At 38.6% G+C, this 288358-nt stretch overlaps 10 protein-coding genes, 1 non-coding gene and 1 pseudogene across 23 annotated transcripts; 9 read left to right on the top strand and 3 right to left on the bottom strand.

Moving 5' to 3' along the window:
• Positions 1 to 3579: 3579 nt before the first annotated feature.
• ccdc106a (coiled-coil domain containing 106a) lies at positions 3580 to 14649 on the top strand. Its single transcript, XM_051721503.1, has 9 exons — positions 3580 to 3729; positions 4407 to 4484; positions 4635 to 4736; positions 4850 to 5035; positions 5424 to 5474; positions 5662 to 5889; positions 9307 to 9513; positions 9966 to 10269; positions 13379 to 14649. The coding sequence occupies exons 2-9, from the start codon at positions 4430 to 4432 to the stop codon at positions 13401 to 13403; spliced, it is 1158 nt and encodes a 385-aa protein (XP_051577463.1). The 5' UTR covers positions 3580 to 3729; positions 4407 to 4429; the 3' UTR covers positions 13404 to 14649.
• Positions 14650 to 15101: 452 nt separating this feature from the next.
• arhgef5 (Rho guanine nucleotide exchange factor (GEF) 5) lies at positions 15102 to 40858 on the bottom strand. 2 transcript variants are annotated; one of them, XM_051721161.1, is made up of 15 exons: positions 40337 to 40858; positions 36348 to 39589; positions 33485 to 33533; positions 33130 to 33182; positions 30963 to 31327; positions 29962 to 30122; positions 26652 to 26804; positions 26423 to 26552; positions 25534 to 25608; positions 25340 to 25429; positions 25075 to 25217; positions 24680 to 24823; positions 24201 to 24271; positions 24015 to 24119; positions 15102 to 16311 (listed from the first exon to the last, which is right to left on the bottom strand). In XM_051721161.1, exons 2-15 carry the CDS (start codon positions 39406 to 39408, stop codon positions 16175 to 16177), a joined length of 4737 nt encoding a protein of 1578 aa, XP_051577121.1. In that variant the 5' UTR covers positions 39409 to 39589; positions 40337 to 40858; the 3' UTR covers positions 15102 to 16174. The 2 variants fall into 2 exon arrangements, with proteins under 2 accessions (XP_051577121.1, XP_051577122.1); XM_051721162.1 differs by having other exon boundaries at positions 15103 to 16311; positions 36747 to 39589.
• Positions 40859 to 46545: 5687 nt separating this feature from the next.
• m6pr (mannose-6-phosphate receptor (cation dependent)) lies at positions 46546 to 54097 on the top strand. The gene is made up of 7 exons (XM_051721384.1): positions 46546 to 46833; positions 48895 to 49057; positions 49152 to 49312; positions 49706 to 49815; positions 50069 to 50199; positions 51725 to 51851; positions 51944 to 54097. Exons 2-7 carry the CDS (start codon positions 48909 to 48911, stop codon positions 52067 to 52069), a joined length of 804 nt encoding a protein of 267 aa, XP_051577344.1. The 5' UTR covers positions 46546 to 46833; positions 48895 to 48908; the 3' UTR covers positions 52070 to 54097.
• A 956-nt stretch (positions 54098 to 55053) lies between these two features.
• Positions 55054 to 69436, top strand: casp2 (caspase 2, apoptosis-related cysteine peptidase). Of its 4 annotated transcripts, none has more exons than XM_051721439.1 (12): positions 55054 to 55569; positions 56082 to 56241; positions 58038 to 58187; positions 58916 to 58991; positions 59215 to 59306; positions 59635 to 59814; positions 59898 to 60026; positions 60118 to 60208; positions 62815 to 63009; positions 63146 to 63255; positions 66845 to 66994; positions 68397 to 69436. In XM_051721439.1, the coding sequence occupies exons 2-11, from the start codon at positions 56089 to 56091 to the stop codon at positions 66977 to 66979; spliced, it is 1311 nt and encodes a 436-aa protein (XP_051577399.1). In that variant the 5' UTR covers positions 55054 to 55569; positions 56082 to 56088; the 3' UTR covers positions 66980 to 66994; positions 68397 to 69436. The 4 variants fall into 4 exon arrangements, with proteins under 4 accessions (XP_051577399.1, XP_051577397.1, XP_051577400.1 ...); XM_051721437.1 differs by having other exon boundaries at positions 67387 to 69436; XM_051721440.1 differs by having other exon boundaries at positions 55055 to 55569; positions 62815 to 63003; positions 67387 to 69436.
• An 8194-nt stretch (positions 69437 to 77630) lies between these two features.
• LOC127454550 (chloride channel protein 1-like) lies at positions 77631 to 120586 on the top strand. The gene is made up of 23 exons (XM_051721843.1): positions 77631 to 77736; positions 94789 to 94996; positions 95172 to 95303; positions 95579 to 95707; positions 98150 to 98283; positions 100418 to 100495; positions 102789 to 102867; positions 103648 to 103773; positions 103929 to 104013; positions 108297 to 108398; positions 108564 to 108648; positions 109077 to 109232; positions 110942 to 111011; positions 111367 to 111477; positions 111573 to 111786; positions 113418 to 113551; positions 114170 to 114351; positions 114595 to 114676; positions 115148 to 115224; positions 117948 to 117992; positions 118121 to 118225; positions 118487 to 118573; positions 118696 to 120586. The coding sequence occupies exons 1-23, from the start codon at positions 77686 to 77688 to the stop codon at positions 119071 to 119073; spliced, it is 2850 nt and encodes a 949-aa protein (XP_051577803.1). The 5' UTR covers positions 77631 to 77685; the 3' UTR covers positions 119074 to 120586.
• Positions 120587 to 126140: 5554 nt separating this feature from the next.
• LOC127453763 (protein FAM131B-like) lies at positions 126141 to 190977 on the bottom strand. 7 transcript variants are annotated; one of them, XM_051720437.1, is made up of 9 exons: positions 190845 to 190977; positions 157605 to 157642; positions 146182 to 146217; positions 145657 to 145762; positions 142813 to 143037; positions 141437 to 141577; positions 133997 to 134298; positions 129025 to 129300; positions 126141 to 127080 (listed from the first exon to the last, which is right to left on the bottom strand). In XM_051720437.1, the coding sequence occupies exons 1-9, from the start codon at positions 190870 to 190872 to the stop codon at positions 126850 to 126852; spliced, it is 1383 nt and encodes a 460-aa protein (XP_051576397.1). In that variant the 5' UTR covers positions 190873 to 190977; the 3' UTR covers positions 126141 to 126849. The 7 variants fall into 7 exon arrangements, with proteins under 7 accessions (XP_051576397.1, XP_051576400.1, XP_051576398.1 ...); XM_051720440.1 differs by having other exon boundaries at positions 157605 to 157639; positions 190804 to 190848; XM_051720438.1 differs by lacking the exon at positions 146182 to 146217.
• Positions 190978 to 207818: 16841 nt separating this feature from the next.
• Positions 207819 to 237154, top strand: zyx (zyxin). Of its 2 annotated transcripts, none has more exons than XM_051720433.1 (10): positions 207819 to 207979; positions 223729 to 223954; positions 224735 to 224979; positions 228749 to 228844; positions 229603 to 230148; positions 231525 to 231657; positions 233669 to 233838; positions 234259 to 234437; positions 234868 to 234988; positions 235112 to 237154. In XM_051720433.1, exons 2-10 carry the CDS (start codon positions 223735 to 223737, stop codon positions 235223 to 235225), a joined length of 1824 nt encoding a protein of 607 aa, XP_051576393.1. In that variant the 5' UTR covers positions 207819 to 207979; positions 223729 to 223734; the 3' UTR covers positions 235226 to 237154. The 2 variants fall into 2 exon arrangements, with proteins under 2 accessions (XP_051576393.1, XP_051576392.1); XM_051720432.1 differs by lacking the exon at positions 207819 to 207979 and adding an exon at positions 213247 to 213495.
• A 1181-nt stretch (positions 237155 to 238335) lies between these two features.
• On the top strand, positions 238336 to 247118 carry LOC127453795 (kell blood group glycoprotein-like; annotated as a pseudogene).
• Positions 247119 to 250677: 3559 nt separating this feature from the next.
• LOC127453765 (ribosomal RNA small subunit methyltransferase NEP1-like) lies at positions 250678 to 255927 on the top strand. Its single transcript, XM_051720441.1, has 5 exons — positions 250678 to 250848; positions 251003 to 251104; positions 251362 to 251503; positions 251635 to 251843; positions 254857 to 255927. Exons 1-5 carry the CDS (start codon positions 250699 to 250701, stop codon positions 254968 to 254970), a joined length of 717 nt encoding a protein of 238 aa, XP_051576401.1. The 5' UTR covers positions 250678 to 250698; the 3' UTR covers positions 254971 to 255927.
• A 187-nt stretch (positions 255928 to 256114) lies between these two features.
• gtf3c6 (general transcription factor IIIC, polypeptide 6, alpha) lies at positions 256115 to 263601 on the bottom strand. Its single transcript, XM_051720443.1, has 2 exons — positions 263339 to 263601; positions 256115 to 256703 (listed from the first exon to the last, which is right to left on the bottom strand). The coding sequence occupies exons 1-2, from the start codon at positions 263471 to 263473 to the stop codon at positions 256269 to 256271; spliced, it is 570 nt and encodes a 189-aa protein (XP_051576403.1). The 5' UTR covers positions 263474 to 263601; the 3' UTR covers positions 256115 to 256268.
• nop2 (NOP2 nucleolar protein homolog (yeast)) lies at positions 263532 to 277587 on the top strand. Of its 2 annotated transcripts, none has more exons than XM_051720431.1 (16): positions 263532 to 263651; positions 264228 to 264355; positions 264440 to 264479; positions 264584 to 264642; positions 264767 to 265020; positions 266510 to 266726; positions 267818 to 268017; positions 269042 to 269131; positions 269241 to 269328; positions 269452 to 269592; positions 269832 to 269971; positions 273688 to 273777; positions 273916 to 274038; positions 274378 to 274475; positions 274610 to 274746; positions 276788 to 277587. In XM_051720431.1, exons 2-16 carry the CDS (start codon positions 264250 to 264252, stop codon positions 277222 to 277224), a joined length of 2220 nt encoding a protein of 739 aa, XP_051576391.1. In that variant the 5' UTR covers positions 263532 to 263651; positions 264228 to 264249; the 3' UTR covers positions 277225 to 277587. The 2 variants fall into 2 exon arrangements, with proteins under 2 accessions (XP_051576391.1, XP_051576390.1); XM_051720430.1 differs by having other exon boundaries at positions 263571 to 263689.
• LOC127454674 (small nucleolar RNA SNORA29) lies at positions 268168 to 268309 on the top strand. Its single transcript, XR_007899591.1, has one exon. It is a non-coding gene; the product is annotated as a small nucleolar RNA SNORA29 (small nucleolar RNA).
• Positions 277588 to 288358: the final 10771 nt, after the last annotated feature.

Here is a 288358-nt window from a genome sequence, read left to right as displayed (position 1 = left end):
TCCCTTGTAAGAGTTTCTTGCATTCCTTGAATCGATCACGTTTCTCTCTTGTCGAATTCACAAAGTCTGGGAACAAGAAAATGCTGTGATTCTTCCAAGAAAGCTTCCCTTTACTCCTCGCCTTGCATAACACGAGACCTTTATCGGATGATCTCAGAAATTTGGCCAGAATTGATCAAGGCCTATCTCCCTCAGTGGATCAGTGAGCCAGGACCCTGTGAGCTTGCTCGATTTCCAGCTTATGGCCTGTTATGTCGAGCAGACTCAGGAAGAGCTCATCTAGAAATTTCACCATATCTCGACCTTCTTCACGCTCAGGAATTCCAACAATTCAGACGTTGTTTCGCCAATTACGATTCTCAAGGTCTTCCAGCTTTTCCCAAACAAGTTCCAAATCTGCCTTGGTTGGTAACGGATTAGCAGCTAATTCCCTCTCTGATGACTCCAGGTAATTGATCCATTTCTCGACGTCCCCGATTCTTGTAACCAATTCAGAAAATTTAGTTTCCATCGCAGTAATCGATCGACGTATTACAACAAGATCCCCCAAGTCAGCAACAACCTTCGTCAGCATCACAGACATGCTCGACAGCTGGCATTGAATTTCTCCCGCTGCACCATCCAAACCGAGTCCCTGGTCTGCGGGCCTGTCAGAGGTATCAGCTTGAGCACGTAAATGTCTTTTAATATCTCCAGAGCCAGAGGATTTCAAATTATTTGCCATGTTGACTTCAACAGTTATGTAGCAGGGTGTATCGAATCTCTTAAAATAATTATTAAAAACTAGCAAAGTGCACAGAGCTCGTCGTTCACACGTCCAACCCCTGCATAGCGCCACGTGACTCCCCCAATATTTGTATTATTTGCTTAATTTGCTCGATGCAACTTCGATGCATTACATAATTTTAAAGTTTTCTAATAAATTCAGCAGGTTTACGCATCATGAATGTGAGATTAAATTTAAGCAGATGGAGGGCTATATCTGGGGCCTATAAAATGAAAATGTGAAGACAGAAACTAATAATAAAAGTGGTATTGTTATTATATTTCAAAAATAAGTGAAAAGACCAATAATATTGCAGATTTTGTCCCACTGAATTGCTCATTCTACATTGCAGCGTTGATTTTGAGTTGGATGTAAATTTACTGGTATCAGCAACTTAGGTTATCTATAACATCTATAAAAAGTAAAAAGTTAACACCTAATTTATGTGACTAAATTATTCTAACAGTGTGACTGAGTTGGAACTCCTTTCATCAGGTTCTTATTGATTCAAATGAGTCATCTCTTGGAATTTTGCATTTTGCATTTGCCCTTATGAAAATTTTAATGTATGTATATATTTATTATAGTTTTAACAGTGGCATTTGTAACAAGACCTTAGTAAGCAAGCACATGGAAGCATGGATCTTCTTCTCTACCTTTGTTAGATGTAACACAATTTCTATGAAACAAATTATGGCACATTTGTAATTATAAACAGTAGGCCTACTCTAAACTATGATACATAACAATAAAATATGCTAATATGTATTATGTATCTTTTTCTGCCTAAAGTACAATTAGTGTTACTATAGTAAATTCAAGGGTGGTCATGTAGAATTCTGTGCCAAAATCAAATGGTTTCCACGTCTCGTACCGTGATTCTCATTGGTTCTCGCAGTGCTGCAATGATCAGAGGTGCACCTGCTTTGCGCTCGTGCTGCTCTGTCCATTGAGCCGTATCCACCTACAGAGCCATACAGGTGCATTAGCCAAGGCTGTGACTTCGCTTGTTTATTTGATGCTGCTAAACCAGATACTTCAGATGGACTTCCTGTCAAGCAGACGCCAGGTGGTTAGAATGGGCAGTAACATTTCCTCTTCACTGACCCTCAACACTGGAGCCCCGCAGGGCTGTGTTCTCAGCCCACTACTGTATTCCCTGTACACACATGACTGTGTGGCAACACATAGCTCCAATGCCATCATGAAGTTTGCTGATGATACGACGGTGGTAGGTCTGATCACTGACAATGATGAAACAGCCTACAGAGAGGAGGTGCACACTCTGACATACGGGTGTCAGGAACACAACCTCTCCCTCAATGTCAGTAAGACCAAGGAGCTTGTGGTAGAGACGACTTCAGGAGAAAAGACAGAGAACACAGCCCCATCACCATTAATTGAGCACCGATGGAGAGAGTCAGCAGCTTCAAGTTCCTCGGTGTCCACATCACCGAGGAACTCACATGGTCTGACCACACTGAGGCCATTGTGAAGAAAGCTCACCAGCGCCTCTTCTTCCTAAGACGGCTGAGGAATTTTGGAATGAACCGCCACATCCTCACACGGTTCTACACCAGCACTGTAGAGAGCATCCTGACTGGCTGCATCACTGCCTGGTACGGCAACAGCACCACCCTCAACCGCAAAGCCCTGCAAAGGGTGGTGCAAACTGCCAGACACATCACCGGAGGTGAGATTCCCTCCCTCCAGGACATCTGTACCAGGCGGTGTGTGAAAAAAGCTTGGAGGATCATCAGAGACTCCAGCCACCCGAGCCATGGTCTGCTCTCACTGCTACCATCAGGCAGGTGGTATCGCAGCATCCGGACCCACACAAGCCGACATCATGACAGCTTCTTACCCCAAGCAGTCAGACTTTTGAACTCTTGATCACTCACGATACATATATCAGCACTGCGCTTTATTAGCCTCAGAATGGACTCACATTTTATACTTCTCTTAATAACACATTGGCAACTGACTATCAACCGACAGCTGAATGTCAACACAACACTTCGTATTTATTTCCACTGATTACACTGATTTATGCATATAAATTGAAATAGTTATGCTTTTGTTAGTGTGAAAGAAAATATTATAGTTAGGTACTTTGCAGCTAGAAAAAGCATTATGTTTATGGTATTGTGATCACGAGTTCAAATGGAACATCCTGTTTTTGAGCAAAAACAAATGTCTCTTTATTATAAAGAGTATGCTCCTTATTACCTGATCATATGACAAAATTTGAGTAATATAGAATGTATACAAATGCATCCTAAAAGACATTTTGCTGATATCACATGGAAATCACATGTAACATATTAATAAACAAAGGAACTATACATAAGTACATCCTAGATAAGCCTGTCATAAAGTAAGGGGGGCAGAAGACAGGAACTTCTCCCTCAGCCGGGTGGTACGAATAAAAAGTTTTGGAATCAGAACTTTGTGTCTCCAGAAATTTTGGACTTGACTGCACTTCGATTGCTGTTTTGAAGAAATCTACCACGACACCAGATTCAAGCCAATGTTCAGTCAAATCAATGTCTGTCTTTGCTTTGTTTCTTTTGGTTGACTGGACTCACAACAGACTTCAGCCAAATGCTATTTCACACAAAGTTGTTAAAATTTCACTGCCAGAACCAAACCAGAAGTCGAATTTGGCCTAGATCTTCTTGCTATATGCAATTATGTAATGCCCTTTGCATTTTAAATAATGTTTTTTTGTCCGTTTTTTTAGACTTGTATTTTGTAATTTAAACGTTCTCAAAGCTTTTATTTTGAAATTGTATATTTCTGGGTGTCGTTAGAGTTTCTATTTTCACGTTGTAGTTAGCGCTGCTGAGGGCGATTTAATTGTTATTGTTAGCAGGGAAGCGCTTTAGTTAAAACACAGATGAAAGTGCATTGAGAAAGACATCATATATGTGAAAGAGAAGCACGTTGACAAATGAGAAAAGGTTTGTACATGTGCTTTTGTGCTATGAAGTGACAGAAATGCAGCATTTAATGGGACGATGTTGTTCAGTGAGCGATGAGGAACGACTGAATTTTTAATTGCTAGCCTAATGCATTAGCCAATATGTCATCTTTATTTTTTAAACACATGCGTACTTTTGCAGCTGTGCATCACTTACTATGAATAACGTTACTAGTGTTTATATGTTAAGATGAGTAAAGCTCATGACAAGCTGTTTATATTCATGTTTTGGTTGTGGGTGGCTGGTGTTTTGGTTAGTGTTGATAGTTACTGGCTTTCAGTCTATTATTTGATTGTTTTGCTGTGTGTGTGTGTGTGTGTGTGTGTGTTCACGGATGAGAGTACACTAGGATGTTGGGCACCATCTGACAGCTCATGAGATAATTTCTAAATGTGCTTTGTGCATGTACATCTTACATTATTATACAACATATTTTATCCCTCTTTGTTCTTTTATCTATTTGGTTGGATTTTTTTTTCTCTCAGTTTGGTATCTATTGTGTTGTTTACTTTTATAGTTCTTGAAAAAACATTATTTTACATCTGCATTTTACATTTTACATTTTACATTCGAGACTTTGTCAAAAAATGAAGGAAATGTTTTAAAGCAGGTGTAATGGATATTTCGGGATGACATCCTTGTGTCTTTGCTTATAGATCAAAACTGAATTAACAGAAATATGAACAATGCTGATTCAGCCACGAGAAAGCATGCAAGTTCACGAGAGCTTCAGAGTGAGTGCACATACACACACATTCTGACTTACATTTTTGATAAATAATTAATGTGTGAGCTGATGTCACATCAAATATCAGTCATGACACTTGTGAATATGTAATAAGAATAATGTGCATCTTATGTGGCTTTTATTCCTCATTCTTCAGCTCCCAAGAATGAGGATGCATACGAAATCTCCATTCCCTTTGAAGATAACAACTTTGAGCAGCAGGGAGGCTTTTACAACCAGAATGACCAGAATTTTGATGGTCGGTTCAGTTTATTATTATACATCTTATGTGTTGACTGTTTGCACCAATTTTAAGTGCTGTATGTTAAAGTATAAGGGTATATGTTTGTGTTCCTTTGTGTTGTGATACAGGTAGTGATCCGCCAGCACCGGGCAGCTCGTACCTGTTAATCACTAACTTGCGCACACAACTGCAGATCTCACTGGAAAAAAATTCATGGCTGCAGAAACGCATCGAGGACCTGGAAGAGGAGAGAGACTTCCTGCGCTGCCAGCTCGATCGCTTTATTTTCTCAACTAAGAGTCAGGAGAGCAACGGTGAGGCATAAAGGACAGAGTGAGCAAAGACTGTGCTAATAGAGGATATTTAGAGAAAGTTTTGATGGTGTCAGGAGCATTTATCTTGATGTCAGAATTGTCAAATGAACATAAATCTTTATGGGTAATATCACAGCTTTGATGATTTGGTCACTAAAGCCAAATTGATTGAGGCCAATACAAATTCTTATAAATAAATATTTTACTTAGAACCTCCTTCAAAACATGAATTCTCCTAAATCTGACAGTAAGTGCAGATGTCTAATTTTTTTAAATATTGTATTGACTTGCTCCAAAGGCCCTGACACCACACATTTGTCTGCCCATGATATAGAAAGGCCATCAATAATCATAATTTAGTAATAGAAAATGTCTCTTTTCCCTGCAGGAAATGATTCCAGGTGTTTTTCTTGGAGGAGGAGACGAGAGACTGATCGAGGTAAACAGACACTTCTTTTTACTGTGTACATTATTCTGATGCAGACCTTGAAAAACCCCCTTTTTATTGAGATTAGGTGGTCAAAGTCTATGCTATGTTATTTTAACATGGTGAGGGGGAAAGTCCCTATTGTAATATAAAGATCAGCAGAAATAACTCAGTCGGTCTTTAATTATTAACATTTCAGATCAACAAGCAGAGAGCCAGCGGTCAGCCAACCGTCAATCATTCCAGCAGAGGCCATCCCAACAAACCTCAGCCAATCCCAAAGTCATGAGCTCTGGGCCTGGTCCAGTCACTGTTCAGATGAATTCCATGTTTGGACCCGCCCACCCTCAGACACTTTTACAGGCCCACGGTGTCGGCAGCACCAGCAGCAGTTGCAGTAGTACCAACAGACTCAATAAACTGCATGGTGGGTCTGAAAAGTGATTTTACCTCAAATGATGAGGTTTGCTTTACCTCATCATTTTTGTTCAACCTATTTTAGTATGCCTAGAATATGCGTATCAAATATGCCATCAGATTAAATTGTAGAATAGAGTTGTAGGTTAGTTCTTTTGCTTTCAGTAATCAGCATTCTGTATAATTCTCTTGATCCAGTGTAGTTTTGTGTATAACATGTAGTGGTACCCCAACTTAACTTCAATAGCCGGTACTGATATCTAGAAAGCGCCAGAAGTCAATACAATATACATGTGTATATGAAATGATGCAAATGAGAACACTAAAGATGTTAAATAAATATTCTGGGTTCAGTCAAGTTAAGCTCAATTAACAGCATTTGTAGCATAATGTTGATTGCCACAAAAGAATTATTCAATTTGTCCCTTGTTTATTAAAATAATAATAATAATAATTATGGTAAGTCACTTACAATAGAAGTGAATAGGGCGAGTCCGTAAACACTAAAATAGACACTGTTTCAAATAGCCATAAGAAGTAAACATTATACGGTTGAAGTCAGAAGTTTACATACACCTTAGCCAAATACATTTAAATTCAGTTTTTCACAATTCCTGACATTTAATCTTAGAAAACATTCCCTGTCTTAGGTCAGTTAGGATCACTACTTTATTTTAAGAATGTGAAATGTCAGAATAATTGTAGAGAGAATTATTTATTTAAGCTTTTATTTCTTTCATCAAATTCCCAGTGGTTCTGAAGTTTACATACACTTTGTTAGTATTTGGTAGCATTGCCTTTGAATTGTTTAACTTAGGTCAAACATTTCAGGTAGCATTCCACAAGCTTCTCACAATAAGTTGCTGGAATTTTGGCCCATTCTTCAGACAGAACTGGTGTAACTGAGTCAGGTTTGTAGGCCTCCATGCTTGCACATGCTTTTTCAGTTCTGCCCACTAATTTTCAATCAGATTGAGGTCAGGGATTTGTGATGACCACTCCAGTACCTTGACTTTGTTGTCCTTAAGCCATTTTGCCACAACTTTGGAGGTATTCTTGGGTTCAATGTCCATTTGGAAGACCCATTTGCGACCAAGCTTTCTTCATGGCTGATGTCTTGAGATGTTGCTTCAATATATCCACATAATTTTCCTTCCTCATAATGCCATCTATTTTGTGAAGTGCACCAGTCCCTCCTGCAGCAAAGCACCCCCGCAACATGATGCTGCCACCCCCATGCTTCACGGTTGGGATGGTGTTCTTCGGCTTGCAAGCCTCACCCTTTTTCCTCCAAACATAATGATGGTCATTATGGCCAAACAGTTCAATATTTGTTTCATCAGACCAGAGGACATTTCTCCAAAAAGTAAGATCTTTATCCCCATGTGCACTTGCAAACTATAGTCTGGCTTTTTTATGGCAGTTTTGGAGCAGTGGCTTCTTCCTTGCTGAGCAGCCTTAGGTTATGCGGTTATGTTGATATAGGACTCGTTTTACTGTGGATATAGATACCTGTCTACCTGTTTCCTCCAGCACCTTCACAAGGTCCTTTGCTGTTCTGGGATTGATTTGCACTTTTCGCACCAAACTACGTTCATCTCTAGGAGACAGAATGCGTCTCCTCCCTGAGCAGTATGATGAATGCGTCCCACGGTGTTTATACTTGTGTACTATTGTTTGTACAGATGAATGTGGTACCTTCAGGCGTTTGGAAATTGATCCCAAGGATGAACCAGACTTGTGGAGGTCCATATTTTATTTTTATTTTTTTCTGAGGTCTTGGCTGATTTCTTTTGATTTTCCCATGATGTCAAGCAAAGAGGTACTGAGTTTGAAGGTAGGCTTTAAAATACACCCACAGGTACACCTCCATTTGACTCCATTTAGCCAATTAGCCTATCAGAATCTAATTGGCTAATTGCCTAAAGGCTTGACATCATTTTCTGGAATTAAAGGCACAGATAACTTAGTGTATGTAAACTTCTGGCCCAGTGAAATTGTGCTATAGTCAGTTAAAAGTGAAAAAATCTGTCTGTAAAAATTTTTTGGAAAAATTACTTGTGTCATGCACAAAGGAGATGTCCTAAACGACTTGCCAAAACTATAGTTTGCTAATATGAAATCTGTGGAGTGGTTAAAAAATGAGTTTTAATTACTTCAACCTAAGTGTATGTAAACTTCTGACTTCAACTGTACATGTTAACATGATTTTAGTTTGATAAAATCAGTTACTAACCTTTTATGTGTAAAGTTGTATGATGATGAAATCCTGTAATGTCAGAAATGAATATAACGGTACAACAAAGAGTGCAATGTGCCAATAAAATAACTAGAAAAGTATTCCATATTTCACTATATCCAAGTCCATGCTTTTTAAGATTTTATTCATTTGCATGAATTGTCCAGGCCTGGAAATCACAATTTTAAAATCCCTTGATATTTCCAGGTTTTCCATGACCGGGGGGGACCCTGAATCATTGAACTAATCCAAGTATTACAACATTAAAGTAACTTCATCTGACTACATTCGGTTTCAAAGAAAAGATATTCAATCATCTAGATGACTTAAATGTTTTCTGCACACCAAGTTCCCAACTAAACAATGATACTAGTAAAACTGCATTTATCTTATTGAAAATAATAGCAGAGTTTCCCCCCAATTAAAGCATTTTATTTCAGTAGTGGCCATGCAGTGAGTTGGCAGCTGTATTAAATGGTTTGAGCTCATTTGACTCAATACAAGAGCGCTTTTGTGAGCTGTCATTTGCTCACGTGATAGTCAGTGGCTGTCAGGAGTTACAACTAAGTTAATATTTCTGTTTTCTAAAACAATGAATTCTGTTTTGCTGAATCACTATTCATCAGATTTGTAGCGGTTAAAATCAATTATTGACCAACACTAACGATCCTCAATTAAAAAATCATATTTCAAGACTGATGCAAATGTATCGGCAGGATTAGTAATCGATGCATCAAGAAAACGAGTGAAACATTACACCCCTAAAGTTAACATGTATAATGTTTACGTCTTGTGGCTATACTTTTGAAACAATGTATATTTTAGCATTTATGGACTAGCCCCAGACACTTGTAAGTCTCTTAATGTAACTTTACTTAATAAAAAGTTAAAAATAATTGTTTGTGGTAATCAACATTATGCCACAAATGCTGTTAATTGAACTTCACTTGTATTGAACCAGGAATATTCCTTATCGACGTGGTTATCAGCCAATGCCGCTAATCTCAACATGACCAAATCTTTTTTGGCTTAACATAATGGCCAAAATGTTGGTTGTAAATTGCCGTGACAAAACTTATGTTTAACTATATTCACTGTTTTATTATGATCAGTGCATCTTAAGACTCCTGACTTCAGGGTTATTTTAAATGACTCAAGATTGTTATACATTATCTTCTGCTTCCATAGAATCTCTTTCTCTTCTGGGAGATGAAAATGACGAATACCTGGAGGATAGCTACCTGGAGGAAGAGGAAATGATGTCAGGAGAGGATGTGATATCAGAAAACATGTCTCAACAGAATATGGGCGCAGCTGGAAGACCCACCGGCACTCATCCAGCACTGAAGAGGAGGAGGGTCTTCAGAATCCCCAGAGGGAGGGAGAGACAGAGAGGTGAGCCGTGACTGTTAAAAGTGTGGGAAAGATGAAAGGAGTGTTTACATACACAATATGATGAAAAAACACTCAAAAGTCAGCTCATTCAACTCATTTACATGAGATTTGCTATTATCGTGTTTTTTCTCCTGTTTTGACATAAAAATGTAAGTAGATATGCACATTTGGATAAGCCACCATAACACTGTTTTAAGTGTTTACGTGCAGAGCGAAATCAGGGTAATGGGCAAATACGTATGTAGGTGTGATGTTGGTTTTTTGCTTAAACCGTTTATGACCTTTCCATGATAAAATAATATTGTTTAAGGCATTTACATGACCTTATGTTGTCAGGTTATTAAACATAATCGGTGTGCTCCTGCATGTAAACACTCATTAAGGGAGAGGTCATTTTAGATGGCTGGGTGCTTTTTCTCTTTTTAAAGTCATGTTCTGTTTTTTTGTTCCAGTGAAAGATGCAGCAGGTGTGTTGTTCCGCTATAAAAAGATCCTGGTGACATACCAGAGGCTAAAAAACATGTCGAAGGCCTTCCAGATCCATGGAGTCGATCGTAACACAGTGGCCTCTACCACACCCATTGCTGAGCTTCTGCTGGTGGCCCCGGAGAAGGTGGCTGAGGTTGGCGAGTTCGACCCATCCAAAGAAAAGCTTCTGGACTACGCCCGGCGCTGTTACATCGCCCTCGACCCCCAGACTCTCAGCAAAGTGCAAGCTCTGAAAAAAAACAACCTGCTCCTGCCCATCTCCTACAGGTATTAATACATTCATGCAAGGAGGTAGGAGTCATTATAACTCTTATAGACATTTCCTCTTTAGTCTTTAATTTTCTAGAAGATTATCATAGTAAGTAATTGTATTGCGAGAGAAGGGGCTCCAAAGTCAAGTGTTAGATGTTCCCCAATAATAGCCTAAATAGTGATTTATAAGTGAACAATACTGAAAAAAAATGGTGCATTTCTCCTTGTAAAACAAGATTTAGAAAGTTGCTATATAAATAAAACGTATTAATACTTTGACTTTTTAACTCCCAGTAAGCTTTATTTAAATTAGAGCTGTCAAAATTATCGCGTTAAAGCATGCGATTAATTACATTTTAACACACAATTTCTTTCTAAATCGCGATTAACACATTTAACATTAATACAGCATAAACAAGTATAAACACTGTCATTACACTGACGCAAACTGCAGTGATTCAGTGTCAGTGATAAAGTGATGGGGAAAAGAGCTCTTGATGCTATTTGTTGTACAAAAGAAGCTTAGATGGAACTTGTGACAGAAATCAAGTATTTTTCAGTGTATGTAAGGTGTATTTTAATTACCACAGATGCATGTCAAGTCTTAACTATCACCAAAATGCAGAATGAGATTTTTTTTGTTTTTCATGTAGAGTTCAAAGCGACGCTTGATGCTGGCGCTAACACCCTGATATGAATCATGAACGCTGCTTTGCTGTAACAAAGCGGATGACCATAGTCTGCCAGCTGATTAATATTGTGGAGGACAGTTTAAGTGATTTAATGCCCATTGCAATGAAAATGCAACCTATGTGGGGACTAGTTCTTTCAATTAGTCAAACTCCAACTTAGACTTTGCAAAACGTTTAATGTTATTTAAATAGGTGCTATTTTAGTGCATTTCTGTCTTTATACTGTGGAAGGCTTTGTTTGATTTTTTTTTTTTTTTTTAAAGCATTATTTTTACATATTGTTTTGTTTTCTTTCCTAAAGCATTTCATTCCTGCATTTTGACAAGAAAATAAGTATATGTAGTCAAATATCAGCACTCTCAAAATCTGCAATTAATAGCGATTAACTACGAAAATGTATGCAATTAATCGCAATTAAAAAAAATTAATCGACTGACCGCACTTTGTCAATGGTCCTCATTTATGAAACATGAAGAAATTTCATTGTAAATCTTTCTTAAAACCATTCTCATGAAAAAGGTTGCATTCAATTCAGATTCATGATTATTAAAATAGAAATCTGTTCTGTTTTTGTTTCATAAATGACGCCCAATGTGCAAAATAAAATGCCAAGTAGGTGTAGCTGCAGGCCAGATATCTCCAAATGGGGGCGAAATCTCCAAAAGAGGGCAGGGTTACTCCAAAAGGGGGTTGCATCTACACCAAAAGGGGGCATCACTTTCACACACGGTTAGGGTTAGGGGCTCCCTATATTTGACAGTTTGGAGCTCCCGCCCCTTTTTCGAACACTGCCTGCAACTATATCCTTCTCAAAAATGCAGGAGATGATTCCAAAGACCTGCCTAAATGTGTCCCATATACAGTTGAAGTCAGAAGCTTACATACACTTACATTGAAGTCATTAAAACTAATTTTTTAACCACTCCACAGATTTCATATAAGCAAACTATAGTTTTGGCAAGTCGTTTAGGACGTCTACTTTGTGCATGACATGAGTAATTTTTCCAACAATTGTTTACAGACAGATTGTTTCACTTTTAATTGACTATCACAATTCCAGTGGGTCAGAAATTGTTAACTATGCAATGTATATAAACATTTTTTTTTTTTTACTTTGAAGCTAAAAGTATTATGTTTTCATGGAATTATTTGGCACCATCTCTGCTTGCTGTTAAAACTTACTGCACATAAATGCAATATGCCTTAAAAATAAACAGATAATTGGTTAAAAGTTAACTGTGCTTTTAAGCAGCTTGGAAAATTCCAGAAAATGATGTCAAGCCTTTAGGCAATTAGCCAATTAACTTCTGATAGGAGGTGTACCTGTGGATGTATTTTAAGGCCTACCTTCAAACTCAGTGCCTCTGTGCTTGGCATCATGGGAAAATCAAAAGAAATCAGCCAAGACCTCAGAAAAAAAAAATTGTGGACCTCCACAAGTCTGGTTCATCCTTGGGAGCAATTTCCAAACGCCTGAAGGTACCACGTTCATCTGTACAAAAAAATAGTATGCAAGTATATACACCATTGGACCACGCAGCCATCATAATGCTCAGAAAGGAGACGCATTCTGTCTCCTAGAGATGAACGTAGTTTGGTGCGAAATGTGCAAATCAATCCCAGAACAACAGCAAAGGACCTTGTGTAGATGCTGGAGGAAACAGGTAGACAAGTATCTATATCCACAGTAAAACGAGTCCTGTATCGACATAAACTGAAAGGCTGCTCAGCAAGGAAGAAGCCAATGCTCCAAAACCACCATATAAAGCCAGACTACAGTTTGCAAGTTCACATGGGGACAAAGATCTTTCTTTTTGGAGAAGTGTCCTCTGGTCTGATGAACCAAAAATGTAAGTGTTTGGCCATAATGACCATCGTTATGTTTGGAGGAAAAAGGGTGAGGCTTGCAAGCTGAAGAATACCATCCTAACCATGAAGCATGGGGGTGGCAGCATCATGTTGTGGGGGTGCTTTGCTGCAGGATAGACTGGTGCATTTCACAAAATAGATGGCATCATGAGGAAGGAAAATTATGTGGCTATATTGAAGCAACACCTCAAGACATCAGCCAGGAATTTAAAGCTTGGTTGCAAATGGGTCCTCCAAATGGACAGTGACCCCAAGCATACCTCCAAAGTTGTGGCAAAATGGCTTAAGGACAACAAAGTCAAGGTATAGGAGTCGCCGTCACAAAGCCCTGACCTCAATCCAAAATTGACCTAAGACAGGGAATGTTTTCTACGAATGTCAGGAATTGTGAAAAACTGAGTTTAAATGTATCTGACTAAGGTGTATGTAAACTTCTGACTTCAACTCTATACTGTGTGCCCATACACATTCTTTCTCGAACACGCAGCATAAAATTTTGTATTAACATAAATACTTTAGTTTGGACAAAACTGACTCTTGGATTGTCTTTTTTTATCCTCCAGGTTGAAAGGAACTGATAATCGATAATTGGAAGAACACAAGGAGCAACTGATTCTTATCCTGCTGTATCGTGAAACCCCTGCACTGTATTTTACTGTTCTATAGAACACACATTTACCGTCTCAACCTCCATTCTGCTGTTCGGAATACTCTGAACCAAGTGTACTATTACCTCTGTTCTCCACCACAACCCTCACTCATAGAGCTGTACACTCACAGCTGTGGATGGGCTGCATACTTGTACTTTTAGATTTTATCCCATTGTTTCATAATAGACTTGGATCTGTTGAGTGATTTTTATTTATTGTAGCTATGGTTGAAGGTCAAGAATTGGCAATTCAATCAAACAAGCCCTCTGTCATGTGTAGCACTATGGCAGTGTTTGTTGCACATAAGTTCTCTATCTGGGATCATTAGACCCATTCAGCGGGGCCAAATTTGTGCCCTGGTTCTCTGTATCTTGTAGCACTTACCTGACTGACTGAAGGACTTTCCCCAGTCAATATGAACTATTGGTGTAGGTTCTTCAGAGAACCAGTGTATTTCACCTGTTTTACACTGTGCTACTGTACTTTCTTAATTGAACCCCATTGGATTTGATTTCTGGAGTTTTTGTGCATGTGTCTCCTAATAGACGACACTGACTGTTCAGCATGTGAAAAGTTTATATTGTGTAAATCAGTTCATGTTAAAACAGTTGGTAATAGTACTGGTCTAGTCTAGTACATACAGTGCAGACGCTAATGTTTGTCCATGATTGTGTGAGAGTATGAGTGAGTGTACAAGTGTTCAAGTTTTAACTGGTGCTGAAGTTCATCTGAAATGTTTAAACTGTGTGTGTGTGTGTGTGTGAGATTAAAATATTCATGGCTCCTTTGAGCAGAGATTCAAACCTACAAGTGGAGTGATTATCTTTTCATCACAGTATTCTTCATTATCAAATCAACAAGTTTGCTTTAGCTTGCACGTTCAATGTAATTTTGCTGTCCGCTACCTTTGATTACGGGTCAGGACTCTAGTAGATTTCAGTTATGCCTCAGGAACCAATAATTTGTTTATATTTCAATTACAGTTCAGTTGATCATAAAATACTGAAAGTTGACTATTTTCCACTCTTGTTTTTTAATTTCCATGTTGTATTTCACATTGAGCTGAGAGTAGCCACGAAGCTGTTTATAGTCTGGTCTTTTTTGTCATACTAAGAGAAACATTTATGAAATGTTCAACTGATTCTTCATATTGTAAATGACACTAAAGTGTTTGATTTACTACTGAACACTGCCTCTGACTCTTTCTTTCTGATTCATTCATTCTTGAGATCCAGTCTTGCTACCTAATATGGCTTTCCCATAGTTTTGTTCTTTGAAGTAACTCGTTCAATCAGCATCTTTTTAAAATAATGTAAAACATTTTAATATTTTAAAAAGTCACTAGAAAAAAGTGAAGAGAGGGATGGTGAACCTGTACTCTTGTATACGTTCTAAACATTATCCAGCTTTAAAGGGATATATGACCCTAAAATATAGTGTTTTTTATGTGTTGTTCCAAACCTGTTCTTTCCTTCTATGGTAAAGATTTTTGGCAGAATGTTAAGATTCTCATTCACTTCCATTGCATCTTCTTTCCATACAGCGAAAGTGAAGGGTGACTGGCGTAGTCATTCTGCCTATCATCTAATGTTGTGTTCCACATACTGTAAGAAGTCATATGGGTTTGAAACAACATGAGTTTGAGTAAATGATGACAGAATTTTCATTGGGTGAACTATCCCTTTAAAAATGAAGTTGTTTTCTTTCATTTTTATTTAGGCTTAGGACGTGCAACTGATTTGTAAAACCAAAAATGTAATTTGCCAAACCATGAAATATTCTTTTAGGAGACCAATTATCTGTTTATTTTTAAGGCATATTGCATTTATGTGCAGTAAGTTTTAACAGCAAGCAGAGATGGTGCCAAATAATTCCATGAAAACATAATACTTTTAGCTTCAAAGTAAAAAAAAAAAAATGTTTATATACATTGCATAGTCTTGTTGACACATTGGTATTGCACCTTATTTTTGATCTATAAAAGTAGCCATCCAAAATGCATAAACTGTAATTATACATAAGCGTGTCCTGAATAAAATGTGCACACGAAATGTGTACATGTTGCAAAAAAAGTCCACCATATTTCATAAAACCCTAATAAATTGTCCTTTTTTCCTATTCTTAAAAGGTGCTTCCTGGAGCACAACAAAAACTTCTCTGTATACCATATACCTGTGAGGTCACAGTCCAACAGGGTTAACATTCCACTTGGAAGGGGATGTGATGTTTATAAATAACATTTGTTTTGGTGTAGGTATGCAGTATTCTGCATTACTCTCTCATATCCAGCGGTCACAGCTCCCCAGCGAGTCTCACTCATAACTCACTCAAACTTCTGTCCAGGAGCTCCCCACTTCCAAAATGTAAGACAGCCATCACCTTATGCGTCACTTAAACACTTGGGAAGTCGCTGATTTGGAGCAGGCAAGGAGGTCTTTTGCACAGAATTATGAGATATTTGAAGAGTCCAGCTGGTGTATTTCAGCATCTTAAAAGACTCTTCAGCAAGGTGTGGAGTACATTGACATAGGTGAGGGCATACCACCCACTGCACCCCTACCAGTTTGTGTGCTTGAGTGTACACACAAAATAAATACATTTCTCATGAAATTCAGGAATAAACCCATACAGTTCTTGCAGCTCTTTTCAGATAAGGCTCTTAACAGATTTTGTGGCTGAATAATTCTGCATGAGAATCTTGAAAGTCCCTCACATTGCAGCTGTAGCAATTTTCATAGTGTCCAGCAGGTTGCGCTTTCTAGTTTTGTCACTGACTATTGTCTCTAGGTGGGACTCCGGGGCCCAACCACGCTGCCTGTCTGAGAGGCGTGTCCCTTCCACCCAGCCTGAATAAAAAGGAGAGAATATTGAATGAGATTTTGTGTGTTTGTTTTGCAAAACATGAAAGTCATTAACACATTAGCATTAACAACATTAGTATCATGCCTGGCACGTACATCTCTATAAAATCTGTATGATTCTTATCTATGTGTACACTGTTAAAAATACAACTGTTTAAGAGGTAGAATAAAGGAAACTATCTATTTAAAGCTGGAACAACCAATCTTGAACATTGTTCGAAACATCTATACACCAAAAGTATCACACCAATTTCAAGCCTTTAAGACAAGAGACAAAACATTTTCAGATAAGTAACCGAATCCAGTTGCTTTTGACTTAATTTTCATTCTGCAATTACTTAGCTTATTTAAAAGTCTAACTTACAATGATCTGAACTGGAAAAAACCAGTAGAACATTAGGACCACCAAAGTCTCAACGCCCTCTCCTCTTCCTAGATAATCTGTTTTTGCTGGCCAGGTGAGGAAACAAACATTAATTCTACCTTTACACATCATGAGCTCCTTTCAGAGGCTAGTTGTGAAACAGTTCTGACCCTTGGTTCGCCTGTATCCATTTGAGTTTGCCTACCATCTACTGTACACTGGTGTGATTGACGCTATGAAATATATGCTCTGCAGAACTCCCACCTGAACAAGTCTGTCAAAACTGTCAGAATCAACATTATCTCCATGCTTTCAACAGCAACCATTTTACCGTCTTTCAAACAAACTCGGGGAGATTCCTGGATCAAGGGCTATTTTGACATTTGGTTGCAGTTCATGAGGCTTCAGGGTGTCCTAACTCCTGTTTTGTTCAACACCAGCTCAGGCTACCTGCAGAAGTTGTCCAACTACTAATCCATTGTAGGCTGCATTGACAAAGGAGATGAGCCTTATAAACTGGACATTAGCAAGACAAGAAAGGTGTTAGTAGCCCTTAGTCAAAGAGATTGTGCTGAGTCTTACAAGTACCCTACAAGTCCAACTCCCCAGCTAAACTGGCTTCTCTGGAGGCAGTGGCAAAGGAGATGATGTGGGTGATAAGTTCATAACAACCACACCAGGGCGCGTATTCACACAGATTTTTATCTTACCACTAGGAGTTCTCCAAAGAGTTCCTAGGAGTTTTTGCTTAAACCTATAGAGCTGTTCAGCTTGTAGTCCAAAAGCTTGAAGAGAATTCACCATGGGTTCCCTTGGGATTTTCCTATGGGTTTTTTTTTTTTTACTTATGAGTAAAATAAGGTCTGTGGTAGGGTTGCTCTTTGGTTACTTAACTTGATACTTAGGCAACAAAAAACCTCTGATTTTTGATTAAATTACACAGAAAATTACTTTCTGTGTAATCAGTTTAAAAGAACTGCATAAAGTCTAATAGATACAAATTATTCTTTTTCTGTTTAAATTTTTCTGGATTCCATGTTAAATGTTTTAATCAAATGTAATGATCAAATTGTGTTTAATCAAATACATACTGTACAGCTTTAATCAAATGAAAATATAATACTTTTAAACAATATATGTACATAGTGTGTATATATTATATATATATATATATATATATAATTTTTTGGTATAAAAAAAAAAGAAGCACAACAGAGCTTTACAGTATTAATGAAAACATTAAATTAAAACAATCTGATTACCTAAGGCAAAAGGCTGCCATGGCTAATTGTCAGTACACTTGCATATGTGATATTGCTTACAGATAATAATACTAATAATATAGCCATTTAATATTATGTTATTGTGACTATGAGTATTATTGCGACTGCTTTATTACACTTTTATACAGTAGTAATATTTTTCTGTCGTAATGTCTTCAATTTCATGCAATTAGTTGAATAGAGCTCTCATTTCAGTGGGACTTTTGTTTTGAAAGATCTTTGAAGTTCTTCCTGTTTGTGCAGGGTTCGTTATATCAAGCTTACCGTGACTTGTGAGCTGAAATCTCCGAGCTGCAACGGAGAAAGAGTTCATTATAGAGTTCTCTGCAGAAGGATACTATTGGACACACTGCATGAAAATCAAGCATTAGTAGTGTGTGTTGCATTTATGTGTGTGTTCGTGTGCATGCCTGTGTGTGTATGAAGGAGATGACAGGGCAGAGAGGCGCCTCTTATTCATACTGTGGTGTGCAGCGCATGTGACTGTATATTATTTAATTAAATGACACACTTCTGCTGTTTAATGACCATACTTGGCCATAAAGAGGCTTTTTTATTATTATTTTCATTTTGCTTAAGGCAGCATACTTTAATATGGTACCAAAATTAACAACAAGATACCATTGTACCATTTTTAATTTTTTGGTATCACGATATTTCATTAGTACCGGTATACTATGCAACCTCAGTCTGTGGTAAACATTACTTGACGAAACGTGGACGTTTTGTTCTAAAACATAAATTACACACATTCATACCTCAAACTTGTAATTTTGAAGCTGCCGAGCATTTTTTTTTTTTTTTACCTTTTTTCACTGCATCAAGAACACTTCCACAGGAAAAAATATGCTATGAAATGTCGGACGATGTGTGGTCTGGAGAGTGCATATATAGTTTGATATACAGTTGTATACTGTATATAGTATCTACATACGAATGACAGAAATAACCAATTCATCCACGCTACAGTTTTATTTTGATGTGGCCAGTGAACGCAGAGTTGTCAAAACCTTTATCTATGGTCTAATTTGGTTGTTTCAGTTGTTGGGAGAGGTAATTGCATCTTGAACTAAGATTACAATAATGAAAACACCCTCACAATTCAGGTGATACCTTTTTTAAAGGTCAATGTCAACATTATAATATGTATAATATTATAATATTAAATTAAATAAAACACATTGACTCAATTGTGATTCAGGTGATGCCTTTTTAAACAGTCAATGTCATAATAATATTCTAATATATTGTTTTAAATATGGATTGACGACAACAGCCATTCTTCGGATCGTTTGTGAGTAACTCTTAAATTAAGGATTTAGAAGTCCTCAGGTCGACCTCTAAGCTGTCTTGGGTTTAGGAGCTACTTTTTGCTTTAAAATGCTTCATGAACCACTCTTAGGTGAAATTTTTACGAGTCCTAAAATTAGGAGTGACACGCCACTAATTTTTAAGAGTTGCTCCAAAATTTCCGCGTTAGGAGATACTTTTAGCTTTAAGATTTTTTTGTGAATACGGGCCCAGAGCTCTAAGAGCCACTAGTTTAATCCAGTATTGGATGATCCAGCCTAATGGAGAAAGATCAGGGCTAGTGACCAATAGATCATTAGTTCCTGCAAGAGGTGAACCTTGAGCATTACGGGAACCACACTCTGCTGATTTTAGTCATGCCTTAAAGGTAGAACCTTCAAGAGACCTTGGAGGGGAGCAGTGTCCAAGTCACACCAACTAGCTACCAGGGAACCTCAGGGTTCAGTGCTTGGACCCCTCATCTTCTCCATATACTATACACGAGGATTAATTATTTAGGCACATGTCTTTTCAACCATTACTACGCAGATGACACACACCTCTACCTCTCATTCCACCCTATCGATTCTACATAACTGCACAGAACTTGACCTGCCTGCCTAGTATTTTGTGTTGGATGAAAGTCCCGCTCAATCTAGCAAAGACAGGCTTCTCGTTGTCCCAGCAAGCCCAGCAATACAACACAACTTCACCATTCAGTAAGACTCGTCAATGATTACACAGTCCAACAGCCACACAACTTGGGGTAGTGTTGGACGATCGCAGACCACATCGCAAAGACAAACTGATCATGCAGATTTGCATTGTACAACATTAGGAAGATCAGACCTTTCCAATCTGAGCATGCTACACAACTCCTCATCCAGGCTCTTGTTATATATAGACTGGACTACTACAATGGATTTATGGTAGGACTTTCTGCTTGTACAATCAAACCTCTGCAAATGATCCAAAAAATGGCAGTGCATATGGTCTTCAATGAGCCCAAGAAAAGGCATGCCTTTATCTCCCTGCACTGGCTGACAATGATTACTCATATCAAGTTCAAGGCATGGATGCTCACATATACATAGAACCACCACTGGGTCCGCACACCCCTATATTTACTCACTTCTACAACTCTTTGTGCCCTCCAGAATCCTGTGATCTCATATAGGCACAAAATCACTTTCCCGAACATTCACTTCCACTTTTCTTTACAGGTGGAACAACCTTCAGAACTCCACCCGAACAGCCGATTTCTTCACAACGTTCAAGAAATGTCTAAGGATCTGGTTTTACTTCTCCGAGCAAATTTAAAACTTATATTTCAGCATTTCGCATATTATTATCTCCTTTGGATTAATCACTTACACTTTATTCCTCATTTGTAAGTCGCTTTGGATAAAAGCATCTGCTAAATGAATAATTGTAAATGCACCCCTTGAGCAAGACACCTAACCTCAGGTTCCTACAGAGGGACTGGTCTTGTATCTGAAAATGACACTGATCTATAATGAAATTGCATGTTGCAGTGTAGTGTACTGTAAGTGGTAGAAACAAAATTCCAGTTGCCTCATTTGAGTGGTAATATATAAAAATTCAGGGTTCCCACTCTTTTCAAGACACAATTTTCCAGGACATTTAAAGGGCATTTTAAGTGCCCAATGAGTATAATATTTAAGCAAAAACACATGCGTCCATTTTAATCGAGCTTTTATTTTGGCGTTTCTGTTTGTTTTTGATGGTAGTTTCTCACCTCCAGATAAGCAGTTTGCTCCATGGCCCTGTGTGATTATTAATCCCCGTAAAGCTGTGATTCAGTTAAATAAATACATAGTCTGTATGTGCTGTGCACTTCAGAGTACTCTCTGTCTCTGTAATCTCACACACAAGAGCACGCGTGATGATCATGATGAGGTGTTTTCAGTGTATGAGTGGCCGGCTTCACATATTCATTTTGAAGCACACATCACTTGCAGATAATTTATTTATTCAATTAAATCAGAGACTTTTTTAGTATATTTATCACACTAGGACATATCAAAATTTTAATTTGATTAATTGTACATTCAAACATTAATTTTCATCCAAATATGTAATATTCCATGACATTCTGCGTTTTACTGCAAATGCAATTTTTTTTTAAAGATTCCGTGTTTTTCGCATACAACATGTGGTAACAGCAGTATAAGCTGACTCCGATCGTTGAATTATTGAAAATTAATTCACATCCCGTGATATAAAGGCCGAATCACCATGCTACCAACCCAGTGTGAATACATTTTTAAAATAATCAGTGGTCCAACTGTCATCGTTGTCTTAAGTTTATAACTCAGGGATGCAAACTCATGAGGGTTGAAAAAGTTGAGACAATCACTGATCCACGAACATGTTTTTTTTTTTAAGAAAAAGATAAAAGCACCAAGCTATTTTAATGGTTCAAGTATAGAAATCTATCTGCACAATTGTTCAAAATTAGCTGCAAAAACAAAGGGTATTTTGGTATGGCTTGCTTGTTTCACAAATTTGTTCAGTTTCATTAATTGATTAGTTTAGTGACCAATTCTGGAGATGCCACTAGGTGGTGACAAATTAGTGTCTTGTGTGCAATGAGTGAGTCATTGAATCATTTTGAGATGTTCATGACGGAAATCTGCCAAGAGACTTTATAGTACTTAAGCATTATAAGAACAAAGCAGATCTATAATTTCTGTTAACTTTGTGAACTGCCGAGCATGACTTGACTTTTCATCCAAAAAACAACAATAACAGTCTAATAATAATAATAATAATGAGTATCAATAACGTCCTTACCTTCTCCTTTATTAAAATGTGCATGTCAAATCTACTGACTTTAGTAGAATGTTTAAACATTATAAGAACAAAGCAGAGCTACTGTTTCCTTTTTCTACAGTATTTAAACTACTGAGCATGACTTTGATCAGAAAAGACAACAATAATAGCATAATAATAATAATTTTGAGTTTTTATAATATCCTCTCATCATTGTAAAGCGCATTTCAAATGAGTTGAGTCGAGGCGTCAACGCTCCGTTCAAAGCGTCAAGCGGCACTTTGCCCTTCCACATGACAAGTACTGCAGAAAGTGTCACGGAGAGAAAAAATATATTTGGAAGAGAAAAAAATGGCAATTGCTTTGATTGCAGAAAGTAAAAAGAGGACTCATTTATGTTTAGGTCTTTATTTGTTTTTTGGTGAATGTAATTATTGTAGTTCAATAACTGGGGTCTCTGGATACTCAGAAACGATAAGATAATAATGAATTAAAAGCAATTATGAGACATTCAATATCTCTTCATAAAATATATTTATTGTAGCTTTGTGCTCTCAAAGACATCATTTGTAAGGCAAAAACGTGTTTGGAAACACTTTTGGTGTGAAGATGGAGCCGAGGTTGCACTAATGCGTCACTTCATAGACTTCAATGTATTCGGCAGCGCTGTTATGTGAAAGCCCCTCAACGTGTATAAACATCAGCCACTTTTACAGGTTAATAGCTTTCCACCCTTTTCGCTCCATGATGAACAAGGTAGACTCACATTCCGATGCTCAAGTAAGCGAACAACATGCCCCTCTCATTAAGTCGGTAGGTACATGTACCAGGTAATTCAGTTTGTTTATGAATGAGAAATTTCACGAGGGCCACGTCTCACTTTGCACACGCTGCTGTAACCAAGCAAGTGATTAGTCGTAGCTGTAACCATTCAAGCGATCTGCCTCGGTTGGACAGCGATTGTCAAGCACACGATTGGCTGCTGCTGTAATCAATCATGAGGTTCTAAGCACCCATAACCGTTGATGTTAGATGTGTCCCAAATGACACTATACACTATGCACTTAAAAATTGTACTATGCACTCAGTCATATAGTATATGAATTTTCAAAGTGTAGTATCATCCCAAATGAAACACTTAACGTTTTTTTATTACATGGAAGCATTCGCCGTTTAACAGCTAACGGAAGTGACGTTTCAAACCCAAGCGTTGTGTTGCCACTATCTTTAGCACACTATCCACCCTCAGTTCAACACTTATATCTCAATAATATACATATTCACACAGCATGGTATGATGGTAAAGCATTTAACTCAAGGTGCTGTCCTCACAGAGGACAGTTTCACTAGTTGTCATATTCTCCATTATTTGCAATTATTTTGCCAGATCACCATCGCTGCTGGTAACGCCGCCTCTTCCGCTATGTACGGCAAGCCGCATACGCTGAGTGCACGAAGTGTCCAACATTCCACACTCCATTTTGACGGTTGAAAAAGTGCATCATCCAGGTTATCATTACACTTATTTTTGTTGCATTTTCAGTGTGAACATACTACTCGCACTACTTACAATTCAAAGTGACGTAAAATAGTGCAGAAGTGCGCGGTTTGGGACGCACCTGTTGTTTCACAATGCGCAGCCGCCGGCAGTGACAAAATGATACGAATTTGTGTATTTGACTCGTATTCCGAGTCTCGATCATTCCATGTTTTTGAACATTGCTAGAAACATAGTCAAACCATTTTATTATACTGAAATATTTTCCAGGACAAATAATTATTTTCCAGGACATTTAGGTATTTTTCTAATTTCCCATGACTTTTCCATGACTGGAAAACTACATTGCAAATTTCCAGATTTTCCAGGATGGGTGGGAACCCTGAGATTCTATTCATCATTCTTTAGGTAGTGTTACTGGAGATCTTTCCTCTATGTGATAAACATTATAACTCACCATCACTACTCTGCTCATGAACTAATAAGACATCAGCTTTCTCCAAACTTAGTTCATCTGGTTGCTGGGCAACAAAGGCTCTAATGCACTGCATTTGACCATAATCTGCAAAGAACACAAAAATAATAATATGAGAAAATTTAGATTGACATTGCTGTGTCCTTTGGAATAGAAAGTGGCACATACCTTGAACTGCACTGAAGTCAATCTCGGGATAAGGCCGCAAGAGTGCTGATATCCAGCGCAGTTTATCAGCTCTGGGGTAAAAGGAGGAAAAATGTGAAATGGGCACCAATTAGTCCAAGTTCAAAGTGACCGCTTCCAGGTGTCATTCTACAAAACTAGATTGCAAAACAGTAGACTATCTGATTCATGATTCATTCATTCAGTTTACTTAGAGTACACCTGCTTCATACAGTAGATATGATTGTGGATGATGACCAGCCTTCTATAAGTAATAAGTAATGTATAATGTTGCAAATTCTATTGACAGAAGAATGTTTGTTTTTTGGGGTTTCTGAATGGAAAATTCAGAATGACATTGGCATTGATCCTCTAATTGACTTATAAGAGTGTAATGATGTGATTATAATGCCTACTTCAAAACACTGTATAGACAAAACTGCTTTCTCCTAACAAACAAACAAGCACACTAACACACTTACTGTGTATCTGTCCGCAGTAGCACGGCTTTGTTTCCCATGTACAGACGGAACAGATTTTTCTTTAAGGAATGTAGTTTGAACCTGCAGTTCTCAACCCGCAGCTCTGAGACAGGAGCATGATCTATAACTGTAAACCGACCCCCTCTTCAGACATAAAGAGAAAACGAAAGAAACTTAAAATGCTTTATACAGCATATGGGATCCTTTCCATTAGACTAAACATGAAAAGACTACTTTCATTTATCAAATAATTATATGAATGACATATGAACTATGTTGCTATGCAAAGACAAAGTTGTAACTATATGCATTCACAGAAATTGTGTCTCTTAAAATATTATCTGTCTTGTGACAGACAGGTTTGGCTCTACTATGCTAAACATGGGCAAACATACTCTTTCCACAAAGAGAGCAGGAGGTAGTCATTGAAAAGGTGCATATAAACACTTCTCTCTGGCTCTTTCAGTGAGAAGTCTCTCAGTTCAGTAACGGGCCCCTCTCGCACCAGTCTGCGAGACTGGCTGATCAATGGAAGAGTCTAACGCAAAGAAATACAGTCATTATACACGTTCATAATAACTACACCCTATGCATTATGCAGATGACACACAGTACACATGAGCTTTCATGTTTATCATGTTTAATGTGTCTTATTCTCACCCTGCACTCAAAGTCAACTTTGGCATTGAGGGTCACGAGTGACTCAATGTTCTTCATTTGAGAGATACTCTCATTACTGTCCTGGATCATCTGTAAAGAAGCAATAAAGCAGGGGTTGGAGACAAAGAAATGATGAGAAATCCTGCTGTGGACATGTGAGTAAAATCATAAAAACTGTATCACAGAAGTCTCACCTTTTCCAGTAGTTTCATGGCCTTAATGGCCTGTGTCTCATCCTTGGTCTTTGGAGCTGTTCTTTTTACAATATTCTAATGAAAATGAAAATTATGATTTATATATGATATACAAATATAATATACTCTCACTGAGCACTTAATTGGGAACACCTGCTTATTCATATGATTATCTAATTAGCCAATCTTGTGGCAGCACTGCAATGCATAAAATCATGCCGATACGGGTCAGGAGCTTCAGTTAATGTTCACATCAACCATCAGAATGGGGAAAAATATGATACCAGTGATTTCGAGCGTGGCACGATTGTTGGTGCCAGACAGGCTGGTTTGAGTATTTCTGTAACTGCTGATCTCCTGGGATTTTCACGCACAACAGTTACTAGAATTTACTCAGAACGGTGCCAAAAATAAAAACATCCAGTGAGTGGCAGTTCTGCAGACAGAAACGCCTTGTTGAAGAGAGAGGTCAACGGAGAATGGCCAGACTGGTTTGAGCTGACAGAAAGGCTACGGTTACTCAGATAACAACTCTGTACAATTGTAGTGAGCAGAATAGCATCTCAGAATGCACAACATGTCAAAACTTGAGGAGGATGGACTACAACAGCAGAAGACCACGTCAGGCACTTTATTAGGACCACAGTGTTCCTAATAAAGTGCTCAGTGAGTGTATATTTTGACATACAGTAGTTGTTGCTTTTTTCAGCCAACATTCCAACAACTTGGTGTTTAATGTAATGGTAATTTCAGAGATCAAAGTCAAGAGAGAGAATTCATGTGAGCTCTTGAATCATTTGCAGGAGGCATGGCACTTCCTTCAATGGTTTGATATGTCATAGAAAAATGTGAGGGGCAGATTCAAACAGGATAGGGAAAGATAAATTACCTGCACTAGCAGTTTAAGGCGTGTGATTCTTTGGAACGGCAGTATGAGGAAGGAGCGTAAAGGCAGTCGTTGACAAACAGGGTTACGTTCTAGCTTTTCCACAGCTCTACGGAATTCATGACTTCCATCCCTTAGAGAAATGTAGGAATGAAAACAAGGAAATAAATTGGACAAAAAATGAAAGAGGAAATTGGCATTGGTTCAAAATATAGTGTAAACAGATACTCACATCAATCTTTGATATGTTTTGTCCTGATATGATTGGTTGGTGAGGTACGGCACATACACCTTGCGGAATCGAGGGCAGTGTTTGATAATGATGTCGCAGACAGTAAAGTGCATTATGTCACTCTCCACTTTTTCTTCCAACTGAGACAGAAAACTAGATTACAAAAGAAACTGATATTTTAGAGGACAAGTACTGCTTCAATAGATTACAAATAACTTACATAATTCAGATCTCAGAGCAGACATTTGGATAAGAACCGACTGCAGGTAGTTATCTGAACAAAGATAAAACATTATTGGCTAGCTTTACTAATTTGTAAATAAATTACATCAAATTCTGGTTAATTAATCAAAATAATTGCATATAGCATAATTTGCTGAGAAAAGCACCAAAATAAAAGAGAATGTATCAATTTATTCTTTATTGTGGCAGATGGGTAAATCATTGAATGTAAATACTGTAACAAAAAGTTGCTTTAAAGTCAATATATTTTTTGCTTTATTGCCTTAACATTGAGCACAAGCCTATCACTGGCCTACAGTCAACAGTTATCCATTTTGCAATTGTTTTTTTTTGTTTATTTTTTTTATGTCCATGATAGACTTGATGGCTCAAGGTTTATTTGATGATTAAAGAAATATTCTGGGTTCAATACAATCTAAGCTCAAAAAAAGCTTGACAGCATTTGTGGCATTATGTTGATCACCACAAAAATTAATTTTGACTTGTTTCATCTTTTCTTTAAAAAAAGAAAAAAATCAAGGTTACAGTGAGGCACTAACTAAAAACAACAACTAACTTTTTATTTTTCTGATTTGACATTATATATCTTGAGGTGTAAGGTAGCTCAGAAAAATGTATTTTGTTTTGTTCCCAATCATGTCACCTGTTACTGAGTAAAATTTTGTGATGATACGACAAAGCAATCAAATGTTATAGCATAACAAAAATAATTTATTCATGTCCAAAAATATCTCAAAACAATTCAAACATAATAACTGTACATAAGAACTCATTACACATGCAAACACAACAATGACTAAAGGAATGCTCTCTCTCCAAAGCATGCAGGCATGAGTAATGAGATCTCATTCAGTTCCATTCTGTGTCATTTGAGCCATCATTGAGTCTGTGTCAATTTACTTGGCGCTATCTCCTGGTGGCCATATGTAATTAGAGTGAATAATTTTCTCTGCCCATATTTGACGTCCACATCTAATTCCAGCGATCTGAATCCTAATACGATTGGTTTAGCCTTTCATGACGCTGAACAACGTACTACATAATTTCAGATGAAGTCATCTGATCAAGGAAAGCTAACGTGTTTTTAGTCAGTTTATGTGCTGTGCACATTGTGCTTTGTGTGGATTATCTAATGATAAATATATCCGATTATGTTGTGTGTGGACTCGTTTTAATGATATGATATTTGATATTTTATGTTCCATTTATTTTTCTTAAAGTTATAAGCAAAACCTGTTTAAATGTAACATGTATGTCAAACACATGTACTAAGCTATTACTTGCTATATTTTTGTCTGTGAGTAAAACAAATAGACTGGAGCTCTTCTGATTTGTCTGCAAATTTCAAAGTACTTGCTCGTTTTGGTCATAACGCCTACATGCATTGTAAAGTACAGCTTCTAAGCTTTAAAATGATACCTATTTTGAAATTTGAGGCTTAAAATGTTATAAAAGCACTTACAGAGTACATTAATTCTTCTGTTAAAATGCTATTACTGTATTATTTGAGCTGTAAAGTTCTTTAAATTGTTGTTTTAGGGATTTAGAATTGTTTAGGGTCATCAAGGCAAAAAAAAGTTGGATATAAAAATTGGTTATAACTTTACACTGAAACAATAAGCACTAAAATCATGTTAATATGTATTGTGGCTAAACTTTTGAAACATTTTTAATGTTTACGGATTGGCCCCCATTCACTTCCATTGCAGGTGCCTCACTGTAACCCAGATTTTTGGAGGGACAAGTCAAAATAAATTTTTTGGGTAATCAACATCATGCCACAAATGTTGTTGATTGAGCCTAACTTGTATTGAACCGGAAATATTCCTTTTAAAAGTGCACTCAATAATTTTTATCTCATTAAAAAACCTTTTACTCCTAAAGACATGACTTGTAATTTTGCAATGTGTGTCTAAAATCATGAGCACTCACATTAAAATGAAGACTCCAGTCATATCAGTAACCTTATAAAAGCTGTTTTATTCTACACACTCTCACGGTGAAATCGTAAGAATTCATAGACTTTTCTAAATTAGGCTAATTCGTATGATATCGTCCGACTGCACTCGTATGAATTTGTACGACTTTCACTACAGCCAATGACGTCGCTGGACATCTAATACACGACAATTACTTACTTCTATCATGTTTACACACTCTACTGATAGGTTAGGTTTAGATAAGGGGTTTGGGTAAGGGCATAATATTAATAAGCATGTCCTTAACGCCTCGTGCGCGAAACTCACGCTTACTTCCGCATTCCGCAATCGTACAAATTTACACTAATGAACTCGTACGAAATCAAACGAAATAGCCAACTTGTACAATATGTACAAATTTTCATTAGATTGAGTTAGTTTTATTCTACATGGGGGATGCCATGTTAGAATCACATGACCATTTACATAACATTTACATTTTATGCATTTGGCAGAAGCTTTTATCCAAAGCAACTTACAGTGCCCTTATTACAGGGACAATCCCCCTGGAGCAACCTGGAATTAAGTGCCTTGCTCAAGGACACAATGGTGGTGGCTGTGGGGATTGAACCAACAACCTTTTGCTTACCAATTCAGTGCTTTAGTCCACTACGCCACCACTGCCACATGACCAGCTGAATACTACTCGCTTAATCTCAGTAACCGTCCTGTTATTTGACACTTTCACTCACTGATTAAAGTAATCATCGCTGACTGTGAATACTAAATTTCTACAATGACATCTGAAACTGAAAACGATTGATTTTAAATGATGCAGCATCCAAGCCGATAGGTGTCAGTGTAAGTCCAAAATGACAAAGACAAGTTACCGAATGCACCTTTAATGCATATATTTTTAAACACATAATGTTTTATTATTATTTTAGTAAAATTAACATGTTAAATTAACATTAACACATTAAATTAATAATCAAAAAATTTGAATGTCTTATAATCAGCAGCACACATAGTGGTCTTAAGATCTAGAGAGCTCTAAGAAAAATACAACTGTTAAATAATCATGTATTGTCTTCAATTAAGCATTTTTCATGCAATAAAATATTGTGTAATTGTGTAATGATTCTAACCTGTGACTGACAGCTCTAACATCGCTTAACCTGGAGAAGAGCCAGTTTTTGTCTTGTGATGTCAGGAGGATGTTGAGTTGTTTGGACAAGACAAAGTTCTCCACTACAATGTCTAAACTGCGGCAGTATGATGCCTCAGAGGTCACTACCTCAAACCTCACCTGGAAAAGACACAGACTCTTCATGATGCTGTCCTCACTCATAAAAACAAACACTTTTGAGCACAACACATCCGAAAGGGACAATTTTGAGAGATAAATACATCACTATTAAGACTGCAATGTCCAAAATTATAAATTCAGTGGTCCCAATTATTTGGACATTTAGCCAATGTTCATTATAAAACTAAAACAAAACTAAAATAACATTTTATTGCTATTTTTGCAATTCCTTTTACTTTTGTCTTTATTTTGAATAAGCTCTCTATTATTGCCATTTAAAACCTTCTTTCTTGTAAAATGTTTTGCTTGGAAATTGTGCTAGTGCTAAATTTCTTTTTTTTTTTTAAATGCCACTTGCTTTGATTGTTTAAATTGTGACTTACACTACTGGTCAAAAGTTTTGAAACACTTACTCATTCTTTATTATAATTTTTTTCACATTTTATAATAATAGTAAAGTCATCAAAACTATGGAATAACATAAATGGAACTATGGGAATTATGTTGTGACTAAACAAAATCCAAAATAAATCAAAACTGTGTTATATTTTAGCATCTTCAAAGTAGTCACCCTTTGCCTAGAATTTGCAGACATGTACTCTTGACATTTTCTCAACCAACTTCTTGAGGTATCACCCTGGGATGCTTTTTAAACAGTATTGAAGGAGTTTCCATCTATGTTGGTCACTTATTGGCTGCTTTTCTTTATTATTTGGTCCAAGTCATCAATTTCAAAAACTTTTTTTTTTTAATTAAATTTTAGTTTTATAATGAAATGAATTAATATGGTGGCACAATTATATTTTTGTCTACAAAACTAATTTCAAACTATAGTTCTACCTCCTGCAGACGTCTCTCATCTTCAGTGAGTGTCTCGATCTCTGGGCTGGTCCTTACTCCGGGGAGGTCCTGCCACAGTGTGGGTGAGGAGGCAGAGATAGACAGGCGTGGGGAAGGAGGCCTGTTTATGGCTTGCTGAGGCACAGCAAGACTTTTAAAGGAGTTGCTTTGGGACAGAGTGTGGGGGTGTAGGGGCACTGGAGGGAGAGCTGGGAGAGGCCTGTGTGATAGCTTAGGGGAATGATTCGGAGAAGATGATGTTCGGATAGCAGAATGATAGCCGCTTAACGCTATGGAATCAGAATGAGTTAGCTGGATCTCTCTGTTCTGGACCACCTCACTGTACTCCTGATACAGTTGAGAGTCTGCAAGAGAAAACAGTATAGAGTACGTCAAATCAAGTTAGAGAACAGAGATCAAGTCAGAAAGACAAAGAAATTAAACAGAGCAGTTAGCGAGCAAGTACTGCAGGCCAATAAATAAATAGAGCAGTGTATTTTTTCCATACACTGGAAGTGAATACTGACTGAGACTGTCAGTCCTTAACATTCTGCCAAACATCTCTTTTTGTGTTCCATGGAAGAAAAAAAAATCATGCAGGTTTGGAACAACATAAGAGTGAATAAATGATAACAGAATTTTCATTTTTGGATGACATTTTTTCAGTCTGTTCCTTAAACAAATCTATGACTACATGACTTCAAAAGACTTGCCGAATGAGTCATATGGCCTACTTTTATTATAAATTTGTGATGATTTTTTTTTGTTTTTTTGTTTTTATCATTTTTGAGCTGGACGGCCCTCATTTACTTTCATAATATGAAAAAAAGAGAGGCCAGAATACTCTTAAAAATTCACCTTTTGTGTTCGACAGAGGAAAGAAATTCTTACAGTTTTGAAACGGCATGAAGGTAAATAATAAATAGTAATGTAATGAGTAAATAATGAAATAATTTTAATTTTTCTGTGAACTATCCCTCGAAATATGTTGAGCAATTCTAAATGTAATGCAATTAACATATTTTTCCTCATTAGACATTATAACTGCTTTATTTTGTTCTCTCTGACTGTCAGAGTTTTTTGCTTTAATGTTTTATTTTTGCCACTAGAGGCCCTCATTGTGTTTCATTTCAGTTTCCCGCCATTTTATCATGTGTTATTGTTTTCACCTGTGCCTCATTCTGGACTGTGTATTTAAGCTGATCACTTCCTTTGTTTCTTTGCTTGGTTATTGAGGTTCCTAGCCAGTTACTGCCGTAAGTCTGCTCTAGTTCCAGGTACTAAACTTTGTAAGCCTTTCGGTTTGTTCTTTCCCCGTGTTTATTTTTTGCTGTTTTTTGATGTCTTTTTCCTGAGTTTTTTTGGAGATTATTTTTTCCTCCTTTCGGATCCTCTTCTGGACTAAAGATTTCTGTTTTTTGTGATTGTCAGTAAGAAATTGCTTTTGTACTCTTTTGCTATTTTTGTTAAACTCTTCTGAGTTCTTTTTAAGAGTGCGTCTGACTATTGGGTTTAACTCCCTTCTGTGGCTCAGTGGTAGAAATTAAGACTCTTGCGCCAGAAACCCAAGTTCAATTCCCGGCTCTGACTGGAGCAGCATAGTTTGCACACGCACACAGAATAATTCAGCACTCTCGATTATTAGTAACTGGAAACTGTTAATTACACCCTAATGGAATGTTTAACAAAAGTAAATTGATAAAGAAATATTTATGAATAGGTGGGTAGCAAGAATATGTACACCAAGTGTGAGTGAGACTCTCTCCATAAAAGCTTATTTGATTACTAAGTGAGCATTTGCAGCTGTTTATGTGCAGTTCTGAGTGATGTGCAAGCACAAACCTGTTCTTAGCCTAGAGGACTGGCAAAATAGCATAGCTAGGAATGACAAAACTTTCCCTGCTCTTGACATCTGAATTGCATAAATGCTGTAGGTTTTGGATATTGCAGCCAGTTAGAATTGTATATATTCACCTCCATTTATACAGAATGGCATATGGTATGGTTGTCATGTCAGCACAACAACACTATGCTATGTTCCATTGTACTGTTTTTAGTGAACTTCCAACACATTAAATTAGAAACAATTATTTGTAGTCTGTTATAGGTATGTATATAGTGCATGCATAGTGCTGAACAGCAAAATTACACAATAAGAGAGACTCACTAAAGTATTTAGAGTTCCTCCTTATTGTCCTCTGAAAAGATTCAGTCATTTTCCTGAAAGGAGAGTTTAATAATAATTGTGATATCATGGTCACTTTTAAGACCGTCTACAAGAGTACAGAGCAGGCATGAAAATCTGTAGTGTTGTAATACATTTATAAACTTTACCAAGCAATACTGTAAAAAGAGGGTTGTTATCATGCTATCTTTTCCGTGCATCATTTTTTTTCAACCCCAAAACAAAAACATTTTTAATCTAAATGATTACAGCTGTGCTAACGGATATTATCACATTCTAAATATATATTAAAATATATATATATATATATTCAAAATAAATTGCATAATTCTCCTACCTCAGATCCACTTCACTCCAGGAGAACCAAAATTCATCCTCATCCCCATCTACACAACCAAAACAGAGAGAAATCAGCACAAATCACAGAACTACAAGCTGTTTATTCTAATACTTCTTGGGTTTCCTTTAACCAAGATAGGATCAGAATGAAGAAAAGATCCTTTTACTCAACCTGAAATCAAAGCAAATAAGATAGTTTCAAGATCTTGCTTTCCAGTCAGTAAATAGCTGAAAAGATAGTCTAGTAGACCGTACATCCTCATGGTATGAGCAATTTAGCAGTTCTAATGAAAATATGGCAATAAACTAAAAATAACCCTATTGCAATGAAAAATCTGAAGAAAAAAGCAACAGGAAAAGTACTGGTGGGTGACTTGTTAGTGAATGAATGAGAATGACTTTGTTTATGAAACAATGGAAATCTGGCAGCTCAGAATTCTGACTTCTTGTGTGGTTTCAGAGTCCTGAGAAGAAACGTAATTTTTATGTCTATATAATGACATTACTGTAAATAAATACATTTAGTATTGTTTACAGGATCAATTTTCTGTTTCAGTTTTTATCAAGTCAAGATCAAGAATAAAAACAAGAACCAAAACAAAAGTTTGGAAAATAACACTGTCATTGATGTTTAGTGCTTGTTCTTAATTCCTTAAAGTCAACATGAAATTAAAATTGGCTGACTCTATTTACTTTCTTGACACACATTACTGGTCTTATTGTGAATGATTCATCAGTGCACATTCCAAACCCCCCCCCAAAAATGGCTTCATAATCTTTTATCAAAACATTATAACTAAAATATAAAATGGCATTCCTTTTCGGCTGACTTCACCAAGCCCTCTTGTTATTCAACTCCTTCACATCCAACCACCTGTCACTAAAGAGATCATTTTCATTATCAAATCAATTCCCAAGATAAAATACATTTCCACCCTCCTTTTTTTTTCTTGAAATACGTCACATTGTGGAAGTTAAATGGGAAGTACGCCATTTTTTGTTGACCTCAAAGGTGATGTGTGTAATTTGAGACAGCCATTTGTAGGTTGATTTCCCCCAAAAAGGGTGAACATTGCGGAATTATCAAAAATGTTTGTTTTAGCATCCCGATCAGCAATTCGCTTTGGTGATACTACAGTGTTGTAGAAATTATGCACCTTTAAAATGTCTGTGGTCACCAACTTCCAGTTAAAAAAACCTCTAATTTCTTGATCCCATTCCATGGCTGAGAATTATGTGGTCGGAATAAAAGCTCTCACATTCCAAACATGATTGTCAATAGAGAATTATAAGTGCTCATAAATGTTCAAATGTAAGGAATACTCAATACTTTGCAAGGAAATCAACCTTACAAAACACACATATTGACACTTAGTTATGTGAAGATGGCTCATGGAATTTTATGGTACAACCTTGCATAAGCACATTTAGTTTCCCTACTTGACACTGTACATATCAACAGCACTGTTATATTAACCATTATAGAATATGCTCAATAGACATTACAAGACCTCTTTGCTCAATTCAAAAATCAGTGGCCCTGTTTACACTGATTTTTTTTTACACGCTTCCTTTTTGGGCGATCCAATCATAAGTGGACAGGACAGACACATTACCGTTTACACCTGGTCATAATATGTGTCTCTTTTGACCACTTGTGTTTGGATTTTGAGGGGAGGGTCTCTGATTTCATGACAACATACATCCTGATTATGATGTCAGTGTGTTACTGCATGTAAATAAAGTGGAAAAAAAAAAAAAGAGTAAAACAAGAAAAGCGTGAAGACAAACAGATGCCCACTGATTCTACCAATTCTACTTGCATTTAATCTTACCACAGACATAGGGCTGGGCAATTTGGCTGCAAAAATTATATCTTGACATTTTTAGCTTATTGACGATTTCTGGTATATATCTAGATAACTACGTATTTGTTCTGAAATAGGATTAAAAGTGTTTTTGTTTAATCAGAGGAACCATTATTTCAACTGAACAGCTATTGTAGCTATATATATTTATATATAGCTAGATATGTATGAGTAAAAAGAAAAAAATAACAAGGCATGTTTTCCAAATTTTTCACTGAATTAATATTTAATACATTTAGTTACACTAATACAACAATACAGTAATAAAAAGTAAACTGAATTATTATTACTATTATTATTGTTATTATGAGGATTATATTTGTTTTGTACAATAGTAATACATTTTTGTCTTATTTACTTCACATGGAGCTTTTATTTGAATGGAAAGCTAAAAGTGCTATTGTATTTACAGGCTATTGTCGGAACATGGGAAGTGCAATATGTACTTGACAGTTTGCACTGTTGCTCACTACAGATCTGTTGTAGACACAGTCACCTTCTTTTCTGTGATACGATGTCCCATTTTTAGATTTGTGTAATAACTTGTAGCGGTTACAAATGTTTGGAATTTCACGAATGAGTGTCCCTACAGCGCTCTGCTTTCACAATGCACACAAACTTAAAAAATGTGTATAATAATCCCCTCGTAAGTCACAACTCTTGTTTTAACACAGGTTTTTTTTTAACGCAGGTTGACTGACAGGTGAGTGGGTGGTGCTTCGCTGCTGTTCGAATGCAGTTGAACTGATGAGTGTTTACACTACTAGCCCTATGTGGTCACAAGGGTTTTGAACCACATTCAATCATCTTCGAATGTGGTTGAAGTCGACAAATCTCAAAATGTTTTGAACATCATTTACACCTGTCTTTAGTGTCGTCCCGTTCAAAATGGATTGCCCAAAATGCAACTAAATACCAGGTGTAAATGGGGCAAGTGATACTAAGGTGGCAAGGGTGTCTACTGTGGCCTGCTTCATTTGGTTCTCCTCTCACCTGATACGTTGAATATTCTTGTCCTGCGATCCCTTCCAACTCCTCCCTCCTCCTCCTCTTCTTTGTGTTTGTCCGTTGTCTTTCGGAACCCTCGCCTTCTCATCCGAGCCTCATTCCCCAAATCTTGAAAACTGCTAGAGCTTAAAACAGCTTCTGGTATTCTATCTTTCTTCTCATCTACATGCTCCTCTTCATCTCTATCTGCCTCTCCTTCTGAAAACAACATGTGCTGGACAGAACTAGGGTCCAGCAAGTCATGTTCAGATTTCTCATTCAACTCTCTCTCCTTCCCTTCCTGTTCTCCTTCCTCTATCAGTCCTTTCTCCTCCCTAGATTTGTCCATTTCTGTCTCACTCTCTGTTTGTGTGTTAATTTTGATGTCTATGTGTAGCATACTACCTCTTTTATTTTCTGTGTCCACAGTTACTCCTTCCCGAGACTTCGGACCCAGGATCTCTTTCACCACGCTCTTGGCCCATCTGAGGTGAGGAGCAGTAGAACATCGCTTTCTTTCTTCTAAAGTACTCAAAGTGTCATCCGAACAAAAATGCTCCATTTTGTCTCCAGGAGCATCTTTTTCTGCCTCTTGAAAAGAGCTCTCACTCTCTGAAGCCACATACCCATTTTCCTTGCGGGACTCTGAAGTTTCTGACAGCTCTGGTGGTAAAGGCTCACTATCTTTTTCTGATGTCTTGTTGGGAGGAGTCATTTGGTCTTCTAGTGATGATGCATCTTCAATTGCCTGGTCATTACTTCCCGTTTCTTCCCCTGTGGTGTCATGTTTGTCTTTGTCCACATTATGAGAAAGGGTGAGATCATCCATTGCTCTTTCAATGTTCTGTTCAGTGGATCCATCCTTTTCAGAGGCTTCATTTCCATATGAAATGTTCACTTCACCTTGATTGTCCATGTTATGATCTGAATGCTGATAGGCCTCTTCTTCAACTGTGTGGTCAGCATTTGCATCACATTTGGCTTGTGACTTAGGAAGGGTCTGACCAATCACACAAAAGACTGTTACAGAACTTTTTGGTCCTCTATGATCCTCTCTCACATTTGCTGTTTGATTTTCTTCATCTGTCCTGACCTCTTGGTCCTCAATACTTTTGGATTGTCCAGAGAGATCACTGGCAACTCCACCGTCCCAAAATTCTTTACAGTCTTCAAAATCATCTTCCTCGGCATCATCTCCTCCACTGGAGACTGTCACAAACCCATCATCTGCTGGAATCATTCTATTCTTCTCCCCTTCCGATTCTCCTTCACTTCCTTCCTCATTCTCCAAGCAGCCATATCTATTGTTCCCTCTCTCTTCCTCCCTGTCATTCTCCTCCCCTTTATCTGTCAAGTTTTCTCTGTTCATTTGCCATTCTGGTTCCATAGCTTCTCTGTCACAAGCTACGTCCGCTCTCATCCTTTCCTCCTCACTTTCTGCATCCACAACTCTTATGAACTCCCCAGCCTTCTCTAGTTCTCTATACCAGTCTTCCCGACTCATTCCCTCTCTTTCTGTCTCTCTCTTTGGCTCTTCTTCATCTTTAGCTGTCTTGTATCTTTGGATATACCTCTCCCTTGCTTTCTCTCTCTCTGCATACTCTTCTAAAGAGGACTCTTTTCTCTCACTTCTTGTTCGTGGTTCCAGCCACATTTTCCACAACTTGTTTTTAGATTTCTTCTTCTCTGTTACCTCAGCCGCAACGTTTTCCCTCCCCTCTTCTTCCCACTGGGTACTTCTTACCTCCTGTTCTGCCTTCGTCAGTTTCTCTTTATCAGTCTCAGATGTGTTTTTTCTCGTTTCCCTCCTCTGTTCATTCTCTGCATCACTTCCTGAAATCCACTCTCCATTATTTTTTTCGTTCTTCTCCATGTTATTTCTCTCTGTCTCTCTGTTCGCTCTCCTCTGCCTGTCCCTCTCTTCAATCTCTCTTTCTGAATATCTATCCCTCTCTCTTATTCTCTCTCCCTCTTTATACCTTCTTCTCTCAGCTGTATACGAGTATGCATCTCTGTTTAGGTAATCTCTTCTTTTCTCCGGGGTGTCTCTCATTCTGTCCCTCTGTCTCTCTGTCCTTTTATTCAAGTCTTCATCTCTCACTCTTTCTGGGTCTCTGTATCGCTCCCAACTTTCCCCTCTTGGATCTCGATACCCTGTCTCTCTTTCTCGTGGCACTGCCATGTCTTGCCATCTCTCTGCTTCTCTCTCTCTACATCTGTCTCTCTCTCTAAGTCTTTCTATTCGTTCTGCTTCACTGTCTCCTTCACTCTTGTAGTGTTTATGTCCCAATTTAGAATCGTCTTCTCTCCTCCTTCCATTTTCCCTCTCTCCATCACTATCTCCTTCACTTCTTGTATTTCTTTGTATATTTCTCTGTCCCTCTCTTTGTCTCTCAGCCCTCCTTTCCCTGCCTGAAAAGCCCTCAGTCTGTCTTTCCATAAGTCGGGGATCAGATCTACCCTCTCTCTCTCTTTGTCTGTCTCTCTCTCTCTCCCACACGTACCAATGGTCACTGACTCCTGGGTAACTCTCTCTCCTTCTTTCTCTCATTCCTGGTTCAAACTCATTGTCTGGCTCCCTCTGCCTATCTGGCTCCTCTTTCACAAGCCTTCTCATTTCGTTTCTCTTCAACTCTTCCCTGTATTTTGCCATTTTTCTTTCATTCTGCATGTCCATATCTCTGTATCTCCTTCTTTCTCTCTCTCTGTCCCTTTCTCTTTCACTTTCATGCAGCACTTCCTTTAGTTTTCCTATATGTCGCTCCCTGTCATGATCTGGAAGTGGCACCTTTCCGTCTCTCTCTTTGGTTAGTCTTGTCATCCTGGGAAAAGTGTCCCTTTTCCTCCTCTCATTCTCTCTGTCATCATATTCGCCCTGCTCTGCCAATGATGCCCTTCCATTTGGACGTCTTTCTCCATCCCTCCACCTCTCTCTTTCTCTCGAGTTCATCTCTCCATCTCTTCCCCCCCTGGTTGCAGGTAATCTCTTTCTCTCTCTGGTCCAATTGTATGAGTCTGGTTCCATTTCTCTTCCTCTGTCCCTCAGTTTTTCCGATACTTTGTCCATTTTCTGGCCTCTCAGAATCTCCTTTTCACTCAGGTCACCTTTGCAGATTTGCAGATTTTGCAGGGGTAGTGACACAGTTAATTAATGCACTTGATTGACACCTGTCTAGTGCACCTTAAGAGGATGGTATGTTCTGGATGGCCCAATTAGTTTGATTGGTTTCCATGGCAAGAAGAAGAACCTATCAGAGATAAAAGATGTGAAGGTAAAGTTACATATGATCAAACCAACCAAAATTCATATTGAAAAAGGAACATGAGTAAATGTTTAAAACATCTGTGAAAACCTCTGCGAAATCTTGTTGCAACATGTCAGGTACTGTATATAACTTGGCAGTTTACATGGTTGCTGGCAGCACAGCCTATATTTCTAAAGTGCAGTTTAAATGCGTAATAGATGTTGCTATTTATTATTTAGACACTCTTAATACTCCTACAAGCTATGCAACAATTAAACTAGTAAGAACTGTCATACTTATACCAAATATTAATGCAGATGATTTGCAAAATACCCTGTTTGTCAGCAAAGCATAATAATGCGTCAGAAATTTACAAAGAATGCAGCTGAACCAACCACTGCCCTCAGTCCTATTCTTATACTTTGTTCAGAGGCATTTCAAGTAACTCATGGCTAAGTAAGAACTATTAAGACGGGTTACAGAAACTGAACTTCAACATGGCTGACTCAGTCAAGACATGCTGAATCATATAACGCAAGAAGCGTTAGCAAATACATAAGAAACAAATGACTGTGGCGACTAGCATTAACAGATGAATTGTATAAACAGATAAATGTTTTCAAGCATGACAAGGCAACATTCGCTGCTGTGTGGGCTTGTTCATGAACAAGTACCAGTGTTGTTTGTTTTATCAAAGGTCAACAAAAAAGAAAAGACGGAACAGTTTTAAGAATAATGCTGAGGACTCACCTGAGAAGTGTCTTGGGGGATGCTCCTCTCTCTCTCCCCCCTCTTCCTTCTCGTTTTAGACACTGTGAATCTTGGAGGATTTGCACAACTCACAGACATTCCACATATCAGTGTTTGCCCACTGAGAGAGCCAAAGTTGAGTGAGATAAATGCTCTGCAGAAAACACTGATTTAATTATCTGGCCTGCCTGTGTTCTACTTAATCTGTTCATCTAAGCAGTTTTCAACACAGTAAAAAGATTCTCACAGCCTTCCCCTCTCTCTCTATCTCTATCTCTCTCTCTCTCTCTCTCCCTTCCCCTCCTCCCTCCCTTTTCAAATTCCCAAACAAGTCTGAACAGATTGACACTTATCTTCCTCCACTGCTCCTCCTCTTTTTCTTTTCACTTTTACCCTCCAGAACTGTCTTGAGTCGTAATGTAAACGTCTGTTTTAAGCAGGATTCCTTCACGTCTCACGAACTCAGTAGAGCCACAGTGATTGCGTTACAGCTAGTTCCAGTAATCCACCCCTTCACTCCCCTCTCCCTCACTGGCACTGCATGCTTCTGCTTACAGAAATAGGAAGTACACTGTATGGGCGTCTCAATTCAATTCAATTGTGTCTGGGTGTCTCTCTGCTGTGTTGTGATTGGTAGGTTTGGAGATGCTGGGTGTGTCTGTTTTCTCAGGTAGGTTAAAAGACATGAAAAAGAGTGAGCAAGGGGAGGGGTGGATGAGTGTGTCCATACAAAGTAATGTTGTCTGCAAGTTGTTCTTCAGCAGCTTGTAAAACTGTTGAAGCTGCAAAAGACAGTCAGAAGCACAGATAAGGCATTAATATTCATATTAGGAAGGATGAATAAGAAAACACAAGGAACAATGGTGCATTTAGTATATTTTTAGACATATTATTTATGTTTCTAAATTGTGCAAAATCTTTCAAGAGTCTACATTTGTGTGTTTTTTTTATAAACTATTCAGTTTTTTTACAATATTATTGTGGTTACGAATAAAAAATATTGGATGCAAAGCATTCAAAAACATTTGGATAAAACATTCCCTGAGGGAAATTTAAATGTTACTGCTAGATATTATATTTGTGTTCCACATTGTCAATCTCTAATGCTTTGGCACATTTGAGCATGAGCTCATTTGTACTGTATTTGCTATTGTAAATAGCTCAAATGTCCTGTCAAAGTCATATTGAATCATCTTATAAAGCTTAACTCAACAGAGTGCTTTTATCTGAAAGCGGCAAATAACAAATATTTAAACATAAAACATAAAATCAATTAAATGTCCTGGACAAAGTTTAGGAGAAATGATAAACCAGCATGTTCTAGTGAATGACTGGCAAAAATTAGTAACTTGTCTTAGGCAGAGTTATTTACCAGGGTTGGGGAGTAACGGAATACATGTAACGGGATTATGTATTTAAAACCCCTTAAACTCTGGTGGATTTTTAGGCTGCCACCCACAATTTTTCACACTCAAATTTAAAAGCTCACCATTCACACATAATGTGGACTAATTGCCAGAGGTGGGTAGTAATGTGCTACATTTACTCCGTTACATTTATTTTTTGGAATAAAAATCACTTTTAGAGTAGGTTTAAAAGAGGGTACTTCTTACTCTCACTCAGGTAAATTTCTAATGAAATTTTTTTACTTTTACTTCTTTACAATGGGTGGCGTTCCTGTCATTACATTACTGGGTTTCATTATAATTAATGTGTAATTTATTGAGAGATTATTGAATGGGACTTTTACCAGAGGGGAAGTTCACACAGCTGTGCGCGCTGCTGTCATGGAATGTCACTCAATCACTGCTGCAGCATCAAACTCTTCAAAGTGAAACAATTTCTTCGCTCCGCACAATGAAAAAAGAATAGTTTCATCATGCAATGCCTTCATTTAACACCAAGACAAGCGGATATTTCAAGATTAAAATCACAGCTTCAACTTAAGGCAGCACGCTGAGGTAATTTTTGGCTCTAATGCTAACACTGGCTTTTCTGTGTGAATGTGATGGTAATTTTCTGGGTTATTCTGTAACTGGGCTCTTATGATATCAGTTTTTAAGTGTACATTTTTAAATCAGTGCAGCAATATATCAGTGCGCTCTGTCCCGTGTCCCACATGTCATGAGCAGTATTTACACATTTACCCCATGCCCTCGTGGGGGGTACTGGAAACTATCGCAGCTACTTCAGGCAGATTAACTATAAATCCATGTAAACATCCAAGTTAAGTGTAAATAAATGCCTTGGCTCTGCTGTTCACGTGATTGACAACTGGAGCGCGAACAGACAGCATTAACGACCATGCACAGCAAGATGCACGTGAGAGATGTGCAGGTGCCAGGCGATCGTATGGAGAGAGTGGCTGTGTCCAAAATCGTTCACTATTTCCTATATAGTGAATGGCAGTTAGTGCACTATATCTCAGCAGTAAGTGAACGTAATGAGTGAGTGAATTCGGACGCTGATGTATACACAAAGCATCGGATCTCTGGGGCTGTCGCAGAAACAACATCACGTGAATTTTGAAATACTTGGGCCTTACTTGTTATTCTTATTAAATAACATATTAATACAATAAATCTTCATTCTGTTTGTCATTTTTAATATATACTGTGCGTTAATATAAGTTTTGTCTCTCTATATGTTATGTTATTTTAATCAAGTAATGATTTGTCAAAAAGTAATTTACTACATTCAGCATGAAAGTAAACTTTGCAGGAGTGAAGGAAGCAGTAAAATCTCAGCTCGTACATCTTCCCCTAGGTGGATTGTGGGCAATTAACCGTCGTTGAGTGTACATCAAATGTACACTCGAAATTAGAGTGCATTGTGGGTAATAATGAAAGTAAGGAACGAGTGGCTCACTCAGAATTCAGACAATCCTACAAAATGGAGGACACTCAAAATAGTGCATTATATAGTGGATAGGGGTAGTTTCAGACACAGCGAGTGTTCCACGACCGGGGTTGGTGCCCTACGCACTAGCTGCATACTCTGCGTTTAGAGAGTGGAGGCACTGCTGTACAGAACTAATGATCTAAATACTTTCGACACTGAAAACTGTAACTACACTGAAATAAGAATCTGTGCAGGACCTTAAAAGCTATGAAATAGCGAAAGAAGGCATTAATAAAGCATGATCTTGCTTTGGTTTATATTTCAGCATTATATATAATGTCCTTGTGGGACATTTTCACGTTTTCACCGTAATAATTACTAGAAATGTTTCCAAACCTCTCTTATTGACGAATTCATCCAGATCTGACAAGAGCCCTTAAAGGGATAGATCACCCAAAAATTAAAATTCTCATTATTTACTCACCCTCATGCCATCCCAGATGTGTATGACTTTCTTTCATCTGCTGAACTCAAATGAAGATTTTTAGGAGAATTTCTCAACTCTGTAGGTCCATACAATGCAAGTGAATGGGTGGCAACATTTTAAAGCTACACAAAATCACATAAATCAGCATAAAAGTAATCCATAAGACTCCAGTGGTTAAATCAATATCTTCAGAAGTGATGTGATAGGTGTGGATGAGAAACAGATCACCTTCACATTCTTCTTCTTGTGTTTTTGGTGATTCACATTCTCTGCATATCGCCCCCTACTGCTGCAAAAAATGATAAATTTTGATCTGTTTCTCACCCACACCTATAATATCACTTCTGAAGATATGGATTTAACTACTGGTGTCTTATGGATTACTTTTATGCTGCCTTTATGTGCTTTTTGGAGCATCAAAATCTTGGTGTACAGAGCCAAGAAAATATTCTTCTAAAAATCTTAATTTGTGTTCAGCAGAAGAAAGGAAGTCATACACATCTGGGATGGCATGAGGGTGAGTAAATGATGAGATCATTTTCATTTTTGGGTGAACTATCTCTTTAAAGTGATAGCTCAGCCATAATTTAATATTCTGTCATCATTTCCCTACCCTCATGTTGTTCCAAACCAGTGTGACGCTATGCATTATGTGGAAAACAAAAGATGTTAGACAGAATGTTAGGGACTGACAGTCTCGATCACCATTCACTTTTAAAATATGGAGAAAAAAAACATTCACTCAAAGTAAATATTGATTCAGGCAAACATTCTGTCTAATATCTCTTTATTGTGTTGCATGGAAGAAAGTCATACGGGTTTGGAACAACATTATGGTGAATGATGACAGAATTTCCATTAATAATAATAATTCTGTAATACATGTTAAATGTGTATTATGTAATGGAATATAGGGGAGTTAATGTCTATTATGTCATTTGTGAAAGTAACGAGTTACTCACTACTTGATTACTCTTTTAATTGGATACTTTCTTACTTTTACTCAAGTAATTATTTATGTAAGTACTTTTACTTCTACATGAGTAATTATTTTAAGTAATTGTACTTTTACTTGAGTACAGTTTTTGGCTACTCTACCCACCTCTGCTAATTGCAAAAAATAGGTGTCATTTGTCAGAGAACCACCCAAATAATAATTAAAAAAGACTCCAATTATTCATAAATAATACTGTATGCATTTATAATCTTATGATAAAAATATTATTTGTAGAATTTGTTTTTCCATCACAATATACAGATCTGAAATGTAGGTGGCGCTCTAATGCATTTTAGCCCTCACAGATGTGCTCGTCCATAGACATTCAATCTAATTTTCAGTTCAAGCACCACCTTTGTTGTTTCATTGAATATCTTAGCCTCTGAGTGGACTAGAAGCTCAATCTAGGTGTCATCAGAAAGCTGAGATCCTCCTCTTTCATCAACAGTCGAACACATATTTTCTGATGAATTGTTTTGGATGCTTTTCCTTCTGGATGGCATATTTTGTTCTGGACATCTAAGATATAACAATGGATTATTCAGCCAAACCAGATCACAGAAAATTAAACAATGGCTCATTTTTTTTAGAGGACTGCCTAACAAAAGAACATATAAAGTTTTTAGCTGTTTAGGGCTTACAGCAGCAGCTATCGAAGCATAAAAGAGATGTTTGTATTTGATGATTTACAGAAATCATACTGTATTTCACTTTGTGATTCTTTTGAAAATATTTTAAACTGTGGTATTAGGGCAATAAATTGAACTATACAGTCAGATTCCTGAGAATGAGAGCTTGCATTTGATATATGACTTGAGCATTTATGTCCTATGAGTAGGACCTTTATTTTTATATAAATATTTGAACCACATTACCTCTGGGGAGTGCTAATTTTCAACGCGAATGATTTGAGGCCTTATTTTGTTATTTTAAGAAACATAAATGCAGAAGTGATGGTTTTCTCTGAATAAAAAATTCAATTCAAAAGTTCAGATTCTAAGTTTTCAAATGATACCTCATATGCCTGACTTATGTTTAAGGAAACTTTAACGTTTTAAGTGTAAACCTTTTTCATGATATAGCGCCCCCATTGTTTAAGTGTTTTTAAAATAAAAAAAAAAATAAGAAACTGTATTACACTACAGTTACAGTTTAAATAATTGTTAATCAGAATACAGTTACATTTAAAAAGTATTTTGATTACTGAAGAGATTACTGTGCATTTTATTGTTATTCAGTTGGAAAACATTTATTCGTATAAACGATCAGAAGACATGGTTTTGTACACTCTGTGGGGGTTTTGAGGCAAGTTTGGAGCAGCGGAAATGGTTAACCTTGTGTAAACTGTCATGTGAACATTTAGCTTTATGCTAAATGCTATTTCTAGACCTTTTACCTGCACATGTTACCAGTCATGATAAAAAAAAATAATAATAAAAAATCAAGAAAATCCACATTCGATCATATATATATATATATATATATATATGTGTGTGTGTGTGTGTGTGTGTGTGTTTTCTTTTCTTGAAAGACCTTTGATATTAGGGCAAATATATACTGCAAAAATCTTATTCTTAATGAGAATTTTTGTTCAAACCTATCAGGGAGGTAGCAGCAGTGAAACCTCTTACCAAACATGAGGCAACATGATCCTCACGCCGAAGCTTTAAACAAGCTAACAAAGCTGTTTGCTGCTGTAGTTCAACCCAGAGGGGATTGCTGTAATAAGGTCACCTGCATGATCATATCTATGACAAATAGAACTTGTTTAATGAGCTACATCGAAAGCAAAATTCTCACTGGGCTCTTTGAGCACTCACAAAAATCTCCCATGCTCACGTGCTGCAGATCAGTTTCCGCTTGATGCAGTCACATGTGGCGCTGTTAAGTTTCACTTCCGCGTTGGAACAAGAACGACTTGACGGCATGATCCTTTCAATCATGCAATCGTTTTAATGAGAATATTGACAAGATTCTGTAGCTTCGCCGTGTGCAGATCGATACCTGCGGATATTCTTACATGATGTTGTTAAGTGTTGTTTAAAGACAGTTGCAACTGTTTGGGAAGGAGAAACTGAGACCCCATTAAGGCTGGGCACATCTAGACAACTACTTAAGACACACTATTTATCTCCAGTAAATATATTCACATATTTCAGCCCGTTCTAAAAGGTATGTGTGTGTTCAACCGAGTGCATTTTTTTTTTATTTTTTTTTTATTTCATATATATTTATTTCGGCAGCTTAGATCAACAGCATGTTGTTTCATGGGTTTCCTGACTAAAGCTACTCTTGACTAGTTGTTTCATTCACGTTAAAACTGTTTGGTATCTACTCGGTTTAAGAATATAAAATAATTAGTGAAAGATTTGATGCTGATGCTGGTATGTTATGATGACTTCATTAATAGGCTCCTTAGATTGGCCGCTTAAAGGATCCACAAATATTATATAATCATAAAATAGCCTACATATCTGTTTGTATGATAATAATGTGTGTAAAGTTATCTATCCATTCATCCATCTACAGCTGAAGTCAGACGTTTACATACTCTTAGGTTGAAGTCATTTAAACTCATTTTTTAACCACTCCACAGATTTAATATTAGCAAACTGTAGTTTTGGCAAGTCATTTAGGACATCTACTTTGTGCCTGACATGGGTAGTTTTTCCAAAAATTGATTACATACAGATTGTTTCACTTTTAATTGACTATATCATAATTCCAGTGGGTCAGAATATTACATATACTAAGTTAACTGTGCCTTTAAGCAGCTTGGATAATTCCAGAAAATGATGTCAAGCCTTTAGACAATTAGCCAATTAGTTTCTGATTGGAGGTGTACTGAATTGGAGGCGTACCTGTGGATGTATTTTAAGGCCTACCTTCAAACTCAGTGCCTCTTTGCTTGACACCATGGGAAAATCAAAAGAAATCAGCCAAGACCTCAGGAAAAAAAAAAATAATAATAATTGTGGACCTCCACAAGTCTGGTTCATCCTTGGGAGCAATTTCCAAACGCCTGAAGGTACCCTGTTCATCTGTACAAACAATAGTACGCAAGTATTAACACCATGGGACCACGCAGCCATCATACTGCGCAGAAAGGAAACGCATTCTGTCTCCTAGAAATTAACATAGTTTGGTGTGTAAAGTGCAAATCAATCCCAGAACAACAGCAAAGAACCTTGTGTAGATGCTGGAGGAAATCGGTAGACAAGTATCTATATCCACAGTAAAACGAGTCCTATATCAGCATAACCTGAAAGGCTGCTCAGCAAGGAAGAAGCCACTGCTCCAAAACTGCCGTAAAAAAGCCAGACTACAGTTTGCAAGTGCACATGGGGACAAAGATCTTACATTTTGGAGAAATGTCCTCTGGTTTAATGAAACAAAAATGTAAGTGTTTGGCCATAATGACCATCGTTATGTTTGGAGGAAAAAGGGTGAGGCTTGCAAGCCGAAGAACACCATCTCAACCATGAAGCATGGGGGTGGCAGCATCATGTTGTGGGGGTGCTTTGCTGCAGGAGGGACTGGTGCCCTTCACAAAATAGATGGCATCATGAGGAAGGAAAATTATGTGGATATACTGAAGCAACATCTCAAGACATCAGCCAGGAAGTTAAAGCTCGGTCACAAATGGGTCTTCCAAATGGACAATGACCGCAACCATACCTCAAGTTGTGGCAAAATAGCTTAAGGACAACAAAGTCAAGGTATTGGAGTGGCCATCACAAAGCCCTGACCTCAATCCAACAGAAAATGTGTGGGCATAACTGAAAAAGCGTGTGGGAGTAAGGAGGCCTACAAACCTGACTCAGTTACACCAGTTCTGTCTGAAGGAATGGGCCAAAATTTCTGCAGCTTATTGTGAGAAGCTTGTGGAAGGCTACCCGAAACGTTTGACCCAAGATAAACAATTTAAAGGCAATGCTACCAAATACTAACAAAGTGTATGTAAACTTCTGACCCAATGGGAATTTGATGAAAGAAATAAAAGCTGAAATAAATTATTCTCTCTGCTATTATTCTGTCATTTCACATTCTTAAAATAAAATAGTTATCCTAACTGACCTAAGACGGGGAATGTTTTCTATGACTAAATGTCAGGAATTGTGAAAAACTGAGTTTAAATGTATTTGCTAAGGTGTATGTAAACTTCTGACTTCAACTCCATCCATCCATCCATCGTCGGCCACATTACATAATTCAGTGCCTTTTCCCCATCAGGTGCTTCTTCTGTCATGTTGCAGCCTTTGAGAATAATCACTCCACTGTTCTTACTGCTTGTTGGAGTACGAGCGAAAGACAACACAGATAACTGCAAGCTGAATTTTGAGAGTGAATCGGAGAGAAAAGTGCTTCGCTTATTGGAGCCCCTAACCAAACAGAAGTAAGCCACGTTTTTAAGTCTGTTTTGCATTTATGCATAGGTTGTGCAGGTTTTGTTAAGATTGGGGATTTCATACCTATCTTCATATTCACAGCTTCACCGTGGAGGCTAAAGAGAAGGAAAAATACTCCTACATTTTTCAGGTGTGTGGTGACGCAGACGGAATGAAGAATGCAGGTCTTGTGCAGAGGGAAAATGTCAATGGAAAACAGACATTAGTTGGGAACTACAGTCAAACTCGAGCTATTGGAGGAAGTATGTTAGCCTAAGTTATTTGACCATTAAAAGTGATAATCAATCATTCTTCTTTTTGTTGCTTTGTGTTTGATGTTTGAGTAGGGCAAGAATGTTTTAGGAAAGGAGTACAAATTTACTTTTCAGAACCCGTAGGTTTTTTGTATCTCTTTCCAGTTAAATTACACATATATAATAATTCTTAATGTATCATGGCCTTTGTTTGTATTTATTTTATTTTGTAGTTACTTAGCATCAGAAACACAGGAATGCCGATTGATATCATAGCCTCATTGCAATGTTGTAAATAAAACACAAATACCCAAACATCACAAAATTACAGAACTTATTCCAGGTGTCACAGGAAGCTTAAATTCATTTTCAACCAGAGTTTTCTTTTTATTCTTGTCGTAGGTGACTGGGTTCTGCTTATCTATGAGGGGGGAGAAAAGTATGATAGTCACTGTTCAAAAGAGCCAAGAAAAGCAATGATTATGATTTCTTGCAGTAAAACCGCTACTAAGGTATGGATTTTTGTAACTTTGAAATATTAAAGATTCCATGTTGAGCTATTGGCTAAATTGCTTTCATGTGTTCTTGCTGGAAATTCTGTAATGCAAAATGATATAAACAGTGTTCATTGCATTAGCATCTTGCAGTACACAAAGTTCTTGACCTGAAAACATCCTGCTGTAGCAGAAAATAATTAGAATGACCTCATTGTTTGAGCTCAGTAATTGTCTTCATCATTGATTTCTTTGTTTGCCCTTTTGTCAGAGTGCATTTAAAGTGGTTCAGGAGGACAGGGAGAGGCAACAGGACTGTTTTTACCTTTTTGAGCTGGACACCAGTGTAATCTGCCCTGTAACTCCATCTAAACTCAGTGCTGGCTCCATACTGCTCATTGTGTGAGTGCTTGAATATTATCAAAATGATCAGTTACAGTGAAATTACAGTTGCAATTTCATTTTTTATTTTTAACATAATGTATATCACCACCAAGCAGTGTTTGTACAGTCATGGAAAACCTGGAAATATCAGAGAAATGTAAAACTGTAATTTCTGGAGAAGTCATAGAAATTGGTCACAAAAAAAAAAAAAAAAAAAATAGTAGTAATGAAATTTTTTTTATTTATTTGTGCACCACTTAAATATTTCGTTGACTAGAAATTGTGAGTGCATCTTTAAACTGTAAACCCTAATGTTGTCATCAGTGAAAAATTCAAGTTTGTCTTAATTAAACATTACTTGAAATGTCAAGGTTTGGGCTCAAAACGAAAATCTGTATATTCCTTGAACTTATTTTTCTTAATTCATAGACTCAAGATTTTAAGTGTTAATAACTCAAACTATTGAGTACAAAATTGAGGCTAGAGGAATACCCATAATGCCTTTTGCTTAAATTATTTAATCATTTTTCCATGGTCAGAGGGTGCATAGTGCATTTAATATTTATTATTAAGAATTCATAGAGGTTTTAGCTCTTTTGTAGTATTATGTGTATTGTTGCAAATAGCTGTTTGTAATAGCATGTGATGTCAGCATTAGAGTGATTTATGTCCCCTTTGGTCAAGTTGGACCCTTTTAACTCTTATTTAAATGTAACCTAAATTTTAGTCCATTCAATTAAAATGATTAAGTAGAAACAACAACGTTTAAATGGCAAATCTGAGTTAAGTTTACTTGCATCTAGTTACCTTAACTTAAATAATTAAGTTTCTCTGTGATCATGTGTTAAGTGAACTTAATTACACAAGCTTTGGAGACGCCATTACTCAATTTCATTGAGGGAACTAGTTTACTCAGTCAGTTGAGTAAAGTCAACTTATTAGGGTTTTCAGTGTATAAAATAATTGATCACAAACCACTGGAAAAGTCATGGAAAAATCATGAAAATGTATTGGGCAAATATCTGGGGAAACCTGACCAAGCCGTTTGTGTCACTTAAAAGGATAGTTCACCCAAAAATGAAAATTCTCTCATCATTTACTCCCCCTCACACCATCCCAGATGTGTGTGACTTTCTTCTGCTGAACACAAACAAAGGTTTTTAGAAGAATATTTCAGCTCTGTAGGTCCATACAATGTAAGTGAATGGTGACCCAAATTTTTAAGCTCCAAAAGGACAAAGGCAGCGTAAAAGTAATCCATAAGACTCCAGTGGTTAAATCCATGTCCTCTGAAGAAATATGATAGGTGTTGGTGAGAAACGGATCAAATATTTAAGTCCTTTGGAACTTCAAAATGTTCTCCTAAAAATCTTTATTTGTGTTCAGCAGAAGTAAATCATACATGTCTGGGATGGCATGAGGATGAGTAAATGATGAGAAAATGTACATTTTTGGGTCAACTATTCCTTTAATGGGAAAAAAATGCCATTTTACATACTTAACAGTGTGTACCTCCCTGATTAATCCTGTTTGCTGTTCATAGTGCATTCTCCTGCCTAGCCCTGTATCTCACTGGTGGGTTCCTCTATCAGCGTCTGGTGGTTGGGGCCAAGGGAGTTGAACAGTTCCCCAACTATGCATTTTGGTCAGAGATCGGCAACTTAACTGCTGTAGGTGTAATTATGGTGCACTTGTGTCTCTGCTTATTTCATTCTTGAATTTTCTGAATTCAATTTTGAATTGAAAAAATTTCCCCAAACAGGACGGATGTGATTTTGTGTGTCGTTCCCGTGGCAACAGAGAAGAACCGCCTACATATAGAGGTATGGCTACTGAACCTCTTGGGGAGGAGCCAGAGGAAAGAGATGACCATTTGCTTCCCATGTGACCAAATTAAAACAACCAATGAGAAGAGGCTGGACAGTTTTTGGAACCCAAAGAGGGATGTTTAGTTCATGTGTGTTCCTAGTTCAGAAGTGCTGCTGTTTGTTTCTGTTTTTAACCAGTGGCACTTATCCTCTATTTATTCCCCTTATATGTTGATTAGATGTTTGTTAATTGAATAAGATTACTAACTAGTTTTTGAAAGTCCAAAGACTCGCAGGTAAATTTTATAACAAGATTTCAAAAAACACACAACAATGGCCCTCTTTTCTCTCTTTATAGGATGTAAAAGATTTTACCACTGCTTGTCAGAGCTTTACTGTGTGATATGGTCACCACAGAGATGTAGTTTGTATAGAATATAAGTACTTTTTAGTGTGATTATAGGAAATGGTTGGAAATGATTGACTTTACAGAATATTCAGAAAATGTTGTGAAATTAATTATTTGAGAAGTTATTAAACATTCTAGATTCACAATTACAAATATGCTTTGCTTTACCATTCCAAAAAGCGGATTTGTTTGTTGGGGAATATTGTGTTTGTATGGAGGAAGTTTAAAGTTATCTGTCAAACAAGACCTGTGCTTTTTTGAGGCTTACTCTGATGTCTTCATAAAACGTGTTTTCAGTCTGTTATAACTGATACTAATGATAAATTGGCATCCTTAAATGTTATTAATAGAATACATTTGAGAAATAAAAAGATTACAGAAGAGAAACCTTTATGGTACAAACCGTTATTTGATTTACATCAGTTAACAGTTTGCAGTGAAGTATGTTTCATTTGGTGGATTTTCTTTATTTTTACAATAAGGTTCCATTAGTTAACAACATTGGTTAACATGAACTAACAATGAACAATACTTTTACAGCATTTATTAATCTTGGTTACTGTTAATTTCAACATAGTAAACCTTTTTTTTTTTTTTTTTTTTTTTACATTAGTTAATGCAATATGGACTAACATGAACCAACAATGAACAATTGTATTTTTATTAACTAACATTAACAAAGATTAATAAATTCTATAAACAATTAATTTGTTGTTTGTTCATCATACTTAATGTATTAATTAATGTTAACTAATGGAACCTTATTGTAAAATGTTAGCTTTTTTCTTTGTGTCTTTGTTTAATTCATATTGTAAATATTTACGGGAAAGTTCACCCAAAAATGAAAAGTCTGTGATCATTTGTTCCAAACCAGTATTCTTGTGTGAAACACAAAAGATGAAAGTCAAAATATTAGGGACTGATAGCCTCGGTCACCATTCACTTTCATTGAATGGCCAAAAAGCAGAGTCAACAATGTTTAAAAAATGTTCTCATGTTCCTCAGAAAAAAGCCGTATGACTTTTTAACCACATGAGTGTGAGTAAATGATGACAGAAATTTCATTTTTGGGTGAACTATCCATTTAAAATGGTTCGTTGTGTGATCAGTTTCATACAGTTCAAAATACTGTAATCTTCACTGGGAACAACAGAACAAAATTCCAGACTATGACAGAACAGCAGTATATTTTTCTTTTAAAGCAAGCTTTTTCCTCAAGTATTGTGTGTTTGATTGCACTGAAGCTTTGAACTTAATTTGATTTGTAGTGGAGTTGCTCAGTTTTGTCCAAACATAACCATGAGGTCATGAATGAGCTTACAAACTCCAGTTTTTTAGTTGTAGTTCACAGCTTTACAAGAATTTCAGAATTGAGGAGGAGTAGAGCTGATATGGTTATAAACCCAAGCCACATAGAGTGCTGTATAATGTATCATTTAAGTGTTTGTCTATATGTAAAAGTATGTTAAATGGCTCTTTGACAAGAGCTTCAGAGTGTAAATGCTGGTTAAGTATCTGCTTTAAAAACCAGGGTCTATATTATTCGTATGACAGCTTGGTACTTCATGAGATACAGGCCTGTGCGAAGATGTTACTTTACTGTTCTTGCTACTGCTTTTTTGTTCTTTATAATTTCAGTGAGAGAAACAATACACTTTTTGCTTTGGAGTAGAAATGATAAATAAAGTTTTTGATTATGGGTCTGAGTATGTCAATTTTAGTCCTTTACTGAATTTTCAGCTCAAAGTTACCTGGATATTGTAAAACTGGTGTCATTGATAAAAATAGTGGCTTTTGGTTTGCACGAAAGTTAGTGGTAAGTTTGTGTGAAATTTTGTTCCAAAGGAATATAATTAATCTTAACAGGTTTATATACTATGATTTGTCCAAAACATGCTTTATTTAAACCAGAATCACCTTTGACCTTTAATTAGCATATGCTACTTGTTGCTGTAGCTTGACTGAAACAGCATGGTGCTAGCAACGGGAAGGTCATGGGTTTGATTCAGGGAAAACACAATGACTAAATGTTTACTTTGAGGTTGCATTGAATAAAAGCATCTACCATATGCAAAAAATATAAAATGCCTTGGGAAAGCACACCTGGGTGACTTCACAAATATATCAATATTTTTAAACAAATTTGTTTGAACTTTAGTACACAAGCCTATTTTTACCTAATTTCTACACGCCCTCTATTTTCAGTGTTATAAAGTAGCAGGTTATAAAGTTTATTTGGATGGTTTAGAGCCAAAGCTGTGTAAGTGCAATGTTGGGTGACTATAGGGGACCCATGTGATATGGCATCATCAGTAGAGGATTTGAGAAATATTTAAACTTTAAATAATATACACTCTGCAATGAACAGAACTGAGTCTTGGGCTTTTTTATGTTTTTATGTGTTAATTTTAAAATATTGAAATTGTGTAAATGTTTGTATTTATTTTTTTAGTTCAAATTAAATTCACTTCTGGATGGGTCATGTATTTCTAACAGTGATGTATTATTTATGACATTGGATTCAAATAAGTGGGTAAAACCTACATACGCCTTTTTCGTGGGCGGACAGCGCTACGATAGGCTGCTCCTCACGTCAATCATCTTTTGACCCAGCGTCCATTGGCTGCTCAGCGCCATCATCACCCGCGGAAGTTTGTACACAATTAATTTTCAGATACTCTTCCATTTTTCTCAACTTCTGTCTCTCCGCATGAAACCTCACCAAAGAATACGAAAGACGAAGAGAAAAGGCATTTTAAAAGAATGGAATAAACGCTGATGACATCAAAGCTTGCATGAACTGCGACAAAGTCCCTGATAGCGAATAGGATTTTGCAGCGAAGCGCGATATTATTTTCATTTCATTCTTTATTGGTCGTCACCTTGTCAGTTAGCGAAGAAGAAAAATAGAAAAAGACTGTAAAGGCGATTTGAGCTTTAGTTTAGCAGCTGTCCTTTCTTTTATCCTAAATATAGTGTATAGTGAATATAGTAGAAGGGTTTAACATTGACAGTGGTGTCTTTTGTTGTCATTAGCATGCTAAGCTAGCAACAGCGCGACTGGAATTCATAAACCTGGATTCACATCAGATCAGTATTCGTCCTCCATAACTCATCATTATAGTGTCATTAACTGTCATCATCACACGGCGAGGGACTATAAGACAACAGGTAAAGTGAATCTTGTAAGCATGATAACTTTAGAGCACGCTTTGTGGAAACATGCAGGTCACTTGACACCCCTCACCTGTGTGTGAGAGGGTTTGAGTTTATTATAAATGTTTTGTCATCATGAACAATACCCCTATACAGATTCATCTAATTTCTCATCTTCAAACCACCTGTTCATGTGGTTTTCTTATCTGTGAGTCCGTAAAATTGTGTCTTTTCCAGATAATCCAGATGGAATGTTAATAATGTAATGACATGGTTCTTAATGAAGTAACTCATCAGTCTTGATGCTTTGATTTTTTTAATGCATAAACATTGTACTCTATTATATGAAAAAAAAAATATTATGAATGGTTGTAATGGTTACCTGTATTAGGCTAATATGCCTGTTATAATCGTAATTATGTTCTTATGGTACAAGTGTTACTGATAATCTTTTTATAACTAGGTTTGGTAACTAATGTGTCTTTTATTTCTTTCCTTTAAACTTGAACCTGCATTTAAACTCATAGGTTGATCATGCTGGGAGAGTGTGGCATGAAGGAATGGGAGAGACTGGCCCTCAGGAGGAACTCTGTCACTCTCTGTAAGGAGATGGTGGTGGATGATCTGCTGGTCCAGTGTCTGCAACAAGATGAAATCCTCACAGACAACATGGCAGAGAGCATTATGGTAAAGATGGCGAACCAAGTCATGTGACTTATTATAACACTATTATAACAATGTTAATGCAATATTTAACTATATTCTCTACCATGCACAAGTTTGGAATCACCATTATATTTTTATGTTTTTGAAAGATAATGATACTTTTCTTCACCAAGGATGCTTTAAATTGATCATGAATCACAGTAAAGACATTTATAGTGCTACAAATGACTATTTCTATTTAAATAAATGCTGTGTTCTTCTCCACTTACAGCACTGTTTATTAACTAGCAGTTAGTTTATTAAGAAATTCAGATTAAGTTTCATCCCATACTTTCTGTAGCACTTTCCACAGATGTAACTGGTTTGTAGGAAACTTTTCAAAGTCTTCTGGTCAGACGATTCTAACTGAAGTATAACACCTCAAACTTAGACTCATCCATTCACAATACTCATTTCTAATCATTTATCATCCAATCTTTAAGTTATTTTGCCCACACTACCCTTTTCTTCTTATTGGCCAGTTTTGGATGTGGCTTTTTCTTTCAAACTCTGTCTAAAATGCCAACATCCAATCTTCTCTTTGCTGTTGCAGAAAACTGGTGTTTGGTATGTACTTGTCATTAAAGCTACCAGTTTAGGACCTGTGAGGGGTCTGTTTATCAAACTATAGACTTTGACTTCTCTGTAAACCCTAATAAGTTAGCAGAATTCAAATAATGTAAGGCAATCAGCTACATCAATTATTTTAAGTTAATAAACTCCTAAGTTTAATTTGATAGAACTTTCAGATTTTGTACTACACATGCATGTTGATTGCTCTTAACTTGAAACATTGAGTAAGCTAACTTATACAATTTAATGGTACTTAACTTTAAATTTAACTCTTTGGCTGAACTTAAAATTACCATGCAAGCTCAACTAAAATACTTTAAGTAGAGAGAACCTAACTAGCTAGTACTGGCTAGAATTACAATAACTTCCTAAGGAATAAGTAACACATTATTGTTTTTAGTAGACTGGAGTAATGTATTCTGAAAATGGGGCTTTGTCATCATGGGCAAAAAATTAATTTAAAAAGAAATAAATATATAAGACAACTATTTCAAACAGTAAAATTACTTATGTTTTTTGGCAGTATTTTGAAAAATGTAATGCATTCTTGGTGAACAGAAGCATGAGTTTCTTTCAAGAGCAAAAGAGTCTTAGTGACTCTAAACCTTTGAACGGTAGTGTATATTAGTCATAAAATAGTTATACATACACCCAATGTGGAATATGCATTTGTTTTTTGTTTTTGCTGATTTATGAAAATCTGCTGAATTCTGGACAGTGAATTTAAAGTGAGTGAAATGTGTTAAAACAAACTAAAAATATTAGACTCTTATTGTTAGCTAAAAGCATGATCAAATATTCTAATTTTATATTTTATTAGAATAACCTTTTTTTTTAAAAAAGCTTTTAAACTGCAATTAACAAAAAGGAAGAATAATGAAATGAACATGTAAGTGATGGGGAAGTGCAGCATTTTGGGAATGATAGATGTTCATATTCTATGTGGGCCTAGTTATATATTAAAAGTCACTTTTAATGTTAACTTTGAAGTTACTTTCCATTCAATTTGTTAGTCATTGTCCATTTGGACCTATTTATTGTTGATACAGTCTGGAAACAGTATTATTGAAACACTCTTTGTGTATTCTGTTGATGGACCAAAATTCAGACTTCATTATAGTAACAGTATAGATTTGTATATTGCTGATTATTTAAATGTCTAAATATGATTATATTTAACTGTGGCATGATTTGAACCTTTACAGGCTAAGCCAACATCCCAGAGCAAGAGTCGGCATTTGTTGGCTCTTTTGCCCAAACGTGGCCCTCAGGCATTTAGCAGCTTCTGTGCGGCTCTTACAGCGACAGAGCAGCAGCACCTCTGCAGAATACTCATGGAGTTCACAGAGAAAGATGTGAGTTGGTTCCTCCACTTCAGCCAGGATCACACCCAGTTATACTGACTTGGCAGGTTTCTTTAACAACAGATTGTGAGGGACAGGAAAGGTCTCCCTCACAGATGACAGCACGTTTGATGAGAACAAGCGAATCAGAGTGTGTAACAGATAGTGTTGTGCAATTAAACAATGTGAGAAACACAGAGGATCCTTTTTCTAAATTATTTCCCCTCAAGCAATTATTTATTTGATGACCTGCCTGTAAAAGAAACAGAATAATCTGTCTATAATCTGTTTTGTTGATTGTTGAACTTCATTTAATATTTAAAATCTCAAATTAATGTTAGAAATTATGTCACTTTCCAAACTTTATTTTGCGATAAAATATTAAAAGCTGTTTTCGGTGGAACACATGGGTACTTTAGATAATAAGAGACAGAAGAGTTGAGGTTTGGGATCATTGTTACAATCATACAAGACATATGGAAATCAAGCCATCCCAGAGGTCACAGCTGGGTCAGTGGAATAAGAGGGAGAGAGTCAGACTAAAGGGGAAGTTAGAATGCAGTTAATGTACGTCAATACTGTGCACCAGTTTACCACACCCAAACTGCAGTGATTCTTTTCACAAAAACCAAACAGGCAAGTAGGGACTCTCCTGGAAGAGTGAAAAATAAAGAGGTTTTAACTTTCTATATATTCTCACATGAATGTAACAAAATTATTTTGTGCTTTTCTCCTTATAGAAAGGGTTTTCAGAGCCTTCACTTTCTATCCCAACTCAGGAATGTGTGATACCTGCAAAAAGAGCCCGAACCCATGGTGAGGCATTTGTGAGCCTATAAATTATTTTGTAGGCTCTCCATATAAAACAGTTGAAAAAAAAAACTAAAAATGTAACTAAAAAAGCTTTTTGAAAGCATAACAAATTCTGCCCAACAGTGCAACCCCAATTTGTTTACCGAAGTATAAAACATTATGGGAAATTGTTTTGTGATATGAACCTCATATATTTGAGCTAAATGTGGTTGATTTTGTTTTTCAGAGTCAATGGAGATGTGTTTGGATGCAGACTCCCCCGTGACCTCAGCTGTTCTCCCCTGCACTCATGAATTCTACGAGTCCCACAGATTACAGGTGGGTAGTTGACATGAAATACATATGGAAAGTTGACCTGCGGTGTGACATGCTGTACTCTACGTGGAATATTTTTACTTAATTTGTTTTTTAAACGAATTGGTGAAAAGCTTAAAAGAAATGGTGACTAGTATATAGACTTTCCCTTAATCATTCATATAATTCTTTACCTACAAACTTGATGTTGATCAAAAAAGTCAATGGGCACAAGTATACAAACTCTTTCTTTGAATACACACACACACACACATCACATTTGCTTGTATTTTACACTATGTTAGCACATTAGAGTATGTAACCACTATGCAAATGTTTCCTTTCTTCTCAGGCTTACCCGATGCACTCTAGTCCGCGAGGATTGGCCCTGGTGTTGAGTAACGTGAGGTTTGATTCTGCAAACACTGATCTGGACATCCGAAGGGGAGGAGAGGTGGACGAGGAAGTTCTGAGGAGACTTTTCACTGAGTTGGACTTTAAAGTCAGTCTACACAAGGACCTCACAACAGAGGTGAGTCTTACACACTGGGGAATCACAAAGCACTGCAGAGCAAAGTCATTTATTAATTATTTGTTGATTTGTGTGTGTTTTAGGCAATGCGTGGGTGCTTGGAACAGTTCGCCCAGCGGCAGGAGCATGCAGATTATGACTGCTGTGCAGTGTGTTTGTTGTCTCATGGTGTTGAAGGATCTATCTATGGTACTGACGGACAGCTGCTGGAGGTACACGATTTATATTTTTATTTCAGCTTACTGCTTTAAAAAAAGAAGATAATTTCATTGTCAAAGTTCGAAATGTCTCTCTTTCTCTCAGTTGGACTGGTTGTTTGATGTTTTTGATAACGCCCGCTGCCCTCTGCTCCAGAACAAGCCAAAGATGTTCTTTATTCAGGCCTGTCGTGGAGGTGAGAGAAGTTATCAGTGATTAGTCATGGTAAATTTGCCCATTATGTGTGTGTTATAGTTGCGATGCACCGATCCAAAACCTGGATTGTATCTACTCTGATACTGAAGTTTTTAGGCTGATCGGGTATCGGCCCGATAAGACTGATCTAAATTCGATACCTTGTATAAGTCATGGTTGCTAATGCCAATCGCCAAAAATGACATAAAAGAACCATAAAATCACCAATAAAATTGTCTGTATGCTCATTTTATTATTTTATTCAAAGTCTCTTGAAGCCATATGATAGTTTTGTGAAGCACAAAAGGCTACGTTTATTAAGTAAATAGTTTGCATGTGCAGCATGTTTCAGTTAACGCAAGCTGCTCTGTTGTCACACACTCACAGTACGCACCGGGCGAAATAAAAGCCTGAAGGTTTTAAAGTTAAAAAATTTGACTGAAATATATTGCTATTATATAATGAACCCAAATATTTAGTAGAATTATTATTTAAAGTGAATTATTAGGGATGCTCCAATCAGGATTTTTACAGCCGATATGATCACCGATCTTCTTGTCACCTGATCGGCCGATAATGATCCCGATTACCGATCATTTCACCTTTTATCAGGATCTCTGTCATAACTGGCTATATGTAAGCATTCTGCACACTGTCACAATTAATTGAATTAATCCTAGTTTGTGCTGACAAAAAAAGTTTAACAGGCTTATTAAAAAAAAGTATATGCTAACAGAATATTCTCTATATTAAAGATAGATAGCCCTATAAAAATTGAAGCTTAGTGCCAAACTGAAGATAAACTGATTGGTGCAATTAAACTTAATGTGACATTTTTGGTTATTGATTCATTGTCATTATTTTATATAATAATAATTATTATTATTCATTTTATTTCTATTTTATTTTTGCATTATATTTAATACATTATATTGTGGGATCTTAATACTGTATAAAGAATTATTATATTCATAAATTCCTTCCCTGCCTTTTCATTTAGATGGATGTATTAATAGTTAATTTTCACTTGTTGCTGCTTGAACTTTAATGAGGGGAACACGTGCTCTCTCATGAGGACAAGAGATGAAAGGAAAGCAGAGAAAGAGTGCATGTTTCTGGACTCTACTGGTGCTACTATTGTTAAAGCCGTTTAATTGGGAGATATTTAATAAAGACGTTTGAATTACACCACATGTCGTAACTACAGTTATTTTTGAGATGCCTATGCCTGGCAGGGACTGAGATGCTTCCACCATAAATGATAATAAGGACCTTTTCACTGCTTGCGCTGTTTTCCCTCTGCCTTGTCATGTGTGAAACGCCACTGTGATGAGGAGGAGGGCGGGGCCGGGCCGTGAGTATGCACGGCCAGCCCCCAATCAGGCTAATCAGCCAAGGAGAGGGATAAAGCCGAGCCAGATGTGGCAGGTCGAGAGAGAGAGAGCCACATGCAGCTGCCGTGTGTGTTTCTCTCTCCCGAATTGCCGCATCCGACTCGGCCTTATCTGGCACCTTGGCTGATTAGCCCAGCTGGGTGCCGGCCATGCGGACTTACGGCCCGGCCCCGCCCTCCTCCTCGTTACAACCACATTAACAGTACAGTACACAAGCTAGTTTTCATATTCACCATACCTCTCCCACTGCATCGCTCTTAACTGCTGAATCAAGTTTGTTGTCCTACAATACTATTCCAGTATTACCCACACTACGTGATGTCATGACAGTGCTGCTGAAGTCTTAAAGAAGCCGCATGTTTTTTGTGACATGAGTGATCGGTTCATGTGATTGGCCAAATTACCGATCGAGTCATAGGACGTGAATATGCGCCGATACCAATAGGTGGCTGATCGATCAGAGCTTCCCTAATACGTAATTAATAATGTAATTTCTGCGCCACCAAATGGAAATGCAAAAATATACTTTGTTTTCAAAACAGCTTCCTGAAAACGCCCCGTCTGCCGTTGGTCAAAGAGATAGTCCGGGTGGGTCTAAGCGGGTCACTCAAAACAGCAATTTTCATAGCACCACAGAAAGACACTGTTTACGTTTTTTGAGAAAATGAATCTATGAATGTCTTACTTATAGTTGTCTCTGCTTATTAAGCTGGGATAGAAGAAAGTATTTTAACATTAAAAAGTTACATACTTCAGCTTTAATAATAAAATAGTAATAGTATAGATATTCTAAACTGATTAAGAAAAAAGCAACACTGGTATCAGATTGGGATGGGTATCTGCTGAAACTGAGGGTTCAGGTATCAGAATCAGGTCAGGAGAAAAAAGTGGTATCGGTGCATCCCTACATTACAGTGGATGTTTTTGATTAGTTGTTGACTGATACGGGTTTTTAAATGTTCTATGCCAATATTTCTTGGCAGGGTGGCACTATAATGTCTAATATATAATTTAAATAATTTAATGATATCAAATTATACATACACAAAATTGCAGGAATAAATGCACACTGTTTATTAAGTTATTGCACACCAGCCTTAATAAAATCAATAACAAGTTCATTGGAAGACATAAGGGAGAGCTAACACACCAAACAGGCATAGGTCTGTTGATATTTTTGACACTTTTTATTTTTTGGACACCCTTGTTTCAGAGGAGATGGACAACGGCGTGGACCAGTTGGATGGACAGGGCCGTACTCAATCCCCAGGCTGTGAACAGAGGGATGCTGGGAGAGAGGAGGAGAGGCAGAACAAAGAGAGGGAGGAGAAAGACAGAGAGAGACTGAGAGTCAAACTGCCCCAGAGATCCGATATGATCTGCGGCTTTGCCTCCCTCAAAGGTTTCAGTGTGTACACACTGTTGTCAGTTTATTTAATTTAATCATATTTAGCTCAATATGTCATGTCAGTTGTAAAGACTGCACATTGCTCAATTGTGTGTGTGTGTGTGTGTGTGTGTGTGTTGGTGTTTGTTTGTTTCAGGCACTGCTGCAATGAGAAACACCAAGAAAGGGTCCTGGTTTGTTCAGGAACTAAACACAGCCATCAGACAGAGAGCCAACGACACACACATGTCTGACATACTTGTTCAGGTTAGACATTTGGGTCTTATTTGGACCACATAATAAAATGTTGTACTTTAGTGAGAATTTTTTAGCAATTACACCACAGCAACATGACCAAAATATAATTTCAATATACATTTGCACTTATTCACTTGGCAGATGCTACACTGCCTGGCCAAAAAAAATAAAAAAAATCCATTTGGATTTAAATAATGATTATGATATGGGGTTGCTTCAATTGGTCAGGTCTAGGCTCAGCAACATTATGCGGCAATAAAAAGAAGTCAGCTGAGTACATGAATGTACTGAATGACCAGGTTATCCCATCAATGGATTATTTTCTTCCCTGATGGCATGGACATATTCCAGGATGACAATGCCAAGATTAATCGGGCTCAAATTGTGAAAGAGTGGTTCAGGGAGCATGAGGAATCATTTTCACACATGAATTGGCCACCACAGAGTCCTGACCTTAACCTCATTGAAAGTCTTGTGCAGAAGAAGACTTTACGGAGTGGTTCTACTCTACTGTCGTCAATACAAGATCTTGGCCAAAAATTAATGCGACTCTGGAAGGAAATAAATGTGACTTTGCATAAGGTTGTCGAATCAATGCCACAACGAAGGCTCGCTGTAGTCAAAGCTAAAGGCGGTACTGATGACGGAGAGTCGAACCACTCCGTAAAGTCTTCTCCAGCACATCCCATAGACTTTCAATGGGGTTAATTTCAGGACTTTGTGGTGGCCAATTCATGTGTGAAAATTATTCCTTATGCTCCCTGAACCACTCTCTCACAATTTGAGCCAGATGAATCTTGGCATTGTCGTCCTGGAATATGCCCATGCTGTCAGGGAAGAAAAAGTCAATTTATGGGATAACCTGGTCATTCAGTACATTCAGGTAGTCAGCTGACTTCATTTTATTGCAGCATAGCGTTGCTGAACCTAGATCTGACCAATTGAAGCAACCCCAGATCATAGCACTGCCTTAAATCCAAACAGCTTTTGTTTTGGCCAAGCAGTGTATTATCCAAAGCAACTACAGTGCATTCATGCTATAAATTTCATCAGTCTGTGTGTTTGCTGGGATTTGAACCCATAACCTTGGTGATGCTTGTGCAATGCTCTACCACATTGAGAAGTATTCTCTGCTATATTGATTAAGAAAAAGAAGCACAATAAGCCCCACAAGGTCATGTGTTACGTAAAGAATAATTGACGGCGGCCAGTTGACTTATTGAAAAATGTATTGTAACAAGTTCGTAAGTGGGGAAAGGAGGAGGCAGGAGACAGCGAATCCAACTCAAAGGTAATTTTTATTTTTCCAACTCAAAAGCTTCCAACACACACAACTGATGCACTAACACACACACAAGTGCAGAATTGGCTGTCTCTCTCCCCTCACTGGCATCTGGCTCGCTCTTAAATCCGTCTCCAACTCTAACTGCAATGACAAACATCTGTTAGAGACAGTCATTGCCAGGTGATGAACCTTACCGTTCTCATCTCCTGATCTTGCTCTCCACTCACAAACCGGTGCTCAACCACGCCCCCCCCCCACCACCATATGTATTTATTATGAAATTTATTTTAATATCTGTAGAAAGCTTTCTGCATTAATTGGTCAAAGTGTGATCTCATCTTCATTAAAGTCACAAGTACAGACAAAGCACAATGTGCTTAAGCTAACAACACAAAAACAATTATAATCTTTCATGTCTTTATTAAACACACATCCCCTTAAACATTCACAGTAAGTAAGTGAACCCCTAGGCTAAAGATGTCAGCAAAGCTAATTAGAGTCAGGAGTTGGCAAACCTGGCATCCAGTTAATGAAATGAGATTGGAGGTGTGGGTTAGACCTACTTTTGACTTATAAAACACACTCAAACATTTTGAGTTTTCTATTCAAATGCACCTGCTTGTGTGGACCATGCCTCATGAAAAAATGAGATTTCAGAAGACCTACAATCAAGAATTGTTTCTTTGCATAAAGCTGGAAAGTGTTATAACGTTATCTCGAAGAACTTAGATATTCATTTGTCCACAGCTAGACAAATTGTCTATAAATGGAGACGATTTAGTGCTGTGGCTTCTCTCCTTGGAAGTGGCCGTCCAGCCAAGATTACTCAAAGGGCACACTGCAGAATGCTCAATGAGGAAAAATAGAACCCTAGAGTGATATCTAAAGACTTGAAGGAATCATTGGACTGGTTCATTAGTCTACTATATGGAAAACATCAAACAGCCATAGAATCCATGGCAAGACACCACGAAGGAAGCTGCTGCTTTCCAACAAAAACATTGCTGCGCCCCTGAAGTTTGCCAAAGATAACCTTGACATCACTGACGTGCACAAAATGGGGGCTACAGGGGCACAAGCCCCTGCCCTTTTCGTTCACAAATCTAAAGGTGCCCTTTTTTTTTTCTTTCTCTCCAATTTGGAATGCCCAATTCCCAATGTGCTCAAAGTCCTCGTGGTGGCATAGTGACTCGTCTCAATCTTGGTGGCGGAGGCCGAATCTCAGTTGCCTCCACGTCTGAGACTGTCAATCTGCGCATTTTATCATGTGGCTTGTTGAGCGCGTTACCACGGAGACGTAGCACGTGTGGAGGCCCACGCTATTCTCCGTAGCATCCACACACAACTCATCACGTGCCCCACCGAGAGCGAGAACCACACATTATAGCGACCACGAGGAGATTACCCCACATGACTCTACCCTCTCTAACAACCGGGCCAATTTGGTTGCTTAGGAGACCTGGCTGGAGTCACTCAGCATGCCCTGGATTCGAAATTGTGACTCCAAGGGTGGTAGTCAGTGCCAATAATCGCTGAGCTACCCAGGCCCCTAAATGTGCCCTTTTAAGTGGAGGTGCCTTCAAGAGCGCAGAGGAAAATGGTTGAGCTGAAGCAGTTCTGTAAGGAGGAATGGTCCAAAATTCCTCCTGAACGTTGTGCAGGTCTAATCCACAGCTACCAGAAATGCTTGGTTGAGGTTATTGCTGCCAAAGGAGGATTAACCAGTTATTAAATCCAAGAGTTCACTTTCTGTTTCCACAGCACTGTGAATGTTTAATGGGATATGTTCAGTAAAGACATGAAAGATTATAATTGTTTGTGTGTTGTTAGTTAAGCACATTGTGTTTATACTACAGTAAGTGCTTAAAAGCAGCACAAGCCTCCTTTACTATATCTTACTCTTTGTGGCTTAAAATTGTATTTCTACTCAAAAGAGCATTTTAGGGACAAAAACCAAAAAAAAAGATTCTTGAAAAAAACAACCTGAAAAATGTCTTGACTGGTGTGGAAAGAATGGTATAAACAGCATAATTGACTCTGGGCCTTGAATTATTGAGGCATTACCACCTTAGGGTGTGCATTATTTTTCAATAATTCAAGGGGCTGTTGTCAATTTGTCCTTATTTAATATAGAATTCAATTCATATGCATTCATGACATATTTTAGAGACTTTGATTGTGCTTCATCATCCAATCAGGTTTTAGAGCTGGAAATGTTTTTTTTAAATTTCACACACCACATACACTCACAAAGGTACATATAAGACACACTAAAATGGATTTCATTCCCTTTTTTTTTTTCTTTCTCTCTAGGTGAATGGCCGGATTAAAAGCAGGGAGGGATATGCTCCTGGTTCAGCACACCATCGCTGTAAGGAGATGTCAGAGTTCACCAGCTCCCTCTGTAAAGACCTCTACCTCTTCCCTAAGTACTACCCCAACAGCTAGACACATACTCCACAGGTGCAAAGCACATAGAATACACTGCCCTCAGAACTGATTATAATGCCCTAGTGGAAGCTCAGCGAACACGTGTGTACATCCATCATAAGCTCAGCACACAGACACATAGTGATGTAAATATAATTAGACCCCATTCCACGTTTCATCTATCACACATTCCTCAGCACAATGGCAGATTCGTTAGGACACTTGTGTACATTATTTACTGTGGTTTTGCAAAAGTAGATAATTTGCTATATATATATATATATATATATATATATATATATATATATATATATATATATATATATATATATATATATATACCCATCCATCTTCTAGTGGATAAGGTGCATTCAGAAAATGTATTAAGCAGCTGATCCAGATATTTCTTTTTCCCTTTCCTTTAGTTAGGAAAAAGTGAAGATGTCATTTTGGAGGATGTGTGAAAAATGGTATCAGTTTGTTTTCATGATTTTAAACTGGATTTTAGGGTGAATAGGTTGAAATACATTTTTTAGTCCAATATTTTTTAATCATATGGTGTGTAAATGTTGCCATACAAATCACAATATGTGCTTCCTTCAACTTGATGCTTTACAAGCCAACTGATTTTTATTGACTTTCCTTTTTTGCGTAGATTTATTTTTGTCTATTTGTTCTCATTTCTATTTGTACACTTTTATCTCTATTGTTCTTGTTCTATTGGTTCAGTAATTGTGGACCCTTTACACCCTAAAGCCAATCTTTAAACTTCTCAATGACACATTATTCATACTAACATTGTGCCAGTACCATAGTAAAGTCTTTTATAACATTTTACTTGTTGGAACAGATAAAGCCGTTGCCTTTTCTACTGGGAAAGATCTGCCCTTACTTTATTTAGGTGTCCTAAATGCACCTTTACGTGCATTATATAAACTAAAGTACATTTTAAATGTATGTTTTCTACAAAACATCAGTTAATTAATTCACTTTAATTATCCTGTACACACCATGGCAGCTGTTTATGATTATAGTGCTTCCTGATTCAAAGTGAAACTATCTGCTCACCATAGATTTGAAAAGCTATTTATCAAACCATGAATGCATGAATATATGTTGCACATCAACATAACATATTCCATACTTTTACAAATGTTTGTGTAATTTCAAAACTTCCAAATTCCATTTGCATTCCAAGTAGTTACCCCCATTTTCCCATGGGGGGGTATTCTCAAAGCGAAATGTATATATTCTCATAACACTTTTTTTGTGTTGTTATGCTTTATATATATGCAGAATTGTTTTTTTTTTTTTTTTTTTTTTTTTGCAGATTTCCCTCTTACACATATTGTTTTTACTTTTAAAAAGTCAAGTGTGCCAATGAATGCACATTTAATCCTGACTGAAAATATGCAATGTCTTAAAACACCTGCAGGTGGCGTTGCAGAGCTAAAGCACTTCATCAACAAACCTTTTGCCATACAGAGGTTCCAACGTTTAGACACACAGCCCTTCTGATCTCCTCATAAAACATTATTCCTTCTGGGAATGCAGACTAAATTTTTGTGTGCTGTTTTTTTCCTCTGTGTACGTATGTCTTCCTCATGCAGTAGGCATCTGTGTTAGGGTAAAGGTCACGACCTTTAACACTGCCGTGGAATCCCTCGTACTCTCTGCTACATTTCACACTCGTCACCTTTAGCTTAAGTTATCACGCAGCACTATGTATTTTTTATTTTATTTTATTTTTATATGGTTTTAACAGCCAAAAAGTTTGATTACATTGTTGATGCTTATATTGCGTTCAAGCTAATTTAGCTTTGTTGGGTTTTATTTTGATCTTTTAATTAATAAGCATCTGTAACATGGGAGCAAAATACGGGCATGAGTTGTTTTTAAATTATAGCTGGGACAGATTTTGAGTTCTTGTATATCAGAAGAAGGGGCTGGTGGAGATACAGAAAACTTCCAAAAATGTACTTTCCTAATGCAAACTCTGTGCCATGATAATCTAGAAATAATTTGAAAGTATTTAAACAAATGACTAGTTATTTGATTTGATGTTCTATAAGGTATTTTCATTGATCATATTTATAAATAAAATGAAAAAAGTGGGAATAGAAAATATATTAACTTAAAATGTATACATTTTAATTCCACAGTATTACATAGGTTCTTGTTGTTGTAACAGTTAAATATGTTTTTTTTTATTTATTTTTTTATCCCCTTTTAAAGTGTTAAAACCCACAATGGACAGAGGTACATGTTTAGCTGTGTTATATAGTGCAGTTTAGTCTCAGCCAGCCTGACTGTACCAGAGGAGTTCCTGGTTAACTTGATATGAAATGGATTGTAGAGTTTATTCACTGCCTTTTTTATCTAACCAGCTATAAAGGGTGCTTAAATCAACTATAGGGAAACTGTCATTTTTGTATTTTTGTAATGCAAAAGCTGCCATGTAATAAATACTGTTCTAAAGAACTCTGTGTTAATGCAGTTTTTTGTTTAAAGTCTGAGACCACTGGTAAAAAAAAAAAAAAAAAATGTTTTATTATATATGTTATTATAAATTGTATTACGAGCTTAACAATTTTAGTGAAAAGCTGATGTTATCTCGGCTTGATTTAAGAATGTTCCAAACAGCATCTTGTGTGCTTCAGTGGAAGCAGGGAAATCTGACCTTTTGTGGGAGTTAACATGATGTTGCAAATTTGCTTATTTAGTTTGTGACCAAGAAAAAGCACAGAATCTAAAATATTTTTCATTCATATTATGTCCTAAAACTTTGTTTATTTCCTGGATTAAGTTCCATTTTAAATCCCAGATTTCTCAGTATTTTGGACCCTACAATATGTTAGTTGTTTGCATGGATATTATGTGTTTAAAAATAAGACATCCATGCTGACCAGAAGGAACAAAAAAACAGTTATTATGTGTATGTTAATGCACATACAGCATGTGTGTAAAAACAAATATATATATATACATACTGTGTGTGTGTGTGTATATATATATATATATATATATATATATATACAGTTGAAGTCAGAAGTTTACATACACCTAGGTTGAAGTCATTAAAACTCATTTTTGAAATATTCCACAGATTTCATTTTAGCAAACTATAGTTTTGGCAAGTCTTTTAGGGCATCTACTTTGTGCATGACATGAGTAATTTTCCAACAATTGTTTACAGACAGATTGTTTCACTTTTAATTGACTATATCACAATTCAGAAGTTTACATACACTTGTTACAATTCTCTGTTGTTTGCCCTGTGTTTAGCCTCTCATCTGTTTCCCCCTGGACTACACTTCACATAATTCCCTGCTCTGATCACCTCCAGCTGTCCCCATTGTTTCTCACCTGTTTTTCATTTACCTCGTTACCCATTGTGTATTTAATGCCCTGTTGTTTTCTTTGTCCTTGTCAGTTGTTATGTGTTTTGACCTCCTGTTCTTCACTCGTTCCCATCGTTCATGTTTTCTCTGTTCCTGTGTTTTTCCCATCGTGGATGTTTCTTTTGTTCCTGTGTTTACCCCGTTAATCTGTGCTTTGTTTATTTTATTAAATACTTTTTAGCTGCGTTTAGATCCTGCTGCTGTGACCTCCCTCATTGTAACAACACTAAGTTAACTGTGCCCTTAAGCAGCTTGGAGAATTCTAGAAAATTATTTCAAGCCTTTAGACAATTAGCCAATTAGCTAGGGGGTGTACTGAATTGGAGGTGTGCCTGTGGATGTATTTTAAGGCCTACCTTCAAACTCAGTGCCTCTTTGCTTGAAATCATGGGAAAATCAAAAGAAATCAGCCAAGACCTTAGAAAAAATTGCGGACCACCACAAGTCTGGATCATCCTTGGGAGCAATTTCCAAATGCCTGAAGGTACCACGTTCATCTGTACAAACAATAGTACGCAAGTATAAACACCATGGGACCATGCAGCCATCATACTGCGCAGGAAGGAGATGCATTCTGTCACCTAGAGATGTGCGTAGTTTGGTGCAAAAAGTGCAAATCAATCCCAGAACAACAGCAAAGGACCTTGTGAAGATGCTGGTGGAAGTATCTATATCCACAGTAAAACGAGTCCTATACTGACATAACCTGAAAGGCTGCTCAGCAAGGAAGAAGCCACTGCTCCAAAGCTACCATAAAAAAGCCAGACTACAGTTTGCAATTGCACATGGGGACAAATATCTTACTTTTAAAAGAAATTTCCTCTGGTCTGATGAAACAAAAATTTAACTATTTGGCCCTAATGACCATCATTATGTTTGGAGGAAAAAGGGTGAGGCTTGCAAGCTGAAGAACACCATCCCAACCATGAAGCATGGGGGTGGCAGCATCATGTTGTGGGGGTGCTTTGCTGCAGGAGTGACTGGTGCACTTCACAAAATAGATGGCATCATGAGGAAGGAAATTATATGGATATATTGAAGCAACATCTCAAGACATCAGCCAGGAAGTTAAAGCTTGGTCGCAAATGGGTCTTCCAAATGGACAATGACCCCAAGCATGCTTCCAAAGTTGTGGCAAAATGGCTTAAGGACAACAAAGTCAAGGTATTGGAGTGGCCATCACAAAGCCCTGACCTCAATCCGATAGAAAATGTGTGGGCAGAACTGAAAAGGCACGTGTGAGCAAGGAGGCCTACAAACCTGACTCAGTTACGCCAGTTCTGTCTGGAGGAATGGGCCAAAATTCCAGCAACTTATTGTGAGAAGCTTGTGGAAAGCTACCCAAAATATTTGACCCAAGTTTGACCCATGTTAAACAATTTAAAGGCAATGCTACCAAATACTAACAAAGTGTATGCAAACTTCTGACCCACTGGGAAGTGAATCTGACAGGTGAAGTGAATAACATTTATTATCTCGTTACAATGGCTCCTGTCAAGGGGTGGATATATTAGGCAACAAGTAAACAGTCAGTACTTGAATTTAATGTGTGGGAAGCAGAAAAAATGTGCAAGCATAAGGATCTGAGCGACATTGACAAGGGCCACATTGTGATGGCTAGATGACTGGGTCAGAGCTTCTCCAAAATGGCAGGTCTTGTGGGGTGTTCCCAGTATGCAGTGGTTAGTACATACCAAAAGTGCTCCAAGGAAGTACAACCGGTGAACTGGCAACAGGGTCATGGGCGCCCAAGGCTCATTGATGTGCGTGAATAGCGAAGGCTAGCCCGTCTGGTCCAGTCACACAGAAAAGCTACTGTAGCACAGATTGCTGAAAAACGTAATGCTGGCCATGACAGAAAGGTGTCAGAACACACAGTGCATCGCAGCTTGCTGTGTATGGGGCTGTGTGGCTGCAGACTGATCAGAGTGCCCATGCTGACCCCAGTCCACCGCCAAAAGTGCCTACAATGGGCACGTGAGTGTCAGAACTGGACCATGGAACAATGGAAGAAGGTGGCCTGGTCTGATGAATCACGTTTTCTTTTAGATCATGTGGACAGCCGGGTGTGCCATTTACCTGGGGAACTATGGGAAGAAGGCAGGCTGGTGGAGGCAGTGTGATGCTCTGGGCAATGTTCTGCCAGGAAACCTTGGGTCCTGGCATTCATGTGGATGTTACTTTTACACGTACCACCTACCTAAAGATTGTTGCAGACCACGTAAAAACCCCTTCATGGCAAAGGTATTCCCTGACGGCAGTGGCCTCTTTCAGCAGATTAATGCACCCTGCCGCACTGCAAAAATTGTTCAGGAATGGTTTGAGGAACAAGACAAAGAGTTCAGGGTGTTGACTTGGCCTCCAAATTCCCCAGATCTCAATCTGACTGAGCATCTTTGGGATGTGCTGAACCAAGGAGTCCGATCCATGGAGACCCCACCTCACAACTTACAAGACATAAAGGATCTGCTGCTAACTTCTTTGTGCCAGATACCACAGGACACCTTCAGAGGTCTTGTGGAGTCCATGCCTCGACGGGGCAGAGCTGTTTTGGCAGTATGAGGAGGACCTACACGATATTAGGCAGGTGGTTTTAATGTTTTGGCTGATTGGTGTATATACTGTGTGTATATGTATATATATATATATATGTGGATGTTATGTTCTGTATTTGAATATTGAGTTGTTTAGTATTGGATGTCTCTTACTCCCTATCCCTCTCTGTTTTTCAGAGTTTTCCTCAGCTTCCGTGGTGATGCATTTTTATCCGTGTGCTCTGGTTTCTCTGTCTTGATGTGGCTGCAGGAACGACAGTCATTATGGCGTTACTCCCCGTTCCCATAACACCTGCCGGCCTGACCTGTTAGCGTGACTCTAGCACCGAGGTCCCTGCCACTGACACTAGTTGGTACAAATATAAATCTGTGAAGGATTACTTTAATCACTTTATTTATTTTACTAAGCTTTATTTAGTTGCCCATTGAGACCATTTTCCAGGGATGTCCTGTTGGAACAGTGAGTTTTCAGGCCCAGTTATGATATAAAAAGTAACTGCCTACTAGGGCTGCATGATTATGACAAATACCATAATTGTTGACTATTTCCTTTTTATATTCTAATTTAGATTAATTTCGTTTAATACAATTTATATTAAAATAAATATTATATGTCCAAAACAAGCTGAAAACTGTGTTCCTGAATTAAGTAAATCAAGATTCCCATTGGCCCTCATTGCAGCATGAAAACAAAACTGTTATACAAATTTATTTTTTTATTATACTCAAAAAACGAGCAACAGACATGACTATGATTGGTTTCAATGATCAACTGCTGCAAAAAAACTAATTCCGAATAGAACATTTTGATACAACAGAAATATTTCTTTAATGGAATGCTGGATTTGACACCTTTCACGATCAGTTAATAATGACAGTTGTAAATGTAATCTTGATTGTTTATTCAATTAATTGTACAGACCTATCCAATTCAGAGCCCATATATTGCACCCAGGCAATGAAGAATCGTATTGGACTGTAAGACTTGTCATATGAGCCCAGGCTTAGTTTTGCAGCACATTTTTAACATTGAGCATGTCACATCAGTGGATGCTTCTCCCAGACACCCCCCTTGGGTAATGTCTGTAAACATCTCAGGCTGCAGAAGCCATCCAGGATGGAGAGGGAGTTGGCAGGGAGTTTACATATTCATCAGACCGTTAATCAGAGTTGTAGTTGAATCACAGCAGGAGTGTGTTGTATTTTAAGACCGTGCGGGGCAACTACGTTTTCTCGCTGCTGAATTGAATGCTGTTGTATTTGGTCAAGTTGCCACCCTCAACCTCCTTCCAAAACACATACTCACTCATCATGTTACAGGGGCGCCCCTGAGGGGGTGGTGCCCTGTCAAAAAAATAAAAAAAATAAGACATCCATGCTGACCAGAAGGAACAAAAACAAGAAGAGGTGGAAGCAAAACGGAAATCCAGCTGGGAGGGGTTCGGGCCCGCAGATAGACAGGGAGACAGGTTGCCGCTAGTAACGGCTGCTAGCGTGCATGTCGCTAATGTGAGATAACGCGTACGATTAGCTGTGTGCTGCGGCTAAGAAAAGACAGATCTGAACCTGTATTATCAGTTCAACATAAAACACAGGCACACTTATCCATTTCAGTCAGTCTTGCTGCCTTATTTTGCTTCTTGGTATTTTTACTCTCTGTTCATTTATTAAGAGATTCACAGCATTGTTGCTCCATCTACCCATCTTCATAGTGATTTATTTAATTTTTTCTGTGTTTCCACCTTGCTCTATCCACAAAATTGATAATTCTTCATTTATTTCCCATATCCTGATCCAAGTGTCTGTTGTGGATAATACGTTTCTCACTGACTACCGAATGTGTTAGTGTAGACAAAACTAATGCTTCCCTACTCTTACAAAATGTAACCATGGTTTTACTATAGTAATATTGTAATAACCATGACTGTAGTAACCATGGTTAATTTTGTGGTTTCTAGGGTTTTACTACAAATACCATGGTTAAAATAAGGTTACTGTAATAAAATAAAAATAAAAACTGTAGGAAGAAAAATACCAGTTATTATGTTATTTTTCATCAAAATACACTGTAAAAAATTAAAATTACACTTTATATAGCTTATAATGGGGGTTTTTGAGTTACATACTATGAAATGTGAATTAATTTTCATATACATAAAAACATGTTAGAGCAACTATATTTCCCCAAATGTTGTCCCAACTAGCCTAAATGAGCTGTCTGAATGAACAATTTCAAATTGAACAATGTTGCTGTTTTGCGAGTTCCCAGCATGCATTGCAAGACATACCTTTCTTCAGAGGCAAAGATTGCAGTTAACTTAATGTAAAAGTAATTTAAACCATATATAAGACTGAAAGGGTGACAAAATGAAAGTTCTCGTATTGCAGATTGATAGTTGGCTGAACAAGAAATTAGTAGTTCTCTCAACAAGAATTTTTGCATTCAGTTAACAAACAAATTCACATTGACTAAACAAAGTACTGTTTTCGCACTACGACCATGATAAATGTCTTATCCAATTTTTGAGAGAGCGCAGAGCACAAATGTGCGCGTGTGGGAGTGTTTGCATTACTGTGGGTGTAGGCGAGAAACTGGGTGTATTGTATGTAAATGAAGTGGAGCAAAGCAAAATTAGCTATTTTCCTAAGAATTTCAATACCATACCGTGGAACATTAAATTAAGTCCCTGACAATCACTGTCATAGCCGTTTTGAGAAAAAAAATTATAATTATGAGATTGGTAAACTGTCTTAATGTCATGGCTTATTTTTAGGTTATTATCATTATGTTTATATTTGCAATTGTATTTCTGATCTAATTTATATTGTTATTTTTTTTTTCTTTTTTTTTTTTCTTTTTTTTTTTGTGATTTTAGGCCAGTGGAAGAAGTTGGACAGAGTAAAATGTTTGGATTTGGTATGATTTTTTATTTATTTTGTATTTATTTTTTTACCACTTTGTTATTTTGATTATATTTTTGTTTCATTTGTAGTGTAATTTGAATTTAGAAATGTATTTGGTTAAATTTTTTCTTGTTTCAATAAATGAATTTATTTTTTCGAAATCGAACAGTGGAGGTGAGGTGCGTTACGATACAATCACTGTTAATACCAAACATGATTTGTGTGTCAGTAGATGAAAATGATTAATAATACTTACATTCGGGGGCCTGGGTAGCTCAGCAAGTAAAGACACTGACTACCACACCTGGAGTCGCAAGTTCGAGTCCAGTGCGTGCTGAGACACTCCAGCCAGGTCTCCTAAGCAACCAGTTGGCCCGGTTGCTAGGGTGGGTAGAGTCATGTTGGGTTAACCTCCTCGTGGTCGCTATAATGTGGTTTGCTTTTGGTGGGGCACGTGGTGAGTTGTGCATGGATACCTCGGAGGTCGCCGCAGTAACACGCTCAACAAGCCACGTGATAAGATGCACGGATTGATGTGGAGACGTGGAGGCAACTGAGATTCATCCTCCACCACCCGGATTGAGGCGAGTCACTACGCCACCACGAGGACTTGGAGCGCATTGAGAATTGGGCATTCCAAATTGGAGTGAAAAAGGGAGAAAAAATAATAATAATAATAATACTTACATTCTCTATAAAGGAGCATACATCCAAATTCTGATGAGAATCGCATTTTCCATTCATATAAAAGGAGCGTGTGTCACTGTCATAGAAATATGCCTGACATTCATCAAGGACTCAGTTAATGCACAAAAGAACGTAAGTCCATATTTTCTATTCTTCTAATTCATTGCATACAATCCATTTACAATACCAACTTCTTATGAATGTGCTTTCTTTGTTTAAATCGTTGGTGCTTGAGAGATTAGACTATAATAGGAAGCAGATGATGAATAACTGGAGAAGAACCTCAGAATTAAATTGCACTTGGTCCAGCCCTTTTGCGTGTTGTGTGAATGATTTCGCCAAAGCCAATTGTGCCTAGACTTAGTGCATGCTTGCACGAAAATACCAAAACTTCATGGCCATGCCATTGACTGCGCCAATGACTTAAGGCATTGCATTGCGCTTAACGCTTGCGCTCTCAAAATAGGGCCCTAAAACGACATTCATTTTATATTGTCTATCCTTCAATATGTGTAAGAAGCTTTTACAATTTCCTGTTATTTGGGTTAATTGCTGTTTTGATGACAGTGGCAGTTAAAACCAAGTCACCACAGTTTTATTGTAGTTACAATAACTATAGTAGGGACAAATAGGATTTCCGTGTCTAACTTTCTTTTTTCCAACATCAAGATCTTAGGTTAAAATGTATATACATATATATAAGTATATGTTTAGGTGCTGTAACTGGTCACCAATTCTCTAAAGTGTTTTATTTTTAATCATCTTTAATCACTGTTTAACTTTTTGCAGGTTACTTTAATCATCTTACAGTGTGACAGATACATTTTTAAAATATAATATAAATATACCATGTAGTCATAATTAATGTGAAGGCATAAAAACTGGAAAAAAAAAAAAAACATTTGGTAAGTTTGGGAGTTTGTAGATTTTGTGCACTTGTGTGCATGTTGCTGTGTATCTAATTGAAGAATCACATGTCTCAGCATTTTTCTTGCATGTGTGTTGCTGGTTCTGTAACATAAGAGTGAGACCGCGTGTGTGTATTTCTTGGTTTGAGTGGGGTGGTGTGTGTAACTGAATAAATGGGTAAGAGTCAGTGAGTGTATGTGTTTCATATGCTGTAACACAGGAGTGAGACAGTGTGTGTGTTTATTTTTGGCTCAGTGCGAGCGTGTCGATGGCTGCCGATGCGTCGCAAAGGAAAGCTCTGAGATACCAGCAGACCCTGGTCAGTCACTGTCTTTCTGTCCCTCTCTTTCTCTCTCCCGTTGTCTTGTTGTCTTGCGCCGAGGCGTTTCGCTGTCTTGCTGTTCGTGGGTGGCTTGCTGAGGTGTGTCATAGTCAGTATGAGCTGTTCTAACCTAGAAACGCTTGTCTGCCCAAAATACAGCTCTTTAAATAATGGGTCTCAAAGTCTTTAACTTCAATAGCCTCGACTTTAATTGATTTTCCATTCTATTCTTAGTGGCCACACACATGGAGTTCACTGGGCTGTTCTAGCACAACTCATGAATAGGTATGAGAATAGTTGTAACCTGTGTCAGCACCCCGCTGATTAAAGATAATCTGTCTCGCAAACTTCCATTAAAGTTTAGCCAACACTCAATACTGGAGATATGTAGATTAGAGGTTCCTTATCAAATGTTTTTGGGTTTTACAGGAGAGAAATGTGCTGTGTGTGTGTGCTGCAGTTCTTTCCACCTTTTTGCTGCTTGCTTGCTTGACAGTGATTTTATCACCACTTTTTCTTGTCAGTGATTTTATTATCAACACTTTTTCCCATATTGTCTTTTCTAAAAGCTTTATGCAAAATTTTAATCTTTTACTAGATATCTGCAAGCTGTTTGGATTGAAAACAGTCTCAGGTTTCTGAAGATTATGACAAAACCTCAAATGCTCTTGAAAATTATATTCAATGTCTCAGTTATGCTGATCTAAGCAGATCTGTTGACCAAACCTCACAATTTCCATCAGCTACAATGTAGCTGAATTTTTTTTTTTTTTTTTTTTTTTGTGCATATTTGTGCTAACCTATGCTCCACATCTCTGCTGCTATATGCTAGCAGAAACCTGAGCATGCAGGTTAAATATACGCCTAACCCTCTCCGTCAAACTGCTGTTGGTGGCCACAGTACAGCCACCATACACAGAGGAGCATACGGTTAGCTTATGATGTTATTTGTCAGTGTTGTGTCCATTGGACAGTTCATTAGAAAGGCCAGTGGATTATACAGTGTCCCCCAAAAAGTATTTGGACACTCTACTATATTTGAATGTTTGTGTAATACACAACAAAATATCAAACCAATTATTTACTGTATTTTAAAGTAATATAGTACAGACATTTTTCAAGCAAACATTTCACAAAAATAAATTTGTTTCAAATGATAAACAATAGATATATTGTTCAAACTTGAAATTTCACATAATTACATTGGGACCAATCGGTTAAAAGTAATCGCAAAAATGGCTAGAAAAGTAAATTTACTTCTGAGAAAATGTCTAGCATCAGTTGTTTGTGGATGCCTCTTGGTTTTATGTAAGGAAGACTAAACATACTGTGAATTCGGCGACAGTAGGTCAAAAGTTTTGCTACGGAAATCGGTGTGTGCTTCACGAAATTCTAACCACTGCACCTAGTGGCCAAAGCTGGAAGTGTTGTTGAACATTTGGGCACATGAGCTTCAGTGTCCAGGTGAATTGTCCCGAGGATGGCGCCAAAAGCAAGATGTATTTTTTGTTGTAAATTATATAATAAAGTCAACAGGGATGCATATTTTATTAACCCTACCCCCTAACTTAAACCCCAACCCTAAACCTTACCTTCAGTGGAGTAAAAATTTAGTTTTCAAGCGGAAATGCAACCTCTGAATCAAGCTTGTCATTGATTATGTGAACATGCTGACTTCCTGGTGCCTATGGAACCTGAAACTGTCTCGGAGGTTAGTAGTGCCACAGGGAAAGGTGACCATGGTTGAACTGATGCAAAAATATGTAATGAGGGCATGGTCAGTAATTATAAGAAATTTGGCACTTTCGAAAGCAACATTTCGATTTCCCAGGTGATCATGTTGTAATATGTATGTGAAATGACATTTAGACATTTCTATGTATGACTTAGGTGTCCAAAAGTGTTGAGATACCTTTTAGGGCCACTTTTGTATTGCTGGAAGAAAGGGATTGTACACAGAGTGAGAAAGAGAAAAAAAGAGCCAATGTCAAAAGAAAAGGAGTAAGAAAATAGTCAAAGATTGAAGATGGCAAATGTGTGTGTGGAGATGGGGTGAAAAAGTGTTAATTCTTCAGCTGTCAGTTTTGCACTGTCATAAATCATTAAGCTCCCACAACCTTCCATTTTTCCACATGTCTTCCTCTCTCTGGATTTCATATTGATTTTCCTCTCCTGCCATACAATATGGGAAGATCGCCAGGGCCAGGAGTTTTTTTAAACCTCTGCAAGTTTTACCCATAAACACATTACAGTCTCTGCTGTCCATTTCTGTCTGTCTTACACACACAGGAGATTCCTGTTGGGAAAAGGATCCAGTGAAAGGAAAACTCCCATTAGTAGCCTTGTTTATAGGCTTTGAGTATAAATGTTTGCGTATGTATCATCAGAAGAGGTAGTACACTAATACACTACACTGTAAAACAATCAGTACTAATGGACTTTTTTACGGGATTACTGTAATTACGAGATTCTCACCAATAAAAACCGCTCACGCCTTCATAGAACTTGTAATCACAAGTTGGAAAACTCTAATTTTATAAAAGCTTTGACTTGACTGCCATTATGTCATGTAAAAAGAACTAAAATGGCAGTAATCTCAACAGTTAAAAGTAGTTTAAACATACTTACTTTATTCTTAAACATTTAGCAAGAATATATAGAAGTGAATTGATGAATTAATGTAGTGATTACATTTACATTAAATACATTTCACTGCCTTCGTACCATAGTTTATCATTGAGTATGTATTTGATTTATTTTGCCTTTGCCATAACAAATAACAAATAATTGCTGAGTCCAAAGACGTTAACTGCTCCTAGTAGAGTTCAAGTTAACTCCATAAGAGTTGTCGCAGTTAATTACAGTAATTCCAACGCAAAAGTGTATATACTCGGTGGTGGAGTGCCTATGCCAAAACTGAGTTGTAAAGCAAGTTGTTTACAGATGTACAGGATGTAATACTGTCAAGAGGCATGCATATTTTATTAACCAAATTTTTTTTTTTTTTTTTTGCTTTTTTTTTTTGTGATCTGAGCAAAAGAATCACAATTTATGATACCATTGTTGTTAGATTTAACTGCTGATTTGAAAACTTTTCTTTGATCAACCTTTCAGTGCAGATTTCAGTTTTTCCCCATTCAAGTAGATAAGACCTGTACTTTTATGCCGCTTGTATCTATAGAAAATAGATGCCCAGGAGGCGAGAACTTTCCCAAGATGGCCACCGAATGGACTGAATTGCCTTGAAAGGGACTTTGGGTGCACATAAATGTATCAAGTTTTAAGACCTAAAAAAAAAAAAGGTTATTAAACCTCTAGTAAAGCGATTCAGTTTACTGGTGTTCAGCACTCACAGCTCAGATGGGGAAATCCCAAAAATACTATGACTGGATCATTTAAATAAACAAGGTTTTATTTGCGAGTCACGTGACACCATGCGAGGTTCGGACATGTGAATGGCGAGCTCTGCGCACTTTGCTAGTTTTGATAGTTTTTGTGTCATAAACTGGTGAGATTTGATATACCCTGATCCATAACTGTTCTAGGAAGACAATATGTCAAAGAATTCAAAATCCTCAGGCTCTGAAGACATGAAAAGACACTTATGTGCTCAAGCTGATGCCCCTCTGGAGGCCTCGAGCCAGGGAGTCGATTTGGCCGGAGAGGTGAAAGAAATTCGTAGAGAATTGCTGAACTTATTGGCAATGCTGACGAAGGTTGTTGCTGACTTGGAGGATCTTGCTGCAATACGTTGATCAATCATGGCCATGGAGACGAAATTCACTGAGGTGGTTACAAGAGTGGGGGACGTCGAGAAACGATTATCTGGAGTCATCGGAGAGGGAATTAGCTGCTAATCCGCTAGCGACCAAGGTGGATTTGAAGCATGTCTGGGAGAAGCTGGATGATATGGAGAATTGTAACCGGCGGAATAACGTCTGAATTGTTGGAATTCCTGAGGGAGCAGAAAGTCAGAATGGTGGAATTCCTGGACAGGCTCTTTCCGAATCTGCTTGACATAATAGGCCATAAACTGAAAATCGAGCGAACTCACAGGGTCCCGGCTCATCGATCCACTGAGGGAGACAGGCCCCGATCAATTCTGGCCAAATTTCTGAGATCATCCGCTAAAGATCTCGTGTTATGCGAGGCGAGGAGTAAAGGAAGGCTCTCTTAGAAGAACCACAGCATTTTCTTGTTCCCAGACTTTGCGAATTTGACGAGAGAAACGTGATCAATTCAAGGAATGCAAGAAACTCTTACATCAATGGAAGGTCGCTTTTGCACTGATGTTCCTGGCCAAATTGAGAATAGATACTAAAGATGGCCGTAAAGTATTTACATGTCCCCAGCAAGCAAAGTCCTTCATAAAGTCAATGACTAAGTTATTTTGTGGTTCTCATGTTGCAGCCACGTGAACCGACTCACTGAACATCCACTTCATCATCCGAGGAAGCTGAGTGCCTTTTTTGTTTCTTCTTGTGCTGGTTCTGCCTAGTGGCTGGAATTTGTTTTGTGGAGTAACACTCCGTCAGGACAGTCATGTGGATGAATCTGCATGTTCTTTGTGCTTATGCCTCCTATTGGCTGGAGTTTGTTTTGTGGAGTATTTCTTGCAGTACATTGGAGTGATTGGGTCATATGTTGTACTCATGTAGCAGTTGAATGGGCCGGCTCACTGAACATTCGTTTGACTGTCCGAGGAAACTGAATGGCCTTTTTTAAAATTATATTATATTTAATTTATTATTATTATTATTATTATTATTGTGTGCTGGTTCCGCTAGAGGCTGGAGTTTTTTTTTTGTGGAGGAAAACACCTTCGGGACAGTTATGTGGATGTGGTTGCAAAATTCCAGGAATTTTCAAAGTTGGAAACTTTCCATGGGAATTAACAGGAATATATGGGAATTAACGGAAATTAATGGGAATAAACTGGAAATTTGCAAAATTGCAAGTTAGCCTATAACAGGGGACTTAAATGTAGTTGAAAAAAAAAAACACCTTGCAGCATAATCTTGGTTGAAACAAACAAATTTAATGCCAAGTCTGTTGAATTTCTACCCTGCGCATTCCTCAATCACATGCACACAGCACACTACTTACTGCAGTCTACTTTTGAGTAGCATTTGAGCCCAAGGACTACATCCAGTCAAGTAAGTTTTGATGATATTACTAGGGTAAATATATTTAATCTATGGTATTAAAGTTTAACTAGCAAATACTAAATCAAAATGTGTTTATACCGTAGCTAGCTAGCCAGTAAATCAGATATGCTAAATGTAAGCTAGCTAAAACCATTTCATTGACAATTTAAGAGGCTAGCTATCATGGTGCTAGCTAGCTCAACTGTGATGCTGCCTTCTGCTAGCCAATTTTCTGTTATGATTTAGCATGCTGATTGAGGAGTGTTCATCTATTAATCTAGCCTATTTCTATTAATTTGTTCAGCATCAGTTGTAAAATATTTTTACCATTCCAGAATATTCCAATTGTTTAGCTAACTATTTATATATCTGTGCATGGCATTGCATTATTGTTTTTTTACAAGCTTTTTTCTAATCTTATTCTACAGAACAATGCTACATGCGCCATCTGATGTGTGGATACATTTCACCTCAGCCAATGTAGAAGGAAAGGCTGTGTACATTTGCATATACTGTGCAAAGACCTATGTTAAGAATGCCACAAAGATGCAGCAGCATATAGCCAAGTTCCCAAAGTTTTTTCCGATATTTCCAAAATTCCCCAGCTTAACTTCCCATGGAAAGTTTCTGGAAAGTTTCCAGAAATTTACCGGAAATTTTCCGCCCTTTGCAACCCTAATGTGGATGAATCTACACGTTCTTTGCTTTTATCCCACCTATTTGCTGGAGTTTGTTTTACAGATAATATTCTGTTGTGTAATTCTGTCTTACAAAATTTGTATAGAAACACCGGACTTAAGCAATCTGATGGCAAAGTTGTCACGGGGGCTCTCGTAGGCGTACATGGACTGTTTGAGTTTAGAAGGATGGACGCCGGTTGGCGCTGTCGTGCATGGGGTTAATGCGCATGTTTTTCTTTTTTCTGTTTGTTTGGTTCGGGGGGAAGATCAAGGTTTGATTGTTGCACTAATGTGGAATGTGGTCTTTATAATTTATTTTTTTTGACACACAATCGATTTTTTCTAATATGTCAAAATGTCAGATGTTGGTAGTGGATTGTCTCTCTCCATGTGGAATGTGAATGGGTTGGAGCACCCCATAAAAAGAAGGAAAGTTATTTCTCTTCTTTAACGTAAGAAATATGATATAGTGTTTCTTCAAGAAATGCATCTTTCCCCACAGGAAGTTGAAAAATTTGGGAAGTTATGGGGTGGACATGTTTTCTTTAGTGCTGGCTCAAGTACATTTTACATTTACATTTATTCATTTGGCAGATGCTTTTATCCCAAGCGACTTACAAAAGAGAATGGGAGTCATTACACTGATAAGTAAGCATCTACAATTCAAATGTCTCAAACAGATTAAAGATAAATTAGGAAGAGTCATTATTTTAGCAGATATTCAGGGGCAAAGTCTAATTTTGGCTAATATTTACGCACCTAACACTGATGATCAAGGCACCCCTCATGATATAATATTGGGAGGAGACTTTAATCTAGTCAGTCCTCAGTCCTTGATCATATTGAAGCAAAAGTGTGTATGCCCCCTTGAGCAACACCGACGCTTCACAGGATGTGTAAATATCTTGGTCGTACAGATATTTGGAGACTTTTGAACCCCTCTGGTAGGGACTATAAAAAATGTTTCATCAGTCCATAAGATTTATTCAAGAATAGATTTTTTTTTATATCTAAGTCCCTCATTTCATCTGTTGTGATTGCTCAATTGGAAACATCTTGGTCTCAAATCACGCCCTGGTGAGTTTAGAGGTATTGCCACATACAGAGAAAAATAAATCATATAGTAGGCACTTTAATGTATCCCTTTTGCAAAATCCTGAATTTCAACAAATGTTAAAGGCTGAAATCAATGTTTATATGGAGACCAACTGGTCCTCAGTATCCTCTGTGGGCGTGGCTTGGGAGGCACTTAAGGCGGTTCTTAGGGGTTGGATCATACAGTATGCCTCATTCACCAAAAATCGAAAGCACGAGAACTCGTGGAGTTGGAAGGGAATATTAAAAGTGCCAAAGCAGAGCTGAAGTGCCGAATGTCGTCTGATGGCCTCAGAGAACTGACCTGATTGAAATACAGATATAATACTATTTTGTTGCGGAAGGTGGAGTTTTGGCTATTCAGGGCAAGATAGTCATACTTTGAGTCAGGGGACAAGGCAGGAAAACTTCTGGCTAGGTATATAAAACAGAGAGAGTCTTTTTCTACCATTCCATCAGTGAAATCTGCTGGTGGTGATATTTTTACCAATATTAATAATGCTTTTAAAGAATTCTATCTTGATCTCTATAGCTCCATGTCTTCATCTACTGATGAAGGTATTAGAAATGTTGTGGAACCATTAGAACTCCCTTAACTGACGACTGAGCAAAAAAATTATCTTGATTCTGAGATAAACTTGGAGGAGCTTGGCGAGGTAATTAATGCCTTGCCTACAGGCAAGGCTTGGGGGCCAGATGGCTTTGCCGCTGAATTTTTTAGATCCTATGCTACAGAACTGGCCCCACTTTCGTTAGAAGTTTATACGGAATCATTAAAGAATGGAAAGCTTTCGCCAACCATGACACAAGCCTGGATCAGTCTGATTCTTAAAAAGGACAAAGCTCCAAGTGAGTGTAAGAGTTAGTGTCCAATTTCCCTGATCCAGCTAAAAATATTGTCAAAAATTTTGGCTAACCGATTAATAAAGTTATGACATCTCTTATATATATAGATCAGGTGGGGTTTATTCGGGGCTGCAGCTCTTCTGATAACATTAGGCGTTTCATCAATATCATGTGGTCAGTGGCGAATGATCAGACTCCGGTTGCTGCCGTCTCACTTGACGCTGAAAAGGCGTTTGATATGGTAGAATGGGATTATCTTTTTAAGATTTTGGAAATATATGGGTTTGAGAATAATTATTGGATGGATTAAGTTACTTTATAGACACTCGGTAGCGGCGGTACAAACAAATGGATTAATTTCAGATTATTTTACTCTGGATAGGGCCACCTGGCAGTGTTGCCCTCTTTCCCCATTATTGTCTTACCCTGGAACCACCAGCAGCCGCAATAAGAAAGGAGAATGATTTTCCAGGGGTGGTGGCGGGAGGTGTGGCACATAAGCTTCTGCTTTACGCAGATGATATTTTATTATTAGTCTCCGACCCCACTAGATCTATGCATTGCCTCCACAGAATTATTAATTGCTTTTCTAAATTCTCAGGATGCAAAGTCAGTTGGTCTAAATCCGAAGCTTTGGCTCTGACAGCGTATTGCCCAGTAACGGCTTTTCAGCCGGGCGCCTTCCAGTGGCCCAAACAAGGCATTAAGTATTTGGGCATTTTATTCCCAGCAAATTTGTGTGATTTAGTTAGAGTTAATTTTGACCCCTTAATAAAATGTTTTTCGAGCGATGTGGGCAGGTGGGCTTCATTACATTTATCTTTGATTGGGAAGGTTAATGTTATTAAAATGAATTGTATTCCAAAATTCAACTACCTGCTACAATCTCTCCCTGTAGATGTCCCCCTCTCTTATTTCAAACAATTTGATAGCATAGCGAAGTCCTTCATTTGGAATGGTAAACGTCCCAGATTACATTTCAATAAATTACTTAGGCCGAATGACAAAGGTGGGCTAGGCCTACACAAGATTTTTATTTTATTATTATGCATTTGGTCTCAGACATTTGGCTCATTGGTCGCTTGCACCTGAGAGAGCCCCTCCCTGGTTTTGTATTGAACAGGAAGTTCTTGCCACTATTTTGCCATTGCAAAGCCTTTCTGTTAAACTAACCAGAGAAGTTAAGTTTCACCCCGTTATCTCGCATTTGCACTCGGTATGGACAAAAGTGTCCAGAGTGTTTAATTCTGACATTTATTTAAATGTTGCCTCGAGCATATGGCTGAACCCAAAATTATGTATTAACAGGTCCCCTCTCTGTTGGTCAGAGGGGATTGCGAAGGAGGTTAATACGCTCGGTGACCTATATGAAAGTGGAGTGTTGAGATCCTTTGAAAATATGGTTCAACATTTTAGGATTCCCAGATCTCAGTTCTTTAGGTATTTACAGCTGTGCCACCTGCTCTGTACTTTTTTTGGGAATAGCATACATCTCACTGGAGCAGCAGATACTCTGAAAGTGGTGATTACTGCTTTTGGAAAAGGTCATGAGGCATCAGTGTATTACTCCCTGCTAATTCAGAGTCTGGGGGACGGAGCTTCAACTTCTCTTAAGAGATTATGGGAGAAAGATTTAAACTTGGTATTGGAGGAGGGAGTGTGGGCTAGTATTTATAAAAACATCAAGACTGCATCTAGAGATGTAAGGGTGCGTCTGATGCAGTTTAAGAGTCTTACATCAAGTCTGTTGGACCTCCTCTAGATTATGTAGGCTTGGTCTTAGAGACTCACCCACATGCTGGCGATGTCAATCAGAAGATGGGGACATAACCCATGTTTTTTGGGGATTTGTTAAGATCCTAGAATTTTGGTTGAGGGTTCAGAGCTTTATGTGTGACGTATTGGACACTCAATTTTGATTTTGCCTCAGACTCTGTATCTTAGGCGATGGGACTGTCATTAATATTGGGGATAGACTTTTAAAAAGTTGGGTCCTATACGGAGTTATGATCGGCAGACAAATCATCCTCAGGGGGTGGAAGTTGGCTGGGGTGCCCTCGTTTCGGGAGTGGTGCAGGGAGATGGGCAGGGTGGCAGCATTTGAGGAGGTGATTTTTAGAAGTCTGGGAAAATGTCATTTGTTTGATAGGAATTGGGGTGGATATTTGGCTTTTTTTTTAAGGTTCCCAGGGATGGGCAGTGGAGAGGGATTTCTAGTTTAGATGTGTATGTGCATTCTTGTTGTTTTTTGAAAGTATACTTTTTTTTATGTTTTTATTTTATTTGTATGTTCTAATTGTTGGTGACCACTGTAGTGCATGTTTGTGGGGGGAATGTTTGGGGGGAGGGGTTTAATGTATTTAATTTATTCTGTACTTTATGTTGTCTTTGTTTGTCTTATGAATGGAATCAATAAAAATTGTTAACAACAACAAAAAAACGAGGTTTTATTCAACAAGATTTTTTTTTCTTCTAAAACATTGTTAAAGTATTGGTAATATCAAGAATTTAGTTGTTTATTTCTTATCATAAAACAGTATGTTTTAATTAAAATTGTTAAATTATTCTTATGTTATATTTCGTTAATGAGATTAACATTGCTTCTGAACTTGTATTAAGTATGCCTGGAAATAACATTACCCCAATGAGCCATTGATATTTACACTACCGTTCAAAAGTTTGGGGTCACTTGCCTGAAATGTTTCTCATGATCTTAAAAACCTTTTGATCTGCTTAAATGTTTGAAATTAGTTTTGTAGACAAAAATATAATTAAAGTTCAATCCTCAATTAACGTGTAATTTGCGTGCACCCCCAACCACTGTACAACACCTTTCACCGGCGGTGGTTGGCCCCTAACCTTCGCAGTGATAAAACATTGCCACCGCAACATCCCTAACACAGCATTATTACTTTTGGATGGAGAAAATTCTATGTACAATTCTACACACATTTCCGCTAATTTATTCAGTGTTTTCTTTAATAGTTTTCTGTGGAATTTATACAATGTTTCTGCACACTAAAGAGTATTTTTTCCATATAGGATCAGTCTAGTGCCCAAGATAGTAGTGACAGGAATGTGCGTGAATCGTCTTAGAGAATTCCTTTGGAGAGCATAAAAGGCCTGTTTCACACCTCGTACATACATTGTGTATTTATTTCAGTGCCCATATTAACAAGCTACAGCAGTCAGATTGTGTGTAATCAACATGACTCCACGTCCCAGAAGTGTAGCTTGCAGCTACAAGTAGAGTTTCGGCACTGTGTGTATTCTTGTTTGTGTGTAAAGTGCTGAACTTAGCAGGTAACATTGGAAATGCACTGTAAATCTATTTATGAACACAATCTTTTGCAAAATAGGCTTTTATGAAACAACATAACATAATGGCGTGAACTTCTTGCAAGTTCGACATGCAGTGACAAGCACACAAATAGCACTTTCTATTCAAGTCTGACTGAATCCAGATTTAAGCAGTTAATAGCCTACATTTACAGTTAAGTTTCCATGTAAATCATTTACTATTTGAAAGTAAATGTGATCCACCTCCTCATGTAAATTTGATTTAATGCCAAAGGTTTGTAGTATTTCTCAAAAGCTCACTCTCAATTATCATTTTATAATTTATAGTCGTTATTAAAGGAAATGCTCAACCCAGTGACTCAGAATTGACTTGATTTTCTGAAACACTATCATTGTGAAAGCACAACAGAGAGTGTGCTGTTGCAGTTATACTGCAGCTCTGCTTACGTGCACAGTGTGAAACAGGCCTAAGTGTGTATTAATTTACAGGAGTGTTTACTTATACATATGTTGAACAGCACTACGTGTTGTTTTTAATGGGCACAGTTAAGTGATTTCACTTCCAGGTTGCGCAGCTGTGCATGACCTCTTCTTTAGCAGAGAGGCCTCTGGGAATCTGACTGCTGAATGACAGCAATGAACAGAGACTGAGAGTGAAAGTGTTTGTGTGTGTGTGTGTGGAAGAGCTGTGCAAGCAAAAGAAGGGGAGTTGTGTTTGAACTTTCAGTTCATTATTGGGCAGAAATGCAAATAATATTGTTTTGATCATGGATTTGAATTAGCATATTTGTGAGGTTTTGAAAATTACAGTCGATGCTGCAATATCTGAATCTAAACAAGTTTCTAAAACAACCCTTTTTCTTAATGTTGTGTGGCCTGTTTTCTATTCAGAAATGGACATACTGTAATTAAAATGCACATAAATTAATGTTTCATAAAATTCGAATTATTTTAATGTACATTATCTACACTACGCAAGCATTATCTGCGCAAGCACACCTCCTTTCTATGTAAATTAGGGTCATTGTAGATTGTGCTTCATTCACAAAAATTGCCATGCACAATTTACATCGCACTGTTTCCAAGAAAATTTCATTTATTTAAAAGAGATTTTTGTGTAAATTTATTGTCGATCATATCAGCAGTAATTCGTCAAATCATGATCAAATGATGGAGAAGAGCATTATAACCTGGCATCCAGGTGCACCATGAGGTCTAGCACACTTTTGGCATGTTACATAGATGATTCCGGTGTCTGGATCACATTAGTGAGTAATGCTGTAGGTACAGTAGTGTGTCAGATCACGGTGGTCTTCTGCACAAAAACCTGTCAAGAAAATGCCATGGTCATATTTAACCAAAAATCAAGAAAAAAGAAATTCTATTTTATATTTTCTGACCATGGTTAGAAAATGAACATTGCATTGTGACTATTTAACATAGGTTTTAACAATAGGTGCATCCCAAACCGCACACTTCTGCACTATTCTACGTCATTTTGAAGTGTAAGTAGTGCGAATAGTAGGTTAACACTGAAAATGCAACAAAAAGAAGTGTACTTTTCCAACCGTGAAAATGGAGTGTGAATGGTTGGACACTTCGGAAGGAGCGGAGTTACCTGGCTGCAATGTTGTTCTGACAAAACAATTGTAAATATTGGAGAATGTAGCAACTAGCAAAACTTCAGTGTAGACTGCACTTTACAAATGTGAGTTGAATGCTTTACCATCAGAGGTTGATGTCAGATCTGAGATTGGCTAATGCGCTAAAGCTAGTGACAACACATTGCATGCGTTTGAAGCGTCATTTCCATCAGCTGTTAAACAGCGATTGCTTCCGTGTAGGAAAAAAAAACATTAAGTGTTTGAAAACCTATACACTAAATTTTTTTATTGAAATCAGTGAAAATGAAATGCAGTACCAAGGGAATACTTGATGAAAACAGGACAGGTTTTGGGAGAATCAACCAATTATAGCAACTTGGTACCTTGTAAACACAAATCTGTTTCCAGGTAAAAACCTGTAAACCCTGACTCCAGAAAAAAAGACAATCAAATTAGAGTTTACCAGATTAAGAAATTGTTTGTCTGCAATATGTTTCCATGGGCATGCTGTTTGAGGCTGAGACTTACAACATAATAACATTTTAATGAAAGTGTTATCTATTTCATTATTGTACTTCTTTTCATACGAAGTGGCTTTTTGCCAGTTACATCAATTACTGAATGTTGAGTGAAGAGATGAAAGGAAATTATAGGGAGAAATGGGGCAATGTTATCAGGAAGTGACTTGATAGATTCGAACTGGGTCGCCCGTGCAAGCACCAATGTGCAACATGTCAAAGCATGTGCACTACCCACCAGGCTACATCTCCAGCTCATTCTGCTCTTTTTTTACATCAATATGTGGGCAGAATTTCCCATGCTGGTCACAGAATTCCATATCAAATGTAATTTTACGTCACTGTTCAAAGCTGATGAGCAGCATGAAACGACAGACATCAATCAAAACCAATAATGTAGATTTAACTCCAGCACAGACCACAATAAATAAAGTGATGCATGAAAAATGCTCTCACTTAACTTTGGGTCTAAAGCATGTACAGTAGGTACCATCCAGATATGTGCAATGGACTACAGCTTCAGGATTAGGAACTACACCCATGTGAATTAACAGCTGCTGACAGCCCACTGTCAACCACAGTCTCTGAATGAAGTCCGCTGCACTGTGGGCAATGTGGTTTGCTTATGTGTTAACCTACAGGACACCCCCTATAAGGTAGATACAGTTACTAATATTTGAATATTTTGTAAAGGTGAAAAAGAGAGGTAGAAAGGAGCAACATGGGTAAGAAGATAGAAGCAGACTGATAGAGGGAAAGAGAGCACAAGATGATAAAGGAACCCATCAACACTTTTGAGACTGTTTTGAATTTTGATCAGATTCTGGTGAGATTAAATCATTGGGATTTTTTATTTCAGCTAAAGATCTCTGTAACTTGAGAGTGTGCATGCTTAATATTTATTGTTAACAGTAATATTGTACACAGGATTTGAATATAATACTAACATATGGCTGAATAATGAGGCATTGACCATAGTAACGGATGTTGATCTTTTTTATTTTTCATAACCAAAAATAATGTGTTCTAGAAGTTTCCATGCACAGAAATTAGGTTATTAAAAAAGGGCTGTGATAATTTATCAGTTAAAGTTACTGCTTAATGAAACATGACGTTTGACAGAAAATCTGTCATGAATATTAAGTTTAAATATATATATATATATAAAGGTTTATAATATGTGCATTTGTTGTGTCAATTTCTGTATGAAGAAAGAAATGATTATTCTTTTTTGGGCCTGTTTATCCTCATCTCCTGATCTGTCTGTCGGTGAAAGGGTCAGATTATATTATTACACTTACACGCACATGCATACACACTGACCATTATAACTGTGTTTTTAATTAACTCTCAAAGTCACTCTGCCCTTCATTGCTTGTGTCTGTTAGCAACTTTCACTCTCTCTTTGCCTCAAATAGCTTAGACTGGTTTAGTAGACTTTTTCTTGTCTTATATGCTAAAATGTTTTATGCACTGTTATTTTAAATGGTGAGCTGTGAGGTGGTTTGTTCTTGGTCTTATCCCTGATGAATTTAATAATTTGTTGTTTATTTTCTGTTGTTTGGACCAGAAATCACAACGGCACCATCATTGTTTGTATGTGTCAAAATTCAGGCAATACTTAGAAACAAGCTGTTGGTTTTAACACATTTTTAGCTTTTAAGCGTTGAATGTGGAAATGAATGTGGATGAACTGAGGGAAAGAGTGTGTTTTGAACAGAGAGAGAATGTGTTGTAGAGTAAATGTTTCTCTGTTCTGTGTCTCTCTCATGCTGTCATTCTGAATCAGAGTACTGACCTTAGAAAATTAAAAAGAGAGAATGATATAAACAGCCTTCGGTTGTCTCTCTCTCTCTCTTTCTCTCTCTCTCTCTCTCTCTCTCTCTCACACACACACACACACACAAATTCTAGTCTTTTACCTGTCATGATAATGTAATAGATGAGAAAGGATATAAAGGCTAAAAAGTTAGTAAACTTTGTGTGTGTGTGTGTGTGTGTGTGTGTGCGCATATGCATGTGTTCAAGTGTAGGGTTAAAAATGAGTGTTGTTCAATAGCGGTGTGTCTCATAGTGTGAGATGGTTTGTGGAAGAATGTAAAGTCCCTATAGAGTATGAATAAGCTGGCGTAATGACTCGCCTCAATCCATTTGGCGGGGGACGTATCTCAGTTGCCTCCACTTCTGAGACTGTCATTCCGCGAATCTTATCACGTGGCTTGTTGAGCGCATTACCACGGAGATGTAGCACGTGTGGAGGCCCACGCTATTCTCCACAGCATCCACGCACAACTCACCACGTGCCCCACTGAGAGCGAATCACATTATAGCGACCACGAGGAGGTTAACCCAATGTGACCCTAACCTCCCTAGTAACCGGGCCAATTTGGTTGCTTAGGAGACCTGGCTGGAGTCACTCAGCACGCCCTGGATTCGAACTCGCGAATCCAGTGATGGTTGTCAGCGTCAATACTCGCTGAGCTACCCGGGACCCCCATGCATTTTTTTCGTATTATTTTAATTGTAACATTTAAATTCCTTTTTTCAACTGATTTCTACATATTTTTGAGCAATGACATTTTTTTTTTTTTTTTTTTTTTTTTAAAACAGCTAAATAAATGTCCCAGTTTACCTCACATTTATAGTATGTTACATCATTTATGTATATGCATTGGAAAATTAAATGTATTTAATATATATTTTACGTTGTATGGAGTGCCTCTTGTTTGTGAGTGTGCATGAGTGGACTGAATCTGATCCCCTCAATCTCACACCATGTTGGGTCTGTGCTGCTCATAAATGTGTGTGTATTGAGAGTAATGGAAGGTAGGTGAAGAATGTCTATCTTGGTGGATCACTTCCTCCTTTACTGGCCAATATCCAGAGTGGGTGCTCTGTTATCATGACAGCTCATGATTTGTGCATTTGTGTTTGTGTGTATTTTTCTTTCTTTCTTTCAGAGGGGTTGGTGTTTTATGATTTATACAGTATTGCTTTATATACAGTTTTTGGGGTAAATTATATAGGGGCATTGTGTTGTGTGTGAGAGAGAGTATATGTGTGGTTTGTGTGGGACTCAGGGGAGCTCTTTTTCCATTCTGCCCTGTTAGGCATAGCCTGACTATTTCTGTCTGACATAAACAAATGACTGTAACTCCCCACCACACTCACACTTCTATTGATTCACTACACATCCCACTTCCATAAGCACTTCCATGTATACAATGTTAACAAACAAACAGTGAGCCCAAAAATATTTGACACTTTTGGACATAAAAGTCACTCTTAAATTGTTTCTAGACCACTAGCCATTTTTTTACATAGGTGTCCTAGCAGAGTAGACACATGTACAGCATACAAACTATGGACATGTTCCACTAACATTTGACAACAAGAAACCATCACACTTTTTGTCTTTGTAAATCTGTATTATCCTTTGAAACCTAACAAAAATGTTTTATCGAATTTAAAAATGTATTTGCGCTTTATTTCTTTAAAATAAATGCCAATGATGTGATATTTTGTTATATAATGCAGTGCCATCAATGCATTTTTAAGTCTTTTTACTGTTTGGGGCCACTGTATGTACATTAACAATTAAAACACATTAACAGCACTGTATGACAGCTGTTAAATGTGGGGGAGATTCAGGACAGGATTTTCCCACACCAAACGATGGGTTTGGTATTTAAAAAGCGATCATCCCATGTTTTGCATTTTTACTGCAGTAGCAGCAGATTTTTTTTATTCTCTTTGCTTTAGCTTCCAATCCTGCTGTGATGTCGCTGATGGTAAGTGTATAATGTCTAATTACTAATGTCTGCATAATAGTTAATAGTGTTTTGACTGTCTTTCTCAGCTGTATGGGGAATACAGGGAGCAGCTGGGTAATATTGCCAGAAGGGAGGCCACACGTCTGTTGACTGAAAGGCAATGGAGGAGACATGCCGACAATGTCTCTTCCGATGGCCGAGCACATCATGCCAGCCTGGAGGCAGGGCCCATGAATACAGGATTAAGCCACTCCTCCTCTATAAAGAAGCCCCGCCCCTATTCCACTTGTCAAGGTGAATAATTAGAGAAGACATGGATCAGAAAATGCTAAAATCAAGTGCAACTATTTTAAACATACTAGATGCTGGTTAAAACAAACTTGAGAGCAGTAGTGGCATGTTTTATTTGTGTTCAATCCAGTAATATCTTGCATTTTCAAATAACAATAGCAATGTATTTGTGTTGCAGACTGTCTGGGCCGAATCCAGAGGTACATTGTGACAAAGCTGGGGGAGGACTGGATCTTCTTGGTTCTTTTGGGTCTCACCATGGCTTTGGTTAGCTGGAGCATGGACTATGCCAGTGCCAAGAGCCTACAAGGTACAAAACATGACATGATGAACTATGTGTTTTATAAAATGCATTATAGATGTATTCGTAAATAAATGCATTAATTATGCCTTATAAGATTTATTATAATGTATTATAATTGTGGTTGTAATTATTTAAGAAAAAATAGTTTTTTTTCCTTTGCAACTCATTATTTTCATGGTTAAAGAACTTTAGAGTTCCCACTGTGACTTCACAGAGTGTGAGCAAAATTGTGTCCTACAACTTTTCTTCAACCCTCCTTCTCATCGCTATATGTCTCACAGCATATAAGTGGATGTATGGAGAGCTTAAGGGGAATTTGGCTCTACAGTATCTGGCCTGGGTTTCATATCCCATCATCCTTATTGTGTTTGCATCCCTCTTCTGCCACCTGGTCGCCCCACAAGCTATAGGTGTGTTCCTCTCATCTTTTTTAGATTCTTGTATTTATATCCCTGTATTCTGTATGTACTTCTAAGTACAGTGCATCTCTATCTTGGGTCTCTGTTCACAATGTTTAAAGTCAACATGAAATCAAAACTGACCCTATTTCACATTCTCTGTCTTACTGTAAACTAATCTTTGGTGCATGTTATTCCAAAAAAAAAAAAAAAAAAAATGTAATAACTTCCTCTTCCTCTGAAACGACTTTTCATTTCCATTGGCTTCACCTAGGCCTTGCAGGCTACTGATAAATGTCAACCAACAGCTGAGTAGCTATTTAGGCATTGTTTTATTGTTTTAGCATTCAGGTCTGGCTTCATTTTGGTAGGGAACACCTACATCTCACGATACAATAAATTCCTGGTGGATAAAATCAAATCCCAACCTACATTTTTTTTCAAGTCAAGTGAAGTCATTTTTGTATAGCGCTTTTCACAACACACATCGTTTCAAAGAAGCTTTACAGAAAATTATGCTATAACAGAAAATGAAGCTGTAATATCTTAGAGTCATCATTGTGTGGTTTGATGAAAATGTGATTGTAGAGTTATTAGTTGTCATCACTCAGCGAGTGACATTTTGCATTTTTAATTCCGCGATCATAGTGAACGTGATGGATTATAGTATCATAGAAGATCACTTAAATACTGTGGAGCTAGCCATTCAAAGCTTTGTAAGTAAGTAACAGAATTTTAATTAATACAACTTTTAACAAGTAGCCAATGTAACGATGATAAAATGGGGCTGATATAATCATATTTCTTGGTTCTATTAAACACTCTAGCTGCTGCATTTTTAACCTATTGAGGTTTATTTATTGAACCTGTAGGACAGGGGTGTCAAACTCGGTTCCTGGAAGGCCACAGTCCAGCAGAGTTTAGCTCCAACCCTAATTAAACACACCTGAAGCAGCTAATCATGGTCTTCAGGAGTGCTTGAAGATTACAAGGAGGCATTATGGAGCAGGGCTGGAACTAAACTTTGCAGGGCTGCGGCCCTCCAGGAACTGAGTTTGACACCCCTGCTGTAGGAGGTCCTCCCAGTAGTGCATTACAATAATCTAGTCTTGTGGTCATGAACGCATGAATTAGGTTTTCATCATCAGAAAAACAGAGTATGTATAGTAATTTAGCAATATTTCTGAGGTGGAAGAATGCTGTTCTACAAACATTGGAAATGTGATTTCCAAAGGACAGATTGCTGTTAAATATAACATTCGCTGTAGAAGACAACGTGACAGTACATGCATCGAAAGTCAAATTATATTTTAGCGGCTTATTTTTAGAGCTTTTTGGTCCAATAATTAGTGCCTCTGTTTTGCTGGAATTGAGAAGAAGGACATTTCTACCCATCCAATGTTTGATATCATTGATACACTCTGCTAAATTGGAGAATTGGTACATTTCATTGGGTTTCGAAGAAAGACTGTATAAAGTTGGGTATCGTCGGTGTAACAGTGAAAACGAATCCCACTATTCCTGATAATGTCTCCCAGGGGAAGTATATATAAGGAGAAAAGCAGAGGCCCTAAAACTGATACCTGTGGCACTCCATACTTAACTTAAGCTTGATCTGACAATTATTGTTGAATATCCTGTTTACTCTGAAATATATCACAGTACAGAAGTAAAATGGATTGCTACAGCATTTCACATTGACTTTAAAATTCAGCACTTTTCTACCACACCTGGGTTGCGAGTTCGAATCCAGGGTGTGCTGAGTGACTAGCCAGGTCTCCTAAGCAACCAAATTGGCCCAGTTGCTAGGGAGGGTAGAGTCACATGGGTAACCTCCTTGTGGTCGCGATTAGTGGTTCTCGCTCTCAATGGGGCACGTGATAAGTTGTGCATGGATCGCGGAGAGTAGCTGTATGCTGTGAGTCTCCGCGGTGTCATGCACAATGAGCCACATGATAAAATGCATGTATTGACGGTCTCAGAAGCGGAGGCAACTGAGAATTGTCCTCCACCACCCGGAATGAAGTGAGTAACCGCGCCACCATGAGGACCTACTAAGTAGTGGGAATTTGGCATTCAAATTGGAGAGATTTTTTTTTATTTCAGCACTTTTTTTATTTCTCTGTTTAGTCCTCTGTTTTCTGCAATTATACTTTCTATTCAATCTTTGGGTAGTTTTTGTCCTCAATCCACCTCAAGCACCCACAAAACATTAAATCTTTCCAAAATGTGATATCTACATTCTCGTTTTCTCCTCTGTTCTTTCACCTCTCCATGCTACAATTGTTTTGATAGCTTTCCTCTGAGCCCTATATCAGACAAAAGGACTTACGCCAATCTCTTTTTCATCTTTTATAAGCACTGTGACAAGATCTACATTCTGTGTAAAATTGTTTTTGTGATTTTATGGATTAATATCTTGCTCATCGTTCCTCCTCTCTCACTGTGCCTCAGGCTCTGGGATCCCTGAACTCAAGACTATTCTGAGAGGTGTTGTGTTAAAGGAGTATCTCACACTCAAAGCTTTTGTGGCTAAAGTCATTGGTCTTACGGCTGGTCTGGGCAGCGGCATGCCCATTGGAAAAGAGGTTGACCTGTTTTACTTCTTTTTGTTTAATATAATATATTAAATGAATATGAATATTAATATTGGTCCAAATATACAGTATATGTAATATTTTATCCAAATATTATATATATTTTTACTAGTTTTTATCCAATGAATGTAGAGTTGTGCTCAAAGTAGAGAAAGTAGAGTTGCATACCCTGGCAGAAATTGTGAAATTTTGGCATTGATTTTGAAAATATGATTTTGATTTTGACTGATCATGCAACAAAAACTGTCTTTTATTTAAGGATAATGATCATATGAAGCCATGTATTATCACACAGTTGTTTGGCTCCATTTTAAATCATAATGATAACAGAAATCGCTCAAATGGCCCTGATCAAATGTTTACATACCCTTGAAAGTTTGGCCTTGTTACAGACACACAAGGTGACACACACAGGTTTAAATGGCAATTAAAGGTTAATTTCCCACACCTGTGGCTTTTTAAATTGCAATTATTGTCTGTGTATAAATAGTCAATGAGTTTGTTAGCTCTCACATGGGTGCACTGAGCAGGCTAGATTACTGAGCCATGGGGAGCAGAAAAGAACTGTCAAAAGACCTGTGTAACAAGGTAATGGAACTTTATAAAGATGGAAAAGGATATAAAAAGATATCCAAAGCCTTGAAAATGCCAGTCAGTACTGTTCAGTCACTTCTTAAGAAGTGGAAAATTCGAGGAGCTCTTGATACCAAGCCAAGGTCAGGTAAACCAAGAAAGATTTCAGCCACAACTGCCCGAAGAATTGTTCGGGATACAAAGAAAAACCCACAGGTAACCTCAGGAGAAATACAGGCTGCTCTGGAAAAAGACGGTGTGGTTGTTTCAAGGAGCACAATACGACGATACTTGAACAAAATTGAGCTGCATGGTCGAGTTGCCAGAAGTAAGCCTTTACTGTGCCAATGCCACAAAAAAGCCCGGTTACAATATGCCCGACAACACCTTGACATGCCTCACAGCTTCTGGCACACTGTAATTTGGAGTGACAAGATCAAAATAGAAATTTATGGTCACAACCATAAGCACTATGTTTGGAGAGGGGTCAACAAGTCCTATAGTGAAAAGAATACCATCCCCACTGTGAAGCATGGTGGTGGCTCACTGACGTTTTGGGGTGTGTGAGCTCTAAAGGCACGGGGAATCTTGTGAAAATTGATGGCAAGATGAATGCAGCATGTTATCAGAAAATACTGGCAGACAATTTGCATTCTTCTGCAGGAAAGCTGCGCATGGGAGGTTCTTGGACTTTCCAGCATGACAATGACCCTAAGCACAATGCCAAGTTGACCCTCCAGTGGTTACAGCAGAAAAAGGTGAAGGTTCTGGAGTGGCCATCACAGTCTCCTGACCTTAATATCATCGAGCCATTCTGGGGAGATCTCAAAAGTGCGGTTCATGCAAGACGACCAAAGACTTTGCATGACCTGGAGGCATTTTGCCAAGACAAATGGGCAGCTATACCACCTGCAAGAATTTGGGGCCTCATAGACAGCTATTACAAAAGACCGCACGCTGTCATTGATGCTAAAGGGGGCAATACACAGTATTAAGAACTAAGGGTATGCACACTTTTGAACAGGGGTCATTTCATTTTTTTCTTTGTTGCCATGTTTTGTTTTATGATTGTGCCATTCTGTTATAACCTACAGTTGAATATGAATCCCATAAGAAATAAAAGAAATGTGTTTTGCCTGCTCACTCATGTTTTCTTTAAAAATGGTACATATATTACCAATTCTCCAAGAGTATGCAAACTTTTGAGCACAACTGTATAAAGATTGGCATTTTGTGTGATTTTCAGGTGACAGTATGTGAGTTTTCTGTGACTTCTGTTACTTTGTATCTATCTATCTATCTATCTGTCTATCTGTCTATCTGTCTGTCTGTCTGTCTGTCTGTCTGTCTGTCTGTCTCTTTCTGAATATCTCAATTAGTTCAGTTATCTTACTCTTCAGTTGCACTAATTGCATTTCTCCTTTGTAGATTGCAGAGGAATTAATTTTTACTTGTTACATAAAATCTCTGCATACATAAAGTTCAGATTAATTCCTTGAGTTTATCTGTTTGAGTTTTATTAATGAATAACCTCAAGTAAATGAATCCTCAGGGTCCTTTTGTGCATATTGCCAGTATCTGTGCGGCAGTGTTGAGCCGGGTCATGTCCATCTTCACCGGTGTGTATGAGGTAAAAATCAGCCCCTCTGAGTTTGTGAGTGTGTGTATGTGGCATGAGTGTGTTCTCATTTACTCTTCAGAAGCTGTTGACCTTAATGGCTGATCTAAGATCATGTAACTTCTCACTGGCACATAAAATCCAACTCCACATCAGCCTTTACGAGGGTTATTTTATTGGTACTTGTAAATGGATACCAAAACTGGTCTCTCATCAACAGTTAAAGGTGAAGTGTGTAATTTTTTTTAATTTTAAAATACTTTCTCCTATCCCAGTTTAATAGGCAGAGACAGTTTTAGGTTAGCCATTTATAAACTGATTGCCCAATAATGTGTAAACACAGTGGCTCTGTGGCACTATCAAAACATCACCCTGTTTGTTGGAGCATCCTGACCAGCCCAAAATGGCAAAACTGGCTCATTGGTGTCTTTTTGGGTTGGTACTATCTGTTTGGTCAACCAATAATGGGAGGAAAGTGCTATTATTATTTTTGCAATTCCTTTTGGTTTTGCTAGTGTCCCAGATATCACACGTCACCTTTAAAGCTGAAGTATTTCTGCACCACTAGCAGAATTGCAAACGGGATTGCAAAAATAAACGTTGTTTTCAAAGTTTTTGTTTTCTGAATACACCCCGTCTGCCGTTAGTCAAACAAAGAGATTGTCCCACCCCCAAATCACATTGGTTGAGCAATTTTCATGGCGCCACAGAAAGACTCCAGTTTTCAGGGAAATTTTATTATGAATGGTTTACTTATAGTTGTCTCTGCATATTAAGCTGAGATAGGAGAAAGTATTTTTAACACAGAAAAGGTTATATACTTAAGCTTTAAGGGTTATGATGAACAGCTCTTGAATGTTAATATACTGAATTTAACATAATGCAGTTGTATGTCTAGGTGTCTCTGCAATGCTTATGAGTTTTCATTCAATTTTAGAGTCATACTAATTGTGCATTTCTTTCCTCTCCTTCCCTGTACTCTTAATCCCGTATCTCTGTATCTCCCCTAACACATCACTAATGTTGTCTGTCTTTATTAATATGTGGTGGTATTTTTTGGCATGTGTAAAAACTGTGAATGTGTGTGTCCTGATGCTGTTATTTTAACCCACCAAATCACCCAGAATAGTGCCCATGTTCAGGATCTACTGGTGTGTGCCTGTGCAGTGGGAGTGGCTACCTGTTTCGCTGCCCCAGTGGGAGGCAAGTCATGCCCACTTATTATCCAGAATGCATTGCTTCATACCATGTTCATATCCTTCCAAGATCTAGCACTTCAGTTTTTAACCTCTTTAAACGACATTTGTTTTAGAATTTCTCTAAATTTCTCTTTATTTAGGAAATTGGCCATAACTGTTTTTAATATGGTCTGACATCACAATTCAGCACATTTTATGGAAAGAGGAATAGTAGCTATGTTATTTTGTAATTATCTTCAGTACTTTTCAATGATTAAGTCTAAATGGTTCACAAATCGGTATGAATCAAAATTATTTTTAAAAACCTGTATTCAGTAATCACTAATGCCTGGAAAGGTCATGGAAAGTCATGGAAATTCATTGGTCAAAAAGCATGGTAAACCAGGACCTAAAGTTTGGCCCATATTGGCCCATATTTACACAAATTGAGTAATAGGTCAGGATGTAAATAATGTATAAAAAGCATTGAGAACCTACTGTATATGCAAAAATGTGGTTTATGTATGTTTAGTCGAAGTGTAGCCAAGGTGTAAATCCTATTAAATGCAGCCACTGTTCATTCAATACTTGTTAATATCCGACTCCTGATGCCCTCTACAGAAGACACCAAATAAAATATAAGAGTTTTATTTATGCTTCTAAAAATAAATGTAAAAATAAAACCTAATATAAAATCAATAATAATAAAAAATAAAAAAACTACACAACAAAAAGAGAAAACACAGCTGATGTTCATCTCTCTCTTTTATCTCCTTTTCCTCTGAGTATATGCATAGTTGGAGTGTGTAGAAAGCTTTGGTTTGCCTTTCTTTGCCACATTGTATGAATCCACACAGTTGTCTTCTCTAATGTTATTTATTTACTTCACCCTTTTGTTTTTCCTTTGTTCCCCTTTATCCATCATTCTCTTTATTTTCACTTTTCATTCTGTGGCTTGCTCTACCCTTCCTTCTTTTTTCTCTTTCATCTTTACTTCTCTCCCTCCCACGCAATGTACTCGCTGACATTCCTAATCTATTCTTCTCTTTTACATCCCTTCATCTCCCTTCCCTGTAACACCCTCATCCTCCTCTCTCTCTCTCTCTCTTCTGTCTTGGTGTCAGTAGAACCCTTATAGTTACACAGACATACTGACAGTAGGATGTGCTGTTGGGGTGGGCTGCTGTTTTGGGACTCCCCTTGGAGGTAAAAAAAACTCCCCTTCTCTCTCTCTCTCTCTCTCTCTCTCTCTCACTTCGTTAATTTAAGTCCCTCTTTTCTTCCTGTTCGCTTTTAGCTTGATGCCCGCTGAATAATGAACCTCATCAATACTTCACAGTTAAAAGCACCCTTGTGTTATTGATTCATATGCTGTGCACATCTTATGTATCTTAAACAGTATAAACTGAGAAGTATGTGATAAAACATTTTCTTCTTAAAAGTTTTTTAAGAGTGTGTGTGTGGATTTTTAAGTGTTTGTGAAGAAAATTACTCAGGTTTGTTTTTTTCTATGTTAAAATGTTAAAGGTGAAGTGTTTTAATGTTAAAATCGTATCTCAGCTAAATATAAACAACTAAGTTAGCTATTTGTAGGTTGATTTCCCAGAAAAGTGTAAATGCTGTGGATCTGTGGTCCTAATCAAAACATTGCTCTGTTTGCTTGAGCATCCCAACCAGCCCGACACAGCAACATTGGCTTAACCAATGGTGTGAGTTTGGGGCGGGGCTATTTGTTTGCCTAACCAATGGCAGACAGGGGTAGAGTATGGGAGACTTGTTTGAAAACTGATTATATTTGCAATTCTGTTTGGTGTCGCTAGTAACAGAAATTACACACTTCAGCTTCACCAAGAGAGCCAATATTGTTTTAACTCTAACTCTCATAAGCTCTCTCTCAAAAGTCTCCTGACTTTTTTTTTTTACTTTTTAATCTTTTTAGCTTCTGTCTATTTTTATTTTTGCTCTCATCCTGTTTCTGCCTCTCAGGTGTGTTGTTCAGTATTGAGGTCACGTCGACATATTTTGCAGTGAGGAATTACTGGAGAGGATATTTTGCTGCCACATTCAGTGCCTTCATATTCAGAGTTCTGTCAGTGTGGAACAAAGATTCTGGTGAGACTGGATCACACACACTCACATACACACACTAGAGGATATGATTAATTAATTAATTTCATGCTGTATGTCAAGATGTCCACTGCTTAGTGATCTCCACTAATGAAATGCAGTATAATATTGCTGAAATACTCTCATGTTTCATTCCTCAGTCACAATAACAGCACTGTTCCGTACAAACTTCCGTATGGATTTTCCCTTTGACCTGCAGGAACTGCCCGCATTTGCAATCATCGGGTGTGTAAGATTTTGTGTGCATATTGTACTGTATGTGTATAGAGTGGCCCCTTATACTTTGGACATCTGCCTCACACTTAAAAACATTTATGATTCAATTTAATCTCAGATAGAAAGCAAAATATCAAACCAAGCGGAATCTGTAAACAAATAATGCCTTTTCTCAGAACTAACTTCATTTCTCTTAGCCATTTGTTTTAGACAACTAATCCAAAGGTCAATTTTGGTGGATGTAAGTTTACACAAATGTAAAAACTGGTCCTAAATGTAATAACATTTGAGTCTAAATGCAATTAAAGCCCTATGTAAATGTAAAAACTTTTGGTCCTATATGTAATAAAGGCCCTAAATGCAAACAATTTTGGTCCTAAATATAATTAAGAAATCTAATTTTAGTGACTTTTGGTTGTAAATGTAGTATACACCCTTAAAGGTGCACTCAGTAATTTTTTCCTCATTAAAAAAGTTTAACTCTTAAAGACATGAATTGTAATTTTGCAATGTGTGTATAAAATCATGAGCACTCACATTAAAATGAAGACTCCAGTCATATCAGTAACCTTATAAAAGCTGTTTTATTCTACATGGAGAGGGTCCACACATGGGGGCTGCCATGTTAGAATCACATGACCAGCCAAATACTACTCGCTTAATCTCAGTAACCGTCCTGTTATTGGACACTTTCCCTCATTGATTAAAGTAATCATGTCTGACTGTGAATACTACATTTCTACAATGGCATCTGAAACTGAAAACTATTGATTTTAAATGATGCTGCATCCAAGCCGATAGGTGTCAGTGTAAGTCCAAGATGACACAAAGACAAAAGTTACTGAGTGCACCTTAAATGAAAAGCCTATTGGTTCTAAATGTGATAAAGCCTCTAAACAAGTGTGTCCTATTTTCAATTAAGGGGTACTTTTGGTTTTAACATTTGGTCCTAAATGCAAAAAAGGGTCTAAATATAATAACTTTTGGGTTATTTGACTATTTTTTGGTCCTAAATGTAATAATCATAACACTTTAAAATAAGATCACAAGTTCCCTTTGTTGGGGTTTCAAATAGGTTTATTGATGACTAATAATTCATTTCCAAATGCACTGATATACAGTTATAACAGGAGGAATTAAAAGGCTGACTGGCATGCAGTATTTGGCAAATAGTGAGACTCAACTCAATGTTATAAATGTTTAATTAACAATTATTCATGCTTATTTTAATAAAAAATTTAAATGAAATGCTATTATTTATGATACATGATAGGCTGTTATAATTAGGTTAAAATGGGGGAGTATGTCATATTACCACAGATGTCAAAATAACCTAGGTAAACTAGTTTAAGCTTGCATTTACTTTTATGTATTAAATAAGTACACTGATGTAATGTACTAGGTAGTCACTCATTAAAAATGGCTTGTAGGAACTGGAAAATCTTATAACTCTAACTGATAAATGGTTCATTGGTGTGCAATGTAAGACTTATTACAATTATTACAAAATTATTATGTCTTTATTACATTTAGCACCAAATCTTACATTTAACAAATACAGTAGGCTCCTACAGTATCTGTGCAAGGTTTTGGTGAAATTCGGCAAAGAGTTCAAGCAGTTCTGGCTCACGCTGCTATATCTTTTCTAACTCATCTGAATGATGGGGTACGTTCCATTCAGAAGTGATCATCCCTACACCCTATATCCTTCAAAGTCTTTACCCTCCATTGTGAGAGCTTTGAAGGACTGAAAGGTCTGGGGCTCAAAAGTAGTGGTCATGTTGCATTTTGGGGGAAATTCGGTTCGGAACGTTCCTACAGCTTGGCTTCCGTTATTATTCTTGCAACAAAAAGCCATGCTAGGGCATTATTTAAGCCTTTTCAAAGTATCCAAAAATCCCCTAGACTACATTACATTGACAGAATATTTAAATGAGCGACAAGTCTGTTTTTGAATGTTCGTGATTTCAAACTTCAGCTGTCAAAACATACACACAAGCCCTTTAATGTTATTTACGATGCTCTTCTTTCTTTCTTTCTTTCTTTCTTTCTTTCTGTAAAACCTGTAAAAATGTGTAACTTAAAGCATTTAAAACTATTTTAAACTTTCAGACAAGGTTTTGTCAGACTAACTGTAAAGGGGTTATAAGGGGAAGGAGGAGGCGAGAACCAGCTTGACAATATAAATCAAGTTTAATGATAAATTTAAACAAAAACACACAAACATAAACACATACGGGGCAGTTGCCTGTAGTTCTCTCTCTCTCTCTCGAACTGCTGTCTCCGGTCGCCTTTATCCCTCACTCGCCTCATCAGGCTGATTGGGGTCCGGGCGTGCACACAAAGTAAAATATCAATATTTTATTTTTCCCAACCACCTAAGCCAGGTTATTTTTTGTAATGTAGGGCAAAAATCAGTTATAGCAATGAATAGTATAATAAACTTCTTTGTTCAACAGTGCTTTTATACAAAGAATAAAGCTTAACCCTATCTAACATATGAAACCTGTTTAAACCTGTTTTTTTACAAAATAATGAAATTTTAAGCACATGTTGCGTGAAATCAATAAATACTAATTTTGAAATATCAGTAACAAAATAAACTTTATTGTTAATTTACTTTATCAAAATCAGCAAAGATTTCACATAAAAAGTGCATCAAAACATGATGCACTTAAAATTATATAACAAGGTCTCCTACTTCCAGTACAGCATGAAAACTTTCACCAGGAGTCAGTAGACATCTCATACACATCGTGATAATGATGTAGAGGCTTTAAAAAGTCATGTATCAAATATGATATGCATGGGGTTTTAAGGTTTAAGTGTAATTAGAAACAGAAAGGCAAAAGGGTCCTATAAAAGGGCTTTGGGCCCTCATATTTACAACCTGGTCTCATAGTGAAAATGTGACTCTACTGTATATACATTTTTGTTAAACTTGTTATACGTGTCTCCAGGTACAATTCCCTGCAGTTTCCAGGAGAAATTAACACTAGAGGCGCTTCACTTTCACTCAAATCATGACTTCAGTGGCTGATTATGACTTTATAAATACTTGTTTTTCTCCCTGTTACTCAGAACATGCTATTTTATGATATCGACACACTTTTACTCAAACACATCTTTTAAAAACAACACATTTTAATGCTTTTATTACAGACTCACCTACATTTATACAATTATTCCAACACGGTCAGCTTGTGCGGTAGATCATCTGATAGGGTGTTGGACATACAGTCAGAGGACTGTTGTTCAAGTCCAGCCATGTACTCCAACTGACATGTGACATTACGGAGTCATAGAAGCAGCACGTCATGAGGTGGTTGCTTTAGGGAATAAGCATTTTAATTTCGCTTCTGAATCTTAAAACATTCATGGTTAGATTTAGGCATTGATAAGGTAAGGATGTCTTTTTTAAATGTCTCATTTATATTTTAAAACACTAATGGTTAAGTTTAGGCTTTGATTTGGTAAGGATGTCTTTTTTAAATGTCTCATTTATATTTTAAAACACCATTGATTAGGTTCAGGCAAAAGTGTTAGGTTAGGGAGGTATGTTTTTAAAAAATATATATCTAAAATTCACCTTAAAACCACGTCTGAATACGACACCATTTTACTTGCTTTTGGCGCCCCCAGCTGGACATTTCACTGGAAACCTGCAGCCAAACGTGATATACAGCACGTACATTTTTTATTGCAAAAATATTGTCATGTTCACAAACATTTCATGAGACCAGGCTGCATATTTAAGCATATATAAACATGTGTTTTCAAAGTTGATGGGCCGCAAGACTTATGAACATGTTCCACTAACATTTGACAAACAGAATATGTACAAATTCTTTTTTTTTCTTGGTTTTGAACAATAAATCTATTGTTGTAAAATTTGAAACCTAACAATTATTATTTTATTTTTTTATGTTTTGCTTGAAAAGTGTGTTTGTGCTGTATTTTTATTTTGTATTTTTATGAATGCCACATGGCATGATATTTTGTTATGTAATGCAAAGACTTTCATACATTATTGCTTAGGTGTCCAAATACTTTATTAAACAGTATACTGTACATAAGTATGTGCACCCAAAATGTTAACAGTATGAATGTATTATACTGTTAATACCAATGTATTTATTAAGCCATTAACATAAGTGCTGCAGTAATAGAAATGTTTTCACGGTAGTGTGATTTAATTTGTTGTGCTCTTTGTATTGTGCTGAAATATTTCTAAATGTGTGTGTGTGTATGTGTGTGTGTGTGTGTGTATGTGTGTGTGTGTGTGTGTTTAGGATCTCATGTGGGTTTCTAGGGGCGTTCTTTGTCTATCTGAACAGACAGGTCGTTCTGATCATGAGGAGACCAACAGCTCTCAAGCGCTTTCTCACAAAACAGCAAGTCACCAATTATACATGAATTGCCACTTTATAATGCATTTGTTGTTCTGTTATTACACCTGTATTACATGTAATGCTGAAAGTGACATTTTTAACCTCTAGATGTGGATTTTACACCATCACAGTGCTAAATAGTTGCTTGTTTATATTTGTTTGTTCTAGCCGGTTGATTTACCCCGGTGCCGTGACATTAATTATAGCCTCCATCACATTTCCTCCAGGCTTCGGCCAATTCATGGCTGGAGAGGTGTGTATTCACTCTTATACGCATAGCGGTTTATAGAGCTGTGGTACTCAAATTTAACCATTTGAGGAACGATTTCTTTTAACTTTTTGCAAGAGCCACATTTTAAAAGCACCCTTTGAACATGCACTGAATTTCTTGGTTTAATGGTGTTGCCTTTAAATTGATCTTTTAAATTAAGATTACATACCTTACTTTCCTGCACCCTTAAATAGGGGATTTTTTATATATATTTTTTTATTCTTTTGCTAATGCTTGATAATCATCCTTATATCTCCATTTCATTTGAAAAATTTTTAGCTTAGGCTAGATGGATTTATGTGCCGAGACCATTTTTTCCCCCTGACTGATAACTCATGAATGAGTCCTGGTGTCTGGTGTGGTCTGAGTCACATGGTGAGAGTATTTTGGGTTTATCTTGTGTTACACAGTTGATGCCCAGAGAATGCATTAATTCTCTGTTTGATAACTTTACCTGGACGAAGATCTGGGGCTCCACAGCCCCGCCCGGACTGGGCCGCTCTGCTATCTGGCTCCATCCACAAGTCAGCGTCTTTGTCATCCTCCTCCTCTTCTTCATCATGAAGGTGCTTAATTTATTTTCTCTCTCCCTCATAGACGAGCCTGATCTCATGAAAATTACGTAACTGGTGAAATCTTTGCTAAATTATATTACGTGGTTCCTTATCACCCTTCATATCTCGCTTGTTCTGAAGTGAAATGTCCACTGTGTGGTGCTAAAGGTGAGTTAAATTTCCTTCCATACAGATGAGGTTTTTGAGGTTAATGCTGTATTGAGTTTAAAATCAAGAAAACCTACCTCACTACCTTAAACCTGAACCTAAGCGATAGTGTCATAAAAAGCAAATGTGAGGTGAAAAACAGATGAGGTTTTTAAGGTTAATGTTTTGTCGAGTTTTAAATCAATAAAACCTAACCTAATCCTTTAACCTAAGCTTACTTGGGCTCACTTGTCGAAACGGGTACACTTCTGGACTCGTATCCTGGTCCATTGCATCACAAGAGCAATGTTCTATCAGTTAAGCTACTGTTAAATTTAATTGCAGTCAAACAAGCTACTAAATGTGGTTTGTTATGTAATACAAACATTAAAATACATCGATGAGCCAAACATTATGACTACCTGCCTAATATGCTGTTGGTCCTCTGCGTGCCGGCAAAAAGTGCCGACCCGCCAAGGCATGGACTCTACAAGACCCCCGAAGGTGTCCTGTGCTAACTGGCACCAAGACATTAGCAGCAGATATTTCAAGTCCTGTAAGTTGCGAGGTGGAGCCGCCATGGATTGGACTTGTTGGTCCAGCACATCCCACAGATGCTCATTCGGATCGAGATCTGGGGAATTTGGAGGCCAGGGCAACACCTTGAACTCTTCATCATGTTCCTCAAATCATTCCCAAACAATGTGTGCAGTGTGGCAGGTACATTATCCTGCTGAAAGAGACCTCTGCCATCAGGGAATGCCATTGCCATGAGGGGTGTACCTGGTCTGCAATGATTTTTAGGTAGGTGGCACGTGTCAAACTGATGTCCACATGAATGGCCGGATCCAGGATCTCCTGTAACCATCATTAAAATATTTTGTGACTTATGCCACAGTAGACCTACTGTCTGTTTGGACCAGATGGGATAGCCTTCATTGCCCTCACGAATTGATGAGCTTTGGGTGCACAACACCCTGTTGCCGGTTTGTGGTTTGTCCCTCCTCGGACCACTGTTGATTGGTACTCACCACTGCTGACCAGGAGCACCCCACAAGCCTTGTCGTTTCAGAGATGCTCTGACCCAGTCATCTGGTCATAACAGATTGGCTCTTGTCAAAGTCGCTCAGGTCTTTACTCCTGACCATTTCTCCTGCATTCAACATGTTGACTATGACAACTTATTGTTTCACTTACCATCTAATCTACCCAGACCTTGACATGTGGCCTTGTTAGTAGTTGATCAATGTTATTCACTTCACCTGTGAGTGGTCATATTGTTTTGGCTCATCGTTGTAAATCACCTTACATGTCATGCGTTATGGTAAAAACATTTATATGTCATAAGATAGCATTGTGTGAGGAACAGGGAGGAAAGTAAGTGTTCATTAACTGATAATATGCTGTTTTATTTGTGTAAAATGGATAAAAAGCCATTGTTGTAGCGCCTCTAGTGTTCATTTCAGCAGGAAACTGCCGCGATACATACAACGAGTTTAGGAATGTGTTTCTATGAGACCAGGTTTGTAAATTCTGATGTCCTTACTCTCTCTGTCTCTCCCATTCACACATAGTTCTGGATGTCTGCAGTATCTACAACAATGCCAGTCCCTTCTGGAGCTTTCATGCCTGTTTTTATACTGGGTCAGTCATTCTTTTTTCCATATAACCTTTCATCACAATTTTAAAATATTCACAGATGAATTCACATTCATCAACAAGGTTTTAAGCTCTAAAAATCCCACACTGCCGTAGTTTGCACAAGATCCTGTATTGCTGTTTCAATAAATATTGGATTTCTTGCAAGTAATGGCAGAGTTTGGGATTCTTTCTTTTTTCTTTGTAATATTTCCCATCTTCAATGCACCTGCCTGCAACCATTCTGTGTGCAATTGTGTTTATTTACTGTTCTGTGTAGTTCTAAAGATGAACCATGGTCATACAGTGTATTCATGCTAACTGTAATGTGAGCATGATAATATGTTTCTGAAACAAGCAGGAGCAGCATTCGGCCGTTTGGTGGGTGAGATCATGGCCACACTCTTCCCAAATGGAATTCTGTTTGATGGGATCGTGTATCAAATCCTGCCTGGAGGCTATGCTGTGATCGGTCTGCAAAAAAAACTTCTAACATCCATCACTGATCTTAAAATATCATCTTTTTCCACTTCACTCCAAATGTTCTTTGGATTCTTTGTCCTGTAGGTGCAGCAGCTATGACCGGGGCAGTCACACACACGGTTTCCACAGCAGTGATCTGTTTTGAGCTGACGGGGCAGATCTCACACATCCTGCCCATGATGGTGGCCGTGATTCTCGCCAACATGGTGGCTCAGGGTCTCCAGCCTTCTCTTTATGACTCCATCATCCAGGTCAAGAAACTGCCCTATCTCCCTGAGCTCGGCATTGGCCACATCAGGTAGCACTCCCACTACATATTTAGATGGGATAGTGGGTTTGAATTGGTATTAGTGATGGGAATCAGCAGGGACTCCTATATAATGTAGATATCTGGGGCAAAATACAATAATTTTGTGAGTTTTTTAGTGTTGTGATTAGTTAAACTGTGATATTGCAGCCTTTTACTTGTGTATCATTCATATTCATTAGATTTGTGCTTTGTGTAATGAGTGCTGAATTTCCTGCTTCATCATAGAGCCATAGAAATAGCGTAGGCTTGTCAGTGTCAGGGAATAGCATTCCTTGGATCCAATTGTTCTTATTGTTACACAAAAAGCTTTGTAGTCTACCGTGCTGTATGGCTGGAAATCCTAAGTAATAAACTTCTATTCTAAGTACTGAGTTAGCGTCAGGGTTGGGGTGTAGCGGAATACATGTAACGGGATTACGTATTTAATATACAAAATATTAATAACTGTATTCAATTACAGGTACAATTTAAATAGTTCATAATCAGAATACAGTTACATACATACAATTTTTATTACTGAAGAGATTACTTTGCATTTTATTTTTATTTGTTTCATAAAAATTTTTGTCTGCTTAGATGGGAAACATCCATTTAAATGATGCGATCTGAAAAGCTGTGAAACACTTATGATGTTTTACTTTCATATGGGCAGAAAGAGTGTGCTTTCACATTGTTATGAATGAAAAGGTGGGTATGATTATACAATCAGAAGATGATGTCGTTGTTTATACTCTGGGGGGTTTTGAAGTAAATTTGTAGCAGCAGAAATAGTTAACATTTTGTAAATTGACGTGATCACTTAGCTTTATGCTAAGCTAAAATGCTATTTCTAGCTTTTACATGTACCTTATCAAGCACGATTATATTTTGTTCTATCAAGAAAATCCACATTACATCCACAATAGCGTGTTTTATAAGCAACTCTGCATAACTTTTTTTTTTTCCATAGAATTTATTTCGAATATAAGTGTATTTTGTCATAATGTACTGGCTTTTTTATTACATTTTTTACTGTACATATTTTATTTTAACTTAATAACTTTTTTTATAGTCTACACAAGTGAAAAAACCTTCCAGTGCTGAAAAAGTAATTCAAAGTATTTAGATAACTTTCTGACCATGAGTAATCTAATGTAATAAGTTTCAAATTACATTTTACATTTTACAGCATGTATTCTGTAATCTGTAGTGGAATACATTTTAAAAGTAACCCTCTCGACTCTGATTAGCATTTTGTTTGAATAGAAGTAATAGAAATAATTTAGTTTGCATTGATCTATTAATCGTTTTGTCTTGTGAAACGTGGTCAGTTATTATTTTTTCCTCTTGCAAAAATATCATGATAAAATTAAATGAAAGGAAATTATGTGAAATGTAATGATTGATTCTTGGCATTACAATATCAATATTATATTGTTAAGTAAAAAATATTGCAATACTTTGAAATATCATTTTGTTTTCTCTGTCTCTAATTGATAATGGCATGTTTGACCTCCTTTTTCCTTTATTTCTTTAGAGTTTTTTTTTTTTTTTTTTTTTGTCTCACACAAAGGAAATTAAGATATGATAGAAACAAACTTTCTTGCCCTTGACATAAAATATCTTTCTCTCCATGACAGTAAATACAATATCTTTGTGGAAGACATCATGGTGAAGAAAATAAAGTTTTTGTCACCTCAGTCCACATACAGAGAGCTGAAAGAACTGCTGGAGTCCACATCTCTCAAAACCATCCCGCTTGTCGACTCCAAAGGTTTGGGATTCCGTTGACACTTTGTATTCATATGTTGTCATATTTTGTCCAACGTGCAGTGTTGAGTGTAATCGGATTACAAAGTAACTAGTCAAAAAGTAGTGTAACAAATTACATTTTAAATTCATGTAATAAGATTGCAGTTACTAAATTTCAATTAATAAATTTTCAGTATTTTATTTGAATTAAACATTTCAAAATAAAAATATTTATGCAGATTACATTTTAAACATAATTGTATTAATATGTATGTCTGTTTGCATTTCTGTGACAGCTGAATAGCGTGTGACTCCAAATGAATCATTGTAAGGGAGAAACGTGTGGTACTGAGCATATGACTTGCATTAAACAAGTAGCAAATAACAGATATTAGTTGAAGTTGTTGAGTGAAAAAAAATCTGTAAAAAGAAAGTAACGTAGATATATAGTAATTAGTAATGTAATTACTTTTTCAATTAAGTTATTAGTAGTCTGATTATAGTTTTAGAGAAGTAATTAGTAATTTGTAGTAGATTCATTTTTGAGTAACTTAACCAATACTGGCAACATGTGTAGATGCATGTGAGACTGCCTTTTCACAAATATTTAAAATTTATTTAATTTTTTTCCCGCTCTTAGAGTCAATGATTCTATTGGGCTCCATTGAGAGATGTGAGCTTCAGGCTGCCTTTGATTGGTGGCTCACAGCAGAAAGGCGGGTTTACAACCAGGGTGAGTGCGTGCCAAGCCCGGGGTCACGGGTCAGCTGGGAGTCCTTTGCCTTTGTGGATGAGGAAGTTGGAAAGGAAAATGGAGAGAAGGTAAGAAGAGATGTTCTAGGAGCTTATCATGGGAACTATAGAAGTATTCTCACACACTGTCGTTCCTGAAAGACCCCTAACAGATCACTTTTATCCTTTTATTTGTTATGCTCAGCTGTGGATTTTCAGTTCTCTGCTCTGACACGATAAACAACGAGTTGTACAAAGCAAAATTTCTTTATTGAAAATCAAGCTAATTATGTTGGTATACTAATCTTACACTGTAACTAAAATCATTAACAGGGTAACAGAGCCTCTGAAGAGCATAACGGCCCACTGGGGTCTTCTAAAACCACAGACATCTCCACTAATCACACCGCATTGGGTGAGTTTATATTGTTACTTGGCTACAACTGTACACCAACCTAACATAACGACTTTGTGTTACACTGTGTCCTAACGAGGCACAGTGTTTCCAGAACAAGCAAAATTTCAAGATATTTGATGTTTATTGTACAGTTATGAAGAGCAGGATTTTGGATCAATGAGATTTTATATTTGGCAGGGCTACCAAGCATGATGCTGCAAACATAGAAACCATCAAACAACAACAACATGTCCTGTCACTGTTGCAGTTGGTTAGAACAAAAACCAAGATTTTGAACAAAAACCGGTATTGAAGATAGCTTTAAAAACTTTATCACATTGCCTCTGGTTAGGACACTGTGTTAGAATGTATTCATAATACCAGTTCAAGCTAATCCATACCAGTTTGTGAGTAGAAGTATATGTTAAATTAGGGAGCCTGTTTAAGCTCTGATTCATTAGTGATATAGGGTTCTTTAAATTGTAACAGGTACTCTACAGTCCATGCGGAGGACCCTTCGTCGCCTTTTCTCCTCCTCTTCCTCATCTGGGGAGGCCGAGCTACAGGTGTGTCTAGTAAAATTATTGTCACTTAGCTGAACAGCACAAGCTAGACTTAACAAGTGACTTACTGACCATGTTTACAGGTACATGCACTTAAGAAAACGGTTTATTCCAGAGTTTGTGCAGAATGCGGTGTACTGAAATGTCATGTAAATGAGAACTCCAATTTCCTTACGCCTCTTAATGGATTAAGAGAATGCGGTTTAACACACCCAGGTTTCTTCCGGAGAACCCGGTTAATGTGGTTTTGTAAACATATACTGTAAGTAGAGTTCCGATGGGTGTTTGAAGAGTGCGCATGTGACCAAACAGACCGAATAACAAACATCAACGAGTCAACACATCGGAAAGAATTCAGTATTTCTGGGAGTACAGTGGGAAAGCACATACGCTATAAACTATACCCATTTATACACACCAATGTAAAATATTGACTGTCCCTCACGTTCACAGATTTGCGCTCATACATTGGGGGAATCCCAGAGTTTTACGTAAGAGGAAAATCCCACTATTGTAGTGCAATTCCGCTGGAGATCGCAATAGAAAGTTGAGGTTACAAACACAGAAACAACTCTGAAATATCAGGAAAAAAAGCAAAGCGACGGAGAATAAAAAAGCAAAGTCTTCCTCGAATGCCATGTTTGTTATTCACATAAGCGTCACGTGGAAATGATGTTGCTGCAGAGAAAGCTGCTTACTGACGGAGCCACATGTATACGGGAATGAATAGTATGCCGCATATACAGTGTATGTAAACTTAAATGCTGCTTTCTCATAATATGGCACTTTCTCGCAATAAGCCGCTTTCTCGCAATAAGCCGCTTTCTCGCAATAAGCCGCTTTCTAGTGTCCTTGTAAACGTAGTGGCTGAAGACATAAGTGGAGTTAACATGGATACATGAATTTAAAAAGAGTTGTGATTTCATTTTGGGATTAGTATATTTTTGTTAAAGCTAACATAAACCTCACGTACAGAATTGCATCTAAAATGTAAGTTAATGGGGCAAGGAATTCCAGAAGAGTTTAAAAGCACAAATGTGCAGCTTTTATTTTTATTAAAGTGCAAAATTAATTGTAAAGTTGACTAAATTTTCCTTTTAGCGGTGAGACTGTTCTAGACAGAGGTCGACAACAGTAGGTCAAAAGTTTTGCTGCTGATATTGTTTTGTGTTTACCCAAAAATGGATCACTGCCTCCAGTGGCCGAAGCTGGAAGTGTGTTAAATGTGTGGCCACGTGTGAGCTCCAGTTTCTGGGTTAAATGTTCACAGAGTGACAACACCAAAAGAAAGTTGTATTTTTTAGGTGTAAATGATGTTTAACAATAAACAGGATTGCATATTTTGTTAACCATTTGCCCTAACCCAAACCCCAACCCTAAAGGCCAAAGTATATTTCGGTTTTCCGCATTCTGGATAGGATCACACACAGAATTCACAACTCAGATTTCATTATCAGCAAAGTCTGCGTAGACTGTTTCATGTGCAGCCCAGTTTATTTCGATACACTGACAGTGCTCGTCTCTGTGTGCGTCGTTTGCGCATGTGCCTGCCGTTGACTTTACTAAAAGAGTATTACAAAGCAGTCGTAGAGCGCATGTGTCGAACATGTTCCTATTCGCATGCGGTCAAAAGAGCTTACTTTAAAAGGCTGAGTGTTTGACTGTGTACGAGACGATCTGGTGTGCAGAAAAAAAGAAGTATACCCAAGCCTTACACCTAACAGTTAGTGGAGTAAAATTGCAGTTTTAGAGCGTAATGCAACCTTCAAACCATGCTAACTATTGTTTATGTTAACATGATTACTTCCTGGTTTTCATGGGACCAGAGCCAATGTCTCTGAGGTTTCTTGCACAATGTGCAATTAGTAGTGGTAGAGGGAAATGTGTTCATGCTTAAATAATGTAAAAATGTTTGATGGGGAATGGCACTATTCAGTAATTTGGCTGATTGTGGTTGATTTCAGAGTACATGAACTTTCGGAAGCAACATGTTGATTTTCCGTGTGATTATGTTGTCATCTTATATGTATCCTTGCGTGAATCATGCAAGATCTATTGTGTTTAACAGCTTAACATGGTCATGACAGGAGTTAAAAGATTGGATATAACTTTGCACATAGAAGATTAGTAAGCAATTGTCACATGTCTCCAAGTATAATGTTAAAGTCTTGTGGCCATACTGTACAGTGGCTTGTGGCTACACAAAACAGTGTATTTTTAAACATTTATCCCAGTGCAATGTCTTGCCCTCTAATCTTCCATTGTAAGTATATTACTGTAAACACTTTTTTTGTTTTTACAATTTGGAGGTAAAGTAAAAAAAAAAAAAAATGATTTTTTGTGGTAATCAACAGCAGATGCTGTTGTTAGATCTTAACTTGTATTGAACACAAAACATTCTTGTGACTGTGTGCAGACAACAATAGCTTGGCAGGCCATCACCCTCATGACAAAACAGCTGTAATTGGAGACAAATCTCACATTTTTATATTTTTTACATTTTAAAATCTTGTCACTGTACAGGCCATGCGAGCACAATTTCTCAGTGTGCACAGCTCTCACAAGCAGATGCCATCAAATGTGCTGCTTGGAGCAAGTACAGCTGCAAAACAGGAAGGAAAATTTAAGGGGTTGTTTTTAGTATGAATTATGTTATCCTCCGACATCTGACATTCTCTCTGTCTGCCTCTCATTTCTTTGTATTTCCCATGCAATTCTCACTTTAGAGCCCTGCAGCCCTCCCTGTAGCTGATAACATGACCCCTGAAGAGGTAGGGCAACAAACTGATTTATTTCCACTACAGTTCAGACAGACGGCCACAATTAGCACAGCAATTCCTAAACTATCTGTGTGCTGTCAATCACTCACTGTGGCATCACGGTTTATTGGGTCATTCAGATCAAAGCCTGGGAAGAGGAAGAGCTTGATAAGCCGATTGACATTGATCAGATCCGTGTTGACCCCTCACCTTTTCAGCTGGTGGAGAGAACATCTTTACATAAGGTAATCCACAACTGGATTGAAATCACATGTGAATATGGTTTATTATATTAAGGCTTTTTTATATGTCTTTCCAAGTGAATCAGGAATTAGTCTTTTATCTGTGTGAGAATGTCATTCTAAAGCTCTCATTATTTCATGCCCTCTGGGAAATATGTTTTACACATCTACGTATCTATCGACTGACCGACCTACCTGACTACCTACTTACCTACCCACCCACCCATCCATCCATCTATAGTATAACATGTTTGTATGTTTCAGACTCACACCTTGTTCTCTCTTCTGGGTCTCAGTCATGCTTATGTAACCAGTATTGGTAAACTTGTTGGGGTGGTTGCACTAAAAGAGGTAAAGAACACTTATCTGCTTCTATATGTATTTTCCCATACCCTCTTTTTCTGTCATATGCCAGTGTGTTTGTTTGGATGATTCTGCTCCTCTATCTCTCGTCCTTTCTCTCTCACTCCCAGCTCCAGAAAGCAATCGAGGGTTCGACCCGTAGTGGAGTGCGACTGCGTCCCCCTCTGGCCAGTTTCAGAGATGCACGACGCAAGGCCAAAAAGCCGTCCCATTCCCCTTCCATCCCGTCCTCTCCCACACGGGACAAAGAGTTGTGGAGCGAGAGCGTAACTACAAGAGAAACTAAAGACGAGTCCAGTGGTAGTAGTCTCCAGACAGCTGGGAAAAAGTGTAATATGGCCATGGGCAACAACAGCAGAAGTAGCATCAGTACATCCCAGGAGCAATTGCCGTCCCCTTCCACTTCCACAATCCCTCTCTCTTCTCTTCATTCTGTGCCTGAAGGAGAGGCGAATGATGTTAGAGACAGTGATGAGGAGCCTTTATAGGTCTTTTTTTTATTTTCCTCAAATTCAGCCCTCCAGGGGGAGGCAAACCATATTATAGTGCTGCCTTTGAGCAGAACATAGGCCGCAGTGGTGCACCACAGTCGTACCATTGGACACGTTGGTGTTTGTGTGTTTTTGAAGGGATTCTCTACTCTACAGAACTTTCTCTTTTTTTCAAGATGTTTTTATTCAATTACAGCCTTTTTTTGTCGTCTATACATTTGTTTAAATGGAAAGTCTGTCTGAAACATCTCACTGAATGTCTTCCCTCACTTCTTATCCCAATGTTTGACTAATGTACTTGGTATTCTCTGTCATATACTCTAGAAAGTGAAAATGTAGAATTGTTATCTTAAAGGAATAGCTCATCCAAAAAAGAAAATTCTGTAATTACTTATCACCTTCATGTCGTTCCGAGCCCATATTTGTTTAGTGTTGCAGTGCAATTGTTTATAGTGATTATGTCCGACAAGCACCTAATACATATATTTATACAACAGTTAGTTCCGGTCCTCAAACCTGATTGGACGAGAGGTGTTTTAAGAGTGCTGATAGCTCAGACCATCAGCACTGGGATGCTTTACTGTTTGTATCACTCTGCTTGTGTTCATGGCTTTCCAAACTAAAGTGTAAGAGCAGTGCAAATAAGTAAGAGCTGTGCAGATGTGTGAATTTTCATTCATCCCTGCGATATTAAAGATTTGAGCCAGCAAGTGGCGACATAAGACCGTCTTGTGCATGTTATGAGCTACTTGAGCTGTTGTTGAAAGTCTGCTTTCAATTAATGCATAAATTTCTTTGAAGTCATCCAGAATTGTCTCCCACTCCATGATCGCTCAGATTACTACTACACTATAGCTGAGAAATAGAGTTAAACTAACAGCTTCAGCATTACTGTCGATCACAGTTGAAAGTCGCAACAGACGGAGTTATCAAACATGATCAGGGCATCTACTTGAAACATGTTTCCGAGTTGAGAGAAGAAGTAAACTTTGAACATGGGTGAGGAGAGAAGGCTTTCTGTGTCACAAATAAGAGTTCACCAAGAAATATACAAGAATGAAACTGGTGTCCTCCATGTTTTCTCTCCAACAATAAAAGACTTGAATGTGAGTGAAATATCGGTAGGATAATTCAGATAGCATGTATGGAAGCATCACTCCTCGATCAGAGGGGATTACTATCACACTACAGCTGAAGGAATAGAGTTAAACTAACAGCTGCAGCATGTTCATCATTGTAACAGATGCATGGTATCACACGCTCAGTCACTTACACTCTCTCTGTCACTTTAAAGCTGATTTTCCAAATGGTTTACTACATAATTTAAGCTACAAAGTCATTATTTTTGAATATTTGTTTGATTATTATAAGTACTAATGAATATGAGATTAATTTTTATTTATACTTGTGTTGTTTTAATGGTCTCATTAGCATGCAGACTTTTAACATGTTGCTCATTAGCATACAATTTCGCAACGTCTTAAAAATACACAAAGTGCGCAATACTGCTTTGTTTGTTTTATTTATTTGTTCATTATTTTTGGGAAAAATGTAGAGGAATAGCAATATTCTTGAGGGTCAAGGAGGCCTTTTCTTCATGCAGGAAAAACAGATGGGTAAAAGAGAGAGAGAGAGAATTCAAAGGAGAAAGAGCATATTGGAAGAACCATCTTTTTATAACCTTCAGAAAAGCATGCATAGATATTATCACAGACTATTTCTTATATATGACATCTTTGATAAGCTCAGTCAGTTAGTACCCAAATCAATATATTTTTGTCAATATATCACATCTGGAGCATGTAGAATCAATGTCCGAAAACTTTACAAGTATTTCTAAACAAATCTGTTTCAAATCTGTATTTCTTTTTCTGATTATGATTCTTCCACCAGAAGGAGACAACACAGGTTTCGAATAATAGACAGATAACATACAAAGGGCGAGAGAAAGGAGGAGAGAAAGACAAGTACATCAGTTCACAGAGAGAAGAGAGAGGTAGAAGAGGGGACCATTTACAGTGTCATGCCCATAGACAGTTTCGTAGTGAAAGATGGCAGTAGAATTGTACAAAAAAATCTATTTGAAATCAGTTCATCTGTAAACACAATTGATAAACAACAACATCCAACAAAAGGAAATACATTTGGCTTTTTGTTATTATTTATTCATTCTTACATTCCTTATCTTACATAAAATCAATAAAACAAGACATGATATCACTCCTTTGGTTGCAGTAGTATGACCAGGTATCTTTTGATCGACATGTCTTTAATTAAAAGGGTGAAATCTTTGAGGCATTTTTTGGAGTTATAGAATATCTAGGGAGATGACATAAATATAATGATTACAGGTACGCTAAAATTAGTAATTTGAATTTACTGTAAAATAAATAGGTATTTTGAACTAGTCAATTGTCAGTTAATTTGAATAGATGCATGGTGAAAAAGGTCATTTAAATATTATGTTCTTTGATTTTGCCATTCATACCTTTACAAATGACTATATATGCTTTATTAAGGGTATATTACCCCAAATCCACCATAAATGTTTTTTTTTTTTTTTTTTTTTTTTCAGAATGCTTCAAGTATTCTAGAGCAGCTTGGGGTAGCACTTTTGCTCAAGGGCACAATGCTGATACATCTTGATTATAATCTCATTAACCTATAATTGGGATCAGACCTTCAAACTTTGTGCCAGTAGTAAAGATCCATAACCACAGAGTACTACCACTCTATTACACGTGTACAACACCATGTTGCAATAGCTCTCATTGACATCAATGTATTTTAATGAAAGACAGAAAGAACAAAGGAAGCTTTTAATTTTAAGCATTTTGCTTTATGAGTCAAACGAACAAACAAACAAGCAAACAAAAAACCTAATGAAGATGGATGACCATTTGTATGACTTATTATAACCTAAACCAGAGAGAGTGATACCATTACAACCAAAGGTGCCTTCATCTCGAAATAACAAATAGGTATCATACAGGCTTCAAAGATAAATCCCTCCCCTATGTCATTCTTAAATAAATAAATGGGTACATATTATTTCCTGTGAGCAACATTTGGATTGAGGCCAAGACTAATGTAGTGGAAGATCCATTCTTCCTTTATTGTAAGCTTTACATGATAGGCTATAACAACCTCTAGATAAGGGAGATTAATAAAAGTTTTAGTGGTTATGCTGTTGTTTAATGGTTGGATTGCTACATGTCATGATAATGTAAGCTCTGTGATGTTAGTTAATATAAAACATTGCAATTATGACATGCAATGAGATTTTTAAGCTCTTAGCTTACGGGTTTTGTAATGGAACAAAAGCAATTTCCAAAGTCTGCCAGCAGCCTGACAGTGAAATAATATGTACCCCAACATATACAAGAGGGAGTGCTCACAATTTTGTAGAAAAATAAACATTGTCCCAACATTGCATAAATAATCAGTCAATAAATAAATTCATTCAAGTCAGTACGCTTTAAATAGCTATTAACATTTCTTCTTGCCCCCAAGTTTGTATTACACACAATCATCAAAGGTGAACTGTGTTCTCCAAAGAAACGGTTTGCAATAACCAGTAGACGTTGTTGTCGTTTTTATTTTTAAATCCTTGGTGAATCATGCATGACATCACAATGCAGTATGATGTAGTTACTTCTGTTTCTGAACCGGACGGCTGCTCCTGCTTTGGGATATTATGCTTGACGTCCGTGTATGTACACACACGCAGTCAACACAAAGTTTGTTGCGTCATAGTGACTGTAATAATCAGTGACCATGACAACAGGAAGACGCCGGTGCAGTTCTATATTCCAAAAGGCCTGAGAGTTGTTCATGAGGTCACTTTTAACACAGATTACAGTTCATTCCCATTCTGTTGGGGACATTTTTCCTTAATTGGTATCTTGGTGACGGATATTTACAGTAGGCTATGTGGATCGCGGTCCTGTTCTCTTTTCACCTTGATACACAGTGAAAAGAAGTGTAGGCAATGGAATACATTTCATTTCTAAACAAAAAACTGTGACATGCTTTATTATATAAAAATTAAGAAATCATCAAGATGTGGTCCTGCATGTACATGTTTTAGACAAGTTTTTCTGTAATAATTTTTTTCTCTTTATTAATTTGAGGTTTGAAAAAAAAAACTTTTTTAAATCAAGGTTTTTCCTCTTGTTTTCCAGTTAAAATATCAAAACATCCATAAAACAAGATCAATTAACTTGAGAAGCAAAACTATAAGATAGTAAGACTTGTTTTTAGAGAATTTATCTTGAATTAAGTCTATTTTCCTTTGCCCATTGGGAAATTATTTAATTTTTTTATATTATTTTTTTTTAATGTATAAACCTTACAAAATATGTTTTTATTTATTTATTTATTTATTATTTATTTATTTTTTGCAGTGCAGTTGTTTATTTGAAAGTAAGTTTAATTTGAAATTTTACATTAACGTGACGTAGAAAACCACCCAGAAACCACTAAAACACAACAAAATATAGAATTTCCAGAAAATTTGGAAATATAAATGAGTTTTCCCAACTGTATCAGATGCATGAATCAGATTTCTGCATGTACAGTTGTATAAATTGAAGGGAAATGTGACGTCTTTTTATTTATTTATTTTTTGTCTCATAAACAATTAATTTCCAATCCAAAAGGCATCCGTCCCTCACCCAGCAAACCAATACAAGTGCAAAGAGTTTAAACGATGCAATTCTCCAGCGCCTTTGAAATTCTCTCCTTGACACAGCCAATCGAATCGCTAAACACACAGCGCTCACAGAGTCAGTCTCAAGCTCAGCTCAGAGTACTGAGTTCCAGTGCAAATATCTATACAGTGTTGTTTAGGACTCCAGAGTACACTGACAAACCGCATGCATGCCAAAGGACACACAGAGAAGGAAGCACGCTATGTTACAATCCAGTACCGTACAGAACTAAATATACTGTAGATGTGCGTTTGTGTATTTGTGTATTTTTCGAAAATGTCCACTTAAATTGTATAAAACCTCTTAAACTGACAGTGCGCACTAGTAAATAAGATTAAAGACACAGTCAGTACTTTTTTGTTTATGTTGCGCTGGCCGATATGGACTTGACTGACATCTAGTGGTGTGTGTGTGTGCAATAATCTTTGGTTACCGATGCCATCGTAGTGCTGCTGTTCGCAGTCAGTCATGATTAAATGATTCTGTGTGTGCGATAATAGAGGGGTTACGAAGATAATATTAGGATCTTAACATATGTGATCTCAACATGGCAGCAACCCACATGATGCAGTCCAGCTCAATGTAAAATAATACAACGTTATAGGCTACTGATATGACTGGATTCTTCATCTCATGTGAACATTATTTTCAACATATTTTCCAAAAGTACTATAGTGCACTTCAGGGGTAAAAGTTTTTTTAATGAAGAAAAAAATAATTATATATATATATATATATTTAAATCACAAAGTGCACCTTTCCGGGTTCAATAGGCTACAAGTTAAGCTTATCAACAGCATTTGTGGCATAATATTGATTACCACAAACAATAATTTTGACTCGTCCCTCCTTTTCTTTTTAAAAAAAATCAAAAATGGAGGTTACAGTGAGGCACTTACAATGGAAGTGAATGGGGCCAATTTTTGGAGGGTTTAAAGGCAGAAATATGAAGCTTATAATTTTATAAATGCACTTACATTAATTCTTCTGTTAAAACTTGTGTATTATTTGAGCTGTAAAGTTGCTAAATTGCAGATTTTACAGTCATTTGGAGAACACAGAAAAACTTGATTGGGCCCTACTGAGAGACATCCCAGAGTGGAAAGACATTCAGAGCAGCCTCGAACACTTCTACTCCAGAATCCCCACTCTCAGTTTGATTGATGAAACCACGCTCTTTGATGAGTGGGCTTGTGCGAAAAACATTGTCACTCATCACATCTCTGAGTGGAACATGTACAAGACGGCCGTGTCTGAGAAATGGATAGATGTTTTTCGTGAGCTGGAGAGCAAGACCATCAACTTTGGAGTCTTAGCCAAGGTCGTGAAGTTTGTTTTATGCCTGCCTGGGACATCTGTATCTGTGGAACGTGTGTTGTCATTAATGAACGCAGCATGGACACCAGACATAAACACTAGATAAATCTCGACTTAGTGTAACAGTCATGAAGGCGATTCTTTTCGTACATCTTAATTTTGGACTGGGCTGCTCTGCAGTTTAAGATAAACTCTTGAAAGACAAGCACACACTGAGAAAAACTGCTGCCAGCGAAAAGTAAAAAGTGTCAACAGTTACAGATGTGGATGCACCCTCTACTTCTCATTGATCTGCACTTAGGTAAGGCTACGTCAATTTAATTTTTGCTGGGAGAGGGCTGTCCCATTTTCCACAAGCAGGAATCTGGTCACCCTACATCAGTGCCGGCTCTAGAAGGGGGGGCCATGTGCCCCACCATCATTTACTCACCCTCATGCCATCCCAGATGTGTATGACTTTCTCTCTTCTGCAGAACACAAACAAAGATTTTTAGAAGAATATCTCAGCTCTGTAGGTACATACAATGCAAGTGAATGGCGGACAGAACTTTGAAGCTCCAAAATGCACAGAAAGTCAACATAAAAGTAATCCATATGACTCCGGTGGGTAAATCTATATATTCAGAAGTTATATGATAAATGTGGGTGAGAAACAGATCAATATTTAAGTCTGTTTTTACCATAAATTCTCCTCGCAGCCCAGTAGGTGGCGATATGCACGAGGAATGCAATTCGCCAAAAACAAAAGAAGAAGAATGTGAAAGTGGAGATTTATAGTAATAAAGGACTTAAATATTCATCTGTTTCTCACCCACAACTATCATATCACTTCAGAAGATATGGATTAAACCACTGGAGTCTTATGGATTACTTTATGCTGCCTTTATGTCCTTTTGGAGCTTCAAAATTTTGGTACCAATTCACTTGCATTGTATGGACCTACAGAGCTGAAATATTCTTCTAAAAATCTTTGTTTGTGTTCAGCAGAAGAAAGAAAGTCATACACATCTGGGATGATGGCGTGAGGGTGAGAAAATGAGAGAATGATGAGAGAATATAAATTTTTGGGTGAACTATCCCTTCCAGATATATTCTTTGAAAACAAGTCTTATCTTACAAAATTTGTGACTCTATTAAATCTTTTTTTTTTTAAGGGTGACAAAAAAAAGACAAAAATACTGATTATCATACATAATTGATCTCTTATGGTAAGTGTCTGTGTGGGACCTGAAGGTACAAACACAGAATTTGTGATAATCGGATCAGATGAATTATTTATTTAGTTGTTTGTTGTTTCTAAGAAAATAATCATGTTATTATCATTATGGTTTATTGTCTTTATTTTGAGAAAAGACTGTCACCACTCCTTGTAAAAGCATGCACATAATTATCTGAATGTTCTTCATATTCATCTTCCTAAATTCCATATACCTCCATCTCTATCGCTCCATTCCTGTTTGCTTTTTTTTTCATTCTTTCCTCCTCCCACTTTGCCATGGATTTCTCTCTCCCATTCTCTGCCTTCCTCTTTCAAACATCCATAATATAAGGCTTACAAAAAAACAGCAGCATTCACGTACGTAAGCAGTGCATACATTTTCAGTTCTGCTGTTTTCATTTTGGGTTTGAGAAGTCACTTGAATTTCATCACAATAGTGTTTGATTCCTGAAAAAGGAGTTGATATTGTTAGATTATGCTGATTGAAATGTCTGTCAAAACCAGCCCAAGTCTCACTCTTGTCACTCAGTTGGCTGCTGTGACATCTACATGTGAGAATTCTGCCTCCTCCTCCTTCTCTTCCAGCTCCTCAATTACAGACGGTGAGACATCAGAAGCCTTTCGCTCTGTAAATTGTTCTCCAGGGGCTTGACCTGGACTGCTTCCTCCTGTTGAGGTCACTTCCTCTCTATGTGTCACTGGGGATGGAATTAATGTCACTGGTTCTGGTTCCATACATAACGTTACGTCTTCCTCCTGGAAAACGAGAGACTGGACATTACTCTGGGTACAAATATGAACCGTTCTGTATTGTACTATATTTGTATGTTTGTTAAAAAATTGTAACTTAAAAAAATGACACAGGAGCTTTAAGAACTGATTTTGACTATGACTCATACCTGATTTCAAGCTATTAGTACTGAAAACATAAGACCAAATTCATGTTTTACTTTCTGCTGACTGAAATAGCAGGGTTTTTTCACATTAACTGTCTGCAGAGTTTTCTCCAGAGATTTTGCTGTTGACATTTTGAAAAATAAATTATGACTCTCCTTGACTGTTTATTATTTGCTCAGTATCATAAGCATATATGGAGCTGTTCAGCACTTTGATCCAATATCGTGCCATAAAATACACAGTGAACCCAAAAAGTATTTGGACACTTAAGAATTTATGAATGTCAATGCATTAAATAACAAAATATCAAACCAAAAGCTGCATTTATTTTCAAAGAATATCACAATCACACATTTCTATATTAAACATAAAAAACATTTAATTAGAAGACAGTAGATATAATATTAAACATCTGGACACTTTCTGGTAGTCAGATATGTGGAACGTGTCCATAGTTCATGTGATGAACTACATCTGTGTGACCTGACTTGATACATCCACTAAAAATTAAATTAAAAGGGTTAATTCACCCAAAATGAAAAATCTCTCATCATTTACTCACCCTCATGCCATCCCAGATGTTTATGACTTTCTTCTTCTACAGAACACAAACAAAGATTTTTAGAAGAACATTTCAGCTCTGTAGGTCCTTACGATGCAAGTGAATGGGTACCAACATTTTAAAGCTCCAAAAATCATATGAAGGCAGCATAAAAGTAATCCATAAATCTCCAGTGCTTTTTTTTCCTCCCCTTTTCTCCCCAATTTGGAGTGCCCAATTCCCAATGCACTCTAAGTCCTCCTGGGTGCGTAGTGACTCGCCTCAGTCCGGGTGGCGGAGGACAAATCTCAGTTGCCTCCTCGTCTGAGACCGTCAATCCGCTCATCTTATCACGTGGCTTGTTGAGTGCGTTACCGCAGAGACATAGCGCATGTGGAGGCTTCACGCTATTCTCCGCGGCGTACACACAGAACTCACCACGTGCCCCACCGAGAGCGAGAACCACACATTATAGCGACCATGAGGAGGTTATCCCATGTGACTCTACCCTCCCTAGCAACCGGGCCAATTTGGTTGCTTAGGACACCTGGCTGGAGTCACTCAGCACATCCTGGATTTGAACTCGCAACTCCAGGGGTGGTAGTCAGCATCAGTACTTGCTGAGCTACCCAGGCCACCATCTCCAGTGGTTTAATCCATATCTTCAGAAGTGATATGATAGGTGTGGGTGAGAAACAGATAAATATTTAAGTCTTTTTTAATATAAATTCTCCTCCCTGCCCAGTAGGTGGCGATATGCATGAAGAATGCGAATCACCAAAGAAAAAAGAAGAAAAAAGAAAGAAGGATGTAAAAGTGAAGACTGGTAATACAAAGGGACTTAAATATTGATCTGTTTTTCATCCACACATATCATATTGCTTCTGAAGACATGGATTTAACCACTGGAGTCTTATGCATTACTTTTATGCTGCCTTTATGTAATTTTTGGAGCTTCAAACATTTACTCATTCACTTGCATTGTATGGACCTACAGAGCTGAGATATTCTTCTAAAAATCTTTGTTTGTGTTCAGTAGAAGAAAGAAAGTCATACACATCTGGGATGGCATGAAAGTGAGTAAATGATGAGAGAATTTAAATTTTTGGGTGAACTATACCTTTAAGTTAGTTCTGAGAAAAAGTCTAAGATCAATTGTTTGCAGATGCCTCTTGGTTTGATATTTTATTATCTAATTCAGTGATATTCTACCATTTTTAAGTGTGGCTTAAGTGTCCAAATACATTTTAAGGCCAATGTACCATTGCGCATGACTTTTTTCTCCTCACATTGATCTCTTCCTCCTCCTGGGCTTCCAGCAAAGGTGAGTGGTCGGTCATCACCTCCTCTGTAAGATGTCCCTCTACACCCACAGGCATGCCCATGTAGCCAACCATGTCTGCCTGATAGGTTTCTGTTTGCCCCGCCCCCCACAGATCCACCAGTGGCGGGTGAGTACGAGAAGGCAGACTGTGGACGGTGCTGTTGGGAGTAGCTTGTAAAGAATGAGTGGCACTCTGTAGTCTTTGTTCCAGTATCTGAAAAGAGAGAGAAAAAACGCTTTGAGTTTTCATTAGAACTAAATGAACCTTGCTTTTGCAATAGCTGATGAGATTTGAAGTGTTTGATTCCTCATTTGCTTCAGTGAGACCTTAATTACTGTGATGATCAGTGACTTCTGGTTAATAATGGAACCAAATTAATTTAGTATTTAATGCTTTTGTTGCTGATACTGCAGTGGCCATTGTTGAAATGACCACTGGGAATTGTACTAATTTCAGTCCAACCTGACGCTGTAGCTGAAAAAGAGCAAGCGCTGATGTTGCTGGAGCTTATGCAATAAGCTCATGTAGTTTTTGATACTGACTTGTTCTTGATACTAATATAAGATCAGTTGCAGCAGTCTTTAGTTAATGTACCAAGCTGGCACTGGAGTCTTAAGGATTACTTTTATGCTGCCTTTATGTGATTATTGGAGCTTCTGAGTTATGGTTACCATTCACTTGCATTTTATGGACCTACAGAGTTGAAATATTCTTCTAAAAATCTTCATTTGTGTTCTGCTGAATAAAGAAAGTCATACACATCTGGGATGGGATCATTTTTGGGTGAACTATCTCTTTAAGGGGCACATTTTTGTTTATGTTTTGTATTTGTTTTTTTATGTAAACATGAGCTAGACGGACCTAGTAAGGTGTTCTTTTTTTTATTTTATTTTTAAATTTTGGACAATTTCATTTCCCAGAGGTGGCTTTTCTTTACTTTTTCTTTTTTCTCATTAAATTTTTTCTCATGAATTTTTATCACAGTTGTGCCGGCATTTCCAGCAATTTCGCCCCAGTAAACTTTTTTCACAAGTTAGTGTACTTCTTAACCAAGTGGACAAAAGTGTCAGTGAAGAGCATGCTTGAGATGACATATTCAGACAAGTGTTGTTTGAAGAAAAAAAAGTCATATCAAGCTAAATATTAATTGTGAACAGACTATTTGTATTAGTCGTTATTTCCAATCAAACTGTAAGTTTGCCAAATTATGCAAAAAGTGTGAAATATTATTTAATTGTGTTTATTTAGAATACATAAAATGTTAGCTATGAAATTAGCCTCAACAATACAAAGGAGTCTGCCATTATTATTTTTTTAAACATTCAAAAAGTAATTACCACCACTACAGAATTCTATTAAACACAATAAAGAATTTTAGATGTTCTGGAAATGACCATGTGGTGGGAAAATGGCAAAAATAACCTGTGATGCATGTGCACTGTTGGACATTGTTAGTAGACAGATTTAAAACTAGTGAGAGTGTAAAAAATGTTTTAAAAGGACTTTACTTTCTACTAAAGTCCACAGCAGAGTTGGGGTACTCGAGTTTGGACTCTGACTCAAGTCCGAGTCACGAGTTCAGTTTTAATGGACTTGGACTTGTCACGGACTTGGATGCATTTTTACTAGTACTTGACTTGGACTCGAGACTTTGGTACTCAGGATTTTTTTCAGAGTCCAGCTGAGTCCATGACATTTGTGATGCAATGAAAATAAATAAATAAATAAATAAATAAATAACAAAACGGAAATTAACGAACACATCTCTGTCTGCATGCAGCTATATTAGCCCCTGAAGTCGTAGACATAGAGAGTTGTTTCACTGTGTTTAAGCAAACACACGCACACACACATATGCACATGCACAGGCACACTCATCAGTTAACCAATATACTTGAATGTTACTACAGAGACTACTGTATAACATCGACTACCGCGGTGGCTGGCACAACGAAAACATAAAGATGGGTATGTATCCAATGTAATAGAAACTAAACAAGGCAGTTTCACACAACACGGGACCTGACAACTGGTAAAGTTTGCTGCCAAGACGGTGCTCGTATTGCGGTTTCATCGTGGTTAAAAACTTAAAATCAAGAACTTCATTGAGTCAAGTCACCCACATCATGTCTTTCACAGTTTACTAAAAACAGCATATCAAAATAAAAATACATAAAAAATAGTATTAATATTGCATATTAAGTCTTTTTAGGCGTAATGTATCTACACATGTAGGCTTCTGTAGTCTCTTGTGGTCCACGCAGTGTTGTCAGCTTGAACTGGTCCATGATAGCTTGATGAATTAACTGTGTACATTTTTAAATAGTCAGGGAAAAAGCGTTATTGCTATAGCAGACAGCAACTCGAAACAGATAAACAGCACATATTTATTATTGATTGACTATATTCAAAGCATTGACGAGCTGCTTAAAATACATTCTTTTACAGCATTTGTCCACCATTCACAACATTCAAGCATGCACAATAAAATATTAAGGTATTTTGGGCAGTGAAATGTTTTGTATAAAATGTAATTATAGACTATAAAATAAATGTATTATTCAATGACAGAGTTTGTGTTACGAGATGAATTTAATTGGTTATGATGTTTTTATTTTAAATGTTTATTTAATTTAATTTTTATTGTAAACCACCGGGTAACTTATGCACGTCTTTTTTAGCCTATATCTCTGACACTTTTGAAGGACAAGTCTGTTAAAATATTGATGTTGAGTTTACGGTTACAATTTGAATTCAGATTCATGAACAGATTCATTCGAACTTGACTCGGACTCGGCCTGTTATGGACTCGGTCTTGAGTCTGACTCGGCCCCTTTTGGACTTGGACTCAACTCGGACTCAACTAAGGTGGACTCGAACCCAACACTAGTCCACAGTGCTAAAAGTACCCAATGTTAGAGAAACACCCAGTCAGATTTACTTAATAGAAAATGCTATAATGCTGTGTGTGGAACTTGCATGAAGCCCGATACATTTATTATTTTACGTAGTAGTTTTCTCCATTATTATATAAAGGTGCATCTCAATAAATTAGAATGTCGTGGAAAAGTTCATTTATTTCAGTAATTCAACTCAAATTGTGAAACTCATTTATTAAATAAATTCAATGCACACAGACTGAAGTAGTTTAAGTCTTTGGTTCTTTTAATTGTGATGATTTTGGCTCACATTTAACAAAAACCCACCAATTCACTATCTCAAAAAATTAGAATATGGTGACATGCCAATCAGCTAATCAACTCAAAACACCTGCAAAGGTTTCCTGAGCCTTCAAAATGGTCTCTCAGTTTGGTTCACTAGGCTACACAATCATGGGGAAGACTGCTGATCTGACAGTTGTCCAGAAGACAATCATTGACACCCTTCACAAGGAGGGTAAGCCACAAACATTCATTGCCAAAGAAGCTGGCTGTTCACAGAGTGCTGTATCCAAGCATGTTAACAGAAAGTTGAGTGGAAGGAAAAAGTGTGGAAGAAAAAGATGCACAACCAACCGAGAGAACCGCAGCCTTATGAGAATTGTCAAGCAAAATCGATTAAAGAATTTGAGTGAACTTCACAAGGAATGGACTGAGGCTGGGGTCAAGGCATCAAGAGCCACCACACACAGACGTGTCAAGGAATTTGGCTACAATTGTCGGATTCCTCTTGTTAAGCCACTCCTGAACCACAGACAACGTCAGAGGCGTCTTACCTGGGCTAAGGAGAAGAAGAACTGGACTGTTGCCCAGTGGTCCAAAGTCCTCTTTTCAGATGAGAGCAAGTTTTGTATTTCATTTGGAAACCAAGGTCCTAGAGTCTGGAGGAAGGGTGGAGAAGCTCATAGCCCAAGTTGCTTGAAGTCCAGTGTTAAGTTTCCACAGTCTGTGATGATTTGGGGTGCAATGTCATCTGCTGGTGTTGGTCCATTGTGTTTTTTGAAAACCAAAGTCACTGCACCCGTTTACCAAGAACTTTTGAAGCACTTCATGCTTCCTTCTGCTGACCAGCTTTTTAAAGATGCTGATTTCATTTTCCAGCAGGATTTGGCACCTGGCCACACTGCCAAAAGCACCAAAAGTTGGTTAAATGACCATGGTGTTGGTATGCTTGACTGGCCAGCAAACTCACCAGACCTGAACCCCATAGAGAATCTATGGGGTATTGTCAAGAGGAAAATGAGAAACAAGAGACCAAAAAAATGCAGATGAGCTGAAGGCCACTGTCAAAGAAACCTGGGCTTCCATACCACCTCAGGAGTGCCACAAACTGATCACCTCCATGCCACGCTGAATTGAGGCAGTAATTAAAGCAAAAGGAGCCCCTACCAAGTATTGAGTACATATACAGTAAATGAACATACTTTCCAGAAGGCCAACAATTCACTAAAAATGTTTTTTTTATTGGTCTTATGATGTATTCTAATTTGTTGAGATAGTGAATTGGTGGGTTTTTGTTAAATGTGAGTCAAAATCATCACAATTAAAAGAACCAAAGACTTAAACTACTTCAGTCTGTGTGCATTGAATTTATTTAATACACGAGTTTCACAATTTGAGTTGAATTACTGAAATAAATGAACTTTTCCATGACATTCTAATTTATTGAGATGCACCTGTATTACTTCATATACTTCATATTCCAATTGCCTATGTTGCAGTAGAGATAATAAATTGATTTACAGTGCATTTCCAACGTTTTCTGCTGAGTTTAGCATGCCACATGCGGCAATAACAGACTCAGCAGTGAAACTCTACTTGTCACTGCTACACGATGCATGAATGCTATAACCTGTTAAAATGAATGCCGAAACAGGCCTTTGTTAGATTTGTAGTTTCATACCTTATTTGTAGTGGATTCAGCTGCTGCTGTTTTTACAGAGGCATATGGGAGTTGTAGTTTTACTCACCTGTTGTTGTTGATACTGCATGAGCTGTTGTTGCTGAATCTGGTGCAGGTGCTGGATCTGCTGTAACTGGCTCTGATACTGCTGCTGCTGCTGCTGTTGGGACAGGAAGTGTGCTGCTGCATTTGGGTCATATCCACCCTCAGTCCCCACTGCCATGACATAAGAGCCAGCAGCGGGAGAGGCCACACCTGACTGCTCATTACTGATCGGTTCCCAAGCATCAGAGGAAGAAAGGCAGTAAAGACCCTGGGAGACGTAATTGTGAGGCCACACCTCTGCAGAGGAATGGTGAACTATCTGGTCTGTATGTGTGAATGAGAGAGAGAGAAACAGTTTGAGGGAGATTAATATGAAAGAAAAATTTGTTAAGAATATCATTAATTAGTAATGAATTAAAACATACTAGGGGGATTCATCAAGAATGAATTGAGCCTGCTGATAGCATTGTTTATTTGCATGTGCCATCTGCATTTTTTTAGCTCCGGTTTACTAAATTAATTATGTAGGAGTCTTGTGCATCTGGATATACAGTATGCCTGGTTATAACACTCTTTTCCATAATTTGATCATCATTTGATTAAGTACTGACTTTTGTGTTTTGCAATCTATAGCCCTATTCGGACGGAACTAGTTTTCCCTGAGGAGGTTAGGGAAACGAGCGTTTCCTGTGATTTTATTCCCGTCCGAATCTGACAAGTCTGTTTTTTTCCCTCACACAACCTCTGTAAAAAATTCCAGAGCAAATTACCTACTGTTTTTCGGCTAACTCAAGGGTCCTCTGAGAAATCTAATCCCATCTGAATGCAAATGTCTGTGATTGCTGATACTGAATTTTACTAATTACTAATTGTTACTCAAACATCATTTAGAAAACTAATCCCGTCTGAATAGGGCTTATAAAACACCTAAATTACATAGTAAGGAGGCTAGTTTGCACTAAAAAAATTATAATGACTGAAACTGGTTAAAATGGATTGCAGGTGGTTAGTGAAAAAGACGTGCAACTGTTTAGTGAGTTTGTCCCAATGGGTAATTATGCAGAAAAGTTACATTCTGTGTCTTTTATTTTATTTTTTATCATGTGAGAAAAACAGCCCATTGAGTGATATGAGAGACATTAACCTAGCACACTTATAGAAAATGTGTTGCCTGGGAAAAAGGTCAATTATAGAGTCAAGCAGTCATTTTATAATAATGTTTGACTGCAGGAAGCCTCAATTGACCAATCAGAATCAAGTATTCCAAAAAGCCATGTAATAATCATTATTACTGATCAGCATCTTGAGGCGGGCAAATGGATTAGTGATAAACATCTTCACAAATAAACAAGATATATCTGCTTACAACACTCCAGACATTCAATGAATAAAGGGGTTATCATAGTACACCGGAGGAGTATAATAACCAATATCACTTTACATGTTTATCATTTCACAGCTTACTGATTGCTTTCTGACTAATTATATTACAGTAAATGCTTTTAAACAGGGGTTTTCAAACTGGGGGTCCGGGGGCCACGAGGGGTGCTGGGGGTCTGTGGAAAATTTCAGAGAAAGAAAAAGTGTTCATAAATAAAAAAAAAAAAACTTTACCGAATTTGACATTATTGCCATTTCAGTTTAATCAAAATGTTTGTCTTCAGGTTTATACAATTAACATTACTCAGTTATTGTGAAGATAAAAGATATGCTGTCAACGTACTACATTTAGGCTAAATAATATCCAGATAAATAGGGATGCACTGATATGAAAAGTTTTGGCCAATACAATACTGATTTTAACAAATAATTATAAGGCTGGTACTGATAAATTGCCACCTATTCACCTTTTGTGTCATCAGATTACTGTTTTGCTTTGGAATTAAATATTATAATCTTAAACTATTATAAACGATGCAGTAAATATATGTAATTATTTATAAATAAACAATCAGTTTTTCATATCACTGATTTCATTCTTATGCAATCATAAGCATGAAAATGGTAATATGAAAAACAGATGGTTGATATTGGCGCTTATACCAATGTTATAGCCAATGGTTTTAATTCGGTCAATAACTGGCCGAAACATTGGTGCATCCCTACAGATAATATTTTAATAATTAATTTATGCTTTAGTACAATAACAATTTAAAAGCAAATTATTTAAACCTTGTTTATAATATGACACACACACACACAAAAAAAATTCTCTGGTCTTCATGCACAAAAATAGAGAGCTTATATATTTTAGGAGGAGGTCCCTCACAAGGTGATTGTTATATTTGAAGGTCTTTGGCATCAAAAAGTTTAAATACTCTTGAAAACACTTCTATAATGCAACAAGAAGACAAAATGAGCAGCTGTTATATATTTATTTGACCTAATTCACAACCAAGTATTGAAATTTCAATGTTTTTTTTCTTTGAGCCAAATTCTGTTTCTTTTATCAGTGGCATGATATTTTCGAAATAATAGCCGATTATATAACAATGTTGAATAATAAGTTCACATCCCTTGCTTCAGCATTCCCAGTAGCTGTCATTGTGAAATTAAAATGACTGTTCACACATTTCACCCCTCAGGCTGGGCAGAAATAGTATTCTTTATTTACTGAGAAAATAGCTTTTGTAATGTAGCACTGAAACACTCACTGGTACACAGACTGCCCACTCAGCTGAGTTTCCCTATCTGTCACTCACTCGAAGTTGTGTCGATGTAGTGACACTAGAGGTCACTCTTGGGAGCCCCAAACACCTCTGATCTTTGAGAAAAGGCCAATGAGAATTGGCGAGTGGAATTTGCATGCCACTCCCCCAGACATAGGGGTATAAAAGGAGCTGGCTGCAACCACTCATTCAGATTTTTTCTTCAGAGCCGAGCGGTTGATTCTCACACAGCTGTACTTCACTGCCGGTCCATTCACCTCTTTAAGAAGCATATGCTGTTGGATATACGACGCATTTCAGCGGCTTTCTCTCCCTCTGTGCGATCAGTGCAGAGTACGCCCCTGGGCGCTTCGACAGCCTCTAAAAGAGTATATATTCTGAGAAATAAGAGTATATTTTCCTCTAATAGATCAAGCATTGACGGACAGCCTCTTTTTAAATATGCCTTTGCGTCTTTGTGTAATTCCTGGGTGCGGTCAATATCTCTCCACCTCCAATAGCCACGATCACTGCCTCACATACCTGGGCCATAATCAAGTTGAGGCAGCATTCACGGATGGTTCATGTTCTCATTGCGAGAACATGACCATGGCAACGTTGCGGTCGCAGCTTTCCTTCTTCCGCCGGGCCTTCTACCTACAGGTATGAGGCCGGCTCGGTTGACGCTGGAGGCGATTTGGGGCCTCCAATGGGTACGGCTCTGCCGGGTAATCCCCCACGGTCCACCCATTCCCCAGCATGCTCGTTTGCTCCGGTCCAGTTCTGGGATGAGACAGGCAGCTCGCCTCAGTGCCAGCCTAATGTCTCTTTCGGAGCTCACGAGATGGATGAGGTTTCGATAGCAGCATCGGAGAGCGCGTTAGTGATGTCAGACATCGAGGACTCGACTGGGCTGCCACCTTCGGGTGTGCCCGCCCAGTCTGAGGCCAACGCGGAGCTGACCGCCATGCTTGCCCGGGCTGCCGCTAATGTCGGGCTAGAGTGGAACTCTCCACCCATCCCTGAGCCCTTGTGGCTTGACGATTGGTTCCTGGGTTTGAGGCGCCGCCGCCCCCGGACGGGCTGCGGTACCCATATTGTCAAAAAAAGAGCAGTTTCCTCTCTCCTTGGGTCACTCAGCCAGCATTCACCATTATCAATGCGACCAGAGACTGAGCATTTGCGGCCAGGGCACCACAAATGCGGGCCTCCCGCCTTCGTGCACCCGGCCACAAAACATTCACACCCCCGGCCAGCCGGTTGTGATGAGTTTCGAGGGCAGCCAAAAAGGCCCTCCTCCTCTGTCGCCGACCCGCACTATGCCAGATGCATGGAGCAAGGTAACCTGACCTTGCTTCGTGCACAGACCCTGTGCAAGTTCAGGGAGGAAGAGGTCATCCTCGTGGTGCCGTACTGGCCCACTCCTGGACCTGGTTCTCGGACCTCACACTCCTCGTGACAGCCCCTCCCTGGTGAATTCCCCTGAGGAAGGACCTTCTTTCTCAGGGACGGGGCACCATCTGGCACCCACGCCCAGACCTCTGGAGCCTCCATGTCTGGCCCTTGGAATGGACGTGGAAGACCTAACTCTACGAGGCAGCTATATGCCCTGAAGTGGCGTTTGTTCGAGAATTGGTGTTCTTCCCGAGGCGAAGACCCCCAGAGATGCGCAGTCGGGTCAGGGCTTTCCTTCCTGCAGGAGAGGCTGGAGGGGCGGCTGACCCCCTCCACCTTGAAGGTGTATGTGGCCGCCATAGCGGCACACCATGACGCAGTGGAGGGTAATCCCTAGGGAAGCACGACCTGATCGTCAGGTTCCTGAGAGGTGCCAGGAGGCTGAATCCTCCTAGGTCGCGCCTCTTCCCCTCATGGGATCTCTCCATGGTCCTTCTGGGCCTTCGGAGAGTCCCGTTTGAGCCTATAGAGTCAGTCAAGCTGAAAGCCCTCTCCTTGAAGATGGCCCTCCTTACCGCGCTCACCTCCATAAAGAGGGTTGGGGACCTGCAGGCGTTCTCCGTCGGCAACACCTGCCTGGAGTTTGGTCCGGAGGACTCTCACGTGGTCCTGAGACCCCGACTGGGCTATGTGCCCAAGGTTCCCACGACCCTTTTAGGGATCGGGTGGTGAGCCTGCAAGCGCTGCCCTGGGAGGAGGCAGACCCAGCCTTATCGTTGCTGTGTCCGGTGCGTGCTTTGCGCACATATTTGAATCACACGCAGAGCTTTAGATGCTCTGAGCAGATCTTAGTATGCTTTGGCAGACAGCAGAAAGGGAACGCTGTCTCCAAACAGAGCCTTGCCCACTGGATCGTGGATGCCATCGTGCTGGCATACCAGGCCCAGGCCGTGCCTGCCCCTTTGGGAATATGAGCACACTCTATGAGGAGTGTGGCATCCTCGTGGGCACTGGCCAATGGCACCTCTCTAGCAGACATCTGCAGGGCAGCGGGTTGGGCAACACCCAATACCTTCGCTAGATTTTATAATCTCCGGGTTGAGCCGGTTTCGTCCTGTGTATTGTCAGGTATGAACAGGTAAGTGTGCAGGACAGCTGGCCGGGTGTATTGCTTACATACAGCGCCTTTCCCCTCCATGAGGCGAGGACATGCACTCTTTTCTCCCATGCGAGTTCACAAGTCTGTGAACCCTGGATGTCTTTCCTCCCTAGCCCTGTGGCTGGCAAATTCGGTGGAGGAATTCCTAGCCAGACCCATTACGTGTGCTAGCGTGCCCTGTACTGGGGTAGGTGCTCCACAGGCACCGGTTACCTCCGGTAGCCCCCTGTGATTTATTTTCCGCAGTACAGTCTCCCTGTCGGTCGACCCGCATCTCCCTTGGGCAGAGCCCCTACGGGCAGGACCTACCACCGCGCCTCTTCCGTGTGCAGCTGGTGAGCCCACATGATGTATTTGCCACATGTTAACCTCCCCTTCGGGCAGGATGTGGTCTCAGCGGTGTCTTTTCCCCCTGAAAGAATAGGAAGGGAAAAGAACTCCTTCCCCGGAGCAAATAATAGCGTTAGATGGCCCCAGCTGAATTTAAATACTCTGTGGAGAGAAAAAACATAGAGAGAAAAGGCTGTGGCTGGTGTGGTCTGCTCCCATACTAGTTATGTCTCTTCCACCCCCCCCCCCCCCAGGGATGTGGGGAACTACATGACATCTTTTGGGGCATTGGGGGAGGCTATGTGCAGACCAGTGCACCTGCTATTACGCATGCAGCAGCTTGCTTGCACCTGTTGTGGCGTTTTGTATAGGGACCCCTAGTGTCACTACATCAACACAACGTTGAGTGAGTGACAGATAGGGAACGTCGTAACCTCCGTTCCCTGATGGAGGGAATGAGACGTTGTGTCCCTCTTGCCACAATGCTGTACTACCCGCTGAAATGTCCGGGACCCTGTCTCGGCTCCTCAGCACAAAACCTGAATGAGTGGTTGCGAGCCAGCTCCTTTTATACCCGTATGTCTGGGGGAGTGGCATGCAAATTCAACTCGCCAATTCTCATTGGCCTTTTCTCAAAGATCAGAGGTGTTTGGGGCTCCCAAGAGCAACCCCTAGTGTCACTACATCGACACAACGTCTCGTTCCCTCCATCAGGGAATGGAGGTTACGACAGTAACCAAGATGTTTTCTCTATATAACTAATTTTTATCTTCTCTATCTTCTGCTATTTACCTCTCACTACTTTCACACTCTTGCACATGATGTGGTACTGGAAATGAGTCTACAGTCTCATATTCTTTGATTAGTGGTACATCCATTTCAGATGTTGAAAAAACTACCATCTGGATTTCCTATTGCCTTTATAGTGTGAGACTGCGAACGTTTCTTGATCAGAGATTTGTTAACACTCTGGCTTAGCATTTCACATTATTGATACAATCACGTCTGTAACATGTCAACTGATGGCTTTCGTTGTTCTGAGATCTCATTTGAGACTGTAAGGCTGTACTGAACTGTTCTGTGGATTAGTTTCTCTTCTCCTGAGAATCACGGGTCCCTGACCTTTAGTTATTCATTTATTCAAATCTCAGTGCATGCTGAATTCCAAATCAGCTGCAATATAGCACTCCCTCACTCTCTTGGGGGCTTTCAACTGAGAGCTTTGTTCTTAGAGGAACCCCTTAGCTTAAATAAAGGAAAAACAAAATAAATATAGTTGGGGATATTAACCATATTAATTAATTCATTTTAATTCCTTAAATTTATATTTTCTATACCTAGTCTTTGATCTAAGATGGAAAGATGGGCTTAAAGTAAATTGTTGAAAATAAAAGAGCATTTAATTGCCTGAATAGTAACAGCACTCATTAGGCATCACACTGTGACAGGGATATTGTTAAATTGCCTGTACTGCTAACTTTTAAGCCTTAAAGTCAATGTGAATTGTTATTTGCAACACATTTTACTTATGTAATGTGAAAACAGGATATTCAGTGAGGAAAAAAAAAGGACGAGAATTGATTTTATCCATCAGGAATTTATTAGATAGTGAAAAGTGGGCGTTACATACCAGAAAGGAGCCAGACTGAATGAGAGTTTGTTAAAACAGTGCCTAAATAGCTATTTGGCTGTTGGTAATGTCAGCAGAAAAGGGAAGTAATTTCAGAGGCAGAGCAAGTTATTACATTTTGATTGAAGATTATGAAGACATAATGCTTTTTTTTAGAATAACATGCACTAAATAAGACCAGGAAAGTGTATTAAGAGAGTAAAAAGGGTCCATTTGGATTTTATGTTGACATTACACAAAGCAGGGAGCTGTAGTTATTTGGGCCTACAGTGTATGCATGCTGGGAAATGTAGTCAGTACCTCGGCTGGTGATGCTCTCCTGGTTGGCTTCACTCAGGTGGGCTATGCTCCCCTGGTTAGATCCAATGCTTGTGCTCTCTCCATCCATAGAGGTCCAGGCCAACAAAGTCGCCTCGGAGATGGCAAACTGCTGAAGCACTCCTGATAGGATTCAAATTCAGAAGTCAAGACTGATTATTGTTGTCCAGTACAAACTTCAAAACTTCCTAGTTTAGCTATGTTTAAAATTTTACAGGTAAGTATAAGACTTAGAATAACGATTACTTTTGCATGACATTGTGATCCCATTGTCTGTCTCAATGAGACATTTAACACATTTTTACTTGCTATTTTGAAAGTAGCAGCATTTCCACTGTCAACATTTCAAAAATATCCACTTTTTCTCTTTATTTGATCAAAATGATGACATCACATCATCACTCACTACCTCTAATACCACCTGTCCTCAGACCAAACTCAATACTTAATATATATTAAAATAGCCTGTACCTGTATATTAATCTTTAGAAAAACAGAAATATACATTAAAAAATAATAATAATATGTTTTGTTTTGTCCCTGTATGTAAGAATAAGTGCACTGAACCAAGAGTAAGAGAAGTAGAGGGTTTTTACGTCATCATTTTTTTTCATCAATTCATCAAAGCCAGAAATTGTGTCCAGGAATTAAAGTCAGTAATGGACATACTCAAAGACACATAGAAATTTGAAACCTTGATTTCCATCAGTTACTAAATCCTAATCTCTTTCACCTGGCTGTGGAAATGCTATGAATTAGAATCATCATTTCGGATATGATATCATGAATAAGAGATGGCGACAAACATCCTAGCCACATTCCCGGCATTCTCATCATCACAAATAAAGCATGATTTACTATCCTATACTAAATACCAAACAGACTGCCAACTCAACACAGTACAGTAGGCAGTCTATAGGCTTATTGTATTAACTATACATTATTCTTAATTTATCAGACACTTCCTTGCTCAAAGTAGTTACATTGTTTTTACTACAGGGACAATCAGTCTGGTGCACAACGTGGTTAAGTGCCTTGCTCAAGGGTACAATGGTGATAGCTCATGAGTCGAACCATCTGGGTTTTAACCAAGGGGTCAAGTTTTGGCTGGTTAGCATGGCCCAGTTAGCCCCTTCTGGTACATGGTGTAACTACACCATCTAGACCCAAATAGCATTCTTTCTTTATTGACTGCCATTCAAAAGTAGCCGTGTATTCTTACAACATATTTTTTTTTGCAAGCAACATATTTTAGTGTGTAAAAAGACAGTAGATATACCTTTGAGCCCTAGAGTTGTTATGTGTCTCTCATTTTCTCTTTATCTGTCTTATTAGCTCTGTCTGTATCTGCCTCTCACCTGCAGCGAAGCGAGCCTCCTTCTCTCCGTCGCTTAGATCACTGTATGCGTCATTCTCCAGCTTGCGCTCACGTTGGAGGTGCAGACTGGAGGTGCGTCCTGCTACCCTGCCCCCCACGCCCACCGTCTGCATGCCCCAGCTCTGCCACTCAATCATATGAGCCACGCGTCCCTGGGCCATCGCTGTCGGCTTTGTCACCTTGTCCTTCATAGACCGAGACACTCCTGAATTGGACAGACAGACAGACGGGTGGATGAAGGGACAAAAAAGTAAGTGTGTGGGAGAGACATACTGCTCAGAAACTGGGGAGGATGGGTGGATGTAACATGAGCAAATGAAGATAAATGAGTAAAAATTGGGAATAGATTAGCGTAGTAGTGGTTCTCAACTGGTGGGCTGTGACCCAAAACTGGATTGCAGGTCTATTCTGATTGGGTCGCAGACAGCAAGGTAAAAACAATGCTAAATGCTAAATAAGAAAACGCAACTAATCAGATGATCATGCATAGTTAGGATAGCAAAATAAATAGGATTTACTTTAAAGGAAAAAGTGGAAATGCTTCTATATCTTTTGATGTTAACATCAAAGGCTGTAGATGCGATCAAACTCTATGGTACTTTGGCACAAATGAATCTGTTACTTCATAGGAGCTAGCCAAATAAAGCAGAAGCAAACATGAACTGGTTGTATTACATGCCATCTTGCTTAAAAACTATGTAATATTAAAGAAAATGTGGCCCAGACTACATTAAACTACGGAAGCACTGAACTGCAAGGTGAAAAAAAAATCACTAGGTCATTTTTTTTAGGTGTCTTAGTGTCTTCCGGAGCCTATGTCCTACAATTTTTCAGTCAAAAAATTGAGAGAAAAACAAATCTGAGAGAAATGTTTTTCTTTCTTTTTTCTTTTTTTTTTTTTTTTGTAAAAATAAAATAAAAAATTCAGAGAGAGAGTGAGAGAGAGAGAGGAAAAAATTTAGAGAAAAATATTTTTTTGCTCGAGAATTATTATTATTATTTTTGTTTTTATTTATGCCTAGGACATAGGCTCAGGCAGGCACTAAGACACGAAGAATATTTTCACCTAGTGATTTTTTTTCCACCTTGTGGTTCAGGGTTTCCGTATTAAACACTTGTTCACTTGCAACAAGGATAAACATGGTTTGAGTCACAATGTGTTTTGTGTGGTGAATTATTGGCTGCCAATAGCAAAAGAAAATAAAAATAAAAAAAAAAACATTGAAAATCCAGAGACATTTAGAAACCAAAACACTCAAACCGTAAAGACTAGACTTATACAGTATTTGATCCAGTGTTTATTACTTGTATTAGACCGGTTAATCACACTTCTGCTGTTGTTTATGCATTAAAAAAATATAAAATGTTCAGAAATGTCATGTTAATAATTTTGCATATTCTTGGATCTATGCTTGTCATATGGAAAGATTAATACATTTAAATGTTTTACATTTCTCAAGGACATTTTTGTTTACTTTATATACTGTATGTCAGATTTTGTTTCATTTTTGTTTGTTTGAAATGCCAGTGACTTCAATAATTAGAGGTAGATGATGATGGAATGGAAAAATAAACAAAAATGTTTTAGCAAAGATGGGTATGGAAAAAGGAATGAGGTTTGTCTTATTGCAGTGACATCTCTCCACACTACTGAAGATCTACACACAGACTGTCTCGTTCTGTAAATGATTTCTTCTATTTGTTCAAGCTTATGCAGTTACTGCAATTCACTAAATCCTGGACTGAACTGGATTTAGTTTTAAGTGACTAAAACGATCTGTTTTATTACTGAAGTATATTATGTGTGGAGCTAAGAAACTAAGGGGGAACAAACTAAACAATACTACCTGAGTAGATTATATATTTTACAATTGCATTAGTGCAAACTTACAGAGCTAATTCAGACAACTGACAAGCTCTTCAGTGATGTCTAATGAAATGATAAACATGAATTCTTTAAGTTCAAGTAGAGGATCTGCAAAACAGAGAAAGCTACACACTGCACTGCACCTCACTGCACATTACAGCAGTACAAAAACACACAAACAAGAGTCTGAGACAACAATATTACAAAACAACACACTGACTGATCTTCACACTTCACCCCACAAGCACTTTACATTAAAAAACCTACATCTCCCATCAACCACCACTTAGGATTAAATGACAAGCCACGTGACAATCAATGTTATTATTGTTAATGAAAACTAAAACTTAATAAAGCATTTTCATTTACTGAAATAAACATAACTGGAAAAACTGTAACTAAACTAACATACATTTTCATTACTTCAAATCTAACTAAATTAAAAAATGACCACAAGTTAATTATAAATTTAGTTTTTGACAAAGTATATTATTTAATTTTTAACTTTTACAACCTGCCTTCATTAAACATGAAAATGTCACTAGATAGAAATAATACTAGTTGGCCCCGAGAAAACAAACAGTGTTAAATATTAACTTTGACAGCCATAATACTAAAACTAAAATACAATTTAAATAACCTGAAAAGTAATCTGACAAACTAAGATAAAACTAACAATCAGAGTAAAAAACGAACAAAAAATTTAATTGAAATTAAAACTAAATTCAAAATTCAAAACTATAATTACCTTGATGACAATACACTGTAGAAAGTGTATCGATTAATTTTCAGGGATCCACTATTCGGATCTTGGTATTTCACCAATGACATGAGCCATTGGCGAGTGGTGTACATGGAAAAGGAAAACCCACAAGGGTCCATGTTGGCTCCAACTCCTCCAGCTCAGTCTGGAACCAACATGGGGTCAGTTTACCATTTCACAGGACAGACACACACCTGACACACCTGTCAGAGAGGACTTAGCCAGAGCACCGATTCCATAGGCGTTGGAGTTTCTCTTCTTCAGCCGAGGGAGGATAGAGGTTGTGTCCTCCATGGACAGCTGAAATGAAGAAAGGCATTCAAGAGAGAAGAATGGAAAGTTGATGAAGAAATAGATGGAGCAGGAGGAGATTTGAAATGCAAAATTTTGTGTGTGGAATTTTATGAAAAGAAAAGAGGTGATGAGAGAAGTTTAGATAGAACGTTAGCACAGTGGCTGCAAGAGGTTATAAACACTACATTTCCCATGTAGCAGCCTGTGTCTTAAAATCCATTTGTATGATGGGAAGTGTAATCTTTTTTCAATTATGTCTGTAATCATTTCTAACTACTATGGCACACAAACAAGTCACTGCAAAAGTGACAGATCAAAAGAAGGAATGGGGTGTGAGATAGGAGAAATCTACTGTGAATCAGAGGAAGGTAACAAAAGGAAAGAAAAGGAAAGAAAAATGGAGGAATGAGATTCACAACACTTACATTGATTCCATCCCATGAAAAGTCTGTTCGGCCATGCTGAGAGAGAGAGGAAGGAGGGATGGGAAGAGAAAGGAATGGGGAGAGACAGAGTTGGGGAAAGAGAAGAAAAGAGCAAGAAAGACGGCCACAGAGAAAGGAGGAGAGAGAGAGGGGGATTGTGACAGAACAAGGCATTTTAAAAAACATGTGAAGTAGAAATAAAAAAGAACAGAGAGGAAATCAAATCCTGAGAAACCCATTCATTGCCCAGAATAAGAGAGAGGTGGAATAAAGCAGTGATTCATTCTGTTTGTTGTTGATATATTACATATTTTTTCTTCTTGTAATTGGCTCTTGAGGGCTATCTGTAACAGAGTGTGATGGTGGCAAGGAAATGTTTTTCATTTGGGTTCGTTCTGAGCAAAAACTGTATTTTTTCGTTCTGGTTCAGAAGTTCTGCAGCATCCTTTGAAAAGTTTACTGGTTAGAACAAAATAAAAGAACAGTTAATAACGTTCTTTTAAAAATGACAGTACTCTACACTAAGGGGTGGGTGACATACCAGTTGAGGTGTTGCCAGATCTCACAAGAGAAACAAGCAACATGGTCAGGAAAAACAAGGCTAAAATAAGCCACTTGCTTTTTTTTTTTTTTTTGTTTTTTTTTGTTTTTTTGTGATGCATACAGTTAATTAACAGTTAAGTAAAATTTTTATTAAAGATCTGATTCTGAGACAAAACCCAGCAGCATCAAATCTGTATTAATGCATCATATCTAACAATAATACAGTGAAGACTTGGAAACAACTGAGAAATGTAATTTTTACCTCTAATAATGTTTTGTATCTGGATTAGTCGTGCATGTATATGTAGTAATTATACATAGTTGTTAAAAAGGTCTTCATTCAGAGAATGCGACATCCACAACGGGCAGTTAAGTAAAGAAATGTGTGATGCAGCAGTTTCCTTCAGGATCAAAGCACATGTTTCATTTTCTTTAACCTCTAGTTTCATGAAAAAATTATCTGAACAAAATTAATCGGTTATAACTGGTTACCAGCTCTTAAAAATAACGTTTCACTCCGGAACAACTGAAAATCACTTTGTTCTGGTTTTTGGTTACGTTCTGCTAAAAATTTCGTTCTTTTTCGGTTTTCGTTTTCGTTCCTTGAACCGTTTTAGTCCCTGCAAGGGAAACTTGATTTTCACATTTTCTGAAGGTTTTAGCATGTTGCTATGAAGTTGTTAGGGAGTTCTGGGTGATTGCTATTTACAAGGTTAAATTCATAGGTTTAAATGCTTAAAAAAAGTAATAGTACACCTCTCCTCAACAAGCTACATGATTTGATGCATCATTCATTTTTGTAGAACAGTGCAGGGCGAATTACATGTCAAAGTTTAAAGGAATATTCTGGGTTCAATACAAGTTAAGCTCAATCAACAGCATTTGTGGCATAATATTGATTACCAAAAAAATTAATTTTGACTCGTCCTGCCTTTTCTTAAGCAAAAATTAGGCACAATGGAAGTGAATGGAGCCAATTTTTGGAGGGTTTGAAGGCAGAAATGTGAAGCTTATAATTTTATAAAAGCACTTACATTAATTCTTCTGTTAAAACTTGTGTATTATTTGAGCTGTAAAGATGATTAAATTGCAGTTTTTACAGTCGTTTTGGGGTTTACGACAAACAAAGTTGTAAAATTGGCTATAACTTTACACAGAAAAGGTTAGTAAGTGATTTTATCATGATAAAACCATGTTAGTGCACATATTGTTTATGTCTTGTGTCTATACTTTTGAAACAGTGAGTATTTTAATGTTTACGGATCTGCCCCATTCACTTCCATTATAAGTGCCTAGATTTTTGCTTTTATTACAGAAAAAGAGGGATAAGTCGGAATTAACAACCTAGTCTAATAGAATCAACATTACTATAACTACATTTTTGAAAACTGAGTTTTACATGCCGCGTTCTACGTTTCGCCGCAATTTCCTGGTGTTTAAATTAACACTAGAGCTGCTACAACAACTGTGCGTTCCCTATCTGTCACTCACTCGACGTTGTGTCGATGTAGTGACACTAGTGGTCACTCTTGGGAGCCCCAAACACCTCTGCTTTTTTGAAAAAAGGCCAATGATAATTGGCGAGTGGCATTTGCATGCCACTCCCCCGGAAATACGGGTATAAAAGGAGCTGGTATGCAACTACTCATTCAGATTTTCTCTTCGGAGCCGAGCGGTTCTATTCATTGAAACTGAATTCATCCGCGAAGTTCATTCTGCTGGATTCTACAGCGCATTTCAGCGGCTTCTCCCCCTCTGCACCCGTGGAGTGCAGAAAACGCTCCTGGGCGCTTCGGCAGATCAACTAAAAGAGTATATTCTAAAAAGAGTATATTTTCTTTCTAAAAGAGCTGCACACACGGAATGTCTTTTTAAAGATGCCTTTCCGTTTGTGTGTTATTCCTGGTTGCGGTTGTTATCTCTCGGCTTCTGACGGCCACGATCACTGTCTTACGTGTCTCGGCGCTGCCCACACAGAGACATCGTTCGTGGATGGGTCTTGTCCTCATTGCGAGAACAGGACCATGGCAACTTTGCAGTCGCAGCTTGCATTCGTTTGAAAGCAAGCCACCCCAGCGGCTCCCCGCCTCGGTCCTTCTACCTACGGGTATGAGGCCACGCCGGTTAGCACTGGGGGCGATTTGGGGACCTCAATGGGACCACCTCTGCCGGGTAACCCCCCACGGACCTCCCATTCCCCAGCACGCTCGCTTGCTCTGGTCGGGCGCTTGGACGAGATCGCCGGCTTGTCTCAGGGAGAGTTCGACCTCTCGTTCGGAGCCTGGGAAGAAGACGAGTTATCGAGCACAGCATCGGATAGCGGGCTCGTCCAGTCGGACGCAGAGGCTTCGACTGGGCTTCCTCCTCAGTGGAGGGCGAGAAAGCTGCAACATTGCATGCGGAGATTGCTACCCATCTGTGCAAGGGCGCAATAGAACCTGTCCCTCCAGCCGAGATGAAGAAAGGGTTCTACAGCTCTTACTTCATCGTACCGAAGAAAGGCGGTGGGTTGAGACCAATCCTGGACCTGCGAGTACTGAACCGGGCTTTGCACAGATTCTTGTTCAAGATGCTAACGCAAAAACGCATTCTAGCGAGCGTCCAGCATCAAGATTGGTTCGCGGCAGCCCATGCCCCGCTAAGGGAAGTTGGCGTCCGCATCCTCAACTATCTTGACGACTGGCTAATCCTAGCTACTCTTGAGAGTTGCTGTGCGCACACAGGGACCTCGTGCTCCGGCACCTCAGCCGACTGGGGCTTCGGGTCAACTGGGAAAAGAGCAAGCTCTCCTCAGTTCAGAGCATCTCTTTTCTCGGTTTGGAGTTGGACTCAGTCTCGATGACAGCGCGCCTCACGAATGAGCGCGCGCAGTCAGTGCTGAACTGCCTGAAGGCGTTCAGACGGAGAACAACGGTTCCACTGAAACTTTTTCAGAGGCTCCTGGGGCATATGGCATCCTCAGCGGCAGCCACACCACTCGGGTTGATGCATATGAGACCGCTTCAGCACTGGCTTCAGACTCGAGTCCCGAGATGGGCATGGCACCGTGGGACACATCGCGTTACCATCACGCCGATCTGTCACCACCTCTTCAGCGCTTGGACCGACCTTGCATTTCTACAGGCAGGGATTCCCCTAGAGCAGGTCTCCAGGCACGTCGTGGTTACAACAGATGCTTCCAAGACAGGATGGGGCGCCGTATGCAACAGGCACACAGCCGCCGGCTCCTGGACTGACCCGCGGCTGCGTTGGCACATCAACTGCCTAGAGTTGTTGGCAGTACTGCTCGACCTGCGGAGGTTTTGGCCGTTGATCCAGGGCAAGCACATGTTGGTCCGGATGGACAACACAGCGACGATAGCGTACATCAACCATCAAGGCGGTCTACACTCCCGTTGCATGTCACAACTCGCCCGCCATCTCCTCCTCTGGAGTCAGCAGCGCTTCAAGTCGCTACAAGCCACTCACATCCCGGGCGATCTCAACACCGCAGTGGATGCGCGGTCACGTCAGGTTACCCTCAGGGGAGAGTGGAGACTCCACCCTCAGGTGGTCCAGCTGATTTGAAGTTGATTTGGTCGAGCACAGGTAGACCTGTTTGCTTCCTGGGAATCCTCCCACTGCCCGCTTTGGTATGCCCTGACCGAGGCACCCCTCGGTTTAGAGGCGCTGGCACACAGCTGGCCCCCTGGACTACGCAAATATGCATTTCCCCCAGTGAGCCTTCTTGCACAGACCCTGTGCAAGGTCAGGGAGGACAAGGAGCAGATCATCCTAGTAGCACCCGCGGTGGTAGACACGATCACTCAGGCTAGGGCTCCCTCTACGAGGCACCTGTATGCCTTGAAGTGCCGTCTGTTCGCTTAGTGGTGTTCTTCCCGACGCGAAGACCTCCAGAGATGTATGGTCAGATCAGTGCTTTCCTTCCTGCAGAAGAGGCTGGAGGGGCGGCTGTCCTCCTCCACCCCGAAGGTGTATGTAGCCGCTACTTTGGCTCATCATGATGCAGTAGATTGTAAGTATTTGGGGAAGTACGACTTGATCATCAAGTTCCTGAGAGGCGCTAGGAGGTTGAATCCCTCCAGACCACGCCTCGTCCCCTCATGGGACCTCTCTGTAGTCCTTCAGGGTCTACAGGGAGCTCCCTTTGAGCCCTTGGAGTCAGTTGAGCTTAAGGCACTCTCTTTGAAGACTGCCCTCCTGACTGCGCTCACTTCCATCAAAAGGATAGGAGACCTGCAGGTGTTCTCTGTCAGTGAATCATGCCTTGAGTTCAGTCCGGGTTACTCTCGTGTGATCCTGAGACCCCGACCGGGCTATGTGCCCAAGGTTCCCATGACCCCTTTTAGGGATCAGGTGGTGAACCTGCAAGCGCTGCCCCAGGAGGAGGCAGACTCAGCCTTGGCGTTGCTGTGTCCGGTGCAAGCGTTACACATCTATTTGGATCACATGCAGAGCCTTAGAAGCTCCGAGCAGCTCTTTGTTTGCTTTGGTGGACAGCGGAAAGAAAGCGTTGTCTCCAAACAGAGGATTGCCCACTGGGTCATTGACGCAATTGCGATGGCATATCAGGCTCAGGACGAGTCATCCCCTGCGGGGTTACGAGCCCACTCCACTAGGAGTGTGGCGGCCTCCTGGGCCCTGGCCAGTGGCGCCTCTTTGGCAGACATCTGCAGAGCAGCGGACACCTTTGCGAGGTTCTACAATCTCCGGGTTGAGCCGGTCTCGTCCCGTGTATTGCAGGCACAAGCAGGTAAGTTCCAGGACAACTGGCCGGGTGTACCAATTGCGCATAGTGCCTTTCCCCTCCCTTGAGGTGAAGACGTACGCTTTTGACTCCCAGTTGTGTTCACAGACTGTGATCCCTGGATGACTTTCCTCCTTAGCCCTCTGGCAGCTGAGTTTGCGGAGAAACACGCTGACCAGCCCAGTTCGTGCGCTAATGAGTCCCTGTACTGAGGTAGGTGCTCTACATGTGCTGGTTCCCTGAAAGCGACCCCATGTGATATCTTCCGCAAAATCATTTCCCTGGTGGCAAACTGCGTCTTCCTTGGGCAGAGGCCCCTCTCGCCATGCTCTGTAGAAACTCCTCCCCCTTCAGATAGGACCTACCATGGGACCTCTCCACATGACATACTTCCGACAAGACTCGGTAAGACCATGTGACATATTCCACTCAAAATACCCCCCCCCCACACTCTTTTTGGGTGGGGTGTGGTCACCGCTGTGTAATAAGGGGACACTTATGGCTCCTAGTCAGTTAACAAATTCCACTCTTTTTGGGGAGAAAAGAGAGGGAAAAGAGGCCTCGGCTGGGCTAGCCTGTCCCTATAGTTGGGCAGTCGACTTGTTCCTGATGGACCGTTCGATGCTCATAAGAGCGTTGGGTGAGGTTACGTGACGGCCTGGTGCGCTGGCTACAAGGCACACAGCAGTCTGCCCGTCACACACCGCCAGTTCACGTAACACAGTTCAGCTAGTTGTGGCATTTTGTATAGGGACCCCTAGTGTCACTACATCGACACAACGTCGAGTGAGTGACAGATAGGGAACGTCCTGGTTACTTTCGTAACCTCCGGATGTTTTATTTACTTTCACACTTTTACTATAACGCATCATTATATTTACACACTTATTCCAATTTGATTAGCTTGCGCAGTAGCTCACCTGATAGAGTGTTGGACTTTGGACTCAGAAGACAGTGGCTCAAGTCCAACCAAAAACATAAGCTGACATGTGAGATGAAAGTGTCATAGAAGCGACACCAAATTAAGAGTTAGTTAATTTGTTGCTTCAGGAAATTAGATTTTTATGTCACAGTTGCTTTTAGTACACTATTTTTTAGGTTTAGGCATAGGCTAAGGGTAAGGATGTCTGTTTTGTTTACCTCTCATTTACTTTTTACTTTTTAGGCACTTGGTTAGGTTTAGGTTAAAGTTTTAGGTTAGGGAGGTACGTTTTACTCATAAAAACCTCCATCTAGCATTTCACTGGGAAACTTCAGAGAAACATGTAATGAAGCATATAATTTTGTTTTGCAAAAATGTTGTCACAGTCACATAATTGTTATGAGATAAGGCTAGAAAATAATTTTTGTGGTAATAAACATTATGCCACAAATGCTATCGGTTGAGCTTAACTCACATTGAACCCCCAAAATAAACTTTAATACTTTGGGTTAGGGATTTGTTTAAATCCCTTAACCTAAGTGTAAGCAATAGTCATAGTGATGCCTCCCCTAGCAAGCACCATTGATAAAAAAATACTTCAAGGATTTGGCAGACAGACACTGGAGCACTCTAGAAAGCTATTTCTACAGTATACCCACATGAAAAACTATGCTTTTACACCCACTGAGTAGATGTCATGAGCAAAGCTTGTGCTGTGAGCAAGACTAATTCTACGTATTCAAACTGTGAGACAGTGTAACTGATGTACAATATGATATAACAACAACACTGACACAGTAATGAAGACAGCAAATACAGGGAGCAACTGCAGTCTTGTCATTTTGAAGATGTAAACTTGTGCATTGAGTGAATGTTCGTGTTAATGGGCGAGTTCACCCAAAATGAAAATTCTGTCATCAGAACATTTTACCTAGCATCTCCATATGTATTCCACAGATGTAAGAAAGTCATACTGGTTTGGAACAACATGAGAGTGAGTAAATGGTGACATAATTTAAATTTTTGGGTGAGCTGTCCCTTTAAGATTGCTGTAATATAGTACAGTGAAGATGATTATTATATTTACCAGTGTTCATGGTAAAAAAAAAAAAAGAAAATACACAAGACAGAGAGGTTCAGGTGCAGGTCAGTTCCAGAGAGCTGTGTTTACTTGCTATTACAGAGATGTTAAGTATTTCTGGTACAAAAGCCTGTTGGTGTTTCACCTATTTGACAGGAGCATATCTTGGGTTGTGGTGCTCGGGGGTGATAGTCTCTCAGTACTGACATGGTAATTACTGAATCAAATGCTGAGTAATGTGGTCTGGAGTCAAAACAACATTGAAGTTATTTGAGCTTCTTCTAAAGAGCCACAAATGTGGTAAATGAGGACAAATGAATCTTGGAATGTTCTTGGAAAACTTTGGATAAATACAACAAATTGCCCATTGTTTCAACTAAGTCTGCTTGCTAAGGCTGTCAAATTAAAATTCTAAATTTATTTGCCAAATTTTGGATGAAAATGTATATTAGAATAATCATATGAGTTTTGGATATGTGCCAAGCACTGATGATGACTTAAATTTTGGGGCTAAAACAGACACAGTACAACGAATAAAACAGAATGTGGCTGTCTTGATAAACGTTTCAAAGGTTGAATTTCTTTTTAAATGGACACAGCGTCTAAAAAATGACGGAAGCATTCGGAGTCTTTGGCGGTTGTGTCTTCACTACGCCTTGCTCTCTTATCAGCGTCTTGCTGATTGGTTTATATTAATTTGTTGCGCACTCTTGTGGATGTAGGAGACAACGTTTAAAAATGAAATGTATTGTAGATTTTATCCCTACCTGTAATTCGTAAATAATTACATTTTTGGTAATATTTCAATGAAAAATTCAAATTTAGTTTCTCAGCCCTGTTGACAGCCCTACTGATATTTTTTTTGCCAAAATAAAAGCAAGTTATAATTATTAAAGAAATATGGTACTACTGTATAGTAATAACAATGATGATGATGATAATGATGATGATGATAATAATAATAATAATAATAATAATGTTGTTGTTATTGTTAAATACATACATATACAATATATTTCTGTGATAATGTATTAACTAATTTATTAATTTATTATCATTCATTTATTTATTTATTACTATAGTGTATTTATCTTTATTTATTTAGTTGTGAACAAAAAATTTTGAACTCTATTTATATTGACAGTAAAGGATGTTTGCCCATTTTTTGCACAGTTCAAATTGCAATGGACACTTATCACACTTCTGCGTTCGCGAAGCGGAAGTCGTCACAGTTGGGTAAACTATGGCAGCGATCGGAATGAAAGTTATAGCCAGTGCCGCTACAGTGTTTCTATTTGCACAAATTCTAAAAGAAAAGGTCTTGATTTTTGGTTTCCATAAATTTCCAAAAATGCTGAAATTTGTACGAGCTCAGTGGGTTCAGGCAATTAAATGAGAAGAAGATAACTTCGTTATTAAACGAGGAAGCACTTTCATCTGTGGACAGTATTTTCAAGATGAAGACTTACAGCAGTCGCTTACAGGTGGAATTGTGATACGCTTTGAAATCTGAGCTGTACGTCTGTCTATGAATGATTACACATCACAACCGACACGACAGTGTGTGTTTGAGAGGGTAAGAAGTCAGATGGAGCAGGATATGGGTCTCACCACTCCATCACATCCTGCGTTCCATCCCATCAGGTATTAGTTTCACCAAGTATAACTCATAGATTTGTTAACTGTGCCATCTTTTTTTGATACTAAGAGCAGTACCTACTCCACTCCCTAAACTATAGACGCCAGGGTTTCGTTGCACTCAAGCAGTGCTAGCAACCTTGTCCCATGTGCGCCAAACACTTGTCGTCCATCTTTATTCCTCTCCCCTAGTGGCGGCTGGTTTAAATACACAATTTTCCTGCCTTTGCTAATTGGAACAAACCATTTTTATCCCCTTTTCTGCCCAATTCCCACTACTTAGTAGGTACTCGCGGTGGTGCGGTTGCTCACCTCAATCCGGGTGGCGGAGGAAAAGTCTCAGTTGCCTCCGCTTCAGAGACAGTCAATCTGCGCATCTTATCACGTGGCTGGTTGTGCATGACACCGCGGAGACTCACAGCATGTGGAGGCTCATGCTACTATCTGCGATCCACGCACAACTTACCATGTGCCCCATTGAGAGCGAGAACCACTAATCGCGACTACAAGGAGGTTACCCCATATGACTCTACCCTCCCTAGCAACCGGGCCAATTTGGTTGCTTAAGAGACCTGGCTGGAGTCACTCAGCACACCCTGGATTCTAACTCGCGACTCCAGGGGTGGTAGTCAACGTCAGTACTCGCTGAGCTACCAAGGCCCCCTCACCTACCCTTTCTTAAATACAAAATCTTTGAATACATATATATAAAAAGTAGTTAAAATGAGAGTTAAAAACAACACCAGTGAATACAATAAATAGAACAGATATAAATATTGCAATAAATATTGCAAAATGGTGAGTAAAACAATAAATAAGTCCATGGAACACAGTAAAATTCTGTGATGGAGACCGATTCACAGGCTCTCCATCACATCTGTTTTTGATCGACTTACCTTCGTATACAGATAACCCTTGAAAACAACTTATAACCTTGTTGTTTAGATTTAACTGTTGATGAACGATGCGGTCAATGTCTCCAAATGTAAATGCAGGCAAAACTTTTAAGGACTGTGAAAACACATACACCTCGGAAGCAGCCATAGTTGCATTTACCCAACTATGATGACTTCCGCTTCACAAACGCGGAAGTGTGAAAAGGGTCCATCACAATATTTTTCAAAATATTCGCAATTACAAATTTTGTCCAAATCATTCAGCACTACAGTTAATCTGCATTAAATTATTGCTTTAAAATAATTTAAATGTTAAAATATTGACTTTAAATGCTTTGAAATAACAAAGAGGGAGATACAGTAAATCTCAGTTATGCTTTGAGCAAGTGTGTGTGAGAGAGAATGAATGTGCTTGCTCATTCAAATGCAGTAACAGTATGTATGATGATAGAGAAAAGAGTAGAAGAAATAGAAGCAAGTGATGTCAATGGTGATGCTAATTCCACTCTGAGAATCTATTGAGCAAAATCATCATCTACCCTAAAGCACAGACCCAGAATCAGTCACCAATATCACTGTACAGCTGAAGGCAAATATTAGATAAGTCTGATTTCTGGATCAGTTCTTAAGGTATGGAGCTGCACAAACTTAAAGTAATAGTTTGCCCAAAAATGAGAATTCTGACATTATCTAGCACCCTTATGTCATCCCAGACTCATATATTATTACTTCTACAAAACACAAAAAAAGATAAATTTTTAAGCATCTTCACGCAGGTCTTTTGCAAACAACAACAGTTCAGAGTGATGACATCTCTTAAGCTCCAAAAAGGACAAAAAAGCACATAAATTATTTCATATGACTTGTGCACTACATTTCAAGTCTTTTGAAGTCATAAGATAGCTTTGTGTGAGGAACGGACCGAATTTAAGTAATTATTCACTGATAATCGCCCCTTTAGTGAGCTGTTAACTCAAAGACTGCTGCAACTGGATCACTGAATCAGTGAGCTGCCAATGAAATATTCAGTCTGATTTGTGAACCAGATCGACCGATTCATTGAAGTGAATTGGCTCAAAAGTTCAATACATGAGTGGTCATGTATTGAACTAATCCGTTTCTCAAATTCAGTTTAATGACTCAATAAATCAGCAGTTCTCAAGTTAACAGCTCACTTGAGGAGAAGATTTTCAGTGAATAATGACATTTGAGATTTTGTATGTTTTTCATACAAATAAATGGTATGGCTTCAGAGGACTTGGGAAATAGTGTACATATTATTTGGGCTACTTTTATGGTACTTCTATGGTGCCTTTTGGTACTTTTGGTACTTTAGAGATGTCACTATGAACACATTTTGTTGAATTAAAAAAATCTGCATGAAGATACATGTTCCATAGGAAAAGCACAGCATACAGGTTTGGAACAAGATGAGAATGAGTAAATCATTTTAACAGAACTATAAGTTTTGGGTGAACCATTCCTTTAACCAAAAGTTTATCATAATGTGTTAGTGCTGCTGTCATAGCGTGTAAGCGCTGTTGAGAGGTTTGGCAAATTTTGTGTGAATGTTGGTGTAATCAGTGTCTTCCTTACCTGTTCCCCATCTTTCTGCACAGAAATACCATCTGCTGCTGGAGAGAGAGGGAGATAAAAGAGGAATTTATAGCAGAGTACTTTGACACTCAAATTGGACTAAGAAAAATGGAAAGGTAAAAGCAGCGGAAGCATGTTGTAAGTGGAAATTAGGAGGTGACTGCAGTGCAGAAATGAGACTAGCAATGAGAGCAAATGGTTAGGGCATTCAACAATGGAAAATGACTACACTGAAAGTGTAATTGAATCAGATCCCAACACCTTTCACCTGCCAACATACGTGCTGTTCTTTCATTATGAGCACAGCTTGACCTACTGATACAAACACTGCAACAATAGAGAAAGAGAGAGAGAAGCACAAAGAAGTGCAAAGGGAAAAGTGTGTATTTTTTTCAGATAGCAAAATACATTCTCCTATTCCAGGCTAATATTCATAGACAACTATAAGTTGACTGAATTTTATTCAAGTGTACATTGCGTCTCTGTGGTGCTATCAAAACATTGCTCTGTTTGTTTGAGCATACCGACCAGCCTGACACAGCAACACTGGCTCAGCCAATGGCATGAGTTTGGGGTGGGACTATCAGTTTGACCGACCAATGAACCTCGAGGGGATTGACTGTTTGAAAACTGTTTGAAAGTAATTTTTGCAATTCCGTTTGGTGATACTTATGGCCCAGAAATTACACAATTAAACATATAAGGAATTTGAGTAAACAGAGAGTGACAGATACGTTTTTCTATCTCCCAATCACTGTAACATAACTTTGTTATAGATTCCATTAGTCCTTTTGAATGAATGAATGAATGTTGCATTTATATAGCGCATTTTTGGACACCACACTCAAAGCGCTTTACACAGTGAACAGGGGACTCTCCTCAACCACCACCAGTGTGCAGCATCCACATGGATGATGCAACAGCAGCCACAGTGCACCAGTACGCTCACCACACACCAGCTATTGGTGGAGAGGAGAGAGAAGAGTTATAGAGCCAATTAATGGATGGAGATTATTAGGAGGCCATGACTGAGAAAAGCCAATGGGGGAATTTGCACTGGCCCACTTCTAAAGCACCCTAATAACATCAATAAATAATTATGCTGTCCATCATCTAAATAAATGGATGGGATAAAACATACAGTGGAAAACAGGTCACCTGTATCTGGGCCTCTCTCTGAATGATTAACGAATCCTATCCTTTTATTTATTTATTTTGCCCCTTCTCTACTAATCCTGATTTCAGCAAAACTTAATTAAAGAAGGCCCTGTGCTAATTAAGCTTAAACACAGCTTTGGTCTCAGGGTGGTTTCTCACATTATTAAATGAGTAGTATTCATTTGCTTGGGCATGTGAACTTACACTGTACTAACTGACCCTTCGCTAAACTACCCCCCCATGGTTACCTCTGACAAGCTTTGCAGAATTTTCCATAGAAATGAATGGGAGATTACAGTAAATGAACATCACGTTTTTTGGCTAAATATTTCCATAAACGGAACTGATAATTTTCTTACTTGGGCTGGAATGAAGAGTGACATTTTAAAACATATTTATCTGACATTTTTTGTAAAAGATATTGTTAAATTACAGTAATTTGATTGAAATTTTGGAGACTGTGAATCAGAATTGAAGCAAATGATTAACAGTCAACTGAAAAGAGAAAAGCATCATTTGATGCCGATTACACACCTGATAATTAGTGTAAGTTAACAGAACTGCTTATAACATCTTACAACACATCACTATGAACTCTTTATGTAATATCACCTTTATTAAGACCTGAATCAATACATAATTGGATTGATCTTAAGTTAATAGCTTTAATTTAACTTGGAGCAAATGCAGGTGTCCTTGCAGATGTTGTACATGTTCATTTGGGAATGAGGGCTATAACAGTCCAATCCATAGCAAGCTCTTCTCGAGATTTATTTAATTATTTTAAAAAAATTACTACATTTACTATTACAAGTGACCCAGCTACAGCGTTTATTATTATTATTATTATTATTATTATTATTATTATTATTTACATTTTTTGAATAATTTCTATAAAATTGCATAAACAACTTAAACACACATTACTCCCCTAGACTCTCATTGGAAATAGCAAAACACTTTTAGCTTAAATATGATGTTTAAATATGATTTTAATCAATTAAACAATGCAGATAAATAGATCTGAGATTAAGGACAAGATCTGTGTTAAGATCTCACCACATATTAAATCATTTTAACAGATGAATTAATGAAACATTAATTTGTGTATGAAGGCCTTGAGCATAAAAAAAAAAAAAAAAAAAAAAAAAACATAAAAAAACCAACCAAAGAAAAAAAGTCCTGGTTACTCTCATAACCTCCGTTCCCTGATGGAGGGAACGAGACATTGTGTCGATGTAGTGACACTAGGGGTCACTCTTGGGAGCCCCAAACACCTCTGCTTTTTGAAAAAAGGCCAATGGGAATTCAGCATTGTGACAAGAGGGACACAACGTCTCGTTCCTTCCATCAGGGAACAGAGGTGACGAAAGTAACCAGGACGTTCCCTATCTGTCACTCACTCGACGTTGTGTCTATGTAGTGACACTAGGGGTCCTTATACAAAATGCCACAACTAGCAGAACTGTGTTACGTGGACTGGCGGTGCGAGATGGGCAGACTGCTGTGTGCCTCGTAGCCAGCGCACCAGGCCGTCACGTAACCTCCCCCAACACCGTTATGAGCGTCGAACAGTCCTTCGGGAACAAGTCGACTGCCCAAAAAATAGGGACAGGCTAGCCCAGCTGTGGCCTCTTTTCCTCTTTTTTTCTCCCCAAAAAAAGAGTGGAACTTGTTAACCGATTGGGGCCATAAATGTCTACATCGAGGGAGTGTCACTCCCAAGGGGAAGACACTGCGGAGACCGGGGGGGGGTATTTTGAATGGAAATACATCACATGGTCTTACCGAGTCTTGTCGGAAGTATGTCATGTGGAGAAGTCTCATGGTAGGTCCTACCCGAGGGGGGAGGAGTTTCTACAAACATGGTGACCGGGGCAGAGGGCCTCTGCCCAAGGAAGATGCAGTTTACCGACAGAAAACGATTTAGCGGAAGATATCACATGGAGTCACCTATGGGGAACCACCACATGTGGAGCACCTACCTCAGTACAGGGCCTAATTAGCACACGTAATGGGCCAGCAGCGAGTTTCTCCGCAAACTCGACTGCCACAGGGCTAAGGAGGAAAGTCATCCAGGGATCACAACTTGTAAACACGACTGGGAGTCAAAAGCGCACGTCTTCACCTCATGGGAGGGGAAAGGCGCTAAGCGCAAGTGATACACCCAGCCAGCTGTCCCGGAACTTACCTGTTCGGACCTGACAACACGGGACGAAACTGGCTCAACCCGGTGATTATAGAACCTCGCAAAGGTGTTGGGCGTTGCCCACCCTGCTGCTCTGCAGATGTCTGCCAAAGAGGCTCCACTGGTCAGGGCCCAGGAGGCCACTACACTCCTAGTAGAGTGAGTTCATAGCCCCACGGGGGGCGGCACATCCTGGATATGATATGCCATCATGATGGCGTCAACAACCCAGTGGGCAATCCTCTGTTTGGAGACAGCGCTTCCTTTCTGCTGTCCACCAAAGCAGACAAAGAGCTGATCAGAGCTTCTAAAGCTCTGCGTGCAATGCAAATATATGCGTAAAGCACGCAACGGACACAGCAATGCCAAAGCTGGGTCTGCCTCCTCCTGGGGCAGCACTTGCAAGTTCACCACCTGATCCCTAAACGGGGTTGTGGGAACCTTGGGCACATAGCCCAGTCGGGGTCTCAGGATCATGTGAGAGTAACACGGACCGAACTCCAGGCACAATTTGCTGACAGAGAATGCCTGCATGTCCCCTACCCTCTTGATGGAAGTGAGCGCAGTTAGGAGGGCAGTCTTCAAAGAGAGTGCCTTAAGCTCAACTGACTCCAGGGGCCCAAAGTGAGCACCCTGTAGACCCCGAAGGACTACAGAGAGGTCCCACAAGGGCATGAGGTGCAGTCTGGAGGGATTCAACCTCCTAGCACCTCTCAGGAACCTGATGATCAAGTCGTGCTTCCCCAAATACTTACCATCCACTGCCTCGTAATGTGCCGAAATGGCGGCTACATACACCTTCAAGGTGGAGGGGGACAGCCACCCCTCCAGCCTTTCCTGCAGGAAGGAAAGCACCGATCCGACTGCACATCTCTGGGGGTCTTCACATCAGGAAGAACACCACTTAGCGAACAGACACCACTTCAAGGCATATAGGCGCTTCGTAGAGGGAGCCCTAGACTGAGTGATCGTGTCTACCACCGCGGGTGGTAGGCCACTTAGGTCTTCCGCGTCCTGTCCAAGGGCCAGACGTGGAAATTCCAGAGGTCTGGTCACAGGTGCCAGATGGTGCTCCGTCCCTGAGAAAAAAGGTCCTTCCTCAAGGGAATTGACCAGGGGGGTGGGCTGTCACGATGAGCATGGGGGAACGCATATTTGCATAGTCCAGGGGGCTAGCTGTGTGCCAGCATGTCTATACCGAGGGGTGCCTTGGTCAGGGCGTACCAAAGCGGGCAGTGGGAGGATTCCCAGGAAGCAAACAGGTCTACCTGTGCTCGACCGAATCGACTCCAAATCAGCTGGACCACCCGGGGGTGGAGTCTCCACTCTCCCCTGAGTGTAACCTGTCGTGACAGCGTGTACGCTGCAGTGTTGAGGTCGCACGGGATGTGAGTGGCTCATAGCGACTTGAGGCGCTGCTGACTCCAGAGGAGGAGACGGTGGGCGAGTTGTGACATACAACGGGAGCGTAGACCGCCTTGACGGTTGATGTATGCTACCGTCATCGTGTGGTCTGTCCAGACCAACACGTGCTTGTCCTGGATCAATGGCCGGAACCTCCGCAGGGCGAGCAGTACTGCCAACAACTCGAGGCAGTTGATGTGCCAACGCAGCCGCAGGCCAGTCCAGGAGCCAGCAGCTGTGTGCCCATTGCATACGGCACCCCAGCCCGTCTTAGAGGCGTCCGTCGTAACCACGACGTGCCTGGAGACCTGCACTAGGGGAACCTCTGCCCGTAGAAATGCAAGGTCAGTCAAAAGGCTGAAGAGGTGGTGACAGATCGGCGTGATGACCACGCGATGTGTCCCACAGCACCATGCCCATCTTGGGATTCGAGTCTGAAGCCAGTGCTGAAGTGGTCTCATATTCGTCAACCCAAGCGGTGTGGCAACTGGGTTTCAGACGCCTTCAGACAGTTCAACATCGACTGTGCACGCTCATTCTTGAGGCGCACCGTCATCGAGACTAAGTCCAACTCCAAGCCGAGAAAAGTGATGCTCTGAACCGGGAAGAGCTTGCTCTTTTCCCAGCTGACCTGAAGCCCCAGTCAGCTGAGGTGCATGAGTACCAGGTTCCTGTGTGCACACAACACATCTCGAGAGTGAGCTAGGATTAGCCAGTCGTCGAGATAATTGAGGATGCGGATGCCCACTTCCCTTAGCGGGGCGAGGGAGACCAAGGGGATAATCACATCGAACATACAGGCAGGTGGGGCCTCACGGCGGGGTGGAGCCTGAGGTGCCACGTCGAGGGGGCTTGAACTCCGTGGCCATGCTGAGTCCAGAGACATCGAAGCACTTACCTGGCTCCTGACGCCCACCATAAGATTGGTCAAGGAGGGGGGAGGAGGAACATCGTCCCCGCAGTCCATTGGAACCAACCCGGTGTGGGCATGTTTGTCCCACAGCTGGGGGCTGGGGCGGGGGGTCCACCGCTGGAGCGCCAAACCTGCCAAAAAGGAACGGTGGATGGTGGTCGTGATGGCGGTTATGCGCACCTGACATGTGACCCCAGAGAACAAGGAAACCACTCTTTTGTTGAAGTTTTGGGTACTGCAGCCTCTGCGGCGAAAGATGAAACAAAAGATTATCCTCTCGGCCCTCCATCGGAGGATGGAGTGGTCTGTTTACCAGCTCTGTAGAAGCGGGTCTCCTCGTCCCTGGGTCACCCGTCTCAGGGGCCTTTCGAAGCCTTCCTAGGGTTCTTAGCTGCTGGCCGTAAGACGGATGGCGTCTGCTTTGGGCTCCACACCGGGCCGCAGGGGCGGGTTGTGGCAGAGCCGGTGCTGTTGCTGCAGGAGGACACCCTTGGTGACAAGCAGATGGGGTGCGGGGTCTTGAGTCGCACCGGGGCAGGATGTGTTGAATGGCCTCTGTTTGCTGCTTCACCACCGAGAACTGCTGGGCAAAATCCTTGACGGTGTCGCCAAACAGGCCAACCTGGGAGATGGGGGAGTCAAGGAACAGTGCCTTGTCAGCCTCTCTCATGTCGACCAGGTTGAGCCAAAGGTGGCATTCCTGGACCACCAAGGTGGACATCGCCTGCCTGAGAAACTGCGGCATGACCTTCATCGCCCGGAGAGCGAGGTCGGTCGCCGAGTGCAGTTCCTGCATCAATCCCGGGTTAGAACTACCCTCGTGCGGCCTGAGACTGGGCGACCACGCCCGAAGGTGGAAGCCCAGCCGAAGCCTCCGCGTCAGAGTGGATGAGCCTGCTCTCCGATGCTGCGCTTGATAACTCATCGTCTTCCCGGGCCCCGAATAAGAGGTCGAACTCACCCTGAGACGAGCCGGCGGTCTCACCCGAGAGCCCGACCGGGGCAAGCGATCGTGCTGAGGAATGGGAGGTCCATGGGGGGTTACCCGGCAGAGGTGGTCCCATTGGAGACCCCAAATCGCCCCCAGTGCTAACCGATGCGGCCTTATACCCGTAGGTAGAAGGACCGAGGCAGGGAGCCGCTGGGATGGCTTGCTTTCTTACGAAGGCAAGCCACGACCACAACGTTGCCATGGTCATGTTCTCGCAATAAGGACAAGACCCATCCACAAAGTCTCCACGTGGGCAGCGCCCAGACACGTAAGACAGTGATTGTGGCCATCAGAAGCAGAGAGATAACGACCGCAACCAGGAATAACACAAAACGTAAAGGCATCTTTAAAAGATGTTCCGTGTGTGCCGCTCTTTTAGAATTTGAAAATATACTCTTTTTTTTTATATATATATATATATATATATATATACTCTTTGATGTTCTGCCAAAGTGCCCAGGGGCGATCTCTGCACTCCACAGGTGCAGAGGGGGAGAAGCCGCTGAAATGCGCTGTAAAATCCAGCAGATGAGATGAATGAACTCGCCGGGTGAATTCAGCTCAATGAATAGAACCGCTCGGCTCCGAAGAGAAAATCTGAATAAGTGGTTGCATACCAGCTCCTTTTATACCCGTATGTCCGGGGGAGTGGCATGCAAATTCCACTCGCCAATTCCCATTGGCCTTTTTTCAAAAAGCAGAGGTGTTTGGGGCTCCCAAGAGTGACCCCTAGTGTCACTACATCGACACAACATCGAGTGAGTGACAGATAGGGAACAACCAGTGTTTGGGAAGCTACTCTGAAACCGTAACGTCAAAGTTGCACATTTAAAGTCGAGTTCAACATTCAACATGCAAAACATGCATTTAAAGTTAAGTTCAACTACAGTCAAGTTAGACTTTTAACAAGGAGTTAACATAGTACTACTGTTTACCACTAATAATTTACACTAAATAACACCAATAAAAAAAGGAAAACACCATATTTTAAGTGACATAAAACATAGTGATGAACAGCTACTTTCAGTTAGTTGCTCTCAAATTCTGAACTTATGTAGTGTGTTACTGAATATTAAGAGGATGCATAAAATAGATATCAGTGCCGCAATATATTTGAAAGAGGAAATGTGTAGTTGATCTCTCTGCTTGGGTGACAGAGTAGCTCCATGGTCTCTGGAGTGATGGCTAATGTTCCGACACACTGACCTACTGATACACTCCGTCCCTTTAGGGAATTCTCACTGTCTTTGTTAAGATCAGCAAGCAGACATTAAAAGATATATCTCTCTCCATCCGGCACAGTTTAAGCATGTTTTAAAAGGTAGATATACGGTGGCCGTGAAGTGCAAAAAAAAAAAAACAACAAATCTAAAACACAACGGCAAATCCAAAGACAAAATAACAATTCAGAAACACATCAACAAATCATAAAACACAATGGCAAATCCAAAAAAATGTAGGAGCAAATCAGAAAACACGACACCAAATCCAGAAACAAAACAGCAAATCAGAAAACACAACAGCAAATCAGAAAACACATCAGCAAGACAGAAAACAACAGCAATTCAATCGAAACGGAAAGGGTAGGTACCATAGCTTCTCACCTGATTGGCTGTGTGAATGAGACCTAGTGCTTTCTTCAGGACTGGTTCACTGATTATATCAAAATCCATGCCAAAATGTCACTGACTGAAAAACTAAATAATCTGGAGTGTTTTCTCTCTCAGGAAAACAGTAACAGGAAACTTTATAACACAGAGAGTAAAAACAGAGCGGGAAAAGTTAGTTTTAGGTACAATGTTCATCGAGTGCGTAAGGGACTGTCTTAAAGTCCACAAACTGCGCTAAAAGGTTGGTGGTGTCCAAAGCGTTCATTCAGAATCAGAATCAGAATAAGCTTTATTGCCAAGTATGCTTACACATACAAGGAATTTGTCTTGGTGAGAGGAGCTTCCAGTGTACAACAATACAAAAACAATACAAAAACAGCAGCAAGACATAGATAATAATTACAAATAAAAAATAAAAAATAATTATACACATATGTACAGACAAACACATACATACATACACACATACACATGGGTAGTGCAAATCTAATACAATCTGTTATGTACAGTGTAAATACAAATCTGTTATGTACAGTGTAAATGTTTTTTTGTTTTTGTTTTTTCTCAGAGGAATGAAATGGCAGAAGAGGTTGGATGTGTTGGATAAATATAAGAAAGACTAAACTGTGTATTGCACATAGTTATTGCTCAATGGGGCAATTTAACTGTTCATGAAATGGATAGCCTGTTCAAAAAGGTAGTGAGCAGGGTGAGTGGGGTCCAGAGTGATTTTTCCAGCCTTTTTCCTCACTCTGGAAATGTACAGTTCTTGAAGGGGGGCAGGGGGCAACCAATAATCCTCTCAGCAGTCCAAACTGTCCTTTGTAGTCTTCTGATGTCTGATTTCATAGCTGAACCAAACCAGACAGTTATTGAAGTACAGAGGACTCAATGACTGCTGAGTAGAATTGTATCAGCAGCGCCTGTGGCAGGTTGAATTTCCTCAGCTGGTGAAGGAACTACAACCTCTGCTGGGCCTTTTTCACAATGGAGTCAATGTGTGTTGCCCACTTCAGGTCCTGTGAGATGGTAGTGCCCAGGAACCTGAATGACTCCACTGCTGCCACAGTGCTGTTTAGAATGGTGAGGGGGGTCAGTGTTGGGGTGTTCCTCCTAAAGTCCACAATCATCTCCACTGTTTTGAGTGTGTTCAGCTCAAGGTTGTTTTGACTGCACCAGACAGCCAGTTGTTTAACTTCCCTTCTGTATGCAGACTCATCGTCATCTCGGATGAGGCTGATGACAGTGGTGTCATCTGCAAACTTCAGGAGCTTGACAGAGGGGTCCTTGGCGATGCAGTCATTGGTGTAGAGGGAAAAGAGTAGTGGGGAGAGCACACATCCCTGGGGGGCACCAGTGCTGATTGTACAGGTGCTGAAAGTGAGTTTCCCCTGTCTCACAAGCTGCTGCCTGTCCATCAGAAAGCTGGTAATCCACTGACAGATAGACATGGGAACAGAGAGTTGGTGTAATTTATTCTGGAGTATAGCTGGGATGATGGTGTTGAAAGCCGAACTGAAGTCCACAAAAAGGATCCTTGCATATGTCCCTGGTCTGTCCAGATGTTGCAGGATATGATGCAATCCCATGTTGACTGCATCATCCACAGACCTGTTTGCTTGATAAGCAAATTGAAGGGGATCTAGAAAGGGTCCAGTGATGTTCTTCAGGTGGGCCAACACCAGTCTCTCAAATGATTTCATGACTACAGACGTCAGGGCGACAGGTCTGTAGTCATTAAGTCCTGTGATTTTTGGTTTCTTTGGGATGGGGATGATAGTGGAACATTTGAAGCAGCATGGGACTTCACACTGCTCCAGTGATCTATTGAAGATATGTGTGAAGATGGGGGGCAGCTGGTTAATACAGGATCTAAGACATGCAGGTGAAACGGCATCTGGGCCCTGTGCTTTCCTTATCATTTGTTGTCGAAAGACCCGGCTCACATCATCTTCACAGATCTTTAGTGCAGGTTGAGTAGCAGGAGGGGGGAGGAGGGGGGCTGCAGGAGGTGATGGTTTTTGTGTTAAGTGAAGGTCAGGGTGGGTGTGGGGTGTGAGATTGGGCCTTTCAAATCTACAGTAGAACACATTCATGTTGTCAGCCAGTTGTTGGTCCACCACAGGGTTGGGGGCAGGAGTCCTGTAATTCATAAGTTGTTTCATGCCACTCCACACTGATGCAAGGTCGTTAGCTGAAAACTTGTTTTTCAGCTTCTCAGAGTATCTCCTTTTAGCCACTCTGATTCCCTCATTCAGTGTGTTCCTGGCCTGATTGTACAAGACTTTATCCCCAACTCTGTAAGCATCCTCTTTGGCCTGATGAAGCTGCCTGAGTTCCGCTGTAAACCATGGTTTGTCATAGTTAAATGTTAAATAAATCCTAGTAGGAATGCACATATCCTCACAAAAACTGATATATGATGTAACAGTATCTGTGAGTTCATCCAGATTGGTGTCTGCAGCCTCAAAAACACTTCAATCAGTGCAGTCAAAGCAGGCTTGTAGTTCGAGCTCTGCTTCGTTGGTCCATCTCTTTACAGTCCTTAATACAGGTTTAGCAGATTTTAATTTCTATCTGTAGGTTGGAAGAAGATGAACCAGACAGTGATCAGAGAGTCCCAAAGCTGCTCTAGGAACAGAGCGATATGCATCCTTTATTGTTGTGTAGCAGTGATCCAGTATATTTCTGTCTCTGGTTGGGCATGTAATGTGCTGTTTGTATTTGGGCAGTTCACGTGTGAGGTTTGCTTTGTTAAAATCCCCAAGAATAATAACAACCGAGTCCGGGTATTGTTGTTCCATATCTGTGATCTAATCAGCCAGCTGTTGCAGCACTGTGTTCAAACACGCGTTTGGCGCGATATACACACTCACCTGAATAAATTCAATTTGCATGTTCTAACTTAAAAAACACTGAATTGTTTAAAATGTTTAAAAAAAATCAAAATTATAAAGGTTCCGGTTGCTGCCAATGGATAGATTTTCCAAGTATATCTAATTATATGGATATAGTATTAAATTATTTTAGAAAAAACACCACTAAAATTCATCAAGATGTAATTTTTACATTACAAAGGTTGTAGCAGGCTTCACAGTGTTGTGAAAAACAACTTACATTGTTTTATTATTATTATTATTATTATTTAAAAAAATAATTGAATACTGTATATGTATAATTCCACATCCTGGGAAAATCTCATTTAGAGTAAATCAGCATATCTAATAACAGCCTTCTACAACCTTTACAATATGAAAATAATATCTTGGTAAAATAAATTTTTTTTTTTTTTAAATTCTAAAAATAACTGAACACTGTACTCATAACTGGACATGCTGGCTTCAAATGTAGAAAGTGAGCCATCACGGCGGCAGTCCACTGCAACCTTTAGAATGAGAAAATGCTTTTTTAAAAACAGTGTTTGTTATGTTAGAACATGCAAGTCAGTTGAACGAACGCTTGGACACTGGCGTTTTAGCGCAGTTTGTGGAATTTTTAGATGGTCACTTACTTACCGTAGCTGAACATCATACCTAAAACTTTCCCGCTTGCTGTTTTTGCTCTCTGTGTTATAAAGTGTACTGTTTTGCACTTCACGGCCACCGTATAGATAGGTGGCTATTGAGCATAAATATGCATCAAGTATTTACTAATAGGGTCTTACGATATATACTTTTTACTCAGGTGAATAGGTATATTTTTAAAAGCCACGCCATATGGGGTAAGTTGTCACAGTGAAAACCACCATAACAACCTTTTATAAACTTTTCAGCTAAATTTACAGAAAAACAATTATGAACTTGCACCAGTCTGGCATTTTTGCAAAACACCCTTCAAATATACATTTATTTTAGTTGACTTTGGCCAGCGTATGTCGGTGTGGTTTATGTTCACTTTTATCCAACAATTATCCAACAGCTAAAGCAAAACTATGATGTTAGAATTTTATTTTGGAGGATATAATTAGAAGAATGGGTTTGAATTAGAGTTTGAAACCAACAAACAAAATCCCTGCTACAGTTTGTCTGTCATTGGTCTTCTGACTTAAAACATTTTATAGTTACTGAGATATAACCCGTGTGACAACTAGCCTCAGTCTATAGACAATTAATTGATCGTGCTCGTCAAAAAACTAAACAAAAAACAAAACAAAAAAAACAACAAAAAAAACTTGCCCTGCAAACCAATTAATTTGATAATTATAATTACTAATAATTTTTATCAAATGCCACTAAATGTGAGGAAATAATTATAGTGTACTGCAGCATCTAATGGTCTCCATTCACTCAGCATCTGCTCACAACCTTAAAAATCACTTTACAGAATACATCCCTCTATATGACAGGCAATTCAATTAAAGCTGTGAATGTTGCACTTTGAAAAACAGCCAGCCTGTGGCATGTAGGCCATCCAGCTGGCAGATGCCCTTTTTGATCTTGAAGGAACTCAGATAACCTGAATCATGGTCCTACAAATGTTTAGTGTGAATTTACATTACATTCTTGGCTACTAGTTGCGTGACTTTCACAGTATATTTAACAATAGCATTTCAACAATTTATTGCAATTAAAAGACAACTGTATACTGTGACTTTACAGTGAAAAGGACAAGTAAATGAGTGTAATGTAGCAGTGCTGTGTTGTAGAATCACAATGATCATCTGTTTTTTAATCTACAGTGTTTGTTAATTGTCACCATCATTGAGTTCTGTATGCTGAGTGTAGATATCTTGTGTGCCTGATTGACAACTCATAATAAAAAGTTAATGAGCGATAAAACCAATCATATTATAGCCTAACTTTGCAAATATACCTTCCTCATTGTTCATAAAAAATTATACTATTTCTTTACTGTCAAATGCATCATAAGGTGTAGTTTATACATTATGGTATGACAAAAAGTCAACCACTAATTTGACTATTGTCTCCATACATTTCAGTACAATATATGTTGTTCTTAAACACAATTGCACCAACTGGGAGAAATTAAATTAGAAATAAATAAGATAAGGTTCCATACAAAGGGAACACAAAACACCATAATGGTGACTTCAAATGAAACACCATTTCCCCATAATGCAGTGCAATACTCATATTTCTTTTTTCACATTAATTTGTTGTTTTGTAACAGAAAATGACCTAGCCTGCATTGATTTTACAGTAAAATATTGAAAACAGTATTTTATTGTAAGAAACTACTGTTATATGTTGTAAAATGCTGGCAATTTTTTACAGTGTGTGTATGCCTCTTTGTCTTATTGTTTTAAAGGAATATTTCACCCAAAAGTGAAAATTCTCTCATCATTTACTCACCCTCATGCCATCCCAGATGTGTATGACTCTCTTTCTTCTGCTGAACACAAACAAAGATTTTTAGAAGACTATCTCAGCTCTGTAGGTCCATACAATGCAAGTGAATGGTGATCAGGCCTTAAAAGCTCCAAAAAGGAGATAAAGGCAGCATAAAAATATACGACTCCAGTGTTTTAATCTATGTCTTCTGAAGTGATGCAGTCACTTTGGGTGAGAAACTGATCAATATTTAAATTCTTTTTTACTATAAATGGAATCTTATGGATTGCTTTTATGCTGCCTGTATGTGCTTTTTGGAGCTTCAAAGTTCTGGCCACCATTCACTTGCATTGTATGGACCTACAGAGCTGAGATATTCTTCTAAAATCTTTGTTTGTTTTCAACAGAAGAAAGAAAGTCATACACATCTGGGATGGCATGAGGGTGAGTAAATGATGAGAGAATTGTAATTTTTGGGTGAACTATTTCTTTAAGATCTGCATATTTAATGGCTTTTGACCTTTTGACCTGACCATTAAATTGCTCACCTCTTCCAGAGAAAACATATTTCTCTGATGTAAAAAGCTAACGGTGCCCAAGGAAATGTGTGTCCTAGATAACAATACAAGCACGCACAAACACACACACACACACACACACACACACAGTAACACACTTTGGGGATTCATTTAGCCAGGATTAACACTTTATACACTTCTCTCTCTGATCACACAAACTCCCTGCCTAATGGCTCTAAAGCTTAGCTAACTGTATAAAGGCTAAACAAAAGTGACTCCACACCTCATAGTGTCACTCAGTATTCACTGTGTTTTGTATTTGTGAGCATTGCAAACAGGGATTTGACTTACAATTATGTCATCCATGTAGTAACATGCAAACTGTAGTTGTGGATTAACATTATCGCCCCCAGGTTCACCTCAATGGGTTGGAAGCAACATTCTATTTTGTTTTCATGGCGATCAAGGTGAGCTTTTGTAAATCTCTTTAAGCTTCAGTGTTAGATTTGTTGAAGCATACAAAACAGTGTTGCAACTTGCACTTACAAAGTAATATTCAGGTTTACTGGCACAAAATGTACTTAAAGCTACTTTCACTGAATGTTGGAGCTGAACATAGAATGTAGGCATAGAATAAAAACAGCAAAATGCAAACAATCACATAAACAGTACTGTAGAGACAAGCCTCTAGTCTCTTGTATAAAAGTGCAAATTACTAACAACACTAACTAACAACATTTCACAGTCCTTCTCTTTTTAACCTTCCAGAGGTAGAGACTAATGTCATTTGGTCATATTGAGCTATGATTTACATTTACATTTAATCATTTAGCAGACACTATTATCCAAAGCGACTTACAAATGAGACACATAGCAAGCAATTTGTCATACAAAGTTTAACAACATCTGCAGTATAGGACTGCCAAGTTCTCACAGTGGCTGAAGTAGTAAAGATGCTAGGATTTTTTTTTTCTCCTGTACATTAAGTGCCAGTTAAGTGCAGTAGTAAGTGCAATTAGTGTGAGTTGGTTAAGTGCTTGAGGAACAGATGTGTTCTCAGCTGGTTCTTGAATGTTGAGAAGGTAACATGCAGGAGCTCTCTGTCATCAACATCAACCTTCAAACAGGATTTCTGAAGAAAATGTGAGTGGTGCTTGCCCATGCAAAAGTTGCAGCCATGATGCTAGAGTGTTATGGGGACTTTTTAGGGTAGTGCTCTGTGGTTGCTATTTGCTAAGGTGTTCATGTGAGGGTGGGAACAAATTTAACTCACACATCCTTGTTTGACACACAGCAAGAAACGACGATAAGGTAACTGTTTCATACACTTCATGTGCATATCATATGCATTTGATAGTCTTAGTAATCTAATAAACAAATGGAAACAGGAATATAGTGAATTCATTTGCAAGGCAGAATTCATGACACATCAATCTGGAATGATGCCATTTTTAAGACAGCCTTTAACTGTGCTAATCGCCACTCCTCAGGGTCTGGTGTAAAATTACATTTGTAATTTATTTAATTATTATTATTATTATTATTATTATTTGCCTAATTTTATCTCCCAGGCCACACTCTCATTACTGTAGCCTACAATTACTGCTCATCCGTTATGTTATTGGACTAGTGAAGAGGTCATTTTTCTGCGGCTGCAAAGCAAGTCACATGACAAATTGTGTCAAGATTGCGCATACTTCCGGGGGAGTTAGGGGGACCCTGCACCAGCTGAGAACAGCTTTAGAGATGAATGGGAATGGGAGTTTAGGGGTTAATTCAAATCCCTAACCCTTAATGTCATGGCCATCATAAGCATCAAAATGCCCTTCTAGATTTTCCTTGAGCACCCCCAGCCAAAAACATGCTTTCAGTACAGCTGATGTGGTCAACTCAAATACAAAATCAGAACTGTCAGCAAACATTTCACTTGTGTTGAAAATGATATGACAAAAACACAAGCACACTAAATCTCTCCATGGTCTTCTCCATGCAGTCATAGACACATTGCTCTTGTTACTAAGAAACTAAAGAATTTCATCAGCCTCTGCCTACAGGTTCTCTATGGTAATAGGAGAACAACTAATGAGTATCACTTTTCAGCCACTGCAAGAGAGAGACCAAGAGCAGGAGGCATGGATGAAGTGAAACTACCCAAAAGAGATTGTTTTTCTCACCGTGCACATATCATCTTCTTTGATGCATGGGAATATATAGTCTTTTATTCGGTTCTGCCTCTGAAAAATCATCTGATACCATACACATGTACATACACTCCCTGAGCACTTTAGGAACACCTGTACAACTACTTGTTCATACAATTCATAAAATCATGCAGATAATGGTCAGAAGCTTCAGTTAATGGTGCTATATGTAAGATTGACAACAAGCATTTGAAATGGGTACTGCAGTCCAAATTCAAAATATTGAAGAGTTGTCTGCCCCGCCCATGCTCATGTGGCTGCCAGAATGATCGAAACTGAAAATGTCTCCAATATCTATCCTTGTTTTACTACGCCTCTGGTCATGGTGGTTTTTAGATGGATGGCGAGGCTTTTTAGGTTGGGTGGAATCTGTTATCTCTGATCCAGTTAGTTTGCTGGCTTCCATGGCTGCAGCACGGTAGTGTTGTTTGCCTGCAAACTTGTTCAAATCTATGTGTCGAAATACTATTGGTGAGTGGGCAGTGGGCAGGATCACACAGGCCAAAACATAAACAGAAATTCCGGCCCGGAATGGAAATTTCAAAGTAGAATATACTGGCTGTATCATTGTTATCGGAGAAGCCAGTATTTCAACTTAGCATGTTTCCTAATTCTCTAATGACATATTATGGTCATTTTATGATTTAGTACAGTAAACATATTACATATAGCACCTTTAATGTTCACATCAACCATCAGAATGGGATAAAATTTGATTTCAGTGATTTAGACCGTGGCATGATTTTTGGTGCCAGACGGGCTGGTTTGAGTATTTCTGTAACTGCTGATCTCCTGGGATTTTCACACACAACAGTCTCTAGAGTTTACTCAGAATGGGGCCAAAAACCAAAAACATCCAGTGAGCAGCAGTTCTGCAGACGGAAATGCCTTGTTGATGAGAGAGGTCAACGGATAATGTACAGACTGGTTCGAGCTGACAGAAAGGCTACGGTAACTCAGATAATCACTCTGTACAGTTGTAGTGAGCAGAATAGCATCTCAGAATGCACAACATGTCGAACCTTGAGGGGATAGGGCACAACAGCAGAACACCACATTAGGCACTTTATTAGAACCATAGTGTTTCTAATAAAGTGCTCAGTGAGTGTATATAAATTATTTCAAAGATACATATTCGCTCTCATAGACCTATAATAAAAAAATCAAGCAAAACTGCTGAAAATTCCCATTTTACAGTGATTTCTCCAGTGGGACTCTCAGTATTCTCAACAAAAGCATTGCTGGAGGACATGTATTGCTGGTGATATTTCTAAAATATTCTCCTGGATCATTCTTGCAACAAATTCCCACTCATGTGTTAACTGACATCCAAAAGACATAATTTCCCTTAAATTCTTTCTTTTGACACAGTTTAATCCTTGCATATGCTAAATCACAGGATTTAAATTTGTCCATGAAAATTGCAGAACAGATGGATAAAGTTTGGACAACTCTGTTCAGCCTATTAGAGTTGTTGCAGATGCTGCATTTACAGCAATAACAGGCGAGCACATGATCCTGTATGATGAGCCGACTCGTTTTCCCCAGTGCTTCTCTATTCTCTGATACCTCCCCCGCGGCTAAGCCACGGCGCAGCTCTGCTAGTAACGACGCAAAGCTGAGGAGGAGAGCAAGACATGAGAAAGAGAGAAAGAAGTGCGGCCGTGTGGAATGAAGGACCCGCATCAGGCACATCGAGTCTCCTGCTGCAGTATTATGAAAACTGATGCAAAACTAGGATGTGTGGAAAGATGCTTTCCATCTCTTCATATGAGAATATCCGTTAACGGAAGACTGACTTGGTGATCCATAAAGTAGGATCACTTTAACACAGGAAGGGATGGTTTGACGTTTGAGAGAGAGAGCGGTTCCAGAAGGTCATGGCCATTGTGTTGTGAGATTCAGGCGGGTCTGCGGTGGTCGAGCACGGGCAGGTGCTGGTGACAACCAGCTGGGTTTCTCACGCAAGCCGCCTTCTCCCAGCACACAGGGTGTGACCCTGTCTAATTAATAATACCCATCCATATGTCTGCAGTGTGTCTCTGCAGCATACTGCCCCAACGATTAATCTGTCTCTTAAACAACACATTGCAATCCTTCATGCGATGTTTGTGATCTAATGACTGCAGAAGAGCACTATTAGCTCTGAATGATTTGAAAATACTGTAGTCTGCAAATTTGTTTCACTTCTTTTGAGAAATTCTTGAGAGTCAGTCATTCAATGTATCGCTCAGTCACTACTTTAGATAAAGGTTTCAGTCAAACCTCATTTGCAAGGGCATTGTTATTTAACAATAAAAAAGAAAAATTAATTTGTGTCCGTGTGTGTGTGTGTGTGTGTGTGTGTGTGTGTGTGAGAGAGAGAGAGAGAGAGAGAGAGAAAGAGAGAGAGATAGCTTTTTTGTAATCATATATCATTAAGTGGGTGTCCCTTAGTAACATGATATCATAGATGCTGTACAATAATACCAAGTGGAGGAGAGAGAAGTGTTAAAAGCCGTTCATTGCCATTTATTATTTTGTACGGAACATAAAATACTGGTTTCTGTAAGCCAAGGTTAATTTATGTAAGGAATAACTGACAACGGACCATTGAATTATTGAAAAATAATGCACACCTCGCGTTGGTAATGCGGTTCCCTATCTGTCACTCACTCGACGTTGTGTCGATGTAGTGACACTGGGGGTCACTCTTGGGAGACCTCTGATCTTTGAAAAAAAAGGCCAATGGGAATTGGCGAGTGGAATTTGCATGCCACTTCCCCGGACATACGGGTATAAAAGGAGCTGGTATGCAACCACTCGTTCAGATTTTCTTTTCGGAGATGAGCGGTTCTATTCATTGAGCTGAATTCTCCACGATTTTCATTCATTTCAGCGGCTTCTCCCCCTCTGCACCGGTGCAGTGCAGAGAACGCCCCTGGACGCTTCGGCAGAAACAAACAAACAACAAAAAGGGTATATTCTAAAAGAGTATATTTTCTTCACTAAAACAGCGGCACACACGGAAAGTCTTTTTAAAGATGCCTTTCCGTTTGTGTGTTATTCCTGGTTGCGGTCGTTATCTCTCGGCTTCTGACAGCCACGATCGTTGTCTTATGTGTCTGGGCGCTGCCCACTCGGAGACATTGTTCGTGGATGGGTCTTGTCCTCATTGCAAGAACATGACCATGGCAACGTTGCGTTCGCGGATTGCCTTCGTAAGAAACGCTTCTACCTACGGGTATGAGGCCGCAGCGATTAGCACTGGGGGTGATTTGGGGACCTCAATGGGAGCACCACTGCCAGGTATCCCCCAACGGACCTCCCATTCCTCAGCACGCTCGCTTGCCCCGGTCGGGCTCTCGGATGAGACCGTGGTTACGACGGACGCCTCCAAGACGAGCTGGGGCGCGTATGCAATGGGCACGCAGCCGCTGGCTCCTGGACTGGCCCGCGGCTACATTGGCACATCAACTGCCTCGAGTTGTTGGCAGTACTGCTCGCCCTGCGGAGGCTTCAGCCTTTGATCCAGGGCAAGCATGTGTTGGTTCGGACAGACAACACGGCAATGGTGGTGTACATCAACCGCCAAGGTGGCTTACGCTCCCGTTGCATGTCACAACTCGCCTGCCGTCTCCTCTTCTGGAGTCAGCAGCACCTCAAGTCGCTGCGAGCCACTCACATCCCGGGCGACCGCAGCGGACGCGCTGTCATGACAGGTTACGCTCAGGGGAGAGTGGAGACTCCAAGCTCAGGTGGTCCAGCTGATTTGGAGTCGATTCGGTTGAGCACAGGTAGACCTGTTTGCTTCCCAGGAATCCTCCCACTGCCCGCTTTGGTACGCCCTGACCGAGGCACCCCTCGGTATAGATGTGCTGGCACACAGCTGGCCCCCAGGACTATGCAAAAATGCATTTCCCCCAGTGAGCCTACTTGCACAGACCCTGTCTCAGGGATGGGGCACCATCAGGCACCCGCGACCAGTTCTCTGGAACCTCCATGTCTGGTCCCTGGACAGGACACGGAAGACCAAAGTGGCCTACCACCCTCGGTGGTAGACACAGTCACTCAGGCTAGGGCTCCCTCTATGAAGCGCCTGTATGCCTTGAAGTGGCGTCTGTTCGCTAAGTGGTGTTTTCCTGATGCGAAGACACCCAGAGATGCGGATCGGTGCTTTCCTTCCTGCAGGAGAAGTTGGAGGGGCGGCTGTCCCCCTCCACCTTGAAGGTGTATGTAGCCCCCATTTCAGCACATCACGATGCAGTGGATGGTAAGTATTTGGGGAAGCATGACTTGATCATCAGGTTCCTGAAAGGCGCTAGGAGGTTGAACCCCCCCAGACTGCACCTCATTCCCTCATGGGATCTCTCTGTAGTCCTTCGGGGACTATGGGAGCTTCCTTCGAGGCGTTGGAGTCAGCCAAGCTAAAGGCACTCTCTCTGAAGACTGCCCTCCTGACTGCGCTCACTTCCATCTAGAGGGTAGGGGACCTGCAGGCATTCTCTGTCAGCGAAACGTGCCTGGAGTTTGGTCCGGGCTACTCTCATGTTATCCTGAGACCCCGAACGGGCTATGTGACCAAGGTTCCCATGACCCTGTTTAGGGATCAGGTGGTGAACCTGCAAGTGCTGCCTCAGGAGGAGGCAGACCCAGCCTTGGCGTTGCTGTGTCTGGTGCGTGCTTTACACATCTATTTGGATCGCACGCAGAGCTTTAGAAACTCTGAGCAGCTCTTTGTCTGCTTTGGCGGACAGTGGAAAGGAAGTGCTGTCTCCAAACAGAGAATCGCCCATTGGGTTATTAACGCCATCATGATGGCATATCACACTCAGCACGTGCTGCCCCCCACGGGGCTACAAGCCCATTCTACCAGGAGTGTGGCGGCCTCCTGGGCCCTGACCAATGGAGCCTCTCTAGCAGACATCTGCAGAGCAGCAGGCTGGGCAACACCCAACACCTTTGCGAGGTTCTACAATCCGGTTGAGCCGGTTTCGTCCCATGTTTTGTCAGGTACGAACAGGTAAGTTCCGGGACAGTTGGCCAGGTGTACCGCTGGCACATAGCACCTTTCCCTCCTATGAGGTGAAGATGTGCGCTGTTGACTCCCAGTAGTGTTCACAAAGTGGTGATCCCTGGATGACTTTCCTCCTTAGCCCTGTGGCAGACAAGTTTGCGGAGAAACTCGCTGCCGGCCCAGTACATGTGCTAACTAAGCCCTGTACTGGGATAGGTGCTCCGCATGTGCTGGTCCCCCATAAGTGGCCCCATGTGATGTATATCTGCCGCTAAATCGTTTCCCTGTTGGTAAACTGCATCTTCCTTGGGCAGAGATTCCTCTGCCCCTGGTCACCGTGTTTGTAGAGTTCCTCCCCTCTTGGGTAGGACCTACCATGGGACTTCTCCAAATGACATACTTCCGTAAGACCATGTGATGTATTTCCACTCAAAATACCCCCCCAACCCCCCCCACCCCAACCCGCGGTGCCTTCCCCTTGGGAGTGACACCCCCCCCCCCGACTTAGACACTTATGGCCCCAGTCGGTAAAGAAATTCCACTCTTTTTGGGGAGCTGGCCACGACTGGGCTAGCCTGTCCCTATTTTTTGGGCAGTCGACTAGTTGGGGGAGGTTACGTGATGGCCTGGTGCGCTGGCTACGAGGCACACAGCAGTCTGCCCGTCTCGCACCGCCAGTCCACGTAACACAGTTCAGCTTATTGTGTAAGGCCTTATTTCAGGCCTTTTTTCAAAGATCAGAGGTGTTTTGAGCGGGTAGAAAGGAGCGTCACTCTAGCAACGGAGGATGCGCTGCTTTTCAACATTGGAATAACAAGGTAGTATATGTGTGTGTGTGTGTAAGCGAGAGAAACTGAGACAGATCACATGTGTAAATACCTGTATTTGATGTGGCTCTCGTCAGAAATAACATCACTTGAAATTGCCAAGATGTAATTTTAAGTATACTTCTCAGCAGTTGCAATAGCACATAGTCTAAGTATATTCAAAATATTGAGAAAAAATGTCAAAGGTTAAAAAAAACAGGGGATGTCATAACAGCTGGAAGCAGAGGGGGGAGATTTTAAAACAAGGATACTTCATTCATAAATACAAAAGATCCTACCTTTACTCTGTGGATGTACTGATGTGCCTCTGTGCTCATGAAACTCCAAGAGACAACACAAAGTCATTAAAAATATCTTGTACAACACCACTGACCATCTTCTCATGTCCTTCACCCATCACGTTATAGGTAAGGTGAGTATATTTTTGGAGTGTTAAACCAGGATGGGGGAAGGGGTTCTACTACATATATATATATATATATATATATATATATATATATATATATATATATATATATATATATACACAGACACACACACACATAAATGTGAAAGTTTATGTTTTATTTTATATTCTGTTTACAACTATTTTAATCACATTTAAGCCTCTAAAAAAATGTAGGGTGACAAATTAATTTTAAAAAGTACAGTTGTAACTATACTGTAATTTTCTTTCATGTTGAATTTGCATGTGTAATAATACGAGCTGTCACTGTTGGAAATTTTATGTCCACTACACATTATAACACAAATTATTAACAAGTTGAAACCTAAAAATTAAGCAGAATAAACGTATAACAATTAAACGGACATGGTATCATGAAAAAGTGCAGTGTGTCATTGCTGTCCGAATGTGATCTGCCAGGTCCAATTTACCTCCATGTGTATCGGAAAAAACAAACATTTAGAGTGACAGAAAAACACCTCACTAGCACTTTCACATAGTAAAGGGGTGCTGTAGACTCACACCATAAACTCTTGGTGAAAAATACTTTCTGTGCTCCCACACATAATCCATTTTGATCATCTCAGTAGCTTCAATACAAACAGATGATCATTTTGTTAGATGACAAAATTTGGAAGAGCCAGAGATCATTTAGCAGAGATGGGCCACTTCTATTAAAATGAATGGGAGAAATTGGAATGCCCAACGGCAGCCAACGGTCAACGGGTGTAGAAAGGAAGTCCTGCCTTACCGGTAAAGAGCCAGTCACTTTTTTGATTCAGACATCGCCTGTCAATCAACTCGACAACGTGCATGTGCATTAGCTATGCAAGCTGAGCAAATTGTTTTTTTTAGCATAATCTGAAGTAAAGAAGCATAATTTATGATTCCAGTATTGTCAGATTTTACTGCTGATTTGAAATATGTCTTTGATCGTAATCTTGACCAACCATTTAGGAGATTTCGGTCTTTTCCCATTCAAGTAGATAGGAGCTGCACTGGTATGACTGGAAATAGCCTCCCAAGAGCGTTCCAAAGATGGCCGACATTGGACTGACTTGCTAGAAAGACATTGGAAGAGCGGAGTGCTGAAAGGGGTGAATAAGGTGAATAGACATTGTTTGTCATACTTATCTGATGTACTTAACCAATGACTTTGTTTTTTATTTTGTCATTTTGCTGTGGTAGCCTGTACGGCTCTTTGAAATAACTGAAATAATTTGTGAAGTGATATGGAACCGTCAAGACCTGGAACTTCTTCATAGCCGTTAATTTACTGAAAAATAATTGCACACCTTAGGATGTCTGTCAACCAATCAGAATCAAGCATTCAACAGAACGGTGATATAAATAGTTTTATACCATGGTCTGTTCTAATATTCGATTCTGATTGGCTGGAATGCATGCAGTTCGAACTGTTGAATGCACAGGTAGTTTCAGTCAGTTTTAATCACCATTTTATATTAATGCACCTTCTCTGCTGTCCCCTGTAATGACACATAGCGAGCGTTGTATGCCTCTGTTAAAAACAAACTCCAGACAAGAATATAGTGTCAGAGCTGGGATTAACCATCACATCACGAAACAACATCTTCAAGTCATGCAGTGTCGTCTTTAAATCAACTATGAAACTACAGGAAACACGGACAAGACAACACTGTTCATCAGTCCCATAAATGTTCATCTAAAATGGCTGCCCTACTCAACATGTGCACCTATAACCACTAGAGGGCAGCCCGTGATCACACATCGCTGACTGAAGCTCTGAATGGAGATTGTTTCATAATCTCTCGCAGCCTTTTGCTGTTTTGAAATCAAGCAACGCCTCATCGCGATTTTATTCTTAATTCAATCAATCATGCAGCCTTAATGGATAACATATGGATGTCTCAGAGGTCAAAGTCTGCAGGATTAGAGCATTTGGATGATTTTCTCCTCATCATGAACAGTAAGTGCAACTTTTAAAACTGTCACGTCAGCAATGCCGTTTTTTCCTCATTAATGTGAAAATGACAACAAATAGGAATAAAATATTACATGCTCTCAGGAGTGCCAACCCTTCTACATTATGTGGCTATTATTATATCTGGATTGAGTATTTAAATTCACAGTTTTTAAAGAGTGTTTGGTCTCCAGAAAGCTTTATTATCACACTACTAAATACACTTTATTTCTGTGTCTGATTTAGAATGGATAGAACTAAATCATAAAGTAAACTGTTATTTTTTATTCTTCCAGTCAAAATTTGCGCTGCATTAATTAATGACAGCTTTAACTAATCATTGCTAGCGAGTACCATGGTATAAGCAGGATAATCCACGGCTAGGTGTGCGTTAAATGATTTTAAATGCACTTCGAGGAAGCAACCTTCACCTCCACGACGTGCATTTAAAATCGTTTAATGCACACCTAGCTGTGGATTATCCCTTACATATATTATGGGTTAAATAATATTTACAAAATAAATGTTAACATCTAAAAATAAAATCATAATGTTAGACTAAAGCTAAACTATAATTCTAAATCTTAATAAAGCAATACGTTTCGAAAGGCAATGCATTACAGTTATTTTACAGCAGATTATGGTTGCTCCTATAGTACAATGCAAATCAGCTTTTTTAAAATGCCGGCAAAGCATCAAGATGAAAGATATCAATGTTCAGTATAGTTACATTTATTATTAAAGGTTAAGCTCATTTGACCGCATTTGTGACATAATGTTAATGACCAAAAAAAGTATTTTGTCTTGTCCCTTTTTTTCTTTGAAAAAAGCAAAAATGTATGGACTACTATTACGGTGCTTTTATGGTGTTTTGTTCTCTTTGGACCTTTACCACTGTGGTCACTATGAACTGTTGAAATGTAAAAGAGCAGACTAAGTAAAGATTCTTCAAAAATTCTCCTTTTGAGTTCCACCGGGGAAAAAAGTGAGTAAATAATGACAGAGTTTTCATTTTTGGATGAACTATTTCTTTATATATAATGAATGAGTGATGTACAGTAAGATTTGAGCAGCCTGTGCTGATGTAAGTGTATACAAGTTTACATATCACTTTATGTTATTAAAGGTGCAATAAGTACTTTATTTCAATTAAAAGTGTTATACACCATAAAAAATGTTTCAAATTATATACATTCATACTGAGATAGAACCATTCAGTGGCCTATTCTACATAAAGATGGTCCAACCTCATGGTGGCAACTCTGAGATCACATGACCAGCCAAATGCTGCTCACTTTATTTCAGTAAACTACTATGGGACGCTTTCAGGGAAATAAATTAATCATGGGTAATTATTACGCATACAAATAGGATACCTCTATAATAGCACTGCTAACTGGAAACCTTTGCTTCTGCATGATGCTGCATCCATGCAGATAGGTATCACTATAAAGACCACTGTCATGTCTTCCAACAAAACATAAACCAAAAAATTACTTGCTTTACTTAAAGTAGTGTCTTTTTTTTTTCAAATGTAATGCATCTGACCTTCACCATCAGCTGGCATTCAAGGTCAATGAGCATCAACAATGAAGAATTCCTTCATTTTTTTAAAAGATCTAGGTAAATAACCGTTTGAAAAAGAGATCATTTGATATTTGTGTGGTCAAATAGCCTTTGAACTGGTGATGCATTTATCTACAGATAACTGTAGAAACCTAGATTTCAAAAGCTGTTATGATGGTGTATATGAAGTACAAAGCGAAACATGTTGTAAGACCTGGAGATTTACACTGCTATTAAGACTTCGCAAGACATGCTTTAATTTCTCTGACAGTATCATACAGCAGTTTGGAACTCTCAGAAACAACATGCCGACTTCCTGTGTAATCATGTTGCAGATACATGCAAACCCAGTCAGGAGTTGTAACACAGTGAACTGGTCCCCCTGAGGAACAATAACACTCATGCAGAGAGTTTAGTCCTGGGAATAAACCACACTCTGCATGACAGGTGCAGTGACACTAATGTCTAACCAGTAACCAAGCGCTAGATGCCACAATCATTCACTCACTTACTGTAGTGGACATTTTAATAAAAAAGCATATTCCCCATCTGGGTTTTGACGGTGTGTGTGTGTGTTATTTGCTTTAATATTTGCTGAGTCAGCCAGCAGGAGACAGGGCATCAAGGGGATCATTATGAAGCTCTCGCTGCAGACTTGCGCCTCAGCATGCTGCACTGACTTCAGAAACTGCTGACCGTACTTGTCAGATGCACAACATGACTAACCTGCAGCTTTCACTCACTCGCCCCATTCATCCTTACATTAAAGTCTCAGGTACCTAGAATGATAAAAACTTATCGGTTCTAAGAAGTCTTCTTTTATTAAACTGTTAAGGTGCACAGGCACATATTGTTTGATGTAGCTCATTTGTACACATAGATTGTGTAAGGTGTATGTTGCTTTTTAACTTTTTTTAAAAGCAAATAGAAGCCAAGAGTGGAGTTCTGAAGGCATTAATGGTAAGAATCCATGTTTCTGACTTACATGTGAAATCACTATGTGATCTGTTTAGCATTACCCAAAATTGCTTTTGAGTATCAGAGCGAGTTATTTCATAGAAGTTTTTCAAAAAAAAATTTGTCAGGTGGAAAAGGGATTTAAGTTGACCCAAAAAGGACAGCTTTTTTTTTTTTCTTTGAAACACATTGGGAGAAGTTTTGAAGAAGGTTGATGCTGCTCTTTCCCGTTATATGAAAGTGAATGGTGACTGAGGTTGTCAGCAGTCGGGGGGGGGGGGGGGTCCTCTTAACCACTGTGGCTGAGCGTGTCTTTGAACATGCAGAATGCGCATGCGCCTTTAAGTATTTGCACTTATTAGTGCATTTTGAGCTGTTGCTGTCACGAAAAAGCACTAGAAGAAGATGTAATTGCCGCTAAACAGGAGATGAAGGTTAAAACTACAACAGTGCATGTGCAAGTCAAAAGCGCGTGTGTGAGGAGGTCTGGAGATACCTGCATTTGTGTAACTCGAGTCTGAAGGAATATAAAGACAAAGGCTGGTGTCTCATTGCAGTCATAGCATGCACAGTTATATGGAGTATACTTTGACAAGCTCGCTTTCGACTGTGCACAGATGCTGAGCGTTCGCGTCAGAATGGAAGTATACCTAGGGCTTTAGATAAATACCAGCAAAACTATGTGCATATTAACTGTGTGCATTTTAATTAACCTCTGGCAATGGTTCAGTTCTAAGATAAACTGTTATTTAATTGCATGAAATTCTGATATGCCATTAAACCATGAAATCAATAAGCACTGAGAACAATGTTTGTTTGTGATCATATATTAAATAAATTAATTTAAAAAAAAAAGATTTATTGGTACAATGATGAGTGGTATTTGATGCTTTTTGACCTTTTATTTTGAGACTATGATAATGTATGCAAAAACCGCTTCCAAAAAGTAATTTATTTTCAAGGCTGTTCATACACCTGCACGTATCTGTACCAAATCTGGTTTTGTAAAATAAAACAGTGAATGTTTATTTGCATTATTGCAATGCTAAGCTATATTTGCTTGTGTGTTTTTAATATCATACTACAGTGAGCTGAGTTGGATGAGAGCGTGTCCAATCTTTCTGACGTCCTTTGGCTTCATATCACAAGGAACTTTACAAATCAGTATTGGACAACAGAGCTGGGCAGAGAGTGGTAAACACCCAGCATCCTACACTATTCACACACACACACACACTGATACAGAAAACCTATCTATCTGATATAATATAATGCTTTGCTTTACAACCCAGTAACAGTGTATGAACAGCTATGTGGCATCAGTCATTTTTGCCTCAATATAATGAAAAAATGTGTGTAAACATATATTCAGTTCTCATCTATTTACAACTCCAATTAATACCTCAGTTTGAAGATCTAATATTATGCTAAAGTATATACATAGCTAAGAAATATTTCTATAATATCCCAAATATTGCATACAGCTTAAGTAACTCCAATGACATTTTTTTTTTTTTTTTTAACACAGTTGATTACTACAGTGCCTATTACACTTCTTTTTTAAGATCCTCTGTGCAACATCTGGATTATTGATCCATGTCTCTCACATGCACTATAAGATTATCATTCAGATGTATAAAGTGACCATATTCGTACAGATTCAAAAATATGGCACACTTAAGGCACCCTTAAAAATTTATGAATTTCTTTGCATTGGATCACAAAGTATCAAAACAAGTGCCATTTATATAAAATCATTTCACAAAAAGAAGTTTGTTGGATATAAAACAATAGATATACAGTTCAAAATGAAGTCAAAGAAAAAACACTTTCTGGTTGTCAAACCTTAGTGGAACATGTCCATAGTTAATATGATGAACCTGCACTGCCATTCTGAACTTTCTAATATCTTTAACAGCATACATACAGTACATTCACCACAAATCTACTTTAAATCCCATGGACAAAAATTTTCATGACCGCGCTAGGCACAGCATAACACACAATGACCATATGCAGTGGCATATCTAATTTTTATGAGAGGACTATTTGCAATCGCAATTTTCACGCCTGCGCAAAGTGCAAGTTGCTGTGGTATAGAAGTGTTTGCGCTATCTGTGGGTATATGCATGCAAACTGTGGGTGTATTGAATGTTAATGAAGTGGCGCAATGCACAATTTGTTAATATACTGAGAAATAGGTAACTGTGCTAAGACGTTTCAGAACCACGTGTGTTTTCAAGTCTAAAATCAGTTTCTGCATCTGCAGTTTGGTGTCTTAGAGTGACTTTTAAGTTCCAGTGGAAGAAGTTGGAGAGAATAAAATGTTTGAATTTGGTATGATTTTTTTTTTTTTTTTTTTTTGACAGCTTCGTTATTTGGATTATATTTGAAGTGTAATTTGAATTTAGAAATATTTATGGTGTTTCAATAAATTATCATAATTTTTTAAGCAAAAACGACTGGTAGAAGTGGTATGCATGCAAAAATACACAGCCTAACCTGGAAGGCCGATACAATAACTGTTAATACTAGCCATGATTTGTGTATCAGTAATGTAGATGAAAATGATTAATAATAGTTTCATTTTCTATAATTTAGCAGAACCTACATCCAAATCCTGAGGAGATCCACATTTTCTATGCATATAAAAAGAGCGTGTCACTGTCATAGTAATATGCCTGACATTCAACAAGGACGCAGTTAATGCACAAAAGAACGTAAGTCCATATTTCTATTCTTCTAATTCATAGCATACAGTCAATTTACACTACCAACTTCTTATGAATGTGCTGTCTTTGTTTATATCGCTGGTGCTTGGACTATAAAATAGAATGCATATGGTGCAATAACTGGAGAAAAACCTCGGAATTAAATTGCACTTGACCCAGCCCATCAGCACTTTACGTGCGCAATTTCACCAAACTCGTTTGTGACTAGACTTTTTGCATGCTTCCACGAAAATACCAAAACATCACGGCCCATTGACCTTGCACTATGACGTATCACATAGGGCACAACATTTTTGACTCCAAGGCACCCCATTGTCAGAGAAAATATTTCTAAATAATAGCCCTTAAAACTTGTGATTCCAGAAATTTCTAGAACTGTATAGCCTATTCTTCATACAAAGCAAGCTGTTGAAGGGAGTTATTCAATTTTTTGCATTTTCAGTAAGTTGAATTATAATAATTATATAAAAATTATAATAATCTATCATATTTTAAATAATTTTAAGAGATCTTGAGACCCCCCTGGAAGTATGCTGAGGCCCCCTAGTGGGTCCCGATCCCCTGGTTGAGAACCACTGGCATTGGGCCCTTAAAAAAAGTGTATCAGACCATGTGTAATCAGACATTGAACTGGGCTGTCCATGAAGATTTCAATTCTTTTACTCATGACACTGGATATGTGCTTGAACTCAGAGTGAGGTAATACCCTTAACGATCTCTCCACTGTCTGTCCTATCAGATGTAGCTGATTTGTTATTTAATACATTCATTTAGTGCACTGTATTATCTTATTGTTATTTAAAAGCAATTAATGCCCTGTAATATTTTATATTATTTCAGAAAAATAATACTCCTATTTGCTTTCCCTGAAACCAGTCAACATAGTGTTTTACATTGCCCCTTTTTATAGCTTCTATACAGCTGTTTTCCCCCACTTGATTATTATATGCAAATCCACTAGACTATACATCTGTTCTAATAGGTTTTTATTTATTTTATTTGACAAGTAGTGACGATCACAGTAAGGTTAATGATTGTTGTTAGATTTGGAATGTTTCTGAGTTAAATCGAGATATTTTGCTTGTAAACATTTCTTTTTGATGACTGAGAGAGCACGGTAATGAAAACAGCCATATTTGACACATCAGATGACCTACCAGGAGGGCGCACCAGTTTGGAGACCCATTTATGTTTATGGAAATGATTTCTCAGGGCATTTTCATCTCAAAGTAAACATATTCAAATGAGGGTCACAGTATGCCATCACAAAAAGTTTGACTGAATTGATTACTGTTCTTGATAATGGACCTTTAAACAGAACGGCTACCAATCCCGCATAGTGGTGGAACTCCATTTTAGTGCAACGCTGTGTTATAAACACTATTTATCAAGCCCTCCCCCTCTCCCTCTCTTTCCTTCTCATTGTGTATGTGAGGCAGGTGGCCCAGCAAGAGAAGTTTGACACAGTTTCTTTGTCTGATGTTTAATGTACTGTAGTGGCGATGTTGAACCATGTGTGACTGTTCTGGGCGACAGTCAGTTTGTTCTGCACCACTTCTCGTGATATAATGCCTGGCAAATCATAAACGTAGCAAAACACATTTGAAACTCAAACTACAAGATCAAACTACAGGAAATTTTCTAGAGGCACCAACTTTGGACATACTTTGGCTTAAATTAGTTGATTATATAATTTATTGTATGAAAAACATTCTTTCTCTACTATATAGAAAGTAGTTGAACACTTAAAGGGATAGTTCACCCCAAAATGAAAATTCTCTCATTATTTACTCACTTTTATGCCATCCCAGATGTTTATTACTTTTTTTATTCCGCTGAACACAAACAACGATTTTTAGAAGAATATTTCAGCTCTGTAGGTCCTTTCAATGCAAGTGAATGGTGGCCAGAATTTTCAAGCTCCAAAAATCACATAAAGGTGCCATAAAAGTAATCCATATGACTTCAGTGGTTTAATATATGTCTTCTCAAGTGATGCAATCACTTTGGGTGAGAAAAAGGTTCATACACATCTGGGATGGCATGAGGGTGAGTAAGAACTTTCATTTTTGGGTGAACTATCCATTTAAGTCTCACTCAAAATGTATAAATGTCAGTGCATAAAGAAAAATAGCACAAGCACACTTTTCAAGAAAAAAAAAATCCATAGTTAGTGCGATGAAATAAATGTGTGAACTTGAGAGAACATGACATACACCCACTAAAAATCACTTTTACACCAGTTAGTTAACAGTAATTGCAAAAATGACTCAGAAAAGTGAAGTTAGTTCTGTGAAAAGGTCTAGCATTGTTTGTTTGCAGATGCCACTTGGTTTCATATTTTGTATTTAAATGCCAAATGACATTCATAAATTTTTATGTATAGCTTTAAGTGTCCAAATATGCTTTTTAAGGTCACTATATCTGACCAGGTAAGGTGATTCGTATAATGAGTACATTACAAGAGTTAAATCATATCAAGTCTGTCATAAGTATATTAGGTTTAGATTGCTGTAGCCTACATTTCTGTCAGACTGACATTGTCCGATACCAAAAACCTTTGAAAAAAGACATCAAATTAATGCTATGAAAGATTGGTTTTTAAAGCAAATTCACTGCAGGCTGTAGATTGTAGGAAATACTGAGTGGAAAATAAAAAGATTCAATTAATGTCTGGTCTACTTTCGCCAGCTGATTTTCCCTGAAATGCCCTACAGTGTTTTGAAGTACAGTTTCTTAATAAATCAGATTACGTTTGACTTTGATGTCTTGAATGTGCCATTGACCCAGCTGGACTGATTATTTGCACTTATTTGTCAAGTGTGTGTTTAAGTCAGGATAGTCCCAATCCTGATTCCCTCCTCTGCCTTACACACAAGCAAACACACATTTTCGCTCAGTTCTCCTGCGTGTATAGCCCTCCCTCCATCCATCCATCTCTCCGTTTCTCCTCTTCCTTTCACTGCAATGAAATTTAGCATGTTTGCCATCTCTCTCTCACTTTCTATCTCTGTGTGCGCCGATTTCAATAGGCAACACGATACCATGAAAGCATCTCCAACAATAGAATTTTCATTTTCTTCCACTCTAACCATCAGCAAGCTCTATCACTGCATTTCATCTCTCCATCATCTCTGTCTCCCACACACGGACACCATGCAGTAGCATAAATCAAGAGATGTGGGATGGAAATTCACACACACACACACACACACACACACACACACACACAACACACACACACACACACACACAGTCATACAGAACCAAACACACAATTTGACAGCTCTGATGTTTAACTCAACATTTCACGCTACCAGTTCCACATGCAGCCAAATTCGTTTCACACATCTCAAACGTGAAGCAAAAATTGCTATCCCAGTGTTTCCTCACACAACAGCAACCCCCTTCACAAACACTGTAATTACCCCTCACTCTTAATGCACACACACTCACTCACGTGCATGCTGCCTGGAGGCAGAAGAATAGAAGAGGTCTTACTGAGGGTTCGGGAACCGATACATCCCATGGTTTATTCACAAAGGCCCTGGATGCAAGCAAGGAAGCGCTAGCCTTTCACCACACATTCTCTCCCTCTCGCTCTCCCTTTCTCTTCTCTGGCTGCCGATTCTCTCCGCTCATGCTGCTCTCCCTCCCTCTCCCTCTCTCTTACACTCCCCCTCTCAATCTCTCTCTCTCTGAGTCTGTGCAGTCAGGGTGTCTAAATAATATGATATCTGCCCTTTTTTTGACACTGATATAATTATGGTCACAGATCATAATGCCAAATGATAATTTCAGGTGTTTGAAAATGCAGAAACATTGCATTTTGGTATAATTAATTAGATGATAGTTGTAAATGCATAACCTACCTCCTCTAAGATTTTAAGCTAGTGTGTCTGAAATAGTATGATATTTGCACTTATTTTGATCCTAATATAAATACGATACAATATTATTGGTATCATAATTATTTTGTAATTTTGTATAAATTGAGTGTTTAAAAATGCACAAATATTTAATTTGGGTGTTAGGTGATAGGTGTAAAAGAATAAAGGACATCTTGCAAAGTGGTTGAGGTGGCAATAAACTAGAATTCTTTTAATGTGTGTTTGCATACTGTACATATTGTACAGGTTTCCATTGACAATATACACTCATTGAGCACTTTATTAGGAACACGATGGTCCTAATAAAGTGCCCGACATGGTCTTCTGCGGTGGTAGCCCATCTGCCTCAAGGTTCGACATGTTGTGTATTCTGAGATGCTATTCTGCTCACTACAATTGTACAGAGTGGTTATCTGAGTTACCGTAGCGTTTCTGTCAGTTCGAACCAGTCTGGCCATTCTCTGTTGACCTCTCTCATCAATAATTTATTACCGTCTGCAGAACTGCCGCTCGCTATATGTTTTTTATGTTTTTGGCACCATTCAGAGTAAACTCTAGAGACTGTTGTGTGTGAAAATCCCAGGAGATCAGCAGTTACAGAAATACTCAAACCAGCCCGTCTGGCACCAACAATCATGCCACGGTCGAAATCACTGAGATCACATTTTTACCCATTGTGATGGTTGTGAACATTAACTGAAGCTCCTGACCCGTATCTGCATGATTTTATGCATTGCACTGCTGCTACACGATTGGCATATTAGATAATTGCATGAATAAGTAGGTGTACAGGCATTCCTAATTTCTAGTAATCTCATAGGTTGAGGTGGCAAGAAACTAGAATTTCTCTTCAGTGTGTTTGTGTGTTTACGTGTCGTCCATGTTTCCAGTGTAACTGCTGCATCTGTGCACTCCTGTGAACTGCTTTGTGCAGAAACGCAGGGATTCTCTCCCTCAAACACCTCTCACAATGCAGTACAGATGCCTCTCTCTCTCTCTCTCTCTCTTTCCTCTCTGCCCTTACCACTGAACCAAACTCACACAAACACACTCATTACCGCAATAATAGAAAATCATGAGATCTCAGAGTATTCCTGCGGGGCTCTCAGAACTTGAGCTCTCTCTCTCTCTCTCTCTCTCTCTCTCTCTCTTTATTCTGGTCCCTCCCTCTGTCTTGGTGCAAATAACACACAAGAGGAGTGGCTTTGTTATCTGGAGATCCCTTCCGCCCACTCTCTCTATCACTCTCTTCAGTTTTCTCTATCCATCCTCTTCTTTGACCTGTATATTTGTTTAATTACCATTAAGTGATGTCTTCATTTTTGCTTCTCTCTCTCTCTCTCTCTCTCTCTCTCTCCCTCATGTATAATACATGCATAAGGGTTGTGTATATGCATTTGTCATAAGCTCAGTGATGCAGACTGGGTATAAAAGAGGAAGGGTCAATAATTTTTCCTTGAGTTCACCCAGAGAAAGACTCTGAGACAGAAGAATGAAGAGCAGGAGGATTTCAAATAGAACTGTTTTAATTATGAGATGAGCCAATTGGTAAAAGAAATAGGGAAAATTAGAAAATGGAAGTGACAGTATGAGACTGAGAGAGGGGCAGAGGAGGAGAGAAGGAGAGATGGGGGAGGGAGATGAAGCAGAAGCGATTGGAAAGCGAGATAGAGAGAGATGGAGAGAAAGATAGAGAGAGAGAGAGGGAGTTAGGAAGGAAGGGGGATGGTTAATTCTGTATGTACACAAAAAGACGTCTAGACGCAGCAGTCCAGCTGTAATCTATCCAATTCTGGAAAGTTGTACTGTGCCCTGGCTATTTATAGATTATCATCTCTCTTACTATGAGAGTGTTCTCTAATTTAATGCAGTATGGGTTTGTAAACTGGCATGCCCTACAAACTGGCATGCCCTACAAGAGCCAATGAATTTGTCCTTATTCATAACACTTTACATTAGTGTTTCCTTGTTAAAGGTTTATAAAGTGGTTCATTAATGACTAATAATTAATATACAAATGCATTAAAAAACATGAATTGCGGTTTTAATACAGTAATTGCCAAATAGCGAGCCATTTTACCTCACATGTTATAAATGTTTAATAACTCATACTCAACATTAGTAACCTATGAAAATGCACCTTTATGTAAAGTGGGCACAAATGAAGAATGTATTAAGGAGTTAGAAACCTATGTAGTTCTGTATGGTTTAAGGTTCATCAGGCTTTATCATATGATATATGCTGTGAATGAGAATAAAATTATTTTTGCAGAGGACTTTAGTAAACTAGGACTAGATAAAGTTGAACACCACTTGGAAATTTTATTAAGAACACCTGTACATCTACTTATTCATGCGATTATCTAATCAGCCAATCATGTGTCAGCAGTGTAATGCATAAAATCATACAGATATGGGTCAGGAGCCTCAGTTAATGTTCACATCAACCATCAGAATGGGGAAAAATGTGATCTCAGTGGTTTAGACCATGGCACGATTGTTGGTGACAGATGGGCTGGCTTGAGTATTTCCGTAACTGCTGATCTCCTGGGATTTTCACACATAACAGTCTCAAGAGGGTAAAGAGAATGTATATATCACTGAGTGTATATATCACTACTGTAGTTTCCTCTATATATTTAATATATATTTCTATATATAAAGCAAACTGCAGCAAATGGACAATCCCCTTTTAATCTCACTATAATAGTCTATTTATGAACAAGGGCATTTTATGTTTTTGATTAATATAAGTATGAACAAGTGCATTTATAAAGCATTTATAACATCCTAGTTAAAATGCTCCCTATATGGCAATGAAAGTCACCCTTCTCATTCATGTTGTTATAACTGCAAATCAGTGATTTATAATGCATTTGTAAATTACTTATTAGTCGTTAATGAACCCCTTTATAAACTATTATCAAAGGGAACATTAATGTAAAGTGTTACCTCTTGACCAAACCAATTAGAATTTTCAATTTAATCTGTTTGGAATATGTTAGAATGTAATATCATGTGTCACACACACACACACACACACACATATATGTTATGCAGTTCATGTTCACTTGATCTGCAGTGAATGACAATAACAAATAGAGAAGTGTCCACACTGCACAAATTTACAACCTATACCACACAGAACAAGCTGGGTCTGTGAGTGTGTGTGTGTGTGTGTGTGTGTGTGTGTGTGTGAGAGAGAGAGGGATTGAACATATGCTTAGAATGTGTAATTCTGTGTTTATATCTGTATAAAGGATCATGTTGATAGAGATATAGCAGAATAAATAGATTTCAAGCTCAATATGCCCTGTCTTACTCTTAAACATACAATCACAGTCCCTGATTAATTTCGCCCTCCCATTTTGTTATCCGTTAGTGTTCCTCCCAAATTTCCTAGTGCCCCTCATACAGACATACACCAACACAATAACAGTCAGTGTACTGATTAATGTATGTTCTCTGTCAGAGCACAGCACAGGAAGGAGCAGAGATCAGAGAGAGGGAGACCCTCACTGAGTATAATCTCCCACCGGTCACAGGAGGGCAGCCCACCCTGGACCCACTCCACGGATAAGCAAAAGTAAACCAATTTCAGAATCATAAAATCATGGAAATTTTTTGGTAACATTTTACAGTAAGGTTGTATACGTTGACATTATAAATGTGTGTTTTTTTTTTGTTGTTTTTTTGTTGTTGTTTTTTTGACATATACTAATACATTGTTACATTAAATGTTGCATATATATTGAATTTGAACAAGTACATGATATATTGATCTGGCATAAATAGTAAGATTAGCATAGTAGTAAGCTATTCCGAACATAGCGCTACTTCCATGTTCAGTGCCATCACCTGTGCCTCTGATATTTAGAATGTTTGCATTGGTCATAAAAACACTCCACAAGTGTGGTGATGATTTTATTGGCCTAAATTTTTGTTATTATGTACTGAATTATATTAGTATAGGGTCATCGGCATAACCTATTCAAAATTCATTCTGGGGCCTAAGGTTTATTCCATTGCAATTTGGTGATGTATGCTTTTGACAACGCATCTCCTCACTTTAAATATTGTTCATTTAGTATAATACTGTGTCTTTGCAGATGGCTTTGCACAACAATGGTCAGCATTGTGCATTTAATTCTCATTTGACCAAGCCCAAAAATGTGATGAGCTTTGACACATTATGGATCATATTATATATTAATGGCTTATGTGCTCTTAATTCTAGGTGTGTGTATGTAAGTAGGCATGTTGGTCTGCTCATCCGAGGTAATTTTATTGTGTATGCTGGCAGATGCTTGTGGACCTGAGCTATGCTGCTGTTTTGTCTTGTTGTTTGTTCTTATTGCCTTTCCTGCTAGTGCTATTTTGTTACATGATAGCAGACTATGACTAGATTATTCTCCAGCTCTGTCCTGATTGGACTGTCCTGTTATCTCTGGAGAAGTGACTGATTATTGAAGTGCTGATACATTTATCAATTTACAGCTATTTTATGCTTGTCATATGTGGTTGTTTTTTTTATTCATTTATTTTTTCATGTCTGCTCCAGGGTGGCTAGTTACTGGGTGTCAAGGCCCAGTTGGAGCTTCATTCAGGAGCAGGTTTGGTTATTAGCAATAATTAATAATTATCAAAGATAATTATTAATTATTAAAATCAATACAACATTGATTAGAATCAACATTAGCTTATTAATCCTTTAAATCAACAATTATCAAAGATAACTATCAATTATCAAAATCAATAGAATATTAATAAGAGTTAATATTGCCAGGGCACCACCCTGGAATCAGGGACTAATAACCAGACAGTATAGCAGTCTCAATATAGGATTGTTCTCTTAGGAAAGTTGACATCTGGAGAACGTTCAAAAGGGGAACAATGAAGGCTTGAATCTGAGCACTGACATCCCCTGCCAGCCCTTGGCACAGGTGCATGCAGAACAATGCCAGAACACTTCTCTTTAAAGTATAATAAAGTTTGTTGATGCAGTAACATAAATTAATAATCAATACATTGCGGTCGATAAACTTCCAACTTCCAAGTACAAACTACACAGTAACATGATTAGATATGGTAACAGATAATCCTATAATACATGAGGGCAGATGTGTATGTGTGTGTGTGTAAGGAGAGAAGGAGTGCACAAAATGGCGGGTGTGGCTCTCGTAGAGAGTGTGTCCCGTTTCCTGCCAGAGAATGTGGCCGCGAATGTGGGTGGAGAGACTGGTTAATAATACGATAACTTAGGGAAAAAGCTGGGCTCTATCGCCAAGTTATCTGTTCACCAAAAATGTGTGCAGGTATGTTTGAGAGGGGTCATGTGTGTGTGCGGTTAGTATGAGAGAGAGAGAACAGGGTGACGGCACCAAAGCCGGTTTAGCAATCATGGGAGAGACGGCAACCATTAGTTTTATCACTCAAAGATGCGGTGAACGGCTCGTAAATCGTCCGCCACGGTTGTTGGTTCTTTAATGGATAAACTCAGTGTGCGTCTCACCCGCGATGGCGGTAATGTACAAATAGTCCAACGTGGCCCAGACATAAACCTCTTACTTGAGTCGCATGAGGACATTTGTAGAATGTGTTCGTCCAATGTTTGACTCTGACTCAGTTCCTCGAAGCTCGGGTGATGACGGGAGGTCGTTTCCTCGCTCTGTCGGTGGGCGGTACGGCGACTGATTCTCGGCGGGTTAGCGAAGTCGACTCGGTTGAAGAAGGAAGAGAAATCTTCTTTCTTCACTTCTGCAGGCAAAAGGGTGAGATGCGGATTGCTCAGTGGTCTCCTTCGGATCCATTATCGTGCTCAGTGGAACATGGAGAATCTCGAGATGGAGATTGTATGGCCAAAGTTCAGGTACGTACATTACTTCCTTGGGCAGCGAGGCTACACCTGGGAGCAGCAGGGCTGCAAATAGATGCGGCGAATACTGTCGCTGGAAGCAAGGCTTAGGAGGAATCTCCGGGGTTTTATACTCTTGATGACATCATGGTTGAGGGATGCGTTCTGTCGTGCGTTTCATCCAATAGGAGTTGAGAGTTCGATCCTTAAGAATTTCACATCTAGGTGTAAAGTGAGCAAGGCTTGATGGGATCTGCAGTCTGTTTGGACTCCCCTTTGTTTGATTTTGGTGCCGTTTTTGTGTTATCAGCCTTTGAGTGTTCCTACAGGCCTTAGTCAGGCTTTATGACTGTGTGTAGGCCTGCCTTTGTCTCCTATCTGAGCACATGAGGCCCAACAGCCCCTTTACTTTATGCTGTTCAGTTTGCATCTGATTAATGTTTCTTCAAAGACCCCATGAAATCAAAATGAAAGTTTTGTTACTTTTAAGGACTAAGGTTATCTATATGCTAATGTATTTCTAAACGTTGCAAAATTCGTTTTCAGCAGATATATGCATTTAAAATCAGTCTCTCTCTTCCAAACCCAGGAAAATGTATGATGTCACAAAGCTGCTGAGAAATGTTATCTAGAATCAAATGTTATCTAGAACAAGAACGTACGCTCCCCCACATCTTCTCAGTGCTCCAGAGACGAGCCATTTGACATGTCCTGCGCCAACTTCCAGTTTTAGTAGAAATACATCAACAACGTTCCTGTATGAACTGCCTACCTGGTGGCCAGCCCCAGCCTTCCTACTCTATTATTTTATTAAAGCTATTTATTCTTCTATTGTGACTTACTGTAATCAATTTATTGTAGTAAATTTGGTATGTAATTTATCAACTTGATATTGCATTTGGTCCTCTGGAGTGACACTTTTGATTTTTATTCATTTATGTATGTTAATTTTAAAACTTTTAAAGTGAATCTTAATGTGCAGCACTCATCTCTTTCTATTCTATGTATAAAGAATCTGCTTTCTTAATACAATAAAGTTATGTTATACTGAGGGCGTTTTCAGACCTGCAGCTCGTTTCATTTGTTCCGAGACAGGGACTAAAATTGTTACATCATTGCATTTTCTTCTTGGTTCGGTTCCCTTTCACAAGGCGACATTTCAAAATGAACCAAAACTGTGTCAATAAAAGCCACATGTGAGCAAACTGTCCCTTATTTGTCACAATTTAGCATTACAAATTTTTGAGTATTGTTGTAATGTAATGTCACGCCTATGCAAAACGTCAACGCATAGTAAAGAATGCACGTTCCAGTCAGAGGTTGCACTGCACATACACATTATCCGACACACGGATGACATGAGTTGTAAAATTTACGTCATGGTTATTTTTATCCATCATTAATTGTTTTTGCATTATTTCTGCATTGAAAAGTGGCTTTTCTCACGGTTACTTTTACCTTTCTCTCGTGTGCACGCGCGCGCACACACACACACACACACACACACACGGCAGAGTGAATAATAAAAATGGCTTTTATCTGTCATCCTAGCTGTGCTCTGCCACTATCCGAAAGAGAAAAGTGATCGTACAGAATTATGAAACAGCTCCTATATTAAACGTGCAATGATGTCTAATATAGTTGCCAAAAGGCTATATCAAAATTTTGATGCTGAATTACAGTGAAGAGCTGACCTACAGATGTCTTCTCCAAAGAGCCATCAGGTATGATCATGGTTTTTATAAGGATATTGTTTGGTTCGTTTGCCATTGGGTCAGATTGCATTCTCACCACAAGCAAACCGCTCCACGGTTCATTTGCAATCAGTCCGAAACATCCTCGTCTAGGTGGTCTCGGACTGATTGTTTTGGAGCAGATACAAGTGTGATTGCTTTGTTCATATATGCCTAAACAAACCGAACCAAGGGAGAAAACGCACCAGGTTCCGAAAAAAATGCTCCAAACAAGCCAGGTGTGAAAACGCCCTGATTGTCTGGAATTTTGCTTTACTTAGACAAAACCTAAGATTTATTTTCTTGGGTAAAAATTGAATGTAAAAAATTATGAGTAAATTCATTTAAATCTATGTAATGCATTAACATCAAAGGCCATAAACATACATTAAGCTAGTACGTGAACGCTGATGCGCTTGTCCAACGCATTGCCAATATGCGGCCCGGCTGAACATGCTTAATGTTAGTTTCTGCTCTACTAGTTAGTTACTCTTGGTAACTCAAAGGAGCGATAGAGCTCAAAATCTTCAAAAGTTTGTACCATTAAACTGGAATGGTTATTAAGGTAAGTTGTTATAGGGGCCTGTGTAGCTCAGTGGTAAAATACGCTGGCTACCACCCCTGGAGTTCGCAAGCTCATTAGTTCAAATCCCAGGGTGTGAATCCAGCCAGGTCTCCTAAGCAACCAAATTGGCCTGGTTGCTAGGGAGGGTAGAGTCACATGGGGTAAACTCCTCGTGGTCACTATAATGTGGTTCGTTCTCAGTGGGGCACGTAGTGAGTTGAGTGTGGTTGCCACGGTGGATGGCGTGAAGCCTCCACACGCGCAACAAGCCACATGATAAGATGCACGGGTTGACGGTCTCAGAGGCGGAGAGAACTGGGATTCGTCCTCCACCACCCAGAGCAAATCACTACACAACCATGAGGACTTAAAAAGCACATTGGGAATTGGGCATTCCAAATTGGGAGAAAGGTAAGTTGCTATAAATGTATTGACTTTTACTTGTTCAACAATATATAGGCAACGGAAACTCTATTAATATAAGTTTTTGTAACACATTTCAATGGAGAGGAGGCTAGAACTGGCTTGATAGTATAAATAATAGTTTAATCAAGAACTGAACCAAAAGACACACACACAGGTGTCGGGCAGCTGACCGTAACTCTCTCTCTGTCGCACCGCCGTCTCCGGTCACCTTTATCCCTCTCGGGGTTCATCAGCCTAATTAGGGGCCGGGTGTGTGGAATCACGACCCTGACCCGCCCTCCGCCCTGCCATAGTTTTATTTTTTATTTTTACAAATACCTAGCAAACAACACTGCTAAGAAATCTAAGAAAGTCACACATTAGGTTACAGCACTGCATTAGGTTTTTCCTGAAAAAATGCTTTGCCGAACAGTTGAGTTCACCAGACTCCTTTGATTATTCCCAGACTCCTGCACAAGACAAGCAGTTGTATTACAAAGTGAATATCCCTTAATTAAGGCAGCTTATGTAATACACACAGGGGTTGTCATTACCTGTAGACTGGTGCTGCCCAATGAATGATCTTTCTGTGAATTGGATTGTGCTTGGAACTTAAGACAAATGGGGTTGGGTAATGAGACTGGGATAATTAGTACCACATGTCATCTCCCTCTCTCACACACACACCTTAGTGAGCAATAATACAAGACTCTGAACCCTGTAACCCCAATTCTGTTGTCCTTCCTTTCTCACACACATGTACATGCAAACAAAAAGGCAAAAGGAAACAGGTATCTGGATCAATATGTGTTTGTTATTTTGTTGTCTTATTGAGCGCTCTCTCCGACAGTGTTTGTTCAATTCTATTTATGTTGAAATTGACCAAGAGAGATTTGATATACACTCCAGGGCCCTGATTTATGTCTTTAGTGGATGGCTCTGATCCACACACACAAGCATGTACAGTAGATTACATACCCTTTTGAAGCATGAAGTGTGCTTTGGATTTAGACAGCTGTGATTAGTATGATGTATATCATTAATAAGAGTCATGCACATGTAAACGTGCATGCACACGCAATCAAATCTGCACACATGGATAGCTTGCACTGACACCATGCAGTTCAGCTAGCATTAGTTTATGTAAAACCTGATGATCCATTTTATCCCAATATGATTTTAGAGTGTTTCAAATAGAATCTTGTGAGTTTCAATGAAAGCTAGGAAATCTGACCTTTAATAGCAAGGAGGTAACATGATCAGTGCCACAAATCTGCTTATTTGATTAGTAAACTACAAATAGTGCAGAATCTTAAATACGTACTTATTCATTTTATGTCATATCTTTCCTTTGATTCATATTTTTTAAAATCCTAAAACTTTCTGTATACTCCCAGATTAAAATTAGATTTTGAATCCCAGATTTTCAACGTGGAACCCCACTGTATCTCTGTCATACTTTTGTTTGAACAGCACTGACAGTATATTGGTCCAGGTCTCTAGAAACAGCATTTATATTGGTCAAGGTCTCTAGAAACTATTGAGACGTAGCTTGCCTCATTATCCTATCTTTTCATGAGGACATACTCAGAGGTGGGTAGTAACGCGCTACATTTACTCCGTTACATTTACTTGAGAATCTTTTTGGAAAAATGTACCTTTATGAGTATGATTTATGGTCTGTACTTTTCACTAAGTAAATTTCTGATTAAATGTTTTTACTTTTACTTCATTACAATATGTAGCATTCCTGTCGTTACATTCCTGGTTTTAATTTAATAATTGTTAATAAATGCGTAATTTATTGAGATTTTTGTAAGGAGTTATGGGACTCTTACAACAGCGGAACTTCACAGCTGCTGCACGCTGTCACTCGAGTCGCGTTCAACACTACAGAAGCAAGCGGGCAAAACAAACATTTCTTCACTCCACACAATGCCTTCATTTTACACCAAGACAAGGATATATTTCAAGATTAAAATTGCAGCTCCAGTTTAAGAAAACACAGTGAGGTCAGTTTCAGAGATTGTAATAATGTGGGCTTGTCTGTGGTGATATTTATTTTCAGCGTGAATCTGTAACTGTGGGCTCTTATGACCTCAGTTTCTAAGTTTACATTTTTATATCAGTGCTGCAACATATCAGTGCCTATTGTACACGTTAAGTGCAAATGTTTTGCCCTGCCTATCGCAATTGTGAGCATTTTTGCACGTGCAAGGTTGGCACCTGCGCAGTGTTTGACAGATGCAGGCGGCTTTGTCTTATGGACAACATGCTTCCAGATAAGGTGCAATTTATACTTAGTGTACAGAACTAATTATCTAAATTCTTTTGACACTGACAATGCTGGACCGTCACTGAACTAAATTCACACAGGATGTAAAAAGCTGTGAAATAATGACAGAAGGCATGAATAAAGCATGATCTTGCTTCAGTGTATAATTACACATTATATATAATTTGGAACTGTGTGACATTGTTCATGTTTTTCACACTAATAATTATTAGAAAAAGGTTTCCAAACTTCTCTTCCAATTGACAGATTCATCCAAATCTGAGAAGCATCCTTAAAGTGATAGTTCAGACTTTAATCATTTCCCGCCCTCATGTTCTTCCAACCCCGTGAAACGTTCTGTATTCTGCGGAACCCAAAAGTGGTTAGACAGAATGTTAGGGACTGACAGTCTCCATTCCCTTTCAAAATATGGAGGGAGTAAAAAACATGCTGTGAAAGTAATGATTAAGGCTAGCATTCTGTCTAACTTCTCCTTAAAGGAATAATTTTCCCAAAATTCTCACATCATTTACTCACCCTAATTCCATTAGATTTTTAGAAGAATATCTCAGCTCTGTTTGTTCATAGAATGCACATGAATGGTGAACAAAACTCTGAAGCTCAGAAAGCACATAAAGGCAGCATTAAAGTAATTCAAATGATACTGGTTCAATCTATGTCTTCAGAAGAGATCTGATAAGTGTGGGTGAGAAACAGATCAAAATTTAAATCCTAATAAATCTCCACTTTCACATTCTTCTCCTTGTGTTTCTGCTGATTCAATTATTTGTTCATATCGCCACCTACTGGGCAGGGAGGAGAATTAATTGTAAAAAGGACTATATATATATTATATATTTATAGATATTTATCTGTTTCTCACCCACACCTATCATATTGCTTCTGAAAATAGTATGAATTATTTTTATGCTCCCTCTATGTGCTTTTTGGAGCTTCAGTGGTTCTGGTCACCATTCACTTGCATTGTATGGACCAACAGAGCTGAGATATTCTTCTAAAAATCTTCATTTGTGTTCTGCAAAAGAAAGAAAGTCATATGCATCTGGGATGGCATGAGGGTGAGAAAATGAGAGCATTTAATTTTTTTTGGTGAACTTTCCCTTTAATTTGATGCATGGACGAATGAAGTCATATGGGTTTGGAACAACATGGTGGTGAATTATGACAATTTCCATTATTAACAATAACATTAATAGTAGTTTTATTATTAATAATAATAATCATTCTGTAATGCATGTTAAATGTGTGTCATGTACTGGAATATAGGAGAGCAAATATCCATTACATTATATGTGAAAGTAACTAGTTACTCACTCCTTGATTATTCTTTTTATTGGATACTTACTCTTACTTGAGTAATTTTTAACATTATTACTTTTACTTCTACTTGAGTAATTTTTTTTAAGTAATTGTACTTTTACTTGAGTAAGGTTTTTGGCTACCCTACCCACCTCTGGACATACTGTATTCAAAGGTATTCTCTCTGCCCTCTTTTAAATTTGTGCCTCAGAGTGTCTCTGTGTCACTAAATTGGAATACTTGAGGAGCTCCCATCCCTCCTCTATAATTCAGATGTTTCCTCTCTCTTCAAGTTAACCTACATTCCCTCCCTTCTTGTCTAGACTCCTGTCTATCTGTTCATCATCATCGCTTCCCTGTATCTGTCCAAACTACTCCATGTATAAGACTTGTCAAGTGTCCATCCTCTAAACTTTGTTGTCCATCAAACATTTTCCTAGAGTGGATCTGTATTAGCTAAACACCAACCTCAAAACCACTTTACATCTTTCTCTCTGTTTCTTCTTATCCTAAACAAGAGGTCAAAGTTTGGTTGGTTGGCATGATCCACTTAGCCTCTGATGATAGATTCTGTTACTACACTGTTCTGGGGCAAAAACCACCTTCCTCCATTGACAGACATTTAAAAGTAGCCATGTATTCTGACGAAATAATTTTTGCCAGCATGTATTACATTATAGTACTGTATTTTTTGGTGGGTCTATTTAACAGGGTGCCTATCCTTTTTGACCGATGAAATTCAATGAATTTTTAATAACCTTATCCAGGCATTTGTAATTACTGGATACAGAATTTTAAAAATATTTTTGGGGCCCTGGGTAGCTCAGAAAGTAAAGACGCTGACTACCACCCCTGGAGTCACGAGTTCGAATCCAGGGCGTGTTGAGTGACTCCAGCCAGGTCTCCTAAGCAACCAAATTGGCCGGTTGCTAGGAAGGGTAGAGTCACATGGGGTAACTTCCTTGTGGTCGCTATACTGTGGTTCTCACTCTCAGTGGGGCACGTGGTGAGTTGTGTATGGATGCCGTGGAGAATAGCATGGGCCTCCACATACGCTATGTCTCCACGGTAACGCGCTCAACAAGCCACGTGATAAGATGTGCAGATTGATGTCTCAAACGTGGAGGCAACTGAGATTTGTCCTCCACCACCTGGATTGAGGCGAGTCACTACGCCACCACAAGGACTTAGAGCACATTGGGAATTGTGCATTCCAAATTGGGGAGAAAAGGGGGAGAAATTCGGTATAGAATTATCATGACTTATTTGTAAGCCGTTTTGACACATGATCACAATGGCTTTATAGCTTTATAAATAATAAAGTTTTAACATAAGAAATAGTGCTTTTATAAAATTATATGCTTCACATTTCTGCCCCATTGGGATGAATGGGAACGCTAAGGGATAGTTCTCTCCAAATAGACTTCCTCAGTCAAAACACTACACTGTAAGACTGTGTGCTGGCACCTAGTGGACAGTAACTGAACTATAACCATGATTTTAGTCAAGATTAAAAACAGCACTGGGTAAACTTGAATTTCAAATGTTCTAATAAAAAAAAATTATTATAAAATGTGAGTGGTGTTTGCCCATGTTAAACTCACTGCAATGATGCTAGGGTGTTGTTTGTGGTTGCCAGTGCATTGCTATGCAGTTGCTAGGATGTTTTGGGCAACTTCTAGGGCATTGCTAGGGTGTTCTGTGTGGTTTCTTACCTGCGCAAGTCAGAAAAGCCCATCCAGAAATGGTCTGGTTTCCTCCTTCATTGTAAGTCTATGGAATTTGCCAGGTGATTTTTTTTTATTTACCATGTGAAAATCAGAACTCTGATCACTTACAAAAGTAACAGCACAACTCTTTTTAACAAGCCACATGATTTCAGAAATTACTCATGTCCATAATACAAACGTGTGGGTCAAGCTATATACCTAAAGTTCAATTCTTAGGGTTAGGGATTTTGAAAAACCACTAACCCTAACTATGAGCAATAGTTCTAGTGATGGTGGCCTTAGCAAACACCGCTAATGTGTGCATTATGGTGTGATCCTGTGCAAATATGTGGAGCAAGTTTCTATTTGCAAATGCATGAATGTGTTTGGTATGCCCAGTACATGCTTATGCGTGTTTGTGCGATTATGCACATTTCTTTGAGACAACACAAAAACCATTGTTTCTGAATACACATAACCTCTGAGAAAAAGAGGAGAAAGAGTAATATGACTCCCTCTGTGTCCAGTAAATTAGGCAGACTATGTCACTGAATGTGCATGTTAAAGTTTAGCTAAGAAGTACACTGTTCACTCACTATGACTCATAGCAAGGGAGGGGGAAGAGAGGGATTGTTCCATGCTAAGTGTTGGCAGAGTTCCAGGCTGCACTTTGATGCCAGAGAGTCTCCGTCTGTGCAAACTCACCTCTCACACTAAGGGATCCAAGGGCTAGCTCCAGAAACTGCCCATAAACTACATACTTTATGCATGTCCTCTTCATTTGTTTAGGGTTAGGAAATTTTCAGCCTATTCTGAGATGGCTTACTTTAAACTGTTATTTTACTGTCATAACTCACCAAGTGACCACACCGGATGTTGGTTAGGATCTGGATCCGTATGGAAAGATTAAAACAAGTACTGTGATTGATGACAGCTTTTTCCATAGTAACAAAATCTCCTTGTTGTATTGGAGTGCTGATTTACAATGGCAGCCGGCCATATGTTCCCTTGATAGTTCACTCAGTGCATATGCTAAAGGGAGACTGCAATGGAGAGCTGTGCATTCGGAATGAACAGCAGATATTTTCCAGGCCACTGTGTGAAAAAAAAAGAAACAACATAATGCACCTGAATCATTAATAGGCCTCAGGAGGATAAAGAGTGTTAGGGTGAGAAAAGGAAAGAGAGAGAGAGAGAGAGAGAGAGAGAGAGAGAGAGAGAGAGAGAAAGAGAGAGAGAGAGAGAGTTTAAAACTAACAGATGTGCAGGATGGGTGGAATTACCTTCCTGCAGGATGGCTACCGCCACATCCTCACATGAGTGTAATTCTCTAATACACCTTGAGCATTTAAGCATTGACACTCTTTTGAGATAAATTAAATGACGTGCGTAATTTCTGGACCGCTAGCATCACCAACATAGGGGCAATGCTGCCTCAGTGGTTAAGACTCTGGGTTACTGACCAGAAGGTTGGGGGTTCAAGCCCCAGCACTGCCAAGATGCCACTGTTGGGCCCTTGAGCAAGGCCCTTGACCCTATCTGCTCCAGTGGTGCTGTATCATGGCTGACACTGCACTCTGACCCCAGCTTAGCTAGGATATGTGAAAAAAGAAAAAAAAGAATTTCACTGTATATATGCAAAATGTATGACAATAATAAAGGATTTCTTCTTCTTAAAAACAAAATCACAAATATATAACCTGTTTTCAAACAGGTTTCCCTAACACTCCCCCTGTCTGCCATTAGTCACAGACAGTCCTGTCCTAAACTAACATTGGCATTGGTTGAACCAATTCTGCAGTGCTGGGCTGGTCGGGATGCACAAAGCAATGTTTTATAGCATTTCACAAAGCAGGTTTTAGTGGCTAACCAGGTAAGTTTAAGCTTAGTTTGATTGTGGTTTGCTAGTCGAGCTGGTGGGCCACTATAGCCACAAAGGGCCAGCAGAGCTTTACTGGTGAAGCAGGTCATCAAGCATAATTAACCAAAGAAATATTGCTGGTTAAGCTAGTCAAGAAGCCTTGTTGGAACACCAGCATGCAAAAACCACATATGCTGGTAATCAACTATGCTGGTCTTCTCACCAGGCTTTCTTATAGTTGTCTTTGTTTATTAAACTGGGAGAGGGTAAAGTATTTTTAACATCGATAAAATTACGTACTTTAGCTTTAACTCTCATTAGAGAACAACAGTGCCAGTCCATGAAAGAAAGCTCTTCTCCATTTCTTTTTACTTGGATGTGTGCTAAACTCTTTCAGCACTGAAACTTTCAGCGCTGTTAATATCTTTTGTGTGACCCTTTTTGCTTCAAATTAAGCTGGAACCAGCAGTGGAAATAGTATGGACAGCAACATAGAGGTTGACCACGACTCTTAAAACTAACTTGACTTTGCAAGTGTTGTTTTTGAGGGAGACTCTGGGTTTGGTGTGAGTTTGATTGCCGCACTAAGCACTCTATGTTCCTCTCCTCTCTCCTGTGTCCTGCCAACCATTCCTATGTCTGTATCTAATCAACCCCCAATCTCCTTTATCTCTCCCTCTTTCCCTCCCTCTCTCTGGCTCTCTTTCTCAAACACTTACTCACCCACTCTGCCCTTACAAGGAAAGGCAGGCAGGGTTGATGTCATAGAATGAAAAATGTTTAAAGAATCCAAAGGGGGCGAGAGAGTGGGGGAAAGAAGGAGAGAGAAGCATTTGGTAATAGACACAACCTGTGCGAAAGTCAAACGAGAGAGAACTTGTTTGGTGGGAGGGATGGTGTCATTCCTTTAAGAGACATGTAGGGGGAGGGTCCAACAGCTGTGCATTGATTTTCTGGCTTACAGAGAGACATACAAGTACTGAAAGTGGAGGAGAAGGAGAGAGAGAGGATTCGTGACAAACAGGTAAGCCAAAGCTGTTTTCAATACAACAAGACAATGTGGCTTGTTAAGACTTTTTATTTAATTAGTGTCCAATGCTTTCATTTCCGCCACACTGAAAAAATGTTTTTGCTTTCGTTTAAAAGTCATAATTATTACATTAAAAGTCATAATTCTAAGGTAAAAAGTCATAATTATGAGATTCAAAGTAATAATTATTAAGTTCTAAGTCATTTTTATGACACAAGTCATAATTACGATATTAAAGAGTCAACATTGAAAAAAAAAAAAAGTACAAATTATGAGATAGTGGGCCCTTAGAGTGCTTTGCCTTAAACACAGCACTATGTGATACGTTATATGCACAAAGTCAATGAGCATGGCCATGAGGTTTTGATATTTTTGTTCAAGCAGACGCTAAGTGTAAGCGCAAATGGGTTGGCGAAATTGCATGCACAAAATGCTAATGGCTGGGTCAAGTGCAATTTAATTCTGAGGTTCTTCTCTGCTTATTGCACTGTCTCCTTCCTATTATACTGTATATTCCATTACCTGACAAGCAACATAGATATAAATTAAGACAGCCAATTTAAAGAATTTGGTACTGTAAATGGGCTGTCTGTGGAATGCATCTCCTGCTCTGTGACTGTACTGACTTTAGACAACAATGTATGTGTTGTATGTTCTCTATTGGCCTCTCTGGGACTATTGGTTTTACAAAGTAAACGTATTATTATTATTATTATTATTATTATTATTATTATTAATCATATTGTTCTAATGACACACAAATCATCACTAGTATTAAAAGTGATCGATAGCTCTTTGATATCATCTGCTGGTGGAATCCCCAAACAGCAAATCAGGAACCGATTTTAAACTTTGCGCAGAGAATAGACCTGCTTCTCAGATGTCTTAGCGCAATTACCTGTTTCTCAGTTAAATAGCAAACTGCGCTTGTGCCACTTCATTAATATACAATACACCCACAGTTTGCATGCATACACCCACAGATAGCACAAACAATCCTACTCACACCCACTTGCGCTTTGCGCTGCCACGAAAACTGCGCTTAGAATTAGCGCACTCACGAAAATTGGAAAAGGCGTAGATATTAAAAATCAAAATAATGAGATTGTAAATCATAATTATGAAATACTAATCTAATAATTTTTACTTTTTATCACAAAATTACAACTTAGTGTCTCATAATTCTGACTTTATATCTCAAAATTCACGTAAGCTCGATTTCGTGTGTACAGTAACTGCATTTCCAAATGTGTCAGACTGCAATCTAAAGGCCGAAACATACTCTGCGCAAGTACGTGAACGCAGATGCGAGCGCTTGGCCATGGCATTGCCAACGCATGGTCCAGTTAAACATGCTTAACGTGTGTTCTTACGTTTTCGTGGCAGGAACAAACCTCAGTACTCAGATGATAGTGTTACTTATTTTTAAAAATGCTGTACTTTACTGACTCACTGTAGAAGTGGACAGTTCACACAAATCTTGCTATAGCGCCCCTTGTGGCAACGTTGTGCTAGGAAGAAACATACTCTATGCAAGTATGTGAATGCAGACACATCTTCCTACGCAAGCTCTATTTCATGCATCAGTGCCTTCTGAAATGTGTCAGACCTAAATTCATAACCCAACTCAAGTACGCATTGCATTCTCAGCGTTGCCGCAAGGGGCGCTATAGCGAGATTAGTGTGAACTGTCCACTTCTAAGGTGAGTTTTCTCTTTTAAACTAACTATTGTCATGGCGGAGCAACAGTTTGAAGAGAATATTGCTGAGCAAGTACGTTATAGTCAATTTATTTATAGCAACATACCTGAATAATTACACATCCATTTAATGGCAAGGCAAGTTTATTTATATAGCACATTTTTATAGATACAACTTTACATAGATACAAGACACATAAAATCTATTTTAAAATCAGTCAAGAACAAGAAATAAAAAATAAGAATAAATATAGCTGCAAGCACATGGCCAAGAACCAAAATGGCAAACATTAACCACAAACCAAAGATCACATATGACATAAAGCACAAACACATCACCTCAGGATGGATTTGAACCTACAACTTCTTGTTTAACAGGTCACTGCACAGTCCACTGGACCACAACATTGATGGTCACCAAAGGGACATACCAAGCATAGAGCAATCACAGCCAATCATCATAATCAGCATGATCAACTCCATATTCATGTAACTTAACAACAAAATGAAAATGAAAATTTGACTGGAGAAAAGCCCAGCAAACATTTAAAAGCATGACCAATGAATGACCACATTTAAAATGCAAAGATCTCCGTAACAACAGAAATTTTAACTGTATGATTTGTCAAGGTGGGGATTCAAACACACAACACTTAAAACTATAAATCTGTGCTTTAACACACTGAGCCACTCAGATGACATGTCAGGCTGATGGCAAAGAGATACTGCAAGGTTAGAGTCAGCACATAAGTGTGGATTCCCTTTTGAACTATAGGTGGTGCTGTCTCAAAATTGACCAGATATCCTCAGGACATGATGTTTATCATGCATAAAAATAAATATCTTTTTTTTTTTTTTTTTTTTAAATCTGATAATTCTTTTAAAAGATATATCACTTTTTCATAAAATTCAATGTGGCAGAGGGACAGTATGGCTGACATGAAAAAAATCAGCATAACCTAAGGAATCATAAGACACCAACCCCATGATTTTAGGCCATACGGTTCATAAGTTACAGGCAACAAATAGCCATTTTATAAAAGATATATCACTTTTTGCCACTCAGTGGACAAGTCACTCAGTTGACATGTCCACTGAGTGGCAAAAAGACATCCTGAGGTTAGAGTCAGCGCAGAAGTGTAGGTTATCTTTTGAACTATAAGTAGCAATATCTCTAAACTGCTTATGTATCATCAGGATATGATGTTGATGATGCATACCAATTTTCTTTGAAATCCGACAATGTACTTAAAGATATATAATTTTTACTAAATGTCAATATGGTGGAGAGGCAGTATGGCCAATAGACACCAACCCCATGATTTTAGGACATACGGTTCAAAAGTTACTGGCAAAAAAAAGCAATTTTTCACATTTCTTTGACCCATAGGTGGTGCTGTCACGAAACTCTGAATGTGCCCTCAAACCATGGTTCTCATGAGGCATACCAAGCTTCGTTTTGATAGGACAAACCATTGCCAAGATACAGCTTCACATCTTTTTACATCGGCCTTGTTAAGTTTGCGCTGCTGTAACTTTTAAACAAAGACGAAAATCTAAATTCTTTACTATCATTTCTGTGTGGCTCGGTCTGGAGATTATTTTGAGCCATTGTTTGGACAAATCGGACAAAGTTTGAAGGATGTGAAACTTTTAAACTGTAAAATTAATTATCCAAGATGGCAGCTACTGTAATGGGTGGAGTTATAATGTATGGGGGTTCATTTGAAACATTAAGTGGAGAGTAATCAGACAAAAAATAATTTTGTTTCTAGGAAAAACGATTCAAAAGATATGCGTTAAAGAAAAGTTAATTTTTGAAATGGCGGTGGCGGCAATGGAGTTTGTTCTAGAGGTCCCAAATTTGCTATGGGGACTGTTCATGACCACCCCTATCAGTATGCCAAATTACATAATTTTCCTAGGAACGGTACTATGGGCTGCCATAGACTCCCTTTGGGGAGGAATAATAATAATAATAATACTAACGGATTACAATAGGGACTACGCACCTTTAGTGCTTGGCCCCTAAAAAGTAATAAAATAAATATTTTGTTTGAAGATAACTCTATCGCCCACTTGAGTACTGAGGTTTGTTCCCGCTATGGTAACACAGGAACGCACGTTAAGCATGTTCAACTGGACTGCGCCTTGGCAATACGATGGACAGGTGCTCGCATCTGTGTTCACGTACTTGCATAGAGAATGTTTTGGCCTTTAAATTGCAGTCTGACACATTTGGAAATGCAATTACTGTACACACGAAATCGAGCTTATGTAGCTAGAAGCTTCTGCCTTTACGTACTTGCAAGAGTATGTTTCGGCCTTAATAATTATGACTTTTTAATATAAATAAATATGAATAAATGTGACTAAATATCTCATAATAATGACTTACCAAAGCACAATGTTTTGTAATGTAGCTTAACCCTTTAATGCATAGCTTGGGTCTTTAGTGACCCGGGACCTCCTTCCACCCCCTGTACCTCATCCATTTTTTTAGGTGTTAGGCCAACACCTCTTTAGTATTTCTCAAACTTTGTCTTCTGAATAGTGTATAAAATATAAAAAATAAACAAATAAAAATTGCAAAAAATATTTTTATAACTGGCAAAAGTGTATATGGTCACTAAAGACCTGAGATATGTGTTTTGTTTTTGTTTTTTTTTGCACTTCCATAAAATATATTGTTATGATTTTTACATATCTATATAAGCTTACTATGAAAGGATATCTATTTATTTGTTTATTACAAGACAAATGAGTATTATATTCATAAAAATGACTACTATATCGCATTGATTTTCTGTGTGACAATGGAGAATACACAGTGTACATGCTATTTCTTACTCAAGGTGGCGCTGAAGTGTCAGTGACTGACTTGATTTACATTTGACACTGCTAGTTGACGAAGAAGCAAAGTGGAAGTAAACTATAGTGAGTGCAATGCATATATAGTATGATTTGGCTATTATCATTTGTGTGTCCTATTGAAATTATGTAAGTTGTGTGTCTATTTATACACAAAAAGTGCCTGAAAATGATGTATGTGTATCTTATGTGTTATGTGTAACTCAATATGTGTGTTGACAGCCAGTTGTGTCTCATGAAATTTCAGTGTGAAGTAATGAGTCCTGTTCTAGATTTGTTGCATCATCTCTTTGATATATGAAAAATAAAATATCAAAATATTACAAAATAAAATAATATTTTAACACACAAGACCATTTAAGTGAACTGCTAAAAAGTTTATAGTTGACAAAAAAAAAATATTACAAACATATTAGAAATGGTTAATCTTAACCTGAGATCTTGATGTTGAATGACCAAGTTCATGTCCATATTATTTGTCAACTACGCATGAAAGTAGCCATGCTTGACGGTGAATGTACGTTTAAACCTTTGGGTTGCTTGTGAGCTCTCTTTGAACATTCTTAGAGTTGGCTGCATATAATAGAAGTCTATCAACATTGTAGTCATCATTTGCCGCAGATTTGTCCCTCCTCCAGCGATCAGGGGGATGCGGAAGCGCGAACCGGAAGTGTGCCTAGAGTCGTTACATTAGGAGAAAAAGTTCATGCGGGCAGATCAGATTCACTCGAGAGCAGCACTACGAGAGCAGGCTAGTGTTAAAAGAATGGTGCTTAACACCAAGACAGCGCCATAACGCGATATAAATTTAAAAAAAATAACAATCTTTAAAGTGGGGAATTAATCCAAAACAGTAGTGATTGTAATTAGACGTGGTGTTTGCATTAGAAAATCTGTTTAGTGTTGCTGGCATCTGCACCTCTCTTGGAACACCGAGCAGTAAGTGTCTTTATTTCCCCTTTTCTATACACCAATAAAGCAGCGGCTGGTCACACAGCAGCAGAGATGCTATCAGTACTTTATGCGTACACGCTGGTTTGTTGAAATGTATAGGCTTAGTTGTATTGAAACAATATTCTTGTATATCATCATTATGGTTTTATGGCTGGCAAAGGATCTGATCACGTTTTATGACAGCTTTTGGAACATATTCCTTCATCAGTGAAGAATTTATTTAGTATATAGTTTTGTGGTGCATTAACTGTATATCATACCGCATTAACATGTCTAATGTAAACCATATGGAAACAAATGTGCATCCTCCACATTTAGATTCAGGGTGGGAGTTTGCTTTAAACCATCAAGAGGGATCAGATTCACATAGAGCTTTATCTCTGGGTTTCCAGTCAGATATCCATATAAGGTGAAAGCAACTTTCACCTTTTTTGTCCTGGAGTTTGCATTTTTATATTCAAACTCCAGGACCAGCTTTACAAATATATATATATATATATATATATATATATATATATATATATATATATATATATTATTAAAAATATATAATATATATAAATTCACCATGTCTGAAGAATGAGGCCGAAATGACATGTCATGTCTTGTCATTGTGTAAGGCAAGAATATTATAATGATAAATGCAGGATTTCTCTGAGTGGAGTCCCTAAAGATGACAATGGGGTTTGCTGGTCTTTAGGCAATGCCAGAGTGTTTTGAATTGATCAGTTCAATAAGAATATAGTCCCTGTCTTGATACACTTTGGACTGGAATGAGAGATTGCATCATTTAACTTTATTAACTGATCATGTTGTAAAAACTATGGCTTAGCTCTGTATGAAATATGCATATTCAGTTAAACACAACTTTGTTTTTAATGTAAAATGAGGCCCTGCTCGTGTTTACATTTTTAATAATTTTTTTAAACATAGTTCCGGCTCTAAATTCTGTGACAACACATCAGTTGAAACACATCATTGAAACTCTATGAAGTAATGACCCGTACTATGACCCCCTTCACCCCATGTGACGTAATTTTGCATGCTGTCGCTTACCTGATCCCTGTGACATTCTGGGAATGTTGTGGTTATTATAAGACAATAAAACATAAAACAAACATTCCTAGAGTGTTAGGAGTTGGTCCTCCAAAACATACACTAACATTATGGGAACATTCTGTTTGAAGCATGTCCCATACAGGTCATAGATGTGTCTTTTGTTTCTCACCACAGTCACCCAAAAAAAATTGTATCCCGCTGCTTGTTGAGTTGTCACTGTTCCAAATACCAACAGAGTGGCTTTGTATGTTTTGTTCTTACGTTGGATCCAGGAAAGGAAATTACTCACATTTTAGTCATTGTAACCAGGTATTGTGATCGTTATTGTTGTATGATCAATGATGTCATAAGTGACAACACCTTTTAAAACAGACTGCATATAGTAATGTCTGGCAGTGGTAAGCCGACAGCTCACCTTTTGTCATTGCATAAGTACACATACCTCTGTTATGTGAGAAGAGCTGTTTCTTTCAACACGGTTTAATTTACTTAAAACTACAACTGATCTTAAATAAGATCAACACTACACTATATTCACACTCATACAACAGTCTTAGTATAGTTATAACTTCTTATCTACATTCAGTGTTAATAACAGCTACCCTGAGATGTGTTTGAGCTGAGAAACAATCATCAGTGGAGGAAGCCAGAAAACTTGCAGTGCAGAAAAAAAATGTCAGTTTACAGCCATAGGAAGCCAGAGATGAATTATGACGCATTTTTATTGGTTTATGGGTGATCTGTTTGACTTTTGGCCATCGGCAGTCTATGCTGTCATCACATTGATACTTTTCTTACTGCAATTTTCAAGATGTCCCATTCCTTTTTGTCTGTTGAAGGATGAATTTTGACAAATTAGCATGGCTCATGCACTTCAGCTAGTTCCCCATTCAGGATAACATGTACAGGCCACAGTCTCATTGAAGGCTGCACAAGGAGGCCTCGTGGAGCCAGAGGCAAATTTAGATCATTGACCACATTTACATGCACTTAAGAAAACGGTTCATTCCAGGGTATTTGCAGAAAGCAGCATCTGAAATATCATGTAAACTAGAACACTGTTTTCTCTATGCTGCTTAAGGTATTAAAAGAAGCAGTTTAACATACCCAGGTTTCTCTTGAAGAATGCGGCTTAATGTGGCCATGTAAACACATACGCTGCATTCTTACAAGTTTTGAGGAGTGTGCATGTCCGTGAACAGACCGGATAACAAATGTCATAGGATGGAGCCAAACAAGTCAAAACAGCGGAAATAATTCAACATTTCTGGTAGTACAGTGGTAAAAGCACATACTCTGTAAACTATACCCATTTATACACACCAAATGTAAAATGCAGACTGTCCCATATGTTCGTGTATATGCGCTTGTACATTGGGGGAAATCCCAGAGTTTGAAGGAAGAGGAAAACCCCTCTATTGAAGCGCAATTCCAACGCAGGTCACGATAGAAAGTTAAGAAAACAAACACAGCAACAACTCTGGAATATCTGGAAATAAATCGAAGCAACAGAAAAGAAAATAACGAAGTGTTCCTCAGATGCCATGTTTGTTATTTACACAAGCGTCGTGGGGAAATTACGTTGCTGTGGAGAAAGCTGCTTACTAACCGAGCTGCATTTACACGGGAGTAAAGAGTACGCTGTTTATACAATACATGTAAATGGGAATGCCACTTCCTCGAAATAAGCCGCTATCTGGTGTCCATCTAAATGTAGTCAGTGTTCAGGATCCCTCAAATTAACTGCTTCTCCTTTCCATAGGGGAAAAAAAGAGTCCGACTCCTTATATCTCATACTCATTCTGATCAAATGACGAAGTGCAGGTGCATGAGTAAGGCCTTGGAAATCTTTATATTGCAGCTGTTTCTCTTTTCATGGCACACACACACGCACTTTTACAGTAAGAAGGTGTTAGTTTGGTCAGACCTAATTCTTTGCTGAAGCTGTTCTTCAGAAAATCTGCTCCAAATGCACATTCTAATTAAAGGAATAGTTAACCCCAAAAATGAAAATTCATCATCTACCCACCCTGATGTCGTGCCAAACATGTATGACTTTCTTAGAACAACTTACATTTCTGTCTGCTCTTTAAAAAGGTATTGTATGGCTTCAGAAGACTTTGAATATAGGGCACAAGTCAGATGGACCATTTTTATGATACTTTAATGGTGCTTTTGAATAATTTAAGTTTGAAAGCTCCAGTGCCGTGGAATAATTGCATGGAAAGAGCAACCACTACATTCTTCATGACTTTTCCATTTGTATTCAATGGCAGAAAGACGTTCGGTTATGGAACACGTGAGGATAGGTAATGATCACAGATTTGTTTTGAGGGAGTGAACTACACTGTAAAATGTAATAAGTTGGCTTTACTTAAAATAAAAAATAAATTAAAATAGTGCCTTAAAAAATCAAGTAAATATACTTATTTGGCTCAAGTAAAGTGGACTATTCCTAGTTCCAAATATGTACATTTCCTGCCAAATAAGTACAACCCTAATTCAAAAAAAGTTGGGACATTATGAAAAATGCTAATAAAAACAAAAAGGAGTGATTTGTAAATTATATTCATGCTTGGCTATATTGAAAGCACAACAACTAAACATTATATGATGTTTTACCTTGTGAATTTCATTGTTTTTTTGTTTTGTTTTTTTTTGTGAAAATGTACAGTAATTTCAAATCAGATGATTGCAACACGCTCCAAAAAAATTGGGACAGTCAAGTGTTTACCACTGTGAAACATCACCATTTCTTCTAAAAACACTTATTAACCATTTGGGAACTGAAGACACAAGTTTGTTAAGTTTAGAATGTGGAATTTTCCCCCATTCATCCATTATGCAGGTTTTCAGCTGCACAATTGTACAGGGTCTTCGTTGCTGGATGGTGTGCTTCATAATGTGCCACACATTCTCAATTGGAGACAGGTCAGGATTGCAGACAGGCCAATCTAGCACCCACACTCTCTGCTTATTCAGCCAGTATGTGGTTTGAAGTTGTCCTGCTGAAAATTCCTGGACGTGCATGGAAAAGATGGTGCTGGAAAATTTGTACATATGTCTACATTAACGGCGCCCTCACAGATGTGCGAGTTCCTCATGCCGTGGACACTGGCACAACCCTGGCCTATACAGACACTGGCTTTTGGACCTGACGCTAATAACAGCTTGGATGGTCCTTTTCCTCTTTGGCCCAGAGAACACGACGGCTGTGTTTTTCAAAAACGTTTTGAAATGTGGACTCTTCAGACCAAAAAACACTGTTCCACTGTTCTACTTTCCATCTAAGATGAGACCGAGCCCAGAGAAGTCGGCGACGCTTCTGGACAGTGTTGATGTAGGGCTTCTGCTTTGCATAGTAAAGTATTAACTTGAAACTGTGGATGCAGCGGTGAGTGGTGTTGACTAACAAAGGTTTACTAAAGTAATCCCAAGCCCATGTACATGATATCCATTACAGATGAATGATGTTTTTTAAGACAGTGATGTCTGAGAGATCACACGCATTCAGAAGTGGTTTTTGTCTTGCCCTTTACACACCGAGATTTGACCAGATTCCTTGAATCTTTTAACTATATTGTGCACTGTAGAGGGTAAAATGCCCAAAATCCTTCCAATTTGTTTTTGGGGAACATTGTTCTCAAAGTGCTGGATTATTTGCTGAAGCATCTGTTTCGTCTCGAATGATCCTTGCTCTTGAAGGACTAGGCTGTTTTTGGAGGCTCCTTAAATACTATGACACGATTGCCTCACCTGTTTAATATCTCCTGTTTCACATCGCCTTGTTATTTTAACTTGTTAAATTGTTATTAGTCTTAAATTGCCCATCTCAACTTTGTTGGAGCGTGTTGCAATCATCTGATTTGAAATTACTGTACATAAAATAAATAAATAAAAAAAATTAATTCACAAGGTAAAACATATATTGTGTAGTTGTAGTGTTTTCAATTTAGCAAAGGGTGAATATAATTTACAGATCAGTCCTTTTTGTTTTTATTAGCATTTTTCATACTGTCCCAACTTTTTAGGAATTGGGGTTGTACATTTTAAGGCAGTCGGTTTACATGCTTTTTTTTTTAAGTAAGGTTAACTAATTCGATTTTACAGTGTATTTCTTTAAAATAGTGGATAATGAAAGTCACAGACCATGAACATGAGTATTTCCTGGGTATGTGTTTAGACTGGTTTGGATTGCATTGTGTCACAGTAAGACTTAAGTTGTTTTGCATGGGAAGGCTCTCCTTTCACTACTGTATTGTCTTCCTTATTCACATTATCATAGAATCCAGCAATGTACTCAAAATAGCTCTGGCTGAACAGAGAGACCTGATACAGCAGCTTAACTGGCAGCTGGTGGCCTCACTAAGGAGGGAACATCCTGCATAGCTTTCAGTTAGAAATAAAGGAAACCACTGACCAGAATTAATTTCCCCCTAACACACATTGATGGCCAAAGAAGGGTGGATAGGTGGTTGTACAAGCACCAAAACTAATAGGAAATGTGACCAACTTGTAGGTCTTTTGTTCTCTTTGGTGCACTTGGCTAAAAGGAACCCAGAATTAGGGATATGGTCATCCTTTCCATTTTGTGGCAAGGGCCATACCAACATGTTCTCTGCTGAAGATCAGTCAGTGGAAACAGCCAACATGATCACACAGGAAGTTAGCATGTTGTTTCCAAGAGTTCCAGCAACACTTATCGCTTTGGCTACTGGGGGCAGTGTTTCGATAATTTAGCAGACCTATTTTAGCTAAAGAAAAGTCAACCTACTGTTTCCGATTTCACTGTGAGATCAGTCTGAAACAGCTTACACGGAACATTGCATGCAAGTTCAGTATAAGTTCTCGCAAGCTTGTATTAATATGGAGACCACAAAAAGAATAAATAATCTTTTAAACTCCAGGATTTATGGCTTGTCTTGTGTCCTGTGTGAATATTTTATCAGAGCATGCACTTGTGCGTTATTAAACTCCACAGCTGATCCAGAGTAAAAAAAGTGAAGAATTTGCACTTTACATGTGACTGCCTTTCACAGCACGCTCAAAACTGGGGACTAAAAATAGTCTTAAACCCCTCTTTCACTCTCTGTTTTGGCCTTCAAAAATTGTGTGCTTCCACTTTTGGTAATACAGAATCCATTAAGAGCTTCTCTTATATGGAGATAGTTTGGTGGGCCACATCAAAGCATCTTTAGCTGTTACAGTTACATCTAAAATTAACCATGAAAGCAAAGCATAATGGATCTATATCTCCTGTCAGGTGATCAAGACATTTTAGAAATTGTGTGAACTGAATTTCTTTTGCTCATGCCATTCACCAGTGAGTTCAGACAAGGGCTGGGCAATATGACAGTGATCGCACACCAATATGCTGTTAACTACAAAAAATTTGACAATGCAAGAAAATCATGTTTATGTGAGATTTGAAATAATTGGATGATTGTCTACTTCTGACATAAAAATATAAACAGGCAAGCACACAGCACATTACAGTAGATAAGCCTGTAAGACCGGTGTTAAAGGTGTTAACATGCAACGAAATCGGTTCGGTTTATGTTTAATCTTTTTATGACGTTTAAGGTGTTTGTATGACGGCTTATTAAAGGTGCACTCAGTAATTTTGTCCTCATAAAAAAAAAAAAAGTTTTACTCCTAAAGAAATGAATTGCAGTTTTGAAACATATGTACAATCATGACCAATCACAAGAGATGAAGACTCCAATCATATCAGGAACCTAATAAAAGCTGTTTTATTCTACATTGAGAGGGTCGCCTTATGGGGGATGCCATGTTAAGATCACATGACCAGCCGAATACTATTCGCTTAATCTCAGTAACTAAATACCCTGATATTGGATACTTTAGCTCATGAATTAAATAATTCATGGCTGACTGTGAATAGTGAATTTCTACATGGACATTTGTAACTGAAAACTATTGGGTTTGAATGATGCTGCCTCCACGCAGCTAGGTGTCAGTGTAAGTCTAAAACGGCATGATCAAAAACCTACCGAGTGCACCTTTTAAAGCAGGATCTGCGTAAGAATATGCATGAAAATGGGCTCAGGGTATATACTGTGTGATAGAAATATGTAGTTGGTAGAGATTTTGCTATGCCATTTATATGGTAGATTATTTTCATCGCTGTATTTGGGAAAGACTTTACATTATTTACACATGAGGATGACAAAGTAACTTGGAGTAAAGGGAAAAAACAGAGTGGGATGTGTCCCAAACCAGGCAAAGCAATAAATGACTTGTTATTAGGGCATGTTGATATTAGATACAACAAAAAGCAGAGTTTAGTTGTTTTCGGGTAAAGTCGCAACTTGGCGCGTTAATATAGAATTCAACAGATTTGCGGACGTAGGTGTGCATATCAGCTATTTTATGTTGGCTTCAATGTCAATCAGAATGTAGAGTCGGAATTGTCCTTTTCATATTAGTTTCGTTGTTCATTGGGACTTATTCATTTGTTATGAATAACCTTATCTTTTGGTTTCCATCCATCAAGTTCCAAATTAAAACTGAAAATGAGATAAAAGATCTTTCATTTTTAAAGTATTTAATTATTTATATCGTTTATTTATGTAAACCATTTTTAATTGAATTTTGAGTAAAATAGCTACTGCAATATACCTTAACCATGATATAAAATTACTCCTACCACAAAGTATGATTGTGTTAAAAATTTGATTGGTTTACTGTTGTTTGCTCTTGTACTTCAGAGCACAGCTCAGGTTGAGGTTGATAGAATTGCAGTGGGCTGAATGAAAAGGTGTAAATTAATTTTGAGATGCATGAAACTACATGTGAATGGGATACCATACAAAGCATGTCACCCTTTCTCTCTTTTTTGGATCTTACCTTTTGTTCTTCACTGGCTATTGGCTTTAACAAACTATAACATGCTTTGACCGAATATAATGAGGTAATCAGGCTAGAATAACACACACTTTGCTCCCATTGGGAATGCTAGAAACAGAAAGATTTTCTTTCCATGATCACAAAATGCTTCTTTATATCTCCCTGGAAAGGTAACGTTGAAGGAGAGAGCTGATTGGCTTAGACAGTTTTATGTATTTAAATTGTTTACCATCATCCATAATTACTACTATCAAAAGTAGGAGTCTTTGATATGGTTCGCCGGCTGTATTATGAGAATTATAGTGGAAAAAACGTATGACTCAGTCATAGGGTCAAATGACACTTGGCTCAGCTGCAGAAGAAAGAGGAGGAGGAGGAGGAGAGTGAGGTAATGCCATCTTTTAATGGCAAACATGCTTGAAGTAAATATTTGTGCATAACTCGTGCCTTGAGTGCAGTCGTGAGGAATATCACATCCACAATGTTTCAAGCACTTCAACTGTTTTTAGCTCAAGCTCCGTTGACCATACCTAAGGCCTAAAAAAGGAAAACTTCAGTTTGGTCAGCTCACTTGAAAGCACACACATTCAAAACTGAAATTATATCCTGAAGTTGACAGTCAATCTTTATGTGTCTCTCACTGTCTGCTGTGTCCTGTTAGTACATTACCTAAAGGAATAGTTCAACCACAAATGAAAATCAGGCATTATTTACTCACCCTAATGTCGCTCTAAACACGGATGGCTTTCTTTTTCCTGTGGAACAACAAAAAGGAGAAATTTGAAGAATCTTTTTTTTTTTTTTTTTTTTTTTTTTCATATAATGAAAGAGAATAGTGTCTGTTGGGTTTGGAGAATGAGACTTTTTTTCTGGATATGAAACAAAGTCAAACGAAGCGTGGATATGAAACCAGTCAAATAGGTAACAATCTGACTGATCTCACAGTGAAACTGGAAACAATATTTTTACTTTAGCTAAAAACAGTCTGTGCTTATCAAAGTACAAAACGGTGCACTCCAGTGGCCAAAGCGGTAAGTGGAGTTGGGTGTATGGGCACGTGTGAGCTGCACAGGATGTACCCCCAAACCTAAACCTAAACATCAGTGAAGTAAAAATGTAAAGTTGGAGGGAAAAGTTCAACCTCCAAATCGGGTTTGTCACTGATTGTGCGAACGCGATTACTTCCTGGTTTTTAAACGTGAGGTTTGACCCCAGGTCTCCCACACTGCTGACGCAACGCACTTCCGGTCACATCACAAGAGAAGGTAAACACTCTTGAGCCGATGCAAAAATGTCTGATGGCATACTGTGTATAATATGTCTGATCCTAGGGTACTAGAACTCTCTTAGTTCCGGTCTGGTTGGACTATGTGCTATTCATGGCTTGTTCATGCTTGCAAAGCCAGAACTTCAGTGTTGACAAGAAAACAGCATTATGCACCATGACATATTTACTTCTGTGTAATTACAGTAAACTCCAAAGAGGAACAGAACTGCACCTGTTCAGCATCACTCAATAATGCTTTAGAACTTATTAACTTAATTTCCAGCCAGAAGTTATTGAATAACACTGCAAACATTGATCCATTTCCTGCTCAAGTTCAGGTGGTTTAAAAACTTGCAACCAGCATTAATATATTTTAGAAATATTGGAAGGTTTTTTTTTTTATTTTTTATTATTATTTGTCCTGTCACTTTATCTTGGTTTTAGTTTGACTTGTTTGTTTTAGTTCAGTTTAAATATTTTAAGTGTTTTTTGGTTTCCGTTTTGTTTTTCAGTATATTTCGATTGTATTTTTAAAAAAAAAAATTAAGTTATAGTAATTTTCAGTTGCCAATTTTTTTGCTTTAACTGATATCATTTAAATGTTTAACTGGGTTAAAATTTCTCTGGGCCAGCAATTTTTATTGTGTTCTAGTGGCATTATATTCTTGAACGAGGCAGGTCATTTTTATTTTATTTTAGGTAAAATACAATTTGGAGTAATGAAACTACACGTTTTGTAGTTTAGTTTAAGTTTTTCACATTATGTTAGTGTTTAAAGTTAACGTTTAGTTTTTGTTAACAATAATAACATGTAGGAGAGGTCTTTCAAATTTTAGCCAGATGTTTGACTGTAACATATAGGACAGCTCTCTAGAGTACCGATTCCACACGGACAAAGCAGCTCCAGACACCAAAGCAACAGATCACTGATAGAACATTACTGTAACACTGATGCATTTTTTCTTTATAGGCTCATGACTGTCATGTTTTCTTTTTCCCCACATATTGTCCATTATTTTCAGATAAAGATGGCTGACTCGAGCAGCAGTAAGCCCTTTGTGGTAACTTCCTCTGTGTCCCTCAAAGTCACCGCCCCTTCCTTCTACAACCAACCCAAAAAGTTTGCGTCGGTCGCACCTCCACGGCCCAAAGGACTGATCGCCCATTCGCAGCCCTCATCAGTTGTTAGCACAGGCGTGATTGGGCGAGTTGGAGAGATGCCCCCGCCCCCTTCAGCTGTTTGTGAGGGTAAGACAAATTCCTTTAAATCTTTTTCATTTATTAAACCATTTCCTTGAAAGTTAACTACATGTGAACTTATCAACATGTAGCCATTTTCTTTCACTGAAAGAACCTAGTTTAGATACTACTAGTAGTTTTGTTTTGCATCAGTCTAAACAGACTGGCGATGCAGTTGAGATCGGGAACTGGGGTATTATAGACCTTATCCTTTTCAACCAAAGTAACTAACCACATTATTTTTGGTTTACCATCTCAAAAGTCTGGATTGTTGCCGTTATTAATATTACATCACATGTGAGGTGCTTTTGAGAAAGTTTTCTCTACTTGTTTTTTTAGACTTGAGCTTTGTTTATTTTTGCAGTTACTGTTACATCTTGCGCAATTGTAGTAATCCTATCCTTTTAGTCTTGCATTGCAACACATGTGCTTGGCAACAGAGTGCATTTCCAAACATTACTTTTAGAGATACACAAGAGAAAACAAGAAACCACTTTCAAGCCAAGTGTTGAAAGCGTTTTGCAGGGCGTAAGCTGTTGAATCTGACTCTGAGCATTGCATTGCGTTATTTTGTATTCTAAAGCTAGATTGTCCTTCTAATTCCAATTTCGAGGGTCCCAAGAGTTGGATGTGAGAGAAGCAATGATGTATACTAATATTTGTACAGTATATACAAAAGCTATGCTTTCATGCTTTGTGTTCAGGTGAATAGGCAATGCAGAAAGGATTGTGTTTTTGTCATTGTTAATTGGTGCGAGTGTAATGAAATTCACTGCCATCGTTCATTAGACTTCCCACCCCCTCCACCTCCGCTGGATGATGCTGAGCTCCCAGCGCCCCCTCTGGAATGCCAAATCACACCCCCTGCATCTGATGTTCCTCCTGCATTCCCAGCTCCGCCCCCCGTTGCAGAAGACCTGCCCCTGCCTGCACCTCCTGAGGAGTTAACCTCCGTAACTTCTGCCCCCTTCCCGCCTCCCCCACCACCACCACCTCCTCCTCTTCCTGAGACTGGTGCAGGTGGCAACTCTCAGGTAAGCCTCCAAACATTGAATGTAAATGGCAGTTCTTCACAGGGAAAGTTAATTCTGTCATCATTTATTTACCCTTATGTTGTTCTAAACCCATAAAACTATTTTTTTCATGGAACATAGAAGAAGATATTTTGCATAATGTCCAGAATACTAGGGAAATTTTAGTTTAGTTTTTGTGTGTGTGTGCGTGTGCGTGTATAATTTCTAAAGCTCGACAGAAAAAATTAGTGCTCATTCTGCGAAAATATCTTCTTTGGGTTTGAAATGACATTAAGGTGTGAGTAAATGTTGTCAGAATTTGTACTGTTCCCTTAACTGCCCACAGATCTGAAGCCAGTTAAAATGCTTGTGCACTATACTGCCCACAGTTTCATCCCTGCACTAGCCTTTCTTAAGCCTAGACAATTCCATTCTGGCATGTTATGGCCTGATAGGCCATTTAAGATAGAGCATTTTAAAGTATTAAAGAGCACCTATTATGGTTTTTAAATGTGCCTAATTTTGTTTTAAAGGTCTCATACAATAGATTTACATGCATCCAAGGTCAAAAAACACTTTAATTTGCTCAATTTAAATTGCAGCGTTACAGTTTTTTCCCCAGTGTCAATGATCCGTTCTAAAGGATTCATTCTAAACTCCTCCTTTCAGAGAGCCTACTCTGCTCTGATTGGTCAGATGTCCCAGTCTGTTGTGATTGGTCTACCGCTTAGTGTAGTGTTTGAGGGCGGGTCAAAGCTGTTCGCGAGCAGCCACTGAAGACCAGAGGCGGGTTTGTTGTTGCCAAATGACGTAGGCTAGTACAGGAAGAAAGTCTGGAATTACTAACGACTCGTTTCAGGTGTTCAGAATCGGTTCTTTCTTTTGGGAGACAATAACTCCATTTGTCAACTTTTTTACATTCACAAACAGCTATATAACACACTACATGAAAGGTAATATTTGAAAAACCATAATAGGTGCTCTTTAAGTAATCCTAGTTTATACCTCTGTCTCTCTTTGTGGGAATAGAGAGGACATGGGAAAGTCGTATTTGAGCGGTTTGTAGCCGTAAATCTGATCTCCTTTTAGACCCAGTTATGTGTGCTGGCTGCTGACATGTCCATATAAGCCCTGACTCTATTTATGGATGTGTTATTGTGGTGTGTACAGTACGATGTACAGTAATTGGGCTAGATCGTCATTCTCACAGGGCCTCGTTCAATCAAACAGACCCACTGTATCTACTGTAAGCAATTAAACTACAGCATGAAACCATTGCACATTTTTTTTATCCTGCAACATTTTCTTCTAATTTTCAGTAAATGTAACATTTTTAATAATGTGTGATCGCTCTTGCATACTGTCAGGCAGTGGAGTTTACTGTAATAGACCTTAGTCTGGGTAGATGCCATATTTAATTTTTACATTAATGAAAATGAGACGATAAAGGAAGAATAAAAATACAGTTCAGTTTGTTGTACTAGTGTCACCAAACGGAATTACAAAATATTGACTGTTTTCAAACAGGTTTTCTGAACAAACCCCCAGTTTACCGGTGGTCGGGCAAACATAGTTCCACCCTAAATTCACGCCATTGGTTGAGCCAGTTTTTCTGTGTTGGGTGGTCATGATCCTCAAACAAAAAGTCCAATGTTTTGAGATCACCACAGATCCACAGTGTTTACACTTATCAGTAAAGCCAAGCACACACTACCCAACTTGCAGTCTGCGCTCTGCAACTCAGTCTTGTTTTCGTTGTTCTGGTGCGCACACTACACGACTGATCGCGGACTGGGTGTATCAACTACACTACCATTCGTCCCCAACTGAGGCCCTGTGTACATCTGGTATTAAGATATGTTTTGGGTGATCCTATCACAAGTGTACAAGTGAGACATATCACTGTTACACCTTGTCGTCTCTTTTGACCACTTGAGTTTGGATTTTGAGAGGAGAGTCTCTGATTTCATAAGGACATACAGTCACTGAGTACTTTATAAGGAACACTATGATCCTAATAAAGTTACCAATGTGGTCTTCTGCAGTTGTAGCCCATCCGCCTCAAGGTTTGACATGTTGTGTGTTCCGAGATGCTATTCTGCTCTCTACAATTGTACAGAGTGGTTATCTGAGTTACCGTCGTCTTTCTGTCAGTTTGAACCAGTCTGGCCATTCTCCGTTGACCCCTCTCTCAGGCGTTTCTGCTCACTGGATGTTTTTTGTTTTTGGCACCATTCTAAGTAAACTCTAGAGACGGTTGTGTGTGAAAATCCCAGGAGATCAGCAGTTACAGAAATACTCAAACCAGCCCGTCTGGCACCAACAATCATGCCACAGTCTAAATCACTGAGATCACATTTTTTATGTAATATTAACTGAAGCTCCTGACCCATATCTGCATGATTTTCACTGTTGCCACACGATTAGTTGATTAGATAATCACATGAATATGTAGGTGTAAAGGTGTTCCTAATAAAGTACTCAGTGAATCATTACGTCTGTTTTACTGAATAAAAAAATAAATTGCGAGAAGAGAAAGCGTTAAAAACGGCACACAAATTCTCTTAATTATACGCAAACATGAAGTTAGAGTTATTTTAGTGCAGTAAATGTAACTGAGCTTCTAATGTGCAAGCTTCTTATATCTGTGTTTCTTTGTTCATATTAGACACACTGAAGGATTTTGTGGACAGGCATTCATTTTTTCAATTTTTTCAAGTTTATTTCCCTTTAATTCCGCACGTTAAAAATACTGCAAAGTTTAAACTCTTGTTTAACACTGCTGTGGCATACGAGCCCGGTGTCTGAATGTGTTTGAAGTACACCAATCTCAAAACAGTTTGCACCCCTTTACAGCTATCTTTAATGTCGTCCCATTTCAAACTGATTGCTCAAAATGCATCTTAAAATTATGATAACAAAACTAATTCACAAACTCAGTTTATTTGAGATGAAAAGTCTCCAAACATGAAAAAACAGCTCATGCCCGTTTTAATCATTTTTTTCCTGCTTCCCAATACCTTGATCTCCTCTTGCTCTTTCTCTATTTTTCATTGGCTTTGGCTCATTGTCATCTCTTGCTCATCTGGACAGTGCACTTTCTCATCACAGACCAGTCGGCGAGTCAAAACATCAAAGGAGACGAGCTTGAGTCGTGTAGTGTGCACTAGGCTTAGGTCAATCTACAAATGATTTGATTGCAGTTGTCCTGAATATGAAATTTGGATAGATTTTAAAGGATAGATTAGATTAGGATTTTAAAATACTGTAGAAAAAATTACACACTTCACCTTTAAGTCAAAAAACACATCTTCAAAAATGTTCCTGTGGGCATTATATCCGAGAAAGATTTGTTAAATCTGTTAAAATCACACAACCTAAAACATTTATAGAATGTTCCAGGTTTAATTCAAGTCAAGGTCAGTGGTCAGCATTTGTGTCATAATGTTGATTATAACGAAAAGTTATTTAAAAAAAAGCAAATATTGCAATTACAGTGGCACTTACAATGGAAGTGAATGGGTCCAGTCTACACACAAAATGTTCCTGTTTTTATATATTTTTATTTTCTGTTCCATACTGTCTTTTTTTTATTGCTTCTGTCTCTATTCCACCCTTTAATTGCCTCACATTTGAATGTTCTTGCTCTCACACAACTTTTGATTTCATGACTGATTCACCCTCTCTTGTCGTCTTTCCTCTCCTAAACCACATCCTCTCACTCCACACTTATTTTGTCTCATTGCCTCTCACCCTCCTCTTCAATCTGTATTTCATTCTCTCTCTGTAGAGGCTGCTGGAGAAACAGACAAGTTTTGACAGGCAGTTGGGCTCTTTGACTGATATGTTATCAGAGATGGAGACTAGTGGACCTTTCAACCCAAAGGTAAACACAACACACAACCTTTAACCACAACATGAATCATTTGACCTTTAGGATTCAATTATTTCCCTTAATGAGCCTTAAAGTGATAGCTCACCCACAAATGACAATTCTGTCATCACTCACTCTTATGTTGTTCCAGACACATATAACTTTCATTCTTCAGTGGAAAGCAAAAAGAAAAGTTTAGCAGAATGCTCTTTCTGTATTATGAAAGCATACAGTGATCAAAGAGGCAAAAAAGCACCACATAAGTAGTCTGTATGACTCAATATTCCAAGTCTTTTAAAGCCATACAGTAGCTTTATGTATGGCTTCAGAAGACTTGAAATATAGTGCTCAACTCGAATAGACTACTTTTAAGGTATTTTAATGGTACTTTTTTTGGAGCTTTACAGCCCCTGCTTACTGTACATTTTCATTGTATGGAAAAGAGCAACGTCAACATTCTGCTAAACACCTCCATTTGAGTTCTATGAAAGGTTAGGAACCACATGAGTGTGAGTAAATGATTAAATAATTGTCATTTTTGGGTGAATAACCCTTTAACAAAGCAGTTTGTTTTTAACTTAAGTTTCCATGACAATCATATCTGAAGGATAGAAGAAGTGGTAATGTACTAAAGAACAGTAATTTTCCATGATCCTAATTTTGCAACACTCTGATGCTACAATTTAGTGATGTTGTAAGCCTGTTAAGTTCCTTTTTACCATCAGATGTGTGACACATTTCTCTGTTTATTTTTTTGTTTGTTTGGTCAGACGCGTAGCCAATTTTCACCAGCGCCAAAGCCAGTGGCACCACCACCAACTGCCCCCAAGCCCACCCTTTCCTTTCTGCCCCCTCCTGAGCTGCAGGATCGGCCTCCCCCCGCCCCCTGGTCTGAGGAGCTACGTGCCCGTACGACATTCCGACATGCCAATCCAAGCCCACCCTCTGCCCCCACCCCTGCACAGTCATTGGCTAAAGGCCCAGCTGTTGCTCCTAAAACCAGTTTTACTCCCATTCAACCGAATTCAAATTTTAAAACAGTGAGTCCCGCACCGTCTGGAGTCGCAAGAGGGTTTAATCATGCTGTTAAACCCCCTGCCCAAAGCTCATTCCCACCACCACCTCCTGCTGCTCCTCCTGCCCCTGTTGCTCCTCCAGCGAGTGTTCTCGCCCCTGCACCTGCTTTCAGTCACACTGAAACATCTCCCATTGGCAGCCAGCAAAATGTTGCTCCTCCTCCTCCAGCTGCACCTCAGCCCAAGTCATCACTGATGTCATCTTTCAACAGGCCAACAGGAAGCACTGTTCCGCCAAAGGTGGGTGTGCTTTAGATTGTAACGTGATGCATTAATATAAATTAGAAAAAGATAACACAAAGCAAAACAGTTATCAAAATAAAAACTTGATTTGCATTTCCAGAAGGCAATACTAGTGCTTGCAAGGCAGCAAATGAACAATGTTTAAGGGATAGTTCACCCAAAAATAAAAATTGTCATAATTTACTTTACCCTCATGGCATTCTAAACCCTTATGACTTTTTCTTCTGCAGAACACAAAGGGGTCATTTAATAGTGACTCACTTTAAATCTTAAAAAAGGAACCAAACATCTCATAAAAGAAGTACCACTTTGAGCTTCTCTCATGAACAAACAAAAGGTCAAGATTTTCACTGAAAAATTAATACTTCATTTTTTTTTAAATACTTTTATGGTGTTTTCGGGTTTTGTTTAAAGATTAAAAAGGATGGACCGCGATATTCTCCTTTTGTGTTCCAACAAAAGACAAAGTCATATGGGTTTGGAACTACATGATGGTGAGTCAATTATGACTGAATATTTGTTTTGGGGTGAACTATTCCTTTAAAGTTTTAGTTAAGCTTAGGTTTTAACTTTGGTTCTGCAAAATGCTGCTTCATAGCCACTTTGTTGTTGTCATTTAGCATACGTCTTGTTTTCTGTCGGCTGCATACAAGAATCAACACATCTTCACTGTGTAGTGTAGAGCAAGACAGCGATGTAGCCATATCCTATCATTTCATTTTATACTGTAATTTTGTTTTTGAGACATTTGATGCAAATAAAATACACATCCTTAGCTTTAGCACCAGTTATGCTTTTTTTTTTTTTTAACTGCAACAGTTTCGGACACGTCATCCAAAGCTAAAATTTTATTGGCAGGGGCATTTCATCGGTGGGCAAGAAAAAAAAATGGACATTTAATAAATAAAAATAAAAACTCTTGCTTTGTCAATGTGTGAATGAACGCTCCCAGTGTGAAAGGCTCCATAAGAACCCATTGTTTCTATTCAGAATCTTCATTGTGTCAAGGAATTTCAGCAAAATTTCATGTTTGGTGTAAAAGGGCCTTAAAAGCAGATATAAATTGTACAATAGATGCCCAATCATAATTCATAAGTAAATATTACAACAAGGTCTGTGCTGTTATTGTAGTAAGATTATTATTGCTGAACATTTGTATATCAATTGGACATTTTCAAACTTAAATGTTACTAATCTTACATTTCTTGAGTATAAATGTTACAAAAAAACCAAATTAATATAGCAACTAAGTTTGAAATTACAAAGTCTAAATTAGTAGTATATGTAATTGTTCATTTTAATGGAATATTTTGGAGTAATAATTCAAAAGTCACTATTTCTACAAAAGGCAAATCTATGCTGTTGTTTGTTAGGTGTCTGATTCAGGTTCAGGACTTAGTGGAGCTCCTCTCACCATGAGGGAAGTAGAAGAGCTGGAGAGAATGACTAAGGACTTCATCAAAGATATGGACAAACATCCTCCTGTGATTACCTCTCCAGCTACAGGTGCATATAGCACACACACACACACACACACACACACACACACACACCGTTATCACCTGTCCTCCTACAGGTATGCACACATACACCTCAAACTGACTGAACTATAACCTCTCCACCTTGTGTACATACTACCACACCCTTAATATTTCACTTTTCTTTGCTTTCCTTTTGAAACTTGATTTTATAAATAATATACATATATATTTGCATTGATTTCTTGGTTCTGTCATTATTTTGAAACTAAATTTCAGCCTCACTGGCTTCCATATGGCACATGTTTAAAGCACAGCAGACAAGCTGTAATAAATATTGACTGTGTGATAGTGCCAGACTTCTCTGCCTCAGTCTGTCTCCCTCTCGCTGTATCTGTCTGTGTGTAGGTGTTCTGGTTGATATTGACTCTCTATCTCAGTTTATTTCTTTATTATTAGTGTCAAAACAGAATAGCTAAATAGGGACTACAACTACCACAAGGATGTTGACATGCCAAACAAATCAGACAACTGTTGGAGTTTTTATGAAGCAACATGTTAGCAACTTATGTTTTTAAAGCACATTGTGAATGCTCTTACAAACAGACTTGCACTGATTGTGGCTTAACCCAACAAAGCGCAAGGTCATGTATACGCCTTAAAGGGCTTTCCTTTGCCATGCTAAGGTCGTAAACGGCTCAAGCAAAAAACGATCAGCATGCCTACATTTTTACCCATTACCCCAATTTCACATTGCATGTAAACACACCTTTACCAGCTTATTGGCTTATCCAATGTACATGTTGTGCACATGACTGTTTACGTTTTGACATCAAAGCAGAGGATAACCCCATGATTATCCCCTTATTCTCATGTAAAAGCTTTTTTTTTCATTGTCTGATTATTTTAATATGCTGACTCTTTGTAGTCACACACTTTTTTTTTTACTTTTTTTTTTTTTTTTTTACGCATTTCAATTTTGTTTTAAAATTCCATTACATTGAATTATGTAATTTTAAATTAAATGAATAAAACTTTAAATATTTAGTTTTTTCCCCCTTTTATTTTATTAATTTTTTCTCCCAATCTGGAATGCCCAATTCCCAATGTGCTCTGAGTCCTCGTGGTGACGTAGAGACTCGCCTCAATCCTGGTGGCGGAGGACGAGTCTCAGTGGCCTCCATGTCTGAGAGCGTCAATCCGCTCATCACGTGGCTTGTTGAGCGCGTTACCGCAGAGATGTAGCGCATGTGGAGGCTTCACGCTATTCTCCGCGGCGTCCACGCACAACTCACCACGTGCCCCACCGAGAGCGAACCACACGTTATAGCGACCACGCGGAGTTTACCACACGTGACTCTACCCTCCCTAGCAACCGGGCCAATTTGGTTGCTTAGGAGACCTGGCTGGAGTCACTTAGCACACCCTGGATTCAAACTCATGACTCCAATTAATGTTTTAAGTTAAAAAAAATTTGGGTGTATCAGCATATTTGTGTGCATGGATTTTCACTTAATAATGGATTCAAAATTCACGTTTGAGGAATGACTGTGTGTACATTATATTGTAGAACAAAATGCAAACGTTTTTTAACCACAGTCCTTATTTTACTCATAAATAGAAAACCGCTATTCTAAAAAATAATTCATTAGAAATTTCCAGAAGGCACTCATGGCTCAAAAATGCTAATGTGTTATTTTCATCTAGCATTTTTCTTTAAAGAGATTAAGTTATTCAGTAATGTGATTTAAAACTGTGGAGACTGAATCAAGGCAAAATAATAATAATAATAATAATAATAATAATGTAATAATAATGATATATAATAATATAATAATAATAATGCATGTAAACTCTCTGGCAACAGTTATCATTGTTTTAAGGTGGGGCTTAGCATTAGTGAGGATCTCTTAAGCACAACAGTGACCTCATTAGTCACACAATTTTCACTATAGAGACTAAAGTGTTTACTACACAGTAATGCACTTTCATTACTTGTCTAGTTTGTCTCTTATAATATAAAACTTTTTCCATTTCAGAGGTGTGTGGTAAATGTGGAGAGGCTCTGTCCAGATCTCAGCCCGCAGTCAGAGCGATGGATAAACTCTTCCACTCCCATTGTTTCTGCTGTATTACCTGCCGGCGCCCCCTACAGGGCATGCAGTTCTACGACCGTGACGGCTCACCTGAGTGTGAGGACTGCTATGTGGTGAGATAAACATCTTGAAATACACGTGAAATATAATACGTTTTATGTATTCAATTTTTATATTATTTATATTGTTATACTTTTTGATCATTTATTTTGTACTGTGGTACTGACAAAAAATTTTCACCTGATTTAAGCATAAACAAGTGATAAACAAGTGAAGAAAACAAAATCTGTCAGTGCCACAGGACAGTGTACACTGAAATTAAGCCTTAATAGTTTATACAGGTGAAAGTATGGTAAGGATGTTTAGATATTGTTACTGGAAAACAAGACAAAACATTAAGTGATTTTTCTTTTTTTTTTTTTTTTTTTTTGCTGTGTATACCATTTTGTTCTGAGAATCTTAAGATTTTTTTTTATTTTTTTATTTTTTTTTAAATCTCCTTTCTATTTTTTTTTCTGAATGTTTGTTTCCAGAACTCTTTGTCTGTGTGTGCACGCTGCGGGGAGCGAATCGCAGATCGTGTCCTGAAGGCAGTGGGCCAGTGTTTCCATGCCCACTGTTTCCGCTGCACTACCTGTAGCTGCTCCTTGGAGGGCGCTCCATTCATCACTGATGATGATAACAATCCCTACTGTGTCAAAGATTACCATCGGTGAGTCACCGCACTCCTCATAGACCACTGAATCACAGCACTTAATTATCCTTTTAACTAATTATCCCACTTAAGGTATAGTTCACCCATAAATGAAAATTCTGTCATCATTTACTCACCTTCATGTTGTTATAAACCCATATGACTTCTGTACACAAAAGGAGAAATATCGATGAATGTACTACCCACTCATTTCCATATACTGAATATGATGATATGGTGATTCGTCTGTTGAGCTCCAAAATGACAAAATAAAAGACAAACCGGTTTTGAACAATATGTAGGTAAGAAAATGATGACAGAATTTTCATTTTTGGGGGAATTATTCCTTTAATACTACCACAAATTCATCAAAGAGAAACATATTGTCTGTCTTGTCTGTTTTTAATGCACTAATTTTCATTCGGTTTCTTATCTTACTCTGTCTCAGTCGTTTCTCTCCTCTTTGCGTGAGCTGCAATGAGCCAATTGTTCCCGACCCTGGAAGTGAAGAGACAGTCAGGGTTGTTGCTTTAGAGAAGAACTTTCACCTGAAGTGCTACAGATGTGAGGTGTGAAGAGACTTGCTTTATTTATTCATTTATTTTATGTTCTAGCGACAAAGTAGTAAGCAGAAGAATCATTTAAAAAAAACTTGCTTTAAAATAACAAATTGTCACTCTTTTTCATTGCAGGATTGTGCCCGCCCCCTTTCCATAGAGGCAGATGCTGATGGCTGCTACCCATTGGATGGCAGAATTCTGTGCATGAAGTGCCACACCCAACGAGCCAAGCAGGCCAAGCAGTGATTGGTGGAAACTTGCCACAAACCTAAACCAAATTTAATAGACAAAATTGGCACCGCTTTGATAATGTATTTGCAACATGGCTTTGTGTTTTATATTTCTCTCTATATCTTTTTGGCTTCCCATTTTCTTGCTTTTGGTCAACAAAGCTCTGCTGCCTTTCCTTTTCTGAATGGTCTTATTTAGAGCAGAGCCCATCCTTACCCTCCAAACCCTGTTCTCTTTCTTGATAGGGCTTGATATGTGTGAGCATAATAGTAGTGCCTCCATCTTTTCTTCATATTTGCTGAATGTTGAGCATATGACACAATTTCACACCTAGATTGTTTGATATGTTGTATATAAAGTGGGGTGGTGTAGAAGTAATTTTAGGGTGGAATTGATTGTTTTTTTGTTTTTTAGACCTAACTCTCCCTGAGTCAGTGCAGAAGTAATGTACTGCACTGCAGTCTTGGTTCAGTGAGCCATATGACTCCCAGCATGCCTTTTAAAAAAAATTTAAAACATCCATAAATTGTATCACAGCTAACTACTGAGGGGACACATAAAGTCTGTATATCCACAGCAATCCATGCACTTTCAATAGGGCTTTTCCCAAACATACTTTTTAGTTTTTAGAAAGGCTTGAGGACATAAATGTAAAAGAAGCAAAAACAATGGGAGGAAAAGGGGGAAACAGTGCTATTTGTTATGCATGCATGCTTCATTTATGGAACTGTTTGCTGGTAATTTGACCACAGAGGTATTGAACAAAATATGTGATGATGCAATTGAGTATGTTTGCATTGATTATCATAGCCAGTATCAACTGAAGAACAAACATTTTCTGCAACTGTTTTCCATTCCGTTAAGAACATAACACATTTTGCCAGAGGTATTTAGTGATTTGCACAATTGTAGATAGAATAAATGATTAAGTTTTTCCAAAGAAAAAGCACATCAGTCCTTGAGCCTATTGTAATATTTACATAGACAGACTCATTTCAGAATATAATAATGCATTGTAGCTACAGCTTTTAAAAAATGTATCTACTAGCAAGTAAAATAGTATTATGTGCACAAAGGCTTTAGAGGATCCGTAACTAGAGCCTTATCATTGTATACAACAGAAACTATTCTACATCTTAGAGCTGTAAAGATACTTTTTTGCAAATGTTTGGTTAATAATAAAAAAAAAAAATAAAATAAAATAAAAAAAAAAGCCAACAGTGTTACTATAGACACAGCTGATTCAGCATGATTCTAAACTAATTAAACTGAAAGGTTTCTCAGAAAGGTTTTAAACTGTAGTTCAGTCACACACTTCCAACTTTTGCAGCATTCACATTTTAGTATATTGATTAGTTCTTCTGTTGAAACTTTACGACAAGAATGATCTGTACTGTATTTTAGTCAGACTAACACCACTGTTGTTTATTTTGGCTTTAAGGTAGTGTCGAATATCATTTTGAGAATTACATTACTGTTTTTACATAGCTCAAAATCCTTCTTCTTCATCGATGCATCTCTATTTGTGTCTCCCCCTCTTGGCATTCCTGTCAAAGAAATTCTAGTAGTTGATGTAGCCGAATAAAAAAATAATGTCTCCTTTCATAAAAATAAACAATGAAATGACCAAATCTAACACATTATGCATGATTTGTTGCTTTGTTGTTGTCGTGTAATAACAGTGTTTTTATACATCATGTTTCACAGTTTCATGTTCTAGAAGTGACTGACCATTTGAACACTTCTGATTTAGCCTCCCATGTATTTCACGTTTATATAAGTGCTTTGTCAGTTTTTGTAAACTGAACATCAAAATTCTTCTCTAATATGTGAATGTGTGTATGTTTACGTCAAAAGTATGCCAGCGTATTATTTTTGCTATCATTGTTTTTCTTCCACGTTTGTACTGTATTCTAAACTAATAAAGCAAAATTCTGATTGACAGTTTCAGTACTCTTTTTTTTTTTTCTCTCTCTCTCTCTCTCTCTTGCTTTATCATAAAGAAACAAAGGTTTGTTTTGTTTTTGAATTTGATTGGCCAAACGACGTTCCAAGGACACTGATGTGTCACTATTTGAATCACTTCTCTGTGTTTGTGGCTTTCCAAATAGTGGTGTGTATTTTGATTCATTTTTCATTTCTTTACTGAATCGTTCAGTGATCATTCACCAATGAAACAATGCAAGTGAACGAAAACGATTTGGACACTGATTTGTCGAACGAAACCCCATTAGAGTAGAGTGAGTTGTGCTTGATGCTTTAGCTTCTTTTGGAACTCTTCGCTGGTGGAGAAGAAATGTGCAAACTAACTGACACAACATCGGGTGTAACTAGCATACTATATACACTCATTGAGCACTTTATTGGGAACACTATGATCCTAATAAAGTTCCTGATGTGGTCTTCTGCTGTTGTAGCCCATCCACCTCAAGGTTTGACGTGTTGTGCATTCTCAGATGTTATCCTGCTCACTACAGTTGTACAGAGGGTTTATCTGAGTTACCACAGACTTTCTGTCAGCTCGAACCAGTCTGGCCATTCTCTGTTGAACTCTCTCATCAACAAGGCATTTCCATCCGCAGAACTGCCGCTCACTGGATGTTTTTTATTTTTATTTTTTATTTTTTTGGCACCATTCTAAGTCAACACTAGAGACTGTTGTGCATGCAAATCCCAGGAGATCAGCAGTTACAGGAATACTCGAAACAGCCCATCTGGCACCAACAATCATGCCACAGTTGAAATCAATGAGATCACATTTTTTCCCCATTCTGATGGTTGATGTGAAAAGAACTGAAGCTCATGACACAGGTACAGGTGTTCCTAACAAAGTGCTCAGTGAGTGTATATAAATGTTTACAATCATACTTCAGACAGTTAAAGCATTAAAAAAAAGTTTCACTCCTAAAGAAATGAGTTGCCCATGCCTGCCACGGTCAACGAGAATTGGCCAGCTCACTCTCATTGTGGTTGGATGTTTGACTGCCAATGTAATTTCAAACCATCACAAAGTTCCTGATTTTCCCAGTTGTGCTTTAAAATTGAAAGTTCCATACATCACAACCGGCTCCATAAAACTTAAAGAGTGAGTTAGTCATTTGCTATCCCTTATATCCCCAAAGGAAATGGTCACAACACCAGAGGAACAGCCTCAGTTTGATGAACCAAATCCAGTGGCCTGCAACAAGCACCGCAAGCTCTTATTCATTGTATTTGCCTTCTCTCTCTTCGCAACTGCACTTGGTTTGGGGATCTATTCCCACCATCAGAAGACTAAAGACCCATGGGAGTCACAATGGAAATCAAGTAAAAAATTTAAAAAAATAATTCTGTCGTCCACAAATATTTATACTTTATAGGTTAAACAGTACTTCATTGGTAACAGTGTTTGTCATCTTCTAGATGGTCCTCTTTGCCTTTCTCTCGCCTGTACAAGAGCATCAGAGCATTTTTAAGTTGCCATGGATCCCTTTTCTCACCCCTGTGACTACTTCCTGTTGGCCTGTGGGACTGGTGGATCTTCCTCTAACATGGGGAGACAGAGAGGCAAGGGGGTTTCCAGTGAAAACAATGGAGTACAGGACAAGAAAAGGGCAGAGAGGAGGGAAGGACTGGTGAAGAGGAGAAGAGAGACAGATGTTCAAGGCAAAAATGATGGACAGCTAGACAAGTTTCCAGAGACAGACTGCTTTGCTGAAAGCCATCAAAGAAATACTAGGTTAGTAAAAGTTACAACTAGTTATAACAAAGTAATTCTAAAACATCCAATGTCTATCTAGCATTCAAATTTGTCTTGGCAAGATGATTTTGCTTCTAATGAACCACAGAACAATTCTTGTTTAATTTATGGAAGTGTAATGTTTTCTACATTACAATGCAGTGTATTGTACATCATCTTTGAAATATGATGTGTATGATCTGTGAGGTCAGAGGCTCCTGATGAGGGTGTTTCTTTAAGTACAGCAGAGCAGAAGTTAAAGAAATTATTTAAGAGTTGCATGGACTCTGAATCCCCAGAGAAAGTGGGATCAGAACCGTTCTTCACACTACTCCAGCAGGTACACATATGGAACAAAGACATGTACATTCAATTATGTAATTTTCAGTGTTATTCTCAAATGTTATTTGTCCTTTCATTCATTCTCTCTCTCTCTTACTCATTATAGTTAGGTGGCTGGGCAGTATCAGGTGGATATGGAATCGGTCAGATTTTAACACCACACTGGCCCTGCTGATGATAAATACTCTTCCTTTCTTTAGAGTGTATGTGGGGCCAGACTCAAATGAAGGTCAAACTGATTCCAAACAATACTTCATACAGGTGATCACTGAATAAAGATTGAATATTAGCAGCTGGAATAACTTAAGTAACCCATGAAATGGTTTGGGACAGGGCATATCAAAGGGGTATTTTGTTTTTTAAATTGTCAATAGTCTAGTTTTTGTCACAGCTGTGAACTATTAATTGCTACATGAGCGCAACAGTCTGGTTCAGGAAGTACAAAATTCCATTCATTTTCCATCAGGGAACTGATTTTTAATGATAACTTGTAAAAATTTAAAGACATGAGCTCCAAGGTTGTTAAAGAAATAGTTCACCAAAAAAAGGTTTCTCTCATCATTTACTCACACTCATGCCATGCCAGATGTGTATGACTCTTTCTTCTGCAGAACACAAAGACTTTTAGAAGAATATTTCAGCTCTATAGATCTGTACAATGCAAGTGAATGATTATCAGAACTTTGGAGCTCCAAAAAGCACATAATGGCAGCATAAAAGTAATCCATAAGACTTTAGTTGTTTAATCCCTGTCTTCAGAAGTGATATGATAGGTGTGGGTTAGAAACAGATCAATATTTAAGTCCTTTTTTACTATCAATCTCACTTTGACCAGCCCTCTTATGCGCATTCATAAGAGGACTGAGTTCTTCTTTTTCTTCTCAAAAATCAAATCAAATCAAATCACATCACTTTTATTGTCACACAGCCATATACACAAGTGCAGTGGTGTGTGAAATTCTTGGGTGCAGTTCCGATCAACATAGCAGTCGTGACAGTTCTGTTTTTGGTGATACACATTCTTCGTACATATCGCCACCTACTGGACATCACAACAAAGAAAGCGCTAAAAGAGCCCAGCAGCAACCGCCCACTCTTATGACGTACTGTGAATGTGCAATACAGTCAGTCTCTACACTCTCAAACTACTAATATATTTGTATATATAAATATTTTACAAACTACTTAAAATATATAGACCTTTTTCACACTCAAGGTTTTGGAACACGGAAGTAAACGTTTGCAGGGTAAACTTCAACAGTGGTGAATGGGAGTTAATGGGAGATCACAGCAAATATTATTTTCACTTACCCATTTGCTCCAAGAGTAAAAGAAAAAATCCACTATTACATTTGAATGACTTTCCAGAAGAGAAAATAAAATAGAAAGTGGTGGATTAAGAGAGTAAAGTGGGAGAAGATGCCAAATTTACTGTAACTCTTTCAGCAGCTGTAATAGAAACCCCCTCACAGCTGTGGTAATTCAGTTTTTAAAACTAATTCCAGGGTAATATAACACAGAATAATGTTATAAATTTACACTCAATATTTAAAGAAAGTGATCATATAAAAAAAAGGTCTGCTAGATTTACGCTGCGAAATAAGGTGGAAACGCGTCATCACAGTCTGTGAGAAAGGTCTGTTGTTTCTATACTAATAATCAACAATGTACAATCAATAGTTATTTATTTTTCCATTGTTTTAAAATCAATTATGTTTCAGGAGATTTGACCTCATTCCCTCATTAAAGTCCTTAAACACAATCATGTACCTTTTTCTTTTTGTCCAATTTTCAAATACCATTTTGCTTTGAAACAAAGTTTGTAATGTTGTGATTCACCAAGGATTTTATGAAATCCCTATGAAAGAAATGAATCTGAAAAATACTTCCGGAACCAAAACAGCTAAAAAAAAACTAAAAAAAAACTGCACTGTTGCTGCTCAATGTTTATTTAATCAACTTTAGGAGTATATTTACATACTGTATAGATAATCCAAAACTAATAGACATTGACTAAGGGCCACAAAATTGAAATACTGATATCATGGGATGTTTTGGAAAGGCTTTGCCTTGTTTTGTTATTGTTTTTACTCACTATATGGTTAAGATATGCCTTTCTCCATGTTTTATAGATTGATGAGCCACACTTTCAATTCCCCATTGCCTGGAATAGCACATCACATACATCCAAAGCTAGTTTAAAGGTAGGTGTATTTGTCTTTGGGTCTTTTTGTGACACACCGTTGTCTAATATCCATAACGTATTATATTCTGGTAACATCTCTATTGTTGTCTCTTGTAACAAATGATTGCTGAGATGAGACAGGAGACATAGGATCTATGTGCAGGCTTTAATAAAAATTATGACAGTCAAACAACAAATGGGAACTGAAAACAACAAACAAGAACTGACAAAGAAGGAACTAAACTAGAGGGTATTTATACATAAAGCTAATGAGGAAATGGAAGACAGGGGAGAACAATCAGGAACTGATGGCAGTGATGAGGGCAGTGCATACTGGGAAATGTAGTCTGGGAAAACATCCGGCCACAGGGCCGGGACCGGGTCAGGTGGCAGAGGAGTCTCTGGAGGAGCGGGCGGAACCGCTGAAGGGCAGGCGGAGCCGTGGAAGGCTCGAGGGGCGGAGCCATAGAAGGCTCGAGGGGAGCTGGCAGAGACTGGGGAACAACCTCCGTGGTCGTGAGCACGGGCTGAGACTAGGGAGGTGGTGTCCTTTTCCTCATTTTTCAGACAGCTGGGAGTGTAGTTACGGGAGCGGTTGAGGCCACCGGCATTGGCTCTGGGATGGTTGAGGCTACTGGCATGGGCGCTGGCTCATTGGCTGTGGCAGGCTTGGAGCAAGGAACCGAAGATGCAGGTTTTGGCCCAGGGTTCCTGCCATAATCCACTGTGAAAGGGGAACCGCAAAGTTCCAGAGCCTTCTCAACATATTCACAGAGCATCCAGTGAGGATCAGCCAGAGGCATCAGATCCTTCAGTGCACTATTCAGACCGGTCCAGAAGAAAACCACCAGAGAGTGGTCTGGATAGTGCACTAAATTAGCTAGTTCTAAGAACTCACGGGCGGTGTCCTCAGCTTGACGGTCCCCTTGCTTGAGAAGCAAGATACGGACAGCCCCTAGATCCATGTTGGGTCAATTCTTCTGTAACAAATGGTTGCTGAAAGGAGACATGGGATCTATGTGCAGGCTTTAATAAAAAATGATGACACTCAAACAACAAATGGGAACTCAAAACAACAACAAACAAGAACTGACAAAGAAGGAACTAAACTAGAGGGTATTTATACATACAAAAGCTAATGAGGAAATGGAAGACAGGTGAGAACAATCAGGAACAGATGGCAGTAATGAGGGCAGTGCATACTGGGAAATGTAGTCCGGGAAAACACTTCAAAATGAGGTAGACAGACTGTAACATCTCTGTTCCTCTCTGTCAATATTTGTGTCCATTCTTTTTTCATGTGGTCAGTATTTGGCTCTCCTGGGCATTCGCTCCACCACCACCACTGAGCACTGTGGTCTTTACATCTCTCTGTCCACCGCTCTGGCATTAGCCTTGTTCCCTCTTCCCTACCACCTTAGTCAGCAGTTATTCTACCACAGAGTTACCATCCAAGAGCTACAGGTCTGTGTGTGCATACTGTAAATACGATTTCACATGTCATAAGTAAACATTGTTGGAGAAGCTATTTTGAAACTGTAGTTTGCTACAAGCATCATTATGTTGGCTTGAAAAAATCAACATACTGTTCTACACTTTAAAGGGATAGTTCACCCCCAAAATGAAAATCCTCTCATCATTTACTCACTCTCATGCCATCCCAGATGTGTGTGACTTTCTTTCCTCTGCTGAAAACAAAGAAAGATTTTAAGAAAATACATCTCAGCTCTGTAGGTCCATAAAAAGCAAGTCAACAGGGTCCAAAACTTTGAAGCACAAAAATCACATAAAGGCAGAATAAAAGTAATCCATATGACTCCAGTGATTAAATCCATATCTTTTGAAGTGATATGATAGGTGTGTCCTTTTTTACTATCTCCACTTTCACTTTCACTTCCACATTCTTCTTTTGTTTTTGGTGATTTGCAGTCATCGTGTATATCGCCACCTACTGGACAGGGAGGAGAATTAATAGTAATTAATAGCTAAATATTTTGCAATAAAAAAGACCAAATACAAAGCTCAAATTAGTAGAGTCACTCATTTTAATTAATTACTCCCCAACATTGTATGTAAATAATATTCAATAATAATTGCTTTCTCTCTTACCTATCCTCTACAGACTTTTGTTCCATTCATTGATTAGATTGCTTGCCTGCAAGCCACGTTTCAGCCTCTTCTTATCAGCCAATCCGATCTTGTTTTAGTACACAATCTTCCGTACATCATCCACATGTCCCAGACAATCAGGGCTATGGCTAGTCACATATGGCACTAAGGGCACGTAAGTCCTACAAGTCACTTATTGTCCTATTTTCTTCGGAAATCTTCAGAGATCTTGACAGATGGCACATGTGTTTGTTTCTACCTGTGTTCATGTGCAGTGATTCTCTTCATACATACATGATCTTTAATCTTCTGCAAACACTTATACCTGCGCTGGACTCAAGGTTCACTCAAATAAGGAGAAACTTTTTCATTGCAACTGGAGACACGCAGGAGGTGGGTCTGCATGGAAACCTTGGGTCCTGGCATTCATGTGGATGTTACTTTGACACGTACCGACTACCTAAAGATTGTTGCAGACCACGTACACCCCTTCATGGCAATGGTATTCCCTGATGGCAGCGGCCTCTTTCAGCAGGAATGTGCCCTGCCACACTGCAAAAATTGTTCAGGAATAGTTTGAGGAACATGACAAAGAGTTCAAGGTGTTGACTTAGTCTCCAAATTCCCCAGATCTCAATCTGACTGAGCATCTATGGGATGTGCTGGACCAACAAGTCCGATCCGTGGAGGCCCCACCTCGCAACTTACAGGACTTAAAGGATCTGCTGCTAAAGTTTTGGTTCCAGATACCACAGGACACCTTCAGAGGTCTTGTGGAGTCCATGCCACGACAGGTCAGAGCTGTTTTGGCGGTACGAGGGGGGCCGACACAATATTAGGCAGGTGGTTTTAATGTTGTGGCTGAACGGTGTATACAAGCATGAGTTCTTCACGGATCTTCTTCACTGTGTCTGATATCAACATACGGAGACACAGATGACAATCACACATATTTGAAGCTCAGGTTAATACAGAAATAACCGAGAATTCTGCTTGCAATTTTCTGTTTGTGCTTAGATAAAATTTCAACTGCATCAGGGAGAAACAGTACGGCATATTTTTTGGACTTATGACTTTTATTGCGGTTTATTATCATGCAGTAACACTTCATGTATATCATCATATACATGAAGGGGCAGTGGTAGCTCAGCGGTTAAGGCTCTGGGTTACTGATCAGAAGGTCGGGGGTTCAAGCCCCAGCACTGCCAAGATGCCACTGTTGGGCCCTTGAGCAAGGCCCTTGACCCTATCTGCTCCAGGGGCGCCGTATCATGGCTGACCCTGCACTCTGACCCCAGCCTAGCTGGGATATGTGAAAAAGAAGAATTTCACTGTATATGTGCAAATGTATAATGTGTGATGAATAAAGAAAATTATAAAATTATAATTATAATTATAATCATGAAATCAGTGTCTCTACCCTCGACATCCAAACACAAGTGGTCACAGGAGACGCATTTGAAACACATGGTAATACTAGGTGGAAACAGGGCCAATAATGCTGCATCCATGCTGCTAGGTGTCAGTGAAAATCCAAGATGACATAAAAAAAAATACAAAATACTGAGTGCACCTTTAATCAGTTCCATACTTTTAGTTGTCATGTGCAGAAGATGAAACTTTTTTAAAAAAGCTGAAATTTTAATGAATGAAAACAATTTTAGTACTTTTGCAAGATCTTCTCCACCTTATGGTGCCTGATAGTAAGTCAGTCTGGATCTACATATAAAGGCGTACAAGTGTGAATATATGTTAAAGAATGTTTGTTATAACTAACTTTTTTGTGTGTGTGTCTCACCACTAGTCCACACACAGGCCAAGAATCCAGAGTTAGAAAGTAAATGTGTGTGGTCTTATTATCTAAGTGTGACTGAGGGTCCGGGTCTGGTTGGTGCTTTCTCTCTTTACCACTCTAATCAACAGAAGGTTTGGGTGCAGTATTCTGCTCTACAAGTGGCACTGCATGTAAGCTAACTTACTCTACAACAATACCCTTGTCATAGCTATTTAGCAATTAATCTAACATCTTTTTTTTTTTTCTGTTAATAAACCAGCTTAAACTAGCCTTATACTTCCAGCCAAGGTGGTAGGTTGGTTTTAGCTAGTTTAAGCTGGCTTAGCTGGTCTCCCAGCCTGGCCAAGGTGTTCTTTAGCTGGTCTAACTTGCCTTCTGAGAGATCAGCAAACTACTTTAGGCTGTTTTTGTTGTTGCTGTTGATGGTGTTGTTTTATTTTTTCAGTAGGGAACCTTTTATGTCTTATTTTGTTCCATATTTGTTCTTGATAGGCTTATAAGTTGAGTTTCACGAGGCATCAAAAAGACTCATCTCTATCAGGGCTCTCTTATGCTCACCTCTTCCTCTCATCCTTTACCAAGGTACAGAGAACATGTCAAAGAGAAATACAGTGGCAAGAAAAAGTATGTGAACCCTTTGGAATTGAGACATTACATTATCCCTGATATTATCCCGTATAGCCCTTTATGCCTTTTGAGTCATCTTGGCTGGACAGCCACTTCTAGGGAGAGTAGCCACAGTACTAAATCACCTCCATTCATAGGCAATTCATGTGTCTAACTGTGGACAGAATATCTAAGCTCTCCGATATAACTTTGTTAGCCTTTCCAGATTAATGCAAAGCAACGATTAATCGTATGTCTTCTGAGATCTCTTTTTTGCGAGGCATGGTCCACGTCAGCAGATGCTTCTTGTGAATAGCAAACTCAAAATGTTTGAGTGCTTTTTATAAGTCAAAGTAGCTCTAACCTACACCTCCAATCTCTATTTATTAATCGGATACCAGGTTTATCAACTCCTGACTCTAATTAGCTTTTGTTTACGTCATTAGCCTACAGGTTCACATACTTTTTCCAACCTTTAATAAATGATGTATTCAAAATGTACAAGGACACTACAATAATTTGTGTTTTATTAGTTAAAACAGATTGTGTTTGTTCATTATTGTAACTTAGATGAAGACCAAAACAGATTTTAAGACAAATGTACACATAAATGCAGGTAATTCCAAAGGGTTCACATACCCTTTTTTGCCACAGCACATCAGCACCCAATCAGCATGTGTGCTAATCAAGCATTATATTCCTCTCTCACAGGTAAGCTGTGATGCTGACTCCTACCATGAATTCATGCCCTTTGAACCATCCTTCCTGGTGACAGTCCTGTGTTCGATCTCAGGCATCTGCCCAAAACCATTGACCTGCCTGAATAAATCAGGAAATCATGCCTACTAATACGTGTAGATGCTGGTGTTGGACTGTTGAACCATTGCAGCTGCTCGTTGTTTAGTGAATGGACTTGGAGAGTCTGAATGAAATGGAGAAAGACATCCTTGCTGAAAAGACTAGCTTAAGGCCAATTCACATGAATTTCCATGCTGGTCCAGGATGGTGTATGCTGGTGTATTGCTGGTCTGACTAGTGGAACAGCATAGTCTGTTGCTCGCCAGCACAATTTATGAAGCTGTTCGACCAGCAAGGTCTTTCTGGAGAAGCTGTTTGATCAAAGAAGTTTTGCTTGTTGTGATAGGTAAAATACCTGATGGGGAGATAAATATTTAATTGCACAATGTTGTTGTTGATTTAGAAATGTCAATGTCAAATTGATATAAAATATGATCACTTTTGATAAGTTATGTATGTATGTACGACCAGTTAAAAGCTGCTTGGTGGATATTGTCTTTCACAACCCTTACAAGAATTTACCATAATTTTACTATAGTAACTAACTGTATGCTGTTTTGGGGGAAATATGTAATGTATTTTCATGCTAAATAATCTGTTAGGGGAGTCAGGAAATCTGCTTCATTTTGAATTACAACCATGGTGGTGTTTTTCACTACAAATACCATAGTATGTTTACACAGTTCCTGGGTTTACTAGAAATACCACAGTTAAACTATGGTTACTATGCAATTACTATGGTACATTTTTATCTTTGTAGGGGTTAAATTTGTTATTTATTGATAATGAATAATTGTATTCTAATTCTCTCTAGTGTAAGGACAGATTTAAGTTGACATAAGTAGTTGACATTGTATTTTTCTTATTTTGATGTGTAGTCATTATGAAAGTTAATGGTCTTTTATTCTTGACCATAACACTTCAAAAAGCAAACAGAAATGTTTGTAGTATTTCTTTATTGCAAAACATGAATCAATAGAAACATTCAAGAATTGTGTCCATTAAATTTCACAATCACTCAAAAAGGAAAGAAACAGAAGCAAAAATAGAAAGGAAATATAAAATACATTAAAAGTAATATATTTATATATATATATATATATATATATATATATATATATATATATATATATATATATATATATATACGCATCACAGAAAAGGTATTTATATATTCCTACAATCCTACTACATTCATAGATCAGTTTGGCTCAGAATATACCTGACTATGACCATTTAGAAATATATTATTCTTTCCCTGATTGCACACATACATCACCCAGACATCTGTTTGATGTGGGTTTACATATGAAAGACATAAGACATTCAGCAAATGTCTTTAAGACGTTTATGATTTAGAATTTTAGTAAATCTGATCTTTTAAAGATGTCTAGCAAATGTTAATTAGATTGTGATGCTTTCCAGATGAAAAGATCCTCAACAGACATCTCGGAGATGTACGTGTGCTATCTGGGTTGTTATTATTTAGGTTATTTTAAATGCATTTATCATGTGCATTTACTTTTAACAAGAAATTGTAAAATCTAGGCCAGTGGTTCCCAACCTTTCCCAACTCGCAGCTCACACAACCAAAAACATAAGCGTATGTATTTATACTAACAAAACAATTAAACCACACAACCTAGAATCTTTGTGACTTACCTAATGCGATGGCTGGTGTTGTTTTGCTGATATCAAGCACGGTATGTCAGGTTGAGGAGAGGAAAGTTGCAAACGGAGATCTGGCTCGAAGTTAAGCTTATTTCTGTATTTTGTTTTTAGTGCCACCAATGTAGAAATTCCAGCTTCGCATAAATATGTTGTCGGAAATGGCATCAAAAATCTCAAAGCCTTGTCCGAAAGATCAGGATACTCGAAAGAGTGTGAATCCAAAAAATGAGTCAAATATTTTTGTGAAAATTATCATTTTAAAGCACTATCGCAAGATAGGTCTATATGGCAATCCTGCTCCTTTGCGCTCAAACTTGCATGGGCTCCCTCACACAGGTTCACAAAAGGGTTTTCAATCCAGGTAATAGGAAAAGTAGTACTTTCCAGGAAAGTAGTTTCGCAACTGGCTCTTCAGACCTTGGAGGTGCTCTTCAATTAATTTTGCAACCGAGAAGGGTAGGCTCAGGGCTTCTTCTGTCAAAAAATCTGACAAATTCTCAAATGATTCATAGTTTGATTTACAAGTACGCCCAGCTCACATGTCCAGTCTCTTTATCGTGGCTTCAATTTTATTTTGGACATGAAAAGCTGTCACTGATTTGGCCTGAAGACTCAAGTTCAGTCCATTTAAGTGATTGAAAATATCTGAAAGGTAGGACAATTTTGCAAGCCACACAAAATCACTCAGGCGGTCTGACAGTTAAAACTTTGACTCGGATAAAAAAAATCTGTACTTCATTCTGTAATTTGAAGAGACAACTCAGCACATTGCCCCGAGAAAGCCATCGCACCTCAGTATGTAAAAGAAGCTGAACATTGTCACTGCCCATTTCTTCACAGAGCACTCGAAACAAACGTGACTGAAGAGGCCTAGACTTTATGAATTTTACTATTTTAACTGCCTCATCCAAGACACACTTGAGATCTGTGGACATTTTCTTAGTAGCTAGTGCTTCCTGATGTAAACTGCAGAGGACAGAGGTCACGATGCGCCCAAGCGTTTTCACACACGCAATGACTCTTGACATTTTGACCATTCTATTCCAATTGACACAATAAACGCATTAAAAATATAAAATATGGCTTCGGCAGTTGATTGAGTCAGCAGTGGCTTACAGAAAAGGAAATCCTCTTGTAATTCTCTGTTATGTTCATCCATTGCGTAAGTGAGATTGGCAATATCCGTAGATTCATCCAATTGTAGGGCATAAAAGCGACTCTCTCGAACACTTCTAATCAACTGATGAGTTACATCATCTGCAGTTTCATTTATTCTTCTTTCAACTGTATTATCTGAAAGTAAAATTAGATTTAACTGTTTGTGGGCCTTTTCTCCCAACATCACACCATCCATTTCTGTGTGAGGTTTTCCAGCCTTTGCGACGAGCTTTGCCACACGTTAGGATGCCTCCACTTCTTTACTACTGTCGTTACCAGTGCATGCAGTTTTAAGTTTTTTCCTGCTTTGGTACTCTACGTTTGTTCTCAAAAAACTCAATAGACTTGGACACATTCTCGCTATATTTTGTCTCCAACTGACGACGTAGTTTGTTTGGTATCAAAGCTTCATTCGACAAGACTTCTGAGCACACAACACACAGCGGAAGCTGCTTGTTTTCAGTTCCCACATATTTGAAGCCTAGCGCTAGGTACTTGCTGCTGTATTTTCTTCGTTTAGCTTTATTTTTAGTCTTTTCGATGTCAGGCACTGATTACTTGTAGATGGACCATCATCTTTATTTGTCCTTTTGAGAGACGTCATTGATAACCACTTATCCATGTTTACGTCTGTTGTACAGTTACTGTATCAAGTACAGGTAGCTTAATGAAAATGGCAGATTATTGGTAACACGGAAACCAAACAGTGATCCTGTGAAGTGAATGCACAATACTTACAGTTTAATATTTTTTAACACTTTTTATTTATGTATTTAGTTATTATATTTAATTTTTACTTATATATTTGAACGTGTATTAACTAATTATTAATAAAAAATTATAATAATTGGCTGCCCCTTGTAATACTCATGCGGCCCACGGGTTGAAAACCAACGATCTATGCCTTTTGAATGTGAAATTTCTCTACAAGGATGAAAAATATATATAATAATATGATATAAATAGCCTAATAAAAGAAAGCCTAAGCTCTAGTATTTCCATCACTTTTTTATTTAATTTTGAAAAGAGCACGTCATCAAAGAACGCCGCTTTGAGCAAATCTGTTGTTATGACGCACAATTGCTTCGTCGTAGTTCCTTGTCAACATGGCTGCACGCGCTGGAAACAAGCGTGGTCTGGAGCATTTGGATGAATATGAACCGCAACAAGCTAAACAACAGCGAAGTCTGCATGATCAGATGACGGAAAAGCGTCTCGTCGTTGTTTTAGAAGGAGCGACGCTTGAAACCGTAAAGGTAAGATACAAAGACATTTAGGAAGATTGAAACTTTGCAGTGTCTGATTCAGAGATTATTTACTGGATAGCCACTAGAGCAGTAACAGTAAGATTTTTCATGACAGAAAGGTTTTATTTCAGAAGAAGCTGAATGTTAAGATGTTTCTATGCAGGTTGGAAAGACATTTGAGTTGCTGAACTGTGATCAGCACAAGAGTATGATAATAAAGAGTGGAAGAGACCCTGGAAAGATCCGCCCTGATATCACGCATCAGGTAAGCTGTTGGATACCTATCAAGTGTTTAAAGTGGGTGGTGTTACATTTACATAGACTTATCCAAGTAATTGAATGTCATATTACTATGTCCATATTAAATTTAAGAATAAGATATATAGTTAGATGGCATTGACCTTTTAGTTTCAGTTTATTGTCAAGTTTTGTTGTGTGGATAAATTAGAGACCTGTCTTCAGTGATATCCCATCTCATTTACATTCTCTGAGAGTCTGAATGTCGTGTCCTTATACCCACAGTGCCTGTTAATGTTACTGGACAGTCCATTGAATAGAGCTGGACTGCTCCAAGTGTACATTCACACAGAGAAGAACGTTTTGGTTGAGATCAACCCACAGACAAGAATTCCTCGCACATTTGCAAGATTTTGTGGACTCATGGGTAAATTTGCATGCAGACTCCATTTGCACATTGACATCTTCGTTTCCTATCATTTTTGACCATTTGTCCCAATTATATACAACAATGCATATGAAGAATAAGTCAGTAACCGACTGTTGGCTCTCCTATAGTCCAGCTCCTTCACAAGATGAGTGTGAGAGCAGCAGATGGCCCTCAGCGTTTGTTAAGACTGATTAAAAATCCAGTGTCAGACCACCTGCCACCTGGATGTCCCAGATATTCTACATCCTTCAAAGCAAGAGATGCTGTGTGTCCTAGATCAGTTGTCCCTACAGATGGACCTGCTGCTATTGTCATTGGAGCATTTGCACATGGAACAGTAAGTGTCTATTCCTGTACAGATTTGAAGAAGAACAGACTGTTCTCCAAAATTCAAGCATCTTCAAGTACAAAATCTATAGAAAAATGAAGGACTATCTCACCCAATGACATGTTCGAAAGTTACATGTCTGTCATGTCCCTCATGTTGTTCCAAACCTGTATGCTATTATTTATTTATTTTTTTGCCAGAACACAAAATAGGGTTGGGTAAAAATATCAATTTTCGATGCAACGCAATCTTCATTTAAATGATCTCGATTTTTTTTTTTTTTTTTTTTTTTTTTTTATCCCCTTATTTCTCCCAATTTTGGAATGCCCAGTTCCCACTACTTATTAGGTCCTTGTGGGTGCGCGGTTACTCACCTCAATCCGGGTGGCGGAGGACGAGTCTCAGTTGCCTCCACTTCTGAGACAGTCAATCCGCGCATCTTATCACGTGGCTCGCTGTGCATGACACCGCGGAAACTCACAGCACGGGAGGCTCATGCTACTCTTCGCGATCCACGCACAATTGAGAGCGAGAACCCCTAATCACGACCACAAGGAGGTTACCCCATGTGACTCTACCCTCCCTAGCAACCGGGCCAATTTGGTTGGTTAGGAGACCTGGCTGGAGTCACTCAGCATGCCCTGGATTCGAATTCGCGACTCCAGGGGTGGTAGTCAGCGTCAATACTCACTGAGCTACCCAGGCCCCCTCGATATCATTCTTAAATCTCAAGATCGATCTTTCACTCTGTGGCAACCCACTATATTGCAAGTAAGTCACTCGCATATGCAACCAAATCTCACGGTATGCTTGTAAAAATATCTAGATTAGCCACTGGCTAGTAAATGTTCAGATTTCATTTACCAGTAATTGAGTAATATAGTGGAGAAGTTATTAGCACAGTGATCCTTTTACTGTGTGTTGAGAGTAAAAGTTAGGTTTAAATAGTTCTGTGTGTCCAAAGATAAGATCCACAGATCCATATATCATTGAATAATGTCTCTTTTAATACACTTTCTCTTTTTAACAGACAGTTGTTGATTAAAAACAACAAAAAAATGAACATTTAATTCTAGTAATCACACATGGATGAGCTGAAGAAATTACGCACTATATGCGCTAACTGGCTGATGCCGCTAGTCTTAAAGAGACAGTACCAATTATGCATGTGTTCTACACTGGCGGCCAAAAGTTTGGAATAATGCACAGATTTTGCTCTTATGGAAAGAAATTGGTACATTTATTCACCAAGTGGCATTCAACTGATCACAATGTATAGTCAGGACATTAATAACATGAAAAATTACTATTACAATTTGAAAAAAACTACTTCAAAGAGTTCTCATCAAAAAATCCTCCACGTGCAGCAATGACAGCTTTGCAGATCCTTGGCATTCCAGCTGTTAGTTTGTCCAGATACTCAGGTGACATTTCACCCCACGCTTCCTGTAGCACTTGCCATAGATGTGGCTGTCTTGTCAGGCACTTCTCACACACCTTACAGTCTAGCCACAAAAGCTCAATGAGGTTAAGATCCATAACACTCTTTTCCAATTATCTGTGTTTCTTTGCCCACACTAACCTTTTCTTTTTGTTTTTCTGTTTCAAAAGTGGCTTTTTCTTTGCAGTTCTTCCCATAAGGCCTGCACCCCTTAGTCTTCTCTTTACTGTTGTACATGAAACTGGTGTTGAGCGGGTAGAATTCAATGAAGCTGTCAGCTGAAGACATGTGAGGCATCTATTTCTCAAACTAGAGACTCTGATATACTTATCCTCTTGTTTTGTTGTACATCTGGCCTTCCACATCTCTTTCTGTCCTTGTTAGAGCCAGTTTTCCTTTGTCTTTGAAGACTGTAGTGTACATCTTTGTATGAAATCTTCAGTTTTTTGGCAACCTCAAGCATTGTATAGCCTTCATTCCTCAAAACAATGATTGACTGATGAGTTTCTAGAGAAAGCGGTTTCTTTTTTGCCATTTTTGAACTAATATCGACCTTAAGACATGCCAGTCTATTGCATACTGTGGCAACTCAAAAACAAACACAAAGACAATGTTAAGCTTCATTTAACGAACCAAATAGCTTTCAACTGTGTTTGATATAATGACAAGTGATTTTCTAGAACCAAATTAGCAATTTAGCATGATTACTCAAGGATAAGGTGTTGGAGTGATGGCTGCTGGAAATGGAGCCTGTCTAGATTTGATCAAAAATAACTTTTCAAATAGTAATGGTGCTGTTTTTTTACATCAATAATGTCCGGACTATACTTTGTGATCAGTTGAATGCCACTTTGGTGAATTAAACAGCAAAATCTGTACATTATTCCAAAATTTTGGCCATCAGTGTACATATCAGTATTAGTAAATACTACAAATCATGCAAGTAAAAAAAATTTAACACAACTATAAATGCAACATTATATGAAATCTCCAGACATTAATTGATGGAATAGACTGAATTTGAACATTTTTCAAAATATAAAATTTGACCAATATGATAAACTAATGATAAAATAATATTTGTAAAATTAATATTTTCGAATTGGACCTTGAAGGGTTGCCTAGATGGTTCCTTTATAATTAAGTGCATTAACTGAGAGAGCAAAATGGACATTGTAACAGAAATGTGTCCGTATGAATCTACATCAAATCGAGATCAGAATCAAATTGGAAAATCTGTATCACACAAAATGTGAACCTTTAAAGAATCTTTACACAGCTCTTGCCATGCAGCATCAGTTCACAGTGATCACAGCTATCAAGCTCTAAAAAGGACAAATAAATTCTAAAACATTCTTTGAAAACTGCTAGTTTTGTGCTCTATGGAAAAAAACAAATGCGTTTGGAACGACATGAGGGTGAGTAAATTATGCTAATTTTTCCTTTTGTGTGTACTTTAACAATTGTATTCCATCTTTGTTGTAAGAGCACCTAATTTGGAGTCTCAAAGTGGCAAACATGATCTGTGTAAATTACTTCAGTGGTCAGCTTGCTAAACTGTTTTCCTCCATTCTGTCATAGGTGAATGCTGACTACACAGAGAAGACAGTATCCATAAGTAACTATCCTCTGTCAGCTGCTCTGACCTGTGCCAAATTCTGTTCAGCGTTTGAGGAGGTCTGGGGAGTGTTATGACCAAACCAAACTGTGTTAAACAGTCATGTTTTTGCCTGTATGTGAGTAGGCCTTTGGACTTTACTCTGTGTGTGCGCACATATGCGGTCCAGTCCTATGTGCAGCGAATATGTTTCATGAGTTATAACATGATTATAACTCAAGCGGAAGCAAACAACTGTACCATTTACTGTTTGGGGTAGCCAATTGGACATAATTTATCTTTAGTATTTTTACAAATTGGTTTTATGCATTTAAAATTTTCCATTTAATATGTATATGTTTTCTTGTTGCCAATAAACCCAGATTTGCATTTAAAATGGTTTATGTAAAAACTGATTTTTTTTCCCACATTTCATTTTCCAAATTTTTCCAATGTTTGTTCAATCACTTAGTCTGTATATTATTTCTTCTACTCTCCATTTGTACTCTGAGTTTGTATGTTTTCTAGACACTCTTTTCTGTCTAGGCTTGATATTGGTTCTCCCGTCTTGTTGGGCTTATTTCCTGTTTTTGCTCTTTCTTTGACCAGACTTGGCACCTTTCCTAACATATCTCAGGCTATTTCCCTTCAGCTTTTGTTTTCATTTGATCGCTCTCGAATTACTGCTACAGGTTTTGTATGTTTATCAGCTGTCGGTGTGCTTTTGTCTGTAGATATTTTCAGTATTTTTTGCTTTTGCAATTTTTCTATTCTTAAAGGATTCTTATTTACATTTTCCTGCTAGCTACTAAGCCTTTTTCTTCTTGTTCATCATCTCTACTCACTGGCCTTGTTTTCACATCTTTCCTGTTGGGACATATTCTTTTACATGCAACACAAAATTACACATCCTTTCTGTGTTCAAGGAGCTAAAATGGTCATTTGTCCATACAGAAAAGCATTTCATGGCCTAAAATGGCTAGTCAAAATCTGATTGTCTGCATTTAATATTTGACTCCTAAAATGATTAAATGATTTTTATTATTGCCCTCTTATTAATCTGGTCCTTCAGTTTGCTGCGTTCAATACTTTTTGACACATCTAATCCAATGTTTGGCCCCTGCTTTACCGAGACTGATGACAAACACCATGCAGCTTAAAACGTGAAGCCATCATACACTGATGTGAAGTGAGTTTGTATTATTTTTTTTTTTAAACTTTGTGCATATCTTTCCATTAAAATTGAAGAGGAAAATATTATTTATTTTGTCTTAGATTCTTTTAAGTAAAAAAACAAAATACAAGCCAACTATTATTACAAACCAAAGAACATGTATTTACATAATGCAAAATGTACATTATCAGAAATTGAGTTGTGTACAAGAGCCAACATCCTCTACTTGTTTAGATGTATAGAACAGCTGCTGGCATTCATTGTTGCATCTACTGTCTCCTCTAAAAGCGTAGTGCCTGCCTCAGTCTCATCCATTTCAGCCGGCGATTCATCGCTCATTTCAGAACCTTCGCAACCTTTAGATTCTTCAAGCACAGATTTCTCTGTCTCTGATGGATCCAGATAGTGACAAACTGCGGTCGTCCGCCCCCCGAACACTTCTCCCTCATTGAGAGACAGCACTTCAATGCGGTCAGAGACTGGCTCATCCTGTTTCCTCTCCGACAGGAATGTCCTCTGCAGCATCAGTTTCTTCATCGTCTGACATTTGTATTTAAGGACAGGATTACAGTTAGCAGCGTCCTGGCGCTCTTCTTCAAAAATAACACACGTTCCGATGGCATCCTCATATTCCCCGGCGAACACATACCGTCCCACCTGAAACAGGTGAATGCAGGATTTAGGAAAATACATTGATTTGAAATCTGCTTATGTAACATTAAAATTTATAGCATTGTTCCCTTTTTTTTTTTTTTTTTTTTTTTGACAACACAAAATTGTTTTGGTCTGAATTTTTAATTATTATTTCAATTAATGCCGGCGGCCTGGTCCTTAAGTGTACTTACGGTAAAAAAGTATGTTTTATTTTTAAACAATTTGAAACATGACATATTATAGTTGCTAATTTGTGAAAAATTATACATCCATAAATGCACATGGTCATTGTGAAAACTGAACATAACAGATTTCAAAATAGAAAGCCATTACTGTAACACTGATAGGAATGAAAAAGGAGTAATGCAAAAACCTGCATTCATTTGAGTACCTATTCTACACTACCTGTTGCGAAAAAAAGAAAACAGTAGAACTGTTAGAGTAGATTCTAATGACTTACACTACAAATAGCATTACAAGTGTAGCATGTTTTAGACCACATTCCATAAGGATTTATAAGTATAGTTCACCCAAAAATGAAAATTCTATCATTTACTCACCATCATGCCATCCCAGATGTGTATGACTTTCTTCTGGTAAACACAAACAAATATTTTTAGAAGAATATCTCAGCTCTGTAGGTCCATACAATGCAAGTGAATGGTGACCAAAAAATTTAAGCTCCAAAAAGTACATAAAAGCAGCATAAAAGTAATCCATACGACTCCAGTGTTTTAATCCATGCCTTCTGAAGTTTGCATGAATTGTCAGGTGTCCATTTTCCAGAATATTTATGGTACTCTCTGTATTGCTGAAGCACAGCACAGTCAGACAGGGAAATAAACTGCAAAAGGATGTAATGAATGAAATAAACAAAGAATTTCTGAGCATAGCTCATGAGAGCGAAGGTCTGTATGTGCATGCTTTCATAACAGTATGTGCGCACACGAGCACTCAGTCTCACTTGAGAGACACTCATCTGCGTAAAATCAAATCTGTCAAACGCAACTGAATAGCTCAATGGAGAAATATGCTCATCATGATAACAGCAATAACAGGAAAAAATAACCTGACTGCAAAACGTTTAAGAGGATGAACAAATCATATCATTTTAGCAGTTGTGAAGTTACAGTGCATATACAGTTGAAGTCAGAAGTTACACCTTAGCCAAATAAAAAAAAATTTCACAATTCCTGATATTTAATTGTAGAAAAAATTCCCTGTCTTAGGTCAGTTAGGATCACTACTTTATTTTAAGAATGTGAAATGACAGAATAATAGTAGAGAGAATTATTTATTTCAGCTTTTATTTCTTTCATCACATCACAGGTAGCATTGCCTTTGAATTGTTTAACTTGGGTCAAACATTTTGGGTAACCTTCCACAAGCTTCTCACAATAATTGCTGGAATATTGGCCCATTCTCCAGACAGAACTGGTGTAACTGAGTCAGGTTTGTAGGCCTCCTACAGGCTTTGTCAAATTACTCATGTCATGCACAAAGTAGATGTCCTAAACGACTTGCCAAAACTATAGTTTGCTAATATTAAATCTGCGGTGTTAAAAAAAAAAAAAGTTTTAATGACTTCAACCTAAGTGTATGTTAACTTCTGACTTCGACTGTATCTTTTGTTTATGAACTCATCTTATGTGAGTGTGATGTTGAACACTCATGATGTTTGATAGCATCTTTGAGGGTAACAACAGAACTGAACTGTTTTGTATACTGCAATAAATGCAATTAATTTTAAAAATTAAAACCAAACCATGACAAAATGACTATAACGATTACTATAAAATACTATTACCATTACTATGAAAATATTTACTAATATATCTATATATATATATATATATATATATAGATATAGATATAGATATATATATCTATATATATATATATATATATATATATAGATATGTATATACACACTACCGGTCAAAAGTTCTGAAACACTTACTCATTCTTCATTATAATAATTTTCTCACATATTAGAATAATAGTGAAGTCATCAAAACTATGGAATAAATCAAAACTGTGTTATATTTTAGCATCTTCAAAGTAGTCACCCTTTGCCTAGATTTTGCAGACATGTACTCTTGACATTTTCTCAACCAACTTCTTGAGGTATCACCCTGGGATGCTTTTTAAACAGTATTGAAGGAGTTCCCATCTATGTTGGGCACTTATTGGCTGCTTTTCTTTATTATTTGGTCCAAGTCATCAATTTCAAAAACTTTTTTTTTTTAAATTACATTTTAGTTTTATAATGAAATAAATGAATATGGTGGCACAATTACAGTGCATCCGGAAAATACAGTGATTTTTTTTTTGTTAGTTATTTTTAATACATTTGCAAAGATTTCAAACAAACTTCTTTCATGTTGTCATTATGGGGTATTGTTTGTAGAATTTTGAGGAAAATAATGAATTTAATCCATTGTGGAATAAGGCTATAACATAACAAAATATGGAAAAAGTGAATCGCTGTGAATACTTTCCGGATGCACTGTATATTTTTGTCTACAAAACTAATTTCAAACATTTAAGCATACGCCTAAAGATCAAAAGATTTTTAAGATCATGAGAAACATTTCAGGCAAGTGTTTCAAAAGTTTTGACCGGTAGGGTATATATACAGGTGCATCTCAATAAATTAGAATGTCGTGGAAAAGTTCATTTATTTCAGTAATTCAACTCAAATTGTGAAACTCGTGTATTAAATAAATTCAATGCACACAGACTGAAGTAGTTTAAGTCTTTGGTTCTTTTAATTGTGATGATTTTGGCTCACATTTAACAAAAACCCACCAATTCACTATCTCAAAAAATTAGAATATGGTGACATGCCAATCAGCTAATCAACTCAAAACACCTGCAAAGGTTTCCCGAGCCTTCAAAATGGTCTCTCAGTTTGGTTCACTAGGCTACACAATCTGCTGATCTGACAGTTGTCCAGAAGACAATCATTGACATCCTTCACAAGGAGGGTAAGCCACAAACATTCATTGCCAAAGAAGCTGGCTGTTCACAGAGTGCTGTATCCAAGCATGTTAAAAGAAAGTTGAGTGGAAGGGAAAAGTGTGGAAGAAAAAGATGCACAACCAACCGAGAGAACCGCAGCCTTATGAGGATTGTCAAGCAAAATCGATTCAAGAATTTGGGTGAACTTCACAAGGAATGGACTGAGGCTGGGGTCAAGGCATCATGAGCCACCACACACAGACGTGTCAAGGAATTTGGCTACAGTTGTCGTATTTCTCTTGTTAAGCCACTCCTGAACCACAGACAACGTCAGAGGCGTCTTACCTGGGCTAAGGAGAAGAAGAACTGGACTGTTGCCCAGTGTTCCAAAGTCCTCTTTTCAGATGAGAGCAAGTTTTGTATTTCATTTGGAAACCAAGGTCCTAGAGTCTGGAGGAAGGGTGGAGAAGCTCATAACCCAAGTTGCTTGAAGTCCAGTGTTAAGTTTCCACAGTCTGTGATGATTTGGGGTGCAATGTCATCTGCTGGTGTTGGTCCATTGTGTTTTTTGAAACCAAAAGTCACTGCACCCGTTTACCAAGAAATTTTGGAACACTTCATGCTTCCTTCTGCTGACCAGCTTTTTAAAGATGCTGATTTCATTTTCCAGCAGGATTTGGCACCTGCCCACACTGCCAAAAGCACCAAAAGTTGGTTAAATGACCATGGTGTTGGTGTGCTTGACTGGCCAGCAAACTCACCAGACCTGAACCCCATAGAGAATCTATGGGGTATTGTCAAGAGGAAAATGAGAAACAAGAGACCAAAAAATGCAGATGAGCTGAAGGCCACTGTCAAAGAAACCTGGGCTTCCATACCACCTCAGCAGTGCCACAAACTGATCACCTCCATGCCACGCCGAATTGAGGCAGTAATTAAAGCAAAAGGAGCCCCTACCAAGTATTGAGTACATATACAGTAAATGAACATACTTTCCAGAAGGCCAACAACTTATGATGTATTCTAATTTTTTGAGATAGTGAATTGGTGGGTTTTTGTTAAATGTGAGCCAAAATCATCACAATTAAAAGAACCAAAGACTTAAACTACTTCAGTCTGTGTTAATTGAATTTATTTAATACACGAGTTTCACAATTTGAGTTGAATTACTGAAATAAATGAACTTTTCCACGACATTCTAATTTATTGAGATGCACCTGTATATATACACTGATCAGCCACAACATTAAAAGCAGCTGCCTAATATTGTGTAGGTCCCCCTCGTGCCGCCAAAACAGCACCAACCTGCATCTCAGAATACCGTTTTGCGATGCTGTTCTTCTCTTCAGAATTTTATAGATAGGTTATCCTGTACAAGTTACTGTACTTCATCATTTCGAACCAGTCTGGCCATTCTCTGTTGACCTCTCTCATCACATTGCATTTCCATCTGCAGAACTGCCGCTCACTGGATGTTTTTTGTTATTGGCACCATTCTGAGTAAACTCTAGAGACTGTTGTGTGTGAAAATCCCAGGAGACCAACAGTTACAGAAATACTCAAACCAGCCCATCTGGCACCAACAATCATCCATGTGATTATCTACACAGCCAATCATGTGGCAGCAGTGGAGTGCATAAAATCATGCAGATATGGGTCAGGAACTTCAGTTAATGTTCACATCAACCATCAGAATGGGGAAAAAATGTGATCTCAGTGATTTGGACCGTGGCATGATTGTTGGTGCCAGATGGGGTGGTTTGAGTATTTCTGTAACTGCTGATCTCCTGGGATTTTCATGCACAACAGTCTCTAGAATTTACTCAGAATGGTGCCAAAAACAAAAACGTGCAGTAAGTGGCAGTTTGGTGGACGGAAATGCCTTGTTGATGAGAGAGGTCAACAGAGAATGGCCAGACTGGTTCAAACTGACAAAGTCTATGGTAACTCAGATAACCACTCTGTACAATTCTGGTGAGAAGAATAGCGTCGCAAAATGGTATTCTGAGATGCAGGTTGGTTCTGTTTTGGTGGAATGAGGGGGACCTACACAGTATTAGGCAGGTGGTTTTAATGTTGTGGCTGATCGGTGTGTGTATGTATGTGTGTGTGTGTGTGTGTGTGTGTGTATATATATATATATATATATATATACACACATACACACACACACACACACACACACACACACTATACTGTATATACAGTATATATACACTGGCAGCCAAAGGTTTGGAATAATGTACAGATTTTGCTGTTTCTGAAGGAAATTGGTACTTTAATTCACCAAAGTGGCATTCAACTGATCAAAGTATAGTCAGGACATTACTGATGTAAAAAACAGCACCATCACTATTTGAAAAAAGTCATTTTTGATCAAATCTAGACAGACCAGTTTCATGTACAATAGTAAAGAGAAGACTCAGGGGTGCAGGCCTTATGGGAAGAACTGCAAAGGAAAAGCCACTTTAGAAACCGAAAATCAAAAAGAAAAGGTTAGAGTGGGCAAAGAAACACAGACATTGGACAACAGATAATTGGAAAAGAGTGTTATGGATCTCAACCCCATTGAGCTTTTGTGGGATCAGCTAGACTGTAAGGTGTGTGAGAAGTCCTCGACAAGACAGCCACATCTATGGCAAGTGCAACAGGAAGCGTGAGGTGAAATGTCACCTGAGTATCTGGACAAACTGACAGCTAGAATGTCAAGGATCTGCAAATCTGTCATTGCTGCACATGGAGAATTTTTTGATGAGAACTCTTTGAGGTAGTTTAAGAAGTTCTGAACATGTTTTCAAACTGTAATAGTAATTTTTCATGTTATTAATGTCCTGACTATACATTATGATCAGCTGAATGCCCCTTTGGTGACTAAAAGTACCAATTTCTTTCCATAAGAGCAAAATCTGAATATTATTCCAAACTTTTGGCCGCCAGTGTATATAAGAATTTTTATAAAAATTAAGAGTGTGGCCCTTGAGGCTACAGGGTTCAAGCTTTGTGGCCCCTGCGCTTTCCAAAGCTAAGTAGCCCTGTTCTAGTGCCATCTAGGGCTCTGCTTATGCGTCAAGCACTAGAAAGTGTAATCAAGCTTGAAATCATGATCAAGCCTAGAGACTGCCATGACAAAATTTACAGCAAAAAAATGAGTTACATTTTGGTACGTTCTCACCCAAAACCAGCTGGATCGCTTCAGAAGACATTGATTAAACCACTGGAGTCATAAGGATTACTTTCATGCTGACTTTGTGCTTTTTGGAGCTTCAAGGTTTTGGTCACCATTCACTTCCATTGTATGGACCTTCAGAGCTGAAATATTCTTCTAAAAAAAAATCTTTGTTTGTGTTCAGAAAAAAGGGTGAGTAAATTATGAGAGATTTTCGTTTTTGGATGAACTATCCATTTAATGGTTTGTATTGGTTTCCATTGCAGATAATTACAGTTCGCCAATGGTATCCACAAAACATGCCACCAATAGAAGCCAACACGTTACCATTATAGATTGAATGAAACCAATACCATTCCCATTATAACAATTACATTTTTTGTTAGGATTTCTATTGGTTTTCCACCGAGCATTGCTATATGGCCAAAAGTATGTGGACACAAATACTTTTCTACTCTTATGGGAAGGCTTTTCACTAGATGTTGGAAAATATGTATATGCAGGCCACCTGCATCATGGGCTGCTGGCTGTCAATGCCCACTATCTTACACGCGCCCTGTCGACTGGAGAGTAAATCCGTGCTGATCATTCCAGACAGCTCCGCCACAACCAACTGTTCCTCCTCTTCCCATTCGTCCTCCATTGCACCAGCAGCTGAAGAAGCAGTTGTGTAAATTAATCTCGTGTAGTGAATTGCCTCCGTAGAATGTGCGCGACGGAAGTGAGGTTAAACGCAGCTTCCGGAAAACCAACGTGTGAAGAAAAGTCACATGTGCGCAAGTCCATTTTTTACTTAAATTCTTTGAGACGTTTTAGAGAAGGTAAGAAGAATCCAAGAAATATTTTTTTTTGGTTGAAAGTAAGTATCTTTTGTATTTGGAGTGAGTGGGGTTTACGTTTTAATCCCATCATAGCGGTCCAGTTTGTTAGCGTATAACGTGTTAGTAAATGGCATGTAAAGAAACTTATCTTAAACGTGTTATATAAAGGTAATATCGAATGTAAAACTTATTTATTAGAAAATGTATTCTTAACATTATTAATGTTAACATTAGATGTGCATAACTGTTGACGAACTGTTAAAACAGATACACGCTTTTAATCTGACAATCAGCTAGTAATGCCAGTAAGTTTTATTTGTCTGAATTAAAAGGCAGACTTTTGGTGGTATCAAGCAAGATAACTATTTCTTCCTCTATTAATATAAGGAAAACTTTGATTTAATTCTATATTTGTGTGTATGTTGTGTAATGATACATTGTCGAAGCCACACAGCACGTGGGACATGACAATCCACACATTTTCCATGTTTCTGACGTTGCTAACATTATAATTGTGTAATTTTATGTCTAGTCAGAATTAATCTTTTCAAGTTATTTCTTGTGCTGTTATCGTAGAAGAACACTGTAGGTGTCAAGCATGGGCAGGAAGTTGGATCCCACCAATAAGGTGAAAAGAGGACCTGGACGCAAGTCTAGGAAACAGAAAGGAGCTGAGACTGAGCTGACCAAGTTTTTGGTGGATGGTAAAATGCACATACTCTCAGAGGTTTCTTCATAGTGCTTTTTCTTGATAGCAATGGTTTTAACAAGTTGTCCTCTTTTCTCAGATGATGATCCAAAGAGACTGTCAAGCAGAGCAAGAAAACGGTAAGTAAATAACAGCTTTTGAATAGGAATCCTGTCACATATTTTCAGATGTTTCTGATGTCTATTTGTGTCAGTTTTACATTTTTGAAAATACATTTCTACAGTGCTGTAAAGAGAGCTCAAGTCCCCAAAGAATCCAAAAAAGAGGAAAAGCCCAAAAAAGGTAATTAAAGATTTTAAAATCAAACTCGGAATGGCACATTTGTTTATTTTAACACTCTTCTTGAATTTGGAAATCAATCCATATATATATATATATGTATATATTTTATTTTATTTTTTTGCAGGATTCTCAGATGAGAATAGTGAATGGCTGAAACCTGCACAGAGAAAACGAAAGATTGATCAATCAGAAAATGATGAAGACAGCGACAGCAACTGGGAAAATGAGGAGGATGATGATGAAGAGGGCCCTGACAAAAAACAAATGGAGGATGTAGATGATGATGATGATGATGATGATGATATGGTTGATGATTATGGTGCTGATGAAGGGGATGAGGAGAAAGAAAAGGATAAAGAAGACAGTGATGGAGAAGAGGTTCTTTTTCAACAAATGCAGCAAACTTTTTGTACATGGGAAATCTTGTTTAGAGGTCGACCAAGATGGGTTTTTCAATGGCCGATATAAATGCCGATATACATAATACAATTCAACAACAGCACATCAGATGTACACAAAATTTCTAAAGGGAATCAAACTCTTTTTTTAAATGCACATTTTACTCAAATTTGCATGAACTTCTAAAGAAAAAAACCATACCATTGACAAATCTATTTAAAATCCTTTAAAGGGATAGTTCACCCAAAAATGAAAATACACTCAATTATTACTCACCCTCTTGCCATCCCAGATGTGTGTAACTGTCTTCTGCAGAACACAAAGATTTTTAGAAGAATATCTCAGCTCTGTAGGTCCATACAATGCAAGTGAATGGTGTCCACACCTTTGAAACTCCAAAATGCACATAAAGGCAAAATAAAAGTAATCCATAAGACTCCAGTGGTTGAATCTATATCTTCAGAAGCGATATGATAGGTGTGGTTGAGAAACAGAACAATATTTAAGTCCTTTTGTACTATAACTCTACACTTTTCACTTTGAAAGTGAAACTAAACAGGCACCACATGTGACAAAGATGTAATTGTGAAAGTGGAGATTTAGAGTAAAAAAAAGACTTAAATATTGTTCTGTTTCTTAATCATACTTAATATATCGCTTCAGAAGATATAGATTTAACCACTGAAGTCAGATGGATTACTTTTATGTTTCCTTTATGTGATTTTTGGAGCTACAAAGGTCTGATCACCATTCACTTGCATTGTATGGACCTACAGAGCAGAAATATTCTTCTAAAAATCTTTGTGTTCTGCTCAAGTAAGAAAGTCAAACACATCTGGCGTGGCATGAGGGTGAGTAAAAGATCTATCCCTTTAAAGGTTCAGAATTTAATACTTGCCCTCTAATCTTACCATTTCTGCATTATAAAGAATATATATATATATATATATATATATATATATATATATATATATATACTGTGCATTGATTGTTTATATGCATGGGTGACCTACTGCATTTGACAAAATGTGCAGTACACAATCCACACTGCATAAAAAACTGGATTCCAGAAAGATAAGACTTAAAATGGATGACTTTCTTTTTTCATGTGATAAATTAACTGGAAGTTAATTGAACCACACTTATAACCTCTCTTCCTTGACCCATTATTTGACTGGACTACCAAGAGTTAAGACATTCTTTTAAGACAAAATTAAATATTTTTGAAATTATTGGGCGGCACTAACCAAATAATAACCAGGCAACTTAGTAAGGCGATGTGACAACAATGTAGCATACTACTGTTTAAAATGTTTATCGTTACATACTGCATACTGTTTCACATACTATTTAAAAAATAATATGCAGAATATATTGTATATTATGCTGAAATAAGTAATTATTTAGATGGTATTCAATTCCAAGCATAACTGATACCTTATTGTGACCCCATCATTCTTTGTTCAAGCTTCTGCCTATAGAGAGAGCTGCCAGAAAACAGAAAAAACAAAAGCAAACCATGAAACCAGAGAGTGATGAGGAGGATGATGAAGATGATGAAGAGGAGGAAATGAGTGATGAAGAACTAAAGGAGGAGGAGGAAGAAGAGGAGGATACCATTCAGGCAAACATTCATGAGATGGACAAATTCAGACTGCCTGCTGCAGCAGATAGAGAAAAGGAGGGTGAGTCAAAATATATTACATCCTCACACCAAACTATTTGTCAGGGTTCCCATAGTCATAGAAACCATAGAAAATCTTGAAACAGAGAAAAATTTCAAGATTTTGATTTTCCTGCCTGGAAAAGTCATGGGGATTAGTCAAATCTGTAAGTCCTGGAAATGTTATAGTTAACCCTTAAATGCATGTGTGTTTCACCAAACATTATTACATACTTGGGTCTTTAGAGACCCGGCATGTATATCTGTCACAAATAGATCTACAAAATGCACAGATAGTGTCAAATTTTCAAAACAATTAGAAAATAATGGAAAAGAATATATTGTTATATTTTGATGTTTTTCAAATATCAAAGAGATGATGCAACGAACATAGAACAGGATGCATTACTTCTGCACTAAATATTACATAAAATATTACATAAACTACACATGTATTTTCTCAGGTACTTTATGAGTCTAAATAGATGCTCAACTTACATAATTTCAGTAGTATAACTAAATTACCATAGCCAAATCATACTGTCCATGTTACACTCGCTATAGTTTACTTCCACGTTGTATCTTTATCAAAATAGCAATGTCAAATGTAAATCAAGTCCATCACTGAAACAACAGCGCCACCTTGAGTAAGAAATAACATATTATACATGTATGTGTTGCACACAGAAAATTAACATCATATAGTAGTAATTTGTATGAAAATAGAACTCATGTGTCTTGTAATAAACAAAGAAATATATATCATGTGATACTGAACTTGATTGATATGGAATAATCATAAAAATATTATTTATTGCAGCGCAAAAATAAAAAAACCTGACACTATTACATATCTCTGCCTTTAATGACCCTATACACTTTTCAAGCCAATTCCTGGAGGCCCCCCAACACTGCGCATTTTGTATATCTCCCTTTTCTGACGCACCCAATTCAGGTCTTGGAGTCTCTACTAACAAGCGGATGAGATGAATCAGGTGTGTTTGATTAGGGAGATATCCAAAATGTGTAGTGTTGGGGGACCTCCAGGTACAGGGTTGAGAACCACTGATCTAGAAATGTCTTCTAACCCCTCTACCACCATCTCTCCTGTAGGTCTGCTACCTATGGACCTGCATGGCATCCATCAGAGGATCAAAGATAATGTTGATGTGTTGTCTCACTTCAGAGAGAAGAGAGAGGAGGGAAAGGAGAGATCAGAGTATCTCTCTCTGCTGCGCTCTGACCTCTGCACCTATTACAGCTACAACCAGTTCCTTATTGGCAAACTCATGGACCTCTTCTCTGTCTCAGAGGTCTGTGTTGATGTATTGCCTTTGCAAAGTAGAAAACATAGCACTTCTGTTGTATTACAAGTCTTTTGAACTAGAGGCCTCAACTAATTTTATTATAATGCTAAACTTGAAGATATACACCAGTCCTCTTCAATCCCTGAACTAGAGACACTTCCTGTTTTAGTACCACCCATCTGCTTCCCCACAAGGTGTGTGGCTATGCTAACAGGATAGAGGAACTGTCTGTCAAAGTCTGAAGGGCTGGATGGCCACACTCCCTCCAACTCTATATGAATTGACAGTACATCTAAACCAGAAAGCAGTCATCTGATGTTGGACATTTTTGTAGTATTAAAGTGATACAGTAGCTCACCCAAAAATGAAAATTCTCTGATCATTTTCTCACCCTCATGCCATCCCAGATGTGTATGACTTTCTTTCTTCTGCTGAACACAAATTAAGATTTTAGAAGAATATCTCAGCTCTGTTGGGCTTCATAATGCAAGTGAATGATGACCAGAACTTTGAAGGTCCAAAAGCACATGAAGGCAGTATAAAATAAATCCATATGACTCCAGTGGTTTAATCCATGTCTTCAGGTGTGGGTGAGAAACCGATCAATATTAAAGGACTTTTTACCATAAATCTCCACTTTCACATTCTTCTTTTGCTTTTGGCAGTTTGCATTCTTTGTTCATATCACCACCTACTGGGCATGGAGGAGAATTTAATAAAAAGGACTTTGATCTGTTTCTCAACCACACTTACATTGCTTCTGAAAATATGTGTTTAACCACTGGAGTCATATGGATTACTTTTATTTTACCTTTATGTGCTTTTTGGAACTTCAAAGTTTTACTCACCATTCACTTGTATTGTGTGGTCCTACAGAGCTGAAATATTCTTCTAAAAATCTTCATTTGTGTTCAGTAGAAGAAAGAAAGTAAAACACATCTGGGATGGCATGAAAGTGAGTATATGATGAGAGAATTAATTTTGTTTTGGTGAACTATCCCTTTAATATGTTGACTGTTGATTGTTTCAGCTGATTGATTTTCTCGAGGCCAATGAAATTCAGAGGCCGGTTACCATCAGAACCAACACCCTAAAAACCAGGAGGAGAGACTTGGCTCAGGTAAGGAAGTGCCTGTGCATTTGTGTACCAAAGTAACATTCAAACAGATGTCAGATAGATCTGGTCCTCAGATGTTTTGCCTAATCTAATGGCTTGTTTTCTAACACAGGCTCTGATTAACCGAGGAGTGAACCTGGATCCAATAGGGAAATGGTCCAAAGTGGGACTGGTTATCTATGACTCTTCTGTTCCCATAGGTCAGTACCAATGCCATATATATATATATATAATTTTTCTGTAATTTATTTTTATTTTATTTTATTTTTATTTATTTTTTTTGCTGTTCATTGATGTTAAATGTAATTCTCTGTTTCTGACAGGAGCAACTCCAGAATATTTAGCAGGTCATTACATGCTGCAAGGTGCATCGTCCCTGCTGCCTGTAATGGCACTTGCTCCCCAGGAGGGGGAGTCAGTGCTAGACATGTGTTCTGCTCCAGGAGGCAAAACCACATATATAGGTGAGCATATGCTTCTCTATAGCAATCATACCAACCACTGGTGTTGTAATGAAGTTGATCTCTACTTAGTTTTTTAACAGTAAATAAGTTAATGTGTTTTTTTATTATATACATAGTTGGCATCAAAGAAAAACATCCTATTGAAAAATAATTTTTTTCTATTATAGCGTTACAGTAAGCATCAGAAAATGTTATGGAGTGTGTGTACAAGCTGAAAGCATGTCATTTGTGTGTTGTAGCTCAGTTAATGAGGAACACAGGTGTGATTGTGGCTAATGATGCAAATGCAGACAGACTGAAGAGTGTGGTGGGAAACCTCCATCGTCTCGGTGTCACCAATGCTGTGATCTGCAACTATGATGGCAGACAATTCCCAAAGGTCTGTTCTGCTCTCACTACATTACGATTTAGTCTATACATACAGTACATACAATTTGTTTTATTCTGCTGACATCTTTGAAACAGGTTTTTATCAAAGTCAGTCCAGAATCTTTTTTTTTTCTTTTTTTTTCAGTTTTTATATTTTAACCTGGATTTGGCCATGAAAATAGCCATAAACGCTGGCATGGCATTAAAACAAACAAACAAAAAGTTTTATTTTTGGGGTGAACTATTCTTTTAAAATGAAACTTTTGCCTCATGTATCAGTTTTGTGATGCATTTCCATAAGCTAGATGTGATGTAGTTTTTTTAAATCAACGTCAAGATGGTAGGTTATAATTGATAAGATATCAAAGTATAATGGAAAGTAGGGTGGCTCCAATCAATCGGCCACCGATTGGTATCGGCGGATATTCACGTCCTATGACTCGATCGGTAATTTGGCCAATCACAAACCAATCGCTCATGTCACAAAAAAACATGTGGCTTCTTTAAGACTTCAGCAGCACTGTCATGACATCACGTAGTGTGGGTAATACTGGAGTAGTATTGTAAGACAACAAACTTGATTCAGCAGTTAAGAGCGATGCAGTGGGAGAGGTATGGTGAATATGAAAACTAGCTTGTGTACTGTACTGTTAATGTGCCGTTTCACGCGCGACAAGGCAGAGGGAAAACAGTGCGAGCAGTGAAAAGGTCCTTATTATCATTTATGGTGGAAGCATCTCAGTCCCTGCCAGGCATAGGCATCTCAAAAATAACTGTAGTTACAACATGTGGTGTAATTCAAATGTCTTTATTAAATATCTCCCAATTAAACGGCTTTAACAATAGTAGCACCAGTAGAGTCCAGAAACATGCACTCTTTCTCTGCTTTCCTTTCATCTCTTGCCCTCATGAGAGAGCACGTGTTCCCCTCATTAAAGTTCAAGCAGCAACAAGTGAAAAATTTACTATTAATACAATCATCCAACTAAATGAAAAGGCAAGGAAGGGATTTATAAACATAATAATTCTTTATACAATATTAAGATCCCACAATATAATGTATTAAATATAATGCAAAAATAAAATAGAAATAAAATGAATAATAATAATTTTATGAAATAATGACAATGAATCAATAACCAGAAATGTCACATTAAAGGAATCTTCTGGGTTTAAAACAAGTTAAACTCAATCGACAGCATTTGTGGCATAATGTTGATTACCACAATTTATTTCGACTCGTTTCTCTTTTACTTAAAAAAAAAAAAAAAAAAGCAAAAATCTGTGTTCCAGTGAGGCACTTACAATGGAAGTAAATGGGGCAAATTTTTGAACGTAAAAATGCTTTTCAAAAGTATAGCCACAAGACAAAGGATACATGTAAACACGATTTTAGTGTGATAAAATCACTTACACCTTTTCTGCGTAAAGTTATAGCCAATTTTACAACTTCGTTACCATGATGATGTAATGTCAACAAACCCTAAAACAACTATAAATATTACAATTTAAACAACTTAAAGCACCAATAATACACAAGCTTTAACAGAAGAATTAATGCAAGTGCTTTTATCAAATTATATGCTTCACATTTCTGTGTTTAAACCCTCCAAAGATTGGTCACATTTACCTTCATTGTCCACATTTACTTCTATTGTAAGTGCCTCACTGTAACCTCGATTTATGCTTTTTTTTCTTCTTTTTTTTTTTTTTAAAGGAGAAACGAGTCAAAATTAATTTTTGTGGTAATCAACATTTCACATCAATCTACACTCCAAACCCCATAATGACAAAGCAAAAACCAGATTTTTGATAACTTTGCAAATGTATTAAAAAGAAAAAACTGAAATATCACATTGACAAGTATTCAGACCCTTAACGCAGTACTTAGTTGAAGAACCTTTGGCAGCGATTACAGCCTCAAGTCTTTTGGGGTATGATGCGACAAGCTTTGCACACCTGGATTTGGGGATTTTCTGTCATTCTTCTCTGCAGATCCTCTCAAGCTCTGTCAGGTTGGATGGGGACCGTCGGTGGACAGCCATTTTCAGGTCTATCCAGAGATATTCAAATGGATTCAAGTCCGGGCTCTGGCTGGGCCACTCAATATTATTTACAGAGTTGTCCCTAAGCCACTCTTGAGTTGTCTTGGCTGTGTGCTTGGGATCATTGTCCTGTTGGAAGGTGAACCTTCGGCCCAGTCTGAGGTCCTGAGCACTCTGGACCAGGTTTTCATTAAGAATCTCTGTATTGAGGGGCCTTGGTAGCTCAGCAAGTAAAGACACTGACTGCCACCCCTGGAGTTGCGAGTTCGAATCCAGGGCGTGCTGAGTGACTCAAGCCAGGTCTCCTAAGCAACAAAATTGGCCCAGTTGCTAGGGAGGGTAGAGTCATATGGGGTAACCTCCTCGTGGTCGCTATAATGCGGTTCTCGCTCTCGATGGGGCACATGGTGAGTTGTGGGTGGACTCCACACGCGCTATGTCTATGCGGTAATGTGCTCAACAAGCCCACGTGATAAGATGCGCGGTTTGATGGTCTCAGAAGTGGAGGCAACTGAGATTTGTCCTCCGCGAGTCACTACATCACCATGAGGACTTAGAGCACACTGGGAATTGGGTATTCCAAATTGGGGAGAAAAAAAAGGGCAAAAAAATAAAAACAAATCTCTGTATTATGCTGCGTTCAGCTTTCCTTCAACCCTGACCAGTCCCCCAGTCCCTGCCACTGAAAAACACCCCCACAGCATGATGCTACCACCACCATTTATCGCCGTTCAGATGGTATTGCACAGGTGATGAGCGGTGCCTGGTTTCCTCCAGACATGATGCTTGGAATTGAGGCCAAACACTTCAATCTTCCTTTCATCAGACCAGAGAATCTTGTTTCTCACAGTCTGAGAGTCCTTTAGGGTTTTTTTTATGTGTCTTGCACGGAGGAGAGGCTTCCGTCTGGCCACTATGCCATAAAGCCCAGATCGGTTGAGTGTTGCAGTGATGGTTGTCCTTCTGCAAGCTTCTCTCATCTCCACATGATCTCTGGAGCTCAACCAGAGTGACCCTCGGGTTCTTGGTCCCCTCTCTTGCCAAGGCCCTTCTCCCCTGTTTGCTCAGTTTGGACGGCCGGCCAGCTCTAGGAAGAGTCCTGGTTGTTCCAAACTTCCATTTAAGAATTATGGAGGCCACTGTGCTCTTGGGATACTTCAATACAGCCGAAATTTTTTTGTAGCCTTCCCCAGATCTGTGCCTCGACACAATCCTGTCTCTGAACTCTGCAGGCAGTTCCTTTGACCTCATGGCTTGGTTTTTGCTCTGAAATGCATTTTCAGCTGTAAGACCTCATATAGACACATGTGTGCCTTTCCAAATCATGTCCAATCAATTGAATTTGCCACAGGTGGACTCCAATCAAAGTGTAGAAACATCTCAAAGATGATCCAGAGAAATGGGCTGTACCTGAGCTAAATTTCAAGTGTCATAGCAAAGGGTCTGAATACTAATGTCAGTGTGATATTTCAGTTTATTTCTTTTTAATATATTTGCAGTTATCAAAAATCTGTTTTTGCTTTGTCATTATGGGGTATGGAGTGTAGATTGATGTGAAGAAAATAATAAAGCATTTTAGCATAAGGCTGCAACATAACAAAATGTGGACAAAAATGAAGGGGTCTGAATACTTATGAATGCACTGTATGCCTAATCTGTATTGTTCTATCTTGAATGCTAGGTAATGGGAGGTTTTGACAGAGTGTTATTAGATGCACCCTGCTCAGGTACGGGAGTCATCTCCAGAGATCCAGCTGTGAAAACTGGCAAGGTAATTCTGTTCTGAAAATAACCTTGTTTTGTTTTTTAACTTTTTGAGTGCTTACACCTCATTATTTTGCAGTGTTTTATGCATTTTTAGACCAGCTACACTTAAGAAATCTTAAATATCTCTCTCTTTATCTCTCAGGATGAGTCTGATATTCTTCGCTCAGCTCACCTGCAGAAAGAGCTCATTCTGTCTGCCATTGACTCTGTAAATGCAGAGTCTCCAACTGGTGGATTCCTCGTTTACTGCACCTGCTCAGTTATGGTGAGATATGCACTGAACCACACTGCTACTATTTCTCGTGTGCACAAAGGTCAAAGTCTGGTGTGATGAAGCAAAACTTTTAAAGAACTACTGTCTTAGAGAAGATTAGCTGTGTAAAGCCATATGTTCATAACTACACATTTACTATATGTTGATTTTTTTATGCAACAGTCTATTTGGAGAAAAATGGAAGAGGTGGATAGAGGATTGTCTGAATCTATGTCAGATGAGTTTGAAAAAGCTTGTTAGATTGCATTTTTGTCCACCAACCATCACAAGAGTTTGCTCAATTATTTTGTAGTGTATTCCTTATGGAGATTTGATTTGTCTCATCTATAGGTGGAAGAGAATGAGTGGGTGGTGGACTATGCTCTGAAGAAGAGAAATGTAAAGCTGGTCCCCACAGCACTGGACTTTGGCAAGGAGGGATTCACCAGGTAATGAGGCCTTATTTCAGACACCTACAATAATAAAGGCTGTACTCCCTGAAATTGAGTTCAAGTGAATTGCAAGAGGAGGAGTAAGAAATTGTGAAGTGCAAGTAGAAAATAAGATATTCTCCTCTCCACAGATTCAGAGAGCGACGTTTTCATCCCTCTCTCAAACTTTCTCGCCGATTCTATCCTCACTCCCACAACATGGATGGATTTTTTGTTGCCAAGCTGAAGAAGTTCTCAAACACAATCCCCACTGCACCAAAAGAAGCAGGTGTGTACTCTCATCTCCAGTGTTGGGGAGCAACTAAGACTAGTGACTAGGAGTTTAACAGTTCTTGGTAAAAAAAAACAAAAAAAAAAACGAACCGTACGGTTTGCCACCCATGGTTCGGTAAGCATTTGCACCGCGGGTCATCTCAAGTCTAACGACACATCTGGAGCAAACAGTTTGGTGAAGAAAACACAATGTCAAAAAGACAGTTGCGACCTCTGCTAATGCACCTGAATGGCTCTGTAGATGAATACGATCTGCCTGTGTCTCACGTGGATCACCTTTCTACAGAGAGTAGCTGTCCAATTAACTGTTAGTATCCACACAGTCCCGCACACGTTGGTCTGTAGTTGAAAACTGCAAGCGGAGAAAATACGTTGCAGATCGAGAAGCCCTCTGCGCCATTCAAGTCTCCCATCTGGGAACATTGTCAATTTGCAGTCAATTAAAACAGCAGTGGTAAAAAAACTTTGACAAAACAGTCACTGTTTGCAGACATTGTTCCAACGCGAGTGCCATAAACTCATGGTAATACATCAAACATGATTACCATTCACGACATTACTCTGGTATAAATAGCACACAGGGCACGCAGAGAAGCGCAGGTGAGCCGAAATGTTCACACTCCCTTCTGCTTTTAAGCAGTCAGTTCTTATTCAGACAAACATAAAACAATAACTGAAGTGCCTGGGGTGTTCATTGCCAAATATATGTTGCCCTACTCCTTTTTAAAATAAAAAATTTCAGCGTATGATTAAAACACTCTAGCCGCATTATGACATCCCCTCTCATATCCATTTTAATAGCAAAGTTATTCCTTCTTTAGTGATGTACTGCTTTCGAATGTTAAATAGGCAATATGTAGAGTTGAGTGTGTAATGCACTTAATGTTGATGCATGTAGCATAATAATGCAGGAAATAAAGTTGAAATGTTGATAAAGTAATTAGGGAAAACTTTTCTTCTTTTTTTTTTATTGACCCTAACGAAAATTAACCATGGTTTTACTACAGTAATTCTGTAGTAGTGTTGTAATAACCATGACTGTATGAACCATGGATAATTTTGTGGTTTCTATGGTTAAACTATTGTTACTGAAATAATACCATGGTGATTTTTCATAAGGGCAAACCTGTTTTTTACCAAATTGAGTATTCTTACTTTGGAATTGGCTGTAGTGTTTTTTTTTTTTTTTTTCTGAACGTAGCAAATAACAAACCGTACCGAAATCATGACCCTTAAATCGTGATACAAACTGAACTGTGAGAAAAACTTGAACCATTACACCCGTGCTAGCGATGTATCTAACTTAACTACACTTTTTCAGATGCGTGACGGTAGTTAAGCAGCTTTGTGTAGCTTTTCCAGTAACTACTTTTTCCAACAAGTAACATTTTGTTGCACAGTTTTTAAATGTTACTAACACTCTCCTCAACTCCTCAGCTGTTCTCTCTGTCATACGTAGTGCTGGAAAGTTACATTTAGTGAATTGGTGATTTTAAATGAATAAATGAATTTTACACTTGTATAGCACTTTTTTAAAACTACACTCAAAGCGCTTTACATAGAGATCATAGGAATCTCCTCAACCACCACCAGTGTGCAGCATCCACCTAGATGATTCGACGGCAGCAATAGTGTGCCAGTACGCTCACCACACCCCAGCACCTGGAGAGGTGAGAGTAGAGTTATAGAGCCAATTAATGGATGGGGATTATTAGGAGGCAAAGTTTCATAAGGGCCAATTGGTTAATTTGGCCAGGACACTGGGGTTACACCCCTACACTTTTACGAGAAGTGCCTTGGGATTTTAATGACCTCAGAGAGTCAGGACCTTGGTTTAACGTCTCATCCGAAGGACGGTGCCCTTTTTACAGTATAGTGTCCCTGTCTCTACACTGGGGCGTTAAGACCCACACAGACCACAGGGAGAGCACCCCCTGCTGGCCTCACTAGCACCTCTTTCAACAACAACTTTTGTTTTCTGGAGATTTAGGATTATATGGATTTTGTATCTGATTTTAATTCTTCTTTTTCTGTAGAGAATGAAGTAGAATCTACAAAAATGGAAACAGCAGCCTCATCAGTGAAGATCCAAAAGTCTAAATCTATGGAGCAGAAGCCCACTTTAACTGTGGCGAAAACCCCCTCAAGCAAAAAGCAGAAATTAAAACAGAAAAAAGCTAAGCTGCCCATCATGGAGAAAAAGACTGGCATAAAATCAGACAGTAAAAAATCTGATGGCCCCAAAAAGGCCAAAATTGCCAAGTTTGAGGGAGAAGCATCAAAGAGTGAGAAATTCAACAAAAAGCAAGTCAAAGAAGTGAACGGAGATGCAAAGAAAAAGGTAGTGGAGGAGAAGGAAGGAGGGAGCCAATTTGAGAAGAAGAAAAACCAAACGAAAAAGAAGAACAGGATCGGGAAAAACCAATTTAAGAAGTTAAAGAAAATGCATGGACAACAGGAGAGTGGACACTGAAATTCAGTCACATTTCAAAGTTAAATGACTCTGCCTATGTCTCTGTCAATGATTTGACTGGACAGCAAAGTTAAACCAACCCCACACTGCTGTTGAGGACACCAAGATCTCGAGACCACAGTCATCCTTTAGAAACTTACACAGATTGCTCTGAAGACTTTTGTAAACCTTTTAACTTTACTTAGAGGTTTACCTTAATGTTCTGGTTATAAATTTTATAAATGTGTACTTCATTGTCCATTTTATGTATTTTGTCTTGGAAAAGAAACATTTAACTGAAATATTGCATAGGAATGGAAGTAAACCGTCTGTTTTGATGTTTCTTTTTGCTCACACTGATTAAAAAATAAGTTTCAAAAGAGAGGTATGGTGTCATTCTGAAAAAGTGAAACTATCTGAAATCTTTCAACATTGTGGCTATCGCCTTCCTTAAGTATAGAGTGACTAAACTAACCTGACCTTTTCTTTCAGTCTTTCAGAACATCACAATCCAATCAAATCCAAACAAAAACTATTGAGGTAGAAGTGAAATGTTCCTTTGAGCCTGAGTGCATAACGACTGCTATTCAACAAAACCTATTGACTTCACATTTTGTATCGCATCGCTGACACCACATAACACAAAACATTTTCTTCTGGTTCAAACGGCTAAAACACTCACTGAATGAACTTCAGCTATGTGCGAGCACCTCTTCCTTCCCACCCTTTTGGCCCTGTGCCATGTAACCATGGTAACACACTTATCACATTGTGTGCTGCAAAGCCCCGAGCTCATACCCTTTGAACTAAGATGGTTTCTCTGTGCTTGCTTTAAATCCTTCCATCTCCACAATAGATGGCCCAAAATGTCATAATTATCACCGCTTGTTCCTCCCAACTCTGTTAATTCTGTTGAAATGTAGTGCATGTGTAGGCAAAGCGTTCATTTTAATTACACTGCAGTGATTACATGCACAGAGATAATTTAAGGTTGTGCCGGCCTGTGGGTAAAGCAGTGTAGATCAGCCTCGTTTGACTCCTCACTGATTAAATGCTATTGTAGAGGGGTAATTATCATGACAACCTGTGCGCATGATTGCAGAGGTGGGTGTGTCTGGTCCACCTTTAATGCAAACTACATCCCCCAATTTGTACAATTGTACAAATAAATTTGGTGCTAATTATTCAGTTGTACCACTTGACATAGATGCAAACGCTTGTCTGTTTCACTAAGTTTTTAGGCTAGTTGAAGGCTAAAAGTAGTAGTAGCTTGTTGAGGAATGATGTGTTGTTTTGTAAGCAATTGGATGATTTTCGATTGGTGAACAATAAGACGAGTGGAAAAAGTCCCATAGGTTTACATTAAAGGAGGGATCCAAGCCATATCTAGATGCCATGAAGAATATCATAGGGACTTGGGCCAGTAAGCAACCACATAGCAATGCCCTGGCAACCATGCAAAACACACCTAGCATTGTGACAGCAAATTTTGAAAATGTGTAAATCTATTTGACATTTGCTTTTTACACCATAGCTTCTTTATTCACCACTAACAGTAGCATGTTTACATGCAAAAACCGATTGGCACCATTGAATTTTGCCCATTACCCCGATTCGCTCTGTATGTAAACACCTTAACCGGCGTTCTGGTGGCATTTTGAGTTGTGAGATTTTTTGAATAAACTGCTTTCTGGTAGTTATAAGTGTATTGGTATGCACATAAACACTTAGTGTTGGGTTTGCTTGGGAGAACAGAAAGCAGGGGAACGATTTAGCAAGTTTCTGTTTGCTGCCTGCAGACTTTAAAATGCACAGCATGAGAGAGGACTTGTGGCCTCTTAATACACGTCTTTGGAGGCCGCCTTCCCCCCTTATCCTGCATTAATTTGGAGCAATTTAATAAAAAAATAGGTCATTATAATTTTTTAGTTAGGAAATGTGTCTTTGTCAAATAACATTAGACAAAAATAGTTGCCTACGTCAATCGTAAGCATTCAGACATGGGAGTTTTTGATTTTGAAAATTCAAGGAGTTTACGAATAACAAATAATGTGGCCAGGTTACCAAGAGTCCTAGGGGCTCTGGGACCCTAGTGGTCAACTCTCGCTACATGCACCGAAGGAAACGGGCCCTAGTGGTTAGCTTGCTCTGTATGCATTGAGGGCTCTGGGGCCCTAGTGGTCTGCTCTCACTATATGCACACGGGCACTCGTGGTCTGCTTGCTCTGTGTGCATTGAGTGGCCATAGTGGTCCTCTCTTGCTATATGCACAGAGGGCCTTTGTGACCCTAGTGGTCAGCTCTAGCTATATGCACCGAGGGGCACAGAGGCCCTAGTTGTTAGCTTGCTCTTTATAAATCGATGGGCTCCGGGGCCCTAGTGGTCCTCTCTCACTAAATGCACTGAGGGAGACGGGCCCTTGTGGTCAGCTTGCTCTGTATGCCTCGAGGGGCTCCGGGCCCTAGTAGTCTGCTCTCACTATATGCACCGAGGGGCACAGGGACCCTAGTGATCAGCTTGCACTGTATGCATTGAGGTGCTCTGGGACCCTAGCTGTCAGCTTCACTGTATGCATCGAGGGGCTCCGGGGCCCTGGTGGTCCACTCTCACTATATGCACTGAGGAGCCTGGGGGCCCTAGTGGTCAGCTCATACTGTATGCACTAAGGAGCCTAGGGGCCCTACTGGTCAGCTTTCTCTTTATGCATCAAGGAGCTCTGGGGCACTATTGGTCCTCTCTCACTATGTGCACTGAGGGGGACAGGGGCCCTTGTGGTCAGCTTGCTCTGTATACATTGAGGGGCTCCAGGGCCCTAGTAGTCCGCTTTCACTATATGCACCGAGGGGCACAGGGGCCCTACTGATCATCTTGCACTGTATGCATCAATGGGCACAGGGGCCCAAGTGGTCAGCTTGCACTTTATGCATCAAGAAGCACAAGGGCCCTTGTGGTCAGCTTGCTCTGTATGCATCGAGGGGCTCTGGGGCCCTAGTGGTCCACTCTCACTATAGGAATGAAGGGGCACAGGGGCCATTGTGGTCAGCTTGCACTGTATGCATTGAGAAGCACAGGGAACCTAGTGGTCAGCTATCTCTATATGCACTGAGGAGCCTGGGGGCCCTAGTGTTCAGCTTAAACTGTATGCACCGAAGGGCCATAGTGGTCAGCTCTCGATATATGCACTGTGTACCATAGTGGTCAACTCATGCTGTTCGATAGCACCAGTGTTTACCTTACTTTGGCAATCCCTATGTGGCTTTGAAAGCCCCTGGGAGTCCGAGGCCCTGGGGCACTGGCTCAGTTCTTAATCTAGCCCTGGTGCATAGTATTGTGATGTCTTGAGGTCTGTAACAGCTGGATTTGACCATCACTACCCATCTCAGATCTTCACATCCTCTCTGTTTCTCCATCTATAACATAAAACTTTTGAAACTCTTTAACCTTTATTTTTTAAATTCGGTACTCTTCTCAGGGTCTGTTGTCCTCTCACCCACACAGACGCCTACACAGGCAATTCTGCCCACTTTTATTTTTCACAAAACATACATACACATACTACTAGACTCCCTGCCTACAGAAAACCCACACATTCCTCACACACGCACCACCTTCGCCTCTCTCGCGCACTCCGAGGTGACACACTTGTGAGTTCTAGCCGTATCTACCATCCCTCGTCTGTCATCCTCGTCTCATCCCTTATTTTTTCGCCCACCGGTTCTCCTACACATTCTCTCTTTCAGACTAGCAGTCTCTCTCTTCTGCTCTTTCTCGCTGTCTCTTGAATGACAGGCAGAGAGGACAGTAGAGGCCAATTACACTTCTGCTGTTTTGGTGAGTGTGTTATATAAAGTAAGAGCACCTTCTGCTGTCTGCAAGAGGCAAACATCTAAACTTCCTTCAGTGCACGCATGTCTGTATTCACAAATTGGCGAAACTTTTCCAATCGTTCTGTAATGCCTGTAATATTTCTGAGTATCTATTTAGTAGGGTTAGTGTTTAAAAGGATCATTTGAGAAATCAAAATTTCATTGATCTTTTTTTTAAATTACAGAGTTCAATGTACTTATAGTATAAAACATAATATAGTAAAACTTCCAAAAGGACCATTTCTTGAAATAACTTAAAATAGACAATTTCTTGAAACTTATGTGCAAAAATGGCGCGTTCCTAATGTGCTCAATTTTCCAGCCTCAGAAACATGAATACATTAATACTGGCCTTTCTTTTAGTGTGGATTTTATAGTTACTACAATTTTCACACTCCATAATCTCTGAATTTAATTGAGCCAAATCCTTCTGGACAGATCATAGTCTAAGACACCTGATTTTGATAATAACTAAATTTTGACCAAATGTGTAGTTTTGCTTTTGCATGGAATATATGACCACATACTTCATCAGGGACACCTATTCTTTTATCAGAAACGTGTCACTTCCAGTTATTGCGACAAATAAGGAGATGAAGGACAGATATTTTTCAAAAAGTACCAGAAGAACTAACCTTGTGCTGGGCTGTGTGTAGCACCTGCTGCTCTGCATATTCTTCACAAGGATCCCAGCGTTAGAAACAAGCTGCTCAAGATTAGATCCCGGATCATTTTAATCTAATCTTTATGTATTGTATAATGAACCTGTCACAATGTAATGAAAATGCAAAGAGGCTGCTATTGAAGGATGGGGGTAGCACAAACGATACTGGACCCGACAGAAAACCTGCAGCTTGTGTGTCGGTGCAGCAAAGTCCTGTTAATAATTTCACATGTAAAGAGGGTGTTTACGAATATGTCTTAAATGAATATTCCGGTTTCAGTACAAGTTAGGCTCAATCGGTATTTGTGTCATAATTTAGATTACCACAAAAAATAATTTCTATTCACTCCTCGTTTATTAAAAAAAATTACAGTAAGACACACTAGGTGGTTACAGTAATGTTACAGTAAGGCACACTAAAATCATGCATTTATAATGGTTACTTTTTGTGGCTTTACATTTGAAGCAATGTGTATTTTTGTGTTTATGGACTGGTCCTATGACTTCTATTGTAAGTCCCTTACTGTAACTGTGAATTGTTTCTTTGTTTTTAAATAAAGGAGGTACAAGTCTAAATTATTTTTTGTGGTAATCAAAATTATTTTACAAATACTTTTAGTTGAGCTTAACTTGTATTGAACGCTGAACATTTCTTTAAAAAGTGTTTAATTCTAAGTGTCAGAGAGAGCATGCAAAATTATGGGGGGAAAAAATCATTATTATTAAAAAATAATAATTATTATGGACTCTAACCACTTTCATTAAAAAGGTGTATTTTAATTTGACTGATACCTGTAATATACATAATTAGATCTTGTAAATGGCTCTGTTGCTAGGCTTCTGCTGGATGGGTTGCTAGTGGCAGCAGCTGGCTGGATAAACCTGTGATCCTTCACTGTGAGAAACTCAGACAGGGTAAACAACTGTAAAAGCACTGGCTTCAACCTGATCAAACACAAGTGCCCCTCTTTGGATTCTGATGCTTATATGAAGCCAGAGACACCTCTGGCTTGTGGTTGTGTGGTTTGATTGAAATGTTCATGTTAGACCATTATTGTGGTAGACTGCTCTGATGTGCCTGTTTCAGTTTGCATGAGTTAGATTATAAATGGGTGGTATATTTTGTTGGTGTGTTTTATCCAAGTTATATTTCAAAAATGTCATGTGTAATGGGAAAGAACTTCTAAAATAAAACATTTGATTTTTGTTTTTTATTGAATATCAGCTAATTTAAATGTCCTCATTCAAAAATACATTTTAATAGGTTATATAGAATAATAATAATAATAAAACAACTTCAATGTAACTCTTGAAATTAAAATACTGTGCTTTCTCAATGTCACTTTTCCCCCAAATGCTTTGATACAAAAAGTTTTTGATCAATATAAAAATGCAAAATAAAAATTTTCCTGAAATTTTCTAGAACAAATTGTATATTTTTCCTGAGAATGGCCAGTATGTTTTTATGTTGTGACACAATAAATCACTGCATACTACACAGCATTGAAGTGAGAATCTGTGTTCATGTTCTACCGTGGTTGTGTGTGTCCCCACAAATATAAAACCTGAAATCCTACATAATCAGAACCAACCAATCCTCATGAAGAAAACTATAACCACAATGTCTTAATTTACATTTAAAAATGCAGAAAGTTTTTTGTGATGTTTAGGTTTAGTAGTAGGGGATTTAAAAAAATATATATATTTATATATATATATATATATATATATATATATATATATACACGCACAGTTGTGCTCAAAATTTTGCATACCCTTGGAGAATTGGTAATATATGTACCATTTTTAAAGAAAACATGAGTGAGCAGGCAAAACACATTTCTTTTATTTCTTATGGGATTCAGATTTAACTGTAGGTTATAACAGAATGGCACAATCATAAAACAAAACATGGCAACAATGAAAAAAATGAAATGACCCCTGTTCAAAAGTCTGCATACCCTTAGTTCTTAATACTGTGTATTGCCCCCTTTAGCATCAATGACAGCGTTCAGTCTTTTGTAATAGTTGTCTATGAGGCCCCAAATTCTTGCAGGTGGTATAGCTGCCCATTCATCTTGGCAAAATGCCTCCAGGTCAAGCAAAGTCATTGGTCGTCTTGCATGAACCGCACGTCTGAGATCTCCCCAGAGTGGCTCGATGATATTAAGGTCAGGAGACTGTGATGGCCACTCCAGAACCTTCACCTTTTTCTGGTGTAACCACTGGAGGGTCAACTTGGCCTTGTGCTTAGGGTCATTGTCGTGCTGGACAGCCCAAGAGCGTCCCATGAGCAGCTTTCGTGCAGAAGAATGCAAATTGTCTGCCAGTATTTTCTGATAACATGCTGCATTCATCTTGCCATCAATTTTCACAAGATTCCCCGTGCCTTTAGAGCTCACACACCCCCAAAACATCAGTGAGCCACCACCATGCTTCACAGTGGGGCTGGTATTCTTTTCACTATAGGCCTTGTTGACCCCTCTCCAAACATAGCACTTATGATTGTGACCATAATGCTCTATTTTGGTCTCGTCACTCCAAATTACAGTGTGCCAGAAGCTGTGAGGCGTGTCAAGGTGTTGTCGGGCATATTGTAACCGGGCTTTTTTGTGGCATTGGTGCAGTAAATGCTTCTTTCTGGTAACTCGACCATGCAGCTCATTTTTGTTCAAGTATCGTCGTATTGTGCTCCTTTAAACAACCACATCATCTTTTTCCAGAGCAGGTAACCTGAGGTTACCTATGGGTTTTTCTTTGTATCCCGAACAATTCTTCTGGCAGTTGTGGCTGAAATCTTTCTTGGTCTACCTGACCTTGGCTTGGTATCAAGAGATCCCCAAATTTTCCACTTCTTAATAAGTGATTGAACAGTACTGACTGGCATTTTCAAGGCTTTGGATATCTTTTCATATCCTTTTCCATCTTTATAAAGTGCCATTACCTTGTTACGCAGGTCTTTTGACAGTTCTTTTCTGCTCCCCATGGCTCAGTATCTAGCCTGCTCAGTGCATCCATGTGAGAGCTAACAAACTCATTGACTATTTATACACAGACACTAATTGCAATTTAAAAAGCCACAGGTGTGGGAAATTAACCTTTAATTGCCATTTAAACCTGTGTGTGTCACCTTGTGTGTCTGTAACAAGTCCAATCATTCAAGGGTATGTAAACTTTTGATCAGGGCCAATTTGGGTGATTTCTGTTATCATTATGATTTAAAAAGGAGCCAAACAACTATGTGATGATAAATGGCTTCATATGATCACAATCCTTAAATATAATACAGTTTTTATGCATGATCAGTTATATTTTCAAAATTAATGCCAAAACTTCACAATTTCTGCCAGGGTATGCAAACTTTTGAGCACAACTGTAATATATATATATATATATATATATATATATATATATATATATATATACTGTATATTAGGGCTGTGAATCAATTAAAACTTTAACTAATTAATCACACATTTTTCTGTGATTAATCACGGTACATGGTACATTAAAACAAACATTAAAATGTAATCAGAAATCTATTTACTTTATACATTGTCTCAAAAAACTTGCAAGAAATTGGTTAATCATAATTTTTTTTTTTTTTTTTTATGTACATATTAAAATGTTCAGTTTTTTGCAGCTGGAGTTAAATTAGACACATTACAGGTATAAATCTTTGATTTATATATCAAGTATATGATGAGCCAAAACATTATGACCACCTGCCTAATATGCTTTTGGCCCTCCACTTGCCACCAAAACAGCCCCACCTGCTGAGGTATGAACTCTTCAAGACACCTGAAGGTGTCATGTGGTATCTGGCACCAAGACATTAGCAGCAGATCCTTCAAGTCCTGTAAGTTGCGAGGTGAAGCCACCGTGGATCGGACTAGTTGGTCCAGCACATACCACAGATGCTCAATCGGATTTGGAGGCCAGGGGAACACCTTGAACTCTTCATTATGTTCCTCAAACAATTCTCGAACAATGAGTGCAGTGTGGCAAGGCACATTATCCTGCTGAAAGAGGTCACTGCCATCAGGGAACACCATTGCCATGAAGGGGTGTAACATCCACATTAATGGCCGGGCCCAGGGATTCCTAGCAGAACATTGCCCAGAGCATCACACTTCCTCTACCGGTTTGTCGTCTCTTCCCACAGTGCATCCTGGTGCCATCACTTCCCCAGGTAAATGGCACACACGTGCACGGCCATCCACATGATGTAAAAGAAAATGGGACTCATCAGACTAGGTGACCTTCTTCCACTGCTCCATGGTCCAGTTCCAACACTCGCGTGCCAATTTTAGGTGCTTTCGATGGTGGACAGGTGTCACCATGGGCACTCTGACCAGTCTGCATCTACGCAGCCCCATACGCAGTAGGGTGTGATGCACTGTGTGTTGTGACACATTCCTCCTGTAACATTACAATTTTCTGTGGCTTGTGCCACACTAGACCTTCTGTCGGTTTGGACCAGACAGGATAGTCTTCGTTGCCCTCGTACATCAATGAGCCTTGGGTACCCAACACCCTGTCACTGGTTTGTGGTTTGCCCCTCCTCAGACCACAGTTGGTAGGTAATCACCACTGCTGACTGGGAGCACCCCACAAGCCTTGCCGTTTCAGAGATGCTCTGACCCAGTTGTCTGGCCATAACAATTTAACACTTGTCAAAGTCGCTCAAGACTTTACTCCTACCCATTTCTCCTGCATTTAACATGTTAACTACAAGAACTGATTTTTCGCTTACCATCTAAGGCTATGTTCAGACTGCCACTAAAAATCAGATTTTTTGCATATCCAGATTGTATCCAGATGAGTTTTGATAGTCTGGACAGCAAAAAACCACATGAAATCTGATTTTTCCGAATCTGATTCAAACCACATCGGGAGGTGGTTTCAAATGCGATTTAAATCTGATTTTTTTCAGATGCGTCTCAGTCCGGACCCTCTGGCTGCTCAAATCGGATTTCAAATGGTCTTTTGCATCACTCTTAACGCAACACACAACGATGACGTCAAAAATCGGTGACTGCAACATGGAACATAACAATATTTACCAGTCTCCTCCATTGCTGAGTTTTTTTTTGTGCGACGGAGGAGTACCACGACTGGACAGGGCGCTTATTTGGAGAGCGAGATGATGCAGATGGATTGGTTATGTCTGAATGCGCAAATCTGATTTGATCACTTGCAATTAATAGTGTGGACAGTCTGCATGAAAAGATCTGATTTGAGAAAAAAATCCGATTTGCCTGCAGTCTGAACATAGCCTAATCTACCAGACCTTGACATGTGTCCTTGTTAGGAGATGATCAGCATTATTTGCTTCACATGTAAGTGGTCATAAACTTCGTGCATACACATGCATACATACCATAAAATCAGTGGACATGCTGTAATTAAAGGTTGTGGAAAATCTGGAGTTTTCTAGTAGACTGTTTAAAAATAGGATCAAATGGGCAGATTCAAATAATATCAAGCTTTATTAGCAACAGGGCAGTGCATAGAATTTTGGAGGCCTCAAGCAAATTTTCAAAATGGTCCTCCTACCTTCAAATACACCTAATCAAACACACCCAACATCAATGACTAAGCAACCATAAACTGTGAAACAAACTACTAATTGTAGATTAGCACATGTATAACTGCTTCAGAAGTATAAACAAATGAAAGAATATATTTTTTTAAACTATTCAAACACACCAATCACATGCACAAATCAATATTGAACTTTAATAAAATTCCAAGACTTTGCAAACAAAGAAGTGATGACATTACAGATATTACAGCTTCATTTTCTGTTAAAGCATAGTTTTATGTAAAGCTGCTTTGAAATGTGTGTTGTGAAAAGTGCTACAATCTATTTACTACTTAAAATGGCCATTATCTGTTGACCTCTCTCAACAAGATGTTTCCGACTGCAGAACTGCCACTCACTGGATGTTTTTGGCACCATTCTGAGTAAACTCTAGAGACTGTTCTGAGTAAAAATCCCAGGAGATCAGCAGTTACAGAAATACTCAAACCACCCCATCTGGCATCAACATTCATGCCACACCCTAAATCAATGAGATCACATTTTTTCCCCATTCTGATGGTTGGTGTGAATATTAACTGAAAGTCCTGACCCATATCTGCAAGATTTTATGCAATGCGCTGCTGCCACACGATTGGCTGATTAGATAATTGCATGAATAAGTAGGTGTACAGGTGTCCCTAATAAAATGGTCATTGAGTATATATATATATATATATGCATATGCATTTTATTTTTATTAAGTAATATACAGAATATACAAAAATAAAATAAATATTAAACAAAAACAGTATGTTGAAAGTTCCCATTGTGTGTGTGTGTGTGCTGGCTCTTATATTGTGTTCTTGAGGCCAGAGGGGAGCAGTAAGCAGATGGCACTGGCAGACTGTGATGGCACTCAAAGAGAGAGAGAGAAAGAAAAGAAAATACACAAATATATTTCTCACAGAAGAGGATTAATGAGGGAAAAATATGGATTATGTACAAACAACTTCAAAATGTCATACACAATAAGTGGCTTTCAAAGCAAATGTGTGTATGCGTAACATGTGGCATTCAAAACATGTGCGTATGACACAG

This window comes from Myxocyprinus asiaticus, chromosome 16 (assembly GCF_019703515.2).
Source record: "Myxocyprinus asiaticus isolate MX2 ecotype Aquarium Trade chromosome 16, UBuf_Myxa_2, whole genome shotgun sequence".
In the NCBI taxonomy this organism is placed as follows: domain Eukaryota; kingdom Metazoa; phylum Chordata; class Actinopteri; order Cypriniformes; family Catostomidae; genus Myxocyprinus; species Myxocyprinus asiaticus.
The sequence above is the reverse complement of the archived record's forward strand: the minus strand, read 5'-3'. Positions and strand labels throughout refer to the sequence as shown.

Coding starts and splice junctions, on each gene's coding strand:
- LOC127453765 (XM_051720441.1), top strand. CDS start 250,699: ATGGCTGCACGCGCTGGAAACAAGCGTGGTCTGGAGCATTTGGATGAA. Junction 251,105..251,361: donor GCCCTGATATCACGCATCAG/GTAAGCTGTTGG, acceptor TTATACCCACAG/TGCCTGTTAATGTTACTGGA. Junction 251,844..254,856: donor GAGCATTTGCACATGGAACA/GTAAGTGTCTAT, acceptor ATTCTGTCATAG/GTGAATGCTGACTACACAGA.
- LOC127453763 (XM_051720434.1), bottom strand. CDS start 146,367: ATGTTTTTTAAAATGCCTTGTTCTGTCACAATCCCCCTCTCTCTCTCC. Junction 129,301..133,996: donor TGCAGTATCAACAACAACAG/GTGAGTAAAACT, acceptor CTCTCTTTTCAG/ATACTGGAACAAAGACTACA. Junction 127,081..129,024: donor GAAAAAAGTCATGCGCAATG/GTACATTGGCCT, acceptor CTCGTTTTCCAG/GAGGAAGACGTAACGTTATG.
- gtf3c6 (XM_051720443.1), bottom strand. CDS start 263,473: ATGGAGGACGAATGGGAAGAGGAGGAACAGTTGGTTGTGGCGGAGCTG. Junction 256,704..263,338: donor GCCAGCAGCCCATGATGCAG/GTGGCCTGCATA, acceptor CACCTGTTTCAG/GTGGGACGGTATGTGTTCGC.
- casp2 (XM_051721439.1), top strand. CDS start 56,089: ATGCTGGGAGAGTGTGGCATGAAGGAATGGGAGAGACTGGCCCTCAGG. Junction 60,027..60,117: donor CTGACGGACAGCTGCTGGAG/GTACACGATTTA, acceptor TCTTTCTCTCAG/TTGGACTGGTTGTTTGATGT. Junction 60,209..62,814: donor TATTCAGGCCTGTCGTGGAG/GTGAGAGAAGTT, acceptor CCCTTGTTTCAG/AGGAGATGGACAACGGCGTG.
- ccdc106a (XM_051721503.1), top strand. CDS start 4,430: ATGAACAATGCTGATTCAGCCACGAGAAAGCATGCAAGTTCACGAGAG. Junction 4,485..4,634: donor AAGTTCACGAGAGCTTCAGA/GTGAGTGCACAT, acceptor CTCATTCTTCAG/CTCCCAAGAATGAGGATGCA. Junction 5,475..5,661: donor GAGACGAGAGACTGATCGAG/GTAAACAGACAC, acceptor TTAACATTTCAG/ATCAACAAGCAGAGAGCCAG.
- zyx (XM_051720433.1), top strand. CDS start 223,735: ATGGCTGACTCGAGCAGCAGTAAGCCCTTTGTGGTAACTTCCTCTGTG. Junction 228,845..229,602: donor GTGGACCTTTCAACCCAAAG/GTAAACACAACA, acceptor TTGTTTGGTCAG/ACGCGTAGCCAATTTTCACC. Junction 234,438..234,867: donor TGTGTCAAAGATTACCATCG/GTGAGTCACCGC, acceptor ACTCTGTCTCAG/TCGTTTCTCTCCTCTTTGCG.
- LOC127454550 (XM_051721843.1), top strand. CDS start 77,686: ATGGCTGCCGATGCGTCGCAAAGGAAAGCTCTGAGATACCAGCAGACC. Junction 98,284..100,417: donor GCATGCCCATTGGAAAAGAG/GTTGACCTGTTT, acceptor ATGAATCCTCAG/GGTCCTTTTGTGCATATTGC. Junction 109,233..110,941: donor TCCTCTTCTTCATCATGAAG/GTGCTTAATTTA, acceptor ATTCACACATAG/TTCTGGATGTCTGCAGTATC.
- nop2 (XM_051720431.1), top strand. CDS start 264,250: ATGGGCAGGAAGTTGGATCCCACCAATAAGGTGAAAAGAGGACCTGGA. Junction 266,727..267,817: donor AGCAGATAGAGAAAAGGAGG/GTGAGTCAAAAT, acceptor TCTCTCCTGTAG/GTCTGCTACCTATGGACCTG. Junction 269,593..269,831: donor AGGCAAAACCACATATATAG/GTGAGCATATGC, acceptor TGTGTGTTGTAG/CTCAGTTAATGAGGAACACA.
- arhgef5 (XM_051721161.1), bottom strand. CDS start 39,408: ATGGACAAAGTATCGGAAAAACTGAGGGACAGAGGAAGAGAAATGGAA. Junction 31,328..33,129: donor GAGGAACTCTAAATACTTTA/GTGAGTCTCTCT, acceptor TTTCTCTTGCAG/ACTCTCAACTGTATCAGGAG. Junction 25,430..25,533: donor CCATGAAACTACTGGAAAAG/GTGAGACTTCTG, acceptor GCTTCTTTACAG/ATGATCCAGGACAGTAATGA.
- m6pr (XM_051721384.1), top strand. CDS start 48,909: ATGTTGCAGCCTTTGAGAATAATCACTCCACTGTTCTTACTGCTTGTT. Junction 49,058..49,151: donor GAGCCCCTAACCAAACAGAA/GTAAGCCACGTT, acceptor TCATATTCACAG/CTTCACCGTGGAGGCTAAAG. Junction 49,816..50,068: donor GCAGTAAAACCGCTACTAAG/GTATGGATTTTT, acceptor CCCTTTTGTCAG/AGTGCATTTAAAGTGGTTCA.